This window comes from Thunnus maccoyii, chromosome 8 (genome assembly GCF_910596095.1).
Source record: "Thunnus maccoyii chromosome 8, fThuMac1.1, whole genome shotgun sequence".
NCBI lineage: Eukaryota > Metazoa > Chordata > Actinopteri > Scombriformes > Scombridae > Thunnus > Thunnus maccoyii.
The window spans coordinates 6,859,739-7,145,052 of NC_056540.1; the positions used below are offsets into that span (position 1 = coordinate 6,859,739).

Genomic DNA, 285,314 nt, shown 5'->3' on the forward strand with positions numbered 1-285,314 from the left:
AATGGAAGGATGACTAAAGAGTACTTGCTTTTCTTGTCTAAGCTAGGATAAACAGAGCAAGAACTGCGTCAGTAGGTACAGGGCGTATCTCCCCACAAATTGAGGTTTTCAGTTTTTGTACAGATTAAACAAAATACAGTGTGTACATTGTGATTGTCTCAAGCTTTAGAGGTGCAGGTAGGTAGATTTTTGAACTTTGAACAGAGCTGGGCTAGCTGTTTTCCCCTGCTCCCACAATACTAACCTCAGCTAATAATCAATCTCAACTAACACACAGACATGTGGCATCAATCTTTTCATCTGGTGCTAAAGAGTTATTTTGATGTAGGGACTACTCGCACTAGTAGGTCACAATAGCTCTGTGTTTTCAGAGAGTACGCAAAGCACAATTTCACCTTGCGTCATTCGCATGTACTTGACCGCTGGACCAAATTTCACCCCAGTCCACAGCCAAAATACCGACTGTACATTAGCTGTAAGCTAGCTAGCATCGTACGCACTGACCATGTCTGTTTCAGTTCAGCCTCTGCCTGAACACAGAGCTCACCAGATCCTCAGATTCTTTCTAGTATATATTTTTTTAGTAGTATTTTTCCAGTATAATTTTCGTTATTAAGCGTTCATTTGCACCCTACAGTTTCTTTTTTTTTTTTTTTTTACCTCCAACTACCTCAGTTAAGCTCAGTCTTTTTAATGTTAGTGCTCTCTCTAGCAAGACTTTTATTTTAAATGATTTTATCATTTCTAATCAGCTTGACTTTTTTAACAGAGACATGGTTTAAATCTGGGGATGACTGTCAGGTTGGTGAACTATGCCCCCAGTTTTATGATTGTTTCAGTCAGCCCAGATTAAATGGGCATGGTGGAGGTTTAGCTGTAGTGTTTCACAAATGGTTCAAATGCTACCCCATAAAGGTGACCGATGTCTGTAGTTTTTAAGGTACTTGCTTGTTATTTGTTGTTTAAAATTAAATGTGCGATCCCCACCCACTGTGCACTATTGTCCTATTGTCAGGAGTTTCCTAACATAGTCATTTCATTTGGTGTACAATAACATGTGCTTGGGCCTACACATAACCATGGGCATACTTTGGACCAGGTGTTTACCTATGGTATGAGTACTGGCCCCATAAATTTTGTTGACTTGTGCATATCTGATCACTCATGTGTTTAATTTAATGTATCTATTCAAGACGCAAACAACAGGCTTACGTACTTTTAATGAGGAAACAGTTTAAAAATTTTTATCCACTTTTCCTGCCATGAATAGTATACCCAATTTTTCAGACACAAACAAGCTGATGAATAGCTTCAACCTCCTTTGTACATCCACTTTAGATTCTGTTGCACCTTTTAGGACAAAAATTAAATGTAGTATAGGATTGGCACCCTGGATTTATAATGACATTCGCACTCATAAAAGAGAATGTAGACCTGTGGAACGGAGGTAGAGGAAGACGAGGCTCCAGGGACATTATCAACAAATGAATGAGTTGATTTCTTTTAATGAGCAGGTCAGGAATGTGAGGGCCAAGTATTTTTTGTTTTAATTCATACAAATAAGCACATCCCCAGAGCTCTTTTTAACACTGTGGACCGTCTTTAAAATCCTATTAGTTTTAATCAGTGAAAGTCATCTAATAAGGAATGTCTTAGATCTTTAATCTCTTTTAATGATAAAGTTAGTGAGATAAAATCGAAAATTATGGCTCCTGATTCTTTTATTGATGCTCGGAGCCCCAACCACGCTACTTTATCAGGTTTTATGCCTGTCTCTCTAAATGAACTTATGATCACTGTGTTACACCTCAAACACTCCACATGCCCCGTAGATATAATGACCCCTAAATTTCTCTGTGATGCATTGGATGTGATTGCCCCTTGGTTGGTCTCAATAATTAACAGTTCTTTACCCTCTGGCTGCATCCCAGATTATTTGAAGAAGGTTTGTGTGCAACCACTCATTAAAAAATACGGCCTTGATCCATCACAATGCAGCAATTGCAGACCAATTTCAAAATTATCTTTTATTGCAAAACTCCTTGAGAAGATGGTCTCCCTACAACTCCTTGAAGTATTGAGACAAAACAACATATTTGAAAAAATTCATTCAGGTTTTAGGCAGCATCACAGCACTGAGACTGTGCTTATTAGAGTGATAAATGACTTTTTAAGAGCGGCTATTACTGGTGAATGTTCCATTCTTGTTTTGCTCGAGTTAAGTGCAGCTTTTGATACAGTTGAACACAAAATTCTGATTGAGAGGTTGCAGCACTGGGTTCGTATATCTGGGACGGCTTTGAAGTGGTTTTCTTCTTATTTGACAAATTGGAAATGTTTTGTTCATATTGGTGACCATGTCTCCCCTCACTCTTTTGTAAATTGTGGAGTCCCTCAGGGGCCAATACTGGGTCTGATTTTATTTTCACTATATATGCTCCCACTTGGCCACATTTTACACAGACATAAATGACTGATGACACACAGCTATGTCTCCCAGTAAAGCCTCCTGAGATTTCAATCCTCTCCAATCTTACAAATTCTTTAGCAGATATTAAAAAATGGATCTCAGCTAATTTTATTAAATTAAACTCTGAAGAAACTGAAATCCTTATCATTGGTCCTGACCATCTGTATCCCAGTATCCAGTTCTCTCTCAGTCCCTTAGCTATTAATGTGAAACCAACAGTCAGGAAACCTGGTTGTGCTCTTTGACACTTACCTCACTTTTGAGAAACACATTAACAAGGTCACCCAGTCATGCTTCTAACATCTAAGGGATATTGCTGAGATACAATCCTGAGTTTTAATGACACTCAAACTATAATTCAAGCTTTCATTTCCTCATGGTTGTATTATTGCAATGGTGTTTTAATGGGAATAAATCAGAAATCAATTAATAGACTCCAAATTGTGCAAAATGCAGCAGCAAGAATCCTAATAAAAACCAACAAAAGAGAACACATTACTCCAGTTTTAATGATCTTACACTGGCTGCCCTTTTATTTTCAGATTGATATTAAGATTTTACTTATTACGTTTAAAGCCTTTCATGGCCTGGCCCCAGAATATATATATGAACTGGTGTCCCCATACAAACCAGTGTACAGCCTGAGATCCTCAGACAGGAACCTGTTGACTGCTCCGACCTCACACTTAAAGACTAAAGGGGACCGAGTGTTTGCTGTTCCTCGGCTGTGGAATGACTTGCTGGAGTTCCTCAGGCAGGTCAAATCTTCACTTTTGCAGATTTTTTATCAAAAGGCTTTCTTACAGATTTTATTTTATTTTATGTCTATTTTTACTATTAACTACTGTGTTATACTGTACTTTGTTCTTGATGTTGCACTTAAGTCTTATACTGCTCTATTCGAAGTTGTTATTCACCCATTGTTTTTACATTTTATCCTTAGTGCTTTATTTATGGTTTTCAATCATCCATTGTTTTTAAGTTTTATTCCTCCTGTATTCCTTATGCCTGCACATTTATTAATACATGACTGTGTATTTTATTGTTGTGTTTTATGTATTTGTAGTAAAGCACTTTGTAATGCTCATTTTGATAAGTGCTATACAAATAAACTTCATTATTATCATTATTATAATTTGGGGGAGCAGTTTATACTCTGGAGTAAGGTAACTGGATGGTACAAGGTAGCAGATAAACTACAATAGCAATAAACGGTTTGCTGTTGGTCAACGGGATGAACTAAGATGTCAAAGTTCACCCAAGGTAAGCTCAAAGATTCTTCGCTCCTCATCCACTGTAAATATCAGATCAAAAAGACCATTTTTGGTGTAACATTCTGTATGGTCTTAACAAGAATACTGTATAACTAGCTCAACTCACTTTGTGTTGTAGCATAGATGAAGACAGCTGGTTTAACTTATCATTAACTGCAACTTTACTAGACTAATATATATATTAGATTGTACTAAAAATTGAATATCTGAAATGCAATAGACAAAAAAATTAAAAAACAAACAAAAGAAAAACACCAAATACTTTGTTAGCATCAACACCAACATGTCCCTGTGAGCCTTACTCATATGCTGTCAAAGCTTCATGGGAGCTATATATAATTGAAAGTGTGTTCATTATTGTGTTTGCCCATGGAATGTCACTCTATTTCCCAAATAAGCAATACAGGACTTTATCTTTCACTTTCCTATTAAAACATTGTCTTACCACCCTAGCAACTGCCCAGGAGCAGCTTGACCTTAGCAGTTGGTAGCAGAAGGCATTAATCATTCATGTTTCCTGTCCTGGTTTTCCTAGCAAGTCTGGGAATTTGAACTGGCAACTTTCCAATTACAAGGTTTCTTCTCTAACCTTTAGAGGACTGCACCAGTTTTTGTGGGACTTTGTCCCATTGGTCAGCTTATCCACCAACACGATAGGGACCAAAGTCATCTCTATTTGTCCAGAAAATAGGGCCATCCAGTTCACAGATCGGCATTTAAACATTGTGTATGTGAAGTACTGTATGTTCCCGTTTTAAAAAATGGAACTGAGGCAGCGAGACCTGCTGGGTTTACCTCACTACTTTTTAAGATAGGATGAAACTTTTATAATCCCATTGGGAAAACGGTAAAAATAGGTAGTCAAAATAAGACTGTATTGACCCTCAAATTTGGAAAAAAATGTATGGGCCATATGGGGAAGATAAAGAGAAGTTAGAGAAAGTCCAGAGAACTCCTCAGTCACTGAGAACTACAATCAGTCTGCAGTGCTGATGAACTCTGAATATCTCAGTCATCTGTCAGAATTATTCATCAAACCAAAAATGCACTCTTTAGATCCTAGTTTGTTCGACAGTTAATTAAGTGTATATTAAATAATCACCAACTGCATTAAACACATTAATAAGGCTGATTCATGTTCATCGCTGAGTTACCGAGTAAAATTGGCACTATGTGCAGAATTATCACATGAAAGGATGAAGATTTGTCAAGACAGCCAGAAAAAAATGTCAATATGCAGTTCATGTTTGTTTCCATACACATTTTACTTTACAAGTCAATATTTAACTTGGTTTCATGTATGACATATGTGAAATAGCTTAAAATATTTGTTAATGAACCTACGGTGGCTGTTAAACTGAAAAACGTGACAGGCCCTCTCTAGAACCAGTGTTTGATTTATCCGTTCTGGGCTATTCCATTTCTGCCATGACCATTCCTCTAGATGCCACTAAAACTACACACTGCACCTTTAAGAAACATGATGTCATCCATAACAACAAGATCAACCCTGCCCCCACTCTTACCTTGGGAGTTCTCCCAGTTCCTGAGTTAAAGTTGTTCTCAGCAGTTTTGAGAAAATGTCCACAGAGGAAACTTCATACTAGGATGGAACTCTTCACTTAGTGTAAACTTAAGTCAATTTTATTAATATAGCCCAAAATTACAAATCACAAATTTACCAAAGTGGGCTTTACAATCTGTACAACACACAACACCCTCTATCCTTAGACCCTCAGTTCAGATTTGCAAACCCCTGGTAAAATATCCCATTATATCCCTTATCTTCTTAATCCCACCCTGTTTCCATGTGTGCCACATAACTACACGTGTCTCCATTTAATTTATTATTTTCATATTGTGTCTTTATTTTTTGTCTTTCTTTAGTCTTTTATTGTGAAGCACTTTTCTAGAAAGGTGCTATATAAATAAATTGTACTTACTACATAAATAGCATTGGACCACCATGGTGCCCATCCACATATTAAGGTATTTACCTATTCTTTAGAGGATCAGGGGGCTAGAGCCGATCCCAGCTGACTAACCCTAACCTAACCATTCACACTCACCTTTACACCTACTGGCAATTTAGAGTAGCCAATCAAGCTAACCAGAGCACCTTGAGAAAACCCAAAAAGGCCCATGGAGAATATACAAACTTCACACATAAAGGGTTCAAACCCAGAACCTTCTTGCTGTGAGCGACAGTGCAAACCACTGCACCACTGTGCCACCATTGGTGCCCTGCACCTTAACTCTTGAAAGAGGCACCCTATGATCTAGTTACAGAAAAAAAAACTGCGGAAGAAAGTGGGCATCATACCTAGAATATTAGCTAATTTTTGAGTGGACACAGTCGATGTTAGTGTATTCTGTGTCCCCCATTAAGTCAAATCACAGATGTATTTAGATAGCTGATTTGGCTGATGTAAATGAATGGGAAGTGCCAATAGACCACATGAAGAAGTTCCTCTATTGCTGCCGTCTCTCAGTAACTTTAATTAGAGCTGCAACTAATGTGCATTCTGTTGTATGAATGTGTGTATGTGCATGTGTCTGCAGTGATTATTATAATTGGACATTAAGTAAAAAAAATAAAAGAGCTGAGACGCAGATGTTTTTCGCAGTATAATGACCCCCCTGCCACCCATTTACAAAAATCACAGGAGGATTCATGCACACACACACACCCAAACACACACACACACACACACATACACACACACACACACACACACACTCATAGTCACATCATTTTGTAAATTAAATGTCCCATTATCTGTCTCCTTGTGTTTAATTCTGTCTGATTGCAGCATGTCAAATAAGCAAACACATGCATACAAAAACAGAAACAGAGATGGATGCTCTCACACTCACAGACACCGTGTTCGCTTGGAAGTCTCCACGCACAGTTTGACACATTTCACACAACTTAGTCTGTGCTTGAGTGCTCAGTGTGATGAGCTCATTGCGTAAAGTGCTTGATGATGTTAAGGAAATCAGCTGCAACTGTCCCTGTTGTGCAACTGAGAGATGACGGTTAATAAGATTGGCCATGCACAGCTACTCTTACGGTATTTTTGTGTGAGTCTCATATTTTGATCACAGTTTTAAGACAGATGTAGCACTTTTTCAAACTTAAACGAGTTGAGACACTGTGTTTTTTAGTTGCATTTATTCATGGGTTTGGTTTAATATCACAGGGCTAAACTGGACTGTGAGCGGGGCAGCAGACTCCAATTATTTCTATATAGTGTTGTTATGTTGACACACAGCTTTAAACAGACAAATTGTATATTTTACTGCTCATACAGTTATGTCTTTTTAGTTGTTACCACTGCTAGCTATTTGTGTTTCTTTTTTTTTTCTTTGTACTTTGCAGCATAACAAATGAAACAGTATCACACTGGTGATTAAACAAAGAAGCCCAGAAATCTGTTGTTAATTGCCACTGGAAACAAGCTTGTTGACTCTCTATGTATTTGCTGGGTTTCATTATCTTTACACTGCTTATAACAATGAAGAATATCAGATCTGAGCCCAAATTGATGGAGGAACGACTAGTTTACACTTCAATCTACCAGTATTTTACTTTGTATGCGCTTTTCATACTTCACAGTATACATATACTCTGCACTAATCTGCAAATGATTTCAGTATTACTTGCCTCAATGATTACAAGGTAACTCTTGTGGAAAGGTGAGGGAATGTTTTTGTTATGTGTTCCATTTGCTCCCGCATTCAATCATCTTGAATAATGCCTGGTTCTGCTTCGGCTGCTTTGCTTGGTGGAGATGCAGCTCAGTGCTTAGCTCTCCTTTAGACTGACAAATTATATTCATACAGGATTTTAGCCAGGACACATTTGGCTTTATGTCAGTATGAAGCTGTATAAAGACAGCTCTGCTCACCCACCTCCGTAGGAGAAGAAAGGACTCACTGTTGATGTTGCTCCCAGCTTGAAAACAGTGTTACAGGCCTTTCAGGAAGATTTCATGTTGTAGTTCTCTAAGTGTGAATGAAATAACCATTGAATAAAAGCCAAGATGGAAATACTTGCTCCTAAGTATCAGTTGCATTCTACTACAATAAACTGAATCAGGTATATCTCCGGCACAATGCTGACACTTTTGTTTAACAAGTTACACTGTCTAATACTCCAATCAAAACTGTAGAATATCAAACTTTCTCTACATGGACACAAAGCGTTACACGGTCTCAGTCTTGTAAACTGGAGATCATAGTTTGAATCCCTATCCATTCCTTAAAGGACCATCCCAGAGTAGACTGTTTAGGGTTTAGGGCCCTTTCAAACCTTTTCACAAAAGAAAAAAAGAATTAAGCAAACCAAAATTTGTGGAAGCCACAGGAAAACGTTCACTCTGCTCCTTGGTCACCTACGTGTCTGGGGTGGGTACCGATCAAGACAACTTACTTCATTGCTAGTCCAGTTTGGGCTTCAATTAATTCTCCAGTTAGCTGCTAGCAACTGCTGACTTACTAAATTGCATCCCAGTATGCAAAACACACCCTGTCAAAGCGCCATTTAGCAAATGTTCAGTCAGATCGAGGTTGGATCATGTTCTGATTTGTTTGTAACAAGACCAAGACTACTTCCTCTGAAGGGCTTCAGTATGGTTGTTTTGGTACATAACCAAGAACGGCTGCTGTGTTCAGATCTGCCCGAGCTAATCACACCAAGGGGGAAAACAAACCACAGTCTGATTCAAGAGTTCAGAGACTAAACAACAAAGATACCTATCTAATAAAGGCTGTACAGTTTGAGGTTTCTATATGTATTTTTCTTACCTTTCAGGCAGCCATTGCTCACCATTCATTGCATTGTTAAAATCAATTAGCAGACTCATGGAACTTTCTTTACTTTGTGTAAATTAATCATAGTCTGCGTCAATTTGTGTCAAAGTTACAGTGCAGATTGATTTGAAAAGTCAGTACTGCAGTGCCTCAAAATATAAATTTACAAAAATGAATGCAGACTCTGTGGACACTATGATATATGAATGGAAAACACTGGTTACCTGGAGCAGTGCATTCAAAGTTCTTTAACACAGCAACATGGTTTAAAAATGATTGATAGTGATATAAAGTATGGGTGTATTGTAGTACATAGGTAACATATGCACAACCACTGGTATAGAGAATACAGCAGATGTGCAGTACTTGTAGCTGAATTAATCAACTTTGTCCTGTAGTCTGTCATAAAACAGAGATAACACAACCTTTTTGTTTGGGCAAGATGATGATCTGTATCTTGAAATGCCTCTAAATGTCAGTTAGGCAAACTGTTGCATATTTGAGGACTTTTTTGAGTGGGGAAGCAGAGTTTAGCAGCACTAGAGCTTCAAAAATGAAGCTATTAGTTGATCAAAAGAAAATTAATCTGCGACTATTGATAAACAAATATGGTTTCTTACTTTTGAGGCAAAAATGTTAAATGATGTTTTATAGACCATAATGACAATAATCACTACAGGAAAGGACCTGACATTTCTGAATGTAAGTAAAACAAGAGGATATTTAAGCTTCTGAGACTGATGGAGGGATTCATTGTGCACATTTCTTATTTGAATAAAGACATTGAAGTTACGAGTGGCTGACTGAGGACTAGTTGGCACTTTGAGATGTGTGTTTGGTGAGCAGTTTTTGGCATGGTCCCGAGTCTGTTGAACACCTCAGAGAACAATCCTCACTCTTACATACAAAACAAGCAGTTTCACGCTACAGTGAAGCATTTCTCTCCTGACGGCGACAGAAACCTACAAAGTGGGAACTGAATGGTTTAATGAAAACAAAGAGGAATCATGACCATCTCAATCCCCGGCTATCAGCCCAATTGTGGAGTCATGGGAGATTCTAACAAGTGCTTTCCATTTACTTTTGTGGTATTTGTATGAAAATGTGTTAAAAGCTGTTCTGGTGGGTTGTGGAAGCCAAATTCCACATTAAGCAACTGGATTATGATCCTTACTTTATTTTGTATATTGTTTTAGACTGTCTCTATTATCCATCATCCCTTTTGCACACACACTCCTTTTAGTATTGCTCCACGTGTTCTGCAGTTTCTTTCCGTCCCTCTCTCCACCTTTCTTTAATTTTTTCTCTTCTGTGACCTTTGCCAATCCTTTATAATGAGGATAGTTTCCATGGTAACCAGTGACCCCAGGTACGATTGATCGTCAAGGTCTGCAGGCATCAGCTCCACTCTGTTTATTTGCACTGTTTGTCTTTCAAGTCAAGTCAAGTGTATTTATAGTTTGCCTTCAACACATTGGTGTGCCACAATCTGCTCGTCAGACAACAAGAGACACATAGCAAATCGAAGGATGGGTAATTAATACAAGATATAAAACAAATACAAGGGACATGGGTTCAAACCATGCATCGGAAAGTGTCCTCCCTGCTGCTGTGTCCTTGAGCAAAACGCTGAATCCCTGAACACCAGCACACAGTTCTGTAGATGACCTCTGACCTCCCTGAAAACCAAGAAGTACATTTCTGAAGGAAGTTCATCTTTATTATCCTGTAAGCAAAGAGTGGAGAGACATGTGGGAAGAAAGAAGTAAGATGTAGTGATACCTTACAGTCAGTACAAGTGTATAGAGAGCCAGTTAAGCTTATGACTGGCACATTGCTCATTGCTGGGTGATCAGGGTTCATCTTGTTTCAGGCTTGGAGACTTCACATTTATAAAAGACAGTCTGCATCACAAACTGATGTGGAGTTTGAAAGACATGGGTGTTCACAGGGCATGGAGTGTCTAAGAGATGCTAGAAAATCACACAAAGGAAAACATTAGATCCAAGCTTTTTTGGGAGCTTGACTCATTTTGGCTTACTGGAAGAAATGAACATATGTTTTGTTTTGTCTGTGCTTGTTGTAGTTTAATAAAATGATTTTTAAATTCATACCAGGGACTAAAAGCCAAGCTATCTGAGAGAGACAGAGATTGTTGCTGTTAGCGATTTGTCTGTCATTGATATTTTTACTTAGCTGAGTGCTGAGTAAGGTTGCTGCTGGACCACTATTTGAAAAATTGGGATGAAACAAATCTATCCGTGGTAAACTATTTCTCACATATTTAAGGTACTGAAGCATGAAAAGTGATTTTGAATAAATGTGCAACAAAACAAGCAAACTGCATAGAGCAATACATTTCTTTACACATATAGCTACTAAAAAACTGAACTTAAGGTCCCTGCACACCCACACAGCTGTTTTCAGTTTAAATTGGTTGGAGCTATGATAGCTCCACATCCATTGTGACAGCAACAAGATCATAGAAGAAGAAGAGAGGAGAATCAAGGTACAGTAGCTGTGATGTGCCGAGTGTTGACCGCCGTCACGGCTGGAAAACAGGACAGCGACGCCTCATGTCGATATTTGCAGTGAAACCAATGATGAATCTTTCTGTTCATGATTGGTTTTGTTTGCTGAAAAACAAGTTGGAGAGAAAGATTTGCTCTGTGTGTTGCCAAATGAATCTCTAGTAGACCTGGCTGCAGACTAAATTTGTTTCTCAGGGAAGAAATCTGTCTTTCCTGGCTGGTTGATGGACTTGTAGCTCTGTTACACACCATCTGCGCTCCAATTATCAAATGACTTGCTTAAGCATCCATGTGGAGTCTTGATACCCTGGAGCCAGGTTTTTTGCTTTTTGCTTTACTAATAGATATGTCAGTCAGTTTGGTTTGGCTCCATCACTGAGGTGGTCATTGATTTTTCTTACTTTCCAGCAAAGTCAAAGCACTTACACCACATTTTCTTTAAGGGTAACTGATGAGGTTAAGGAGTAACATTTCTATATAATGTTTCTGAAGAAGTAAGAAAAAATACAGTCAGTCACTGTGCGATATTTATAACATCTATTATTTCAAGACTGGAATTAATTTAGGGAGACTGAACATGTCATAACCAAACAACTTGAGAATTGTCTTTCCAGTAATTTCTCACCTATCTAATATTTTCAGTCCCCTCTGTGGATTCATTCTTCTCTCTCTCTGTCTTTCTGTCCCTTTGTCTTGCTATTTCTGTTTCCCCATCTCTCTCTGTCTTGTTCTCACTCTCTAGAGCTTGAAAATGGTTTTTTTCCACAGTGAGGAGAAAGACAGCGAGTATGATTACTGATTTTCTGCATGATGGCATCTTATTGGAAACCAAGCAGTTATAATTAGGATGCAGATAATGGCTTCAAATGTTAATCTATCCCAAACAATCTCTCTCTCTCACACACACACACACACACAAACACACAATCACATGCAGGAAAGACAAACAATGACCTGTGGTCAGGGGTAAATGTGGTGCAGTTAAAGCAGAAAATATTGAAATGCAATTATGGCTGTGAATACTGATGAGGTAAATACAGTAAATAGTATGTAAGTATAAATATTTTCAGCTCTATGGCACAGCCTATTCTAATCATCGTCTTTCACTTGATTAATATTCCCTGCCGTCCTTCCCCTTCGTCATACTCCACTTGCCTCTCCTTCTGTTTTTGCGTTCTGTTTTTTAACCTCCACTTGATCTTCCTGAACTGCAAATATACCCATTGTAGATCTATATTTAACTATATTTATGCATGTACACCATGTGAGCACAATATAAACTAAAATACAAGAGGAGGTAAAACTATATTTTACAAACCTGACCTGACAATTTGAGCAAGTTGCCTGCTTTGCCCATTTGGCAATCCAGCTTCATGAAACTAAAGTGTTTTGTTGTTTTTTTTTTATAAAGATTCTGAAGCAAATTTAGCAAGAGCTTTGAGGGTGATTTTCATTGTTTTAAGAAAAGTATTATAAGGTTCAAAGCTAAATTGAATGATTTGCATTTAAATCCCAAAACAGTAGTATGTTACTGTCAATTCAACAGTGATGTTTAGTTAGTAATATTCTGTTCTGCAGTTTCCTCTCACAATACACTTCTAGGCAGAGTAAATACTCTTGGCTGGTATTTTCTTGTATTTTAAGTCCACTACTGTTATGTTTTTGTACTTTTAATTTAAAATGACTTAACAAGTCCAGAATTGTAAAATCCTGCCTCAAAGGACTTCCTGGTTCATATTTCATCCTCTAACCTGTAACAACACACCAAAATCATCAATGACTTTTGCATTCTTTTCCACATCCATAACGCAAGCCCCGGTTTTTAATTATATGTCATTTGTCCTCATTCTCAAGATATCAGCTCATTTTGCTGATAAGGCTGCCCTACAGATACTAGGCCTGTAGAACGAAGAGGCTGTGTCTGGTCAGACACAATGCAGACTATCCAGGACACAGAGCACAATCTACGATTATGTGTTGGTGAATTGTGTAGAACAGAACACTGACATGTTGAATTGTTCATTCATGGTCCTTCTTTTCTTTAGCACCTGCTAAAGAAGATTAATTTTCCACGTAATGTGAATGTTGGAGCAATCTCCTCTAGCCATTTTTGTCCACGCTCTCTTGAAACATTTTCTGAAGGGAGAAAGAATGAACCGACCAGTATTACATCCACATCCCCTTGGTGAGAATTGCCTTTGGTTCTCAAAGCCCGCTCCAAAGATCTATCAAGAGTCTATTAATCAGATTTATCGTCAATTGCTCTCAGTCAAGACAGAGGTGCTTCTGGTGATGACATCAGAGAGGGGTTTTAGGGAGCTGTGCATCCAGCCACTCCAGCTGGTTGTGGTAAAATGGGATTTGGGCATCCAATCATTTACTCCTGCGCACAACGATGCAGGATGATTCAGCTGAATGCATCCAAATGCTCCGAGCAGTGAGGAGACGTTGCATGGTCAGTGCCTGTGTGTGTGTTTGTGTGTGTGTGTGTTGGCATGCTGTGCAGAGCAAAGAGCTAAACTAAGGCATACACAGCAGTCTTTGTATGCCTTAGTCTGTGCCTGACAAACCAAATCAAAAACAAAGGCTCACTCCCTGGTTTAGTGACAACAGACACACACCACACAGGCTTACACTACTGTATGTGAAGAGCATTAGCATCAGCAGCTTTATTCAGCTGAATGAGAAATGGAAGAAATGAGTGCAACAGTGTCATGGTCAGTGTCATGGCCAGTCCTCATTTGATCATTTTTCCATGTCCAGGGTTGTGCTCCCTGCTGGGACACAGAAGTCTTGTTTTGTCTTGACACTAATGAGAACAATCATGGATAAATCATGCTTGTGCTACACTCTGATGTCGAGAATGATAGAAATCCAGGCAGCAGAATAGAGATACTCTGACTTTTAGGTCTTATGGATCAAACTTCCATGACGTTACAGGCCTGTGTGAAACAGAATAACAATAAACTGCGCATCAGAAATTTAGTAATAAGCTTTTTCATTACTGTGAATTAAATGTTTCACCTCACTCTTAATTCTTAAATCCTGCCCAGTTCTTGTGGCCTAATACAGGGTGCGAACTACAGGGTAGCCAGAGCTCGGCTCCTCTTAATAAGACATGAGCTCCCCTGAAAACATGATTTGTGAAATTTTGATGGGTCTCTAAAATATTGACAATATGCTATTTTTGCCATGCATTCCTGTATCTTCAAATTCACTTTAATAAAGATACTGCCATGCATGCTATTCTTGCCATCACCATCGAAGCGTGGCGGTGCAATATCCTAAACTTAACTCACTTTATCTTAAGGATCAGAACAAAAACAATTCCCTCTCCCCAGTAAAAAAAGTGAGCTCCACTGAAAGCCATGGCATAGTTCACACTGGCCCAATAGACATACTGCTGCTCCACTGCCTGCTGAGAAAGAGAAAGAGCTTATTCCACTCACAGGATTTAGCATTTACCTTAATGGTAAATGTGTTATGTTAACAGGATTATTACACTGTTAGCTGAGTTTTGCTACATTAGCAGCTGTAACATACTAACTCTCTTCTCCTCTTCCTTACTGCTAAAGCTGCACACACACACACACACACACTCACACACTCTCTCACATACACAAACACATGTAGGATATGCTAAATAATGAATGGGGTTTGATATTGTCGCAGAGGGACAAAGGACATTTCCTCTGACCTGAGACTCTGCTGTGTCAGCACTGTTCTTGTGAGTGTGCATATATATGTATTATAGTTGGCACCATTCTGGAGTTTGGTAAAAAAAAAAAAAAAAAAATGCCTGTACATAGAAAATGTCCTCATATACATACCAGGAGAAAATAGCTTCCAACTACATGTTATTGTGAATAACATGTAGTTGGAATGTTGTTAGTTAATCCACATAGTCCCCTTTTCATAGTTGTGGCCTAGCTCGAAAGGCATGAGATTATTTAACCTGAAAAAGCATTTTGTCTTAACATCATTAGCCAGCTAACCACTCACAAGGCTACTTATTATTGTTGATTTTATAGGGCAGTGATGTGGCGTCCACAAAATTTAAATGAGTCAAGCTGTATGACAATATCAACAAAAAGTGAACATTATGCTTCAGAAAAATAATATGTATTTTATTGCATGGTAGCCATGAAACTGGTGTAGTTGCAGACAAATCCATGTCCCGATTCCATATTATATACTAACTGCATGTAGCGTGTCCTACACATTTGTGCTTTTGAGTAAATGCTTCAACTTTAGAGGGGTAACCATGAACTATAGTACATTCATGTTGCCCTCAGAATTAATTATAATTACTCTGGTGATGTTATGACTTTTCATCTTGTGCCATCTGGTCAGTTTGTATTTGACCAATTCTTTGGTTTATAACTAAATGCTTGTAAAACTAATGTCCCCGGTACATAGTGTTTATTGCTAATTAGCATTAACATTAACATGCTGACATGCTAAGCTAAGATGGTGAACATGATAAATATAATACCAGCTAAACATCAGCATGTTAGCATTGTCACTCCGAGCATGTTAGCATGCAAGCTTTAGCATTTGTGCTTTAGTACAGCCTCACTGAGCCGCACTAGCATTGCTGTAGAGTCTTAGTCTAGTTTAAGTAAAACTTTTTGTCATTTTGCTAGTGTGAACACACTAAGAACATGCTTAGCATGCAATATGGCATTGTGATGTAAAAGTTTATGGCGAGAGTTTGTTTTTTCTATACAACAAGCCAGAAACATCATTGTTGTGTAAGTAGAGGCCTTCAGTACCCCAGCCAGTACTTTTGGGATACAGTATAGTTGGAGATATCAAGTCTGAGTCTTCTTTAGAAGCATTGTTTACAGCCTTTGGAAATTGCCCGGCCTCAATCATCCATCACAGTGAGCATCCATTTGATTTTTATCAGTGCTTCTGCATTGTCATTATCTGCGTGTGTCAGACTTGAGTGTTTTCATATCACTGCTGCATTACATTACAATCTGCTAACTGCCAATCACCTGACAACCACAAGATTAAAGCTGATATATTGTGTGTCATAATACAAAGTTTAGTGTCATATCTACAGTATTTGTTAACATTGAACTTATTGTTTATCAAGAAATTGGCTGATATGAAGTTTTGTATATCACATCGTACATCTATAATACCTAATATTTTGTACAGTACTCAGTGAGATTATGGCATTTTTAGTTACTGACCAACTGTACCAGTTTACTGTTCTCTAGAGGCCAGAATGTAAAGAGGAATAGAAAAAGGCCAGATTGGTGCAAGAAGGAACAGATAAAGAGTAAGAAGAAGGAAACTATCAAAAAGTAAGGAAAAACTGGGATGGAGTAAAGTGGAAGACAGGGAGGATTTGTAAAAGGATCAACCATGTTTAAGGGTTCAGATGGGTTGTCTGTCCACAAATCTGTCCTATTGGAACAAGTGGGTGAGAATTGGCAGAGACAGATTAAAAGGAATGAGAAGAAAGCTCACACCTTTCCTGCTGAGAGCTTAGTGGGAGAAAGAATGAACGAGACACTTGGACATCTGCTTTCACAGAGGCAAGGGTGAAGGATATAGTAAAAGAGATGTCACCTCTGTCTGAGTTAGTGTCAGATTTTGTTTGCTTTTGAGAGTGAAAAAAAGAGGATCCATCCCGTACAAGCTGCTCTGTGGCCAATAAAGTTGCTGAAATGTTCGAGATTCAGAAATAATAGAATTGATCTGCTGTCTGAAAACTTCTGTAAGATTGGGAAAGTGTTGAAAGCCTTGATGGTCTAAAGATTTTGAACAGAATGATTTATCTGCTGCTCTTTTAACAGCAAGTTGAAAAATGATAGAAGGAAAATTGTTGAAAAATGTTCCAATCCTGTTTTTAGACCAGATAAATGATCTCAGAATGGTATGATTACTTAATTACTAGCTGTTAGAAAATCATATTTTTATACCACTTAGGTAATCTATAAAAAAAAACAGTGAATAGTGAATGAAAGCACAAAGCTGGATGCTGCTCTTCAGAGTGATAAATTGGGTGCTGCAGTGTCCCATGTTTTGTTTTGTCTCATACATATTATTCAGTGGTTTTGCCTTGTCCTGTCTTGTAGTAGTGAGCCACAGTGGAAATGAGTCTCTGATTGTTCTGTGGTTTTAATCCCCCAAAGTTATGTAGCCTACCACAGTTCGGTGCTGTGCTTCGGTGCTTCCCCACACATGGATGAACCGCTGATTGTACTTCAACTTTCAGATGGATCAAACCTAATCTAAGCACAGACGCGACGAAGGGGAAAGAGCAGGAGGGAAAGTTTTTACAGCACTCTAGAAAGTTTAGATTTTACAGACAACTCATCTATTCTAATCACAGATACTCTGCTGTTTGCTGAATGACTTTACTACTTTATTATTGCAGCTGGCATTGTGGCTGCTCTACATGATGTGGACCCAAACTAGGTTGTTCTGTGAGATGACATTGATGGTAACACTCACACAATTTCACACCTTGTAAAGAGGGAGTGTCACATTCTCTCTAATACTGTACATTAAAGTGTTACTGTCTCAGTCACATGGTTGTCAAGAGATCCAAAAAGTGATCAGTGACCTAGTGATCTGGCCCAGTTTTCCTATGAATTACATTCATATTGGATGAGTCTGCAACTTCTTTCCAACGTGCCAATGCAGGAAGTAGTCTGCATGTAATGAGGCCAGAGGTCGCCGTGCACAGATGTCATAGAAAGGCAGACGTTTTTGGCCAAGAACGTTAAAAAATGTTGTCACTGAATGTAATGTTTTGCAGAATTCTGTAATATCAGTGTTCTCGTCTGGCACTGGGGTTGGATCAAAAAATGTCACAAAAAATATAGAAAAAACACTTTGAGAAAGGAGCTTTACAGGAATATCTGCACTTCCATAATCTATTGGTTTTTCTATGTGGTGTTTGCGTTGTCCACTCTCATATATCAGATCGGAGTCCAGCTCGCATATGTACGGATACATTTGAGAAGTTGACATTTCAAGTAAAGAACGAGAACAAGTAGTGAAATCACCTCAATACTATTGTTTGTTTATTCCGGAGCACCTGGGAGAGGGCTGTGATGCAGATTCGGGAAGCAAACCAATCAGAACGGAGTGGGCTCATCATGAGGGGGGCCTTAAAGAGAAAGGAGCTAAAACAGCCTGTTTCAGACAGAGGCTGAACTGAGGGGCTGTTTAAAGGACAAGTATAAGATGGATAAGGAGTTTTTTGAACTGTATCATGCAAATCATGCAAAGATATCCCAGTGGAGCCCCAGATTATAAGTATAGAACTGGAAATGTGCATAATACGTCCCCCTTAATGAAAAATTAGAACAGTGTCAGTGTGCCTGGCCATCACAGATTTTTATGCTCAAATTTAAGGATCTCACATTAATACAAATGCCATTCATGTACATAGTTATGGAGTTTTTTTCCTGATCATTATTTAATGCACCCTTACTGGACCGTTGGTGCAGAGGAAAGCGGACCTCTAAGACTTGTATTTGAGTATCTCTGGTCTAGAGCCATACTTCTGGCTCTGTGAGGCTTTAAAACCGAACTGTTAGACAGGTAAACCAAAGTATTGGACAAATTGAAATTTAGTTTGATGATATGCTCGATGAAAAGTCAGGGAATCACTTAAATTAATAGGATACATCCTCTGGGTACCATGGATATGTGCTTCATGACAATTCATCTAATAGTTATCAATACATTTCACTAAAAATCTAAATGTCAACCTCATGATGGCGCTAAAGGAAAAGTCAAGGGCTCACCAAAGTCATCATGATTCATCCTCTGGGAACCAGAAACATCTGTATAAAATTTTCTGGAAAGTCTGGACCAGAGTGGTGGACTGACTGACCAACATACAGACCGGCATTGCCATTCATGGAGCCACACTGCTAGCATAGCTAAACATCTTGTTTCTTTTAAAGTCATAGCAGTAAATAGCATGAAACTTCAGAGATTGACTTTTACTTCAGGAGTTCCATTATTGAAATAAACATGTATAGTTCTGGGAATTAACTAGACTGCAAGTTATTTATCTGCCCTGAAAAGAAGGGCCCCAATTCTCTCTCTCCTCTTTATTTATCACACTTTCCTTTTATTTAGCCTTTTTCCTGTCTAGCAGTTACTTTCAGTCATGTAAATTTAGGGAAGTGTATTCGTTGTGTTGTAAAAGTAAGAGCAAAGTGGGACAGTTGAGTCCCAATATTAGCCATTGAAACTGCTGTGAATCCCTGGTGAGCTTGTGTGTCGGAGCAAGATACAAACCTGTGAAAACTAAAAATAATGTGCACAGCGTCTATATTGTACATGCAGACATTTGTGGCCAAAGGCTTCATCAGCCACAAGAGAGAGCATCAACCACCTTACACTTTTCACTGAATTTTAAAAAATATCACACAAGGCACCATAGAATCTTGTCCCATTTTTCTCTACTGTGTTGCGTTGTGGTGATGCAGCTAGCAATGTGCTGTTTTTAAAATTAAGTGAAAGTCAGTCCCAGTTGAACATTTTGACCCACGGCGCGTGGTGCTTTTAGCCACAAACCTCAAGAGCAAAGCTTGGGCTCTGCCTTATCAACACTATGTGCTACATCGCACACCAGTAGGCCCCCACTCAGCCAGTTTCTTCTTCTCTCTGCACACTCACACACAGGCACGCACACACACAGGCACACACACACACACACACACACACTGTAGTCAACCTTGGCTAGTTAGTGGACTAGTGGTATTGTCCCCAGACAGCCTTGTTCTCACAGCAGAGCCCCACACACACAAACAGATGTCGGAGGCCCTGTTTCCAGTGAAGTGTGTTTCAGTGAAGTTTCCAATGAAGAGTGTCTCCTATGGCCAGAGCAGAGGGAGGCAGTAATTACCTGGAACTCTTCAAACGCTGTTGCAGGGAACACACAACACACACGTGCACAATCAAATACACAAGCGGGCAAGCAGACACTTTACTCCTCCACTGTGTACTTCATCTAATGAAAGACAGCAGGGGAGAGCAGTGTTAATCAAGCCTTATAGTACTGTAGGTTTCTGTGCTTGTGGTATATTAAAGGTAGAGTCAGTCATTTTGGAGAAAGGCTGTTGATATTTGAACTAAACACCCAAACAAATACACCCCTCCCTTTGTGCTCCTTCTGAAGCTCCGTCCCCCAAATTCATGGACATGCATTGTCAAGGCAACAACTAAAAGAGAAATATGGTAGAATCCAGAGCGATGTGTCAGCTGTAGAGTCACTTCTGTTCTTCTCACACTTTGTCACAAGCGGGGGAAAAAATGGTCTCATGTGAGCACAACAGTTCATCCACACTCCTCACTTCTCACTCGACCTGCGTTCAGCGTCTCTTTCCACAGAAGCAGCCGTCTGTCAGCTGCGGCTCCTGGAGAGCTGAGAGGACAGTAGCCAGACAAACTGCCTTCACCAGGCTGACTGACAGCAGAAATTAAACCAAAATAGTTTACATGTCAGCTTCACGGGAAGAAATCAACAGTGTTTGTATTTATTGATTCATTGATACTGTTAATAAGTTGAAAACACATATACAGTGGGATATATGTGTGATTTAAACAGCTGCCTGCTCAGATTACACTTCACTAAATGTGACAGAAACAGACTTGGAGCATTGAAAACGCAGGGGGTCTGCATGAGACTGTCTCAGATTCAGTGTGATACATTTAATAAAATGGTAGAATGGTATAAAAGTGTATCTGTTCCATGAGAAAACACTTTTTATGTAAATTGACCACAGCCTCTCTCTCTCCAGTTCTCCAGCCCTCCCCCATCATTCAACAGGTGATGGAGACGGGAGACTGTCATGTCCTCACACAGACAGCTACTCTGATGACTTCCCCCTGTACTGTGTACAAGCACGAACGCCCCCTGTTGCTGATTGGCTGGAGTGGTGTTGTGTGGCTCAATCCAAACCACTGTGTTTACATGCCCATTTACAGATCCAGTGATTTGTATGGGCTGGATTGTTTCTCAGCACACACACAGAACGGACAGCTGGCGATTGCTGAATTTGACAAAAAGTGTGTTGGATAAGAATCACTGACTCTACCTTTATGGTAAACATGTCTCCCACTGATCAAACCAGAATGCACTGGTCCTTTAAATATATATATAGATAGATAGATATATACATACATAGTTTTTTACTTTCTCTTCCTCATTGTCAATCACAAAAAACCCTTCATCACACATTCATCGCCTCAAGATTTGACTACATTATTATAGAAAAGAATATTCCACAGGATCCTATAGTGTGGATCTTGAATGCAATGAAAATAAATAACTCTGTTAAGCACTTTTATTTGCCAGTACAGCTGAGAAAAAAAATGCATTTTAGTAAACTGGATCTGACCTCCCTCCCTCACAAAGACACTGGATCAAAGAATCCCACATCCCACTTTACTCCAGAGAAGATCCTCTACAATGTCAGGAAAAGACCCACATTGTTTGAAGATCTGGGAAGCTTTCATAGATGCTTTACCTCAACTCAAATGTGATGGCTGATACTCATTTGCAAATTTTATTTCATATCCTAACATACTTTCAAACCAATTTATTACATATATACCTTATGACTTATGACTTTATTGGGGGGTTGCTTGATTTGACTACATATCATTGTACACTGGGGTCCATCTTCTAAACAAACAGTGTAGGGCAAGTTACTTGAAAAATGTAATGACTTACACACTGCATATACTCATTTAAAAAGTAATTACATTGGTTTACTATTTACTCAACAGCAAAAGTAATTAAGCTACTTGTTACTTTACTTTCATTACTCAGCCGTCAGCTCTGTCAAATGTCCCCTTTAAATAACTTCAAAGCCTTCACAGCCACAAGAGAAGTTGTGGTTTAACAAGCAAACAGCCGACAGTTTAGAGGTATTTTCTGACCACCGTCCGTCTTCTCAGTGAAGCTGCGTTGTTCTCACAGCCTCCAACTCTGAACTAAACCAGCTGATTCCTGATGTAACTATGTTAGCAAGCCAGCTAAGAAAGCAAAACATGCAAATAAGATAACTTTGTTACCTGGGGTCACGTTTCTCCTTTTTTTTGGTGGCAGCTAAGTGTGTCCCTATAGCCCCTGCATCAAGTGAGCATGTACCAGAGTCTGTCCACTGAACGCAAAGAGACCAAACTGTTATCAATCCTTCATCAAATCACCAGTGAGGCAGCAAAACAAGTTGTTGAAGTAACAGAACATTACTGAGATTAGTAACTATAATGTAAATACTGAAATTATACAATAACCCAGATCCATCTTACACTACTGACCTCTGACTTTCCTGACAAGCAAAGTATATTTCCTGGAACCATTCCCACTCTCCATGCTTAATGTTGCTGGTTGGTTTTTCATTCACACACGAAAAGCAGCTCTGAGTTGAGAAGGGTCATTTTCTTTTAAAGACAATTTACTTTAATCCAGGACAAAACCGACTCTAGCAATACATGAAGCAAATAAGGTTTTCATCCTCTGACCATAACTTTAATGACTTGAATTTTAAGTTGTTTTTGTTTACTGTTGGTTTTCTGTTTGTGTGTATTCATAAGTGGATGTGTGCTTCTTAGTTGGCTTGAATGCGTGTGTTTCTATTTGAAGATGACGATGGAATTAACCAAATTCTCAGAGCAGATGCCCAGCATTAAAGCAGCAAAACCATTGGACTACAAATCATTCTTGTGCGTGTGCGTGTGCGTGTGTGTGTGTGTGTGTGTCCATGCCCTGTGTGTGTGTGTATGTGTGTAGTTTCTTCCTTCTAATTCTACAGCCCCCAGATGAAATTATTATTAGAATCAATGAGCCAAGTCGAAAGTCTTCAGTGACTCTACTGGGACGGTGCTTTAGCTAGCATAGGCACACACACATACTACCCACAAGCCAAACAGGGCTTTGAGACAGAAAGCTAAGGATTCATGATGCTCCTCACTTTGAGTTGATTTGCAATAGCAGTAAGAGCAGATAAATAAATCAGCTCTTTAAATCTAATGAAGATATTTTTGCTTCGAGCGCAAACTGTATTTTCAATTTCACCTTGTTTTGCACTCGGAAAGACAGACCTTTAATGTGGTGTTATATGGATGCCATTAGTTTCCCTGTCAGGGAGTGTGCTACGAATAATAATTCTGCTTTAAATATGTACAGTTACATTATACTGTAAGTTACATCCCATATATGGCAACAACTCTTTGAGAAAACTAGCCTGCCCACATCCTAAGGCATAGAAACACAGGCCTTGTTCATTGTTATATGATTAGACTGAAACTATCTGTTTAAAGTAGAAAAAAGTACTGGATTATGAACACTTGTTACCAAGCATTATGTCTGCCTTTAGTTAAACAAGAGATGTTTTTAGTGTTTGCATGTAGTTTGAGCCCCAATGTGTACTGACATAAATTATATGTCATTTTAGCATCTTTCGAAATCACATCCACTGAGACATCTACTGGCGCCTCTGAGAGGATTCATTTTTTCATTACAATATTTTATGATAATTTTAACAGTAAGTAGTTGTGGTAATATTTTAAGCAAGTCATCATCATCATCATCTTTCAAGTAGCTTACCTTGACATGCACACTAGTCATTGTTATTTTAATCACATTCAGGATATCATCTGGAACATGACCTTGTTATTCATATTTCTGTATGATTCTAATATTATCCAGGTTAGAGATCATCTGTGCAGGAGTGTCTTTAATGCCTCCACATCCCAGGTCATGTCTGTACTTAAAGGTGTACTATGCAAGATTTTCCTAAAAAAAAAAAAAAACAACATCCAGACTCATACAAAAGTAATCTCTCTCAATCATGAAGAAGTGTGTGGCAGTGTATGTGTCTGCCCTCTGCCTGTATTTTCTTATTGTTTTTGCTGTGTTCGAGACGCTTCTGGGTGTCAACCTTTGTGCAGTGGGTGTGTAACCTCCAGCCAATAACAGCTCACAGGGTGTGAGGTCTGGACTCCTAGCGTAGCGACCAGGTTACATCCACTGTCTCCGTCTCTCTGCTCTGCTCCGCTCTGCTCTCTGTCTCTGTGTCATGAATGTATAAAGAGCTGCGGGTCTGTGTGTCTGCTTGACGGAGGGTGAGGCTGAGCTACACACACACAGAGCAGAGAGGCCGCAGCAGACAGAATGAAGCTCTGCATTCACACAAAATCCGGCAATGTGGCACCTTTCAGTGGGTGTGTTTATTTGTGCTTGAGAATGTAACCGCCATGTAATGATCAGAAAATAACATTTTATTTATCTGATTCATGGCTTTGTTCTTGCCTGTGCTGCTCGCTCTCTTCATCCACTCTCTAGCTCACTCAACCACCACTGTTCTCTCTCTCTTTTTGAGCCGAGGAGGAGGGGCCAACTTTGAATGCTTGTGTTTACAAATGCCAACCGACTAATCCTGCGGGCCTGCATTAAAATTAATAAACCAGTTTAGTTATGTTTTATAGCTGATTTTTTGTATGGTTTCCTATAATCCATACATATCCATACAAAGAGGATGTTAGTGTGGATCTGTAGCAGGAGGGTCTGGACAGGATTAGACAAACACTCTGCAGCGACAGCATAAACAAAATACTGAAGTTTTCAACCAACAGCAGCTCTTTAGAGGTGTGGCGAGCCTGAAAAGCGTCACTGAAATAAACTCAAAACGATCACACTGCTCACATCGTTCATTATGGCTAGCTGTCGTGATTAATTACTGACCGCTGTGTTGGTCATCCTCCCCATTGACATATGAAATTAATTACAAAAAATCGTTCCTCCTTTTTGGCACCCCTCCATCTGGTGGGAGATGGTACTGGAGATCATGTTGGCCAAAGATACATCTTGCATAACCAGTCCACCTCTTGCAATCACAGTTATAGCAGTAAAATGTGAAGCTGGATTTATAGCTGACAGAAATCGCTATCAGCAGTCCTGCCATAGATAACTACGGTGTAGGTTTTGATTTACAGTTCAGTGTCATTAGATGTTTTATGTGATCAGGCCGTATCAGGTTTAATTATATTCCCCACAGTCAAGTGTGTTTACATTCTTTTATTTTATATTCTTTCATACAAGGTGGACTACACTAGTATTATTTCATCAAAGTGGACTACACACGTACTTATAAACCTTAACAAGTATGCTTTTATAACTTAGCACCCAAATGATCTCTGGATTGTATTGTATTTAACTAGCATTACCCAAAGTATTAAGAGGAAGCAGTCCTGTTTGTCACCTCAGAACAAATGCTCACTCTTCATTCCCTGAAGGCCATCACAAATCAACAGCACAAAACTTTGATCTTTTTGTGTAATTCGGCTCACTAGTCCTCTGCAAACCAAATACACTGTTTCTATAATTTCATCATTGGTAGTGTGTGCTTTTCATTAAACATCCCTTTTACCAAACTGCTAAACAACTCTGACAGGTTCAGCTATGAGTCATTACAATTACTGACCATCCAGGTTTAGGGTTGCTGCAGGCTGTCTCACTTGTGAGATAATGCCATATGCCTGCAATTATTTATCATTCTGTATGCTAAAGAGTCTTTTAAGAGATATATCACCATCTAGATAAAGAAAAAGAAAGAGATTCTTTCTTCTTCTCCTAACACACATACACACAGATGGCCTCCCTCTTTGTAATCCTGTGCCTTGTGTCAGATGAATGATGCTCTCCATCTCTTCTTTGTCAATATTTGACATGCTTGAAATCCCTGTTTGGTGTTTCAACAAAAGATATTTTTCTGTCAACAATGAGAAAAGAATTAGATGGTTTACAAATGTAGAGCCAAAATGCTTTTTGCAGGGCTGCCAACTTTTGACTTCAGCTTGGAGTGAGATTTGCTCCCAAGGGGGGTGGAGGGGGCGGGGGGGGGGATTATTTTTGCTCATAATAAAATGAGCATTATTTGTGGTAAATTGACCCACTCGACCTTTCTCTGGCTTTGTTTAGTTCTGTAATGCTGCAATAACTTTACTAACCTTGCTCTTCTTAGGCCAGCTCCACAACTTTATACCAACAGAGTAAGACCTGACGAATTCATAAAATTAGACGAATGACCATTGTGTACCTGTCAAGTTAACATGACTGAAATCTGTGAGGTCAGTGATTGAAATCTTTGAGCCACCCCCATCGCCCACACACACACACACACAAAGACAACACATGTAAGCATGGGCACCTGGTTATGTTTTAAAATGGGGGAGCAAACTTGGAAAGATACATAATTGGCAGGGGGGTCTTGGGGTCCTCCCTGTGAAAACAAAATGTAATTTACAGTAAAAACAAATTTCCTCCATTTCTACACCACCTAACCTCTTAGATTAAGTAACAAAGCAGCCACCTGCACTAATCTAGATTAGTCAGATTAAGGATACTATGAAAACCAAGAATGCATCAAGAGCAGTTTATAATTGGGTCGATCAGGACAGGAAATGATTATTAAAAGAATGGCTATTTCATATTGGAAATTATATTTATAAAAACATTATGTAGTCTAAAATAGTAGTAGGTTACCTAAAAACCTATTATTGGGAATTGTGAGAAAGTTTCAGAGTGACAGTGACACAGCGCACTGTGTCACATGGTCTGAATAACTTGCTGCTGCACGGTGCTGCTCTGTCTTCTTTGCCTGTGTGCTGTCACTGTCTTTTTTTTGTGCCACAATATTATTAATTATGAATTTATTTTTCACTGTGTGAGAAAATTGACTTGTAGCATGAGAGCGTGTGAAAAGTGTCAGTTGCGTGAGTCTGATTGTTGATGTTCAGCAGGTATGTTTACTATGTTCATCATCTTAGATTAGAGTGTTAGCATGTTAACATTTGCTAATTAGCACTAAATACAAAGTACAGCTGAAGCTGATGGGAATGTCATTAGTTCTCCAGGCATTTGGTCATAAAACAAAGTATTAGACAAATTGAAATTTTGACCTGATGATAAAAATATACCTACTCAAATGATCCGAACTGAAGCCACAAAAAATAAACAATCTAAAAGCCCAATATGATCGATCGACTTTATTTTAGGAGGCATATTTTTTCAAAAGCTCTGTGTTATGTATTTTATTTTTAAATGCAGCCCTCACTATACTTGAGATGAGAAAAGATCCACTATGACAGTCCTTAACATCTGTGTGTAATAGAATGTTAGTTTCCTTCATGTTGCTGTTGTATACACTCATTCACACCTTACATCAACAGTATTATTTTTTCAATGCATTGGAGCAGCGATACTGGAGGCCAAGCAATCAACTCGTTCCAAACAGGCCTGTTTTGAATGGGCATTGCACTTGTATTAAATGTCAACCTCACACCATGAGGTTTTGAGTGCTAGATGAAATGCTAGGGGATCACCAAAGTCAGTATGCTGACCATGACGACCATGAATGTCCCTATAAAATTTCATGGAAATCCATCCAATAGGTCCTGCAATATCTCAGTCTGGACCAAACAACAGACAACATTGCCAACCCCAAAGCCATGCCAGTGACTAGAAATTTTGTAGTGACTTAAAGCACAAGACTACCAAGAATTAATTCATGCTTCCATAAACCACACCATCCAATTGACTGCTATGCAATCAAAAACACAACATTAATACATGTTGTTCAAACCTGGTGAATCAGTCTATATTTTGCTGACTTAAAGCAGTTAAATTGGGAGAACTGTGGAGAAGATTGTCTCACAGTGTTTATCATTCTGCCTGTTGTGACCCTCTAAAAACAGCTTGTTCTACAGAAGGCCCAACATAATTAATGAGTCAGGAAGATTCACAATAATCAAACAAATTTATTAACAAAACCTACAACTACTGACAGAAGCTGTCAGTAAAGGGTCGTAGGATCTGGGCTCTCTCCCCTAACCTAAACCTAACCTAACCTCCACATGAAAACCAAACCTAACAGAAATAAAATCACGAAAAACAGGACTACCAGACCCACCAAACAAACCAAAGACAAACAAAGGCAAAAGCTAAAGTATAGCAAAACAAACACAAGACCAAACAGCTGCTGCCAAGGCTGGGAAGTGGAGAAGAGAGAGGGCGAGCCACGTTCCTGCCCCCTTTATAGGTCCTCCCTCAATCACACCAGATCAAGGCCACCTGGGAGAGAGCACAATACATGATAAGTATAATGTCACATGTTACACATATCCTATCCAGCAGGGGGGGGGGAGTATGTCAGACTGCCCAGCAAGTGCATTAAGTCTGTGTTTGTGTGCACATGAGGATAGATTAGCTCTGATGCCTGTGAGGCCGAAATCATGAGGAAATTTGTGGATATACATATTTTCCATTGGCTGCATTATTGGTTAAAATAGTGACTCTTTGTTGTTGTAGCCCTGTGAATTAGGTAAGATTACAGTATAGAGTACAGTATAATGTATTAAATGGAAATCTAGCATATTTAAATTTACAGTCAACATAATGAGATGGGTTTAACTGGTGCAGAATTCTGGCTGAGGTTGATTAATTAGTAGATTATTTGTTCCTTGTTGTGCTTATCACCTCATTGAGTTATTTGAAGCAAAGGTACCTTGGCCAAGTAGCTCACAATCAAATATGGTGTTATCCATATTATTGATGGGAGCTTATTAGTGTTAAGGGCACATAGGGGACATAATGCAGAGAAAGGGAGGGTAAGGAGAAAAGCAAAGTAAAGAGGAAGATGGAGGGTGAGAATCACTGACAGGAACAACAATTCCTTTATGTTCAAATCTGTGTGTGTGTGTGTGTGGGTGTGTGTTTGTATGTCTCTGTGTTGTGGAGTACCCATGTTGCCAGGGTGACAACATCAGCAATCATTTCCATTATTCACAGTTTTGGGGAGGAACACACATCCCACGACTCACTGAGCTGTTTACCCACCAATACAACCTGACAGAGTACTCCTAATCAGTGTCTGCTGGGAACTGGACTTTTGGACTGTTTTGGGAGCTTCCTGAGTGAATTTCTGTTGGAAAAAGTGACTGTAGAATAAACTTTGAGAGCAAGATCGTTAATGAGCAAGTGAGTGAGTCAATGGCTCTCCCATGAGTTGCCATGACTCACCGTTTCTTGTCTCACATCCCTGTAGACTTTCAAACCTGGTGTGAAGATTTCATTTTCATGAAGCGTAGAAGTTTCTCTTCATTTCCCACAAGAACTGGGGCCTGTTTTACAAAACACAAACAAACTATAATAATGAATAATGAATTATTATGAATATACATGAGTGATAGAGAAACATTAAGACAGTGAAAGTGAAGACTGCTGCTGCCTGGAGGTAAACGGTATTGTCAATGCATATGTAAATCATCTTATGACTGTTGTCACTAAGGTACAGTTGTTTTCATTGGCACATTATTGTTTTTTCTTAACTTGTCTGTTAAAAAAATCTTTTATTCATAAACTCTACCTGGTTTCATAATAAGGATGCAATGAGTTATCAGTCACACTGATATCAGTAGTCAGCTAATGTGATTTACCTGCTATTTGTTAGAGGAGCTTTTTATAGGTAATGTAATGGTAAGTAGCCTGGAAACAAGGTACAAAATATATAACAAAAGAAAAATAATGGAGGAAGAGCACCCATGTTAACAGGCTCTACTAGGAATCATGATGGCACCAAGTTGTCCTTCTAGTCAAACTCTTATAATAGTCTACATCATTTGAGAATGGCCTTTGCACCTTCGTTAAAGGAAAATTTAGACATTTTGGGAAATACATTTATTTGCTTTCTTGCCGGGAGTTATATGAGAAGATTGATACCACTATCATATTTGTGTGCTGAATATGAAGCTACTGCTAGCAACCTGTTTCCAGCTTAGCACTGGAAACTGGAGAAACAGCTAGCCAGGCTGTGTCAAAATCTAAAGTGTAAAAACAACAAAGTGCTGTTTTACAAGGGGTTATGTGCTGGAGCACATATCCCAAAATGTCAAACTTGTTGTTTAAGTATTATCATTATATAATCAATATCACATTAAAATATAATAATAAACTGCCAATCTGCGGCTATTTATGAAGCTCTATATGTTTTCAGTCATTACCTCTGAACCATGATGGGTAGACGCAAAATTCTTGGATTCCTTGGTTTCAGGACAATAAGTATGCAAGTAGAACTTAAAATATGAGAAACATACATTAAATAGATTATTTGCCACTTTTATTTTTTTGCCAAAGTTTCTCAACTCTTCAACAACTTTCTACCAATCTTTACCAATTTGGATTTATAGAAGATGTATTTGGCTGAGCCTGTGCACAGAGCTACTACTATCCCTGTACTAGACATTATCCAGACATCATGACTGCCATCAGCCTGATTGTCTGTCACTGTGTATTTTGATGCATATCCTAATACAGATGTATATGAAACATTTCTAAACATTTTCTGTTTTCAAAATAAGTATGTGGTATGTAGAAGTATGCATTCACTGAGTACTTTCTAGTTTATGTTATTCATCCATGGTACCCACACAGGTGTTTTCACTTATTTAGCCTCCTCTCAGGACTGTGTGTGTGTACAAACTGAGCTTGATTGACATTGCAGGTCATGTTTACCATTGTAGTTTAGTATGTAAGCATGCTAACATTTGCTAAATAGCACTTAAGTACAGCTGAAGCTGTAGGGAATGTCATAAGTTTTTCAGGTATTTGGTCATACACAAAAGACTCGCAATTCATCTAATTGTTGTTGTTGAGAGATTTCATTTAAAACCAAAAATGTCAACCTCATGGTGGCGCTAGAGGAAAAGTCAGAGGATCATCAAAGTCTGTAGGCTTCATCTGCTGGGGGCCATGAACGTTTTGTAAAAATGTATAGCAATCCACCCAGGAGTTGTTGAAATGTTTGATTGATCAACCAACATGCCATCCCAAGAGCAACACTGCTGGTGTGGATAAGAGTGCAGTTAAATACTGCTGACAAGTGACTTTCGTATACTTTACAGAAATACATCAGTCACTGTAGTGATAAGATATATTTAGAAGTATGTTGACTACCACTCGCTGGTTTGATTGATTGTTTGATTTGATTGAGTAAGGACTCCATCATTGTAAGTATATAGTGAAGCTGAACAGAGACCAGTGTTGTGGACACATGAAAATACCCTTCTGGTGTTATGAAGCTGGTTTATGATGCAGGACAGGACAATGAAAAATTCATTTGAGTGTAAAAGTCATAGCAAACATTTTATGACCCTACAAAACCAGTCTGTATTCACATCCACACACCCACACCTAAGTCATTACATCCTCCGCCAATAAGATGGTGTGTGAGTTAATGAGGCAACTGGGTTTACTGCCTAAGCATACTGAACACACACGCACACACACACACAAACAGCTGGGTGAGTAATGTGCCAGATGCCATTGGCTGAACACACAGTGGGCTGAATAGGAATAGAACCAACTTTAGCTCAGTGGCATTAGTGTAATTGATGGCACCCGTCCTGTCCAAAACTATATTTGAACACAGGGTTTTCTGACGGCCCAGCAGGCCTGGGTACACTGCAGCCCCTGGAATCCACTCTGCACAGGAAGTGACAAATCAATACTAAAGAACAAACCCACAGAGAAATTGTAAAAGATAAATATGTTGGGTGTAGTTTATTGAAATCATGTTACAGGATATCTGGGTATGGGTGCTCTTTAAGCTTAAACACTTACTGCACTGTTTACTGTGATTTCAAGTTGCTAATGTGTAAAGTAGCCCGGTACCACTTTAATATATGACTTAATGATATAATAGTATAGTATAGGATATAATACAGGATATCCTATTTTATCCCCCCACCACCACCACCAGCACCACCACCCCAAATGACTAACATGAACTCAATGTTAGTGTGAACGATGAAGTGAAAGAAAGTGACACTTCAGTCTGATTATAAGGCTAATATAAACATTCTTTATTCATCAACATTTATTTCTGAGCTTTCATAAAATCAATATACTGTTGTTATGACTAATTTGAAATTTATCTATAACCTCATATCAAGATCACAACAGTATCCTATAAATAACACTAAAGAAACTAACGTTTCTTGACCAGATGTTCCAGTTTGTCCAGGATTGTCCTGGTTTCAAGCTGGGTGTCCCAGCTGGTCATTTAGCCGGCAGACTGAGCTTGTGCACACTGACAAATACCTTGGTGGATTTTAGGGAACAAAACATAATGTTTTGTCTGTTGAGACGCTGTCCATAGTGTTGAAAGGAGAGTAAAAGTCTGTGTTGAAAGTCTGTAGCCATGGGAATGCTGAATATACAAATGACTGGATGGGTAAAAGGAAATTTTTCAATTCTTAAAACACAGTTTGGCAAAGTTTGGATTGAGTTTGTCACCAGAGAAAAGCGTATCCTCTGGCCATTTTAGGACACAGTCAGACGAAGCTTTCCATTATTAAACCATTGGCTCAGATTCATCAGTTTGAGCTGTACTCTGTTAGTCTCAGGTGTTTTTAGGTTTTACTCGGAAGAAATGTTAACAATGCTAATATTAGATTGTTAGCTAACATACAGCACATGTTAACGTACAGTTAGCATGTCTAGAAGTCAGGCACCTGGACGATTCTTGGAGACAATACTAGCATGTTAAGAAGATATCTAGTAAGAATGATTTGTTTTTTACGCTTTTCAGTGTATAACTTAAAGGTCCAGTGTGTAGGATTAAGTGGCATCTAGTAGTGAGGTTGCAGATTGCAATCAACTGAATACCCCGCCCCTCACCCTTCCTTTCCAAGCGTGTAGGAGAACATACGGCGGCTGTGAAATTTGCTAAAGAAATGAAAGGCCCTCTCTAGAGCCAGTGTTTAGTTTGAAACATGGTGGCAGCGGGGATCTGCTTCCCATGTAGATATAAAGGGCTTATTCTAAGGTAACGAAAAGACAACAGTTCTTATTTTCAGGTGATTATACACTAATTAAAACATACTTATGAATATTATATTCCACTTCTGCCAAGTACGCTCCGCTAGATGTCACTAAATTCTACACACTGGTCCTTTAAGTGCTGAACAAGTGGATGCACTGGATAATCATTTAAAAAAAATTCAATGGATAACCCAAGTCATTATCTAACAGAGTCACTCATCATCTGGGGCCCTTAAATATCAGTACCAAATTTCACAGCAATCCAATATTTGTCAAGACATTTCACAGTTTGATCGTGATTGCTGAGCATACCTAACTGGCCCCTTAATTTGAGATTAGTCATGCAATTTAATGAGCCATGGCAAATGTCAGTTAGAGGTCTATACACTGATTATTAGCTTTCATGGAAAAGTCACAAAGTTTAAATGCCAAAAATGATGTGAACAGGATTATTTCTTGATATGCACAGACACAGGATTAGAGTGCAGTTGTAGTAATCCAATAATGCATCAATGTCTGGGTAAGCAAGTTCTTACATTTTAACCCTTACATTGATGGTCAATAATCCCATATTAACCATTTATGTTTTGATTGAATTATTACTTTAAACAGCTTTCCCCCCAAGAAGTACTGTGTAGCATGAACTGAATTTCAGTCAAACTGTTAATGGGAATATGATCAACCCTGAAAAAATTACCACTGGGGTCGATCTGAACAACAAGAGAGAAAATAATCTCAAAGAAAATTCTCTGATGATTAATTAATTTATGCATGCACATATAACGTAAAACACTTCAAGTGTAAAGCATGTGTAAAGAGCTTGATTTATCCTGCTACACACTGCGCACACACACACACACACGCACACACAGGGGCTTTTGAAAGATTTTGGTGAAGAAGAGGAAAATAAGGAGAGATGAACTGAAAAGAGGGAAACTACAGGTGGAGTGGGAAATGACAGGAAAGGGTATAGGCAGAACTCATGACCAGATAGATAGGTAGAAATAGAAGAAAGAGTGAACTGAAAGGTTCATATAATGGGGCAAAACGAAGAGAAAAAGGGAGACAGAGATAGGATGGATGGTAAATCTGCTCTGGGTCATAATTGCATGATGCAGCAATGGGCCCTGTCCTCTTAACCTGCCATTACCACACACACACACAGACACACAGACATCTAAACAGTGTACAATAGACACACTTGCAGAGAGAGCACACACACATGATTGATTCATTTTCATACATATGCTTTTTTCTCTGCAGTCTCTAAACTCTGTTAAAGTTTGGTGTAGAAATATGCATATGATGCTAGAAAGCTGCCTCAGCATCTCACAAACTTTATTTCATTTAAACCTGATCCACTATAGCTGTATTGTCTCTATAGATACCAGCAACTTTGAATTAAAGTCAAGTAATGCAATGCAAAAATGCTGACTTGAATGTAAATATAAAGCAATATCAAGAGAAGGGGAACAACTAAAGTATGAGATGCTCAAAGGCTTTGATGTGTACCTGATTAGGAAGAGCTTAGAGAGCTTTTTCATCGTTCTCAGTGTGCAGTGAGAACTAACACTTGTTAGAAGACAACATTAATAGCAAGCACTACTTTAAGAAAACACTCAGTTGTTGTCAAATTATCCAGGTCCACTTGCTGAAGTTGAAGGACATGCCTTGCCCCTAGTTTGTAATGCAGGGTTTCTGTTAAAAATGTGTAATCTCAAGCACAATCATAATGACATCCTCAAGGTTATGCTGCTGTAATGGTAGGTCTTTCCTGCCTCTGTGGAAATAGTGTATTTTATGTTTCTGGCTTGTTTAAAATAAACATCAAAAGAACTGGATTGGTAACAGACATCCTCACTATGCTGGCTTCATCTAAAAACTTTAAGATCATTACAGTCAACACATGGTAAGGAGTGGAACAGACTGTGCTGAGTCCCTACTGTGTCCCATTTACATGCAACTAAGTAATCAGGTTACTCAGAGAAACCAGGTTACATGGGTAATCAGGGAATGCATTTACATGCACTGTAGTAATGTGGTTTCTGTAAATCTGTGTATACATGCAGCAGATAAGTACCCAGATTTCTCTCCTACCACAAACCTTATTTTGGAAGTGTTGCTTACTATTGTGGTGCTGCTTTCTGGCTTCTTTTTTTTCTTCGTCCTCACAGCGCTAAAGTGTCTGAACAAACACTCAAACATTCAGCAGTGGAAACTGACTTACTTAGACTTCTACGAGCTACTTTGTTTTAGTTTCAGTTTTAGTCAAACTTTGGATGCAATTATTTTAGATATGAAGACACATCGCTCCATGTAATGATCTCTCCTTTCATCCATCCGTTCCGCCGTGTTTTCTCTGTCTGCAGTCTGTTGTTATGCGGATGCATAGTTGTAAAAAGCCGATTAGAAACTTGGTTACGCATATATGTGGCAGAGTATTCAGCATTCTCCAGGAGAAATCTACCTGGGGAAACCTGGTTTCTTTAATCATCGAAACCAATTACGGAAACCAGCTTTCCAGTTTACATGACAGTTAAGAAATCAGCTTTGTGGAGAAAGCCGACTGTAACCTGGTTACTTAAATGCATGTAATGCACTGACTTATATCCTGTTTCATAGCTCTGAAACTCTGTTATTAACTCTTCTAATTCACGTTTTTCTGTTTCTGTTGTCCAGCAACTGAATGAGTATGAAATAGCTATTTGATTTGAGTGCATGAATTCTACAATACCTGTAACAACAGCAAACAGTATTTTCCTGTGCTGCTGCTCTTAAACAGCATCCAAATCAACATGATCTGATTGCAAATCTCAGTGTTACTGAAGGAATTTAATATTTTCCTCTCTGTCAGTTGTTCCTTCTCTCTTCCTCTCTCCCTCTTTCCTCTCATCCCTTGCTTTCTTTGTATCTTTTTTCACAGGCGGTGGTTGCCAAGGTAACTGACATTAATTCTTACATCCATCGATTCAGTGCTCTACTCATTACTATTTACCTCTGTGAGCCTTGGTGTGTTTGTGTGTCAAAAGCTTACCTAGAATGCACTGACTGTGTGTGAGTGTGTATATGTATTGTTGTAACCTTTGTCCGACTTCATATTTATATCTGGAGTTGAAATTTTCGTTAAACTTAATGTGTGTGTTGGTGGTTTCATTGTTTCTTTGCATACAAAAATGAAGGTGAGAGATGAAGAATACACTGGACCAACAGGCACACACACCTTATGCACTTACAGTCACATCATTTTACTCCATGATGTACATTTGTGGAGTGATATGATCCAGGACGCATATATACGCAGAGTAAAGTCCTCTCCTTCTCACTCCTCTCCTCCACACACACACACACACACACACACACACACACACACACACACACACACACACACACACACCTGACTTCATTATCTGTGCTCTGCGATCAGAATGTCAGCAGCAGCAACCATGGTAACAAGTAGAGAGAGGGAGACTGTTGAGATTCACAGCCACTTCACACCAACGCATCATTAATGTCATTTAACTCGCCCCTCGGTGACACTTTCTATCTCTCCATCTGTTTCCTTCTTTCGCTCCCCGTCTCTCCCGCTTTCCTCTCACCCCTCCTCCTTTCCTCTTTCTTCCCCTCCACCCCCACCTCCTCCCATGCTTCGCTCTCTCTCACCCATCTGTCTCACGCTATCTCCCTGTCTGAGTCAGGTTTTTATACTGCGCTTTGCTGATGACTCACAATACCTGGTTACTTCCCAAATTTCCTAGTCTTGCTGCCTCATTGCAACACAGCTGCAGTGTGCAGCTAGCTGTGCTGGAGTCACTGAGAGGGCTAATCTCTGACATTTATACATTTATTTTACTTTGTGCGTGAATAATCCAGTGTAACACCTTCTCTGCGACACATTGGGACAGGAATTTCTTATTAGAAGTGAATGGGACTCTTTTCAGCACAGTACTCAGAGGGACCTTTGATTCACATATTTTATGCACTCAAGCTGCATTCATGCAGAGCTTCTGCACTTCTATGACTTGGAATTTATTACTTTTTCATGCATCATTTCTGTGTTACAAAATTTCATTGATGGATGAGATGGGAAAGTGGAGGACAGCAACACACAGTCATGTAAAGTAAGAGGCCAACATAGTCTAACTGATATATTGTAATAATAAGCACAAGTACTTATAACAGGAGTGTGTCCATTCATTTTTTTTAAGAAAACTGATTTTTGAGCCAAATTGTGGGTTCAAATCTGCAGTTTCATGCCAAAACACCCATGCTTTAAACTAGCAAATACTAGGTTATTGTATTTGAGTCATCTTTTTGTAAACTGCACCAGTTTAAGGCCTTGCCAACATATTACAGCCCAGACATAGTTACAGCTAGAGGATATTACAAAGTTTCTCCAAACAGAAGACAAAAAAGCAGAGGAGAAGACAGGGACATACAGTAGTTGATAAATGGAGTTACAGTGCCATCTGCTGGCCAGCTTAACAGGAGCAGCAATGACTTAAGTTTGCAATATGTCATTATTTGTGGAGGAGCCAAATACCAAGTGCAACTCCAAAAATGTATTTAATGCAATAAGTCATACTTAAGAATCAGGTAATAAAAGTATGATTCTTTAGCCAAGCTAGATAACTGTGAGGTTCCATTTGTGCCCTTTAGCTTTTGCTTTCATTAGATTTCTCCTTGCTGTAGTTGTGGAGGAAGTACTTCAAGTAAACGTCCAGCTTTCAAAACAAACAAATCAAAGTGCAATCATCAAAATGTACTTAAAGCATCAAAAGTAAAAGTACTCACTATGCAGCAGAATGGCACATTTGACAGTTATATTATATTAGTGTATTAGGCATTTTAGCTGCTTCAGCCATGGCTGGTAGAGGTCATTTTTACTAATTTATATACTGTTGGGTGTTTTAATTTATAACATATTTTATAAACTGATCAAACATTTCATATTTAAAATCTTAAAAATATTCCTTTCTGAAATGTAACTAGTTGAGTAAAAGTACAAAGTAGCATAAAATGGAGATACTTAAGTACAGTATTTGAGTATGTAGCACTGTTCTGCTACCAGACTTTATGAACAGCGCCCTGGGTTCATTTACTATCAACTAAATAGTGATGATGATATCTGTCCAGTTTACTTCTATTACTGTGTCCTATTTACATTACACATGCAGCACTGTATGGCTTCACCTCTATCTGTATTTTCCCATTTAACCTGACTCATTGAACTAAGAATTACCCATAAACTTTATGCTTATGCCATAAAATAAAGCATTTATTCAAATAAAACTATATACCAAAAACTACTTCTCCTTTCAATTAGAACTTTTACTCCAAAGCCAAAAACAAATGAAGGATAAATACAAACAAAATAAAACAAAATAAATCTTCCACTCAGGATGTAGTGGGATACAAAAATATTAACATTCCTAAATTGCAACCACACACATACTATAAGTTACCTGGTTGTGAGTTCAACCTCATCTTACAATAAAATCTCTGCTAACCTAAAGCTCTCAAATTCTTAAAGTAAGTTTACCAAATATCCAAGTTAATCAAATACTTTTAGTTACTAAAATATCTTGTAACTAAACACTCTTTAAATTAATTAATATTCAAATACCAGTATCAGTAAAACAGCATCAATTACACTAATATTGCACTTACAATATCTGTGGGCATGACAGCTAGCCAAACTAACTGGGTTCAACAACATCCACTTTCCGCTAGCTTAGCGTTAGCACCGGCTGCTAGTTTAGCTCAAAACTCTGCAGAGATGAAATTCACGCAGTCCAAAAAAAAAAAAAAAACGTTTAACACAGCTCACAGTGGCAGAAACTCACAGCATTTTCGTTCCCAAACTCCCAAATTTCTTAGCAAGACTAGTAATCTTAAAATGGGTTTTGGTTTGAGCCAGTTTGCTCTCTCACACACACACCTGTTAGCTTGCTCCATTGTTTTGTTCCCACCACCTAGCCAAGACACATGAAGTTACTTTTAGGCTACATGCACAACAGCATGTTAGGGTGCGTAAATAACATTAGCAACTTTCATTCGTTAATACATGCATGTTTGAGGTTTTTGTCTTAGTTTGTGCCTTATTTTCTTCCATTTCACTCAATACTGTTAGCAACTTTTAGCTACATGTTTGAGTCATGTAGTCTCCTAACGTCAGTAGTGGCGCATTTTTAGAGGTATCTCTTACAAGAAATTACACACATATGAAATAGCTATAAACACTAAAAACACTACATTATGAAATAACCATAGACATATAGCTTAAAACAATGCCATAGGGAAAATAACAAAGACAACCCAGGGGATGTCTATTTGCTTTGTTGTTCCAGTTGTTGGACTTTGTTTGTGTGCTTCGTCTATGCTGTTGTTGTTTAAGTTTACAAAAATGATCAGTAAAAATGTCCAGCCATACTCTACACCATCTTCCAGATTATTAATAAAATTCGTGTTCATATGATTAATGTAATGTATAAAACATTGACCTGATAGAAGAGATGTAAAAGACCAAACAATAAAAATTCAACCTACATTTTGTTCATCCATATTATTACAAAACCCAAATTGTGTGTTTGTTCTGTTGCATCACTCATGACCATAGCAGTTCCCTTGCATATACCATAATTAATATAAATTAATTTTAATTTATCCAAGTTAAAAATCATCATGCCCTCCTATCTTCATCCAAACATATCAGTTTTGACTTGGGAACATTCAGACATTTTTGAACATACTTGACCTGCTGCTATAAGACTGCAAAGAAAGCACACAGCACTTTTTGCTCAGATTGAAATGTTTTCACCTTTAAGCTGCTGGCACACTGAATGTCCCAGAGTTTTTTTTAGAAAAGAGGTACACCCTGTAAAGCCAGCCAGGTCCCAGTTGGACATAAATCCGAAGGGTTTTGGATCACTTAGATTTAAAAGCTCTTCAAAACTTTTTTTCCTGCTAGAATTCCGAAACCGTAATAGGTTTTCTCCATAACAGAGGTCCTTGTAATTCAGAAAGGAACATGGTGTTCATATACAGCTAAATCTCTACATTTACCACATGACAGGCAAAAAGGGAAATCAGCTCATACTGTGTGGAGTTTGACTATTCTCCTGGAAACACAGTGAAAAAACTGTATTTGAAATATAGCTACACATATGACATGACCTCTTATGTTGTTCCAACACATTTATTATATACCGTTTACACAAGCCGTCATACTGCACCCTCGCCCATCGCCTACTGTGGCTGAGCCATGACATATCCCAGACTGTAAGGTACAGTACCAGTCAACAGTTTGGACACGCTGTCTTAGTCAAATAAATGAGGTGTCTCCGAACTTTTGACTGGTACTGTTGATTAAAGATTTTATAATTTTTTTATCTCCTTAACTTCCTGCTTGTTCTCCTTTTCTCATTCTCCCTCATACCCTTCTTCCCTCATCACTTCCCTGACTGTTTTGGTGTCAATTACAGGTGGACCATCATCTTAGCAGCCTGAATCAAACAAGACCTTTCACCCCCAGGTACAATCCAGTTCTCTGAAGTCTCTGCTGGGGGCAGGAAGGACACTGCAACATCTATGTTTTGTTACAACCCAGCCTATGGGGGAAACCTTGGTGCAGAATGAAAACTCCCTCTTCCCAGATCCCAAGAACCACCAGCAACAAGGATTGTGGCCCTCAAAAGTATTTCTTTAAAACAACTATTATGGGACATTTTGGTTTCAGGGTGAGTTAAAATTAATTCAACCCTAAATTAGTAACTGAAACAAAAAGACACAAAAATATAAATCTCTTACCTAAACTTAATAACACAGGAGAGAATAGATTAAACAAAAATGATTCTCACCACTACAGATCCCAGGGCTGCTATACATACTTACAAGATACTATTTACAATATTTTACAAAGGGGTAGTTAAAAACATGTTGCAAGTGGAGAAAGAAGGAAGTGGGAGAAGGCAGCCTTCTAACCTGAAGCTTTTAGGCTGCAACCAATTAGCTCCCTGGAACAACCTACACACACTCAATCACAATCACTCACACAGCCAATCAGAGAGGCTCACCTGCAGCCCACTACACACAGAGCCAGTTCACCAGAGAGGAGGAAAGAGAGATTTACAGGCATATGTGACCTCTGCTGGAGGTCAAACATGCAAAACCCAAATACAAATACATTATTCGGCAAAGCACAAATAGTGGGTTTCTGCCAAATATTTGTGTCATACGAATATTTTAAAAATTATTGTTTTCGGGAAGAAAAAAAACCAACATGTCAAATACCAGCATGCATGTCAGTTACATCTATCAGCAGGTCTCAACAAGGGGAATCACATCAACCTGCTGCATGATGCACATTTCCTAATTTGAACATCACTCCTGGAGTTGGGGGTTTTCCCCAGAGATAAAGTTGAGTTACTGACATACACAAAGTGCTCCCAAGGAACTCACCATAACCTGTTGTTCCCCTTCTCCTTTCCACAATATTAGATTGTAAAAAATAGGCAATGAATGAAAAGTGCAAAGCAAGAATCACCTCTGAAGTTCCTCCCTACACATTACACGGTGTGCTGTCTCTGTGTTATGGGTGTATAAATAGATAGAGGTCTGTCTGTGTCTATCTGTCTGAATAAAGTTTTAGTTCAGTTGTCAGTGCAGTCGTCTATGATCTGGGAGACTCCAGTTCAAGACCCGGTGTGGGGACCTCCTTCATAAGGTAGTTTATTCATGAACACTTATTGTAATACTTTAATTTTCTAAAATGAAAAGCGCAATAAAAACAAAAACAGGATTTTTAAGCCTCTTGCCACTTTTATTCGAATACAAATACAAATAATTTTGCTGCCTCAACAAATACAGATACAAATACAAATACTGAGCTCTCTGCACATCCCTAATAGGCACTTTAAAGTAAAAAGAACATCAGACAATCTGTGAGTGTGACGTCTGCACGTTTACCCTCCAATCCACCCAGGAGTAACACCTCACCCATGGTAATATCCCTTAAAACTTATTCCTATGAGGATGATAGAAAGAAATGTAGGAGACAGGGAAAAGGAAAGGGGGAAAGTGTCCCAGAATAATTTCTGTGTTTCTTGTATATTGTTGTAAATCCTGCCATTGAAAGCTTGCATTCCCCTGCAGGCCTGGGATAAAATCCCCCTCAGGGTCTTTGCTATTCTACCTTCATATCTGCTTTCCAGCATTCTCAACAATAAGTAAAATAAAGAATCTGAGTTCACCTCATTCCCTCAAGCTTGGAGACATCAATTTTTATTTGTAACATAAGACAGTGTCAGATTTAGAAATATATGAAAGCTGAGGCTGTTGTTGATATCATTCAGAGGAGAGTATTGGTGGCTCAGCCTGTTATGAACCAAGGCACATTTTCTATTACTAACATAATAATAATAATAGCTCATAGTCCGGGAGCCAAATAAGGCTGCACATTTTGACAATGCAGTGTGGTGGAATGAGTTTCTCAAATGGAATTGGCAGAAAAAGGCAATGACACTCCAAATATGGAGCAAGTATTCATTGTACTTACTGATGATGATGAATTTGATGTTTGGTAGTTATTTAAAGCTGCTAACAATGGATCAACTGACAACCTTTATATGAAAGATGTCGCTCTGAGTGATGAACCCACAGATAACTATAACCCAATTCTGCAGCTCCTCTTTAGTTCAACAGAGCATTTTAGCCTTTTTGGTTCATATCAACCAAAAACAGTATCACCATATCAACTTAAAAGGTGATAATATGTTAGTAATTGTGTTTACAGCTTGTTGTGCTTCCCTCAAGTGGCCAAAAAAAATTTAAAAAAATCAATTAACGCAGGTTTAAATTTATATTTTAGGCTAATGTGTCAGTTTTGATTCAATATAGTCTATCATTGTTGATGCATAGCTGTGGTAGTTTGCACTGTATTTTGATTTGATAGTTTATGGTAATTTTAAGACCTTAGGTGAATTTTAGAAGATTGTCTAAGTTTCTATTCACTTAGTTTCAATTGCACAGGAGTAGCACATTCACAGTAGATACAGACTCTAGTTTCTAGTTGACATTGTGGGTGTATGTGATGTGCTATTGTGTGTAGCTTTGTATTTTGTATAATGTGTCCTGTGTGTTTTTTGCTTTGTACTGTTTGTTATTGTGCTGTTATATGTTTTAATTGTAAGGGACTGAAGATGAAAATTAGCTTTAAAGCTAACTCTGGTGCAGTACATCAAATGCTAACATTTATGATTAAAAAAGTACATTGTCCCAATAAATACATTATAATTATTCAGTAGCAACAGTTTAACTAGTATCAGGCAGTTAACAAGCCAACTTTCTTTGTACATTAGCTACTCAGCTAATATGATGTGATTTTAAGTATTCTGTGATTTATACTCTATTACAAGTAAAAGTCCTGCACGGAAATGTCACTTTAAGTATTGTGAGCAAAAGCAAAATTACTTAAATGTACTCATAATTTAGGAAAATGACCCCTAGTGAGTGTTACACAATTATATATCACATTATTGATCTACCTTATATATTATTATGCTGTTAAATCTGTAACCATGCATCATATTTTAGATGAAAGATCTTAATCTGTAAAGTAACCAGTACCCGATGCTCTAAAAAAAAAATTTAAAGTTAAAAAAAAAGTTATTTCACTGTAGACAGATTTCCAAGCAACATCATCAATGAGATGCATGTGCAGACGAGGCTTAGAAAGTAAACCAGGATGGTCAAAGCTTATGAGAAGATCAGCAAGTCAAGTTGTTTTTGTACCTGCACAAATCACATAAATAATTGGATGTAAAACATTCATTAAAACCTGCCATTTACCTCAGAGTGCAGAATTAGCTGTTAGCTTCAGAGATCTGGTCAGAGCTCTGGATTTTATGAAATGCAACGGGTTGTTAAATTAATAATTTTTCAGAGACAACACATCCAATAGGTGTGCAGAGAGATCAGAAAAATACTGAGTAAATCCTGTATAGCCAGTATACACAACAATCCAGTATACTGCAGTCAAACAGCAGGAATTATATGCTAACGTTACTTTATTGTTTCTATGCTAATGTTACTTTTGGGAGGGGGGGTTCTAAAGAGTGCTGCTGGCTGACGGTTTGGGACACTCACAGTACATTTCTCTCTAACTTTGTGTAATCTGTGTTAGTGTGATCATTGCTTGGTCGGTACTGATGTTTGGCCCAAATTATCTGGTAATGTAGGGGGGTTTACAGATCCAATCTTAAACCTCCAGAGCTGCTCACAGATTCATCAGGGCCACCCTCATAATTTCAAACATGTTTTGATATTTAGGAGTCAAAATCTGGATGATTATTTCCTACTTTCCAAGCGGGACCTCAATAGCCAATAAGAGAGACAAGTTTACAAGGAGACGGAGGTGAATGAGAGGACTTTTGAAATGGCAACCGTGAACAAACAACAACAAGCTGTTGTACAGGTGTGTTGGACAGCTGTTATGGAGGTGTGTTGTAGTGTGTGCATGTTTGAGATTAGAGAGAACATCTGTGAAGTTTCTCCTTGTGTGTGTGATGCAACCCAATTTCAAAATCTGTTAGGATTTTAAAACTCATGTAGTCTGAGCCTACTTTAACAAGAGCTGACTGATGTCTGTCAAATGTAGTGTGTGGTTTCAGTGTCACACATGATTTTACCATTAAAAGTGAAATGGTTTCCAGCAAGTTGCTTTATTTCTAAATACTGAAATGATGTCTGTTTATAAGCTATGAGGACATTGTGGCTATGTATTTTACAACCCCTGCTGTGAAAATTATATTATATGTAACTAAATCTTTATGGGCAGTGGCTTTTAAGCCAAGCTAGTGGTTTGGCTCAAGGGACGACATCAGGGATCAAATCCTATTCACTCTGGTGATCTCTGACTTTTCCTCTAGCGCCACCATGAGGGAGGGGCTTTCTGAGGCTGTTTGTCCATCCAACAAGCTGTTGAGGCATACTGACCAGTTTAGTCTTGTTAGAAAGGGGACAACTCTTCTCCCTACTCCAAACTGTATTCTGCATTTTGTAATATATGATCTCTGTGAGTGGGTGCACTTTATCTCTGTACCTGGGAGAAAATTTGTTTGGAAGTTTCAATATATTCCAAATTAAAAATAATGTATTCTGCATATTTAGGCCACAGTATGTCCGATCAAGTTAATAGTTTTGTTACCATATTGCCATAGTTATTATAGGCAACCGTGTTATAGGAGGACCAAGTCAAGACTAAAACTAAACTAGGAAGTGTTTTGAATGTGTTCTTACATCTCTACTGTAGTAATGTTACTAAAGGCAATGTTTCTGCTGTGGAGTTATTATTATATTCCTAAGATATTCATCTAGGTGCTTGTCTCAATATTTGGACATCATAATAAGTATAATACTGATTTTAAATAAAGACAGGAAGCTGTTGTTTTACTTTTAAACACTAGATGGCATAAATGAGCCATCACTGCAGAACTGATTGCTGAGTGAATACATTTTACTCAACTTTTTCTTGCATGAATAAAAGACTATGTAGAAGAGAATGTATCAAAATTCAAATGCTGACAATGACTAAGTTTGCCTTAAATATATTATTGGTGAATATGATGGTCTAAGGTTTTCCTTTAAGTGACAGAAGGAGATTTGATTTGTCCGTCAGAGCATGCTAAGATGAGTTACCTCTCAGAGAGAATTTGTTTCCTAATATTATATATATATCCACTTAAGAGTAGCTAAGGGGCTTTTCAAAAGTAATTTTTTGGTTTGTTTCCTGTTATATTTGGAGTACTGTTAAAAGGGGAATAGAAAGTAAAGCAGGGACTTTTTGAGAAAACAGTTGGCTCAGAGGATTTTATCCATGGAGGCAGGAAAAGTGAATACAAAAGAGCAAATTCAAGAGCCAAATATATTAGATATACTATACTAAGTACAAAGTGTTTACTATGACTAATGTGTATGTGGTTAGGAGTTATCTAGGCAATTGGCCAGCCATTGTGGCCTAAGAGACAAACAGGAAGTAGAGAACTGAGAACAGCAACTGAAACTGAAACAGCAGTTAGCGCTCTGGTTAAACTGAACGAGTTGTGTGTGTGTGTGAAACAAGGAGCCATCTGCATTATTTCTCACTGCTCTGACGAAAAAGCTAAACCGCACACTCGACACACATATCCCGATATTCTTGTGCAGTCATTACGTGTGCTAACTTGCAAACTTCAGCACAGCACACCAAACCTTTCATTCTTATCTCAGAGCTGAGCTCTAACCTAATGTTGTCCCCATTTGTACAGTAAGAACAGGCAACATGTCCTCAAACTGGAGGACTTTGTTTTTACTGGAAATTTTTATCTTAACGGCAACAGAGATAGAAGTTGTGCCAGTCTCTCACAGGCCATAAAAACGGACTCTGATCTTTATGAGTGCACAAGATAAACCCTTAGCAATCTTCCTCTCTTCTACATGTCACAAAGCACAGTAAACACTTAAGAATAAATACAAAAAGTCTTTATTCAGATTTACACGCTGATTCACATGTAGTTTACCATAATGTACAGAGATAAAGTGGTGACATGTTGCAGTGAAAAACGCTTTGCTTGATTGCGTGTAGCTGAGTTGTTTTTTTGTTTTTTTTCATTGAAAGTGAATGTTGTTTTTATGAGCACACCTTGGTTTTAACTTAAGAGTGATTCAGTGATTCTGAATCACGTGAAGCAAAAGCAGGTTGGAAAGATCAACCAACTAAATGATAGAGCACTTTTTAATAGCAGTATTACAACCTGCAGACTTCAACTTTCACTGCCTACTTTTGTAATGACATCCCTTTTATACATATAACAAGGTAGAAATGGACTGGTTCAAAGTGTACTTCACTTATTCCATGCTGGACCTCTTTATGGTAACATGGTCAGGCTTTCTGAGCCAATCTAAATTAGTGAGGGTCTTACTATTTGGTAATTAGACAAGAGGTCTTGAATATTTAGAACTTGCTGATGTCAAGTTAATACTGAAAACACAAAATTACATTTGCATTTGTTTTAAAGGCCTAATATGGACCATGTTATTTATATACCAGGCAACATCTGCTGTAATTTGGCACATTTAAGGGTCACAAACAATGAAAGGTTTCTGATTTGGTCATAACAACTACATGGCTGTACATACCCCAACTGTAATTTCTCATTATAGCATCCAGAGGGGATATGACTGCAACAAGAAAAATAGTAGGCTCACAAGGATAAATGCATTGTTACAAAAGGTATGTAATATTAAAAGACATCGCTTTAAATATTGCAGCTTTTTGAGAAGCCTGTCCATGGAGAACTATCATGAAGTGTAGCCACAGAGAAACAGAAAAAAAATTCAGCAATCTTTCACTATGAGTTTCAAATAATGAAGGCACGTGAAAAAACATTTGGTAAAGCAACACCTATCCCGAGTCTGCTGTCAAGTAAGCCCAAACCCCTTTGATTCAATGAGAACCTTAAATAAATTCACCATGATAGTAATGTGCGTCCAGTGTAAATCACTTGCAGGGTTTGGTTCCAATCATGGCAGATTCCTATTTGTCCTTTTCTTTTCCTACAAGAACATTCGGAGCTGTTCCCACTGGAGCTCTGCTTACAGCAGGCTGGGAAGGAGGACTGTGCTTTAGCCTGCTAGCTGTTAACATACTTAACTTACTGATCATATACTCATCACAGTTCATGACTCTCAGGAGACCTTAGATTACTATTTTATTTTCTAGTATTTTTAAAAAGGTATATGATCTTTGGCTAAATATTGATAGAAACAAATGAGCTAATTCAGATATAGGCTACTGAAATGAGAAACAAAGAAATATCTTTGTTTGCTGCCACAGTTCAGTATTCTGTGCTTTCATTAGCGCTTTAAAAAACATCTGTAGAGATTTAAAGACTGTAAATAAGTGGTTAACACTGAGGTACACTGTGGAGCTGGGTGCTACTGTACTCTACAAAGAGGAATGGAGAAGTGGACATGATGATGAAATAGCAAAGATTCGGCCTGCTCCAGCTGTGCACAGATGTTTTGAACTGGGAGATAAGGGCATAAAAACAAGTGTGACTTAAAAACAACAGCACTCAGCTTCTGCTGATGTCAGTCATCTGGGATGCATCTCAGATCCCTGTTCCTTGTTATCTTAAGGACAACAAGACTTCCGTTTACTTTACATGCCATCAATTAAATGCACAGAATTAACTGTAGATTGCACTCACTCAAGTTAAGATGTTCAGATGAACATATGAAACCCTGAGAATCCTCCCTTCGTCTTCTTCCTTTGACACAATGAGTTTAAATAGAAATATTACATGAGGATGACCTTTGTTACTTTTTTACCCAAGTAACCAGGTCAAGAACGGTACTCCCTGTGTACAAATATAGCCAGTGCTAACCACTTTTCACTTTTCTGCTGTCTCAATACGAACAGGCCTCACAGCTACCTGCATGTGTCACTAGCAGGCTAAAGCACAGTTAGAGTCCAGCCACACACTATCAAAGGCACACATCATCAATAAGGCTTTTTCCCCCTCCATCTCTCCCTCTCTCACACAAACACACACATTCATTCACACACACACACACCAGTGCTGATCGTAAGGTGCAGAAGCGGCATACATACATATGAGCTATGTACATTATTAACACCAGGAGGCAGAGGAGAGGAGAGGACATGAATACATGTTCACAGTCTGTCAGTCTGTCTGTCAGTGAGCCTGTTGGTTTTTTTTGTCAGTTGTGTGTTGGCGGGTACATTGTCCTGAGGTCTCCAGACAGACAGATACATACACATACATACACACACGCACGCACGCATACATACACGCCTGCTTTCCACCACAGGGCAAATCAGGGCTCATAAGTGATTGTCACTCTTGATCTTGATAAAACAACATGCCTTTGATTCTTTTTGTGTCTTCCTGTCAGTAGAAGTAGGTTGGCTAAACAAGCTGCAGTTTCCTAGAAATTATTGTATTCATTGATTTGTTAACACTGGTTCCTTTTGCCATCCATGTGTTTCCCAGTGAAGAATTTGATGTTATGCTTAATGCTAACACTTGAGTTTACACTATTTTGAGATAATAAGTAATCTTACATTACATGTGGCTAATCTAGAAGATTTATGCAGGAGATATGACAAAATGTTTATGAAAGGCAAAAAAAACAAAACCTTCCTATGATGAACTATTAGGGACCATTTCACATAGGAAGTCAATGTTTTAGCTGATGGGAGACTGTTGAATCATAACAGTGGATGAATATGACGATGTAGTTTCAAACCAGGCTACACCATGGCAACACTGACTCAAAGATCATTTTAAAATGACTTCATTTACAGGTTGTGCAATTAAAAAAAAACAAAACACTAAAAACTCTACACAACTAAAAGCACATGTTTCTTTCATTAGATAAAAGTGGTGTATTTCTTTCATTTGGCATAGTGTATTCTTAAGTGTTAGCACAACACAGCAGGGAAAATCATCTAGCAGTGACACATGGATGATTAAAAGAGCCAGACATAATCCAAACCAGATGTGGACAACGGACGTGTAGGGATGGGTATCGAGAACTGGTACTAAATTGATACTGGTTTCTCACTGATCACTACTGAAATATTGATGAGCTCTTGGACGAACGGTGCTGCTATCGGTATTTATGTAACGTTAAAATTCATTCTAACATAGATGGCATTTTCAAATTCCTAACCGCCCCCTAATGATGATGATGAAACTGCCGGCGTCAGGTTACATTTTGGTGTAACTTAAGGTTGCGCTGCAGCCTCTCCTCTGCTCTCTGTGTCAGTGTTTGACCGAGGGCGGGGCTCAGCTCCACCACACACACACACACGCACACACACATGCACACACATGCACACGCACACACGCACGCACGCACACAGGGGGGACAGCAGAGCAGAGAGGTGGAGACAGTGAACCAGGTGAGGTGGAAGATAACCTTTGACGACAACTACGCTTGTTACTGTAAGTGCAATAAAACCTTTGCGAGTAAAAAGTATTTTATCAAACCACCTGTTGGACAAGCATGAGCATGTACAAACCAGCCCCTCCTCTCTACCAGCGGTACCTGCAGCAGTGATTCACCTCAGCAGCAGAGGGAGGAGGACACAGGACAGGAAGAAAGATTGATGTCTGTGTTCTTTATTCTTTCTAAACTTCACTCCGTATTTTAATGTCAGAACTATTATTTATCTTACTGATATTTTAGATTTCTTTCCAATGAGATATTAGTTAATATAGTGATTTTGCTGTTGTAAACATTATTGTTGCTACTCTATAACAATATTTATTTATATTTAAAATATAAATAATTTCTAATCTTGTTCTGCATTTATTTTTTTTAAAAATAATATACATTTTAAAAAGCTTTTCTTTAGTAATGAAAAAAAGAAAAGTATGTATGTGTAAAAATGTATCGATAAGGAACAGGACAGATAGGGAGTATCAATAAGAGTAGTAGTATTGATAAAATCCTAATGATACCCATCCCTATAGACGTGTGCACGATTGTATTTATTATATATGTATTTATTTATACCACGCGTCTGCACACATGAATGAGCTCACGCATTTCGTGACGTGTAAGGTCATAAATTTTTAGCTGCACTCCGACGGTCTGCAGTCCCTCACAGTCATGGGAAGATCACAAATTCACATCATGCAGACCCTCATGGCCTTGCAGATGCAGACAGTATAAACTGGGCCTAAGTGCTGACCAATTAATGGGCAGGTCAAGCCATGGCCCAAACACCTTTAGGCAATTTCTCTGATTACAAGGAAAAATGAGGGGATTTCATGGCCCAGACTGAAGCTACAGTAAAATCAAAGGTTTTGAAGCTCGCCCTCTTTAGGCTCCATGTGGCCGTCACGGAGAAAAGCAACATTCTCTGTCATTCCTATGCCCTGGAAGCGGTGATGATACTCCCTCATCTGGGAACAGAGGTCAGGAGGAAGTGACATCAGAGGTTTTCATAATGACGCTGGCCCGCATCTCATGGGTGTGACTTGTCGCCGGAGATGCGAGAGAGTTCTGGTTGTAGGCCGGCACCCAGCTGTCAGCGTGGTAGCTGATGAGGGGGGCCGGGTCTCGCGTGCTGGTGACCCTGAAGTTGGGCTTGTTCGCAGTCACGAAAGTGGCCATGCCGGGAAGAGAACATGAGGGAACCCTGAGAACTGGTGTGTTGTAGTCCCGCCTCCAGACTGCACCCTGTCAGTCAAAACAATGAAAAAGGAGAAGAAAAGAATAAGAGGAAGGTAACGACTGTGCAGCCAGAGTCACAAACATTGTGGTCATTTCTGACGTATGTTGTGGTAAAGACACCACCACAACGAAATAATCATAATGCTCTGTAACCCTGTCACAATATTTCGACATTGTATGCTTCACAGAATGCTGCAATGAAATGTATTATATGTGGAAAAAAAAGTGTCAATGAAACTGTTCAACACCAGCTAAAAACAGCAGTTATTCACAACTTCAGATAGAGATCTAAAGGAGAGTTTCTACATAACACTTGTGTACTCTTACACACACACACACACTGCATACCACCAGTGGTGTGTATGTGTGTGCATGTGCATGTGTGTTCACTGTGGGTACAATGTACTACAAAGGACAAACTCAAATCAAACTGTTAATGTTTGACAGTCACAGTTCCTGATAAGGCCCTCCCTTTTCTCAGTTTCTTGCAACATTACAGGAAGACACACACACACACATACACACACACACACCCTGTTTCAGCAGTGAGGTTGAGACAGGTAAAAACCTGTTTATCTGAAGATCATGCCAGTTAATAATTCATTCATCACTCTCTCCTGTGTGTGTGTGTGTGTGTGTATATATGTTTGTGTAATGGGATATTCACCTGTTTGGTGTCTTCTGTATCACTGTCTGTGTCGCTGCCTGTTGGAAATAAACATACAAGATTAAAGGTCAATGAAATTGTGTTCAGGAAATGATTACTGATGCCAACAAGCCAACTTCAGATCACCAGCAGCAGAGAGAAAGAGAAACACAAACAGTGGGAAAGATATGGAGAGCAGAAGAAGGAGGAAGAATTTGTTTAAACCTCTATTTTAAACAGAAAACCACTTTAGGCTCATATCCAGCAGTGTGTTTCCGACTGTTTAAACAGTTAAGTTAAAACATCTGCACACAGTAGCACAAAACAAGTGCCTGCATGGATGATGGTAGCGATTGAGAGAGATGAAAAACATACAAAGAAGAAAGAGGACAGATGGAATGACTACAACTCTGAACTGATAGAGCCAGCTCTGCCTGAATGACTGGTTGGGAAAGAGAAGTGAGACGAACAGTTTTCTGGGTGGTGATGTATAATGAAAAAAAAATATATATAAATATAAAAATATCACCATGTCTACTCTCCAATGAGCTTGTATGGAAGCAACACTGTGCTTTCATTTTGCCCTTGAATTCCAGCTACAAATTCAACAACACAAAACCTGAACAAGTCTAATTCAAACGCTGTTAGCAGTCGTGATCATCTTGGTTGTTTCACATCTGTTGTTGCTTATTTTCAACAATCAGCTGGTTTGCACATACTGTTCCTCACTTCAGATAAGATGTAGTGACTGCCATAAAGAAGATTCAGACACTATAAGTGAATTATGTAATCGAGGATGATGTAATGACAGGAGTCACCATCTGCTTTTGTAGGCTATTCCATATAAACACTAATTAATCCGAACCAAAAACAAAATATGATGTGAGTTTGACAGCCAGATTAAGCTGCACATCAGTCCCATTACGTATTGCTCTAGAAAGTTATTGTAAATATAGTAATCACTATGTCCTAAAATGCATTACTGTGGTCATAACTCTAGGTAACTGTGGCAGCTGCTTCCTTCTGAAGGCCTGGTACCCGGTAACCAAACCAGTTACGCTACAAAATGTGGTGAAGTTTGATATGTGTGTGGTGTGTCATCTCACCGCAGCATGAAGACACAGGAGAGATTTGGAGCGGGTACGAGTGGGAGGAGCTAACAGTCTGCTCTTCGTTCTCTGTGGTCACTTCGATTGTCTGACAGACGAATGGCAGCTGCTCGCTGGTGATCACGTGATCTTCTACTGAACTGTGAATGGCTTAACATAGAGAGAGAGGATGTGTTATGACAGGCTGATAACATTCTGACTGGATTTACTGATAAAACATGTGAAGTGCGTGCATCTAGCCACTGCTGCGAGATAAAAAGAAAGTGATTTTTTTATTGTTTTCTCCAACAGCTATTGCTAAACCTCAAATGTGTAGTTATCCATCATTTATTAACTAAAAAAAAAAAAGACATCCGACACCAACTTCCTCTCAATGTAGTGCCGTCACTGAAAAACTAAACACAAATCACAGAGTACAACTACAGTAAACATATAGAGCAAATATTTGTTCATGTTGTTTTCCTGCAATGTGTAATTTTTGTGGACAACCTTGTATTTATCTTTATACCACTGTGTTTGCACAGTAATGGTATTAGGCATGATGATGCTTATTGTTTTTTGAAAATGGTTAGACTCAATGCAGCAGAGGCGGAGATATCCTGAATTTTTCTGGTTCCCAGTATGAATTTAAGCTTCAAAATGCTGGCTCCTACAATTCCCATTATGCAACTCAATGGCGTATTTTCCCTGCCTGGGAAACACCCACGTCTTTCTAAGTCCACGCCACCAGTAACACAGAGTTTCTGTTACAAATCAAGTCGAGTCTGATGAAATCACCAGGGTTATTTTCTCAGACTTAATACACTCCTAAGAAGAAGATTCAGCTGCTTTCACAGACACTGCTCGTGCAAACTGATCTTCATGTGTAAAATTTGTAGAGTGGCCCTTTAAATGTAAACTGCACATTAAACCAGCACCCTCAGTGTAAAAGTATAGACAAGTATAGAAAATCTTCAAGTCAAAAACAACAACTTATCAACCACACTGCCAGAAATATTAGAATTTAACTAGAAACATGCCTGTGCTTAGATTTAGCTTTTTCACAATAACACTTCCAAACACAGGCCAAACCCAGAGACAGGTCACAGACAAAATAACCACATTATCGTAATACAGGAGATACCGGTGGTGTAGTACCTGAGGCGTTGTCGGTCACTGTGAGCTCTACTACTTCCTGCTTGATCACTTCCTGCTTGATCGTTTCTTGTTTTGTGTAGTCAATGGGTCCAACGTGAGCTTCAGAGTGAGTCCTGTCTGGAGACGAAGAGGCTACCTGATGGTGAGAGGAGTAGAGAGGGGAAATAGAAGAAAGACTGTTGATGACTGCTTAGGATGATAAAATAGACAACTACATTAAATCGACATTGTATACACAGCAGGAAGCTCCTAATTCAAACTCCTCAAACACAAGTTCAGTTCTCAACATAATAACCTACATAGATTTTCTTTGATAAGACAGCTGGGATGTAGTGGCCCAACCGGAGACATTGGATTTGCTCGGGTATTTATTAAAAAGATACTTGTAAGTGTGGTTTGAGGGTGCTTATACTGTATAAACAGCTTATTCCAAAAAAGGACACATCCTAATATCTGGAGCATTTCAGGCATGTAAACACATTAAGTTGACCACAAATACTGAAATAGGGTTTCATATTAAACATTCCAAAACAGCTAAAAACAAGTCATGTCTTGCTGTTTCTCTCTTCTCAGTATTTCAGATTGAACAGTTTAAACTGGTGTTGTTGGGATTATAGCATCTCTGACTTGACTTTGCACTTTGAGATTCACTGTGAATCAAAAGTGCAGCACAAATTAAATGTATTATTAAAAGAAAACACAAAATAAGTTTCCTCTTACTTTGTGCTGACTCTGGAAATAAAGCAGTCAATCCCATCATTTCATCATTAGTTAACTGGAACTAGAAGCTACTGCTTTTACTTGTGTGCATTGTTTGGAGAGACGGAACCAAATCAGGCAGGAAAGCTTGGCTAAAGCGCCTGTTTTCTAGTAAATTTCAGAGTCATGTGAGAACAGAAGCCACGGTTGATTGTTCAGGCAAGTTCATGTCAATTTGCCCGCTCACGAGTCACCCCTTTCACGGGAATCAAAGCGACAACATTTCTAGGTAAAGTAAAATATTCTTGTGAAGCCTGACACATCACTGAAACACGTTTGTCTTCTGTGGTATTGTTTCCCCCCATCATGCTGCTGTTCTTCAGCTGTGTTTTATGTATGTAATGAAAAAGGTTATGTCAGGTGTGACTACACTTGCATAAGATACTTTTGTGTTATTTGCCACAAACACCACTAGTTTATCTACCTCTTTATTTCCCTTTGGCTTCCCCTCCTTGTCTGTCTTCTTCTTTCCTACATGGACACACAGACAGAGAGAAACACTTTTAAGAAACTGATTTAAAAGCCACAATAGATAATCTCAGAAAACTGAGAGTTCATCGCCAAACCAAGCAGCAGCAGCAGCAGCAGCAGCACTCACCTTTCTTCATGTTTCTCTCCGCAGAGGAGAGCATCTTATAGACTCTGAAAGCATTGGTTCCCTTTTTGATACTTTTATCCTTCACCTCCTCAATGTCTGGCAGGCTGTTCATGGCACAACGGAAATTAGCCTTCCACGTCTTTGGGTCTGGACGGTCTATGCCTGGCTGGTATTTCCCTACACATTAATAAAAACAAATTGTCGCAGAGTCAGAAATGTTGTTATTTCTAAGTAAGGAATGCTCAACTCACAAAGCTTCACTTTCCATTAGTGCTGGGTAATATATCAATATTATATTGATATCCTGATATGAGACTAGACATCATCTGAGATTTTGGATTACTTAATATCATGATATAGCATAAGTGTTGTCTTTTCCTGGTTTAAAGGCTGCATTACAGTGAAGTGATGTCATTTTCTGGACTTAACGGACAGTTCTAACTGTTCTATTTGAGAACAGCAAACTTATTTTTAAAACAGCTGATTGCTTAGAGGAAGCTGATTTTATCTGCTTTCCAAACACCTAAAGTGCAGAACTGTAAATGAGGTCATATAGTTTGCCTCTGCCAATTCTAAGTTCATTTTTAGGAAACTTTTTCTGCACTTGTGGACAGCCTCCTGGCAGTAATTTAGTAGATTCTGGAAAAAATTCTCTTCCTTTTCTTCACTACTGATGTGGCAAGAAGTTGTGGGATTTTCTACTCCTCCAAAAACACTGTATGCTTCCTTACAAGGTACCTTAAGAAGAAAATTCCTGAGGCTTAGCAGAATGAAAAAGTCCTACAACTTGATCACTTTGATTTCTTACGTACAAGTGTTACATAAATCGAAAGTCTCTTTGATTTGAGACAGAGAACTAGTATTGTGGCTTGAAGGCATGAAAATGAAAACCGCTGAAAAGGAGAACCAGAGAGTGAGAGTTAGGTCAGTGTGTTACCTGTATGTATGGCCCATCTCATGAAGAGCGGAGCATCTTTCTCCAGGTCCCAGCCGTGACGAGCAGCGTGCATCCACGGGATCTGGAAGATTCTCTTTTCCTAGAGACATTTTAAGGTCACTTTTAGTCAGTAATGCACTGTCACTCTGCAACCATGAGCATGTGTTTGTTCGTCTTTCCACCCACTTTTTCCCCCACAAAACAAATGTTATTATTCAGCCTTTTATCAACTGTATTGCAGTGTGAGAGCATATGCAAGTGTACTCACTTTGTTTACCCATTTGAGTCCTGGTATCTGACAGGAGTCGATCTGTTCCTCCAGCCACGGCCGCATCCTCATTCTCTCTACTGGCATTGTGGCCTGTGAACACACACAAACATCTGTATATACACAACATCTGCATGCATGATAACTGCTGTAAGGCTTACATTATAATTAACATTTAAAAAATGTACATTTTGATAAAAAAAAAGGTTGTAATTCGTACAGGCAACAAGACAAATACCATAACATACTGGCACATGGTCTTCTCTGACAGGAAGCAACCACTTAAGATTGTTTTTCCATACAATCAACTTTTGGAAACTGTTGAATCGATCATGTCTGTGGATGTAACAATAAAAGTCCTGCAGTGTTTCACTGTTTGATGTGTGTTTCAAAGAACAAGTTCCATAAAACGCTGTTCACATATAAAACTGTCAAATCATGTTTGTAACTGTAGCCATACAGTCCACTCCCTTCCACAACCGCTAACTGCCTTTCTTTGTCTGATGAATTCTAACTTAAACACTTAAGAGGAAAGACGAGAGGAAGGACAACAGAAAGGCATGAAAGAAGATAAAGAATACAGCTTGTTTATTAAAACAAGTAGAGCCGACTTTACCACCCCCACCCCCCACCCCCCACCCCCCCCACTACCCACTACCCACTACATCTGATTTAAGAGCAGGGTTGTGATCCCTGTCGTCCGATGTGATCAAAGTCCGGTGGGCCAGATCAACCAGTGCGCCTGACACTCCCCGCACACAGCACAGTGTGCCAACACACTGCCTCCTAACGTGAGAGTGAGCTCCCTAACAGGTCAAACAGGCTGACATGGCACCACATCAAATACAAAATATTATCCCTTATTATAAGCCACAGGACTGAAACTTCCAGCTGCATCCGGCCTGCTGCTCAGTGACACGCTGCATACATAGAGGCTGACCGCAGCGCAGTATGTCTATAACTCTACTACTAACGCAAGTTCACAAAAGGTGGTAGAGGTTGAATAAGTTAAGCCTGCATGTTAAGATGTTATCTCAGCTTAAACTAATTTTAGACCAACACTCTTTGTTATACTACTATGTGGTTGTATGTTCTTTTTTTACTGATTACACAATGAGGGACATTAATTATCCTTGCAAAAGAAAAAAAGGAGGTAAAAAAATAAAAATAAATAAATAAAAGCACAAGCAACTTAATGTAAAAGTTGAAAGAAACTTGTACAGTGTAAACTTAATAGAAATATGTAATATTCAAAATATCTGCATGATAGCTAGAATGATAATTCACAACGTCTAAAAGGTACGTTTGTAGGTTTCAGGCCAACAAATATTTGAGTTTACCTGTAAAGTACTTAGAAACTACATTTTCCCTGCTTACCAACAACCACCCAAAGATATATATTTCATTTGTGAAATAACAGCTAAACTTCTTTTAGGTTGCAAAACGAGGTAAATAACCTGTAATGCAGTTTAAATAATACTCTCTACTAGGAGTCCTTTGATGTACAAACACATGTACTAAGGCCTGAATGCAACACGAAAATAACTCAAAAGCCAGTCTCATATCACTGCTAATATCACACATTATACGTTCAGCGAAAATACTGGTAAATACTTAACTAACAAAACTGTTCCCCCTTTATACTACAAGATATAAAATACCGAATCAAATTGTAGCCATATTGCCTCTGGTGCACAATGTTAGTAGCAGGTTTGTTGGCAGCGAGGGGTCAAGTCAAAAGTTAACCGCGGTGTTGTTTGTGTACTGCCACAAAAACGACAAAGCCAAAAGTGAAAATAAATGTCATTCCTAGTCAACAAACCCGGAGAAAAACTACAGTATTACTTTCACTTACACAGCGAGCTATGGACCCGTCATGTCGTCCTGTAGGAAGTCTGTGTGTGGTGTGAGAGCAAGTCAGCAGCGTTAATATGCGGAAACAATGTTACCTGTTAGTTTGGACGGCCTGTCGCTTCACAGTCCTGCTGCCAGATTAAACACACGCGAGGCTCAAGTGGGACAACTTAATTTATTTTGTGGTCTTGAATGGAAAAAAAATGGAAAAGTGTGGCCGTCGTTTATTTCTGTTTCTGTGTCGAGACCGAAAGCAAAACAAGGCTGGTTCGGGAAGTGGGGGCTCGCGCTGGAAATCCCCCTCCTGCTCTCGTGCTCTCTCGCTCTTGTCGAGCTCGAGCGGCGTCGCGGAAGTCTCTTTGGCCGCGTGCGCGCTCCCCCAGGAAAAAAATAACACACACGAAGAGGTCTCACTCTGCTCTTTATTCGTGGTACCATAAAAAATCTAAACAAGCATTTCATGTATCTCACCAAAATTAAAAAGTTCGACTCGTATTTGCTGCACCACGCTTGTGAAACAGCTTTCATAACCATCCGAGGGCAGCGCAGATACCCAGACTCTGTTAAAAAGGCCTAAAACCTTTTTATTCAGCAAGGTTTTTTCATATCAACTCTTGTTATTTTCTTTATGTTATACGTTTTTAACACTGTAGCACTTTGAGATTCACTGCGAATGAAAAATGCCGTACAAATGTACCAACTAATAAAACAAATTTTCACTGCATGTCAGTTACTTTTTTGGTAATTGACTGGTTCCAAATGTGTGTGTGAATTTGCATCATTACAGTACAGTATCAACTAATGTGTGTCCTGCATTACTTCGAAACTGTGGACATGTGGAGTAGCGCAGTGGTTCCCAACCTGGGGGTTGTAACACCCACAAGGAGTCACTGGGTTAATGTCACGGGTCACAAAATGATAGGACCACAGAAAAAAACATATTTCTGACACCTTTTTTAAAACTTTCCTCAGAATTTTGCATTATTTATTATAGATTACTGTATTTTATCTCATCAAGCCTCTAAAAGTTATTGGAATAAATAACAAAAAAATGGGTATAAAACACAGACAGCTTGGGGTTAGAGTTCAACAGGGTCCCAGTAAGTAACAACTTAATCCAGTCAGTGTTTAGATTGGGAAATTGCAGTATGAGAGACATGTTAAAAAACACTTTTTAAATATATTTTTTTAAAAGTATTCTTTCATAATCTTAAATTACCATTTTATCCTTTCATTTGAATATAATGATAACAAATGAGAGGCATAAATTGGGGCAAGTTGTTGTGTCCATAGAACTAAACTGAACCCCAAACCAGAGTGTGGATGAAGTGTCACGTACATTTTTTATTGCTATCCCTGGCTGTTACATAGTGTGTGCATGCCGTGGTTGTGTGGCTGGGGAACTTTATTGTAGCTGACATTCTGCCTCTACAAAGGATAAAACCAATGGCCAACTGTATCCATTAAAACATTTAGTCATCATAATATGAAGCATGAAGTACTGTCATGAGCCCAAATTAACATGTATGCTGTGAGTAATAAGTAAGACTAGTTAAAGTGTAAACCAGATGTTTAATTGCAGAAGGGCACATGGTGAAAATTAACGCCCACTTATGGATCGTTTTCTTCAAAAACATAGACGATCTTTGATTTCATTTTCACTTCCTCTACACATCCCCCCTCCCCCTCCCTCTCACCCTATCTACCCCTTTCTCCGCGGTTGATGCTGGAAATGAAACTTGCAGTTTGCACCAGCGTGTACGTGTGTGTGTGTGTATGATTAAACCCCACCTGCAGTTATTTGAAGAGGTCAGATTTTTGCTTTATTTGCCTACACTGAACTTATGCATAGTTAGAGTGCTGGGGTCAAAAAGTGAACACATCCTATTTATACTGAGTGTAGTCATATTAAAAACGCAGCGTTGCAGTTTATAATAAAATGTTTTTTATGCGTAAGAAATGCAGTTGTTTCTTATCTACAAATTATAATATTGCCAATATACTGAAAATGTATTTACTTTTCTAAAATCGTAAGTTGTAAGTGATATTAGACTGATTTTTTAAGCTTTTGAGAATTTATATCATAGCCAATGTTGTGGATAACTTTATATCACTTTACAATAAACACACATTAATGTATCAATAGCAGCTAACTGGCTTTAGAGGTGTCATGATTATTCCCCTCTCTGTTTACATCAGGAGAGAAACAGAAAATAGGATGCACTGTTATTTACTGTATGCAAACAATTGCCATTAAAGACATGTAAACGGTGACAACAGACAGTTTTGAAGTCATCCCGGGTCAGGTCATAGTCCTCTGGACCAGTAGAGATCTGAGTAAAGTTAGGGTTATCTCTGCTGAAACACACACACACACACAGCAGCTGAGTCTCGAAGGGTGTGATAATCTAATAGAGAAAGTTTATAATTTAACAGCTGACAGGACAAAAAAAAAAAGCAGACTTCTAGACTAGAGGAATAGGGAGGTAAAAAGTCACACTACAGATGCTATATGTCATCTGGTGTTTGTTTTAATTATGAGTGCTTAGAGTATATTTACATTCTAGTGCATCTAAAAAGAAATGCAACCTCTAACCCTGGCAGAGTTGTTGTCTTGCTCTGTAATTGAGCCCCACAGACCGGTTTAACCCTTCATTCTTTGAATAACTGACATACACAGAGACAAGAGTGACAGCTGGGAACAAACCTGTCACCCGATCTACTAAACGGATACACAGAAGATGAACAGAATCCATGGAGAAAACGGCTTTTGCCAAAATGACGTGTTCTGTGTGTCTCAAGGATTAAATTCAGCAATTTCAGTTCCTGGAACAATGCGCCTTTGAAGGACTGCTGACTCATTAGAGGCCCTCAGAGCTTAACTACATGTGTCTCTAGCTTCCTCTAGTGGTTGCATGTTTGCTCTTGCAAGTCTTTAAGCCTTTTGGTTTTATTCCTGAAAAGAAAATCCTTGTTACGTTTGTCTTTATGTAGAATGGAAACTGAAATTTGTGTGCTGAAATTTTTGCCCCAGAGCAAACGATAACCAGAGGACACAGTTACTGATCTTAAAACACATTTTGGTAACAAGAGTATTAATGAAGTAATATTTTTTAAAACCTACCAAACTTCTATGATCACCTCAAAATTAAAAGAAATATTCCATATCTTCTAAAACTGTTCATATATGCGGTACACTATTATTATTATTGTGTTGCTTAGCTCAGTTTAAGTGGATTTTTACATTAGCACATTACTTAGCTTACACATTACTAAAACTACGAAAAGACAATCATCACGTCTTCTGTTTGGCCAAAACCTGTAGTTATTTATGTTTTCATGGGACAGCCTGGGTAGAAACTCAGAACTGTAATAACGTATGAGGACACAGTCACAGTGATCTTTTTGTGCTTGTAGATTTATTGTGTGGTCAACTAATCGTTCATCTTATACAGTGTACATTCATGTAGCAAACATTTTTAAAGTTCACATTTTTAAGCCCTTTTTAGGGGGATTTACTATGAATTCATTCATTCATAATGATCACAGAAAGTGGTTAAGGTTTCCCTGAAAGATCCAACACTAAAAACATACTTATCATCATAAAATCCCTTTTGTCCTAATGCTGATGGTACATTTCATCACATTACAGCTGTGTTTTCCATTGCAGGTTACTCTCTTGTAGGTAAAAGAAAGAGAACAGTTAAAGTGGAGCCCTGAGTAGAAATCAGACTAGTGAGGAAAGTAAAAGTCTTTAGTCAACATGGAGACAATGCAGGGGATCTGCTTCATGCCATTAAATCCAGGTAGGTTGGAGGAGGACTCAAAGTTTAGCGCCACCTTGCGGTTGACTCGGGTCATGATCTGCATCAGCTCCAGCTCTCCGCTGTGACAAAGCAACATCTCACACAATGCCTGCATGAACCAGGAACCATTGAGCGTGTTCCTCCATGAGTAGTAGCCTGTTGGACGGTTATAATGATCAGTACTGTTTGAGACATCTTCATCAAATTGTGATTCTGCTCATTTTACTGTGAAGATACGACAAGCCATAAACAGCATGGTGCAGGTGTTCCATATTAGTTGTTACTTGGGGAACAACCGCTCTATTTAATAATTAACTATGAAGTAATAAAGCATCCAAAAGGCAGAAAAAAGTGGACAAAAAGTCTTTTCTACTGCCATTACTGGTTACCTGGAGCGGTGGAATAGGCATACAAAAAGTCCGCCTCCACAGGAATCCTCTCTATTTTTTGCTCCTCTACGCTGTCGGTCTCAACCATGGCTCCACCATCCAGCTCTGAACCACGGCACGCCTACAACAGACAATGTTTTATGGAAAAAAGCAGTAGATATTACTGTCAAGTGATTTTGGGACACATGACACATGTTGGGAGTAGATGGTGCTCTATCATATAGTTTTTAACCTTATTGTGTCCACCACCACATGTATAAATTGACTAACCTGTATGAAGAAGAGCTTTGGTTTCCCCACCAGACTCTTGCAGGCATCTCCTTTAAAGTGTTTTGTCAGGACTTCAAACTTTTCTAAGCCATCAGTGCCATATATCACTCCCTCATCTCCGTGACTTAGCAACACACATACAAATGATGCGCTTTTACTGTGGTCCTCTTTGGACACTGGAAACACACAATGAAACAAGACAGGGTTAGATTACCAGTCCAGATTACATGTTATCTTGAGGAAAGCACAGATATTTTAGGATTAAACCGTTTTAGTTCTCAGGGAGGAAAAAAAACCTACATGGATGTTGACTTAACAGTTCCTCAAGATATTCATTAAATTCATGAAATTCTTATGTTTTTCTGTCACTCACTTTGCCTTTGATATATATATATGTATGTATGTATATATGTATGTATGTATATATATGGGAGTATAATCCTTGAAAGAACAAAAATCAATTACCGCTTGACATCATGTTCGTCATGTCCTTCACAGTCAGATCATTGGCCATTTTGACCTTATAGCCCAGTTTAGTGAAGGTTTTCATAGCAGAAGCAGCATCAACGTCCGTCCCGTTACGAGTACTCATCCCTGCAGAGACACACAAGTCAAAATGCAGACCCTTTTAATATCAGCATCTACAATTCAGTCCAAAGAACAGAGTCGCAAGCTGTCGAGACTCATGCAACAGAACCTGGATCTTTTGGTCTCACACTTTCACAGTTGCTGTTTCTTGTCTAATTGTGTGCGTTTGTGTAGCTGACATGGTGCAACACAGCTGTGACTCAACTGACTGTGTCTGTTTGGGGGAAAAAAAAACACTGGCAGGATAAAAACTCAAGTTTCCCTCAGTGGACTTCAGTGAAGGAAAAAAACAGAGGAGGCAGATGTGTGTTTTTTGTGATTTTCTGGTATTTTTATACTGTTATACCACAAACAGCCTTTTGCTCCGTAGCCTCTGTTTAGTCACTGGTGAAGTTTCTGCCTGGATCAAAACCATTAAATTTATTAAATCATTATCGTTTTAATTGATACATATATATGCAGTTCTTGAGAAATAATAAGCAATCAGCCCATTTCCAACAGGTATGTTCTGACCTGGCACTGCACTATTATTACAAACACACACTCTCTCTGGATACATGAATGCAGAGTGCAAAGCATGTGTGACCTCAGAATAATTCATATTAAAACAGACAAAAATCGTTGTTATAAGAAACATTTTCACTTTTATGAATCTGGATCTGATGGTAAACATTTTAATATTATTATGCATTAGTATGCTGTGATGTGAACTGCAGGACAAAAGCCTGTTCACTTTCTGTGAGTAAAACTAAAGATCAGCGCTGTCTGTGTGGTTTCTCTGACTGTGTGATCATTCAAACTGATTGAACTCTTTTAGCTGCATGATGTCAGCCTACAGAAGAATGTCTGTCTTCCTGTTATGATGTCAGCGATTATGACAAATATCTATAAATGAGTTTCTCAGAAGTCAGAATCTCTTCACCGGCTGAACAGACAAACAGTTATTACATGTGTCAGACACTTGATACGATCTTATGTCCATCTCACGTGTTAGATCATTTTCAAGATCATCAGCCACCATGGCGAGAATAGACGGCAGAGCCAGCAGGATGTAACACTGCACTATTGCACAAGACTATGAATGTTTTAATGGCTTCATATTGTGTCTAAAGCTCAGACAAATATACAGCACATTATCAGCACAGATGCAGATGAATGATGAGATGACATTTCATACTAATTTACAATGTCGTCTGAATTTAAACTCATCTCTCACAGTCAGATGAAAACATAGATACCTGTGAATGTCTGCCTGGATAAATGCCTCAGATTAACATGAATACATAAACAATAAATAAAGGATTTACTGAAGGGTTCCAGTATAAAGTGTAAATGTGAGAGGAAATGTGATCTATTTCCTCTCAGTATTAACAGATGACTGTTTTCCTGTTTTTCTGTGTTTCTGTTTACTGTTCTGCACAGGACTGTAACAGAGGGATGGAGGACATGAGGAGGCACATGGAGGCTGGAAGCTGTCTGTCACTGAAGAAGAGAACAGGAGGTTAAAGAGTGACTTCCAAGAGGAAAAAGACACAGAGAAAAAGAGATCTGGTCTCTTCACTGCCAGCTCTCTTCTCAGGAGGAAAAGTATGAAGTGCTGGAGAAGGCAGCAGGGTCAATCAAAAAAGAGAGATGGGCAGATCATCTCTCTTCAACAGCGCCTCCACACTCAGAGAGGAGAAACGGAGTCAGCCAGCTGGAAGCTCAGTTTCAAAGACAGAGAAATCAGCAGGGCCGATGAAAAAAGACGAGCACGCACCACCGCTCACATTGACACGTTGGCCCTGCTGAATGAGACGGAGTCAGCTCTGAAAGGGAGCAAGCTGACCTGTCATACTCTAGAGGAACAACTCAGAGAGCAGCTGGCTGACATACAGGAGCATCACCAGAGAGAGCTGTCAGAAAGAGAAGAGTTTCCAGAAGGAGCTTTCTGAAACAGAAAGAAAGTCCAGGAAGGAGCTCTCTACGCTGGGTGAGGGTTGAGAGAGGAGGTCACAGCTAGTGGGAGAAAGAGCGGAGAGAGCTGGAGGAGACGCTACAGGTCAAAGATGAGATCTGGATCCACGAGGAGGCGCAGAGGAAAGAGGAGATCCAGCAGAAGAAAACCTCCAGCTTCAGGTTTGCTGCCTCAGCTCATCTTTTTAACTGATTTCAGATCACGTCAGAGCTTTGGAATTGAACACAAATGATCTTTTCTTTCTCTTTTCAGGAACTCCTGATGAAAAAGGAGAAGAAGGAGAGTGAAACAATCAGAAAATAAGTTTTCTTGATCTGATTCATCGGCATTCTCGCTACCAACGCTCCCCCGCTCGACCACAGCTGCTCTCTCTCTCTCTCTCTCTCACACTCTCTCTCTTTCTCTCTTTCTGTCATTTTTACAGTACAGTCTACAGTGTGTCAGTTAATAAATGCTGCAACTTGGGGGTTAGCTCTGAAGTTAGCGACAATGGGTTAGCCTAACCTAACGAGCACTCAACCTAGGGGAAACACCGAACAGGTCGTCAGTGACCGTGACAGTTATGAAGTTCAGTTTTTTAATTCCTCAGTGTTTTTAACTCTCACACCCTGTCACACATCAAGCAAACTAAGCAGCTGTTTGGGGCCTCCAAATTAGGGCCCCAAAAGTCCCCTGTAACTGATAAATGATGATATGTGACATTATTAGATTGTTACTGATTTATCTATGTGTAAGAAGCATTTTACTGTTGAAGAGGCTCCAGCTATTTTATATATTAGTTTAGTTGTGGCTCTGAAGCTGGAGTCAGGTCAAATCATACATGCACTGATATAGACTATGTATGTATGTACACAGACGCATACACCTATAAATACTATGCACATAAATACATCATTGCCATGAATTAGGGAACATACACATGTGCAAGAATGTCACTATTTATTATGAGCTTTAAGCTTTAATGTCCCTGACAAATAAACTAATAAATAAATAAATGAAAAAAAGGTCCCATCCAAAAGACCACAAGATAAATCAATCACAAGAGAGAAAAGAAGACAAAACCAAGTATCCTGTATCTAAATTTGAAACTTTTCTCTGATTTTAGCTTTTTGTGAAATATTGCATCATGTGAACAGCTATCAGACATCTGAAATGTGACAAGGAGCCACAACTACACACTGACCTTTATGAGAGGTCACACGCCAAAAAGGTTCAGAGCCACTGATTTCATGTAGATATTTATTATATCAGTATAAGCCCCATGAGATGCATCATCTCGTTTTCAAGGGTGTCCCAAACAAATGCTCACAAAACAAATGGAAAAATATGTTCAATTTGAACTTAAAGAGTAATAAATAATAGCTGGTAGTGTCTGTAATGTACAAAAGTACCATATATTCCTCTGAAATGCAGTGGAGTAGATTCAACTTAATTTGGTCATTTCATGTAATTCTCATCAGGCGGTATTGTGTTTTAATTTGTACTGTAGAGGTGGAGTTATATCCTGTGTGAGACCACTGCTGTTAATACATGTCAGCTACACAACAACAACAACACCCTTTTTCAAGTGTGAAAATGATCATGAAAAAGACCGAAGGAGGGTGGAGTTTTGTGTTTCCTCGTTACAAAAACCCGTCTACAGAAATCAAAGAAAAGCCTGGAATCAAGTGCACCGTTTACCAGAATACACAGAATATAGCTGAGGGATGTGCTGTCTAGACCTGCTCTATGTGAAAACTTCTGTTGTGATTTGGTGTTATATAAATAAAAACTGAATTGAATTGAAGAACAGAAGAGTAAAATGGTAAAAGAATGGACATAGATCAGTGAAAAAAGGTTGAGCTTGTCTCCAGCTATAAACACCTTGAAGCATTTATTGATGGTTAACACAGATGCTGTTTACAGTGTGCCAACGCTCAACATCGATTTTATAGCACAAACAGAATGCTTTTAATGCAAGTAGAAAGGTATTCATTCTAATTTAGAGATCTTTTGATTTTTTATTTTAATGTTTTCACTGACATGACCTATATTCCAGTAGAGTCCCAGAATAAAAATAGACCTGAAAATGTGAACGGTACATCCCCAAGACTTTCATTCATGAGTCTGTAGTTTCTCATCGATTTCAACTGAAAAACTAATGATTGAAGTGGGAGCTGACTGATTTTACCAGTGAATTTCAGGAGCATTCTTAGTCAAACTGCTGTCGTCACAGTGCTGCTGTGACTAAAATCTGCAAGATTGTGAAACATGTGCATATGTAAATGGGAAGACGGTGCACTTCATGAGACTTAGTTAATGCTTTATTTTGCAGGTTCTTTCATTTTACATTAATTTCCTGGAAATTCTTGGAGTAATTTGCAAGTATTTAACAGTGAATTTTTGGGACATTTTACAGAGAGGGTGGTGCAATTTGTTACAAATGATAAGAAGCAATTTAAAGTATTCAGTTGGTTTAGTTGGTAATTTTTCTTTAACTGACAGAAAATAGTTAGTTTTTAGTGTGTAGTTTTGTGTGTCAAACTACATATTAGCATATTAGGTTGTTTCTTAAAAACTCTATGAGCACATTGATGAGCACCCTTTCAAAGAAATGTCCTAAGAAAGAAGAACTTTTAGGAAATTATTGAAAAAGCACAAAACTACACACTGAAAACTAAGTTTTCCTGTCAGTTAAAAAACCGTCAAGAGTCTACTTTATTAAGAAATTTTGAAAAAGAACATCTATATATGAACCCAAATAGCCTATGATGTATGGGTACTTACAAATTAAACAAACTTAACACTTAATTAAACAAAAAAAATTAAACAAACGCAACCCTAACCCCTAACCCTAACCCTTTTCTTATCATTTATACCAAATGTCCTAAAAATTCCTGTTAAATACCTGCAAATTAATCAAAAAGTTTCCAGGAAATCTGTATAAAATATGGGGACCTATAGTTACTGAGACTTTTTTGAACCATGGTATGCATTGATATTTTGTAAAATGCACATGATGATGGTTCGGTTGTATTCAGGTGTCGGAGTGAGCCATGATAGTGTGGCAGTGAGCCAGCATGCACAACACTAGGAGCCTGAAACTGAAGCAGCTAAATGGAATTCAGCCTACAGTGTCTTCTCCAAATTTCTTCTGTGGAAAAGGCCTCATGTACCTGTCACAAGCATTACTAAGAACTTGATTTCAGTCAGTCTCTCATCTCTTATCTGCGTAGCACCTACGCACGCAGATACGCAGAAAGCGATGTGACATGACCTGAAATAGATAAGTGTCTGCATGAGTGCATAGCAGCGTGTGCGTGTGTTTACCTGTTCTACTGTGGAAATTCTTGTTGTTGATTATCAGACAGGTTCCCATGTTGGGGTAGTCCATCTTGTAGCGGTAAGGGTCGCCACCTGCTGCTTTACTGCTGCTGCTGCTGCTGCCGGGGACAGTCTCCATCTCCTCAGTCTTTTCACTGCCCCCCCTGAAACTTCATACACAGAGTCGTGAACACACGTTGAAATGAGCACTTTTACACTTAAACACATTTTTTAACATTGCACTGAACTCCCCATGCACAGCCAGTATTTGCAACCAGGTGCTGGTAAGTCACAGGAGCATCTTAGGTGAAGATCAAAATTAACCACCGCAAACTGAAATCACTTTACTGTGACTTTATTAGGAGTGAACAACACGTTTCGACTGTAGTTTCTTCAGGTTTCGCTCAGCTTTGGGCAGTTTTGAACATGTTTTGTCAGCTCGGTGGTAAGTAAAATTGAAAGGCTTATTTAACCTCAGAGCCACATGACTGCTGACATCACAGATGGATGCCTTCAAGACTTTTGGAATATCTCATTAATAAGTTGATCTAGCAAAGCAATTGGAGTTCAACTCATGATAAATATAATGAATGTTCTAACTCTTTGAGTGAGCATTTACTCCAAAATTTGCTTGTATAAATAAACAATAAAAGTAAATAATAAAAGTAATAAATACTGTATGTACGTAGAAATGGTTTGTACCATATACACATAGACACAATATTTGCTGGACACTGAAGTCAAACTATTACCAGATTTCCTTTGTGGACAACTGTAGGTTGGTCAAAAATCTTACTTGCCATAAAATAAATCTCACATCTTAGATCTACAGAAACTGCTATTTGACTTGGACTAATTTGATAGATTACATGTTAATTCTACATATAGAGACTTTGAAGTCTGTAGCTGCTACCAGTCTGAGAATATTTACCCTATATTCAATGGACAGAGCAAAACCGTTTCAGTTATTGTGACAGCGGATACAGATGATCAGAATGTCATCTATGTACAATGATTACCTCTTTGAAAAGATTTTGAGGGCGTCCACTTGGTCCGCCTGGCTCCCAGCATCACTGGCCTTATCCATGTTTCTATAGATGACAGATGAAGACATAAGAGGCAGTCTGACAATACAAACTATATGGAAACTGGAAACCACCATAAACATAACACCTTTGCTAGTATACATTTCCTGCTCTCTGTCAATGCATGTGCAGTGTGCATCAAATTACCTTTTAATGCATCAAATCTTTTCTCATACCAGCTGAACCAGTGTACCAAACTTATCTTTTACATAATTTTGATTTGTTATGTTGAGCTACTGCTGATTTTTTTTTGATGTAAACTACACTTGTGCAGTATATCATAAGCCGAAGGGAATAATAATGGCAATGCTTAAACTTTCAGCCTACACAATAGAGCATAAGAGAAAGCCTCTCTGTGTCTGTGTGGGTTTTCCTCCACCTGCTGTGGTTTCCTCCCACAGTCATACATCATGCAGGTTACACACTGTACATTAACCAGAAACTCGAGCTGGTGAGTGTGAAGTCTATATAAGAGCATTAGCACTGCAATTGACTATAAATCTGTCCATGTTGTACCCTGCTTCTTGCTTGATGTGTGTTGGGATAGGCTCCATCCCATCATGACCCTGAACAGGATGCTGGATGGGTTTAGCAGTCATATTGCCACGTTGATCTGATTTAAGTATTTGCACAAACTGGATTAGAGTTAACCTTTCATGTGGAAACCTATGGCTCGGTTGCCAGAGCAACATAAAGAAAAGAAAAAAACTTGCCAGACAAGGAAGTAAACAAAAGCTTGTTCCAATAAGAGAGAAAGGCTTCACAAGGTTTCCTCCAGGAAATGGTTTAGCCAAGTCTGTAAACAGCCTCATGCTCAATTTAGCTAGTAGATGATAGGTCAAACAACAAACTCAGAGAATACTTTTGTAAAATAGTGCTTCTTCTTCCTTTGAGGTTAATGTTTTATTTCATAAAAGTGTATATAATTTTATGGTAGTAGAGGTGGTCTTTATTTTAGGAAAGTCCTTAAAGCGGTCAGCTTACCCAAATTACAAAAACATGCTCTAACACGCCACCAGTAGTCTCTAGTTTTAGATCAGATCTTACTGTAAACAGGTTTTCTAAGCATGATTTATTCACTAGAAGGTAGTTCTCATTAAAGCTTTCGACAGAATTAGAATTGAGTTTTTTATACTGCACCCTACTCATGGATGAGGGCGTATTTTCAATCTCTTTGAAATGATTTATTTTCCTCTCAAAGATAACCAGGGGTTTCGGGGACACCAGAAGTGCTAACTCATGTCTTTTTTTGTAATTTAGGTGAACTGGCCCTTTAAATGTAAAGCTTGAGTTATATATTGATATACTGATGATGATTTGATACTGAGGAGCAAATAACAATGACACATCAGGTGTCACATGAGTCATGAATTAAGGGGTTTTTGTAATCACAGGCAACTGTAAGACTGGTTCAGGTAACTGAATACCGGATGCAAAAACCAGACTGGTTCACGTTATGGTTAGTCTGGTTTGTTGTGGTTAATATGGTTAAGACCATGCATGCATTAAGAGAGCTCATAATAGCCTGCATATATCTTATGATACATGATATTAGTATCAGATCACGATATATCATATTAAATAATGTTATCTAATATATAACACGACAAATCTCATAATAGGTCCATGGTTGAGGACTTAAGAACATCCAGTACTGTTAATTTAGGGCGCAGCTAATAGTGAAACTATACTGACAGGAAATTTACAGCTTCTTATCAGTAAAGGCAGTTCAGCAAAAAAAAAAAAAAAAAAACGAACTGCCAATGAACCGTTCGACATGAGTCATTGTTAAAATGTGTAATTACATATAATTCACCTGGTTCATCTTGGTCTGTTTTACTCCACATTGTATAACATTTGCTATAACGTGAAGTACTCTGAACATGTAATTGCATTTATAATTCGGGAAAGTGACAACATGTGAACTTTACCTGCTTCAGGAAGCAATATGGAAGCAAGTCCCTCCTGGCTAACAGCCGCCAAAATGAATCAACATCCACAAAACTTCTGAACATATCTTAAACTCATAAAAGACTTTCTGACCGCCTGCGTTCGTTTGACACAGCGAATGAAGTTAAAATGAAATGAAATGACAATAGCCTGATTTAGCGTTGACCTACATCTGCGGTAAGTTCAGTTACAACTGAAGTAAACTCATTCGGACACGCCCAGTCCTGTTGTTACATATTACAGAAACGACAGTCATGATACGTCAATGTATAAATCACAATAAAAGAGGAAAAAATACTTGAATCAAAATACACCAACCTTCCTTTGCGTGGGACGGCTGTACAAGTCTTAGCAGGTCTTCTTCCTTGTTAGGATGTGTCAAGTTGTTCAAAGTACAAGCAAGAAACTCTAAGCCAATCAGGGAAGCTGCTCCCTGTGTGGGCGGAAGGAATATAGGAGGAACCTCACCTTTACTTAAAGAGAGGGTTCCCAATCTGAGGGGGGGTCGCATGATGATATAACAAGATAGGATACAGAAAAAAAGCAACAACAAAAAAAAATATATAAACTGAATATCTTTGGGTTTTGGACTATTGGTCTGACAAAACCAGACATTTGAAGATGTAACCTTGGACTGTGGGGAAAATTAACGGATATTTTTCACTATTTTCTGACATTTTATGGACAAAACAATTAACTGATGAATCAAGACAATAATCAGTAACTTAACTGATAGACACTGCAACATGTGACAAGGTGGTAGACTTGGTAGACTTTGCTTTATTTTAAGGGGTCCAAGACCAAAAAGGTTTGGAACCACTGATCTAAAGGAGCATGTTTCCTTAAAAATCCTCAAATCCCTCAGCATGTCAGCAGAGGTTGAGGAATTTAGAAACTTAAATACATTTACAGGACACAGAAAGACACAAGAAGAACGTTCTTATTTGTATTTATTGTATTTGCAATATTCTATTTCTCTTGAAACGTTTCATCATGGTGTTCGTGTGCAGGATATAAAATCTGTCTGTAAGAGTCACCGGAGTTTTAAACCTTTGAGCATTGCTGTTATTTCACATTCTCCTCCAGTCTTTTTTCCAGTTGGTTATTGATCCCTCTCAGCTGATGTTCTGCTCCTTGAATATGCCTGGCCTCCAACAGCAGAGCTGGCAAGCTGGATGCCCCATACTGGGTGGGCAGGGAAAGGAGAGAAGAGAGGACCACACAGTAAAATAAGAACAGTATGAATATAATAATAACAACCAGACAGTATTCAGGTCAGTATTAGCGCTATTTTAAAAGTTAATTTTCACATCAGTATACTGTGTGTGTGTTTGTACCGTCTCTTTCTCTCGCGGGTGTGTGTGTCGGTAATCTAAGTATTGTCTGTTGAGCTCTCTGATGTCACAGAGGAAGGAATGGCTTCGTCTCAGATCAGATAGTCTCAGTTCAAGTTCTGCTTTCTCTTTTTGCAGCAGCCACGCCTGCCTCTCTGCCCTGTTGGACCAAACACACACAGTAAGAGTCATTGTGAGAGCTTGGATGTTGGCGACTTTTAGAGGTTTTAGTTTTACTTTTAGGGATTCTAAGTTAATAATGAAACACTTTTTGTGTAACTTATTTACTTATTAAATAAACTTATTTCTTTCAGTTTATACACTAAAATCTTACAGTAAGCTGAGTTTGCAGAAATGGAAATTGGTGTTTGATCCTCTGAGCTGCTTCTCACCTCATCAGCTCATGCTTGGCATCTAACAGTCTCTGTGTCTTTGTACGGATCAAAGAGCCCACCTGACGCACACACACACACACACACACACACACACACACACACACACACACACACACACACACACACACACACACAGGACAGAGAACAGAGTAAATACAGGCTGCCATAAAACCATGGTGCTTGTAAAAACTGATTGCCATAGTTACCTTAGCGTTTTCTCTCTTTAGGACCCTGAGCTCCTTGTGAGAAGAGATCTGGAAGAGCAAAAATAAACTTAAATGTGATTAAAAGTCTGACAGCATTTCTGGGTAGCAGAAGAACTATATTTTTTTGTAAAAGTTTTGGCATGAAAGAGATGAAATATCAGTCATCTGCAGCTTCAGGTATCTTCTATTGTCAAACTCTAATTGGCACCTGAGGTAAAAAAAAAATAAAATAAAAAAAAACCTTGCTGGCATTCATTAATGCACATTGGCTTCAAGGTTCTTCACAGTGTAACCATTCAGGATTAAATGAACAGGGCTTACCGTACCCTGATTTTGATTAAGTGCTTATTTTGGATTGGATTTGATTGGAAATTTGGTTGTAATTCTGTACTTTAATGACCTACGTGACAGTATATTCCACTTCTTTAAAAATGTTCTAGCTGACAAAATTATTCTTAAAGTCTAAATAAACTCTAAAACTTCATAGAGTGAAGTTGGTATTGTGCTTCAACTTCTCTGTATCACAGAATAAGCAGAATTTAAAGTCTGACCTTTTCCGTGAGTTGTTCCCTCACATTGTTGGAGAAAGAATCGATGGACTGTTTGACTGCTTTAGACTCCACCGACTCCCTACAAACAAGAATTTTATCATCTCCAAGTGAAATATTTGCGATAAAAATGATTAAAATTGTGAATGTTAGTCACTGCATGACAACATCATTTGAGAAACTACAATTTACAGACATCAAGAGACCCTTAAGAGATATTCATGAAAAGAATGAAGCAGAATGAAGAAGGATGTGACAATTTACCTGTACTGCTCACAGAAATCAAGGAAGGCATCCAGAACCTCCTCTAACTGTGTTCCTCCCTGACGTCTCTTCCTCTTTCGCTCAACTCTGTTGGTCTCTTCTGGTTCTGCAGATGCACTGCCTTCGAGGGGAAAAGGTAGATTTTCATTGTTCAAATGTCATGGATAATGGTAAAAATGTTTTTAAATCATGTTAACACACGATGTAAACAACTGTCAAACTAATAATCAATTTACACCTAAAGTTTGTGGCGCTCACTAGTTTATTTAAGGCCTTAGGTTTACTACATGTACTGAACTACAAGTGTTTTATACCATATAGTGAAAAAGTCACAACAACAGCTTCATATGTTCAAGTTATACCAAGAAGCTATAAATACACCCACATACTGTATAATAAAAAGTTTTGAGTGAATCTATAAAGGAATAGTTTGGCTTTTTGGGAAATATGACTCTATTCCTCTAACTCTACTACCACTCTAATGGCCAGGGCTGTCAAAATATAATGGACGTGGCAACCATGACATCACCCATTGGTTTTGAAGCCTCGAGTTTGCATTTTGACCGTCGCCATTTTTAATTTTTGGAGTCAGAAGTGGCTAAATGTGGACGAGAGGGTGGAGCTGACCCTAACGCTAGCTGCTAGCTTGGTTAGCACGGTGCATTTACAGTCTGCGGTTAACTGTGATAATGCTAATGCTAATTTTCGTTAGCGAAAAAAGACTTACAACCATTAAAACAAAATGTACTGCCTGGAAAAACTAAATATCCAACTTCTTAGAGGGTCTTTTAGTACAACCAAACGCTGAACGAGACTTTTTTTAGACCACCAATTAACTCTCATGAACTGAAAACACACTGAAACAGTGACAGCTACGGCTACTGTACTCCATGGTAGTGACTTGTCAACAGACGGCATCCACTTGTTACTTAAAGCAGCCACACCCTTACTATGCATAACTTAAAACCTTAATAAAATTTAAACAGGTGAGTTCTAAAAAAAATTCACCTCTCACACAGTTGTCATGAACAGGGAAATTAGTTACAGAGACCAAAACCGTTTTTTGTAGCAGGCTGTAAACATGTTTATTTCTGCTGTAAAGTTGGGCATTTTAACATGGGAGTCTATTGAGATTGACTCGCTTTTGGAGCCAGCCTCAAGTGGCCATTCGAGGAACTGCAGTTTTCAGCTTAATTTTTCTGCCCTGGAGGATGCCACTTGGGCCAGGAGCAGTGACTTCCTGAAGTTTTGGACTCACCATAAAGTTGCCTAGAAACCAGCAGAGACTCCAGAAAGTCTCTGCGCCAGGCCAAGATTAAACAAAACAGATTTAACACATTAATTATTAAGCTTTAGAGGTCTGGTAAGAGGATTTTGTTACCTTTGGACAGAGCCAGGCTAGCTGTTTCCCCTGTTTCCAGTCTTTGTGCTAAACTAAACGAACTGTCTCCTGCTTCATATTTACCATATAAATATGAGAGTGACATGGATCTTCTCAACTAACTCTCAGCAAGACAGCAAAAAAGTGTATATCCCAGTATGTACAACTATTCTTTTAAACACTTTTCACTTACCAGATGAAGACTTCCTGGATTTGGGCGTGCCAGATGAAGACTTCCTGGATTTGGACGTGCCAGATGAAGACTTTCTGGTCCTGCCCAAACTATACACTCTATGTTTCTTCGGACTCGGTTTCTGAATGAATGAGATATACAATGAGATTAACACAAACTAAACAACAAATCACAAAGTGTCAGCTTCTGGCTTTAGCCATCTGCTGAAGGAAGTCCGTACCCAGCTGGTGTCCTCCACCTCCTCCTCATCGGAGGACAAGACTCTCTTACGTCTCTGCTGGCGGGTGTCAGACTCAGATTCCTCCTAGGAGAGAATAAATGTAATAACGTAATGTAACACATGTGGCACAACATGGTTTTCATTACTCTCAATTTATCTGTCACAAGAAATTATTTTCAGAGATTTTTTTTCTAAAACTCCTTTCACTAATAAGACAACTGTGGTAAACTGTGAACACATTATCACTCACCTGTGACTGAGGGTCACTGGACTTTCCTGATTCACTCTTTCTCTTCTTGTCCTTCTTCATCTGCTGGTTCTTCACTGGCCTTGTTGGGGCACACAGAGACACAGAAATACGATGATTAATCATATTTATAATCCCATTATTGTATTTTGTATTTCTACTAACTGTTACAACTTTCTGTTTTTAGTTCCTTTTCTAATTGTCTTTGTCCAACATACAGTTCCTGACTCTCTTGGGTTTTCTTGCATTTTTTGCCTTTAGGTTTTTTGTGGCGATTTCTGTAAGGACTGCTCTGCATCTCAGTTCTTTTAATTGAAGACTTTTCTGTTTTCCTCTGCCGTTTATTAAATTACACCTGGATTGGATAGAATAGTAGCAGGGTTTGCACTCTTGAATCCAGGCTTTTCAAAAGATAGTGTCCAGTGCTTGTGGCCTAAATCAACATCATCATTTCACAAAAAGATCGCCCACACACTGACAATACAGTAGAAGAGGCTCTTAAACCGCAAAGTGAAGATTTCAGTTGAAGGACCATCGTCAGTACAACTGGTAGTCAGAACTTGCTTTGACCGAAATGTTCACATTTTCTCATTTTGGGACTTTTTGCTAATGCATTTGACTCATTTGCATCTCAATAGCATCTTCCTCTTTTTGTCGTCAATAGCTTTTATAGAATGGGTTCAATTAAATTTGGCTCATTATATCCCCCACTGTACTGTAACTGCCCTCTAACTGATTATTCTTCTGTTGATTCTGTTTTACTCCCATTTATCATCTATTTTTATTGGTTTGAACTCTAATTATCCATTTCTTTTAATATTGCTTTGTGGTTCTTTCATGTCTTATCTTAAAGGGGAACTCCACCAATTTTACACATTTCCACATTCTGTTTACAGGTGTTGGGGAGTACTACCACGGTACATATGTGGAAAAAACAGAGGAAGCTGTTTGAATTCTGATACATTGTCTCATGATATTATCTCTGGCTTTGTTGCATTGATTTGGATCCTTTTTTTACTGTCCATTGTGAGTCTGACGATGTTATAGAAGTGCAATGCTAAATCAGTGAGGTTCTATTTAAATGAAACTGATTTGAGCCTTTAAATCCCATTTAAACATTGTATGATATGTGATCAGATTTACAGGTGCTATTCCCTTAACTTGATTTCTCAAGATTGGTTAAAACTGATTTTTTTTTATTGTATCATATATTTATAGACCTATATATTAGTATTTTTAACACACATCATTTCTAGATGAAGTGTGCACATTTAGTTAATTTTGTATTATCAACATGTATGTTCTGTCACCTGAAGTTGTACTAATATATTGTATCTTGAGTTAACGTGGTGCTGGTCCAGGAAACGTCTGGCCTCCATCATGTTAAACATTGACTGATGCATTAAACATTAACCTCCTGCAACAGCAAGGAAGGTTTGAGAAGAGCCTTTTGTTTATGTATTTTGTAATTAATTTACTCTGATTTAGAGTTATTGTTGTAAGATTATTCTTAGTTAATATTGAGTTAGAAGCAAACTGTCTATGTACAGTAGTGTTTATTTGTAGTTGTGTTTGTGAAGTGGTTTGTTCAGCCAGTTTTATGTTTCCTTCATGTGTCATTAGTTTTGTCAGTTTTGTCTCTGTTGAGGTCAGTTTAGTTGCAGTTCAGTTTGCTGTATTTTGAGTTCAATTTTTCTCTGTTGACCTCTTTTAGGGCCTAATTTTGTCATTGATCAAGATTGCTTTAGTCCTTTTTCATTTTTGGGGGTAAATAAAAACCCACTTTTTGAACTATAAAAACCTGTGTCCTGTGACTGTTCAGTCTCTAACAGTCTGACAGTTTGAACAGGCTTGGCATTGTCAAAATGATCAAAATATTTCTACAGACTTTGGCTGCTCCTTTGTTCAACCTTTGTGTTAACGCACATCAGCAAGTGATGTTGATTTACTGTCCATGAAAACAGTTATTTAATGTGAACTGCTAATGAAAGGTCCTGCATGTAGTCACATCTGACTAAAGAAGGAAAATCTAATTTTGTTGCTTTTTTTGCACTCACACAGCAGACAAACAGCTGAGCTCACCTGGCTTTGACCTTCCCTCCAGTACTTCTCCTCTTCTTCTGTTGCTGCTTTTCCTTCTCGCTCTCTCCATCCGTCTCTGTCTCTTTCCTCTTCTTAGCGGCTCCACGTTGTTTGGCAGGGACGTCCTTTTTCCCCGCTCTTCCTTTGTTCACCCGTCCCTCCTCTAAGACTTCTAAATCTTCTTCTACAGCGGTACTGTGGAGAGGGTTGCCTAGGCAACACAAGAGGTCAGCACAAGATTGGTGGTTTGACATTATAGCAGACTCTGGAAACAATGTGACCTAAATAAGCTTTTTTACAAAAAATTAAAAAAGAGAGAGAAAACAGAGGAGTACAGAGATAAACATGTTAATGCCCCCAAAATGCTAATTTGAAATCCACATGAATAAGAGCTGTTAATGTAAAAGTAGACTGAAGTACAACTACAGCTACAACTGGGGGACTGTTTATGAAAAGGGTTACATTTCAAATAGGGTTCAGATGATGAAAAAAACCCTAAAATGAAGGTAAAATCTGCAGTTAGAGACTAAACTGTATCTCAAAATATACAAAGCAGATTGTCACGTGTTGAACAGAATCATGTGCTAGAAAGGATGAGGAAAAGGTGTCTCCTCCATTCACTGTTGGTAGACCGTAATTGAGTGCTGTGTTTGGCGTGGTGTCATTTTATGTACAGCATTTAATTTGAATTGTTTATTGCTTTTTCAGATCTTTTAAAAGACTCATTTATACTCTGTAAAAGACAAAGTGATACTAACATGGAAAAAAAAGACTCACCATAATTTAGCTGCAGTCCCTCCATGAAACTAGCTCTCTCTATAGCAGACAGGTTGGCAGAATCCAAATGATCCAAAGATGAAGCTTTCTGGAAATCACACACAACAGAGTGCAATACAAAATCCAAACCCGTTATTTATAGTCCATCAATGCTTAATAACACATCTACAGACATAGACATCAAAATGGAGCAAGTTAAATGGGAGACACATTAGATGAATGATGCACTAGAGCAGTGGGACACAGGGAAAGGTTACATATGAAAGGGTAGGAAAATGACAAAGGTGCTGAACAACAACATATTTATTCAGATTTTATCACCCCTACACATCACTCCTGTTCTACTCTCTTTACACTGGCTCCCAGTATGTTATTAGAATTGATTTAAGATCTTACTGAATACTTTTCAGGCTCTTCATGGCCTCTCCCTGCTCTATCTCTGACCTCTTAGTACCGTACATGCCAGTACGTACTTTGAGATCCTCAGGCAGAAGTCTTTTATCTGTTCCAGAGACCTGGCTGATAACCAGCTCTGGAACAATCTGCCCAAGGAAATCAGGTTGGCTGAGTCAGTGATTTCTTTTAAGTCTTAAAACATACTTTTAATCGGAGAGCCTTTCCTGATTTGACTTGAGTTTTAATTCTCTCTTCTTGAGTTTTTTCCTACACTGAATTGGTTTTTATACACTAAATTGTTTTTATCTGTTTTTTAAAACCTGACGATATCATGGTTTGTCTGTTTTATTTTGCTGCCTTTGTGAAACACTTTGTAACATTGATTTTGAAAAGTGCTTTATTAATAAAGATGATATTGTTAATATCATTATTATTGTCCACCAGCCAAATAGCCAGTGAATGTTCAAATGTTACCAGCCATTCGGTAGATTACTATTGTCTTTGTCTGGTGAGTGAGGCAAATCTAGCAGCCACCTGCATATTTTACCAGCAGGCTGGTGACTGGTGCTGATTTTATGCCCTGGCCATGAAGCTGTCTGCCAGCAAACCAGCACTGTGACCATTGATCAACTCACTTGACTGTCATCTGCTGCAGCTGGGGGCACCTTGTCTCTTCTGCCCTTTTTGGCGCTGTGGAAACAAAGAGGACAGAGGCGCTTCATCTTCATCATCAGTCTCATTCTCATATTATCACTACCATTGGGTGACACCTACAACTAAATTACAGCAGCCCCTAGTGGAGTCACACCAACAACCTGCCAGGCTTTATGTATGTGCCCCCCCCCCCCAATTCTGAAAAGCTGTTGTGTTATGTGCGAGTATGTTTATGTGACGAACCTCAAACCAAAGTCCATTCAGCCACTGAGCATATTAATGTGCCCTTCTTTCTTGCTAAGATGAATGCCTCACAACTGCTAAAACTAAGATAAAATGCTATTAACAACTTTGCTTCTCTGTTATTTAGTATCTTTACATCACCACCAAACAACACAAGCTAGTTTGACCACTATTCTCTATAGAAATGCATTATGAGGTGCGGCTGTAAACCTGCTGTAAACTCATTAATCAACTGTAAAGCTGTCAGAAAAAAACGTCGACGGGTTGTAAAACATCTCCAACTGTAACTTATAATACGTAATAACGTTACGTTTCTGGCTGCATTTGCCATTAGTCAGCTATGGTAGCGTTACACCATAGATTTAGATTCGGATGTTGGTTAAATAATTACAAATACTTCATATATCTTACCTCATTTTGGACAAATGTAGGTTAAACGACGGGTTTGTTTTGAAAACGCTCCGTAGTTCAAACTGAAACAGCTACCCGCGCAAAATGTGACGAGTTCCGGTGTTACATCGTATTTAGTGACCCATCAGATTTTGTGACCTGCAGTCAGATCTTTACTTAAGTATCAGTACCACAATGTAAAAATACGTCATTACAAGCAAAAACCATGCATTTAAAATTCTACTTAAGTAAAAGTATAGAAGTATTACCAGCTAAATGTACTTAAAGTACACTGTGGTATTGATACTTGTAGCTACTTAAATAAATTATCCTACTTCCTCCAACACTGCAGATCACAGAATCTGCTGGGTCACCAAATCTGGTGTAACACCGGAAAGTACCACTGTAGACACACAGGGGTGTTCTCCTTTTGGTTAGCAGACTAGACGCTGCAGTGGCGTATTGCTGCCCTCTACTGTTTGTTATTGGTTGCTCCTTTTTATAGTGTTTTATATTGTGTTGTATAATCCAGCACTGTATAGAAATAACGACAATTTTTCCATCTTACTCCAGTCAACCAGATAGGGGAGAAGAGTAAAAACAGTTTTTCCAGCTGCTCCCAGGTCTTTGTACAGCTTCCTCCCTTGATGTGAGTCATTCTTGCACTGGATGAGGATGTGCCGTACTGTCTCTGTGCCTCCCATGGATGTATAATAAGACGTATAATACATCCATGGTGCCCCACACTCACATTAGGGTGTTACCAAATCAGAGCCAGCACATTCCTAAACCCGCAATGCTCAAGCCTCAATCTGGTTATTACAGCCGAGTCTTTTCTTTTGCAAGCAACATAGTTTTTTGCTCTTTTCACAGTTTTCTGGATGGTAAAGTATCACCTCCCCTTTTTTTCTTTATCCCATGTATTTTGCCACATTTTATAGCTGCTTTGTTTATAACTGAATTATATTCTGACAGACCGTATTGGAGAGCAATTTCTACTCTATCATCATGAGCAGCATTCTTTGCCATTCTTTATCCATCTGCAGCTTCATCATTGTCTTCTACACCGATGTGAGCTGGTATCCTAATAAACCCACCTCACATCCTGCTGTGTGAATTCTGTACATTGTCTTGGAATTGGTGTCTCTTATTGTAATTAAAGCTGCTGCGGAATCACTGCATGTTACTGAATTATCTGGTTTATTATCGTCTAACCACCAAAGTTCCCATAATATTGCCATCATCTCTGCTGTCAACACTCACATTTGATCTGAAATGATATGCCCCTTTTTAACTCTTCGTTCAGGAATGGTTACTCCAAATGTCACTCTTCCACTCTCTGGATTCCTCAAGACATCTGTACATATGTAAATATCTGTAAATATGACCTTGATTTCTTTTGCATATGGGTCTTAACTTCCTGGACTATATCCCCTGATTTCTTTCTCTTGCTGTTGTTCAGTATGCATGGATCAACTTCAGCTTCTGGGATTAGTCATGATGATATAACCGCCCAACAGATAATTTTTTAACACTTTCATGAAACTTTCTCTATGTGTACTTTCCATATCATCCTTTCATCTGACTACATTTTGAGAAACTTAAAGTTTTTAACTTTTTCAAGAGTTTTACCATATCTTTGTTTATTCTGATTTGGCAGTTTATGTTTGTATCCAAATATCACATAAACACAGGGGTGTTATGAGGTGGTAACATTTAAAAATAACAAAAAAGCTACAGCTTAAAATGAGAGTTTATGATGTTAAAATTACAACTTACTTAAAAATTATTTACAAAGAAATCTACTTCAAGACGATTTGCAAAAATTTTGGTTCTACTGGGAGCAAAATGGTTTAATTACCACTCTGAATAGCAGGCAGTGTTGAAACCATGGTTGAAATTTTACTTTCAAAGACATAAAAGAAGACGAGAACTTGTTAGTGCAGAGAAATTAAGTAAAAATGACTAAAAAACCTGTTTTAGTACCTAAACAAAAGTAAGTGATGCTTTTCACTAATCTTGGTCCAGTGCACATAAACAATAAAATCCATATTAAATGAAATACTTTATGGATAGAATTAGTCTTGGCTTTATGATTCACAAAAACTGAACTAGATGGTACTCGGTCCAACAAGATTACAGTTTCCTGATGGAGCAAATGACATGACTAGGATCACACAGCTTTTAGATGGTTTTTAATTAAAACTTTTACAAAATAAATCTGAGAACACAGTAAAAACAATTACAGCGAGACCACAGACAAAAGTATTTCCATGAAATTAAAACCACAAAATTCAAGAGGACTTGATTCAGGTTGTGAACAATGTTATTATGACATTTACCTTTTCACCCTAATAAAACATATAAAACCGGTTCATTCAACAAATCTCTTTCCTTCCTGTTACCATCATAAATAAATTAAGACATTAACACAGTTTCCCTTTGTCTTGATTGTGCTTTAGTACGTGAATTCCCTGTGTACAGCTTATAGCTTTGTTTGCATTAACATTAATATGGCTCACTCTGCTGGTTCCCCGGATCCTAACTGGACCCGAGCTTATTCATGAGTGAAGGACCCGACAGAAACAATCCGTCTATCCTTTGTGGGTTTCAACTTTCAACTGAACAAACTCAACAAACACATTCAAATAAAAATCATGACATCTGACAAAAACAAAACAAAAACATCTCATCGAAGACACTGACGTTGTGTTGTGTGAAGGGTGTTCAACCCTCACTGAACCCGTTTTAGTGGTCCGAGTTTTCTCTCTTCATCTTTAAAAGATAAAAAGTGTGTGTGTGTGTGTGTAAGAGGTATTGTGTGTGGTTCATGATATTGAGGTCTTACTGATGCTACAGAGCTGCACTTTGATATTTCCCTTTAAAATGCCCTTAATGCAGATAATATCACAACATAGCTGATTAGAATCAACAAATGATCACATAATTTGTACTCTACATAGCTTAGGAAAAACGATTTGATCGATGGACACAATCATTTTATGCATAAAATCTACTCTGCACCCACAGAGACGGTTTATGCTGCGCCATAGATGTTATATATCATTCATTTTGTTCTAAAGGCTTTGAGTTCCATTAACAGCTACATTACCTGCTGCTCCTGTTGTTTCTAATGTTACTGGTCATGAGGTCTAAACAGGCTGATGATCCTTTTGGTCTGTGAGGAGGACTTTGCCTTGTACTCCCTCTCTCTCTTCCTTTGCTCTCTATCTAAAGACCTTTGGTAGAGCTCCCCCCTCTCTCTTCTTCTACATGTTGATCCCAGTGTACAGCTCATCTATCTGGGATCTGAAGTGTTGTCGCATTTCATTCCTCTTGGCCTTCAGCGTTGGAGTGAGCAGGCCGTTCTCGACTGAGAACATCTCAGTGTGGATGCAGATATCCTTCACCTAGAGGACATACACACACATGTTTTGTTAGAGAGGATAATCATGTCTTATTGCCGGTAAAACAGCGTCTCATTCTTGATCAATGAGTTACTAAGAACGTTGTAAAGTGCACACAGATATCTCCTGGTTTACAGGCAGATGACACATCTATCTGTATATGCTTTACTTCAACTGTTAGTCGTTAATGAACCTCAGCTGACTGACAGATTGACTGAGTCAATGTTCTACCTGCTCAAAGGACTTGAGGCCTCCTTCCTTGCCCAGCCGCAACATGTCCTCCAAGATGGCTGCCTTGACTTCCTGTACAGTCAGTAAATGAAAATACTTCAGGTGAAATTATCTTTCATAAAAATACAGACACAGCTCTACTGAGCACTGTTCTAGTGTGTAAAGGACAGTGAACGCTGTCTACATGCTGCATGGTTTTCATCCAGTTAATGTGATGTGGCTGTTACGCTTAACTCACAAACCACATTTCAGTCTTCGGGTCTGTCTCAATACCCACATTTGTGGTATTTGCAAGTACTCAAGTGGCTACTTGTGTGACATATTTTTGGTAACTGCCACAGTGCCCAAGTACCCATTAAGACCACAGGAGTGTGGAGGTTTACCAGAGCTGGGACACTTTTGATTAATAAGGACATCCTGTCACTATTCTGTACATGGTGCAATCCAGCCCAGATGAGTTGTTGAAGTAGGAGTTGGATCAGGACCAAACAGTGTTACAGTCAAAGTCAGATGACAGTAAAATAAAACCACACATTCAGGAGCTGAGAGGAGAAATACAAAGCAATTATATAGAATCAGGCTGTCTAGAAGCAGGTTTACTGCACATAAAAGATAAAGGAGATATTTCATATTTATCTTGACAGTGACAGTGATGTGATATTATTCTTAATCTCATGAAGAAGAACAGATAACTGTTAATATTACATGATAACCACATGTGGTTGCCATAACTTATTGTTCGGATATTAATAATAATATTCATGTTAAATCCAACGTGTCATAAACATCAACTTCTTGTCTGATTATTGTCAGCCTACAGGTGCACTACTGCCAACTGGACTGGTGTTATATAATATATTATGGGATACATTTGGCTGTGAATATTGTTTTGTTGTGGTCAAGCATCAAGTGTGGGTTAAGTGTAGTGTGTGTTGGATACACTTGCCAGTATGAACAGGACAGACTTAAAAAAAATTGTGAATCTTTCCTTTAAGTACCATAAGTGTGAGTATTGGGATGGACTCTTTCACTTGAACAGGAAAATGGTCTCAGACTTTTGGACCCCACTGGTATGTACGTAGAGAGGATGAAAAACAGGACCACCTTACAGTACAACGCAATCCAGCACAACACCACAAACTACAGCTTCAAAAATTATCAGTTAAATCATCAACTTAATAAAAATGATAAACAGTATGCATGCTGTCTGTATGTCTTGTGGAGTATTACCGCTCTGCCACATAGTTCTTTGTAGCTGCCATTCAGTCCCAGGGTCCTCTTGGCCCAGCCAGACAGGAACTCAGGATCAGGAACCACCACTGCTACCAGACACGCCTGAAGACAATTCATACAAATTAAATACAGGAGGGATTTTCAGAGCGCTTTAATTTACATGTTATGAAGAGTAGTTTCACCAAAGGGCATCACAGTTAATGGCAGTTTAACCGAAAATAATTTCACAGAACACATACCAGGGTTTCAGCCACTGTACTGCAAGCCCAGTGACCTGCCAGGCCTAAGCATCGGGGATTTTTAAAAAAAAATGTATTTGATGATATTTTCTAAACTAAAATGTGTAGCGTAGCTCCTTTAAGGAATAGCTCAGTGCGTAGTGAGTATGTGATTGAGAAAGAGAGAGTGTGTGTGTGTGACGGTGAGGCTGCAACGACCGGAGCGAAGAGTATGAAGTTATCAGTATAGCTGTGAACAGTGCAGTGTGTGTACAGTTTAGGCTATTTGTCAGTGAACACATGCTACAACTCCTCAAGACCCAAACCAAGTTCTTGTGTCTTGCTTGCCACCCGGCTGAAGTGAAGGGGTTTAGCTAGCAACAACTTCGGCTCAGGCTCACTTTAAGGACCAGCTATTCTCATTTTATTGACAATCTCAGCCGCTATTCCGAGTTTTTCTCAGCATCCTTCCCCAGCTGGGCCTAACAACTTTTCTGGCGGAAACCTTGCACACTCAGAATTTCTTCCACCTACCTGCAGACTGTCCCCGTGCACAAAGACCTGCGCCACTGCATCGCTCCTTGTGTAGATATTCTCTATCTTTTCAGGAGCGATGTACTCCCCCTGCGCCAGCTTAAAGATATGCTTCTTCCTGTCCACGATCCTCAGCGTGCCATTCTGTGCAAACACACACACACACACACACTCTGAATGAACATCTGTCCACATATTTACATATCAGGCTGTCAGAGATACAGAGGAAGCATTTGTTGACCCTACCGGAAGCCACTTCCCAATATCTCCTGTGTGCACCCATCCGTCTGTATCGATAGTCTCTGCGGTCTTCTCCGGGTCGTTCAGATAGCCCTTGAACACGTTAGGACCCTTCACACACACCTACAAACACACACAGACAGTTACAAGCGTGTATGTACATTATTCTATTAAATTTTTGAAAGACAGGAGAGTGTTTTTCCACGATGACGTATGTTTCACCTCTCCCTCTCCATTCACAGCCAGGTAGTTCATCTCAGCCACATCCACCAGTTTAACTAAGTTACAGGGAAGAGGAGCTCCAACGTGACCTGGGAACATGAGGTCAAGATAAGTTCTAGAAAAGCCAATTAATCAGTCAATTCATCACGTTAACAAGGCGACATTTTGGAGGGTAAGCAAAAAACCCAACACATTTAATTATTATAACTCAAGTAGCTTAAAAAGGCCAGAAATGTGTTTTACCTGCGGTCCAGTCTCCAGGCATGGTCAAAGTGCATCCTGCTGTACACTCTGTTTGTCCATAGCCTTCATAGAACTGAGACAGAGAAAAACACTCATTGATACTACACACAGATATGCAAAGTACTGATATGGAACAGAGAAGGAGTGTGAAAGAGACATTTCTACATATTACCTACTGCAGGACATTGCAGAATTATGGGCAAGATGATGGGATGGCAAATGAAAAAATGTAGGGTGGGATGGACAATGGTGTGTGTGTTACCTGACAGCCTATTGCAGCTCTGAGGAAGCTGAGGACAGTAGGAGAGACGGGAGCAGCTCCTGTTATCATGAGACGCACGCGGCCTCCGAGGCTGGCCTGTAGAGGGCAGCACACTATGTTTAATACTTGACAGCTGGATCAGTCGCATCCCTGATAAATTAATGTTAAAAAGTCTATCAAACAGATACTTTCAACCCTAAGATGCCACAAAATGTCTTTATCCTTACTGCTTCAACTTACTGAACACTTTCAGTGACAGGTGCTTCAGGATGATAACAATGTATCTTCTAAAAACAGCCACCAGAAACACACATATAACTTAAACCTGTGTCTGCAAACGCTATATGACTTAACTGTTTGTAAGGCCTACATGTGCCTTCAGCAACCGTTCAACCATTTTTAACTGTGCCGGTTCAGTTTACCTGGACCTTCCTGAAGATGAGTCGATCCCAGATGCTGTCTCTCCTCACGATGCCTTTCAACAGCTCTGCCTCCTTCCGCCTGTAGGCAAATCCCAGCAGCCAGCGCTTCACAGAGGTGTTGGCCTGCCCAAAGATCTACAGAAGCACATACACGAACGCTCAGCAGAATAATCAGGAGCAGCATCGTCATCGTTTGAGTTCATGCTGGATAAATGGAAGTAAGGTGACATCTTGAACATTCACCTACCTTGTCATACATTCTGTTTAGGAGTCGGGGTACGACAGGGAACACGGTAGGTTTCAGTGTGTTCAGGTCATCTGTCAGCAGACGAATGTCTCCCTGGAAATATCCGATCCTGGCTCCCTGCACTAACATCACTCCCTGTCAGCCATATCAGAAGGAAAAAAGAAGTCATAAGTCAAGTCAAGACAAGTTTTGCAGGAATACTGATCTGTCTTTAACAAAGGGTGACTAGGGGAAACTATGGGAACATACCTGTACTATTCTCTCAAACATATGAGCCAATGGAAGGTATGAAATGTGGACATCACTGGGACACAATGGACAGTTATCCTAAAAGCCGTACACACGCAGATGGGAACACAAACGCACGGACGAGGACACATGGACACAGATATACAAACACACACACACAGACAGGGATGGACAGCAGTCAGTGTTAATGTTTGTACCTCCACCACCCTCTCAAACATGTGGGCCAGAGGCAGAAAAGACAGCATGACGTCCTCTGAGGTGGTCTGAGCGTAAGACTGGAGAGAGGAGGGAAGTGTTTATCAAAGGGAGGGAAGGTTTGAAGTGTCGATACAGCGGACTGATGATAAGAGCTCACTCTCTTCTCTTCTGTACTTGCTTTCTGTCTCCTTCTTCCTTTCCTTCTCTTTGCTCCATCATCCATTTATTCTTTTCTTTTATTTTTTTAAACCAATAAAGATCAAGTCTCTCTAACCTCTCTTCCTCTTGTTGGTACTCTTCTGACTATCCTGTGCTTGTCCTGCATCTCACTATGTTTCTAACAACCATTCTGACTTCCTCCTGCCATCGAACTTACATGGAACAATATTGTCTATGACAGCACAGTGAAATAAAAAACCAACAGCTCGAACAACGTTGGTGAAGAAGGTGTGAGCGGTGGCTGAAAGTACTCAACAGCTCCGTACTGCTCTGTATAGTCGCTGGGCCACACCTATTTTTGAGCGATGCAGTCAAACCTGAAATATCTGGTTTAAATCCTTGCATTCAGAAATGTCATTATAAAACATTACTGCGACTTTAACGGCTCAAGTGTTACATCAGCGTCTCACCTCTGTTATTTTGATGAAGGCTGAGCAGTTGGACACAATATTCCCGTGTGTCAGCATAGCTCCCTTTGGATTTCCTGACAGTGCACAAACATTTACATGTGTATTTAGAGGGATAGTAGTAGATATACAGTATATTTCAGATAGTGATGAAAAATGATATTGTGTGTGCATGTGTGTGTGTGTGTGTCACCTGTTGTTCCACTGGTGAAACAGATGACTGCCATGTCCTCAGGTTGGGGAGGCTGGAGGGATGTGGGTATCGACGGTCAAACAGTGCCACATAACACACAGTATCATCGTCTCTTTAAGTATTGACTGGTAAGAGGTAAATAACAAGCCGATGTTTACTTACCAGTGGTTGGTGATGGTTGGCTTTCCCGATAGCCTGCGCAACAAGAAAAGTACATTCAAAAATGCATTATGGATGGAAGAAGATGGCAAAAACTAAAAACAAAGAAATAAAAACCTAAATAGGGATGAAGACAAGAAAACTAGCAAATGACAAAGGAAGACAAAAGCAAGAACACAAGAAATAAAACCTTAAAAAGATGAAAAACCAAAACAGAAAAGGAGCTAAGCATAAAAGAAGGTAAAATAGGAAAGCACAAGATAAAACCAACAAGAATGCAAAGAAACACAGGAAAAGTTTAAGTGAAACTAAACAAGCAAGAGAGAGAGACACGCAAAAAAATGCAAGGTTATTAACCAAAAACAGGAGGGAGGAAGCGAGAGGAAGAAAGCAAAAGTAACCTAAAAGCAGAAGAAATAAAAGTAACAAGCAAAGAAAGACGGAGGCCGGCGCAGAAACCTCCTGCTGACCTCCATCTCCTGCAGGCTGAGGATGTGGATTCCAGCTTGTTGCCCTCTGTCCACCAGCTCGGCACTGGGGGTCCCCATTAGAACGATGGTTTTCACGGTGTGTTTCCTGTCCTTAACACAGTCCAGTACTAGGTTAGCTTTATCTGCCACGTCGCACACTATTGTGGAGATGGAGGCTGCAGAAAAAAACATACAAACAAGCTCAGTATCTCCATAATGAAAACACTGACATACTGTAGAAGGGCATTGAAGTGTGCATATTTCTGTTGTTGTTGTTGTTGTGTTGTTTACCTTTGTCTATAATGTAGTGGATGGCTTCTGTTCCCAGTGTGTCGTATAGAGGGACTGATACCAGAGAGTAGGTGTAACATGCCAGCTCAGTGATGGTCCACTAAAACCACACACACACAAACAAACAAGCACTGGTTATAAATTCATACTGTATAGGCACTCACATTATTAGCAGGTAAAAGCACTTATGTCATTTTTGGGCCAAAACTCTATTGAGATTATAGACACTTTACTAATATGTTTGACTTAAGATTGAACTAAATGACTGAAAATCACTGTAAGGCTTTAAAGTATGTGTCTGCACCTCTGGTCTGTTCTGAGAGAAGATGCCGATGTAGGGATCTGTGGTCTTGGAGTGTCCTTTATGAAGAAATGCAGAACCCAGATTCTCCGTTCGCTCCATTACCTAACATACACACACAAACACACACACACACACACACACACCGTTAAAACTGCACTAACAATTAACATTCGTTCTACCTCATTATCAGTCAAAGATAAGGCCACTGAGGACATAAAGTGTTTTAGGTCTGAAGTAATCACATGTACTGTTACTATCACAGATGACATGCTATTGGCTACAACTTTTACTGCAATTAACTGACATAATCAGCCAACAACTCAGCACAATGTGTTCACTCATTCACTCACTGAGGTGGCGCTTAGATGTTTCATTATGAGTAGTTCAATGAAACTGATCAAATTGAGCTAATACTCTAATTAACTAATAATCTCATTCCCATTAAAGTATTATAATGATGTAAGAAATTAGATAAAAGCTACAAAATCCAAACATAAATGACAAAATGAGCCAATTTCAAGGTGTAGAGGAGATGTCACGTGATCAAGAACATGTGATTTCTTTGGTCCAGAGCCTGTTGGATCTCAATAGTACACTGAAACATTATTCTAAGCAGCCACAAAGGTTCATGATTAAGAAGCTCACATGGCTGACACATGGACAAGGCATGCAGGTTATATGCGCCCCACCTCTTGGTCAGCTTCACTAAGAAACCACCACTGTGTGTCAACAACTTCCTGCAAACTTTTAGCTCTACTGCTGTCCAGCTGGAGGCAATAATGTTTTTATAAGGTGAGCTGCTGATGGTGAGTGTTACCTCTCTGTAGGACATCCATTCATAGGGTTGTTTGGGTTTCCTGGAGCCCAGACAGGGACCATTATCTGGAGGATAATGTACACAGCGTGACAGGATATGGGTCAACAAATGAAAATAAACTAGTTTAAGTAAAAACAATAAGCTTCAGGTAAGGTAAATGTAATGTGAAGTGAACATTGTACTCAGCAGAGGGTGCTCTATGTTTACTGTCGTGGCAGGGTAGCAAGCGCCTAAGTTTAAAGCTGGAGTGTGGGGCTTTTGTCTCCCCTTTCTGGCAGTGAGAGTAATAATAAAAAAACATCATAGGCTCCGCCGTAGCCTTCTCCGTCGCTACTGTTGCGGCTGTAAAACAGTGGATAAACTGTTTTGAGCGTCACACAACCCCCCCTCCCCCGAAATGACTCGTTTGCTTTGCCCAAAGAGCATGTGCAGTATGCATTCATCTGGCCAGAGCGGGAATGTCACACCAGACACCAGATTAAAACCTACTGTGAAATACAGAGAGATTTATCTGGACTTAATCGGCATTGTGTGAACTCGTTTGGCAAGGGCTTGAATGACGTTCATTTATATGTAAAAGTTCCACACTGCAGGTTTAAACTCCATGTATGAGGAAAAGCTTGTATACTTCCTGGTCAATAGCAAGGCTGGCAGGCTCTTGATCAAATCTACGACTGAAAATATGTACACTCATAATCATATAATATTATTTGTGACTTACTGGAGACTCGAGCCCCTCTGAGGAAGAACTCATACATTGTTCTGGCATCCTCATAGAAATGTGTAATGTGACCGTCTCCATCCAGCAGAGCTGATCGACGCACCAGCTCTCCTCCCTGATAAAAGAGACAAATGTGGGTTATGAACCCTAACGTCCTGATCCTAAAGTTATTCCAACATCAGATTCAGTCTGTGTTGAATCTTCCTTTTAAATTGAATTCATATACAATACTGACATTTAATGAAAAACCTCTTTCTAATGAAAAACTCAAAATCCAGCCAGATACTTTCAGTTTCTCAACAGCTCAATTTTAGCTGAAGTTCACAGCTGTGGTATGCATGAGAAACACACACACACACACACACATAGCAGACAGCTGTTTGCCTTAAGTAAACAGCTAACAGCAGCTCTACTTGTTCTGTTAAGTGCCAGTTGATTGTGCACTCCACCCTTTGTCCTTAAATTGCATACTCAAGTCAGGTCAGGGTTGTGCCTGTGTGTGCATTTATTACTCAATCACATCACAGTTTGCTTTAGCACTATTGACATCATAAACTTTACATCTGTAATGTAAACTGAAACAAATTCATAAAATTTCAAAGTTGTTTTATGCTTGAGTAAACAAAACGTGCCATATAAGTTAAGTACATAATAGTAGTAGCAGCCTTTATGGAAAACACTTTCTTGCATCAGCTCTGGTTAGTCTTCATTAGTTTAACTGTACATTCTTTGGCTTTTAATCAGAAACAGCACATGTCTGGAATCTGCAGAGTATAACTTGATAGGTGAATGCTGCTTTTGTGTAACCCCTCAATCTTTCAGATACTTGACTCCAACTTAAACTCACCGGAACCTCGACTGACTGCATGTGGAGGTTGCAGACAGGAGGGAGGGCCCTGGGCCGTGTTGCCAGGTAGTAGGTCGTCGCGGCGGCCACTGCTCCCATGCTGACTAACGTGGTGGTGGACAAACCCCTGACGTACTGACTGACATTATCCAGATCTGGCAACCCCAGCTTCTGCAAGAACTCCTGGCTCAGCATGATGAGGCAGGTGTGTGTGATGAGTGTAGCGAGTAGCTTTGTGAGTGTGTGTGTGTTAAGATGAATGTAGGGCGGGAGTGGTTGCAGTACAGTGTGTTGGATAACAGTGGGCTCTCTCTGCTGGCCCTGAGGTGAGGTCAAGTGTTACAGGAAGGAGTGTGTGGAGGGATGCTGGCCAGGAGGGGATCTAGAGAGAGAGAGAGAGAGAAATCAACTGAGTGATTACATCCATTAATTTGTGTTTGTTTATATTCTGATTACAATTACAAACTTGTTATAAAGCACGTGTACTTTTTAGGACTCTTGGAAGCAGCTGTTATTTACTCATATACCTTTATATCTTGGTTATTACAGTATCTACAGATGACAGTGAAACATCTGGTTCACTATCTGGTTCAGTGAAAGTAGCTCTTGTAGCTACACTGGTGGGATTATTGCTTTATTCTGTAAAGGCAATGTTCTAATGATATTTCAGCAGTAACACACACAATAAAGCTCAGAGCAACAGCAAAGATAAGCATGACAGTATATCATGAGTCAAACTCAGATTCACAATATTTTAATTGTACATTTTGCACCCTATATCCTTCATCCTGTATTTTTAGAGCCTGGGTGTCTAGAACCGCCTGCTGTATTATTAGACTGATTTATTGAATTGCATCCTGGATGAGGATGATTATTGCTATCTGGCAGTGCAGATAGTTTTGGATTTATCTTCAGTTTTTTCAGACGTCTGTCTCTGAGATTTCAGCTGCCAACTCAATACAATCAACATATTCCTTCCTTATTCTGTTCCTCCATCACTTGACATAAAATGCGTTTTCAGACTTTTTTTAAAAATCTTGAATCCGTTGCTGAATCCAAACTGGGCTGAATAATAAATACAGAGACCTCAGCTGCTTTCTACTGCTCCTACTGTAGAATAATAACAGCCTGCATTGTTCAGCTGTGGCTCATGGCAGTATAATTAGATCATATATCATATATTTAGCAGATTTTCTTTTGAAAAGTTCAGCAGGTGTCAGGTGTCAGTTTCCCATGGTGTGTTTGTGTGTGTTTCACAGGTGGGGAAGACGATTCTTAGCGTTGTAACAAACACACACACGCACACACACACAAAGCCAGATGAGGTTACAGAGCAGGCGAGCTGAGGTGAGATAATGTGTGTTTAAGAATAAACAGATTAATCTTTGAGCGCAACACAGTGTCAAGTCAACCTGCAGGTCAACCTTGAGGATGAACACCATGACTTTTGGCCCAGACTCCGAGTTAACAAGCTAAACTGACAGACATCACCGCTTACACCAACACACACACGCTGTGGAGACACAGACAGAGCTCTTACCACATCAGGTAGAGTGTTATTTACTCTTCCTCCCCTCTCTAGTCATGTCAGCCATTTGTCCACCACACACACACACACACACACACACACACACACACACACACACACACACACACACACACACACACACAGACAGTTTCAGGCCTGGGAAAGCCGCTTTTTACTATTTCCTACTGGCTGTACTGACAGTCTGTTTTAACATATCGGTTAGAAAACAAGTCCTGCAGCCACAAAGGAATACTAGTCTGTTACTATTCCACACTTCATAGAAATGAACATTCACTAATGATGGATGGATGATATGGAAGGTACGGACAGTTAAAGGAACCACCAGAAATGGAAAAGGACCAGTCTTAGTCACATTCATTCATTTTGTACACTAATCAAGCCACAGTGGCCTCAAGTGACTATTATGGGATGATGGCAAATGCTTACATGTAGTGTAGAGAGTCATATCATTAGTTATCTGACTCAGTAAACTATATCTAGTTTGCAAGTCTTGTGTCAAACCCACAAAAAAACACTACGATACAGCTCAGGTGTTACAGCACAGGAGCGTTCTCAAAGCCATTTTTGTTTTGGGAAGTTAAGAAGAATCATCAGTCTGAAGGGTATTCTTTAGACTGTATGTAATTGCCATAAAGCCACTCATCCTCAGTCACTAAGTACATCAAAGTTACCATGAATATGCTTCAAAAGCTACTGATAAATTACAGCACCAACTCTGTCTCCACTTTCTATAAGCACAATGCAGATGTATCTCTATATGTCTTCATACAGTACTACTGAATTTATCCTCCACTCACCTGTAACAGAAAGCTTTCCTTGTTCAGCTGATGGAAACGCTGCTGTTACTGCTGCTACAGAAACCGACACACGCTCTACTCTCAGGAGGAGGATGCTCTGATATACTACTTGCAAAACACCCACACTGACTCTGTTACAAAGTGATGTGTAACCTCAACTAATCCACCAATCAAAGGTCAGACCGGCTCCAGGCGGGGCTTCCGATTGGCTGGCTGCGAGCAAGACGATCGGTCTGATTGACTCAAAGACTTGATGTAAACAATCAATGAACTTATCGTTGACAAGATTACTTAGATAATAAAGTTTACTTCTCTTTTATCCAGAGAGCTTTCATTGTGCATCAACACATCCTGTTTATCTTATTAAACAAATGTATTATGTGTCTTAGATTGCGTTACAAATGAATGGAAGCACCACTTCCCCTGACCAAGTGCCTTGCAGAAAATAGGTTCCAGCAGTTGCACCGGCCCCCCTGACCTTTCCCCCAGTGACCTATGACTCATGTGTGGTCAGCTGAGATCATTAGACTGGATGAGATAAAAGCTGATCACTGCAGGAAAAACTGCAGAAGATAGATAGGCGGCCGTCCTGTTGACACTGTGTCGTAACAGACTGTTGTTTTCTTCATGTTGGGTCTGTGTTTAAGAGTCTATTAATGTGTGTCTATGAGCCACGCAGAAACTGACTCTTAGCTTGTTAGCAGTGCTGCAACTGCACCGTCAGTTACATGGAATAACATAATTAGGACTGAAACTAACATATTTTGGCTGATGGTTATTCTAATTGTTTCTATCTATGACTCAATCAGCTGAGACAAAGGGGAAAAAAATCTTTTATTTCCTGTTGCACTTATCTTGTACAAGACTGGATTGCCAAGCAGGCAAAATATGTAACTGCCTCAGGGCCCCGAACCCTCAGGAGCACTGAAGATCCCAGCCTGAAGCACAATAAAAAGTCAAACCTGGCCCTGTCTTGCAGAGAGGCTGTGTCTAGTTTTGAAGGGAACATGTTATAAGTGTCAGACGTACAAGTTAAACATTGTCAAGGTCACAAAAGCTGAGGTGAACGCCTGGGGAAATTTTTAAAAAAAATTTAATTTTGCTCTTTACTTCTGCAACAAGATGACATCAGCTCATTTTGGATGTCCACAAACGTGCCTCCACTCCAGCCTACAGTGGATAATATAAAATGTACTTTTGGACCTCATACAACAGTACAACTCCCACATTCATCTGTCTTTGCATTTCACCATGTGCTGCTTTGCTGTGTGCTGTTATGCTGAGAAACTATTAGAACATTTTAATGATTTGTAAAGCAGTTACTGTTCAACCACTATACAATCTTCACTGGCAGGTTCACTCATCATCAATGATGATAGATGATCTATAGTCTATTTATGGTCTATTTATGAATGTGAGGACAAACACAAATAGTGTTTACTTGATTAGTCTGAAATCTCCAATATTTCTTTAATAATCATGCAGTATTTTTTCAGGCTGACTCTTTTGTTGTAAATGTCACAAGCACCAAATTCTAGCCTTAAATGTAGCCTTAAACTAGAGTTGCAACGATTAATCGATTAATTGCCAACCATTAAATCAATCACCAACTATTTTCATAATCAATTAATATTTTTAAGAAGAAAATTTCCAAAGTCTCTGATTCCAGCTTCTCAAACGTGAATATTTTCTGGTTTCTTTAGTCGTCTGTGACAGTAAACTGAATATCTTTGAGTAGTGGACTGTTGGTCGGGACAACTCATGACACCTTGGGCTGTGGGAAACATTTTTCACCATTTTCTGGAGTAAACAACAAATGAATCGATTCATCGAGAAAGTAATCATCAGATTAAACGATGATTAAAATAATCATTAGCTGCAGGCAACCCTACCCTAAATAAATATGTGCTATGTTGAGAAACCTAAAAGCAGGATGCATTCAGCAGAGATGATTTTGCAGCTGCCAAGATCTGCATCCTCTGTTATTTCACCCAAGAGGACTAAGACATGCTGTATGAAATTCTCATTTTTATACTAGTACAACTTAGTGACACAAGTACCATATACAATGAATAGAGAGAGAGAGACACAGAGAGACAGAGAGAGAGAGAGAGAGAGTCCACTTTAACTTCCAACCAACACATGCCAAGACAGCGCGGGTAGGAGGGTCAGCAGGTTCATACACTGATCTGCTCCAATATGTCTGTCAACAAAGCTTAGCAAACAGTTTTATAGGAACATCGCATACACAGCTCATATGAGGATGTTTTTATGACTGAACGCGTGTTATTCTGCATGCCTGTGGTAGTAATGAAGCTCAGTAGTAATGGGGGGAGGGGGGCTTACTATAGGAACCAATGAAAGTAGGGTGGGTTCATGACTGTCAGCCAATCAGAGACGAGTCACCTTTCACCTCAAAACCTGCAGTGAGCCACTTATATCCCCCCAACAGTTATCAATACACAGTGAAATATCACCGTGCATTGATAACTGTCTGCCTCGAGACTTTACATAACGACACAGTTATTTTAGGTTATTTATCTAAGTTACTGTTGCATTCATGCATACGACCATACACACACACACACACACACACACACACACACACACACACACACACACACACACACACACACACACACACACAATGCATTAGAGCGAAACAAGGTCGTTAATGTTAATGTGCAACATGTCAGTTAAGTTATAGTTCAATCTACCTCGCTGCTTCGTTTCACTTATGATTTAATGGCACAACCACCAACAGTCACTTTCAGCGTTTAGTCAGCAGTGACTGGACAACAGTTCATTTATTAAACTGTTCAAGCACCAAACCGCGAATAAAGTAGCATTAATGGCCAAAAAAAAAAAAAAATCAAGGTCAAGTTTATCGAAAAGGGAAAGACGTTGTACATAAATTTATACATCTGCCTGGAGACATATTACCGTGTAATTATCCACAGTGAGCTGTGGTGATAGAAACAGCTCTGCTCGGTGGGACCAGCACACACAACCCATTCTTTAATGTTTATAAAAGTGCGCGTGACAAAGCAATAAAGAAAATGCTGTTTTTCTGTCACGGGTCTGGTATGCATATATTACCATAAAACTGCCAGATCTGTGAATGAGTCCGCCTGAGCTTTCTCTCAACACTGCTCTGCTTTCATTTCTCATGCTGAGTTTGTACAAAGTAACGAGCACGCGCTACAATCAGTATCATTTAGTTCAATAATTGTAAAGTAGCTGACAATAATCATCTTGTGTGAAGTTCTCCCCACCTGTTAGCGGCAGCTCTCCCCGGCTTCTTGCTCCTGAACACGCGCGGAGCGCACAATAGTAGTACGCGAGTGTTAAAAACTACAACTTCCTGCCACACGTTTCAAAATAAAATCCGTACTATTTACATATGTTCTTCGTAGATAGATAGATAGATAGATAGATAGATAGATAGATAGATAGGGTCTACAGATGCGATGAAAGTTCCACTTCTGACACATCCTAGAGGACCCCACGTAGCTGCACAAAAATTTCCAGATCATTTCACTGTTGAATTTCACAATCGCTCGCTTGAAAAATGAAACATTTTAAGTGTTATTTTGTAATTTTCAGGAGAATGTACTAATTTTTGCAACATGGCCTTTTACAATTTTGACAAGAAAATCATCTTTTCCTGTTTAGTATTGACATTTATCATTGGTACCTGATAAACGAAAGGAACATTACAGATAGATAGATAGATAGATCTGATATTATGAAGGGCTTTGCTGCTTACAGGACCTTAATGTGCATTGTGGAGTCACATTAATGGAAATATAATCAATCTTCATCAGAGACAAAAAAATCACATAATTACTATCAACAAAGACATAATGTAGAAATGATTAAGGGATAATGATTCATGAGCAAAACCCCACAAAATCCATCAACTTGTAGGAATGTTTTCAGTTTAATTTCCATCATATGTACATTCAATTTATAACAAGATCCAGTGCAACAACTTAAGACTGATAAGACGTGGTAGAAAAGTAAACTGCATCACAATAATAATGTCTCTTTAAGCCTCCGTGATGTTCTTAAACACATAATGTGATTAATACAGACAGGTGCATTTATCTCTTTCTGTTGGTCACATAGACAAACAAACTTTTCCATTTAAAACAAGACTATTTCCTCAGAGAACAGTAAGAAATTCACATTTGAACCGAGTATATGACTGGTATTAATCTTTATATTGGCTGTGCTTTTCCATTAGCTTGATGTCAGTTGTGTTGGCTATTAAGTAATTTAATAAAAACATAAGAATTGACTGTATTCATGGAAATGGATGAAATTTAAAGCTTCAGAACATGAAAAAAAAGAGGAAAAGAACATGAACATTTCCAAAGTAACCACACACAAGTGTGTTCAGGGGAAATGTTATTAACTACATAACAAACAATGAAAATTATACAAATGATTAAAAAAAAACAACAAAAAAAACGCACAATTTGTAAATAACATTTTTCATTGGTGTAGCTTTCACGGACCAGCCCAGACTAACATAAACAAGTTACATATGTTTTTCTTTTTTTTAAAATCTGACATATCTTTTAAAACATAAAAATAAAACTGCAAAGGCATCTTGGACTTTTTTTTAAAACTTTAAATACAAATCCTTTTGTTCCAGTGTTAAAATAAATAAATAATATAATTCAAAATGCATTGAAACATTCAACACATACTGATCAAAGGCTCTGTCGTTCAGTTTGTAAGTGGACAAAATGTCTTTACAACCAGTGATACCAAAGAGACTATTGTATTACCAATTGAAGCAGTCCTAAATTTAGAGGTGGGTGAGCTATCTATGTTTTAATTGACACAAGCTGCTGTTTGGAGTCCAGACTTGATGTTTGAAATACCTGCAACACAACGACTGTCTGGAGTAAAACATGTCTGCAATGCTAATATGGATTAGAATCATTCAAAATTATAATTCTACATTTTCCACATGAAAACTTGGTTTTCCATGTTAGTAAAGGAACTTTAACGGCATTTGATTGGTTGGTTTCAAAGTCTATAGCTCAGATGGATATAACTGCTGTTACAACGGGAAAACTGAAATACTGAAAGACTACGATGGTTACTTTCTGTTTTTGTGTCCTGCAAGAAGCACTTTGTGTCAAGTATTGAATATATTAGATTTTTTTCTCAATCTTTGCATCAAGTTTCTCTCTCAGCTGTCTTTCATCTCACATGTCGCAAGTCCTTTGCTGTCAAAAAGCACGTTTCGCATACCGCCAGTCTTGCCATTGCTTCAGTACTTGCGTACTTGCTTCAGTATTTTGTCCTCAGACAGCAATGTACAACAAAAAAAATGAAACGCTTTATGGTAAAATATGTGGAGGTCAGCTGGGGCAGAAGGAGCAGTGAATCCCCCCCGTCAGGTCAGTGATGGCTCCCTCTTTGACAAGGCTTTGTAGGAGCTTGGTCTCTTTGTCCACGTTGTGCATCTTCTGCTGCAGCATGGCGCTCATGGGCAGGTGGTCATAGTAGTGCAGTGGCGCCCCCTGCTGGGATAGGTTGTACCCAAAGCCTGCCAGGCTGACCTCGTCACACAGCAGACTGGCTAAATTCAGTGCAGAGACACCCAGGGTGGGCACATTCTGCAGAAAAAGACAAGCAACAAGACTAAGCATTAATAGTTTTCTTATCATTATGATAGATATTCATTTTCTTTCTTTACCTCAGTGGGCTCACATCAGTGTAATTAATCACTTTATCCTCCTTGTTGTCATGTGCCCTTGACAGATCTACTAACTTAGCATAGACTGTTGAGTGATAGTAGGTGACTATCAATTTTTAAAAATGAGAAAATAGCTCATACCAGGTCTATTACTTGACGTAGATGTTAAATAAATTTAAATGGTATTTTGCTGGAGGTTTAGATTACCAGGAGAAGCTGGTAAAATTTACAGTTATGATACAACAAAAAGCACAAATGTGCCGTTGCTCAGTAAAAATATACAAGTGGTTCTCACTCAGCATGGTTTATGTTAAAGGTCCAGAATCAAATATGAGGGACACGAGAACGATCTTGGTGTCAATGTTATCATTTGTTAACAGCTCTCCTGAGCTCAATCTTCACACCTTCAATACAGATAATATGAAGTAGGGATGTGACAGTAACTGATACAATCTAACTATCTAATCTAACTGTAAAGCAAGGAATCTCGGTCTGTCTGTATGAATGTCCTTCGCTTATCTCAAGAACCGTTCATCTGATCAACTTCAAACTTGTCGGATATGTTGCTGGGGACCTAAGGAAGTGCAGTGTTGAATTTGGTACAATTTGGGACATACGACATGTTTAATATTATTTAACTTTGAATAAACAAGTGAACAGCGAGCCGCTCAGCTCTGTGTCAGAGTGCTGCGTGGACTGTTTGATATAAACACTGTCACATCAGAGCGGGACGGGGCTTCTGGGCTCTGACTTGCTGAGCAAGACAAAGGCACGCGCCCCGTTAAGTTAAACTGCCCGAGAGGAAAGAACGAGTGCACTAGGGTTGGGTGATGTCTACAGAATTGGCCTATGACGATGTCCACAGTGAAGCATCGCCATGGACGATGTTATCAGAGAGGGGTCGATGCTAAATTACGCCTATTGGCTCTTTACTTGCAAAATTTTTATTGCACTTACAGTAACGTTACAAGTGTCGTCGTCAACTGGAGTACTTCATGTGGCTCACTGTCTCTCCTCTGCTCCGCTCAGAGGACACACACTCACACACACACACAGACACAGAGTGCTCAACCCCACCCACAGTGAAACAGGAGAGGAGAGAAACTTAGCGTGACCATAAATGACAGCAAAACACAGTAGACACTATTTATTTATGTTATTTACCTAATTTATGTGCACTCGTTTCATTTCAGCTCAGTGTTTGCGTCTACTGCATTTTGCTGTCATTTGTGGTCGCACTAAGTTTCTCTCCTGTCCTCTGTTTCACCGTGGGCGGGGCTGAGCACTCCGTGTGTGTGCGAGTGTGTGTCCTCTGAGCGGAGCAGCGGAGAGACAGTAAACCAGGTCCACTTGACGACAAATAACTACACTCCTTGCATTACTGTAAGTGCAATAAAAGCTTTGAGAGTAAAAAGCCATTAAGAGTAATGTAATCCACACAAAAGATGGACAGACCCATCAGTTGCCCATCAGCCCAACCCTAGAGTGCACAAGGAGAAAAAAGACAGAGGCGAAGGCAGTAAAACTAGCCAATAGGAGTGCAGACAGATTGCAGATCGATCAATGGAAGGCTGTAAACTGCTTCTTTGGTTCAACCTCAGTTTATTCTCACTGTTGACGTTTCTGTCTGGATTAAAACCATTTAATTTATTAATTCTTTCTCGTTTAAATTACTACATTAGTCAGTTGATATATATATATATGCAAGTAATAAGCAATTAGCCCATTCCGAATAGGCACGTTTGGAACAGGCACCGCACTAGTATCATTACAACGTGAATGGTTGTGGTGGTTACTTTAGTCAGTGCTGCAGTAACCAAAACCAAACACAAGGTGGAGCCACTTCTACACAGCAAAGTGTGGACATCTGCACTTGTTGGGAAACACATTTGTCACTTTTCTCACAGAGGAAGCAAGTGTTATGTCTGCAAAAAAGACAACTGGCTCCCTGTCAAAGAGGATTTGGTCTAAAGTATGTTTAAATGTTCAAAAACGACTACCAGCCACAGAGATAATGATTTCTCTCTGTACAATATACAGTTAAAGTTGTAGTATGTCTTATTTTAATTACAATTTTCTTATATTTCAGTGATTATGTAATGAGCACCGTATGATCAGATTAGTTTGGCTGAGCACATGCCTACAGAAAAGTATGAACTAAGATTGTTTACGAGTACCTGAGTTGATGAGAATATACTGTATGTGGTACAGTCCAATAGGAAATCCAATTAACTACATATATCTTTATTTTTCTTATCAAAGTTCATATAGTTTATTTGATTTGCACATGAGCAAATGTGTTTGCTTGTCTGACTAATGGTTCTACTGGGCAAAGTACAGTAAGTGCACACACAACTACTGCACATGTATGTAGTTAATGCAATGAATATAAATGATTTTTTTTTTTAAACTACTTTTAAATTTGGACTGTTTAATATATCTAACTATAAACAGTCACATGTAGTAAGTAACCAACTGTTAAATAAATAAATAAATAAGACAAAGTAAAATAAGATAAGAATACAAGTAAAATAGAAATAAAAGTGTCCTACAGTAAATACAGGCAAATTTTTTATTACATTTTATAACCTTATCAAATATAATAAACTACGTTTTACAAATCTGTCTTTGTGTTTTTTTTTATTGCTTATGTGGGTGTTATCCTGGTTATGAGAACATACAGACAAACAGATGGACTCCCTGCTTTGGGAGGTGTCTATTACCTGGTCCCAGCCCCAGAGGCGCTGTGTGGGTGGGAGGTATTTTAGCAGGTCCAGTGCGGTCTCTCTGATGACATGCGGGTTGAGAAGTCTGAACATGTTGCGCTCCAGAGGGATTTGATCTGGAACCTTCTGCCAGAAGAAGAGCCAGTCCCACAGAGGCTGCCACACAAAGCACACATCTGTCATAGATCAGTACAGTACAGACGAGTTTTATCTATACAAATGATTCTTTATCGGAGCTGCAGGCCGCTTTTGAGTCTTGGTTAAACAAAGACTATTATGTGATGGCATCCAGATTAGAAACAGTAGGAGGAGCAGGCCAGTGTGATGTAGAAATGTTTGCTGGTTCGTTTCGCTACTCAACACGGAGATCTGTTCCGAGTAGGGTCGAGTAAAACTGACTTCCTGTGAGAAGAATGAAGTCCTCTCCTCTCTCTTTCTCTCTCTCCCTTTCCACAAATTGTCTAGTGTATTTTATCCATCCTATCATGTCACTCTGTCTCCTTCTTATTCACCATGAAGCTGGTTTAATGACTCCTATTTCATTAATAATATGTAACAATTAATTATGTTAATATAATAATAACTGTCATACTTTGAAAACCCCTGCTCAAGCGCTTAGGGAAAACTGAATGGTTGAGCGGTCTGGTCTAATGCTTGTTAACCACATCCACCCGCAGTTTCAGGCAGGTTTCGAGAGTTAATGTGTGAACTCTGTATGTGTTCGGAAATAAGCAAAGTGCAGCTGCAAGAAGTGAGAATATGCCCATACTTGTCAGTTTATTTCTGTGTTTTTAGTAGTTTCTCTCAATTGTTTTATAATGTTTCACACTTTTTTTACAAATTCAGATTAGTTCCTCAAACGCCATTATTTTTCTTGAGATTGTGTTCCTCTTATTGCAGATGATTTGACTGCTTTCTACTGTAAATGTATGAGCATATCAGCTGTTTCTGTGGATTAAAGAAAACAAAAAAAAAATCACCCACTCATTGACAAAATCAAAGGTTTGGCCTGATCAAGTCAAATCTGATTTGCACCTATTTCACAAACATTACAGTAAGTTTCTGCCTTTATCTTTTAATACAAAAAAAAAACTATGTTAACTTATGCAGGAATTCAACCAATAAACTGTAAATTTTCTGATGGTCAAAATCATAGCCAGAATTTCCAGAACAAAGCTGCCCATTGTTGAATTTATGCTGACATTTGATATCTTTAAATGTGATCATTTTCATATCAAAAGACAGCACTGTATGTGTGGAAAGACAGAAAACTCTCTAAAAAAAAAAAAGCCAAAAGTCTAATACTGTAAATATAACAATTTAGACATATGTACTGGATGTGAGCACTACTCACCACAGTGAGCTTGTTGATCATAGCGGACGTCCAGCTGATGTCTCCGCCTTTATACACCACAGCTACGAACAGAGTTTGTGCGTCTGTGTCGACCCAGCGGAGCGGCGTGCCCTCCGGGTAACTCATCCTGATGCTGGTTCGATTCCCGACATCGACGCTGAACTCTCCCAGAGGACCGCTGTTTAACCTGGGTGAGGGAGACACACACACAGAGTCACTGATTAACAGATTTTCAGTGCAATTCGTTGACTTATACGGCTCTCTTGGTTATGCACAGTGGGAACTGTCAGTAATAAGACTTTGGTATAAGTTGAGGATCATTATAGCGTTAAATCAGATTGATACAGTCATATCACCACATGTATAATGTATGTATAGATGAGAATAAATGCTTTGTTACACTTAGTGGCAATTTCCATCATAAACATTATAATTGAGTTCATGTTTATCGTTCGGCAGCTGACAGGAAATAAACTTGGACTCAAGCTGTTTCCTAGCGACACAATTTTAATGTAATAGAGTGCAGTGATAAAGAGTGAGCTTTCCAAAAAGACACATGGTTTTAATCCAACATCTTCCACTGTCTTTTTTTTTTTTTTTTTTTATTACCTGATGATGATGTCAAAGCGGTCAATCAGTGGGCCCAGGTCAAGGCCTCTGAGAATGCCTCCGTTTCCCATGACCACACAGCGTCGACATTTCTCTGATTTTTCCTGCTGGGACGCAGAGTCTGGCAGCTTTAAAGGAAAATTCACAGATGATAAGGTTTGTGTCTTGAAAAATACAGTACAGTAAAAAACATAAAAATGCACTTTGTCATATTCATATTCATTCATATGCATATGTCATGTTGTTGAATAATAAAAGGACGCTTGGGGGCTGAAATGTTGTTATTCTTGGGAAAAATACTCCCCACGGCCAGACATCCAGTGTTTGTGTACTGTTTTGGCTTATATTTGTTTGGCTTTTTTATACCACAATGAAGATGATCTAATCAAAAAAATGGGAAAAGCATTTTGTTTCTTATGTATCGAGTTCTAAATCATATTTGTGGATTCTTCTTTGGATTCTTCATTTTTTCATCTTTTTTTCCAGCTCAGATATCATCACATCACTAATCATTTTATTAATAGATTGAAAAATACTAGCAGGGATGTTTACGGGCAACTTTCACAGAGGTTGAAATGTTTCCATTCGTTGCACTTCTGGCCAGATTATATCAGTGCAGCTACTTTGCCCTCACTCTAAACTCAGTTATCAGTTCCCGCTCAGCCAGCAATGTTATCAGTTAAGCAAAACCTTTCATGCAGATTATATTATTTATCAAAAAGCCTCTTTGACCTTCACCGCTCACCCTTAGAGCTTCACTTTATTGTCTAGATATTATTCCGACAAGAGGTGCAGCAGTGATTTACTGCGTTTACTGTTTGGAATAAGTTGGTCAAAGTCAGCTCCTACTAGAGCTGGAAACCAAAGTCACTTCTAGGTGTCTACAAGTGCATTATGACCATTAATAACTACAGATACAGATATCAAAAAAGTATTACTAAACTATATTGAACTGAGAAAAACTGAAGATATCATTCATTGAAATATAAATACTAGTCAAAACTGAATGTAGATATCTTGAATTTAATGTTAACATTCAGCCTGTAAAGTAAATTCCTACTTATTAGTAAGATTGTCATCAGAATTATCATACGTTCTTGTGTTGATTAGACATAAATGTAATATATCTGTAATCTGAGTCTCTTATTATAATCTATTATATCTGAAAAACAGATTTTAATCTCAATGAGATGTTTACCTGGTTAAATAAAAAAAAAAGAGTATAGAAATTTGGAGTAGTAAAACAGTATGTGGAAATATACTGAATTATCATTGGTGCTAGTCAGATTGTAAATATTTTCATCATCATTCTGATTGCCCACAAAATAATTATTCCTCATCAAACTGCATGTGCACATGTTTCAAATATAATTACTGTTAGTCAAGTAAAACTTTTAAATGTTTAAAAAAAAAAAAGAAGAAGCAGCTGGCTACTGTCGTTGTGTCCCGCTGTTCTACTTCCCTTACCACATTGTATTTAGAGTTACTCTATTAAAACCACAAGCCACATCCTGCTGTTTTGTGTGCAGTTATGTGCCAGAACAAAGCTGACACAAATCTGAGAGTGATATGTGGTAGAAGCAGCTGTCAATAAAGGTCAAACCCTTCATATCAAAACACACCTAAAAACAAAGCTTTCCCAGATAGCATATGGAAGTGGGCCACATCAGGCAATGATTCGGCACTGCTGGCCTTCTTCTGACCCAGAAAAAAAAAAGGACGTGAGCCTGAAATGGCCCGCATGTAAAATAGCAAATATGGCCCAAATATCCAAAATCAAATGATGTGGTGGTGCTCTCAGGTGTTCTGGATGTGGGTCAGTTCTGGTTTATCTGGTTTGTTCTTGGTTGACATACGGCTTGCTTGTGGCCCAGATCTGGGAAACATCATTCCACGTGGTATGTGGGCCGGATGAAACCGCCCCCAAGTGTCGGGTTTGGCCCGGATCTGAGCCTCAGCAATTTTGCTTTCTGGGTTGAGCGTTTACAAGATTAGGTGTTCTGGTATCTCCTCTTGTCACATGGCCAGGAACACACCAAGTGCCATTCAATTAATTTTATTACCCTGTAATAATTATCAAATACTGTATGGATGAAATAGAAACGATAGAGCGACAGAGATATAGAAGTTGTATTCACCTGCTTGAGCAGGTCCTCCACTTTGCCCCGGAGGCCTCTGAACCCAAATGGGGGCGGATACAGAAAGAGGTCATCAGGAAGCGGCGTGTCCTTCCAGAGGAAAGGCTGAGTCGCAGGACTGGAAGCAGAGAGTCGAGCTAAAAAACTCTGCCTGCTTCTGCCGCGATGACACTGACCCTCCAGAACACTGTGTACATAATCCTGCACTAGCTGCAAGTAAAGAAGAGGTCATGTGAACAAGATATGCTGGAAACTCTAATGACATCCACAAGGTCATTACAATCTGACTCCAGAACCTGTTTTACTGCAGTCCAGACATGTAGGCGTAGCCATAAATGGTATGTGTACATGCTGGTATTTAGGATTATATGTTATGAATCAGAGGCACAAAGGCTCAGTCTGTGGCCACGCATAACTACTGGCAACCACTTTAAAAATAAAAAAAAAAACATTGTGAAAACAGTAAAAGTGAACAGTGTTAAAGCAGTTACAACTATTTGTGTAACATGCATAAGTCAGACACACTCTCTTTATGATTGTTGTCCCTTTCAACATGGAGGGAAACTATGTGGCCTTTCCAGAACATCTTTGAAAAACTACATGCACAACTGGCTTCAACAACTAAACATCTTTTTTTCAATACCTCACTTCACTCAGTATGAAGGAACATGTTTTTAAAAAAAAAGGCTTTTCCCCTATTCGACCACATAAACCAAATTACTTCTGCTATCATTATTATTATTATTATTATTATTATTATACATACATTTTTATTTAAATTTGGCAACGTCTGATCCAAGAATGAGTACAGTTATCTGACAAGTTAAAAACTTACCCTAAAGAGTCTGATAGTGGAGCATAATTAATTCCCTTGAATAAATTAAATCTTCTTACTTAATTGTAATTCATATAGTCACATGATCTAATCATGTGTACCATGAAAATCCATGCATTAAGTCTATTGTGTTATATGGGATGGTGCCACTACAGGGAATCAATCTGAAATGCTTTTTTTTAACACTCCATTAGACACTGTAACATGTGTGGATCTGCTGTTAAAACTCTCAGCGCTCTTACCCACAATTCTGAATACTGACCTTTTTATGTGCAGGGTTGACGTGCAAGTCCACAGGTTTGCTTTTCTCTGTCCCGAACTGCGCTAAAGTGACCATCGCCAAATACAGAAAACCTAAAAGAGCACCCAGCACTAACACACGCCTGGACACACACACACACACACACACACACACAGGGCAAGATGTAGAAAGTGGGGGGAAGGAGGCATGCCCACATAGAAGAGAGAATTGTTAATTTAATTGTTAAGTTACAAAAACTAGTATAAGTTTCTGCTCACATTATGCAAGAGACAAGTTGATAAACCAACCAGAAGTAGAGGGTTAATGTCACCCTACTCTGTGTCTTACTGACTTTCAAGGAGGAAGGAAGTCTCTTATCCCTATTTTAGTGTTTTCAGTTCATTAAAGTTAATTTTAACATTTAAGGTCACCTAAAAAAGTCTTGTTCAGCATTTGGTTTTACAACTCCCTAAAGATACCAACACTTGAATCAGTTATGAAAGGTAGGGTAGTTGAACACATGCTAAACCCCATCTTTAGACTTTGTTATTATCTAATCAGACCACTGCCAGTATCTGAGCTTTTACAATGTCATATTTCAAAACTGTCTTCTTTTTGTCTCTCTCCTGTATTTCATCACCTCAACCATCAGATTTCAACTCATGTGCCAAAGAGGGCTCATTAACATGTTGCTCCACCTTCCAGTAATTGTTTTGCACTTATCAAGATTGAAGTTTTGAACAATTTTGGTGTCTTTTATTGGTAACAAATGCATGTCTTTATTAAGTACCAAACAGGCACGCTGATGGTTTAGCAGAAGCACAATTCAAATGTCCTCATGGGTGTTCACAGGTGCGGAATAAGCACTGAACTCTGTGCCGTGTATCCCTGTAAGAGCCGCTGTAGACTTAACAGGACAAAATCTATCTACATCGAAGGTAGACAGGAATAAGCAAAGCTTTAAGTACAGTAAATAGCTGCACTTTTATGAGAGTGGACTATGGTTAGTGTGCATAGAGTTCTGGTGCAACTCACAGCCTGAACTAATGACAGATGCGCTCTCACCACAAGATAAAACACTTAATAGCCTTACACAATTATGCAGCACTATGCCACCGCCTGCTTACCCCGGAAAAACGTTGGGTAATATGTCTGGTGCACGATGCAAACCACAGACCAATGCAACAAACATGATTCATTTGCAGCGAGACCCTTGATGTGAAGTGATGGCACAAGAGGCAAGAAGGATTTAAGCACACATGACCGAGTCACATTCGGGAAAACACGGGAAAATTTTAAGAACGTGCAAGCCGAACATCTTGCAACATACTTATTGAGTAATTCTTAGTAACTGCTGAAAGCAAATATTAAAATATAGTTTCCTAATGCAAGAACGCTCACTGTGACTGTTGAACTGTAAGGTGAGGCAAGTCTATTTGTATAAAGAAATTGAAAGTGATAAAAGCAGTCGGTCAGACTAACAGAGGGGATGCGAGTATGCGTCCTATGAAAGGTTGTTCTACAACTTCTGCGCTAGAGCCTAATAAACAGAGCGTGCATTCATAAAGTAAGACACTATATGCAGGAAGAACCTGGGTCTGATGAGCAGCTGAAGCTCAGGAAGGCAAATAGCTAAACCACAGGTTTTGGTTGCACAGAGATACGACTTTGAATGTGGAAATGAAAATCATTCTTGCTCTGCTTGTAGTAAAAACTCTGGTTAGCGTTTGGGTGCCAATCAACCACGCTAGTTAAACCAGGAGATACTTAAGAGGATCAAGCTGGTTGTTCAACTATTTGACATCCCTGTTATTTATTCATGTGTGTTCCTCTTCCTACTACAATTACACCCTGAAAATTTCTAACAACTGTCCACATGATCACCGAAACAGTTAGATGCTTTCACACAGTGGCTAAGAAATGGATTCATTAATAATTCATTAGGATTGAATTATTAATTACTACTCATTCAATTAAGAAGACAGCAGAACGGAGCTTGTGTGTCTTTTCAAACAGATTGACATGTTGATGCTTTTTAGTTTGAGTTAATGGTCAGGTTGCTTGTTCTCATTCGTCCTGCTAATGGGCGACCACAGTCGGAGATATCGAGATAAGCCTTTCAGACTCAGGCGTCAGCTGATGGAAAAAGAGATGTGAAACAGAGAGTCGCCTAAATGTCACATCGGCTTTCATACTAGAGATAGTCTGAGCTCCCTTCAATTGGTTTTTAAATGTTAAAATCACTTTAGCTGTGGCTTTAAATACTGCTGTTCTCCTTTAAATTCCTTAGAAGAATGGAAAGCAGGTCAGGTCTGGTGGCTTTCAGAGAACAGTAGGAGTCTTTGTGGTGTTTTATGTAGACATTACCTGAGTGCTCCCCAGCACCTCATGTTGTCCTCACTCACACTGGATAATGGGAACTCTTCTGGTTTCTCTGCTGAAGACTGAATCCCTCTAACTCTTAGGGGTCTTGCGCTGGACACACACGGGTAGTTAATCATTAGACACATTAGAGGACAATATGCAGTGTTACTCAAGACTTAGAGGAAAAACAGCTCTCTGAACTCTACTGGAGGGATGAACACCATTCTACCAGAAGATATTGCCTTATTTGGTGTTTTGATGATGGTGGTGGAGAGAGATCTGGTGACTGTGAAGGTCATAGCATATCATTCATATCATTTTCATCAAAGCATTCAGTGACCCCTCGTGTTCTGTGAATTGGGGCATTGTCATCCTGGAAGAGACCACTCCCATCAGGATAGAAATGTTTCATCATAGCATAAAGGTGATGACTCAGAATAACTTTGTATTGATTTGCAGTGACTCTTCCCTCTAAGAGGACAAGTGGACCCAAACCATGCCAGCAAAATGCCTCCCAAAGCATAACAGATTCACCAGATCCCCTCACTGTAGGGATCAAGCATTCAGACCTAGACCGGTTTTTCTTTTAATTTGTCATCTGTCTGTATATTTTTTTACTCATTTTACTCTTTTTAATTCATTCAGATTTTAAATGCAAAATATATATTTAGTTTATATAATCTGATGCATTGTTAATATGTGTTCCTAGTCAGAATTATTATTATTTTCCACCAAGCCTGTGCTATGGTTTATAAGCAAGGCAACATTTTTTTCATAATATTGACTGTAGTTAAATATAAAACACTGTCATGCCGTGCCAGGCTTTTAGGACAGTCGTTGCTGTTTAACTGGTGTTTCCAATCAACTGGTGAGACTGGTGTACGTGATTAGGAGGAAAATACTCAGAGGCAAGGACCACACTTTTCTCCAAGGCACATTCTCTACTATACCAAATGTTCCCACATGGGATTATGTAAGGGATTGTAACAATATCTTTTTGGAATAAAGACCTAATTGTTCTATTATTAATCTGATGCTCTGCTGAAAAGCACAAACCACCCACAACAGCATCAGATAAAGTGACAGTCTTAAGAAAGAAATGCATCAAAAACGATATTTCTTATCTGTTTGGGAATCTGATGCTGTAACGTAGAAGAAATACGTCCTTCTTCTCCTCTGGCGTCTATGGCGAACCGATTTTAACATTTAACAGCTAGACTGTATATCTGAAATGTTCGTTTTGACTATGAAGAATTGAATTGCAGATATCTGCGATACATATTTTTAGATATCTTACATTTATTTTTGACTAGTGCGTCACAATCACAGTCGCAGATATCTTGAAATACTATTTCTACTAAGCAAGAGGGTTATTATGGATATCTTTAATTACCATTCTGACCAGTGAGTATACAATTTCGAGCAGGAGAAATGTTATTATTGATATCTAAAATGTAATTGCAGATAGGAGTTCGGTTCGGATGATATAAGCAGCCCCGAGATCGACATCACCACAGACGCGAATATCACCTTTTTTCATATCCAGCAGGTAATTCAGACAACAGTTTAACTGTAACACCAGACCGACTTAAAGCAGAGTAAACCTGTGTGGTAACACGGCAACGACGCAACAACAATGAACGATAAAATGCAGTTGGTGCTTAGTTTGTTTAACGGACCACGACCATTAGCCGTTAGCTTATATTTGTTTAGCCGACCATTACAATTACCATGTAAACACTGTTTTATACTCGATGCTATCCATTCAGCTATTCATTATCATCCGTCATTTATTGACTTAGTTACTTACCCTTCCATGGATACCAATACTTCGCCATAATGAATGCTTGGACAGAATAAATGATAAGCTTCTTCTTTTTTTTAAATCCCTCAGCTATTCATCCTAGCTTGGTTCTTTCCAGCCCCCCTCACCATCGTTTCCGCTCTGTCGTAGTAGAGGGGCAATGCAAGATGGGATGAGGAGGAGGAGATGAATTCTCGCGGTTAGACTCAAGTTAAAGTAAAGTTAAAATCTGACAAAAATGGCTCCTCCGGTTGCTCCGATCTAGCCAAGTACATGCAGCTGCAGCCGCTGCACGAACGTGTGGCATCCACATTAAACATCTACTTGGACAGGTTTAGGCAGAAGTAAGTGGGTAGGGTGCGCCGTTAGAGTGACATCAGGAGGAGGGTGTCATGTAGGGTTGGCTACACCCTTCTCGTACGTACGGCCCTCAAAAGTCTCCTGACACCGGCGAGTTTAAATAAAGAGGCAAAGAAACACAAAGTACCCAGTGTGGAAAAAAAGAAAAACAACTACATACAATTTTTTATTTTCATTATTAAATACAAAGACAAAAATATTATGAAGGTTGTTTGTCCACCAGATCAAGGACATGGCTGGTGATTTTCTATATTTTTCCTTATTATCAACAAATCTCATGTGCCAAACCAACAATGAACTCATCCTACTTAAGTATTAAGTATTGTGCTTGATAAATCATATTCCTCTGTGCCATAGACCTCTGTTGTTGACATCACAAAGGAATATGATATATGATGCTTTGGATACAAGCACAACGGATGAATGGATGAATTCACTGTTGGTTTGGCTCTGCACATGAGAAATGTTGACAATAAGAAAACTAGAAAATTGCCATTCATCTGGTCTGGCTTACATTCTCTTTCAAATCAATTAATTCAGGAGCTATTTTCTTCAAAAACACAAATTTTAAAGAACGTGGCATTTGAATATAGTCACATCCACAGTAAATAGGGACTGAGATATCACGAGTTATTTTTATTTGTTCATTAAATAACTAGTGTGTAAATGTCTTTTGAATCGGCAGAACTGAAGTTTCGTAAGTCATCACACCCGACCAGGCTGTTGTATCTCATTTACTGCAACGGTTGTTTGAGTTCAAACAGTCCTGTTCCACCTTTGACTACCTTCCCAACGACCAGACAGGCTGACGGCGAAACCAGCTCATCGTGTGAGCCTGAAACAGAAAGAAAAACAGGCATGAACAGACGCACAAAGACGGCAGTTGACCTTAATTAGGTTAGGAAAGGACTTGTGACAAGAATCCAAAAAAACGGTCTAAACGGTCAATAAGCTTCACCAAATAAATAAAAGTGAAAGAAAGTGTAGTTACTATTGCCTTGAATTCTGAAAATTTCATTTTGTTTATTTCAACTTCGTCTTAATCTCAAAACGTGGAAAGCTTATTTTAGTAGTTGTGAAAACCTTTAATACTGTGCACAATGCAGTTGACTGTACGCTCTCAGTCAGTACCTTGAACTTCCTGTGTGGGGCCTGCAATGGAAATGCGGCTTCACATTGCAAATGCATTTATTCTTATAAGCATGAATTAATCATCAAACCTGAATTAAAAAAAATCCACTGAGGCACTAAGCGACTCTAGAAAACATCTGCTAATGCTCTAAAAGCTTTGCTCACCAACCTTGATCAATAACTACAGTTTCTATATACTGCTCAGTGCGATTTCTTATCTGCTGAGTAGTCATATGTCTCCTCTCACCGTCAGTCATGGCACAAAAAAAACCGACACAATCAATGGGTGTGTGTGTACAGACAGCTATGCTTGTTTGTTTTACTAGCATCATCTGTTCCTCACCCAGCATGGTAGCCTGTTTGAGGAATTTGTAGCTGGTCTCAAAGGTCATCTGCTGCAGTGGAGAGGAGTTGGACCGGATGGCGTGTCGGTTTAGTGGCTTATATACACCTTCGAAACACATATAGTCCGCTACCAGCGACAGATGTCTGGGATCCACCTCAATACCTAGAGACAGACAGAGTAATATCAGATATGAGTGATTCTGAGGATCTTGTGATTTGTGTTTTGACTGTAAGTGTGTGTACGTACCATAGACCGCAAAGACGTCTTTGATCTCCTTCTCTATGACTTTTAAAGCCACTTCGATCCCGTAGGTGTTAGCCATGGCGTGGACCTCGTTGGAGTACAGCCTGTTGATGTCCAAGATCTGGAGAAAAATAATAAAAGACCCGATGTTGAGATGATGATGTATAATAAAATATCTTAGCACTCTGCGGAACAAAGATCTCATTAAAGATAAGGTCCTTGATTGTGAGGTTGAGGCATTTTTTTCAGTATTTAAATGGTTCAATCCAAATTTATAATATCCTTTGCTTTAGAAGACTAGACTCCACTGGAATGATCTGCATCAGTCACATCATGATTTTAAATAGTCAAAACTGAATTTGATATCTGAATGACAAACTGGAACGGTCCCCCAGGGCCGGCTCTACTTTTTGAGAAGGCTGAGATCTTTTCACGAGTGTCATAAGATGCTCCACATGTTCTATCAGTTTATTGAGCGCAATCTTCTTTGCTATGTTGTGCTGGGCAAAGGACGCCAACGGTCTGAACATAAAAAAAAAAAAGTCAATGGGAATGTCATTGACTTGAAGCTGACCACACTGGAGGAAGTGGTAGAGGAAAGACTGCTGGTGATAATGGCCCACCCCCTCTATGACATGACAGCCAGACTAAGGAGCAGCCTTGGTGCCGGCAACAGGCTGATTCAACCCCGGTGCCGCTCCCTGAGGCACCGGGGTTGGGTCATTCCTGCCAAGTGTCATCAGACTTTACAATTCCTCTGATTTTGCCAGACCCGGTGACATCATACCGTCTGTGCATTAACTTTAACCTGACTCTTAACTTGATGAGTTACTGTGTTTTCATGTATTTTTGTCGTCTGTCACGGTTGCTATGACAATGCAATATCCCTTCGTGGATTAATAAAGTTTTCTATCATCAATCTATCTGACGTAATTTTAGATATCATTAAAAGGAAACTTCTAAAACTATATCTGCAGGCATCTTGAATCACCTCTGAACGGTGATTGCAGTGCAGTGCTTGAGAGAAAGAAAATGAAAATCAGCTTTGACTACGGCAAAGTGCCTGAAAAGAGGCAAAATTATTAAAGTGTTTAGTTAAATTTTTTATATAACGGACAATCTGTCCTCAATCTGTCAATGTAGTCTCGTGCACAAAATAAGTATGAAACCAAAAAGTCTAAGAAGTCCACGTACATCACTGTGTTTGAACATTTCATGCATGTTGATTCCCTCGGTGTTGAGGACCGTCTCTTTTTCTCCGGTCTTTGTTGTGTTTTCGCTCAGCAGGCAGCGAGTCAGGCCCTTGGTTTCCATGATGACGGCGTTCTGAGCCAGCGTCGACAGGACTGACGTCAGGTCAAAATGCACCTTGCTCACCGGTAAGACCAGCTCCACCTATCAACGGGGAGAACAAAAGATTCAACAAAAGATCTCATTAGGGAAGTGTAGCGGGACTTCAAACATGTCCTCTGTTTGTAAGGTTTAAAAACATCTTCTGACAAAACTGGTTCTGTATGAGATCATATGTGCACTGTAACAGATAATATAACATCTGGAACAAGTTGTTTGTGCCTTTATGACCTAAATCATCAACATTTATGCTTTCCTCACAGCGAGGGTCTCTATCGTGTTGGCCATCACTGATAACTAAACTGCTCATAAAACGAGGTGTGTCGGGATCTTCTCGGGTTTTTCCTTTTCCTGAGGCTGACTGGTGTCATTTGAGTGACCAATGAAAATAAAAATACACAGAGGAAGTCTTACACGATCTCTGCTGGTCTTATCATGTGGTGAGATCAAGTGCTATATTCTCTATTCTTGTCATTTGACTGTTCACAATTAAAGTGGAATGTCACAAGGGTTGATTACATAACATTCACGCCTTGCATTGCTATCAAGCCTTACATTAGAAACATAGAGTGTACATTACATATATATATATATACATACATACGGCAGTGACTCTGTAAAACCATGCTAGTTAGTAAAAAACAGTAAAAAAAAAAGTAATATCACACCGGCCTTCCCTTTAACACTTCTCTATAATCTCAGTATGGAAGTTCAAGCAAAGTCATTTTCATCCGCTTGTATGATAAGTACAAGCTTACCTCACACCAGAGTTCGTGCTGGTAATCGTAACAGTATCTCTCTATCGCCGGGTTGGACTCTAGAACGGAGTTGACTCTCATCTGATTCAGGGATTCTTCTCCTCCTCCCGTTCTCCTCGCTCGCTTCTTTCTCCTCTCCGCTCTCACTCCCGCCGACTCCGACTGGGACTCCTCCAGACTGCCGTTTTCCACGTTCTCCTGCGCCTCCTCTTCCTCTTCTCCCAGATCTTCTTTATCTTCACCGTCATCACCTCCTCCTTCCTCCTCCTCGCTCTCATAGTCCACCTGCAGAGGAAAGCGGAGAAAGGTGCGGGTCGTGTGTCAGCGTTCGAGCGGTAACGCTTGCTTCTGCTTTTGTCTTTTTATTTTGTCTCATTTTGTCCCCATTTTATTTGCATTGTGCATACATACAAGGACACACATGCACGCACATGCACGCAATACAGCCCTACCAATCATCTCACACTACACCGCTGAGCTACAGGTGGCTGTAATGTGTAACATATACTTCTTGAGGAAGGAAATGGATTCAACACATTTGTTAGACTTCAAGGATATACATAAGTTTTGTTTGTTTACAAGAAAATTCCACAGGGTACCTTTAAGATGAGTTGTTTCATTGTGGTCTGTTTTGTTTTGTTTTGTTAGTTTCAATAACTCTTTCATACCCAAATTTCCATAGACAACGTTAATGTTTCATATAAAACCGTTAAATGATTGCAAAACTGTTATCACTTTAAATGATCGCTGTTGTTTTATATAAATGAGAGGCAAAAAACAGCCACAACATGTCTATGAAACGTCACGGTTGTTTTGCTTTGAACGGCATGCAAACCAGATGAAAATGTTTATACGGTATAAAAGCTATGTCAACTAACTGAAGACAGGCCAGATAAATGTCTGACGCATCACTTTCTAGGAACATCCAGCTTTACCCAAATCATCACAGCATGTAACAGAGCGTGTTTCTATTAGTCTTCGTACCTCCTCTTCCTGTTTGTCTTTTCGCTTGGCGTCTGATGCGTCGGCGTCTCCTTCGTTCCCCTGGTCATCCACGATCTCTCTCTCCTCCTCTCCCTCTCCGTCGTCTGCCTGATGATTGTCGACATGACAAAGATCACTTCAGAGTCTTTTTTATTTTCAAGGCGGCAAAACATTCAAAACTGAGTGATGACACTGATTCTATAATTCCTAAAAGGGAAGGGCCAATTAAAAACAGACCCCCGCTGTGTCAGCCGTTCCCTCGCCGTCGTGGTCCTTATCTCTGGGGGTGGCCTTCCTCGTCTCCACGGCGATGGAGGCCAGCTTGGCGCTGCGCTTCTTAATGGCTTCCAGGAGAAGACGGAAAAACCTGGGAGACAAACGAGAGGGAGAGAGGATGAGAGATTGATGTCAGGTTATCCTGCTAGTGGGGTTCAAAACACACACACACACACACACACACACACACACACACACACACACACACACACACACACACACACACACCTAGTTTCCATGTAGTGGAGGATCTGTTGGGGCGATAGCAGCTTATCGTCACAGTAACGGTCAGGAGGCAGGAAGTGGAAGGCGACTTTGAACGTCCGCAACTTTTGGTGAGAGCCGCTCTCGATCCGCAAAGTCTCTACCACATCAACTTTCTGCAGAACCTGCTCTCACACACACACACACACACACACATTTAGATGTTTTCTACAGATATATGCAAAAACATGCTGAGCAGCGATTGAGGAAATTTAAAGATGACACAAAAAAGAGAAAACAGGAAGTAGTACTAGCATGAGAAGGCCGCAAAAAAAAGCTATACAAAAAAAGGACAGTTGAGGAAACACAAATTAAGCAAAAGATGACAAAAGATGAAATGTTGGACAACAAAAAAGAAGTCAAGAAAATACAGGAAGTGCTCTTACCTCAGCCAGACAGACCCTGGTGAGTTTTTTGCGGAGCGTCTTGGCTCTCTTCAAGGCCTTCTTGTTGTTCAGCACTGGAACGCTCATCATGGGAGTCTTGATGTTGGAGCTGGCCACCATCAGGATCTCCCTCAGTCTGTGAGACAAGTCAAACATGAAAGATGCTCTGCCTTCACTGTCAAGCTCATAAACCTGGCACTACAAAAAGCCACGTTTTCTCTCAGCAAAAGGGAAAAGTAAAGGCTGTTTGAAGTAAGTTTAAAGTAAAGAAAGAGATCAAATAAAAGCTTATTTGAGTTACGACATGCATTTACGAGCCTGTAGAATTATGGTTTTATGCAGCATTGTTTTTAGATGGTGCTGCGAGACAGTGTTAAATGTTGATAGCGGCAAAGAGATGGTGTGGATTAGCATTAGCATTCACTCCTCTCATGGGGCAGAATTGACATGGCTGTGCCTGTAAATGCTTCGTGTCTGTGGTTAGTCTGATAATAGGTTGGGTGGGAAACCACTGGTGCGTGAGTATTTCTTCTTCTCTTTTACAGTGTAATATTCTGTACTACTGTATCTACTGCATCAAAATAAACCCAGTGTGTTAGCTTCATGGGTCGTTTCTAAAAGAAGAAGCAAAATCATAAGCAAAACAAGAGGAAGTGTGTCAGAGCCAGTTTATAACCAAGAGTTCTTCATTCTTACCTTTTGGTGGAAGTACACAAATCATAGCACTGGCTTTGATATAATTACCTTCCTTAATGACGCTGACATGACCGTGTATACACAATATGTCTATTTAGGGATACGTTTGTGTTATAAAAAAACAGCCAACACTACATATTGCTTTGTAGCGTTTTTTTCCACTGTGGTGGATCAAAGAGGAATGAAGCCTGTTGTAAGTAAGTCAGTCTTTACATTGAACACACACATGCTGTGAAATGCTGTAACCATGTTGACACTACACTGTATATGTGCTTTATGGTATATGTGGTTTTGCTAGCTAAAAAGGTTGACGCTAACCGCTAACAAGTTACACGCTCTGTGTTTGTATGTTACTTTCTTTTCTCTCTTTGTAAATGAAATATAGAAATATTTCCACAGCTTTTTGTGTGTGTCCTCTATAACATGTTCACTAGCATAACAGATAAGTAACGAGTTTCAACGCAGAAGAGACGTTACCGAGGTATTCCCAGAGTGACGTTCATCTCTCCTCTGCCGGCGAAGTGGAAGGTGTTGAGGGTCATCTGGGTGGAGGGCTCACCGATGGACTGCGCTGCCAGCAGACCCACCGCTTCCCCGGGATCACATAGAGAACGCTGCCACTTATAGTGCAACAGCTGGCGAAGGCTGAAGACACAGAGAGAAGAAGTTGTGTTGTACCTCGCAAAAAGACAGAACGAGTTACAGTCAAACAAAATATGGTCAAAAAGCCAAAGAAAAGAAAAGAAAGAACTACAATGAATCAAATCTGGTTTTGGATTTATTTATTTTCTAGCAAATAGTGTTTTTGTGTTAAAGACTTTTTTTTTTTTAATTACTACTAAATTACATGTTTAATTTGCTTCTGAGGACACATCATTTTTGGTTTTTTCACATTTCAGTGATATTCCTTCAGCTTAGGGAGCAAGTTTTTATATTGTACGTAATACTCTGCTTTCATTGTCGGCTCATTTAAAGTGTTGCTAAACCATTTTTTTATTAGGGGATTTTTTCATTCATTACTGCAATACAACTGCGACTTCCTTCTTTTGACTGTGAGGGCTGTTTGATTTCACATTAAGCTGGAACCTTTCCAAAAAACCCTTTATTTCAAGTGGAGTGGAGGCACAACCAGTGAGTCAACACTGATCTCAGAGGAATTTTTTTTAAAAATATGTCAATATTTGCTTTCTTTTTCTTTATTAAGCTGTATTACATTTTATAATAGAGATACATTTGAAAACTCTACCTGTGGGTGTCCAGGCTGTCTGTACCCGTCCTGTTCTCCAGGTATTTCTCTGTGATGCTGTGAAAGTTTTCAGATACTGATCCGAAGCAGACGTCGGGCCTAAACACGCCCAGGGAGGGCTCGGGGCAGCGGGAGGACTTTCTGCTGTATTTTGACCTGCTGGCTTCATCCAGAGAATGCCACTGCTGTACCAGCTGTGGAGGGAGCACAGTGAACATTATGGTTAAATTACTGATCTCTTTCAAATATATATACACTGATGCTGGAGGAGAAGACTGTGACACCGAAACTTCCTGAGACGGTGAATGTTTACGCAACAGTTGTAGCAGCTGTAGAGTGATAGTAGTTCAGCTGAATCACTAGATGTTTGTGTGTAGTACATATTTATCCCCAGCGGCCATGTTGGAGCACCGTGGGGCCCATGAACTACACCTTCACTGTTGCAACCGTTTTGGCCAGTGGCATCCACTGAGGAGGAAGCACTGAATTTGACAAGGCTGCAATTTCTCTGGATATTGATTTACTCTATGGATGTGGATTAGTCCTCATATGTCCCTTGCTTTATTTATTTATCAACACAAAATGTGCTGCAGTTGTCATGGTGCTTTAAAGATGAGTCTCCAGGGCACAAAAAAAACATCACAATCAATTCCATACGTCATTTTCCCCCCAAATTTCACATTCATTCACTGTTGTGCATAAATACCTGCAGTATAGCAGCATCTCTGCCATAGGCATCTGGCTCTGCTGTTAGTTCAGTCTGTTTTAGTTTAGCCAACTTCTTCTGGGAAAACAACAGGAATGCTCCTAACACAGATTAACACACACACACACACACATTACATGACAGATATTCACACAGGCAGTGTACACAAATGTTTTATACAATGTCTCCTCTATGGATCTAGAGTGGGTCCAAGTGAGATTTCACACCTATTTTAATGACTTTTAGAAATGCCTGAATTACAGGCAATTACAGGCAATTACAGGCATTACCAAACACACTGCATAACTCTAAATGCATTATAATGACCAGCAGTTGTTAAAATGACTTCCATAATCTCCCCACTTAAATAATTACAGCAGAGCATTTCAAATGCTTTTCTATTTAAAATTGTATTTGGCTACTTCCTACAAGAAGAGAAACCACATTCACTTCTGCTTACTGCTGAGCTTTCACAAGAAGTTTAATAATATCTCATCTTGGGTGAAATCAATGAAAAAGTTAACTGTTGAGTGCAGATGATGATTAATCTGATGATAAGGTTTGAACACTGCAGATTTGTCTGGTTTTCTGTTGTTGTGTACCTCTGCGTGGAGATGCCACCTCTCTCTTTGTTCTCCAGCGCTGGATGGCCGCAAAATGTTTACTGGCAGTCTGAGGGTCCAAACGTGCCAAAACATCATCCAGGCCCTGAGACCTCTTGATGACCTGACAGGAGATGGAAACTCATGGTTGGTTGTTTTTCACTCTGCAAGGTTACCAGGTTATTATTCACAGAAAGTGAAGACATTATTTATCATTTCAAAACTAGAACCGTTGTTAGTTAACTTTTTTAGTGAAGTAAACATCTTGCACTTGTATTCTTGACACTTTGATCATTCGAATCAACTACATTTAAAAACTTGCATGTACTTAAAACACAATATAAGACATTTGTGTTTTAAAGGTTGAAAAGCCGACGCTGCTGGAGTGTGTTAGCCAATGTGGGGCAGGATGTGTGGTGATCCCGGTTTCACTCATGTGGCAACATGGTTTCACGTAGAATTTGCTGCTGGCTGAAAGACCTGATTGTGTGTGAATATGAGGTGAGCACTTTCACCAAAAGTCATGAAAAGCAAACAGTGTTGGTCAGAAAGGAATTTTGGGTGGATAACACCATGAAACTAACGCACCAACTTAGAGAAATAGATGCTAACTTGAAAAAATATTCTAATCTACATAATACAAATATATGTGTCATTATGCTATAGGTGGTGTGCTTTTCTGAGTAAAAAGATAAAATGTACTTTCAGAGAAAGTAAGAGGAAGTAATAAAACATTATCAAAATGTACAGTATGAAGTTAGTTTCAATAGATTGGGACAGAGTGTGACTGTGTGTTCAACACAGAGCTCAAGCCGGGAGGGGAATAGCCTAGCTAGAATAGCCTAGCTTAGCTTAAAGACCGCTATCAGCCCCTCCAAAGTTCAAAAATCCATCTACCAACACCTCTAAACCTTACTACTTCACATGTTGCATCTTGTTTTTGAACCTTGGAGAGAAGTAAGCTAGCCGTTTCTCCCTGCTTTCAGCCGCCTGGCTAAAGCTCCGTATTTGAGACACAAACATGACAGTAGTATCAACCAAACACTTAAGTGTATTAGCATATTTTCCAAAAACTATTTGCTAAAAGAACATGTATTTGAGGGGTTAAAATACTGTGATGATTCAACCTCAAATCTAAATAAAGACAGCACTAGACCTGCTGTAGCTAACAGAAGTTAACAATAGAGACAATGAATGTTTTCGCAACAGTTGTAGCAGCTGTAGAGTGATAGCACTTTTCAGTAGTTTAGCTAAATCACTAAATGTTTGTGTGTAGTACATATTTATCCCCAGTGGCCATGATGGAGCACCGTGGGGCCCATGAACTACACCTTCACTGTAGCAGCCATTTTGGCCAGTGGCATCCACTGAGGAGGAAGCACTGAATTTGACAAGGCTGCAACCTTTCTGAATACTGATTTCTGAATATCACATTCATTGGCTGACAGTCTAATGTCAGTATTTATGGACTATGACATATTTACAACAGCGTGTGTGTTTTACCTCATAGTTGTCTTCTATGAAGGGGAACTGTCTTGGCTGCAGGAACTGAGTCTTGGGGATATCCAGCCCGTCTTCACCGTACAGGAACTGAACCACAGATCCATCGCTATCCCTCACCGTAAGATCGTATTGTACTACCAAACCCTCCAGATGCTTAATAACACATCTGCAGAGGACAGGTGAGAAGAAAGAAAACATCAGGGAAGACGAGAAAGAGGTAAAACAACTTTTAAACAATAATTCACGTCAAACTAGGGAGAGAACGATGCATCTTAGTTTGAGTTTCTTTGTATTGGGGTGGTTTTTCGGGGAGAATTTTACGCTATAATGTTCTAAATAAACCATTGTTCATTTGCAAAAGCCCTGTAGCACCAGCATCTCCCTCCCATACTATCAGACATTTAGTGCAAAATATGTTTTTTGTTAGACCCATCCTTAAATCGTTGGTGTTTGAGCCAAATCTAATTGTAATTCCTAGAGCCGAGTGGGATCACGGCTGGATTATGCTATCACTTCAATCATCATCCAATATTTCAGTCAGTTTAAACTACCTGCTGAAACAAGCTAGCTGTTAGTGTGCCATGGAAATGTCATGGTGACTCAAATTTGCATTTGTGTTCCTTGTATTTCCATTTCCCACAGATGATAAACCTGATAGGATCAAGTTCAATTGGAACATTTTCATATGTACAACGTGTATGACAGTAAACTACTGTACAGACACGTGAAGTAAAGTCATGGCTGTTTCTACGATATGTTTCTGTTACCTCTGCAGATATCCTGATCTAGATGTTTTCACAGCTGTGTCCACCAGTCCTTCTCTGCCAGCCATACAATGGAAGAAAAACTCCTGAACACAAGATGACACACAAAGAAATGTATCATAAACTAGCAACAATATTCATAAACGTCTGTAAAGTCACTGCAGCATGTATGCTTTCGTGCATGCCGTTTGGCCAATGCTCAGCAGAGCTACAGCACCCACTTTTAAAACCAGTCTTCTACACACAACACACACGCATATGTTGTCATGTACCTGTGGTTTGATGCCTGTGAGGAACCTTCCAGAAACGAAGCCCCCGGCACCGGGCGCCGGGTCATATGGCTGGAAACACGGCAATGATTTCCCAGAAGGCATCAGTGGAGGCCTACGACCCTCCAACTCGATCTGGCCTAGTAGACATGAGATCTGAAACACACATAAATGATCATATATGTAGGGTCTACAGCCTGATGTTCATCAGATTTTATGAAGCATATATGGACACTGGATGCCACATCAGTTCAGAGAAACAGTGGATGTAAGGAAAATGTTACAGCGAGGGTGCGGGGAAAGATACCTGCATGGTGTTAACTGTAGAACCTTTGGCTCCTGATTGGACCATCAGTTGGAGGTTGTTGTCTGGGAAAGAGGTGTGGAGGCCGACTGGCATACACACCTACAAACACACATGACAGTATATCATCAACAAGAATTGTGGAGACCAGCAACACACACTTGGCCTTACAGTTCAATTCTGCACCCGACTGTTTACTCAGGAGAAAAATCCCTACCATCACTACCACTACATTCAGACACATGGATTTGTGTCTTAATTCTGATCATTTGGTGGAGCATTTCTAGCACAGAAAAAGGTTTTTTTTGCAAGTGCTTCCCTGCTTCCAAAGTAACCAATAATTTGTTTAAGTTGTGGTACAACGTAACGCTGTCAAGTTGAGCGAGTGTGCAAGCAAAGGTGAGAGAACATAGAGCAGACATTATGAGCAAGTGCCCGAGGGTTTGTGAGCACACAGAAGGAATTTGAGAGAGGACGAATGAGTAACACATGGTTATTGTTGTGTTCTTGTGTGGATGATAGCAAACACAGAAATTAATGTTGGGTACAAAAGAGACTTTTGTTTGCTCAAATTAAATGGTTCTTTGCGTGATAATAATTTCTCTTCTAAATGTGACTTCTGTGCTCACAATGTGCCATCCAAACCTGAGAACTGAATTGCTATACAGGCCTGCTGTTCTGTGGCTGTTCATAACTTAAGAAAACATGTCAGTACGTAAGTCAACAGGGTGTTTAAGTATGTCGAAGTAACTGACAGCGAGTGTTTCTCTTCTGTTTCACCGTACATATCATGGTTGACGATAACAGCAATGAGAGAGAGAATATTAGCACTACCACTATTTGTAGTTGTGACAGGTTACCTTGTTAATTTCATTGTTCACTTGGTTGGCCACTTCTTTGAACTTGTGGTCAGCCATGCTGAAGTCTCTCTGGTCTGGGTTGAGGTGAGCATCCTGCCAGCGGCTCTGAGCCTCCGCCTGATCCACGTTGGAGGGCAAGTTAAATGCTGCTTGGAGAGCCTGAGAAACAAGACAAGACAAGACAATTTCATTTTTACTGGAAAAAAAAAACACAAAAAAAGTATTTAATTTACAGTTGTATTTAAAGCCACTATGCATAGAAAAAAAGATTAGACTCTGGCGCCCCTCAGTGGTAGTATGAATAAAGACATCAATGCATCCTGTCACTTGTTCCTTACAAATCTGACCAAGAGGTACTGACATAAAGAGCTGATACATAGACTGCACCAGCTGACAGGTGAACACACAGTTTACTGAACTTTAAATTTCAAAGACTCAATGATGAAATGACTGGACAGTTTAAACACTCAACATCAGTTGTGGTAGAGTAATAACGCTCTTCATTAGCTCAGCTACACCCTTAATGTTTGTGTGTAGTACATATTTATCCCCAGTGGCTACGTTGGAGCACCGTGGGGCCCATGAACTACATCTTCACTGTAGCAGCCATTTTGGCCAGTGGCATCCACTGAGGAGGAAGCACTGAATTTGACAAGGCTGCAACCTTTCTGAATACTGATTACTAACTATGTCTAGTCCTCATATAACATTTTCTACAGGCACTGACTTTGATATCTTCATTCTTCTTATAACAATGCCTGTATTGCATTGTTGTAAACCTTACTGTCTGTCATGTTTGTAGTCAGTGTGAATGATCATAATGATGATGCTGACCTCCTGAAGGGGATAGACAGTTTATTTCAGCAGAATGAGCTAAAACTCACTTTGGTACCGATCTTCAGTGATTCTTGAATAATCTTTTTCCTCTGCCGGTTGGCACCCTGTTTCACTAGGATGTCCTCCACACCTACATGCCAACACAAAAAAGATTTAAGTGTGATACTCATCTTCTATTTTCAGTGAAATATACACAAATACTGACAAACATAATAATAGTGTTCCTAATCTTTCCATGGCAGGAGAGAAACAAATCGCATTGTGTGCTTGAATTTATTTTATCTGGGTTCTTACCCAGAGTGAAGCCTCTGTATAACTGCAGGTAGGCAGTGAAGAGTCGGGCCAGACAGCTGAGCAGTTTGCCGCTGGTCTCCCCTCCGTACAGCTCATAACAGCAGTGGACCAGACCGTAGACTGAGGAGCCATAGTGAGCTTTGTCCAGAACCCCCACTAACAGCTCTCCCTGACGAATCACCACCTGGGAGGCAAACAGCAAGGGAAGAAATAGGGGTTAAATAAAGTAAAATGTGAAATAAAACTTAGGCAACTTATTGCACCAAAAGTGTTGTTAATGCTTGTTTTTAACGTCATGTGAGTCATCTTGAGAGTCTCCTGGAGACAAGTTTCAATATGCCGAACCAAGAAAAAAAAAAAAGCAAAACAAAAATGCAGGGAAATAACATTGTGAAATTGTGATCTTGCCACCTTGTGTGTATGTGTGTACCTGTGAGTCACACATGCTGTCAGGTCTGTATCCTGGAGCGGCTCGTGGTGGTTCTTGGATCCATGCTTTGCTGGGGATTTTTGATTTGCCAACCAGGTTGAGAGGTACTGCTTTCTGTGGGATTACATTCAGCAGGAGGGTGGACACCACCTACAAGAGACAACACATTCATGAGACATTAAATACACAGCACAATCAACTTTTTACCTCAAAGTCTGGGCTAAACTGAATGATAATGACTTTCTTTCATCTTTCACGGTCATAAAGCGCCCCCAAAAGCTGAAGTTCAAGTACTGAAACAGACTAAAATGTCTGAGAACAGCAGGTGTAACACGTTACCTGCTTTCCTGTCCACAGTGGCTGTGGTTTAAATATGGCAGGTGGCAGCAGTTTAACTCTGCCTGGTTTGTCAGTCAGTCCTCTGTACACCAGCTCGGTGTACTGGTCTCTGGTGAAGAAACAGCCTCGTATCGTCATCCTCGTACCCGAAACCATGTGGTCCTGGATCAGACCTGCTAAAGGTTTACCATCCTAGTGAGAGAGAGAGAGAAAAAAAAAAAGAGCTTTATGTGTGTGTGTGTAAGCTGCTAAATTAAATTATTCAGCAAAGTTATCCAGACAAGTTCATGTTTGCGGCTAGAAATGCTGACGTTTATCCGGTTTGTTGATGGTACGTATATACCAACCTTGGGGACGAGGTACTGCTGGTCGGTGCTGACTAACATGTAGGCCTCTGCTCTGCCCAGCTCACTCTGAGGGAAATGAGCGTTCATCTCATCTCCGTCAAAGTCGGCATTGTACGCCTTGCAGTTGGCATAGTGGAGCCTTAATACCTGTTACAACACATGAAGATGAGGTACAGTTTGTTAGGCATTAGACTGAGTGTCCAAGCAAAACTCAGCAATGGAAAAACCTCCTGCTGCTGATAATGATTCCATCTGTTGTTCAAGCTCTGCCTTCAAAATTCATCACAACAGATTAGATCTTACCTTCTCTCCAGGTAAGATGCGAGCAGAGTGGGCTTGTATTGAGGGTCTGTGCAGAGTTGGTTGTCTGTTCAATAACAAAACGTCTCCGTTCTTAATATGTCGATTTACCTGGAGAAAGGAAGGGAGACGACAAGAGTGGAGGGTTATGTCGGTGGCAGTGAGAGATGTGACTGAGGTTTATGTCTGTGAACGACTACATTAACAATCATGGAGAAACTCAAACTACTGTGCCAACGTTGATTAAAAGGTTCAGCCTGTTCACAAGAACCTTTGAAAAACTGCCTCAAAAAGTCTTGTCTTTGAACATTTACAGTATGTGGTTGCAAATGTTGTCAGATTTTTTATGAGTGCAATTTTGCAATCACAGAGATGCTAAAGTTAGCACGAAAATGATTTCGGAGGTCGGAGATCTGCAATGTTGTGCTGTTTTCACTTCCATAATGTGTTTCATAAGCTGTTGTATGACGTAACCGGTTTCACTTGTAGTCTGAATAGGGTCCAAAAAGAATCAATTATGTTTTTCATATATAACTTGGTGTTACAGGCAATTACACATTTTAATTTTGGCTTAATATACTAAACTTTTACCATGTGACACAGCCAACAATCTGCCAGTGACTTAAGTGACTTACTATCTTCATGGGCATCTTCTGTACACCAGGACACGGCGTCAGCAGTTGCTTGGCAACTGCTTCTCTCTGTGCAAGATTGGTAGGTGATAGGATGGTTCTCCTGCCATCCTCATTTATCACCATGGAAGCACCGGGGTGGATGTTAGGCCCGTTAAGGACGGCCTGACGAAGCTCCTTTACGTTCCATGGAGTGACAGGCTGTGGGTAGGTCAGTTTGGTGGCAAACACCTGTACAAGCATAGAAACCGGATCAAGATGCAGATGGTTTGTTAAATTTTGGATCAAACTTTGAGCTCTTTGAACATACTAAAAGAGTTGTTGAGTCATGTTTCTTTCAGTTAAGAATGACCCATCCCCCTTCCACAAGAGAGAAGACTATTCTCTCTTTAGGTGGAAAAAGAATCGGACACAGAGTCACATGTACCATAGGTATTCCTATCTCGTTGGTCCCTATGTACATGTCTGGACAGATGACAGATCGTGCAGCGTAGTCCACTCGTTTGCCCATCATGTGTTTCCGGAACAATCCGTCCTTCTTCTCCAGGATCTGGCAAGGAAGAGTAGATGATAAAAGAAAATTCACTGCTGTGAATGTGATAATTTCTTAAAACTAGGTCACCCATGTAGTAGAAATGTGCAATTATTTTTGAAATTATTTTGCTCTACGACAAGAGAAAACTTGCTGAAGCACTGGTTAGACTATGTCACACTATGTTGTTATACAAATACCTGTCTGATTCCAGGGTATTTCTCTGTCATCATTTTGTCCATGTCGCTGTCAAAAACGATGTTAACGTGAGTTTGGAGGCGGATCCAGATGTTGTAGAGTTTATCTGTTAATGTCACTCCTGGAATCCCAGACAGAAAGGACTGGTCTGTCTGTTCAGGAGCCTGAGATCCATGAAAAAGGACAGGTTGAAATGAGACGTTCGAACTGGATCTGTGTAGCTCTTATACATCAACAGCATAACTTTGGAGACAGATGACTAGAAGACTGAAGAGGTCTCTTTTTTTTTTTAAATCTCAAACATATCTTACCTCTGCCTCTTCCTCCTGAGTGGTTTTCTCGCCCGCTATGAGAGCCAGAAGTTTCCTTATGATTCCACAGTCCTTCATAACAGCCTGCATGTTGACTGTCTGTCCATTAGTAAACATCTGGTCACCCAGTCGATTGATTGGACGATACCTGACGTGGACAGGATGAGGGGTGTATTCAGTGAGGCTACGTAATCACACCAGTAGGTTGTGCAATATGTGCTGTCTGTGTGTGTGTGTGTGTTGTACCTGCAAGGTGGGACCACCAGCAGCTCCAGGAAGAAGAGGTCAGGATAGAAAACTTTTTCTCCCTCCATCAACCCTGATCCCTCCTCCAGCCCGGAGAACAGACACTTGAGGAAGAAACCTGGAAAGAAAACAAGAGAGATGGTTTTATTTATCTCACATTTCAAAACGGATGCATGTTTTGCTTTGTTTTCTCTACTTTCCAATTTTTCCAACGGCACTAAAACAATTTTCACTTCTTAAATAAGGACAAAGTGACGAACATCATTTATTTAGCTCTAATCAAAACTGTCTGAAGGACTTCAAATGGTTAAAACTGCAAGAATATGAAAACAATGCAAGAGACATAAAAATAAGCTATAACAGACAGAGCAAAGCAACAACTGACATGCCATCCATTATAGTAAATGATTCAGTATAAACTCTTAATTATTGCATCTTAAGACATTTAAAACTGACAACTATTTAATAGATTTTCAGAATGTTACTGTTCTTTTTAGATTAGATGTTTCTCAAGTCATACAGACCTCCGATAAGACCAGACTTTTATTATATATGATATAATCTAGCACAAAGACCTGTGTTATATGTATGTATACATGTGGTAGCAGGACAAAAGGTGAACAGTGAGTTTACCTTCTTTCTCCCACAGTTTGTTGGTGTGTTCTCTGGCTGTACTGGCAGTCAGGTAGACTCTCTTTCCAGCTACCAGGTCCTCTACAAAGAGACAAAAACAAGAACTGAGTAAGATCTATTTACTGTGTGTGTGTATGTGTACATCGACAGCTCCTCTCCAACAAATCACTCCATCCCTCAGAGGTTAAGCACGCGCTATTAAACATCTGTATTATCTAAATGAGAGATTTAAAAAGAATATTACTCACCGTTAGTACTGTCAGTCTGTGCTCCTGACGGCATCGTGACAATCAGTTTACTGTTGTGTTCACGACGTACTGTAAAGCGCCCGCTCCTACACACACACACACACAAAGAAAAACAGCATTACATGAGTATTAACAAACCGCTTATTTTTATCATTACCTACATGACAAATCAGTATGACAGCATACCATACACAGCATAACAACATTTCCTCTTGTGTACTTAGTTGTTGTATAATGGAAACGACATGTTCAAAACATTTTCCCGTTCAGGACATATGAGAACAGTCCTGGATGGGGCTATTTACACAAGGCTGAAGTAGACATTTCACTTGTGTTTACTGTCTTTCCACATTTAAGCCAAAACTAGACTGACATTAAATGAAAATAAAATGAACAGCATCACTGTGTCTGCCATGTTACCTGCAGTAAGGACACTTCCTAGTTTTCATGTGGATTCTCCAGAAGTCGTTTATTAGACTGCTCTTCTTTTCAACCAGGTGTTTAATCTGGAAACACACACAGTTGAATGACGTTTATCACAATATGGTTTACATATTTAAAATAATGTTAAATATGTGTACATGTATGTGTGTGTATGTGTGTGTGTGAGTGTGTGTGAGTGTGTGTGAGTGTGTGTGAGTGTGTGTGTACTGACCGGTTTGCTGTTCTCTGAAGCTTCGACGTTCACTCCAACTATTGAATCTGTGAACTCTTTCAGCACCTGCTCAATCTCATCTCCGGTGGCTTTGGCATTCTCCTCCAGGAGCTAACACACACACACATAGTACACACAAATGAACTAATACTACATACACAGAACATAGATATTTACACAAGCTGGATCCATGAGCATAATCTATTTCCTCCTTCAATCAGGCTTTAAAATGAAAGGAAATATCTGATAAGAGATAAGTGCACTGCCCTTAGGGGGAAAAAGTATAATAACATCACAATCCACACATCATTTCAATGGATAAATGGATTGCTGATGTATATTTGGCTGAAGGGTGCTTTTGTCAGTACTATTCCTGCCGAAATGAGTTTCCACAGCAAGTTTAAACCCCACCTGGTTGAGAACTTGCTCTGCTTGGTAGACCTCCTGCATGGCTCCATGGTCCACTAACTTAAGCTGGTTCAACAGGAGGTGGATGGCAGCTCTGGGACACGTTAACATGTGACACGCCAGACATGACCCACGAATCAACAGGTAGAGTTTCTGATGGAGGAGAGCAGAAGAGAGACAAAGAAGAGGAGAGTAAAGAGTGAAAGGTTAAGTTCCTCAGGTTGATCCCGAGAGATTTAGGTTGAGGGATTTAGGGCTGTGTGTGTGTGTGTGTGTGATGCTTACATCAAAAAACAGTGGGTTGTACACAGGCAGAGGTAACTCTACGTGTCCCAGGTGTCCTGGACAGTTGTTGAAGTCCTGACAGCAGGTTGAACACACCTGATTGAACAAAAACAGAGAGTAACAGGAAAATATGAATAAATGCCAATGCTTTCTGAAATATGATGCTCACCATCGTCAGCTTTACATACATTTGTCTATTCTAAAGACTGACCTAGCATGTTACTGCTGTGTCAGTACTGTTATGTACAACACAGAGTGTATATAATACAGTTTCGGTGGAGATGTACCTCTTTGTTGTCTGCTGGCCCCAGGGCCAGATCGTACAGGCTGTTAGGGGCCACATTCCCAACACCATCGAGGAACCTGAAGTTAGTGATCGTCTTCACACTCAACTTTCTGGACAGGAGATCAGAAAAATACATTATTACTCTACAATTACACCGGATTCTTAGCAGTTCTTTGTTCAATGTACCATTGAACAAATTGGTAGCATTTTCACATCTTTGTTTCCAGCATTCAGTCTGTAAAGTGTAATCATAATGGGCCCCAGAGTTTCTGACAATGAGAGTTCACATTAATTCCCATACAAGTCAGCCTGATCTAAATCATGTTCTTACCGGATAAAGAAAAATAAATCTGGTGCAAACGGTTAGAATGATTTCTACCACTTTCTGGAGGACAGTTGTCATATTGAGGCATTTGGCGTAACTGGATAGTGAAGTATGATGCGGAAAAAAAACGCTGGAAAAACACTGGATTATTTTACTTGACTGACATTCACAGTTGCTGCAAGAGAATCAGGTTTGGTGTAAAGTATATAAGTGTATATATATATAGTGTGTAGTTTGAGAGAAGACATGTTTAGCTGCCATGAGGAGCAGGCATGTTGTTTTGAACTCTGAAAGTGTAGCATGAAGCTAACAAAACTTCCTCTCACCTTATCTCTTCGGCAGAATACAAGCCGAACGACATGCCCTCCAAACGCCGCCATGGCACGTCTTTTCCAAACAACATTTTTGGAGAATTATCCGGACTTTATGGTGTTTATTTGTACAAATTCATGACGTCCGATTAGAGCACATGCTACACACAGCTCCTCTAGTTCCCCACGTGGGTCCGTCAGACCAAACCTCGTATTATTTAGAGGGGAGACACGAATACAGATAACTAGGCTTTTTTACAAAATAATTGAATATTTCCATTATTTTCTTTATACACAATGAAACATGTTAGACTTATAAGAGTGTAAAAGCGTAGTATTTCTTCATAAGATAAATTATTATTATTACTTTATGCCCCCCGTGTTTTAGTCCAAATGGTTTCTTCCTCCCAGAAGCCTTCAGTTTGTAGCAACATGGCGGCTGCAGGGAGGCACGGAGGGCATTACATCCAGAAAAACAGTCGGTTTCTGCTTAATAACATCCAGCAGTTGTGGGGTCACAGGTAAGAAGAGCTTTAAATGTGTTTGTTTGACCAGAATATTATTCAGTCTGCTGTATTATTGTTTCGTTTGTTTTCTGTACGAGTCCTCTGACAGGAGGTCATGTCTGAATGAAGCTCACTGACATAACTGCAGAAAATGTTTACAGCATGTTTCAAGTTCAATTAGGCGTGTAAAATGCACCTCAGAGATTTCATACCGTATGTAATTTCTGTACTTTTAAAGTTGTGTTAGTAAGTTCTCCAATATATAAAACATAATGAAACACAAGGCCACTTATTACAGTAAATTAATGAACCATAAGTAACAGAACAAACAGAGGAAAACAAAACCAAATAAATCTGGGCAAACAAAATTAGCTACTAGCACAGTGAGAAAAAACAGTAAACTGTGGAGACAAATGAAGAATAAAAAAAATGACATCAAGGGGGTACCATGTATCAATAAAATGGGGTGGCACATTTCCTTTAAAAAAAACAACAAGAAAACAAATTGTAGGAGTATTTACTTCCTGTTAGGTTCCTTCCTTTATATACATCAGAAATTTGGACCAAGCTTTATTAAACTTTCCCTAGTAATTAGGTTATTAGTCCTTGTGATTAGAGATTTAAAACAGACAATGTCTGTCATTAATTTTAACTATTCAGCAAAATCTGGTTTTGTCTGACTTCCAGTGGTGGAGAACAACCTTTGAAGTGCCACTAAAGCCTGTCAGTTTAAGTCCACAATTTTAGTTGGACATACCTGGTGTTAGAGATCAGTCTCCTGTAAGCACAGATGGGGATATTCTGGCAGTGGCCTATGCAAACACTCCTGTTTCAATTTTACACTTGCAATAATTGTCATCCATGAGTCTGATTTTTTTTTTAAGTGTAACTGGTGTATATGAATGATTGTGTAGTGTGTAAATTTTCCCACTGTGCCTCCAACTGACCACCTGACATCTGCCACCATATTTTTCCCATTCATCTGCTTATATGGTTCAGATCTGGAGTTCAGATCATACAGTTTGTCTTTACCAGTGAGTTGAACATGGGCATTTTTGAAATGTTGTCTACTGTGTGTGCAACAATGGGCTCTATGAATTAATACAGCCTAACAGACGGCTGTCAATCAAGAGGTCGTCTTTTGTAAAATGTACTTCTGTTTAGTTCATCATTGATTCTTTTTTTCCAGGAGTTTTGGTTGGACTCCAGCTCTGCGACAACAAGCTGAAGAAGCTATTAAAGGTGAGGAAGGACGGTTGTTACCATGATTAAAACACTTGTCAGTAGAGACAGTACCGGTGTGAGAAACTCTAAACTTCTTGCAATATAAAGAAAGTCCATATTTACTCATCCTTGTGTCAAGAGTCATAATATATGCAATTAATGTAGGATACCAAATCTTAAAAACACATCAAAGAGCCAAGCTGTTGCACTGGCTGAGCTATTCCGAATAATGTGTATTAAACTATGGCTAAAAATAATCCCCAACAAAAGCACTACTAATTATATTTGTGTGATTTGTGTGTGCTCAGCTGTTTTAATTGAGCTGTCTTAGCATGTTCTAAATGAAACTATATACTCTGTGACCCTTTGTTAAAGATTTACATCTTCAGTAGGAATGAATGGGCTGAGAGCCACAGACAGTTTAGGGAAGTATTGAGAGGTCGACTACTTTAGAGCTGCAACGATTAGTAGATTAGTCAGTTGACAGAAAATTAATTGGCAACTATTTCGATAATCAAATAACGACTTCTGTTCTTTTTCAAGCAAAAAAAGCCAAATATTCTCTCATTTCAGCTTCTCAGATGACAGGATTTGCAGCTTTTCTTTGTCATACATGACAGTAAATTAAAAATCTTTTGGTTTTGGACTGATGGTCAGACAAAACAAGTAAACCTGGGCTCTGAGAAACTGGGAATGCCATTTTTTTTCCACAATTTTTCAATATTTTGTAGACAAAACAAAAAATCGATTAGTCATGAAAATAATCGGCAGATTAATCAATGATGAAAATAATCAGTTGCAGCTATTGCAGTGTCGGTTTTAGTCCTTTCATGGGATCTCTTGACAATTTGAAAAATAGCAGCCGTGTCCTTTAAATCATTGGATTCTTCTGAGGACATCCATTACATCAGATGTTATTTATGAGTGTAATATATCAGTGACATTTAAATCACACTTTTTTCTCAATGGTGTTGCAGAATCTACAGAGACTATTGTCATCCCCAGGAAGAAAACATGGTATGCATCCATATTACTATTACTGTACATCAGGTTTTGAAGTGTCATAGAGTGCAGACAGCCAGGTGGTCTGGTAATCAGATAAACCTCTTTGAACCAGATCTCCCAAATCAAGTCTGCAAGTATTTTCTTTGCATAAATATCTTGAAACAAGACCCTTAATGAGTGTCATCACTTACTGAACAGGAGCAAGGAGGCGGTGCTGGAGGCTCTGGCTTCCACTGTCAGCAGGGTGAGAGCTCCCTCACATCTTTCTGATCACTCTGTCAGTGTTAATATGAAGCAGCTCATTGGTTTATCTGTTTTCTTTTACCCTCCAGGATCCTACAGCTTATCCCTACCAGTTCCAGGATGATCCTTACCTCTCTCCCAGGACCTCTGCTGAGTTTGTACGTCAAAAACAGATTTACACTGATATTACATTACTCAGCTGTCTTTATAACTCTCACATCAGTCTCTGTCAACTGGCACTCATATTGGCCTATATCAGGCCCACTGAGTTGTTATATATTATATTGGGAGGTTTTTTCATGATGCATTTACTTTTCTTTAATTTAAGATTTTTATTTCAATTCAGTTAAACAGTTACATTTTTAAAGACAGTTTGAAAGTTTTTTATTTCATTCAAGTTTTTTGATATGGCCGTTTTATTTGAAGTTACTGTATACAGACATATAAGATATATTCTGTGTGCATTTGACATATTCTATATAAAATACATTGTAATTATTTTTTCAAAACTTTGCCTACATTTTTCATGTTCAAAGTTGGAGCCACTTTTCTTTTTACCCAGTGATCAAAAAGAGGAAAGTTGAAACAGGCGTTTTTAATAGTAGCCATTTGGATGTAGCACAGGTGTAATTAATAACATTAATTATGGCTGCATTACATGTGTATCTGCCTGTTTCTGGGCCTTGTTATTGTGTTTGTTGTCTCATTGATGTGACTTACTGGGGCACTTAAATGGAACAGATCTGCCTTCAGTGTGATTTGTTCTTCTATGAAGTTAAAATGTCTGCTGTAAGAAAGCTCTACACTTTGACATTCATTTCTAGTTTATTTTATTGACTTCTACTATTATTGTTGTGATGCCTGCTTTCCTTTATGATGATAATCATGTTGAGAACATATCAAAAAGTGGCCAAAAACAACATGAACAACAATTGAAACATGAAGTACAAATAAGAATGTATAATTACAACAGCACAGATCACTGTTGTACTCATAATGACTGTAAAGAGATTCCTTTCTAGTGTAGTTACTGTAATATAGATATCTTTTACATGATCTCTCTCTCTCTCTCTCTCTGCAGAAGCTGTACTCTCTCTCTCAGGAGTCTGGCAGATCTGCAGCCAAATACTTTGTCAACAACAACCCCAGGTTCTTCACTAAAGACTTTGCAGAACCACATATACCAGTAAGAAACACATGCACACATGTACCGTATGAATGTAGATGGGAACTTTAGTGAGGAGAAACAGGCTGGAAAATCTCAATCTTGATTGGTTGTTGTGTGTGTGTGTGTGTGTGTGTGTGTGTGTGTGTGTGTGTGTGTGTGTGTGTGTGTGTGTGTGTGTGTGTGTGTGTGTGTGTGTGTGTGTGTGTGTGTGTGTGTGTGTGTGTGTGTGTGTGTGTGTGTGTAGTGTCTGATGCCAGACACTGTATCGCTGCTTCTTGAGGAGGTGAGCGAGGAGGCGCTGAAGGAACGAATCAGCTTGAGGAAAGTTACAGCTGCAGTTGACATGTACGATCAACTGCTGCAAGCTGGTGAGCACGCACACACACACACACACATACATATTATCTCTCTTATTGCTGTCACTGTAATTCTGCTACATCACCTTTGTCTCTACAATTCAATTCCTCCAGGCACAGCAGTCTCCATGGAAACATCCCATGACCTGCTGGACCTGATCTGTCTCTATTGTGACAGAGACCCTGTCCAGGAAGGGGAACCACAGACGGAGGACACGGTGGGTCATCTCAGATTCATCTCAGATCATGGCCACAAGTACAAGAGACTTGAGAGATCATGTTTAAGGTTACGGATTTGTATGTTTGCTTTTGTGTGTTCAGGAGGAGTCGGGAGAGGAGGTGAAGAGGAGGAGAGGGAGGGTTCGTCGGGCAACAGACTTTCTTAAGTCCACCTGGAAAGAAAACAACAACGCAGAGAGAATCTTCAGCCTGCTGCCGGAGAGAGATACACGATGTTACTCCGCTCTGATCAGAGGCATGGTGAAGGTATGACCAGCTTCATTTCTGCCTGCTGTTAGTGTGCTTGTCAGGAAGGTGCAGTGTGCAGTAAAATGATTTTGATCAATTCTTGATTGATTTTCCAGCATGGAGCCTATGCGAAGGCCTTCAGCACGTACACAGACATGCTTAACAACAGACTGACAGGTGAGTCGTAAGAGAGACAGAAGGTAGATGAATTAAGTCATTTGGTGCCTTTAAACAACAATGTAAAGGCAAATTTGCAGTAGAAATTTAGTTTCAAGTCATGAGATAACGTACAGTTTTTTTGTTCAGTGCTTTAAATACAGTTAAAACAACATACAGCGTGCAGGTCATTTGAAACTAAAAACCTAAAATTATTGGTTCAAACCACTTTCAGTCCATATTGAAGTCTGTGTATTACAAGCTGATATCTACTAACCTGACCTTCTGTCTCCAGCCGACGTCCACATCTTCAACGCTCTGATCTCAGCAGCTCCAGAAGTCCGAGATACATACAACGAGAAATGGGACCTCATCACTGTAAGACCCTTTGACACCACAATGCTTCTTGTCACAGAGCTACAGATAGCACATTTATATTAGGAGCAGATCTTTGGGTCCAGAAGTGATAACTCAGACCAGTCAGCTGTCGTGAAATCATTTGACACATTGTGTTTGTATCCGTCTGTAGGAGTTGTTAACCCAGATGAGTCAACAGAAAGTTCAGCCCAACCTGCTGACCTTTAACAGTGTTCTGAAAGCCCTGAGACGCTGTGGCTCTTTGGCCAAAACACAAACTCTACACACTCTGAGTGAGATGAAGGCTCTGGGGATAGGTAACTATATACACACACACACACACACTGTGGTACACGGTACGGTACAAAGCTGTCCACCCAGACTGTTTCTAGTAGGAATCACACCAGCGTTCATGTGTTTCATCACCATTATGGGGTTTTGTTTACAAGTTGTATTGTCCTATGTCCAGCAGGTGTTTCTTTTCTCCATGTGTATCTCTGCGATAACAGTTGTTAATGTGTGTGTGTGTGTTTTCAGCTCCCAGCCTGGCCTCCTATAACCACATCCTGGCGGTCTTTTACAAAGCAGGTATACACAGCAGCGGAGGTTGATGTTACACTTCACAGACTCTGGTGCTGTTGTTTTTGTGCCGAGTCATATTAAACAGTTTTTGTCTCCCCTTCAGCCTCGTCTGGTCAGAGCAACGCTGACGTTTTACAGGAAGTGATGGCGGAGCTGGCAGGAACCAGCTTCACCTGCCAGGACCCCGATGACGGTATGTGGGAGAGGATGTGTGTAAAAACTTGACAGTACAGACTTGGGAAGTATGTCTCCCTTATTTAGATAAAATATATGAAAACACATGAATTATACATTGAGATTTGGTTTTAAATATTTACCTTGTATTTTCTCTCCATCTCTTTTTCATCAGTTCTGTTCTTCTGTAGCGCCATGAGAATAGTAAGTCATTTTGTTATTGCTTGTGTTACATAAATATTCATCACATATATGTTTCTGCAGAGTGAGTTCTCTATTTAGAAGTAGAAAGGAGTCTTAATAGTTTATTTATTGAATCCACGTGTTTGTGTTAAAATATGAATCACATCTTGTACTTAACATCCACTTCAATCAGTCAGTTTCCTGTTATTCTGTTCATTAGTTATATTCAGTCAGATATGAGCTGGTTTTGACAGCTTTATTCAATTAGTTCAAATTCCCACTAGCCAATAAATAGTTTAATAAGTCCATCTGTTCACCCACCTGACCTGTGTTTCTCTCTGCCAACGTTTGTCATCACAGTGTCTGGACAGTAAGGATTTAGAGCTGGGTTATAAAGTGCAGAGTCTAGTGGAAGTAGGGGACAACTGGAGGATGCTGGGAGATTCCTACCAACAGAGTATATACTAGTGAGTAAAAACAACACCTGTGTCTCTACTTCCAGGACAGAGGGTGCCAGGTTCTAGTACAAAGCTTTCATTACAAATAAATTGTATGAATTTCTGTGTTTTTGTCTTATGTAACTGGACATTTCTCCTCTGCAGTGGTCGCTTCTTCAACCTTTTGTGTATGATGGAGCACATTGACATGGTGTTAAAGTGGTACAGGAAGCTCATTCCCTCGGTCAGTACACACATCCAGTCTTTTCTGCAGCATTTTCTTCTTCTACAATGCATAAATCATCTAGTTTCTATGAACATTTCACAGGTTACCACTCTTGGCCTTTTAAAGCTGCGTTTCAGTTTTTCTCCAATGTGTTGATGCATTATTAGAAACAATGTTCTGTGAGACAAACACACTCAAAACAGTGTTGGAAAAAAAAAATTGCAAAACTCTTCATTCACTGCATCACTGCATTTGCACTCTCAGAACACATTTGGCAGATGTGCATCAAATCAATAGAGAAAACTGAAATGGATTTTTTTTTGGCCACTTGGAGGCAGCAGAACAAGCCAAAAACACAACATTGGAAATTAGACAGGTGTTAATGGGAACATGTTGGCAAAACAGGACAGTTATCAGTTAATTTTCTATTAATCTCTCCAGGAGAAAGTAAAATAATTGAGTGTGTATCATTGCTTTTTGGAAATTGACAGTTCTTTTCATTGTGTGCTGTGTTTCTAGTTGTACTACCCAAACTCTCAGGGAGTGAGAGACCTGCTGCGGGCTCTGGACACAGACAGTCGTCTGGACCTGCTGCCCAGTGTGTGGAAAGGTGTGTTAAAAGATAACTGGCATCTAATTTGATTGAGCGTGACCTCCAGTTAAAGACATGTTGATTCGAAAGAGATCTTTAGTTAGGGATTAAAAAACTGGTGTAAACCGTATGAAACATGCAAAAACTGGATTTCAAATCAGTAGTGTCTAACTCTTAATTCTCTATTTTCTAAATCTGTTGCACTCTACCTCTATTCCAGATATTCGGTCCTTGGGTCATGATAATAAGCCAGATCTGATCGAGGAGCTGCTCACCCTGATGGCCAGAGACAAACACAGTCCTGAGGTCAGCGAGGCTAACACGCAGCATGCACATGAGCACCTAAACTCATTTTCAGTTCTCCACCATTTAACAAAGCATATGAGATGAATATTTCAACCCGACAGTGTTTATGAATGTGCATCTGCAGGTTCAGGAGTCTTTCGCAGTGTGCGCTCTGGATGTAAAGAGTGCGTATGAAGTCAACAGAATGAGGCCCGGTCTGGAGTGGAGCGCCTCCTCCCTCTCACACATCACCTCCCTGCTGCTGCGAGCCAACAAGATCCAACAGGCCTGGTGAGAGAAACAGCTGTTTATCTGTCTGTCTGTCTGTCTGTCAATTTACAGGAGAGATTTTACTCTCTGCCAAATGCTGTTAAAGTGAGAAGTATCTGACTTCCTCTCTCTCTCTTCTCTTTTTCTTTTATCCACACAGGGAGATGCTGCAGCTCTTCAAAACAAATAACAGAGTTCCTTTGTAAGTTTATACCTGAACTGCAGTTACACAGAAAGATCATAGTCAATTCAGTTCTCTAACGTAGGAGCATGTTCAACATTTTACATATAAAAATCCATCTGGAGTAGGAAAGAAGGAATTGTTTTTGTTGGCTCCTACGTCTTCAACTTGTAATGACAGAAGATGTCGACATAAACACTAAACATGTCAGTAACACGAGGTAATAAACATCGAATCAGTCATATTCATACAAATATTTAGGCCTTCAATCCATTAATGCAGTTGACTATATATGTGGATGTTCCAGCAGGTTAAACATCACTTTTAGCACTTCAGATATAACACAAATGTAGCATCATGTTGGCTGAGCCGTCTCTCTGTTCTCCGCTGTGTGATTCTCCAGTGACGAGCTGTTGGAGGACTTCCTGTCAGCGTGTCGCAGCGATGGCTCTCCCCAGAGAGCCGTGGAGCTGGTTCAGCTGTCCGCCTCCTTCTGTCTGCGGGCAACGCCGAGACTGGCAACGCGAGCGCTGGCTGAGTTCGATCTGACCGAGGAGCAAAGGTGAGGAGGAGAGAATTATAGTATGACAGATTAATAAATGTGTCGTCTTCAGATAATCGATAAGAAACGTGTCATTGGAAGTGTTCTTTAAGACAAGAATCTGATCATAATTGTAGGTATTTATTTAATCATTCATACTTTGATGATTTTAATATTTATTTGCATTTTTAGCAACTTTGGGCAAATCTATAGCACATGTGATGGATGAACAAACAAACAAAAGAGAAATGAACACAGATCAATTCTTTTCATGTAGACACTATAGACACAGTATCTTTTCCTCTCTGTGCCATCCAGAACCATCTTATCTGAGCTGGAGTCTGCAGGAGAGCCCGCTGAATGAACCAGACACCGGGAACCACAGCAAGATCTCTCTTAGCTAAAAATAAAATCCATTAATACAAAAACGTGACAAATCTGTGGAGAGAGTGTACCTGTTTCTATATCTGTGTAATAAAGTATATGTGACAAACACAATATAAACCTCTTGTTTGTCTATTGTGTGTCTGTGCCAGCCAGAGGCCGCTGTTGTTCAGGAAATTAAGTATCTCACTCTACAGGATTAGATAAGAATGTGTCATATTTTACTCTTTTTAGGCATTTGATCATTTGTTTTCAGATTGTTTATCACTATAAAGAAGAACCATGAACAAACCAAGAAGAAGAATATCTTTAGCCCACAAAAACATTTCTGAAATTCACTACCAGAGCCACAGATTGGTGAATAGAACTTGCTGCAGAATCCATGACCATAAAATGTGTGTGGCCTAGAGGAAAAGACGCAGACGCAAATTTCTTTCTGTGATAACTGACCGACTTCCTCAAATGACTGATAAACCACTTCCTTGAAAATTCTGCATGTGTCACATTTAAGAGGTCTGGGATGCCCATGCGGACTGTCAGTGTCCCAGTTTTTCCTGGTAAACCTCCTGCAGGTTTATAGGGAACATACAGATTGAAAGATAGTAGTGTGTCAGATGCAGGTATGCAGTGTGTGTGTGTGTGTGTGTGTTTTTGCAGACGATTTTTATGGAGTGCATGTCTAGACAAGAGAGGTGCCTGAGGTGTGTCCTTTTTTATGTCATTTCAAGCTGAATTTGAACACAACTCCAGCTTCGTTTCAAGCTAAAACACTGCATGCATGAGCACGAAATAAAGATAAATATTTAATTATGTACTTAAAGTAGCGTGATTCAGTTTCATTAACAACCGTGGGCATTCTCTTTAGTGACAGTAGACAATCACACTCTATCAATAAATAAAGAGGATGTGTCATTGTGTAACAGGGTATCTGTGTGTGAACACGGGAGATGGTGAGAACAAGATTAGGAGGTGTGTGTATGTGTGTGTGTGCAAGCCTGCACAGGTGTGTGTCTCAATCATAATGTTTTTTTCTTCCTCGACCAATCATCTGCTGAGCTGGCAGCACGACCAAATAAGGACAAGTGGGTTAAAATGAGAGGGGTGGAGGGGCGCTTTAAGATGGGTGTGGTCTAGGGACAGAGTGTATTGTTCTCCAGAGGACCTGTGTAAAACCACACACACACACGCACACTCTCACACATGTACACACTGATAGTCACGGCAGAGTTGCATTTCATATTTACACATCATCAATCTGCCACTCCAATCTTTTGCCTTTTGACCTGCGTAAGACCACATTAAAACACACACGCACACTCTTTCCTGCTCTCTTATATTTTTATAAACTTATCTTACATGCGCTCACACACACACACATCTAGTTTAAAAATTTTCATCAAAAGCCAACTAAAGGGAGTTTTCCTTGCCGTCAGCTAAGAGGAAATACCCTAAACCTGTTTTTTAAAGTCTGATTGGTTCCTCCTATGAGACGCCGTAGGTGTAGTTAAGAATCAGAATGGACAGCCTGAAAGACCTGGAAGAATGGGAGAAGTGTTAAGTTACCAACAACAGTGGGAGTTTCATTCGCCTGGATGAAAGGCCAGCACGTCACTAAATAGTTTGTGTTCAGCAAGTTTGCAAAAATCAACTCTAGAAGTGGCCGGTCACCAGCATTCCTTTCCCCTCCCACTCTTTTATGCAGCATGACTGCGCTGTACTGTAGTGAAAATCAGAGGTCAAACTTGCTCACAAACACCGGATGTGCTGGCACATCCTCCCATGCTTTTAATACCTCGCCGGTGTGTTGATGTAAGAGTAGAATAAACTCCGGTTTGCTGGGGTTTTAGGGTGAAAAAGTGAATGAGTTCTTCTCTTAAAAGGTGCTAGGATGAGGGGGAGGGAGTGATGAGGGGAGAGGATATGGAAGGTGGAGGAAGGAGCAAAAAAAGATGGCAATGAAAGAGGAGGAAAAGGGCATTAATCCAACTCACGAAAGTTGTGATTTTCCTAACTTTACAACAGAGGAAAGTCAAGGACAGCCACTCACCTTTCTCTGGTGATTGTAAATAGTTAGTGAGCTGCTGTAAAAGCTTTTTACTCACATCCTTTTTTCTCCACATCCAAACATCTAGCAGAGTCTGTAGCGTACCTGCAAAGGCTGAACTTTTCAGATGAAAAGGGGGCAGAAAAAAAAAGAAGATGACAAATCATGTCAAACTGCAGGTGGCGTCACAATCTACCCACGCCAAGATTTCACGTTGATTGACAGGTACTAACAGGCCACAGTCAATGCTGCAGATCCAAATGTTGGTGCTGAAATCCCACACTGTGGAAACAGCATAAGATGAACATTCCTTAACCCTTTCACAATCCTTTTATACCAACCGACATCCACATCCATTAATCACATCAGATTCTGGTCAAGGGGATGACTTCACTAACCACCAGCCCATCTTGCTGTCATTTCATGAGTTTGGCTACATCAGCTGAGAAACATTTCTAAATATAAGCTCAATCGGCAAGCATGGGGTGAGATTTTATTCAATAATTCACTCGTGTTAGCTTCCTAACTCATAGCTTGGGGCTGAGGTGGAGACAGATGTCTCATTTTCCAGAACTGAGATGAGCAAAGCTGGAGTCACCAGCACTGGCTCAGCACAAAAACTAAACCAAAAACAAATCAAGTCAAATTCATGGTTTACACCTACCAGAAAAGATCATATGAACACCTTTCTGGATGATTAAATATGGGAAATTGAAAATCAACATGTTGGTTCAGTCGACTCCTGCCAACAACTTCAAAGAGAGCACACTTCTCAAAGAGTCTTGTGGATATTTTAAGACTTTTTGAAGATAGGAAGCACATGTAAATACAGGGAGCGCACCGGTAGCCCCAGTACCCATCTCTCTCTCCCTTTGTTTCCTGTCTGCTTCTTAGCTGCTCACTGTCCAATAAAGGCAAATAAACATGTGAATACAGTGTTATTGCACAGATATACAGAAATAGTGACTGATACAAAGCAGCGCACATAATGATATTCATTTCCAGTCCACAAATGTACGACAACCTTTTCAAGTGTAATTTCCAGAAAACTGTGTACTTCAGCCAATATAGTGAATTTCACACAAATCTGTGAACCACAAGTACAAGTTTAAAACACTTCTTTGATAAGATAGCATTCAATTTGCTGCTGTACTAAAATAGCCAAAAACCACACGTTAGCTATCTTGCTAGCCTGGAGGACCTTGTTACTAGCCAAAATAACTGCCTTCTTCTAACTTTTAATTTTGATAAAGCATGTCGGCTATAAAAACAAGTGAGTTGGCCAAGTTGCAACATATTGCAGACCTATAGAAAAATGATTTGACATCACTTGAAAGCACATTAAAGGTATATTATGCAGGATTTGTTAACTGACTTGCAGCTAGTCACTGACTAGCGGCTAAGCATTCAAAGTTGGCCCCGCTACACACCCACTGCCCAAAGCTTACCGCCCAGAAGCATCCTGAACACAGCAAAATAATTAGAAAAGAATAATGTTAAAAATAATAAAAATACAAACAGAGGGCAGATAAATACACAGCCACACACTTCTAGAGGGTGATGATTGAGAAGGATTATTTTTGTATGAGTCTATACATTGTTTTGTTTTGTTTTTTTAGGAGAATCCTGCACATTGTATCATTATGGAGGAAAAATATTTACTGACATCAACTTACAGGATTTCTGGGTATAAAAAATTGCAAAGTTGCTAGTAGCTTTAATGTCGTGCACTGAGCTATAAAATGTTAGCTTCATGTCAGCCTTAAAGGATAGGTTCACAATTGGACACCACACCATAAACAAGCATATATGTACATTTACATTTCTAAAGATTATTTACATGAATGGCAGCTATACTTTGCACACAATGTCGGCTGTGTGTTTCTATGTGTGTGTGTGTGTGTGTGTGTGTGTGTGTTTGTCTTATGAGTCATAGAAGCATGTGTTTAAAGCATTTATTGCATCCTGCCAAAACAGCACAATGGTCAGTCTTTCAATTTTTCTGTCTTACTCTCTCTGTCTGACTGTCTCGTTCCTTAATAAGCGCCTGTCTGCGGCTCTGTCTCTGCCTCAATTTCATGCTATCAATGTCTGTTTCACACACGTTACTGAGGGGCAGAGAAACAGCCAACAATAGTGAATTGGCCAGCAGCTTATTTGGCTTGTTGACATACTATCAGCCTTATCACATGAGCCAGTTGTCAGCTTGCAGCTCCGGTTAGGCACCAACAAAATCCAAGGTCCTTCTGTCACTGTATTCACTCAGGAAGACAAATTATCAACTGTGTTGCTTAGTTTCAATTTAACATGTGGCCACATTTTATTAATCATTTAATTATCAGTTGTTTGTTAAAACTGTACTTAAGGCAAAATAATCTAAGTCGTTATTCTATAACAGTAATGTTACAAGATTAGTATATTAGCAACAACAAACAAGACAGACACAGCCGAGAAACTGATTCGCTGACCTCTACATTTATTAGAGAAAGAAAACTTGGAGCGATGACTCTTATTTTTTGTGTTCTAATGATTTTTTATTTGGTTTTCCATTTGCTGAGAATTTCCTTAGAAAGCTTGATCTGTTCAGAAAGTGATGGTGTTGTGGGCCTGTGAATCCCAATGAGACACTGTAATATTAAGCTAATATAGGTGACTTGACATAGGTAATTAAAGACCCTGCACACCCACAGCCCACCCACACAGGTGTTTTCACTTGTTGCCTGATTAGACCTTGTGTTAGGACATGTACAGACTGTGTTTGTTTGACATTCTCTCTGACTCTCGTTAATTTTGTCGTCTCTGCTCGTGCCCAGTCAGACCAGAAAGTGACTCACGGGAATGCTATAATATGTGGATGATACAGCGTACTCCTACTAACTCATGAGTATGGAGAGAGTTCAGTTGGAAGAATCTAACTAGGTTCTCCTTAAAAGCAGACATCTAACCGTCGAGCTAACTAGCTGAGTCACAAACCAGATAAAAGTGCGTGATGTGACACAGCTAATACAGCTTTCTCCATTTTAGACTGTCCAGCTCTGTTTCCCTTAAAGGTCAGCACTGTCGGAGAGCTTGCTGTATGCCTTTTTCACTTGCACAGTAGGAAAAGCACAGGTGTTGCTAATAACATTAATAATGGCTCTGTTCTATTCAAGTATCCCAGTAAGACATGACAGTGTGACAATGAGCCAGCATTTGCATTACCAGGACCCTGAAACTGAAACAGCTAAATGGAATACAGCAACACCTGTGTTTTTCTTACTGTGACATATAAAAGTTTATTCTATAAAAAAAGCCTATCAAAGTCAAAGTTCACCACAGTTGTGAAAGCTTTGCACCACAGCAAATTGAACATCTTCTTGACCGTGGGGCAGACAAAACATTTGAAGACGTCACCCTGCGCTTTCAGAACTTGTGATGGTCATTTTTAACTCTTGTTTGTTTTTTAATCAATTAACAAAAATATTATTCAATCAATACATTATCTACTAATTAAAATAATAGTTTCAGCAATAAACATATCACTGTTACCTAAGTAATGATATAGAAATCTTTAAAAGGCTGTCAAAATAACTTGACATCCCTTGAGAATTGTTTTTATGCTGTCCTCTAGTCTTGCAGTGATGTACAAGTGCACTTCAGGACTCCGTGATGTCACTGTTGGGAGTGTTTACAGGTGCAACAAAGCACACCTATGACCACACCCATCTGTGATGCTGGGAGTGGCACTGCTGCTTTTCAGTGGAGTGTTACAGTAAGTAACTCCTTAATGAGCACTTCCCTTTTTTTATTCAGTGTCTGTTTCTTGATTTAAAACAGTTGTAAAAATGATTTCTGCTCCACCGCTTGTCTGTCAGATCTCGCTCTCTGCCATTCAATGACATCATTGTCTAGTCCTTCTTTTAACACTTAAATGCAAATCCACAACTTGGCCTACGTGGGATTTTCATTTGTTTAAAGGAAAACTTTATATGCTCAAGGGAAGTTAAGAGAGCTTAGTCACATTTACAATCAGGCTCAACCAAATCCACAGCATTTTACTGTTTGAATAATGTCTCTAATGGAGCACAGAGTTTATCCTGAATGTTAAACCTGTATGGATATTTAAATAGGCATTAAAATTAAGGGAACTGGCTCATGTCAAGCATGAAATGCCAGTCTCTGTGCCAACTTTAACTGGTATTTTATGCCTCGCCCCTTTTTTGGGTGAACTGTTTTTATTCATCAGGGTGATGTAAATTATGACAGAGTCTATAAAAGACATGAATTAATTCATGCTTAAAGTCATTTTTAAAAATAGTATTAGTGGTTGTTACTGTGTGAAGACAATACTTTGTCTTTATCCACCTTTAATTTACTATTGTAGGTGACTAACGTGACAATATTCATAATCAAGCAGTGAGAAAAGTTAGTTCGGGACACTAACTACAGAGCACTGAAGCATAAACCCACCACTGTGCTTCCCAGAAATGGAAAACAGAAAAGTCAAGGCCTTCTGGAAAGTTCTTCCTGGGTTTCTGCCACAGACAAGGAATTTACTCTGACAAGATTCAGCACATCAGTCTGAAGTGAGACAGAGAGAGCTATGAGAGGAGAGGGAAGAGACAGAAGGGGAGGGAAAGGAAGGAAAGGTATGAGAAGAATAGGAATGAGAGGAGGAGGAGGAGGAGGAGGAGGGGGAGGAGGTGGGAGGGAGGAAGGAGGAATTCATGCGTGTATAGACTGGTAGCGGCAGCAGAGGTCTGACAGTTCACACACAAAGTTACGCTCACTGTTAAAGCATGTTTGAAGAATGAATAATCAGTAATCTGCTGCAGATTACAATTTGAACACAATCTCACTAAGCCTGCCTGATGGTGACAGGTTTTATGTTAGGGTGATGTGATGTGTTCAGTGTCTTATGGTAAAGACATGCTTTTGTGTATAATGTATTGCTGATATTATTTAGTGTATAAAAAGGTCATATTTAGTCACTTAAGAGGCACGTATGCCTACACAGAATACGACTTAAGTTGAACTTCCTCAAATTTAGCCCCACAGGCTACAGTTAGTGCTCTTCATACTCATGTAAACATAGTTTCTGACTGGAAAAAGTAAAAAATTACAATAATAATAATTAGGATAATAAATACTCTGTACAGTAGGTTTTCCTGTTGTTGCTTTTTACCTAAGTGTTATCTTTATACTTCATTGTATCAAAATGCATCAAAAGAATCACCATATTTTTATTTTCCTGAAACATTTTTATGCATTAATAGCAAATATTTTATCTGTAAACTCTTTAATTACAGTGATTAATACTACTGGAAATATATTTATAGCTAAAACAATGCAACACACTTATTAACAGCCAATAGAGAAGAACAAAGGCTTAAAACTGGTCAACACTAGTATTACAAATAACCACAAAGGGAGCAATTTTAGAAACTGTTTGCATTTTTTCTCTTTGCATTTAATTTGAGTATACTACGGGAGCTTTGTTTCCCATACCGACACAGAATGCTTTCAAATGCCTTTAGAGGTTTTCCTAATGCTGCTGATGGGAGGAAAGCGGAGGAGGTTTGATTAGGGGAGGGGTGGCGCGGAGGGGCGGGGCGGTTCCTCATACCGGGCGGTGTCAGCTGCAGAAAACGGGACAGAGGAGCAGTGAGAGGCCGACACAGGGCTTCATTTCCCCGGGTGATTTTACTGAATTGCACACGCGGACTTCAGGTAAGAGGAAGGAGCTTTTAGGGCGTTTCCTCATCACTCATATTCAGTCTTGTGTTAGATTTACTAAGGAGCGGAAAATAGGATTTAATGAGCACATCTAGTGCTCTTTCATTCAGTAAAATATACATTTCATAGCGGATATGTTGAAAGATGTGAGTGAAAATATGTAACAATAACAGTAGCTAAAAATGCACCGTGTTTATAGATCCTATGTGGCTTGTGACACATTCAGAGGGTATTGTGAACCCCGCAAATTATACCATTTTCTTACCACAAAAATATTTAACGTTATATGTACAGAAGCAGTTTTAATTTAATTCAATTGTATGTACGTATTTCTATATGTGAATGATATTATTGGACGTTTTTAAATTTGCAATATAGTTTAAAAAATTGCAGTATAGTGCTTTATTTTGTGGGTTTCTCCCATGTAGCTTAATAAAGCACTAAAAGTGAAAAATCATATTTATTGTGCAGGTCTATACAAGATCATGCTTTACCTGCTTACCGCCTCTAATATGAAATATTACATATTTGTAGCACGTTAAGGTTGTTCAAATGAATAGATAGATAAATAGATAGATAGATAGATAGATAGATAGATGGATAGATGTACTTTGTTAATCCCAAATTGGGAAATTCTTGTGTTACAGCAGCAGGTTATCCAGGCATTGCACAAGACAGTAAATACATAATAAATATACATATCAACACGACAAGAGAGAATTATATATCTGTAGAAAAATAAACACACACAAAAAATAATCTATAGAGAAATAAACACAAAAAGTGTGATTGGCAGACAGTGCAGCAGCAGCAGCAGAAGCAACCTTGTGTCAGGATGAATGATGACCTGAAATGCGTCGTCATTCTGAACCCAGACGTGTATGTGTGTGTGTGTGTGTGTGTGTGTGTGTGTGTGTGTGTGTGTGTGTGTGTGTGTGCGTGTGGGTCCATCAGGACTACCCACACTCCTTCAGTCATGTGCATCACAAGTGTGACTGCATGAATGGATCCTCAGAATCCTCAGAAAGGACAAACACAATCCTGACAATGCAGAGTCATTGAGTCAATGTTAGAACAAATTGAAGTGATTGGATTTGAGTTATTGACATTGCATCAGTGTCAGATGTCAGAGTTGATTAATTGTAGTGCTGTGTTGATTTCTTGCCAAGTTACTTTGAGCAAAAGATAAATCAGTGTGTAAATGTTGTTTTTAATCGGTATTTTCCACACTTGTTTTATTCATTTATGTAATGTCAACAACACATTTCTGTGACTTTATGATTCATATTAACATAACTGACCTTTAATCTATCTCTAATTTATAAAGAACATAAAAACATAGTAAGGACAAACCTTAAAAGCCTTCTCTTCCTGAAGCACTGACATCTGGTGGCAGTAAAGATGAGATATTTCTTCTGTAATCCATTAACACTGCATGAACAGCGTTGCTTCACACTAAAGAGGGTTATGTATATGACAGTATATACAGTACTGTGCAAAAGTTTTAAGCACTAAAAGTAAAGTGAGAATACTTACAAAAATATTGCTATAAATTGTTTTAATTTATCAATTCACTTCTTACAGAGTTGAGTAAACAGCAGAAACCTAAATGAAATCAATATTTTGTGTGAGCAGCTTTGCCTTTAAAACAGCAGCAGTTCTCTTCGGTTCACTTTAACACAGTTCAGTTTTTCATGGTAACTTGCAGGCAGGTTGTTGTAACCATCCTGGAGAAAGAATGTTCTTGTGTGGATTTATTATTTAGGCCATCTCAGGTGCTTCTTCATGTAATGCCAGATTGACTCCATGATGTTGAGATCAGGGCTCTGTGGGGGCCAAACCATATCATCTTCTGCAGGACTCATCATTCTTCTTGTTGCTGAAAATAGTTCTTTATGACTCTAGCTGTATGCTTGGGGTCATTGTCATGTCATAAATAAATTTTGGATTGATCAGACACCTCCCTGATGGTATTACATAATGGATACGAATCTAAACATCTAGGGTGCCTAAAACTTTTGAAACAGTACTGTATATATCATGATATTTTCAAAAGCACAGTCGTGCCTGTTAAGATTTAAAAATCCAGCTTGACAGTAATATGTTTAGACAGACAAGTGTACACAAAAATAGCCTATAGAACAGCTCATCTGACACTATCTGCATTGTGTATACAGACCTGTTTTGCATTGAGAGGGATGCTTGTCCATCCATTATTCAAATAATCCAGGGAAAAGATAACAGGCAACGTGTTATTTCGTGTCATCTTCTTTGCAGAGTCTCAGATGAAGCAAGTAATTTTGGAGACATTACTGGCCCTGTGATTGCCTTATGCCTGCTTTAGGCTGCCTGTATGCATGTGTTTGACTGTGCAAACACTGCATTTGCATGATGTAGCTAGAGCAGAACATATTTGTTTTTTTGCCACGCTGTAACATGATCATGGCGAAAGATTTGTCAAGGTATCCAGAGAGGATTACTGATTGAAATAGAGTCAATTTAAAGCTTATCTCTTCAAAAATTGAGTGATGAGAGACTGAAAAGAGGGAAGAACAACATTATTTAGCTCTTTAAATCAGATCTGGATTCCTCAACAAAATTGGATCTTTTAAGGCATGTCTAAATAAGGACAAATAAGATTCTGTTTGATTTTCAGATCTCTTTTTCTATGTAGAGTTTGGACTTAGTTGCTACCTCAGACTAATATTTCCTGATTTGTCTGGATGGCTCTGGCTTCTTAGGCTTCTATTTATTGTCTGTGGATGTAATACATCAAGTTGCCATGTATTCTAGTCCCATCTAGCAGGGCTCTGCTCTCTGCAGCAGAAAGCTCTCTCAGGCTAAAGGATATTACTGGGACTGTATAGTATTTTCTATATCGTTATCTGACTTAATGCATGATACATCATGATGGCAAGCTGCTCTAGATTTTTCTGCCTTGGTGCTGCTTCCTACTACTGAAAGCCTCCTGGCCTAAGATATAATCATATTTATCTGTTATGGAAGGGATCTGTATGATACAACTGATGCATTCAGATGCCACATTTAATTCACCTATTTGGTGGTGGAAAAGGAACAGTTCACCCTAATCACAAAAAACTGTTCTCATACATTTTGTCTGTAATAACTTTTACTAAATACCACTGCCATAAATACCACATTTGGTTTAATTTGTAGATGTTTTGAGATTTCTGCCTAACCCCCACCCATCACCACCACCACCATTACAAAGGAGGTAAACTGAAGTACAGATGTGTCCACATTTAGGTGTGTGGTTTACCTGAGTACCAAGGAAAGACACATTGCTTCTGATGTTTTTTTTAGATGCTTTTAGTGGCTAAATGCCATTCACTTCCATTGTATTTGCACAGTAGAAGGGATCTAAACAGAAGAGGTCTCAAAACGTAACCAACGAAACTGTCTTCATAGCTAGATGCTACTGTGGGTCTATCCATAATTGCTATGAATAAAAGCTTTGAGATTGACATTTGCAAGTATAATTCAAAATACCGATCATAGAGCTATTAAATATAAATTACTGTCATATAAATAGCTATGTACGTAAGCAATAATACAAACCCTCTATACCCTCCATTACAGCACAAACAGTGCACACAAATCTATTAGATGTTTTAAGAGTCTCTGGGCTAATGTGACTGTATCGCTGAACGGCTCTTTGTGTAATAGATGAAGCTACAATCTTCTTGCTGGCTGAGTTAACAGAGATGTGCTGTTTGAGAGCTGCAGTATGGCTCCAGGCTGACCCCACCATTTAACAGTAAATAGAGAAATAATGAACACGCTGAGCTATTGTATCTCCAAGACCAAGCTATTAGAGCCCAGAGCCATCCTGTTTAACAAATCTGTGTCTGTCTGTGGCACACTAAGATGATTAATACCAAAGGAAAGAATCAATACACTCAGCTCCAATGTTTAGCTTAGTGCTCAAAAATAGATCACTGAAAAAGCTATCTTAGATGAAATAATTTAACAAAGCGAGAAAGAAATAAAACAGGTTTCCTCTTACAAATGAAACATTAAATTCATAACCAATAAAACACTCTTGCTCAACTAAAAACACTCAGGGGTTTTGCTGCTACTTAGCTTACTGTTACTAAGGCTTAGCTTACTCAGTCTGGTATGACCAGAAGCTTACAGTTGCTAATGTTGGCTAATGTTAGCAAACTTTAAATGTGTATTAGACCCATTTAATCCATTCCCTGACTTTACGACTCTTTTCTACATGTGTTACTATTGTACTAACACTACATTTTAGCACGTGTGGCTACAATGGTGGCTGTTCTGCAAAAGTTAAGGTCAATGACAGTTCAGGCAAATTGTTGTTCTTCAGCATGCAAAATGCAAACAATATTATAAAAATATGAAAAGCACCATTATAGTTAAGGAGAGAACAAAGAGGATTCATGACAAATGTTGACTTGTCTTTGTAAGAAACAGTAACTTTGTTATATAGTAGTTTATATGCCTCAATTAGATTTAGGGTTCTGCAGATAATTTGATGATAATATGAGTATTTAAAAATGAAAAATGGTATCTGTTGCAGCTTTAAACACTGACAACCTCATTTTTGTATTTTCCACTGCTAAAGAGACCTTGATTCTCATTATTTCAAAGGTATTACAGTATCTTAATGGGGCATTTGTCTGTTTTCTGTTGTACTATTTGTTAGGTGTCAGTATGTCACAAAATATCAGCGCTGAGGAGATGGAGGAGATCAGGGAGGGCTTCCAGAAAGTGGGTGAGTAAAAATGTGTGTGTGTGCGGATATTGCAGGGAGTTGATTGAATGTGAGTGACAAATTAGTCAATTACATTTGAAGTGGGATACAGCAGCTGACCAACACATGTTCTTATACTTATATGTATATGCTTTCGTATGTGTGCATGACATCTGCCAGACAGATGTTCTTCCTGGTGTTCATGAAGAGAAATGAAACCTTTGATACACCCACATTTCACTTATCACTTAAAGGAATAGATTGATATTGTGGGAGATACTCTTATTTGTTTTCTTGCCGAGAGTTAGTCTTTATGCTAAGCTAAGCTAATCATTTCCAGGCTGTAGCTTCATATTTATCGTACAGAAATAAGAGTTAAAATCTTACTGGACAACATTATCTGTTTTTTTTTTCTTGTTACAACAAAATGAGCTTCTTCCTGTCAAATGCTGTGAGTTAGAAGTTCACTTCTAGAGTTAGTGGTTCTTGTCAGATTTCCTCAAAGGTGCTTAAGACCTTCATCTAACCGGTTTCATCTTAAGGGGCAGGTTTGCATTAATTTTCAAGTTTGTCTTAAAGCAATATTACCATGCCCATATGCAAGTTAATAGGGATGTTGGTCGCTGCAAATGTTTCCTGTGTAAGTGATGGATGACAAAATCAACAATGTGAGTTCTGTGGAAAAACACAGTCCAATGTTCAGCCATCACTTACACTGGAAACGCATTGAGAGAAAAAGATAAAAAAAAAAGGTAAAAAGTGAAGCAACAGAGGCTGAGCTTTTTAGTCCCCTGTGTTGGTCAAGCTCCAAAAATGCTGCATCCTACACTTCCCATAATGCAACTCAATAATCAAACCCTCCTGGTTACAGTAATACCCATGTCTTTCAAACTCCATGCCTCCAATTTGTAATGTGGGTGATGTTGTTTTCTTTAGAAAGCTCCCTTAGAGCCACAGAGGGCATTACACAATTGTTTTCACAGGCTGAATAGCACTTCTGGTAACAAGTAAACTGATCTTTCTTTGTGAAATTGGTGGAGAGACCCTTTAATTACAATTATTCCTCTACTCTAAACAATTATGAACATAATAAATGCTAATTGCAGAGAGGCAAGTGTTCTACCAGACACATGGTTTTTAGAACAGCAAATGTAAAAGCTGTGAAGATAATGACTCAGACTCCTGACAGGTTGCATCAGTCAGAAAAAGAAGAGAGCAGCAAAATGCAAAAATTTCTGATCGTTACTCAAACTTTGCTATTTTCCCTCCAATCTGCCTCCAACCCACCTTTTTAGATGTGGATAGTAATGGGTACATCTGCGCTTCTGAACTCGGTGATCTCTTCCGTGAGGTGGGCTGTCCTTTACCTGGATACCAGATCAGAGAACTCCTGCAGAGGCTGGACCGAGACAAAGACAGCCGCATCAACCTTGATGAGTTCACCGCTGTAGGTAACACTAACTGACTAACTAACTAACTAAACTGATTCACAACTTAACTAATGATCTACTAACTCTCACGTGTACTTGAAGGCTGACAGACATACTGAATAACAGAATAATAACTGAATGACCTGACCTGACCTGAGATTATGTACAAATAAGATTATTACTAATATACTGTCTGTGATACGTAGACTGGTAACTGGTAAATCAATGATATAACTGATATATCAACAAATATAACAATCATTTAATTGACTCTAAGCCTTAGTGTGTGTTTGTGTGTACACATTCAGATTTTCAAGGAAATGAAGGACGATCGCTTGGCCCAGGGTTTCAGGAAAGCTCTCAACAAGAAAGAAGGCATCGTAGCCATCGGTGGCACCAGTGAGATCTCAAGTGAAGGAACTCAACATTCAATCTCCGGTTAGTAAAGTAATACCTACAGAATGATATGTGATGGCCCACTGTCCACTGAAATCAATGCTACAAAGTCATCCATGTCATTTATTGAACTTTGATTAGAAAGTTATCTCAGATTTTGATGAGATGTGACACTTGATTGAACTGTATTTCAGAGCAGGAGCGCTTTGCCTTCGCCAACTATATCAACTCTTCTTTGGAGAAGGATCCAGACTGCAAACATGTGCTGCCCATCAACCCCAACACTGAGGCTCTGTTTAAAGCATTGTCAGACGGCATCGTGCTTTGGTAAACCTTCATATATAACTTCTACATTTTCCTCCTGGACCCTTTTTTCCCACCTTGTCCATCATAGATTTTATAGAACTACTCACATTTCATCAAAGCACTCACATTGTGTTTTTCAGCATATTGGTTACTCACTTTGTAACTCTCTGTACTTATTTATCTGTAACTTAACCTTTATCTTGGTCTTATCCTTAATTTAACCCACAGTTCCATTGGTCCTTATACTGATATCCTGTTTTTCTCATATGTGCTTTTGCAGTAAACTCATCAATCTCTCTGTTCCTGACACCATCGATGAGAGAACCATCAATAAAAAGAAACTCACTGCTTTCACCACACAGGTGGGGTGTTTGGCCAGCTAGTTGATAAGTTGTTTAGTTGATGGTTAGCGTGATTTATAGTTATAATCCTCAAGATTTCAGCCCTGGTTGATTTGGCAGGAAGTGAGTTTTACAGGAAACAGTGAGGCTGATATCAATAAGATGAAATTCTCAACAGTAACACTGGATTACATGCTGCGTCATGTCTGTTAATCTCTTGTGTGTGTGTGTGATGGCAATTTGAATACTGTGCGGAATGAAAACTACTATATAGAGAATTATGTAAATACACTGAATTGCTATTGTTGAAAAAAAAATGTCGACCATAAACAGGGTTTGATTTTATGAAAGGATTATAACTTTAACTTCATTGCATAAATCATAAATATCAGATGCATTTAAGATATAAGTAGGGACTTATATCTAAATATGCATTAAAACAAATCAATTAAAAACATATTGTTTGTTCTTATTTGATCGTCATGCATTTGCCACAGTGGTTAGTTGTTTTGTCGTTAAACTTGGAACTTATTTAGTTTATGAGTTTCCTCCTGACTTTGCATTTTTTCCCCAACAGGAGAATCTGAACTTGGCTCTGAATTCAGCCTCAGCCATCGGCTGCCAAGTTGTCAATATCGGAGCTCAGGATCTGAAGGAGGGAAAACCTCACCTGGTGCTTGGACTCCTCTGGCAGATTATCAAGATAGGACTGTTCGCTGATATCGAGCTGAGCCGCAATGAAGGTATGTACAAACACACGTAGTCAGACTGTAGTAGGACTGAAAGTGATGTGCTCACAAAGAGACTCTACATGACAATATGACTGGCATCTATGTATGCACACACTCTCTCTCATACATAAATGCTTTCATATAATTTATGTCTGCAGCTATAGCAGCGCTGCTAGAAGAAGGGGAGAGTCTGGAAGAGCTGATGAAACTCAGTCCTGAGGAGCTGCTGCTGCGCTGGGCCAATTTCCACTTAAAGAAAGTTGGCATGACCATATCAAACTTTTCTGGAGATATCAAGGTGAGAAAATATTACTGTTCTACAGGTGTAAGCTACAGTCTGCTTTGTAAACCTGGCATTCAATGTGCGCAATTTGTGCAGTTACATATTTCATTATTGTTATCATGAGATAAAGTGGGATTGTTAGACTCACATGAACAAACGTCATCGTGCAGAAGAACAAATGGACCATATCTCATTGTGTGTATGTTCATCTGTACGTGTGTTTCTGTCTCTGTGCAGGACTCCAAGGCATATTACCACCTGCTGGAGCAGATTGCTCCAGACGGCAGCAAAGAGGACGTTCCCCGGGTTGAGATTGATATGACTGGCCTTTATGTAAGTTGATGAAGCAATAGTAAGAGCTAGAATATACACCCTTTTGACTTAAGGCTTCAGAATGTGATTAATTTGTTTACTGCTTTCTTTCTTGGTTGATGGTTTACCTTCTATATTCTATTAATTTAGTGTCATTTTAGAAATTACAACTTAATTTGTGTCTCAATAGATCAGTGCTCTACAGAACCACACTAAGAAACAGAGTTTTAAACACAGATAACCACATAAACACACATTGGCATGTTTTTAAAAATAAACCGTCCAGTCTAAACTCAGTTGATGCTTTCCATTTGGCTATCAGAGGCTGGATGGAAGCTGACTTCCTGTTTCCTGTAGGACTAAATAAGGATCCTCATATCATTCTGACTCTGAATCATTAGACAACAAAAGTCTTTTTTTTCTCAGCACTTTTTGTAAGCAGGGTTTTAATCGCTTTCCTCAGTCTCCTGGCAATTTTTCATATAATGGACAAAAGTTGTGTATTGCAAAATAGAAATAATTGACGTACTGTGGCTTTACAATTTATTTCTCTTAGTTTTTTTCAAAGAAATGTAATATTTTCATTACAATAACATCTTTACAACAACTCAGCCAATCTCGTCATGCTTTGATGATCAGTTGGAATTCTGATTATAATTTATTTCAGATAAATATACAAAAGCACAAAATGTAAATGTGTGTGTGTGTGTGTGTGTGTGTGTGTGTCATCAGGAGAAGGATCTTACAAAGAGAGCAGACTGTATGCTGAAACAGGCTGACCGCCTCGACTGCCGACAGTTTGTAACTGCCAGTGATGTCGTGTGTGGAAACGCAAAGCTCAACATGGCCTTCGTTGCAACACTCTTCAACAAACACCCGGCTCTCACCAAACCAGAGAACCAAGACTGGAATCTGGAGAGTAAGTATGGATGAATAATCCCGCTCACACACACCCTCATCCATGTCCATACAAGTAAAACACATCCTGTGTCTGAGAGGCTTACCTTTGTCTCTTCTTGTCTCTCGCTCTGTCAAGGCGAGACCAGAGAGGAGAGAACTTTCAGGAACTGGATGAACTCTCTTGGAGTCAGTCCACATGTTCACCATATCTACGGGTCAGTGTCTCTGCTTCTACAACGACTTCATGCTAATGCTACATTAGCTGTAGTTACCATTTTCACTGTTTAGTGCCACACTGATGCACAACTAACTGTTTAAATAAATGCATGTGTGTGTGTTGATGCAGTGATCTGCAGGATGCCATGGTGATTCTCCAGCTGTATGAACGAATTAAGGTGCCAGTGGACTGGGACAACAGAGTCAACCACCCTCCATTCAAGGCAGTAGGCGGAGGGCATTTGAAAAAGGTAAATGTACAAAGCACTTTAAAAACTGCTACAGTAGATATCTGTTGGAGAACCTGAAATTGGTGAGACAGAATTGAAAAGCAGAAAAGATTATGTTCTATAAAAATATATTAATTGTGTGCGTGTGTGTGTGTATGACAGATAGAAAACTGTAACTACGCTGTGGACCTGGGAAAGAATAAAGCAGGTTTCTCCCTGGTGGGAATCGGAGGACAGGACCTCTACGATGGAAATGCAACTCTAACCCTGGCACTGGTCTGGCAGCTAATGAGGAGGTGATTTATGTTTGATATTCAGTAATGAAACTAAGTATGTTGGAGTCGTTATACAATAGGGAGAGGGTGCTGTTTTTACAGCAGAGTTAAAGCTTTCACTGTGTCAGGCAAAGTCACATAGTGGAAGGATTGAAAGGCAGATCTAACATTTGATTCTTACATCTGCTCTCAACACCTAAATGCAGGTACACTTTAAATGTTCTTGAAGACCTCGGACATGGAGAAGCTGCAGGAGATGATTTGATCATTTCATGGGTCAACAAGACTTTGGCTGAAGCTGGCAAGAGTTCATCTATCAAAAGCTTCAAGGTAAACAAGTTTTACTTTAGTTTGTTTTTTACTTTCAAACCATTGTAAGAGAAAATCTTTTCTTGGAAAAGACAAAGAAAAATGAACATCTCTTTTGTATTATCGCTTTTTCACAGGTCAAGGCCATTTGTGGACCTGGTTCATACGTTCCTTATGTCTTATGTATTTATTTGTTATGTGCGTGTGTCCCTCTGTTCAGGACAAGTCGATTGGTACCAGTCTTCCAGTTCTGGACCTGATTGATGCCATCCAGCCACAGAGTGTGAACTTTGAGCTGGTTAAAAATGGAAGTCTGTCGGATGAAGACAAACTGAGCAATGCCAAGTAATAACCTACCTGCTACAATAATAATTTAAATAAAACAAAACAGAAATGAATGCATGGGCTATGTAAACAACAAACTAAAAGTATCAAAGATCTAATATGTTTATCTAATTCTGACCCTGCCCTGTACCAGGTATGCCGTTTCCATGGCGAGGAAGATCGGCGCGAAGGTCTACGCCCTGCCTGAGGATTTGGTAGAGGTCAACCCTAAAATGGTGATGACCATCTTCGCCTGCCTGATGGGGAGAGGCATGAAGAGAGCTTAAAGCAGGCACTCATGCAAATATCCACCCACATATATACATACTGACTGACTGTCTTTGCCTGTTTGACTGGATGAGACATGAGGAGAGTGAACACAGTTGTGTTGTCTTATTTTATTAAGAGGTTATTCTGTGGTAGCCAAACAAGTACATGGTGAACATTTAAGGGTTTAGGTTTTTGTTCTGGATCTCAGTTTTGCTTTTGAGCAATATGGTGGCTGAGTGGTTAACAGTGTCACATTAAGTAAGACACACTTTCCATACTGCTCATAGAATGTGAACGTGTCTGTTTATGTGTTTGCACTGTGGTAACCTGGCCACCAGTCCAAGGTCTGCCCAGTGCATGCTGGGATAGACTCCAGCCCGCCTGCGATCCTGATGAGAGACAAGTCTGCTGATAAAACAGATGAATAAAAGGGTTTTGTTTCTTTTAATGTAAAGGCTATGATACATGGGAAACATTCAAAGACAATATTGTAATATTTCTCAGTCATGTTGAAAGCAAAAATTCAAGGTGGTGATTCTTCTTTTTCTCAGCATTTCAGTTTTTTACATACACTTTTCAGTCATTTTTAATGAGGTTTTACTGCAGTCTTACCTTTGCTGTCCTGCCTTTTTGCCTGATGACATACTTGACAGTTTCTCAGCTGCATTGCCTCAAAGTTTCCCAGATCCTTATGATCTGCTGACAAGGCTCTGCTGTATCTTACAATGTGCCAGCCAGTTCACAGTATGAACATTTAATGTACTTAAGCCATAATATTCTTTACTAAATACCTTCTTTGGCCTTTTTTTTATATATGACCAAAGCTGTGCTAGATTATTGGTAGCTTATGTCTTCACACTAGACACTATAAAGCTGAATCCATTAATATTTTTTTTACCTTAAAATTCAAATAATTTGCATTTTAAATATGATACAATTAAGATATGTTCAGTGACATTTGAGGGGATAATTAATAGATAAAAAATTAATTGTAATATATTGAGGTATTTTAAATATCATTCATTTGTATTTCAGGATTTCAGATTTCAGGTATAGCTTCCATACTATTTAGTAAATGGTAAAAACCATTAAAACTCCGTGGGTGAAATTTGCACCTTAATTGCAAAAATATGGTTCTTTTAAGTTTAAAATTAAGTGTCTGTATTCTGTATTTTTTAACCTTTAATCTGGGATATTAAATCCCTGAATACTGAATAGGAATCCCTTCAAGTGTCATTAATTTGTACCTGAAAATATTTCTGTCATTTGAAATGTAAGCCTAAATCCCAACATTAAAAACTGAAACTGAAACAAAGGGTTAGAAAAAAAGGGTTTATTTTGTTGGTCTATGCAGAATTGTGTTTTCTAAATTTGGACACTGTGGAAATGCAACATGTCAAAGCTGCTACTGTTTCCATATGGACTCAAAACAACAGACTATTATGTTTGCCTTTCTTGTGAAGACTGCTTGTCAGTGTGCTGCTTTCTTCTCTATAACCATAATGCTGCCTGGAGACAATTCACAGACTATTCATACAGGACTATTCATTCATGAGTTGATGACGTACAACTGAACCATGTAAACAGTGTCAAAGAAAATGAATTCTGACTGCCTATTTCTGATTATGCAATCATGTTTAAAATACAATTTTCAGTTGTTAAAAACACCCAAAGATAGATTTCTACTTCACGTGTGAATTGAAAATATAATTGAATTTTGTTTTAACTCTCAGCTGAACACGTGGTGCTCAAAGTTGATCCAGGTTTGTTGCTGCTGTTAACACTGTGTTTTCTTTTATCCCAATGTTCCCAGTAAAGCAGGGACATGACATTGCAAATTGACATCAAACCTTTACTCTCAGATATTGTACAAGTATTGCTGTATTGAGGATCTTAACATGTATGCAATTTTGGTCGACTCAGTGAATCTCTTGCAACCTTTTAAGACGTGACCAACTGCAAATGCTACCAATGTGCTGAATGGAAGCACTTTCCAATCATTTTTAATGGTCCTTTAGAAAGCCACTGTGGGAAAAATATTGCTTTACATGCTAGCAATACTTACACAACTTCAGTGTGCACATTCAGATAAATAATGATAAATAAAATATTTTTTTCCATATATTGTTTGATTTCTGTTTTCTGTTTTGTTTCTGTGCTACTGAAATAATTATAGACTCTGTCAGTATCTAACTATAATCATCATTGAAATGCAAATTCATGCATTTCAATGATGTATAAAATAGTCACAAAATACATTTAAAGAGTCTTTTAAACTTTACCTTTTATTTATTCCATGTGTAGGACAATACTACAGTACAGTACTCAGCAAATCATTTAATAATGCTTTATAAATCTATTATAAGCCATTAATATTAACGATTTTGTGGTTGCCAGATTTTGGTAAATCCTCCTCCACTGTAACACTTGCTTTGTCTTTATAGCTAGCTCTTTAGTTCATCAGGAAGACTTCTCAAATGGACACTTACCCTCTGGAAGCAATTCTTGCATATGGACCTAGTTCATTGCTAAATGGCGATGTTGTTGCAGGAGCTCAATAGTGTGGGTTGCCAGATATGGTCAGTGAGCATAGGTTTTGGTTTTGATACAGGTAACCTGGTAACACCACAGTGATGACAAGACTCTGGAAATATGCGTGCAGTCAATGCACCCAGTTGTAGTTAAATCACGTAACTGTCTAAAACAAGAAGTAGTCATTTCTACAATTCTGTTATCTGTGTGTCAATTGGTGAGATTAAGAGTTACTGCTCTGCTTAATTTTCACTTTGGCCAGAGCTTGGCAGCTATTTCCCCCTACTTCCTGTCATCTAAGCTAATCACATCCTGACTCCAGCTCTGTAATTAAAGCACAGACATGAGATTGACCTCCTCATCTCACACTCGGAAAAAAATAAATTGTTGAACTATTCCTTTAACAGGCCACATTTACACTATGCATCATTATATTAAAACTGGCATTCTGAGTACAATTTACAACAGTATCTCACAAATTTTGGACCTGTATAATTACAATCCTTAATTTTTAACCAGTTTTATCATTTATTCTATACTAAATACTAATGTAGTGCACCAGTCTACCCATCATACGTAACAGTACATTCAACGTTGTAGTACTTCAATGATGGTTATGTGATAAAGAAGCAACAAACAACACACAGCAAGCACAAAAATACAATAAACAAGATAATACCTGTGATAGGTCAAGTGTGTTAATGATGCAGTGCTGCTGCCAGCCTGCTATTGGTGTCACATTGTGGTTCATATGACATCATGCTAGTAGTGCGGATAGATAGTTGTAATCAGTGCTGAGAGGCAGCTGTTGAGCTTACTGAATGTTTCAGCCAATCATGTGTGATTGAGGAGCCTTGTTTTTGTCCCTGCACATACTTTCATGTTTCATGTGTATGTATGTGTGTCCATGCCAATTTCAGGTGAACTGAGTTTCATTTCAATATATTCAGATTGCACCAAGAGCAAAAAAATGAAAAACAGCACACTCAGTCTCAGCTTATTCCTTGGTTCAATACAATGCTTTAACGACCAAATCTTTTTGCGTTTGTGGGTTAAAACGATTAAATGAAACACGATTTTGTGAATAGCTCTGAATTAAAAGTGCGTCTCTGTTCATGTGTGCAGGTGTGTGCATAATATCACGTCGCTCTCAGTAATCAGGAGAATATACACACACAATGACACACTTGTAGTTCAGAGGCCACTTCAAACAGGGTTCTTGAATTCAGATGAGCTTACTGGTAAAAAGGAACACGCACACATGCACACACGCAATTTGCAATTGAAACGACGTTTTTGTAGAGTGTCATGTGATCATTCCTTTTATGTTACATTTGTTCACTCCATCCATCCATCCTTTCACATGAGTGTTCGTCTGTCCCTCATGATTAATGTTGTGTGAGTGTGTTGTGTGAGATAGATAAATAGATAGATAGAAATATAGATAGATAGATAGATAGATAGAAAGACAGACAGATAGAAAGACAGACAAACAGATAGATGTGTGAACTGTGCTGACGGATTGAAGAGCTGGACGTTGGGATATCAGGACATTTATCAGGTTTGTTGACTTTGAACATCTGTCTTTCCCTCTTACGATCTGTTGTCGTACCAACTATACAGCTTGTTGCTATGCCACCTGGTTTCCCTGGTGATGCCTGATACTGGATGACCCTGTACTGGATGACCTACCTTTTCTGACTGTGGATCCATCATTGCATGTGTGTGTGTGTGCTGTTTGGTGACTTGTGTGTATCAGTCTGCATGAGCCTCTCTATGTTTGCATGTATCTTGGTTACTGTGAGTGTGAGTGATAGTTTGTATAGTTTGTGTGTGTGTGTGTGTGTGTGTGTGTGTGTGTGTGTGTGTGTGTGTGTGTGTGTGTGTGTGTATTTGACTGTGTATCTCTGTAGTTAGGGTATCTTGGCATGTGTCTATCTGTCTGACTGTGTGGTGTATGTGTGTGGTGATAATGTGTTTGGTTCTTTCTGTAATGAACAAACTTAAAATTAATTGAGGCTTGCCACGGTGTGTATCTCTGTGTGTGTGTCTGTGTGTGTGTGTGTGTGTGTGTGTGTGTGTGTGTGTGTGTGTGTAGTATGACAGGTCTGGTGCAGGATGCACACAGGCTATCTGTGAAAACATGGACAGAGGAGGAGAGTGACCGAGCTGACAGCACAATTAGCAGGTACACACACACACATACACACACATATGCTCTCCTGATTGTATGTGCAGTGCTGGTATTTGTACATATGTAGAGTTGGTTGATGTGTTCAGAACTATATAAGATACTTGTATTTTCAGAAAACTGGTATTTTATAGTGTATAATTAATCTAAATGTTATTTTTTACCTGTTATCCAGCAGTGAGTTGCATCTTCAAAATTTCAGGCAGTCTGCTGTTTGCCTAGAATAATAAAAAAATGTTTGCCCAGAAACATTTAAAGCTGCACTAATCTCTAAATTTTTTTAATGTTAACAATATGAAATATGGCAGATATCCACTTGATATGACTAACTCAGAAGCCTCATATAAGCTTCAGATAAACTTTTAAATGCACAAAATGACATTGTGGACACACTGTAGATTTTGTCCCCCATCACTTACATCTCCACCAACTCCTGAGGGAAATTTCTGCTTCTTTAGCTACTAAATTCTTCACTTTCTTCATCTGCTAGTCGCTAACTTTGTCTGTCTGCCGTTTAATGCTGAGCAGGTAGCGTGCAGTGGATTTATCAAAACTTTTGAAAAATTGTGAACCTGTCCTGTAATGCCTTCCTCTGCAAATTTGTTTATAGTTGTTGTAGATAGTTATGATTGAATTATTATTATTTTTATGTATTTGTGGTGTGTGCGTGCATGTGTAGAGGACAGTCGATGTGTGATGACACTTCCTCAGAGCTACAGAGAATGGCGGCCATTGACAGGAGAGATATTAACTCCCAGAATTCCTTTCGTGGGCGAGGTGCTCTGTCCAGGTACGACAGCTAGGCAATAGACTGATATTCAAAAGTATTTATGGAAATCTTTTTTTTCCCACAGTATGTTAACTGTAGATGCCCTTTTTAATGACGTTTTTGTGTCCTACATACAATATAATGGTCAACAGAGCCTGAGGTTGTACTGGGCAGATCCCAGATGTAAATGTGCTTTTTCTTTGTTTACTTGTCCTCAGGATTGTTGGTATGGTGATGACTCTGAGAGAATGGGCTCAGAAGAGTTTGGCTGAAGAGACGGAGAGGCCAGATTCGTTTTTGGAACGTTTCAGAGGCCCCGCCCACATGGACATACAGGCCCCACCCAGCAGGTTCAGCCACAGCCACACTGGCTCTGATACAGATAACGAACTCAGACGCACCAGACGCACGTAAGAAAAAAAACAAAAAAACAACTGACACTTGTATATAATATTATATTATTTTATATGTGTATATATATATATATATATATATATATATATATATAAATCTTTGTGTTTCTCCTTCTCTCTGTCAGGAGGAGGAAATGTAATATCCTTGTCTTATCACCATCTGATGATGCGTACTACCATTGGCTGATGGTGATTGGTCCTGCAGTTTTTTATAACTGGACCCTGCTGGTCGTCAGGTTGGGAACTATTACTGTAAATAAGAATACTACAACAGTACTAGTGGCAGTTCTAGTATTACTTCTTGCACTACTATGAATCCTATACTTCTAGCATGACTACTACAACATTTACTGTTAATACTTCAAGACTATAAAGACATGGGCACAGCGATTGTGATGTGACCCATAGCTTTCTGAAGGGGTGTTCAGAAACTTAACACTGGGTTTACCATATGCCATGTTTGCCAGTTTGTGGAACCAGAAATTAGGCCATCTGATTTCTCTGACACACATGGTGTCATCAGCAACTTTTTTCCTTAAAGTCTTGTGACAAGGTTATTGACTTTGTATTTTGGGAGAATATTGGACTTTTTTGTCCCGGGACTTTGGCGTTACCTTCAGCATTTGGCAATAGTGGTGGACTATTATTACAACAACTGCTACTTCTATCGATACTGCCATTTTGAAAAATGCACTGGCTAAAAGGCACTATCTCTATGATCAAAAGAATATTTGTCACCAGTACTTCATCATTTGCTTGGTTTAGTGTATTGCTGTGATTTACCTCATTTGCCAGTGTATCTGGTTCTGTAGGGCCTGTTTTGATGAGCTCCAGATGAAGAACGTGTTGGTGTGGCTGGTGCTGGACTATGTCTGTGATGGAGTCTACATCCTGGATATAGCTGTTCGTCTTCATACAGGTACTGAAAAAATAAGAAAAGAAGAAAAAAAGAGAAAAGAAACTCAAATTTCCATTCCTACACAAAAATATTTGATAAGAAAGTCTGTAACATCTAAACATAATTACACTGTTCTCTTTTTTTTACTGAAGGCAATGTAGTGCATATGTGTAATTGTGTCAGCATGTATAATTGCTTGTGCACATTACCTGGATCGGAGCTTTATCTAATACTGTTGTTATTTGAAAGACACCTTCACTCATTCAATAATTTGTTCATTTATGTTTATATAAAGGTTTCTTGGATCAGGGCTTGATGGTGAAAGATGTTCGGCGTTTGAGAGAAACCTATGTTCGAACCCTACAGTGTAAACTTGACATCTGCTCCATCCTCCCAACTGATCTGCTGTACCTGACCATTGGAACCAGCTACACTCCTCTTCTTCGATTCAACCGACTGCTACGCCTGCCACGTCTGTTTGAGTTCTTTGAACGTACTGAAACACGAACGGGCTACCCCAATGCTTTCCGCATCTGTAAACTGGTTCTGTACATCCTGGTGATCATCCACTGGAACGCCTGTGGATACTACAGCTTCTCCAAAGTCCTGGGACTGGGATCAGATTCTTGGGTTTATCCCAACGCGTCGGACCCAGAGTTCGGCTCCCTGACTAGAAGTTACATATACTGCCTGTACTGGTCCACTCTGACACTAACTACCATTGGAGAGACACCACCTCCTGTTAGAGATGAAGAGTATCTGTTCCTGATATTTGACTTTTTGGTAAGTTTATAGCAAAGGTGTGACCTTAGATTTTGAAATATATCTTACAATGATTCTTTTAGCCTAATTTCTTAAGACTTATCCTTACCTGATCCATGAAAGCTTTATACCTCTCCAGTCTATCAATACTACTTCTGCTAATACTACATATTTCTGTTCTAGGTTGGAGTTCTGATTTTTGCCTCCATTGTGGGCAATGTTGGAGCCATGATTTCCAATATGAATGCCACAAGAGCCACCTTTCAGAGCCGTGTCGATTCACTGAAACACTACATGCACTTCAGACATGTGAGCAAGGTGCTAGAACAGCGTGTCATTCGCTGGTTTGACTACCTCTGGACCAATCAGAAGACAATAGATGAACAGGAAGTGCTAAGGAGCCTGCCCAATAAACTGAGAGCAGAGATTGCGATTAATGTTCACCTGGACACACTGAAGAAGGTAAAGACACTGACTCAGCATGACCCAACTCCTTTCTCATCCACACCTGTAACATCCATATATGCAGGGTATATTTTTGTAGAGATTGTTATGAAAAGTCAAATACTTTTAAAATGATTTTACTGTAGAGATTGACATCAGTCTGAAGGTCACAGTACCCTTCTGTTCAACAAAATTGTCCTCCATGCAGACCCAAAAAAGGATGGGATTATGCGGGTAATAAATAAATATTATTCTAATACAACAACTGACTGGTGAATATTTGTAGAATTGTAAAGTAATGTCACTGTACCGTAAGTTGCCAGAACTGTTGCCCACACTTCTTCTACCATCATCACATGCAATCCACAACCATTAACACAGTTTTGTGTTTGTGCATGTGTGTGTGCATAGGTTCGTATTTTCCAGGACTGTGAGGCAGGCCTCCTGGTAGAGTTAGTGCTAAAACTTCGACCGCAGGTCTTCAGTCCTGGAGACTACATCTGTAGAAAGGTCAGTTTTACTACTACTGGTGATGTAAGTGATTTTACAATATCCTTACTAACATGGATGTATTAAACTATGGAAGGGTGTTCAATCAAGGCAATCCATTTATTCCAATGAGAGCCAGTAACCCAGCACATATGGTAAAAACTCCTGCTTCCTCCTTCCATACTGCATATGCATAGTGGATCTTTATGGTTTTACCTGGCCAGTGGTGGAGGAAGTATTCAGATCCTTTAATTAAGTAAAAGTAGCAATACCACACTTTAAGAAATACCCTTCAAAATCCACTTACAGTATCAAAAATAAAAGTACTCAATTCAGAAAATTGCCCATGAGAGTGTTATACCATAATACATTATATGAATAGATTAGTAGCTACTAGATGATGCATCAGTGTCTAAGCAGCATTTTACTGTTGTAGTTGGTTGAGGTGGAGCTCATAACCTGTTTCAACTCATCAGTGAAGTATTTAGCAATATCTACTTGGTTCCATATATTCCACAGAGTTATTCATATTTTCTTATTATGGTTTGCTATCCTGAGGTAACAAACTACTTACAGTAATTTGTCGAAATAAGTCCAGAACCCTGATATTGTACAACAGACACTTTCATGATTTGTTAATACTGCCAAGGCTTCTCTATAACTGATTATAGCAGTACATTTACTGCTGTTACTAGCCTACATTACCTCCTTGCTAAAGATAAAAGCAACTTTTCAGTTTCAGAACTGAAAAAGCCTTTTCGATGAGAGGCGAAACATCTTCAAGAATCTAAAACAAGTCCAGTTGCTCTTGACTAACCTTTCTGGATATACCATGATCTAGATTTTTAGACCAACAAATTTTTCAGTTCTTGTGTCTTATTGCTGATGAAAGTATTAATGTAAATATTGTCATGACTTCCTTTCAATAACGGTACATAGCAGTTATCAGAAACTTTTCCTCCTTATATATTCTCTGTCTTTTTTTCCCAAGGGAGACGTAGGTAAGGAGATGTATATAATTAAAGATGGCCGTCTGGCGGTGGTCGGGGAGGATGGAGTCACCCAGTTAGCTGTTCTGACGGCAGGAAGTTGCTTTGGAGAAATCAGCATCCTGAACATTAGTGGCAGCAAGATGGGGAACCGGCGTACAGCTAATATTCGCAGTCTGGGATACTCAGACCTCTTCTGCCTCTCCAAACAAGACCTGATGGAGGCGCTTCAAGAGTTCCCCCACGCCAGGGCCCAGCTGGAGCAGAGGGGGCGGGACATCCTGCAGAAGGAGGGGCTTCTGGAGGAAGTCAATGTGTCTGCAGGGGAGGAGCTCCAGGAGAAGGTGGAGAGGTTGGAAACCAGTCTGGATCGGCTACAGGTAGACCATCACCGCTGCTACTACTGCTGCTGTTGCTATATATATTGAAACCACTACCTTTACTGTCTTTTATGACCTTTCTATCATTTTTTTCTTGCATCATAGCTTATCAGATGTGTAAAATGTACCCTGATGAAGACTTAGAGTCGATAGGCGTTGGTCTGTTTGATTGCCTATGCTCAAAGAATACATTTATTATATTACTTCACCTGAAGACGGAGTGCTTTAGTTTTTCTGCATGGTTGTCTGCTCCACTTAAGGACAAACCCTCAGCAAGACTTCCAGGATTTTGTTTTTTTTGTGTGTTCAGATCCATGCAGCGCTTCCTCCTCCTGTTGTGATATGTGGAAAATGTAATGTCAGAATACAACACTACCATCCAATGCTTACAATAATGATAATGACTAATAATAACATTGTTTTCAGACTTGTTTGGCCCGTCTGCAAAGTGAGTTCAACTCTTCCCAGCAGCGACTGAAACAGCGAATCACAGCCCTCGAACACAATGTCACCACAGTGGTCACAGGCAGCGGTTTTCTTTCAGACGCTGATGGCAATGAGAGTACCTCTGGTGGTGATGGCGTGCGCAGTGAAATCAACATCCAGCTCTGACTAAACAACTTCTACTATGGAAATAGTACACATATTTCTTGTCATATTGTACTTACTGATTTCTTTTCACTTTAAATGGCCAATATTTGACACAAATCCTTGAAATATGTATTTTATTGAATGTCTGTTCATGTCTTCACTTTTTAAAACTCAGCTTCTTACAATTTTAGACATTTTGTAAAGGAGAAGAGCTTGTTAGTGTATATTGAATTTTTATAACTTATATTGAATTTTTGGATTATTTGGAAATAATTGAAAATACAACATAGAATAACACAATAAACTTCCTTACTTACTTCTACTTTGGCTGGAGAAACGTTTACCCAAGAATTCACTAATGGCTGGTACAAATCTGAACTAATACACATCTATGGGAACATTATTAGATTAAAACCTGACTTGTGTTTGAAAATGTGTCCTTAATTAAGTCCTTATCCACTAGAGGGCATGGCACCTCTATTGCCTGCCTGTTACTGGAACTGAAAAAGCCATTCAGATGAACAATTAAATATCTGACTTCAGTAGAATCAAACTGTGTGATAATGTACAGTATTTTATTTTAAGCACATTTTTGCAACATGTTCATTGCATATTGTATATATAGATGTAATTTGTGTCAGGTTGCCACATATCTCATGTTATTCTTAAAACAAATAATTCTACTCAGCTACTCTTTGAGTTCAGAGAACTGTTGCTAATGTACCTTAATTAATGTAGATAAAACAACATAAGCAATTACAGTTTCTATCACTTAACTTTTTATTATAGTCTCTCTTTCATTGAGCCTATTTCTGTTTTCTATTACTCTTTTTTTCAACTTTGAAATACAGGCTACTTTACAAAAAAGTTGTTTTGTTTTGTTTTTTACTTCTTTAGCTATCATCTGCTCTATTATTAATAAACACTATGTTAATCCTAAAACCGATCATTTATTGTGAGTTTGATAAATGACATAATTCAGCTCCTGCCATTACTATTACTATAACCATGACAGGCCCTGTGAGTGTGTGTGTGTGTGTGTGAGTGTGTGTGTGTAATATGCATGCACAGTATGTTAATAGCCATGTCATACCCCCATAATGTGGTCACTGCATGCTCTGCAGCCATGTCAGCAAGTGATTTGGGACCAAAGTCCAACATCACATGACTGGAAGATTTCAGGAAGTGACTATTGAGAAACTCGTGGAAACTGTTAGAAATCACGGTGTTAAAAAGGTAGAAACACACTGCTTGGTCCTCTTTAGCTTCCTCTGTTGTCATCCTGCTTGTACTCTCACTTCTTTATCATCCTTTTTTTAATCTTGTCTATTTTCTGTCCCAATCCCCCCCTCCCTTGTACTCTCTGCATGTTTCTTTTCTTTCATCCAGTTTTGATTTCCTTTCTCAGATGTGTGTTTCACTGCTCTTTCTTTCTTCCTTTTTGTCCTTTATCAGCCTGATCATTGGTCATATAATAGAAAAAAATGATTGATTAATAGAAAAACTGATTACATTGGAAAACATTTCTTTTCTTTCCTCATTCCTCATTCAGGGTCTTTGAATGCAGCCTTGTATGTGGTCTTATCTGAGTGTGAGTCATGTTGTGTACACAGTATATAGACCGTTACTGTGTACATGTGGACATTTTTGTGGGTGTATATTTTCGCACACACGTATGATTGTGTGTACATGTATAAGTGTGTGTTTCAGAGATGGAGATCAGCTGTGTGTTGCTGGGTGTAATGCTGGTTGCTAGTGTGACACCAGTGTCGGCTGCAGCACAGGTAAGCCCTGGTTTATATGCACCTTTCATTTTAGGAAGAGAAGGTACTGGGCTTAATGAAACCTTGAAAGAGTTATTGCTTCATTACAAATAGATCCAGGCTCTCCGATTTCAAATTAACCCAAAGAAGATAACACTTTATATTGCTGATCCCACACATGATCATGATAAAGTGATTTCAACGGTTGTGTGTATTCAGACAGGTCACTGCAAGCACAAGCACTGTCACAAACTGCTTCCCTGAGCTGCAACACCTGTTTGTAGTTTGAATCAGTCTCCTTATGTACATAATATTCATATGCCACCTGGTGCTCGCAGATATATATGCATACAAATAAATGAGTTGGCATACTAGCTATTATGTGCAGGTGTGTATACAGATATGAATTTGTATGTTTATGTTTATTCTAGCCCGGCTTCATAGAGACCCTTCTATTGGCCACCCATCAGCGTCCCTGGCTCTGGAGTGTCTATGTCTTCACCGTTGGACTTCCTATCATTCTTTTCATTAGCTTCATGTGGCCTGACAAGGTACAGTATGGGCTTTTTTTATGTGCGTGTGTGTTGTTGTCAATTGTGTTATTTTGTGTCATTAGACCAATAATTGTGTGTGTTTGCATGCAGAGGTTTGGTCCCCCTGATCAACAATATTACTATAAGAAGTCTGATGATGCTCAACCAGATGATCCTGAGTCCTCACAGCAGACAGAATCAATGGATATTAAAGGTAATATATTATTCATTAGATTATTACAAGACACAGTAGTAGAGGTACAACATATAATATAATATAAGCAGTACCAACAGAAGTATAAATAATAAACACTTGTAATGCTAGTGGTTCTCCCTTTATAGTGGCAGACTAGTGTAGTAATGGTAAGATTAGTAGTAACTGTATCAGCAGTGATGGTAGCACTAACAGTAATAGTAATAACAAATGTTTATTTAACTCTTTTCTTTTCTTCTCTGTTTAGGAAAGGCTGACAGAGCGGTGTCGAGAAGGAGAGAGGCTCATGGGAACCAGAGGAAGTCTGACTTAGATCTGAAGGTGAGAATCAACAGACAATGTGGAAATGATAATGACTGATAATGACTGATAATGACTGATAATGTGATTCTGAAGGTGCAAAAGCAACTTTGGAAGTACTAATGTATCACAGAGCATGTGTGTATGTGTGTGTGTGTGTGTGTGTGTGTGTGTGTGTGTGTGTAGGATCACTGATCAGTGCAACAATTTCAGGAGAGGAAGCATCACACCACAAGAGGATGCTGCACAATTGCCAGTCTTATTGGTGACTGGATAGTGTGTAATACAAACAAACAAAAATCAAACAAAAATATTGTCATACTCAGATTTAAATAATTTATAATTCCTAAATTAATATTTCCTAATGTTACTATCAGATATATTACTGCGGTGTACCAGCAAAGTAGGATATATAGTGGCTGGTCTCTGCTTCTGAGAGTACTACATTTGGAGATGGAATAAAGGATTTAGACTCCACAGCTATTCTCAGGGTAGAACATCACAGACTAAATAATACACACTGTTGTCTCACAGCCTCAGTCAGCTGGTTTGAGTATAAAACCGGTCCCACCACCTGTTAGCTGCTGAAGCCAGGTGGAAATATGAACTGCAGTTATCCATTGCCGATAAAAGCCTCAAACATTGAGACAAGATGCTTTTGTTTGTTTTTTTCATAACCAGATTCAGGATCTGATAGTGACCTCTACATGTACAACATATACTTAAAATGTGAACTATTCAAGTGTGATTTGCTAGATTCTTGTCTGTATTATTGTAGATGATTTGGATGTTAACCTGGAATGAATGAACTGATACATCTTGTATATAATGTGTGTTAATGTTGATTTACCATTAAAACCACAGATTGTTTTATAGTCTTGTTAAAGGAATAGTTTGAGACTTTGGAAAATATTTGCATTCTTGCCTAGAGTTAGATGAAAAGACTCATACCACTTTTACCTCTGCACAGTAAAAACTGTTTGTGGCTGCAGCTGCTAATTAACATTTTTGTTTAATGTATACAAAAACCAAAGTGTAAAAATGACAAGTTGAGGTTTCACAGAGACTTATGAGCTGGACTATTTCTTGACCATGAGCAGTGTCATCTTCAAGTTTTGTCAGGCTAGCTGTTTCCCCCTCTTTCCAGTCTTTATGCTAAGCTAAGCTAACCTGCTGCCAGCTGTGGCTGCGTATTAACTGTACAGACATGAGCGTGGAATCAATCTCATTTATCTCTCGGCTAAAAATGGAATAAACATATTTCCCAAACTATCTACTGTGAACTGTGTAAAGGCTTTTTAACACTCAAGTGCCAAACACATAAAACTTGAATAAATATCACCATCTGAAACTGTGTCCACATGGTATGGCTAATAAAAGCCTGTCTCCTTTTCCTAGACTGCATGGTTGTATCTTCTTCATTTTGAATAATCTTAAATCTGTGACATCCATTATTCACTGAGATTTTTGTGATTCTTTGAGATAAAATGTCTCTCCTGCTCTGCCTCTTCCAGCGCTGATCAGCGCTGACCTTCAGTGGCATTTAACAGCTCGCAGCATTTATTTGAAATGGCACAATACTGCTCATCAGCAAAATGACTACTTGAGTCTTTTAATGACACTCACAGAGAATACTGGCTGGATAAGTGGGTAGAAAGGAAAATGGAAAAGCAAAGAACTGGCAAGTGGAGAACAGAAGAGAGTAATGAGAAATGGAGAAGACAAGACAAAAGCAAGGAAACAGAAAAAAGAAGAAAGATCTGAGGATGTTGAGCAACACATGATGCTGACCCTGGGCTTTCTCTCCTCTGATCAAATCCATATGTCTATAGAGGAACATGGTTCTAGCATTTTCATATTACCCTCTATTAATATAGAAAAATGATGCCTTAAAAACATGTTTTCGATTCTATTCTTTTCTATTACGTAGAACAATAGAAAGGTGTTCTCTGCAAAGTCCAGCTGGTTTTGGCGAGTGTGCGTCTGTTCTTGACACTTGCTGCATATTTTGTATATTTTATGACTGTAGAGAATCAGGCATTTCATCAGATTCTCTTTCTCCTTAGCACGGCAATGTTTGGCTCCAGGTGTGGGGAAGATTTTGAAAATTGAACATACTGTCAGGTGAAAGGCAGATTTAACTAAACTCAAGTTCTACAGAGAAGAAGTCCTCCTCTTGTTTGACTTCTGGTCTTTCAGTGTTGTGATATCTAAACAAGAAGAGGATGCAAGGCCCACTGCTGCTGCTCACTGGACTGTTGGTCATCACAGCTTGCTCTCGGTCTCTCTGTGTAAGTACAGGGGTGCAGTTATCTGATGCCTGGATTTATTTTTTTGCTCACTCATTGTGGTACAATTGTTTAGTGTGTGTTTTTGTCATCTGAAAATGTGTTTAAGTCTTACTTTTGAAACTTTCCAAAGTTGCAGGCCTGATTCCAGAAAAAATGATAACAGCAATGATGTTGCTGTTCACATTCCTTAACGTCTGTTTATATATTCATAGTGTTTTAGCAACAATAGGGATAGTAACCAGACCCTGAAAATAAGAGGAGTGATTTCTTTGTGTTTGGCTGGATGTTTCTGTATTTCTTTACCCATGAGCACCATTGCAAGTACTGAAAATTGTAGTAAAAGTAAGGATATTTTGGCTGGTTGTCATCTCTTGAAAGGAACAGTTGACATTTTGGGAATTATAAATATTTGCTTTCTTGCTAAGAGTTAGACAAGAAGATCAACACCAGATGCATAGAAAGGGTCTGACTAAAACTCCCTGTAAAACCACAACTTGCCATGTTTACACTTTGGTTTGTGTATGGATTGAATCAGCAAGATATAATGTGTTAATAAGTGAGCTGATAGGCTCCGGTAGGTGGATTTTGGACAAAGCTGTTTGTAGTTATTTGTGTTAGCTAAGCTAAATATCTGCTGACTATAGCTTTGTATTAACTCTTGGCAATAAAGCGAATAAGCGTATTTCCCAAAATGTCAAAATATTCCTTTCTTGGGTTAGATCTTGGGTTAAGCGTTAAGTTTAGTCTTTGGGTTTGCTCAGTTATGAAGATGAAACTTACATTTATTGTTCTTAACATGCGAGGTGATTTACCGTTACTTTTAATGATTTATTAATGGTGATTTGCTTGAAACAACTATTAGAAAGTAGAGGAAATTGTTTTCTATGCTTCTTGTGTCATTGTATTCCTTATACTGTGCATGTTTTATCTCATAGTTAGGGTATGAATATGAGTAAAGATCCTCACAAATATAATACAAATGTGTGTGCGTGTGTGTAGGCGTCAAACAGTTGCCAAGAGGAGGTGGCTCGTCTGCAGGAACGGGAGAAGCTTCTGAAGAGCCAGCTTCAGAAACAAGAACTCCTCCTACACAGATTGCAGCTGCCGAACAAACCTGGCAACAAGGACCAAACCAGAGCAGACCAGAGCCAGGACACCCAGTACACAGGTCAGTGAAGCCCTCAGGAATGGAAACCAACATTTGAAGCACAAAATATCTTGTTTCAGGTCTCATATTGCAGTAACAGGAACCAGATGATGTACCAAACTCAGAGTGTTTATTTGTGTGTGCGTGTCAGACTGCTCCCAGCTGTTCAGTTCTGGCTCCAAATCCAGTGGTTTCTATAGCATCAAACTCCATGGCAGCCCTGCTCCAGTCAGAGTCTACTGTGATATGAGTGAAGGAGGTGGTTGGACTGTCATACAAAGACGGATCAGTGGAACAGAGAGATTTAACAGGTGTGTCTGTGACATCAACTGCTACTACTACTACTATTACTACTATTAAAATAATGAAATCAAGTCAATCTATCTATCCATCTATCTATCTATTAGATCGTGGGCAGAATATAAGGATGGCTTTGGAGACATGGATGCAGAATTGGGAGAATTTTGGCTCGGGAATGACAACCTGTATTACATCACAGCACAAGGTCAATACCACCTCTACAAACCATTTACTACATTTTGTAATTTAAAGCTGCACAAATCAACATTCTTATATTGACAGGGGATCAAATGACTATGTGTAATATAAAAGATGGCACTCAAAATAACAAACCCATGGATATTATCACCAGAGTCTGCAATTCCCTCAACTCTACGGAGCGTTTTAGAGTCTTTTAGCTAAATATTTTGGTTTTCTGACCTGAAACTTTACTGTGTTGATTCAGTCTTACAGCTCTCATTAACCTCATTTCCAGGAGCATTTCCAGCAGCTGTTTTCAGCAAAAAAAAACTCTGATAAAGCCACTGTACAAAGCACTAAGCAGCAGACAAACAAAGTTAATAACTAGCTAGTGAGCATAGTGGAGCATTTAGCAAGAGTTGGTGGAGACCAAAAATAGAGCTAGGAGAAGAGTGAATATTGGACTTACTTTCATCAGGTGGCTGGAAACACAACTGAAATGAATGTTAATGTTGGTCTGTGTCTGCTGGATGTGTAAATAGGAATTTTTTGCTAACAATATGGCAAAGTTGTTTACAGCGTATTTAGCTGCCCCCATGTGGCTGAAATTACTGCTTTAAAGAAAACTGATGCTATACCTCTGGTAGTTTTGAAAGGATAGGGGTTGATTTCTTTGCATTTTAGAAAGCATCTATCATTTGTTTATTTGTCTGTTCCAGGGAATTATTCTCTACGGATTAACCTTGAAGACTTTGATGGAAATCAGCGCTATGCCGAGTACAAGAACTTCAAAGTGGCAGATGAAAAGGTGTTTTTGATAGACAGATGATGACTAAAAAATATATATATATAGTTTATAAAATAGTTATTTGGTTAAATGTAGAAATATTGACAATAATGGAAAATGCAGGCTTGATTTTTGAGCTTATGCAAGTTCATCAGCTTTCCTTCTATCTCTCTCTGCAGGATCACTACCAACTTACCTTTGGAGATTATGTAGGTACAGCTGGAGATGCTTTGTCTGGAAGTTATCAGGTTGGTGTGTCAACGTGGGCCAGTCACCAGGGCATCAAATTCAGCACCTATGACCAGGACAACGATAACTACAGGGGAAACTGTGCACAGGAAGACAAGGGAGGCTGGTGGTTCAACAAGTATGAGTTTTGTGATCTTTACAGAGAGTCACATAGATGCAAACACATACACCAAGATGCTCACAGTCATTCATCACAGTAAGAAATAACTAAATGCTCTTTCCTCTCCATTCTATTGCTCCCCAGGTGTCACGCGGCCCATCTTAATGGCCTGTACTACCCCAATGGGCACTACAATGGGCTCACAGATGATGGTATAGTTTGGTACACTTGGAGAGGATGGTGGTACTCCCTGAAGACCAGCATCATGAAGCTGCGTCCCATCAACTTCAAAATTGATGCCATTGACGACCCCAATGCTGTTCGTCGCAGTCCACCTTCCTAGATCAGACATGAGCACATATAAAACATTCTTGGCTTGAAAACTGCAAATTGCAAACAGCACTGTATTAATTAGTGTAAAACCATATTTCAAATTTTAAAACTTTAAAACACAAATCTCTTTTTATAATCCTCTTTAATCCCATCTGGACTTATTTGCACACTGAACTCTAATCAACTCCACTAAGGCCTGGTAACAAATATACTTCCCATGTCATCAGTTTGTATCTGGAAGGAGAAAAGTGGAAGATGAACTAAAGATGCAATCACCCAAATGTTTGAAGTTGTCATAAATGAAGCTGGACACTTTAACAATACTGAGAAAAATTAAAGCAAACAAGAGTTTGGTAGCTTATATAGTAATATACTCAAAAGAGACAGCACGCTTAGTACGGGTGAAACTCATTGCCCATTTTAGAGACATGAATGTTTCAAGGGGAAGTAGCATCTACACACAGCTGTGTGTTTTAGTGGAGGAAAGGGAAATTTTATGTCAGCATGTGTGCCAGACACAGGCAGAAACATTGGAATGAAGGACTGAAAGGAGTCATTGTTATGTAAGTAAAAATGACAGCAAGAAGAACTGGAACTGAAAAATAAAGGTATATGACAAATCATCTCCTCCTCTTTCCAGAGAACAGTACTTTTGGTGCATTTCCTCTTTCACTTACAACTGATAGTTACTGTAACAAGCTTGTGAACATACATACAGCTCTATTTTTCTGCCATCTGCATTATAACCATCACTGAAGAAATAAAACAAGGAAACATTTGCTTTTTTCCATTGAATTATTTCATATTGATGTCTGAATTTGTAACATTAATCTCATCACCACTCATTTTAGGGTCCATTTTTTAATTAATGAGGTTAACTGTCAACATTTATAGCAACAACCTCCAATATCTGTGATTCATTTCAAAAACAAGGGCTTACTGTTCATTGGCAGTGGACATTTTTCTGTCATAGCGAGACATTCTGTCAATTTGAAGTGGTCTATAAAATTTAATTACTCTGCTATTTTCACTTTAATTATTTGCCTTGCATAAGCACTCTTAAGAACTCCAGATGCCAAACCACTGTCAGAAATTGAAACGGAGAACTGTCCACCTATAAATATAACTTACTCAAGGATAACTATATCTCAACCTTAATCATAACCTTTTGCTTCTCTCACTATTCACTATCTCATATAGAGACTTTAGGATTTAAAGGGTACTAAGTCTAATTTCCCACATATTTTGAAGTGTTGATTTATGCTACAAAGAAAATGCCTCATGCCACATTCAGCTCCAATTGCATTTAACATAAATATATTCCACTAAGTGTCAATGTTCACATGAGCATGACAATAATCATGAAAGATATGGGGAGTTTTGGACTTTGACTAACTCCCACTTGTTGTGTGGAAAGCAAACATTTGCAATGTTAATACTGCTAATCCGTGCATGTCAGCAGTTTAAGATAAAAAAAAAAAAGACAACAACAAACTTATCTGTAAAAACAGAAAAGATCAGTCTTATTGTTCTATAAAAAAGGTAGTAAGGTCTGCTGCTGTTGATTCATGCTTGATTATAAACTAATAGATCAAAATATGTTTATTAATCACTGGGATTCAAGAAGAAATATAGTAGTGTGTCCTGACTTTTGACTGGTACTGTAGGTGTTTTCATACAGTTTATTATGTGAATGTTAAGCTTTAACGGATGAATAATTGCCAAAATTGGACATTAATTGTCATCCCCTTTGAGTCAATAGAAATAGATATTTCCAGAGTAATATATGTAGATCAATTTTTGACTGTCATTAACATGCGAACATAATGCTGTTGTAATGGCAGCTCAATCACATTAGGACGCCTTTGGAACAAAAAAACCGTAAAACAATTTCACAGTTTTGTATGCTGATAGAAACCGATGTCTGAAAGAAAAATCAATCGTCAGAGAGACGTAGCATGATCCTGTACCCCTTTGTGTGCTGGATTTAAACCCGTCGCTGCCCGGCTGTCCCCTTTGTTTACCCAGTGCGTCCACAGATAACGTTCAGGAAAACACCCACACCGTCCGCTCGGACTGTCTCGATATATAAAACAGGCGCACCACCCGAGGTTAACACCGGCGCTGATTGGCTGACAGCCGCTTCACGTTCAGAGAGATTGTCAGTCAGTCAGTTGCTTGTTTTTATCTGTCGGGGATTCTGGGACCTGTCATATTTTTCGCCGCGTTTATACTGTTTTAATTTGCTGTTGCAAAACCTTCGAGTACTTATCTTACGAGGAGGAAAGCGAGAATGTAGTGTTGTTGACGTTACACCTTTTTAACGATAGGTAAGTAAGCGAGTATTAGCTGATATTGAACTGGTTACTTAACTAGCAGGAAAGCTAGTTAGCTAGCTGTCGTTAGAACATTGTAGTTATCTTAGCAGCCAAACAAAAACCACAAAGCAGCTGTTCGGGATTATTTGCTTGCACCGTATGTAGTTTTTGATTTAAAGTAAACAACAGTAACTTATGCTGTCTTCCTAGTTTAGCTTCCTGCTAAACCTGGTTAGCAACAGTCACTAAGCTACCCTTCCACCTATTTGTCTCCAAGGTGACGGTGGTTGTTGCCCCATACATCCATCTATCCATCCATCCCGGGTCTCTCTCTGTCTGCTTTCCGGGCGACTGTCAGCCCCCCTGTCGCCCACTTCTAGACGAGCCGGGTGCCCTGCTCTGCTGTGTTTACTACCATACTGTGGATGACTAAGCTGACGGGACTGCGTGCCTGTGACCGCCGGGCGGGCCGATGCTAAGAGCCTGGAAGACATAACGGAGCGGGTCCCGGTGAGGAGATGTCAGAGCGGGGATGCCTCTTTTTGGAGACAGTGTTGTAGTCGAGGGTATACACGAGTGTACACAGTATACCTACCTCTCTGGCTTGGCATACAAACCAGCGGAGCAACTTTTCAGCCTAACTAGTAGTGACACATATATGGATGGTGGGGTCGCAGTATGCCCACTCCCTCAACACACACACCCCCTACACCACAGGCTGGAGGGAGTAGCAGTACCGGAGGAGCAGAGGGGCCCATGTTTGCCACCTCTGCCTCCTCCACCTCTTCATTCCGGTTCGTCCCGGCTTTCTGCCTGGGCGTGGTGGCAGCAGTAGTGTTTCAGCTGGCCTGGGGAGGCCTGACTCTCACCTCTTTCTTCTTGAAGCTGTTCATCTATGTGTCATTCGCCCTACTGTGTTTCCTGGCTGGGAGCTTTGTTCTGCTAGTCAGGAAGAGTCCTCTGAAAGTCAGCTGCTTTGACAGAAACAGAAGGCATTCAGCTTCATGGCTGGAGTTCTTCAACAAGCTCATGGTAAGATACTGGAATAGTTCATTGCTCACATGTTGTATACTGCACTTTTTTTTATAAACACACTCACTATATCAGCCTGCTATGATATCTTAACAGCAGTACACTTTGAAAAATAATCAGAAAGCATTCTCTAGTACGGCTGGAATTCACTGATCAGAAAAACTGCTAAATTCTACTGTTACTTAATGGTACCTCTTTCATTTCTAACCTTTATTCCACCAGACTGGAGTGCATGTGACATTACTGTTGACCCAAATCTCAAATAATGTTGAACAGGAGGGCATCTGAGTATGATTATTTTGGCAACCTCAACTATCCTCCTATGCTCCTCCTGGCTGCTTTTTTGCTCAATTATTTTCCTCCTCCCCTCTCCATCTTCCATCCCTCGCTCATCCTCTCTCCATGCCCTTAGATCCTTGCTGTGTTGTTCCATAATAGATGAGGTAAAGTCATGCTGCCCGATTTAGACACACTTTAAAGCACACACACACACACACATATGTAGGATGATTTATTCGTCAAAGAAAGTGATTGTGTCCTTGCAACTGACTGGTGTCTTGCCTTTAGCAATGTTTGTCTGATGCTGTGTACTGATGATTTATTGATGTTGACAGCGGAGGAATATTTGTCACAAGAATTCATCTGGTTGATGTTGTATGAACGATGACAAATTTGGGCTGTCCTTTTTTTTTTTTTTTTAGACAGACAACTATCATTGTTTTCTGGTGAATCGTCCTCCTTCATTTCCTGTTGTTGCCCAACATTTCCTGCTTTTTAGGCTGTTGTCCCCAGCTGCCAGACAAGTTATCTGATGCTTTTGTTGTTTTTCAGGCTCGTTTTTTGGTGCCAGTTCAGGAGTCAAGTCAGAGCAGGAGGGTGGTGGTGTCACACAATGTGGACAAAGCCCTGAAGGAAGGTAATGGATCACCTTTCAACTCTGAGATCTTTTATGGAGTTTTAATGACAATCTTATGCTCGCAATAATGCAAATATTTTTTTTTTGACTTTGCGATTTAATGTGCGTTTGAGTTTTCAGATCATTGTGGAAAATGTAGCTGCGGACATTCAAACGGACATTGAAACATGGAAACATTAAAATCTCTTCCACTAGGGATGTAACAGCGCCTTTATCCCGCAGTTCTTACAGTTTCTGCTAACATTTCATGTTCTTTACAGAGCAAGCGCGAAGAACAAAGCGAATCAGCAAGTCAGGATTCTTAAAGTGGATCACATGACAGTCAGGTGCCTGAGATCACTTGAATGTCAAATGTGACCATATTTGAAAAGCTCTGCTTTTCTTGTCCACACCACAACGCAAAAGCGACATTTTCATATTGATATTTATTCGATATAATCCATAAGACAAAAAGATGCATTTTCACATTAATCAGTGGAAGTGTGCACAATGATTTAGGTTTTAATTGGTTGCTCTAGCACACGTCGCAACTAAAAGGACTAAAAGGTCCTCTCCCTATATGCTATCTAGTCCTCTCTAATTACTTTTTCTATTTTATTTGAGTGTCTTAATTCTAAATCAGTAAAATTATTGCATAATATAATGCCTGTAAAGATTCCCTCAATTAGACATATTTTGTCAGGGGTGGATGATTTTTCCTTAAAATTCTATGATGATATTGCAGGTTATTTTTACAATAACTACTTCATGACGATATGATAACTAAACAAACCAGGCAAACTATATTGGTGCACTTCCTTTGCCAAGTCAACAGATGTGTTAATTACAATTTTGTGACACAATGTCTGACAGTGGTGACACAAAACTGATGATTAGGTGAGCAAAATCACAATTTACTGCTCACTATAAAGTTCCCAAGAAAATGAAGGTTTCTGACACTATTGGCAAAACTTTTAACTTCTGCTTTTGAGAAAACTGCTGACTGATGGAGCTCTGTTTCAGTCGGTCATCATAACTGGACACTGAACCCTCTTACTCATAGTGGATTATAACAGTAAAACGTCCTGGTCACGAAACACACACACACACACACACACACACACACACACACACACACACACACACGCACACAGGCACAGTCAGTCGAATGGTATGTCTGGCTGCCAAGTAACAGATGGCTCCAGGATTTCCACTGGGGTTATGTATTTGCATAAGCTCTCATGTGTGTTTTGAAAAGGTTTTTTGGTGGTAGTTTAGTACGAGTTCATAATGACATTATTAGCTTCACAGTCACGACCTGCTGTGACTGTGTTTTTTTTTAATTAAGCATAGTACACAAGTTTAGGGCATTCAATTTCCAGTTGACCTGTCATTATAAGCTTATTGTGCTCGTTGATGACACTATTTTCCTAGTTTGCCAATTATTTTCAAATTAAGATTCTTAAGGCCCAAATGCACTGAAAGCAATAATTGATGTGCCTCATTTGACGCACGTCATTTGATGCTCCTATGGTGCACTGCAGGCATCAGATTTTAAATGCCAACACCACAGAACCAAAACAGATTTGTCCTTTTGTTCTTTGTATTTACTGCTGCATTAGTTGGATGTAAAGAATAAATGAAAAGGAGAAATGCAGAGGAGGAAAATGAAACTAAGTAAATCATCTGTTGAGTGTTTGATGGTCATTTAGTTGTGTTGTAGAACGTAACTGCTGTGAAATAATCAGAATATAATGTTTTATTTCTCTCATTCACTGCTTTGTTCTACGTCTGGCTCTCCTCACTCTACCACCACCATGCTGTCTCTCTCTCTTTCTCTCGCTGGCTGGCTGTCAGCTCGTTTGCGTGCGCTCTTTCTCTTTTTCAGCTGCAGAAAAAACTCATTTGACGCTCCAAAATTGAAACAAGGTCAGAGTAGGGACATGAAGGCAGTTTGACACGCCTCATAATGCTTTTGGTACGCGTTCGGTCATTTAAAACAATAGATGTACTTCAAAACGTGTACGCCAGATGCTTTCAGTGCGTTAGGGCCTTTAGAATCAGTTTCCAAAATAAAATAACGTATTGATCATCACAAATGATCTACTAATGTAAAAAATGCCCTTAGTCTACTATCAGAGCACTGTCCTTTGGGGGCCTGGAGGATACACACTGGACAGGTTCCAAACACATACAGAGTGTCAGAAGAAACTAGAGCACCTGGATCAAACCCATGCAGACAAAAGGAGAACATGCACAACCTGATTTTACAAAATTACAAAACAATCAACATGGACATACACGAGGGTTCTCCCACCATCCTAAACCACACCCACTACATCTGTTACACGTGTCATCTGTACGAAGAATGAACGAGAAATAAAATAAATGATCAGACCAAATAACATTTTGTCAAAATACTGACTCATAAAATGAAGATATACAATCAAAAACAAGAACAAGCAGATTTAAGGTAAACAAGCAAAGAAGTCTTGAAGACATTTAAAGAAGTAATTGATCTGAGTGAGTTAGGCAAATTATTCCAGTCTAATGGTGCTTTAAACTTTAAAGCACGTCTCCCAGTTTCATTAAAGATTCAAGGCACAATAAAAAAAGGTTGTTGAGTCTGTCTGAGTGAATCTGATGATCTGAATGGAACTAAAAGCTTTTTAAGTATAAAGGATAATTAGAGTAAATGCATTTGAAAACAAAGAGCGACCAATGAAATGATTGCGTGGTAAATGTTAAAAAGGGTTAAAAGGGTGGAAAAAAAGCCCAGCCAAAGCTAACTGTCGATGTGTTTTAGGTGAGAAAAGGACATTGGTCTGCTACATGGTACATTGGTGACACACATAGTGACAATGTATATAACCACAGTAAACCACCTCAGATCAGATGTGATGGTCAGATCATTAAAAACCCCCCCCAGACTACTGAAACCCTCGTGTCACGTGTGACACCACTGCCCCCTCTTTGATTATCCCTCTATAGATGTTAAGATCCTTTACAGTTGAAAGGCCAAAAGATATTTCCTTAAGTTAGCACATCAAAAAAGAGAAGATTGATTTGATTCACAACTTAATGGAATTTCACTTAAGTTATGATTCAAAGCAAAGGCAGTACCACACTCGTTCCTTCAAAGCTAATCTGAATTAGAATCTGTAGCCTATGCAGTTATTGAAAGTTCACAGTTGAATTTCCTCTTTAATACAGAAGTCGTTCTGTGCATAATACTATAACAGTTGCACACGATATTCTGGTTGCAATGTCTTCTTGCATCTTGTGCAGTATAAATGTTAAAGGTGCTATCAGTAAGATATGGCTCTCGTAATATCTAGTTGCAGTCATGATGGGAAACATTTGTGAATATGCGTATTTGTCCACAATCACTAGGGATTGAGATTTTGCCCACAAATTTCAGTCTTATGTCTATAACAATACTCTGGAGACCAAACTTCAAGCTGGATATTTGTTTACTTTACTAAAAATTACTTCATTTTACAGTAAACACAAAGTAAAAACTGACAAAAATGCCTCACTGTTTGAGCAAGCAGTAAAAGCTGAAGAAGTTTTGATTTCTTTTCCTTAAGAATGGAAACTTAATTGTTAACAGTGTTGCATCACCCCATTTATAGACAGCAAACGTAGCATATCAGCAGAGCAGCGGCAGCAGCGAGCGCTCCGTCTGTGTGTCTACACTGGAGGCATTCAGGTGCAGCGTCGAGCGTGGGTCACCCGCGTGTTGGAAGCGCTCAGAGCCCAATACACATGACTGTAGTGACGTGTGTAAAACGGAGGAAAATAGATTCGAAGCATGAATGAACGCTTCAGGTTGCGGTTACGCCCGTGAGACGCGGCTGAGATGTGAGCCTGCACGGAGCCGGTGCAGACAGCTGCGTAGATTACAATGAGAGCCTATCTTTTGCGTGTGACGTGCGCGTGAAAAAACGTGTCTGACACGCTCGCTGTCTAGACACGGGGTCACAGCGACAATGTCCTAGGTTGACTCTCTGTGCGGAGTTTGCATGCGCTCTGCATAAATGAATGTAATCTGTGCGGGTTTCCTACAGGTGCTCTGATTTCCTCCCACAGTACATTCAAATGCAGGTCAGGTGAATTGGTGACTCTACTGGTGTACATGTGTGTTAGGCTTGTGATGAAGTGGTGTCCTGTCCAGTGCCCAATGCATGCTGGGATAAGCTCCAGCCTCCAAACAAAGGATGGCAACTGTTTCTTAAAAGGATTTAAATTGTAATGTAAAGAATTTGTCTTCCTTTCTTACCCACTCATCACTCTATTTGCCCCAGCTGTCTGACTCTGTAGTATCTGACAAAAAAAGGATATTCCAATATAAGAAGGCAACTTAAAAGCTCTCTCTCTGTCTCTCCCCAGTGTTCGACTACGCCTACAGAGACTACATCCTGTCCTGGTACATCCCGTTGAGTCGAGATGAGGGCCAGTTGTACTCCATGCTGTCAGAGGACTGGTGGCAGATGATTGGGCAGTTGAGATCTCGACTTGCTGACATAGACCTTGTCAATGTTGTGTGTTATGACAGCATCCGGATCCTACACACACACTTCACTGACCTCAAGGCTGCATCTGCAAGGTACACAAACACACACAAGCATATAACTGTAAAGAGTTAAAGCTGCATTATCACCCAAAAGATCATAAAAGGGAAAGCCAGTGTTGTAATGTTGGTGCCAATAAAGCTTGACTATCACTTCTGAGCATACCTTCCTTTGCTCTGACTCACTGTTGTTTAAAAGAAAAGATGTTTCAGCCTTGATTTGTTTCTAAGAAAAATTTGCCTTCCCGCAGGTGTCCATACGCAGCACTGAAATTTTATGTACGCAGCTGGGGTGAAATTATGTGAAATTCAGTACAGCGTAAATAATATTAAAATCCTCCACACTCACTTCCTGCATCTCTAGGCAGCATCTGCCAGGTACACTTACGCACACACATGAATAGAAAGAGCAGACAGTGTGATAATTCACACATTATCTGGTTTCATTATCTTGGCAAGTCAGGCGAGACTTATGATTTGATCAGACTACAGAAATGTCTGGCCCCCCTCGTCCTCAATAGTTTAGGAACAATCAGTGTAGCAGCAGTGTGTCTTGTTCAGACAAGGTTTGGAAGCTGAAAGGGTGAGATCCGACACAGCTGACGTACGAACACTACGGCAGTGTTTCTTATCTATGCCTTATATAATATCATCTGGCATCTCGCTCTGCCAGAATAACGTTTCAAATTCGTTCTGTCTCTCTCAGTTTATTTCTCAATTTTAATCCCCGTCTCTCTCGTGTGTTAACAGACCAGACGAGTGCTCTCGGCCGTTTCCTCTCCATCCCTGTTTGGTCAGTCCGGACTCGGAGCTGGCCTTCCTCCGCTGTGTAGCCAGAATACTGCTGCTATGTCTGCTGCCACAAAAGGATGCCAAGTCACATACACTACGCTGCTGCCTCACAGAAGTCATCACTACTAAAGGTACTCTGTGTGTATGTGTGTGTACTTTATATGACACTATACTCGACCTACTCTTTACTATTAAAGTAATCAGATCTTAAAAGAATAAAGTACCTAGAAGTAACCATGAATCTTAGGAATTGTTGTCACTGCCATAAGTGGCAGACCTGCCAACACTCTTGTTGTTCCTGGGTTTCGTCTGTATTTTCACCCCCTCGCCTGCTGTGCTCCCGTTGTGTTGTTTCTCCTGGGAAACTCCTGTAATTATGTAATTATGAATAATCATCAATCACACACAGATCAATAAGTTTTGTATGTTTGACTGACATTACCCAAATTGCCAGATCGCCTGTGAAAGACAATCTACATACACGACATACAATTTCAACCCATCTGTCACAACAACCCGATTCAAGGGGCGTGTGCACATCTACTCTCTGCGCAGGCGGTGATTCACTGCCTGCAGGTACCGCCGGTAGAGAGGAGGGGCTGGTTTGTCTCAGCCAGCAGCTACGTTTACAAGAATTTGCCAAATTTTAAGATACATGGCAAACTCAGACAAACAGACAGCTTTCGTGTTATTAACCAACATGCTGTGGTTGTGTAAAACATACGGGCGGTGGATGGGACACTACGGGCAAAGCAGTTGAAAATATGTCTTTTCTTCATGTTTATGCTTGTTGAACAGGTGGTTTGAAGAACTTATCGGCTTCTTACTGGCGACGGTTTTGTTGCACTTACAGTAATGAGCGTAGCTAAACGATGGCTCTGTTTCATTTCCACATTCCAGTATGCTAGTGAGCTGGCATGCCTGATACTTGGTGGCATGTGCGTGTTAATTTCCCAGGAGCTTTTGACACCAGTAGTGCTCTGGAGGCCCAGATAGCTGTAGTTGTAATAAATAACAAAGAATGAAACGCCTCAATACAGAAAATGCACACTATTTTTATTGAACATAGATATAAATAGGTCATATTAAAGCAATATCTCATGACTGCCTGTGGTGTATTGTGATTATTGTGTCACTACACTACACCACTACTACGCTACAATAACACTAAGCAGAAGCCACTCACCAGTAGCTCCAGTCAGCTGGTCAAAGTGGAGAAAGCGCACATGGTTTGCGTTCATTGTGATTATTATGTATATGCATCTGTTGATAGCGTGTAGGGGAAATGTTGCACCTGTACTTGTTCTGCTGTAAACAATAATAGATGAAATATTAGAACATCTAGGTTATATTCTTGTATTTGATTATATGGGACTAAAATGTTTTATCCTGTCATGTTAAGACCTAAGAAGCTACTGTATTATTTATTACTACAGTGACAGTTCATCTTATTCTTCTGCTCAGTCCCTTTGTGTGTGGGTCCACAACTGCCTGTGTCAAAGATATTGTGTGTTGTGCACTAGCATTTGTTCAATTTCTAATGTTCTGCTAAAAATAACAACCCATGAAGATGTTAATCTGACTCCAACCTTCATTTCAGCTCAGATCTATTTCACTGTTCTGTATCTATTCCAGTTAAGCTTGAGAGGTAATGGTGTGGATGGACCTGCACAGTGACAGCTATTATCTGTCTTTACATATCGATTTACATCTGATGTGTGTTTATGTGTATTTTGTCCACATTTTCTGCATGTCTGTGTATTTTCAGTTTGGAATTTAACAGCATTAGATAGAAGTGGTGGATGTCTACATCTGTATATACCTTTATCTTTGTGTCTGCATGTGTGTGTGTGTGTGTGTGTGTGCTCCAGTTTTGAAGCCTTTGGTAGAAGTGCTCAGCGATCCAGACTCCATAAACAGGATGCTGTTGTCTCAGCTGGAGCAGAGGGAGCAACAAGCTGAGCAGCAGAAGAAAGCCTACACCTACGCTGCCTCCTATGAAGACTTCATCAAACTGATATCAACTTCTGCTGATGTCAATTTCCTCAAACAACTCAGGCATGACACACACTTTACACACACACACACACACACACACTGCACTGCACTGCTTTATTAGACTCAGACTGCCCTGCACCCACACACACATACTTAAATGAACCATACTGTATATATAAACAAACATGTTAACCAGACAGTGTTCACCACTTGTCTATTTGCAGCTGTGGGGTTACCATGGGAACAGACTGTGTCTCTGCGGCAATATACTAGATCTAAATGTATGATAATGCTATATTGTCTTGTTAGTCTGAGAAATATTAGCTCCGTTCAGACTTGTTAGTGTTACTTTCAGTTTTATTCATCCCAAGATGGCCCTTTTTATTTTATTGATTGATTGTAACAACTGATTGATTTTTTTTGTCTTTGTAGGTATCAGATAGTGGTAGAGATTATTCATGCCACCACCATCAGCAGCCTGCCTCAGCTCAAGAAGCAGAAAGGTAAAGAAACACTACAGCTCACTATATAAAAATGCTTTTGTAAAACTTTGGAAAATTGATTTTAAACATAGTGGTGTTGTTTCTTTTTTACAAATGATGTTTTTTAATTATGGTATCAGCTTTATACATTTTTATTTGTTTTTGTTATTGAAGTTCCTTGTTATTGTATGATATATTGAACCCATTTAAACAAGTTACAGAGGAAGTGCATAACTTTTGTCCATAAAATATTGCCTCATGCTGATTATTCCCAGTTAGTATCAGAAGCAGTGTGTAATAACCAGTAAAAGTACTTGTTTTTACATTTATAACCCAAATCAGTAGGTTTTTGGAACATATAAATTACAAGAAAGTTCACACATACAGTAAAAAAAATCAACTACATGTAGTGAACTTAACAAAAGGTTAGTGATGTCTGGCAAGTTTATCTTGGTGGTGCAGTGGGTCCACACCAGGTAATTGTGTCATTGTGTGACCAAAACCTGCTCACCCTTTGTTTCACCGGCTGCTTTCACTCTCTCTTAGAGCGAAAAGGTAAAGAGTCAGCAGCCATGAAGGCAGACCTGCTGAGGGCCAGAGATATGAAACGATATATCAATCAGCTGACTGTTGCTAAGAAACAATGTGAGAAACGGATCCGTCTGCTTGGTGGACCAAACTATGAGAACAATGAGGAAGGAGGGGCCGATGACAGCGATGAGCCTCAAAGTCAGAAGGTAACACTCACATGTGGACTGTGATACAGCTGGTGTGAGCTTTGGTTGGAAAGATGTGTGTCGAGATGCTAAATGATGACAACAGAACATTATGTCTGATATTCAAAGTTTTAGCAGTAGACTCTGGAAACTATGAAGCACTTTTCTGTCATCTTTCTAGAGTAAATGATGTATTTCTTATAAGGCATTAACATGACTCTGGTTGAGGGTTTGTGCTTTGGATTAAGTATGCTCCACATTCTCATGATTTATGTTTTTTCCTCCTTGCATCCAGATTCTCCAGTTTGATGACATCATGTGTAATCCAGGTTACAGGGAGCATTTCAGAGTTTACATGGAGAGGGTTGATAAGAGGGCTCTGATAAGCTTCTGGGAACTGGTGGAAACCCTGAAAACTGCCAACAAGGTGACCTGCACACATTCCAGACACAGCTGCTAATGTATGGTGTTACGGGAATAGTAGTATAAGTGACGTAAATGTGACCACAATTTTTTAAAAATATTGATACTGGTTTTCCTTTACAATTTTGTACTGCTGCACACACAAAAAAGTACACGCAAGTAAGTGCTTATTTCTTTGTTAATGTGTGTTTGACAGAATGAGGTGCCCCAAATCGTTGGGGAAATCTACCAGAAGTTCTTTGTAGAGAGCAGAGAGATTCCGGTGGAAAAGTTTCTCCTCAAGGAGATCCAACAGAGTCTGGTGGGGAACAGAGGAACACAAGTCTTTGTTAGATTACAGGAACAGGTAACTGCTGCTTTTACTTCTAACTGTAAGTGACTGTAACCAGAGGGGAGAATGTCTTGCTCAGAAATGTCAAAAGAACTAATGGGAACAGAGGTGCTAAATAGAGACAAGGGACTTTCCTTATTAAAGGTCATCAGAGGTGCAAGTAATAACCGTATGCTTATGATCCACTTTTTCAAGATGTTCTACAATGACAGTAAGACTATGGCTGTCGTACATTTTCCAGGTGGCTGAGACGATGAGAGAGCGTTACTACCCCTCCTTCCTTGTTTCGGATCTCTACGATAGGCTGATCAGACGAGACGAGCAGCACAGCCAATCACAGTGTAGCACCGAGGAAAAGGAGGAAGGGGTCAGACACACACTTCTGAATGTTCCTGTGTTTGAACACTCCAATATGTCATTTTTATTCACCTCTTTTTGTATGTTTGTAAAAGTCTGCAATCGCATGTCTTTCTAAATAATTATTTGATATTTCTCTGTGTAGTGTCAGGGTCTAGACGCAGGAGAGGAGGTGTGTGATGAGGGCAGTAAAGGAATCAATGAGCAGGCCAGCTACGCTGCGACTAAACTCCGCCAACTCTATGACAAACTGGAGTACAAGCGACAGGCCCTGGGCTCCATCCAGAACGCACCCAAACCAGACAAAAAGGTAACAAATACAAGCAAATGTGACAAAAAAGAACAGAGCAGAACACAAGATCAAAATGAGTTAATGTATACATCCAGATTCTTCAGCATGGTGCCTTGTCCGCAGTGTCAGGACGTACTCAGTGGTTGAAGTGAAATGTGAAAAAAATCCCCTAAAAAAAAAAAAGCCAATTACAACACATCTGATTTGTAGCTGCTCTTCTACATTTGTTTATCTTTTCTTATGACTAACATGAAGAAAATCCAACACACTCCACACAAGTTTTTGATAAGTTCTAAAAGCAAAATTTTAACTGAAACCCACCCTACATTGTTATTCATCTTAATGTAATTTCTTCATTTAACTGTGGTTTACTTACATGCCCGTTTAACTCTGTGTCTTGTGTGTGTTTGTAGATAGTGAGCAAACTAAAGGAAGAGATAGGAGCCATGGAGAGAGAACACAGTGAACTCCAGCAACATATCACCAGGACTGACTGGTGGTGTGAAAACCTGGGGCACTGGAGGGCTACTATTACTACTGCTGAGGTAATGTTTTATAACTGTAATTTCATTAATCATTTAAAAACAGCAGACAGCTCTTTCTACGAATGCTGAAGCATAGCTCACCATAACTAACTGGCTGATTTCCAGTGGAGAACCAGGGGCACTGGAGTGATCTGATGACCCTTTTTTCCACTTGGCATCAACATGCTTTTAGGTGGATCAGACTGTAATCAGATAGAGCAGAAAAAAAAGATGAGATTTGATTTAAGATGCAGTCATCTAACCTATTTACAGATGTGTGCAGGGATGCATTTGACCTCATTAACAGCAAAACATAGTGTGCCTCAAGTCCACACATAACTGAAACAAGCAAGCAAATCAGACACGAGTCATGCAGCTCAGTTAAAAAAAATACTAACATATATAGTACTTCTCCTCAGATAATTAATGAATGTGCAGGACACTGGTTGTTTACTGTTTCTGCTGAGGTAATTAACTTTCCCACCATCATGTGTCTGTCTTGCTATAGTAACTAATTAGTCAATGATTTCATGGCGCCTAGAAAAGTGCATTAGTGCTGAATAAAGTACAGCGACACATGCAAACTCACAGCTTAATAGAGTATCATGTAACCGGAAAGTCTTATGACGTCTCTCAAGTCAGTGTAAGTTGTGAAAAAAGGAACAGATGAATGTAAATTCAATACTACATAACTTTAACCTTGTTACACCTGATGTAGCAGGCATGGCTGTCAGTAAATCTGCTGTATGAGGCTATTGTTTGTTTGTTAAACTGTGCGTGTGTGTGTGTGTGTGTGTGTGTGTGTGTGTGTGTGTGTGTGTGTGTGTGTATTTCAGGCTACAGAAGAAGGTGGTGAGACTGTAGCTTGTTACAGTGTGTGTGTTAGCCTGGTAGAAGGAGAGGAGACAGTCAACAGTCGCTGGAGCGTCCAGAGGAAACTCACTGAATTCCAGATGTTACACCGCAAACTCACTGAGGTAACGTGTGTGTGTACGGATATGTTTTCTTATACTGCATTAGCGCTAGTTTAGAAATGGCTTAACTGTTGCTGTGCTGTTCTACTGTTTCACCCCGCCTCCGCATCAGAGCGATTTGTTTGTCACTGCAGCATCGGGGAAGAAACTCCTTATACAGCACTGCAGTAGAAAGAGGAAATGTCACAGTCCCTATTGATTTGATGATGGATGTATTGCAGGTTACACAGAGCCTGAGTCTGTTTGAAGCATTTCCAGTCCTCTTTTGTGATTAAATGAATTCACTGTATCACCATAAAGTGGGTTTAGATTAAATCGGATGGCAGTGAGATCTGGAGAGATGCCTGGAAATCTTTAAGTCATTTAAATATATATTCTGTATTTGTTGATGTGCTATACTATATTATTTAGAATGAAGGAAATCATATGGAAATGTATTCTTGTTACTGTGAAATCACATTTCAATCTCTGTCTGCCTTAGTGTTTTCCATCGTTGAAGAAACTCCAGTTACCATCACTCAGTAAACTTCCCTTCAAATCCATTGACCAGAAGTTCTTAGACAAGAGCAAAACACAGCTCAATACCTTCCTACAGGTAAACATACTGTAAAACTACACCTGACAGGACATCTGATTACTGTTACTACTAACTTGACAAGAGTGTAACTCAATGTTCTGCTGTAATAGTTAGACTTACTAGTGCTTCTCTGTGTATTTATAAGTAAACCCTTGGTCATTTTAGTCCGATGAAGAGCAGCAGTGCTTGACACATCACTTTGGTGCAATAAATTATAAGTGTACATTGGAGCCCTGCAGTTTTTTTCGACATTTGCTCATTTTTAACCCAGCACCTGCCCTCTTCGGTTTTGATGTGTGTGCATACTCTGATCTTTAATTTTAACATAAAGCCACAGAAATTGAATTTAAGTAGATCAGTGATTCCCAACAAGGGGTACTTCTTCTGCAGTTGTTGGGAAATACAGGGGATGAAAATAGAAATTACGATTTTAAAAAATGTACCCACATTTTGAGTTAGATTTTCAATAGATAGGTAAAAGTAGCTAAACAAATAAACAGATTGTTGGCTTATGGATTAATGGTTGAAATAGTTATCTAAAACTAATGGATAATGGTTAACATGGATAGCTAAAAGTAATAGATATGTGGTATAAATATTGAGTTAAAGGTAATGGATGAATGTTTACACAGATGATAATAATAAAGGATAAACAGTATGGTTCAAATGTCCAGCTGCTGCCACTCCAAGTGGTAGAAATACAAATGCAAGCTTGATCAGACAGACTTAAACTCTCATTTGTATGAAAATGTTATTGTAACAATCTTCACTTTTGTATAATCAACAGTGGTAAACTACATTAAATTTAAAAATTTTTCAAATAAACACATATAGAGCATGATGGGTGGTGAAGATGAACAGATAGTTGTGTCGATCAGACAGGGCTGTGTACATCAGACAAAAAAAGGGTGGGAGCCACTGCAATAGAAAACACCCAGATCAATGCTCACTCTGCTTCTTCCTGCCTCATAATCTCAGCTAAACAATGTTGATGATGACTTCAGCTCTGTGTGTATGTGTGTGTGTTTTTGTAGCGTCTGCTGACAGATGAGCGTTTGTGCCAGTCAGAGGTTCTCTACGCATTCCTCAGCCCGTCACCAGAACACCTCAAGGTAACTCATTTTTCATACCTGCATTTCAAATACTAATACATTATTGTCATAATGTCATACAAACATGTATAATTTAGGATAAAACTTCTTCCTTCCTTCTCAGAGCTACTACATATGAGTTCTTGTATATACGTTACATTGAACAACCGCAATGACGACCTTTGTTTTGAGAGTTGAGACTTTGAAATTCCTCCCAGTAGACTGAGTGATTAAGAACACCTACATGTAAAGTAGCAGCTACAGGAAACAGTGAGACATGTATGCAGTCAGTCTCCTGTTCATTATTTATTGAGCAGCTTTAAACTCAAAACATGATGTCGCATTAAAATATTGAGTATTTGTTCTCTTGCAAACTCTCCTGACAAATAGCTTTTCTACTGCATTGACCAACAGATGCACCCTTTTACTGTCACTTAAGCCGGAAATTACAAACCAGTGAATTTCATGACGCGGCTGTAATGAATGACACCAGATACGACCAATAAAATATTAGATTATAGCTGCGACTGACATTAGCTAATTATTTTATCCGTTCCATTGTATATTTTCATAGTTCTGTGCAACTTCAATGATAGAACAAAGTACACTGACAGAGTTTGGTTCCCACAAGGGCTTGTATAATTGAACGATATTTAAAGATGCACAGGAAAAAGACATTAGTCACACCAGCAGATATACATTGATAATAGTATCAGTAGAGTGTTGGTATACTGATGTGGTGTAGACCTTCCTGAAAGTTATATTTGTCCAGATATGGTTGTCTGGTGTATTAGAGTGCTGGTATGATTCAGTATATTGTACAGTGATGATATCTTGTTCAATGTTTGAAGGTGATGTCCATTCAGAAGAAATCATCTTTCTCTTTGGCCTCCTTCCTGGAAAGGCTACCTGGAGACTTCTTCTCCCATACTGAGGTACGAACGCAAGCATGCCTGATAAAGCAACAGTAAATATAGCACCCTAGCTGTCGTGCACCCTAATTTGAATGATGTGTGCCTTGCGTAATCGGTGCTTTTAGGAGGAGGCTGATGATGACAGTGACTTGTCAGATTACGGTGATGAGGCAGACGGGAGGAGAGATGCCCTGGCTGAACCCTGCTTCATGCTCATAGGAGAGATCTTTGAACTCAGAGGAAGTGAGCAGAGCACTGTTCTCCTTTTAATCACAGTTACATTTTCCATTTTTATATCGGTATACAAATAAAAACGTCATACATGAAAGAGTTAGAGATCTATATTAAGAAACTAGAAATCTATCTCTGTGGAAAACTCGGCTCAGTCATCATGAATTCTAACTGCATCTGAGTGACTTTATCTAATCAGTTTCTTGTCTGTCTGTCTACCTGCTCAGTGTTTAAGTGGGTGAGGAAGACTCTTATTGCACTAGTTCAGGTGACATTTGGACGCACTATCAACAAGTAAGTACTAGGAAGTCTGCATTTTGATTAACTATGCCCTATTTGTTTAAATAATAATAACACACATAATTTATTCTAATTCATTTGAATGCAACTCAAGTAGCGTAATAATATGTTGTAGAATTGACTTCAATTCATTAATGGTGCCTGTGCTACAGTATCTGAGCTAATAAATAAAGCTAATAAGTGACTTCAGGTTTATTGTTAAGAGGCAACTAACAACTAGTAACTATGTGATCACTTGTACTTACTGTATGTTTCTCCGAGATCACCTATGAGGCTAACATCTTCTGTGCTTAATTCTAGACAAATCCGGGACACGGTGAACTGGATCTTCTGTGAACAGATGTTGGTGTGTTACATAAGTGTGTTCAGGGACAACTTCTGGCCCAACGGGAAGTTGGCACCACATGTCAAGGTCCGAACTGACACTGAACGCAGTGAAACTAAAGAACGGGCTCAACAGAAACTACTTGACAATATCCCAGGTAGCAACTGAACCAAATGTAAACATGACCTGTACCCATGTTGCAAGATGAACATCCAAAATGTGAAATGTGGATCTTCTGACCTCTTTACTTTGTTTCAATATGGTCTTTTATGTCAGATGCACTAGCAAATCTAGTTGGCCAGCAGAATGCTCGCTATGGGATCATCAAGATCTTCAACGCCCTGCAGGAGGCTAGTGCCAACAAACATCTTCTCTATGTAAGAACAACACAACATATCAAACATGATTTTTGTCATAAAACCAGATCTCATAGAATCAATTATATATGTTACTACAGTTACAAACATATTTGTTTTGTCTCACTGTCTTTGTTAGGTGCTGATGGAAATGTTACTCAAGGAACTGTGTCCCGAACTCAGCGCGGAGGTGGACAACATCTGAAGATGCACATAAATTTAACACACACACACTCTATGGGTGGGACTAAGTATCTGCTGGTTCATCTTTTAGGCCTTTCTTTACCTGACCAATCATAAACTGCCAAGCTAGACAGGGAGATGGCCTTCTGGTTGAACCTCAGACAGAAAGCAGCTGTGTTGGTCAGAGCTGAGACGCATGCTGATTCTGTTGGTAGAACTTTGCTGTGAAATGATGAAAAGCTGGGTTGACACCAGACTGGAAGGAGCTGAAGTTTGACTTTGTTGTGGTGCAGATCTAAACTTGCCCATCTGAACGGGGAGAAACCATGTGGAGTATTCCCATTCAGACAGCTGTCTAACTGGAGACATCGCATTTGTACTACATTCCCACGTGAACAAATTGTATTTTTGACATTATGTGACCCACTATCGCTTTCTTTTTTCATTAGCACTGAAACATCAGATCTGTACCACAACCGTTTGAAATTAGATCTTTGGTGTAAATCATGATGGTCTATAGATTACAAGGCAGAGTAACAATTTGTGAAAGTAAAACAACTTCATTGTTTGGTCATCATTTACTAGCTGATGATCTATAGACCTTGATTAAATGCAACAAAGAAGTTCAGATTTTCTGTTGCTTGTTACTCCAAAGGCAACCGATGTGTGCGATTGCCCACGGACCTCTGAACATTCCTCCTACACACAACCTGAGCAACAACACTTGTTCTGTTCTGTGATTCTTGTTACGGCTTATAATTGTGCAATATAATGTCATGTAAAAGTCATTGTGATGATTTTATTTATGATAATTATTGATAGATTTTATTTTTACCAAAAATTGTTTAGAAAGCCTTTATATAAGCAATAAATTGCAAAAAAAGAAGTTGATGTGGCATTTTTTTATTTCTTTCAATGGTCTTTGAAAATACAAGATCTAGAATTAAATATTATGTTGACACAGGTTGCACTCACTGATGCAGAAAACACTGAACTGTATTAAATCTAGTCATAAATTACTTTAAATAAGTTTAAATGATTTGATTACATCTCACTTTAATATGAAGATGATGTCTGAGAGGGAGGCAGTTCAGTTAAATTTATTCAGTGATTTGAAGTTGATTAAGTTTTTTTATATTAAGTTAAAAGGAATTAATAAACTTGAGCTTCATAAGTGTTTTGCACAGATACACAGAAACTCTCCTAAATTAATTTAGTTTATTGCTCATGAAATTGAGTAAAGCCAGCAGCCCTGAAGACAATACTGCCATTAGCTATTAACTGATTTTCTGAGATAGTCTTCTACATTCAGATAACATGGGGGAGTAGAAGACGTTCTTGCTAATAGCATCAACCAAAACCTACTGATTATGGATAAAAAAGGAGCAATCATTACCTAATTTTATAAGTGGTTGAGACATGTCATTTTTTCACCAGAATACTGTGATTGCAAAAGGTTGTGAGCTTGAACAGGTTTTTTTTTTTTTTTTTTTTGGGACATGAATGCAACATGTGTTCCCCAAAAGGTTGAGTCTGAAGGGGGGAGAGAGAGTGAGCTATGCTTCTTTACGTATAGGTGACAACCAGAGCTACAGCTGAGCCGGGGAGGTGTCAAGCTAGAGAGAGTGAAGTCAAAGTCACAATATAGGAAGTGTAGCATTACGCATTCAAAATAAGGTATAGGAGAAAGCCTGTACTACAGAGAACAACAAATCTCCTCTGGTCCTGTTAAAACTGTTTCAAGATGTTCTGGAGGAAGAAAAGAATCAACAGATATTCCACCAGGCTACTATACAGCTGCGCCTGCTATATGTCAAATTTTTAAATTGGTGATAATTTACAAAAGCTCTCATTATGCGGCTAAATCTTGTGACCTATTCTTCCACTAGGTGAGAGATTGAGCTGTTCCACTGTTGTCAAACATTTAATGAAACACAGTCCTGTATGAATTTTTAAGGAAGAAAAAGCCAAAGAGTCAGTTGTGGTTAATGTTTATTACTTGCAAATATCTTTAGGAATATGCACAACCACACGTTATCAGCTGAAGGGATGAGGGGCTTCATCAGAGCTGGTATTTTTGAGGAGGCCTTGTGTCAAAATCTAGAGATTTGGAGGTTAAATAGGGTGCCACAGCTATGTTTTGCACACTGACACCCTGGTAGGAAAATGCCACCATGTATAACAACCAAAGAGCTTTTACCAGCTACGGTGTTAACTTCTCATCTTGGTTCTCACACATGCATCATTTTAGATGATGTGAAAAATGTGGCTTAATGCAGTCAATAGTGTATCATTATACACACACTACCAGCTGTGAACCAAGGATGATCATAGTGTAAGTCATCATATGACAGCAGAATGATACACTATTGACTGCGTTAAGCCACATTTTTCACATCATCTAAAATGATGCATTACAATATCTGTGAGAATGAAGATGAGAAATTAACACTAAAACATGAGAGTACATCTTACAGAGCAGGTACTAATCACATTTTTACTGAATTGTGAAATACTGATAACTGAGACAAAACGATGACCCCTAAACTGACACAAATTAGACCCCCCCATTTGATAAGATTTTTTTGCTTTTAGATGTTTTATTACAGAAAGTTTATGAAACCTATGATCAAAATAGTTACATTCTGTCATTGTCATTGACTTAAAGTGAAAATAAATTATTTCCATTTTTGCTGGCGACACCCTGGCGCCCCCTCAAGGACCCCACTTTGAGAACTACTGCTTTAGGGGACATGGGGTTTTATTTTGACACTTACAACCGGAAGAAGTGTTTTATCATGATTGACTTGTTGGGCTCGCAGAAGACGACCAAGGCACCGCCAACATTTTTAAGCTAGCAAACATTGCCTTATCAGGTATCGTCAGGTTCAAATACCGTTCAATGGTAGGTTCTGTTGAATACTAATGACAGTAGAACTGATAGTTACCTCACATAGCTAACGCTAGCTGGGCGAGGAGCTAGTAAAGTTAGCTTTCCTAGTTTTGGTGTCGTTCTTTTTGGCTTTACCTCTCTTTTAGTTCAAGCTAACAAGCTAGCTAACGTAAGCTAAATGCTAATTTTAACCAACTAAACAAGCAGTATTCCATGCAATGTGTTAAATGTATTAATAGTTATCGTACTACTTATAATTACATTGTTATTAGTTAAGCGGGTTAACGGTATCTGTAGGGACAGTGACGCCATCGTATTCATTGTGGTTGCCTGACAACGGAGAATTAAAGTGACAGTAACGTGAATCAAAACGGACTTTCGTTGTTTATTTTTATTATAAACATTCATTGTAATATATCAGGTCCTCAGATAATGCACCATTGAAGTGGTGAAGAAAGTTTGCTTCTCATTTATTTGATATTCACATGGTATTATTACTGCAGGAGCAGCTCTCCAAAAATAAACAAAGAATATATTAAATTAAGCAGAGACTCTGTGAAGAAACGTGCAAAACAGATTATGTGTTATTATCACTCCACCTTGCAGCTGATTTAACCGGCACTCATTAGACCGGAGAAGAGGAACTAATTAGTGAAATCACTTGCTGTAATAATTGGTTGTGATTAAAAACTGTTTATACATCTATCCCTCTATGGCACGCAGTTGAAAATCCTTTATAAAGCCTTTTACTAGGCCTATTAAATATTAGTCCTTATCTTCTTTAAATTAAAAGCATACATTGTGCAGTCTCTGATCATTTACACTGTTTAATATTGTGCTTCCTGTACAGTAGTGGTGACTGTACAGTAAGCATGGTATTCTGTGTTTGCAGTTGGGTCGTATAACTTTGCCCAGTGGAGATGGATGATGAGCTGGAGAACTTCATCAGGGAGCGGAAGGCAAGAGTGGCCGAGGATAAAGCCCGTTTAGAGCAAGACCCTCCTTACATGGAAATAAAGGTTTGTTAGAATGATGGTTGTTAGGTTTGTAGCTCTAAACTGTTTCAGAACCAGGTCAGAGTGCTGGATAAGTAGCCTAACTACTTATTATATACACATTCATTTTGTTACATTCTGATGACTTTTTATTTAAACTTCCCTAACGTGCATCTGATAATTGTCACCATGATGGGGTCAAAATAAGGCATCACTTCATTTTCTGGGGACACAAGCTAAAACAGATGATATCCTGTAAATATTGAAAATTGTAACCAATAAAAGTGTTTTAGGATTTACTTGTAATTGTAAAGTTACACAGAGTACTGAGGTGACAGTTTTGCAATAATCAAATTGTGTGTCTTTTAATGCATGACAATCCTCTATTTTTGACTGACAGGCAAAACCCCACAGATTATATGGATCCACTATTAAGGAGAACATCCCTCCCAAGTCAATAGCACAGGGGAAAGGTACAGTACATGATCACATATCTCTCCTTTAATTCTTATGTTTTTAAAAATGATTCTTTTCACATGAAAATAAGCAAATGAATTAGTCTATCAAAAATAGTAGCCCATGATGTGTCTTGTTATCACGTGAGCAATGTTTGTCAGGGTAGATGTTGTGTCTTTAAAGTGGTGGTTGTCTTGTTTTGGCATGAAACTCTCCACCGTGTGTCTCTATTAAATATGGATGGGTGTGTTTTGTCAGAGGAGAGCAGCAGTGTGGGTCTGCCTCTTGGCGTGGAGTACGAGAAGAAGAAACAGAGGCTGCAGCATGAGCTCCGTATGGACTACAGGCGCTACATGGCTCAGGTGACTGTCACAAATGTACCTGTTTACTCATGTGTTTGGCTGTAGTAGACAAGCTCGGAGGTCATTTCAGGCTTTCTTCTATGTCTGTCTATACCGTATTCTAGTTTTAAATTGGGCTAAATTGTACTATAAGTTACGTATCACTTTGCTGGAGATCCACAACAAACATGTTGATTGTTATGGGAGCTGTGAGTGTGGTGTTTGCAGTACAGTACTGAAATATAGACAAAACTGTGTCCCAATACCAAGGCTGTATCCACTCAAATCAGCATTTCTAGATTAAATATGTTGTTGTTAACAGGGCTGGTCCCATTTCAGAGACCCCTCCAAATGTGGTCATGAAATGAAGCAGCTGTTTTATTAGTATTCTAGGACACAATCCCTGTGTTATTTGCAGACCTCAGTATCCAGTATCAACCCAAACAGTTCAGTTCAGGTATCTTCTGCAGCTTGTACAGTCTGGAAATATCAGATGACCAAGTTGTGTTTACCAGACGTTTGACTTCAAGTGGCTGTCAGTCACTGGTAGATAAATGACTTGAATCAGGCCAATGGAACCCAGCATAAACTCCACTCTTTGTGCTGAATATACTGTTAATCTCATGATATGTTATAGCAAAAAAAATCAAAGTTAGAGTTACTGTAAATTTATATATCGTGAAACCCAGCTATTAGCTCCTTTGAGCTTTAGATTTCCAGCTTTAGCCCAGTCATTATGTTAAGAGTGCTTTTTTTATCTGTGTTGTAGGAAGTGTACAATTCATGACAAGAGTATTTTATGTTACAGAAAAAACACTTTGACCCTGAACAGCCTGGACCATTAATTCACCTTGATAACAGGAGGCCTGTTAAGGTAAACGTCCCCCTTTATTGATGTCGGTTCATTTGAAAATTATTTCTTTGACCTCACAGGAGTAGCCAGGCGGTACACTGAAAGATTGTAGCTCAATAGATTTTACAAAATAGAAGTTACTGTTTGATTTGTAAAAAATGCATCCATACACAGAGTCAGCCATAACACCTGAACGTCACGTAACTAAGTGCATGAAAACTAGTCAGCAAGTGAGCAGCGAGAAGTTGAAACTGTTAGCTAAAAATAATAGTGAGCAATTCAAACAGCTATATGTAATGAATAAATGGTTGAAACAGATGTGTCAAAGTAATGGATGAACAGTTGAAATAGTTAGCTAAAAGTGATAGATATGGTAGAAACTTCCAAAAGTTATCGATAAACAGTTAAAATAGCTAAAAGTAATGGATAAATATTTTATTAACAGTTGAAACAGTTAAAGTTAATGGATAAACAGTTAAAATAGTCAGCTAAAAGTAAAGGGTTGAAATAACTAAAATGAACAGATAAATGATTGAAAGATCCAGCTTTTGCCACTCCAAGTGTTAGTTATACGAATATCAAGGATAGTGTTGGTGAAGGGCTACTTGACTTGAGTTGATCTTAATGCACCCAACTTTGCATTCATGCTGTCAGTGTGCACCTGATGACATGTCTTCACACCTTATGTTTAAAAAAAAAAAAGAAACATTGCCTTTTATAATCATTCCTCCAGCCACACCTGCTAGAAGGCCGGGCAGGTGATCTCAGACAGCGACCCCCCTCACGGAGAGATGCAGCCACTCTGACAGAGGACAGTAGGGGATTGCACAGGGACCTGTGCCTCGCCGAGGGTAAGACTCTCTTCCCTGAGGAGGATGAGGAGCAGTCGTCAGTACTTTCCAGACTTTCTAGACATCGTGACAGGCTGGGGAGGCCAGTGGACCAGGAGTCAGAGGAGGAGGAATACACCAAGGAGGAGCTGGAGCTGATGGAGGGCAGGAGGCGCAGACATATGGGGGTGGAGGCCAGTTATGAGAAGAGACGATCTATTAAGACTGATGGCAGGTAGCTGGGAGATATTGTTCCTTTGTATTGCTTATCTTCATGTACTGTATGTCTATGTCACAAAATAGCTGAACTTTTGTTTGTTTTGCTTGGAAGAAAGGGAACAATAAGGCCAATCTGTTTTTTATTTCCCAGGGAGAAGAGAGATATTCCATTAGGTTTTGCCAGAGAAGGCAGGAGATCAAGGACACTGACCAGAAACGATGATGCTGAGTTTGCCACTGGCCTTATAATCGGTACGATAATTTTTCTTTATTTTGTAACTTTAGATTTTGTTTTAAAATTCAAAGTCCAGCATTTGATTAACATCTGCTTTTAAATGAATGCACACAATCCATTTGAACATTTGGTGACTTGCACACCAAACTGTATTAAGATATGATGATAGATACTGTATCTATCATTAATGAAGTTTTGAACTTCTTTTCAGGAGCAGCTGATACAGATGAGGCCTTGCAGAGGAGGAAAGAGTGTTACAGACAGGAGCTACAGGAGCAGATAGCTGAACAGCACAGGAACAAGAAAAGGTGGGTCTTCAGTGATTCTGGTCTTTTCAGTGTTCAGTTCATCATGCTGAAACAGAGGTTGTGTGACCCAGCTTCTAACAGTGTTTGGTGGCACCTGGAAGTTGCTGCTTTTAGGGATCCTTATTCATCATATGTGTTTCCAATATTTACCAATATTGCCATTCGGTTTCTCCACAGTGTAATTTTTACCACTACTGCTTCTGTCTATTCTGTACATACTGCATTTATTGCATCTCTGTCCATCCTGGAAGATCATCATTATTATTATATATTCAATATTAAACCTAAATATATTAACATTTTAGGCAATTAGATGACACATATCTAGAAGAACCTGCAGAGGCTGAAACAGTAGATATTAGATAAAGCTTATATTTTTGGCGCTCTAAGGAGGTGATGTAACATGCTGATTGTGTGTAACTGAACACGTTTGTGTCCTTGATGCAGGGAGAAAGATTTGGAGCTGAAAGTTGCTGCAACTGGAATAAATGATCCTGAAAAACAGGTAGGGCTGTCACATATGCCCAAACATGACATTTGATTATTCCTTCTAAAAAAACACACATAGGTTCAGCCATTCAAATATATGTTTTTATCCATAAGAGGGCAAACCAATACAACAAGAGACATAACTACTTGTATAGGTATATTTATTTCAACATATACATGTTGTTTAAAAGATCTACATACACATTACACATTGTGAAATATTGGCCATTTTTCAGATAATATGACTGATCATGCTGAAAACTTTTGTTTTATTTAAGGATAGTGGTCAGATGAAGCCATTTATTTTCACATAATTGTGTGTTCCCTTTTTAAATCATAATGATAACTGAAATCACCCAAATGGCTCTGATCAAAAGTTTACATACCCTTGAATGTTTGACCTGATAATATACACACAAGTTGACACACACAGGTTTAAATGGCCATGAAAGGTAAGTTTCCACACCTGTGACTTGTTTGATTGTAATTAGCGTCTGTTTATAAATAGTCAATGAGTTTCTCAGCTCTTGAGAGACCCTGCACATTTCATCCAGGGCTGCTCTGACTTTACTGGATACTGAGCCATGAGGAAAGCAAAAGAACTGTCAAAGGACCTGCGAGAAAAGAGAGTTGAACTTTATAAATCAGGAAAGGGATATAAAAAGATATCCAAAGATTTGAAAATGCTAATCAGTAGTGTTCAAGCTCTGATAAAGAAGTGGATCATGAAGGGTTCTGTTGATACCAAGCCACAGTCAGGTAGACCAACAAAGATTTCAGCCACACTTGCCAGGAAAATTGTTCAAGTTGCAAAGAAAAGCCCACAAGCAACTTCAGCTGCAAGATGCGTGTGGCTGTTTCAAGATGCACAACAAGGAGGTACTTGAACAAAAATGGGCTGCGCGGTCAAGTTACCAGAAAAAAGCTGCTACTGTGCCAATGGCACAAAACAGCCCACTTACAATATGCCAAACAGCAACTAGACAAGCCTCACAATGTCTGGAACAAAGTTATTTGGAGTGATGAGACCAAAATTGAGTTTATGGTCACAACTATAGACACTATGAATGGTACACATCTTACAGATTCTGCCAGGGTATGTAAACTTATGAGCACAACTGTATGTTATTCAATAACCAAATGTTTATATAAGTTAGGTTATATTCATACCAAAATCAAAGTATTTTGGCTTTTCCAAACAGTGCTTTCTAGATTTCTCAGAGTGCAAATCTCTCTCTCTGCAGCCAAGTAACCCATTTCAATCAATGAAAGTGAGGCTGTGTAACTTCTATATAATCGTGTGTATGTATATATATATATATATATATATATATATATATATGTGTGTGTGTGTGTATCAATATGAGGCATGATAACTTCTTCCTTTTAATATAGTAGTGAATGAAAAAACAGCCTCTGTCCACATCATCAAAACTTGAAGATAACTTACAGACATGAAAACACGTCTTGTCTTGCAGCTTATCTTGTTGAACAAGCCACCAAACTAACATTTACTGGGGAAAAGGGCATGACTAACGTCAGTTAGCAGCTAGATAGCTAAACAGCAAGTAAACATACCTGCCGGATTTGGCTGTGTGTTGACTTGTAGCTACAGCAGTTTGTTTACTTTGCTCCCAATGAGACATTAAATTAAATTTTGCAGTTAATCAGCAGTTCACATGTGCTGAACTGTTCTGTTACACCACTATAAAAAACTGATCGCTTAAAGGAGGCACAGTGCCAACATAATATTATTAGAACTGTAGAATGGTTATGCAGAAAATATAAAGAAGAAATTAGCATTAAGGGGAGATATTAAAGTCATTTTTAATATTCAGTGTTGTTATGATGCTAACGTCACTTCAGCAGATCCTTGAGCATCAGTAAAGGACACTTGTTTATCTTTCAATTATGTCTATCCACAAATCAGCCGGACCGAATCAGACAGTTTGGTCTGAGCAGGAGAAAAGATCCTCAGGTTTTGGAGCCTTCAGCAACAGGAGAGAGCGAGTCATCATCCAGAGGTCTCTCTAACAATGAGAAGATTGGTGTTCGAGACAGAGAGATGCCTCCTCCTGATCAGCCCCACGTGGCCTTCCAGTCCCCTGTGTTGGAATACAACTCTGCCCTGGGCCTGGGGGGAGGCGCTCTGTCTCCCAGCAGCCAGCCTGCTGCCCCCTCCTTCCCCAGAGCCATGGACACTCCCAGGTACACCTTCAGCTTGCAGTTTCTTAGTTCTGTGGTCACAGGCAGGTCTGATTGATGATTAGTGGTTGGCAAGTCATTTAACATGTTGTAATTTTTATTTATTGTGAAAAATAATCACTAATAAATCTTTGCTTGAAATGAGAACTTGTGTTATACAACATAATAAATCATTTGTTGTCTTACTCTGTGTGTTCAGAATCCCCTTGCTCCCTCCCCATCCCCCTTCAACACTTGGTGAAACCTACAGGAGCCCGTATGGAGAGCCCCATCACTACTACGGCACCAGAAACCTTCTTGACCCAAACATGGCCTACTGTAAGCACTGGTCTCCTTGGTTTACAGCGTTCTTGTCACTATATATGTCCACTTGATGAACTTGTTGGTTGTACATTCAGCATCATCTTACATGATTTAAATGTGTTTCATTTTCCTGTCCAGATGGTCATTTGTCCGTTCCCGGTGCTGGCCTTCCTGTGTCCTACTGGAATGTACCACCAGGGGGAGCTGTGCCCTGCCAGTTTGGTAACCACAGCCCTCAAAGCCAGCACAGTGGAAGCAGCTTCCCTGAGCCTCCAATACAGTAAATATCTCCTCTTCACCTTTAGTACTTTCATTCAGAAAATGATAAGCAGCTAACATTGAGGCGGCAGTAAATGTATATCCTTTACCAGCACACAGGCATCTTACTAATTGTCATTTGTTTTTTCAATGAAACAATGAAACACATTGTTTTAGGCATAAATAGCAAAAATAAAAGAAGACAATGTGTAACTCAGAATAGACTTTTAATGTCCCATTAAATTGACTAGTAGAAATAATGGTAAGGCTTGTGTCTAGTCAAATGGAAGGTGATTTTAGTGAGAGAATGATATAATATAAGACACATAACAAGACAGGTAAAAGCACAAATTCAAAAAAAAGTCAAAAAGATGATGGTCAGATCTAAACAGTGTGATTCTGCAAATCTCCTGGCAGGCCCAGTAATGAGGCTGCTGCTGCAGACTCGCGTGCTGGGCTGTTCCCTCCAGAGAGATCCAGATCAACCAGGGAGAGGATTTACAGAGAGGCTCTGAAACAACAGGTAGGTCAAACACATTTTGAGTCTACATTTAATCTCCCACTACCATCATTTTCCTTTAGAGTGACAGTTATCCTTTAATGCACAAAGATCTCTAGTTCTAATGTGTAGATAGTTTTATGATACCACATCCAAGAAGTTTATTGATTAAATTACCAATGAGTTTTTTAGTAGAGTAAATCCAAAGGGTAATGATTATCAGGCTAAGACTTAAGATCAAAGCAGAGGAAACTGTTGATGTATGTGGACTAACTGCAGAACATCAGAAGGAACATCATGGAACTAACAGATAAGAACCGTTCTGTTATCTCTCAGCATTTCAAAAAGAGTACTGTTGAGTCTATCAGGGCTGAAACTAACGATTTCTCATTATTGATTAATCTGCTGATTATTTTCTCAATTAATCTTTGTGTCTAAAAAATGTGAAAAATACCCATTATAATTTCCCAGAGTCACAGGTCACATTTTTAAATGTTATGTTTGGTCCGACAATTAAATCATCAAATTTGAGAAACTGAAACCAGAAACTGAATTGAAATCTTCAGCGTATTTGCTTAAAAAATTCTAATATGATTATTTGATTGTCAAAATAGTGGCCAATTAATTTTCTGTTAACTGACTAAATACTGAACTGAACATTATCTACTTTTGAAGTTAATTTGAATATGCACACACAACACATACATGTAACACTGGCATTTACAGGTTTGGCTTTTGGGCATTGATAGTTAAAGAAACAACCTTAATTACAAATGATTTATTGTAGAGCAAAACACACTAAAAAGTTTGTGTATGACCTGATCACCTTGCACAGGTAACTAAGTTGGAGACAGCAGTGGCAGGGAACATGATGTAAAGTGGTTGTATAAATCCTTAATGTGGAGATTCATTCACTGCATCCTAGTCTGTGATATGTTGGCAGGAAGCTTCCAGGAGAGGGAACAGCGACTTTTTGAGCAAGGTAAAATAGATCTAGTTAAGACTGAAAAAATCTAGTGCAAGCCCAGTTAAATCCCTTGATCCCCGATAGTTTGCCATTAGATTTGCTAGTAGAAGTATTTGTGAGATCTGTCCCTATTCAGATATGACTTTATATCGCGTTGCCACCTCAATCCCATCCCAATCCCACATCTTTTCCCTTCAGCTAAAGCTACAAAAATTCTCCTCACCTTTCTTCTTAGCTTGCTTTTTTGTTATTTCTCTATCACACATGATCATTGCAGGCTCTCATTTTTTTTCCAGGTGGCTCCTCGTTGTTGTATTTTGGTTGCTTGTCATGTTTGTGATGTAGGAACTGCACCTCAGAGTGTATTATCATCATACTGTACCACTACATATAGTCTTATAGAGTTTTAGGTACCAATTCCTGTTCCTTATTCACAAATTGCAGTACTTGAAACTGAGTTACACCCCTGTGGTCTGATAACTGATAGCTCATGAGTTCATCAATAACCAATTCTTTACTTTCTTTACTTACTGAAAGTTATTAAACCTCTATGTTTAAAAGATTAGTGAGCGAAATTAGCTACTGATAAATAAAATTTCAATTTCAGTCTTTTGAGAATTACTGTCATTTGACAATTTAGATAAATAATAAAATACTGTACTGTAGATTCAGGAGCAACAGGAACGGAGGCGTCTGGAAAGGGAAGAGCGGGAGCGCTACGAGGCTCAGCTGGAGGCCGACATGAAGAACCACCAGCCCTGGGGTCGAGGTGGAGGAGGAGCCCCGCTCAGAGACAGCACCGGAAATCTCATTGGTGCGCCTCCCTCAGTTTCCTGTAGTCTTTTACATAATAAGCACTTGTTATGTTTCATTGCATTCACATTTTCTCTACGAGATAATTACACAGTAAAGACTTACTTCCGGTTCTGTTCTTGTGTCCAGCTGACCTCAACCAGATGCACAAGCTGAATGAGGAGGCCTACAGCAACCCGGAGCAGTGGCAGAGGAGAGCCACGGCGGCCATGACAGCCCGCCGGGCAGAGCACTCTGACCCCAACGAGAGGGTCTCTGGTACTGTAGCATTGTGCAGTATCCATGACACTAGTGACAGGCTCCCTGGTACTTAAACCATACCAACCTTTCTTCTTAATGTATTTTATAGGCTTTTTTTAGAACCAAGCTGTGGGAAAAAACAAACACAGACTGACATAAGTTGAGATTTTTCTCAAGCATCAGCATTAGTGAAAATCACTAAGGAAAATGTGTGCAAGTCTTATGGATGGAGCTCTGATGAATGCAATATTTTATAATGATTTACTCAGAAAGGAGAGATCTTTCCCAGTGTCCCAACTCACAGTGGAGTTTCTTCATGTTTTCTTTTTTTTTTTTGTAGGTTTCACACATGTCCAAACCCCCCAGTTTGCCAGAAGCAATGTATTTGCCAACCAGCCCAGTCTGCAGCAGCTCCAGGAACAGGACAAGTACAAAGCTTACCTCAAACAGCAGGTACTGCTGCAAACAGTGTCAGCCCTGATACTGGCTGACTATGGCTGGAATGTCTTACTTAGCATCTGGCCATCCTTTGGAGACTCTGTTCCCTAGAAATCTAGTTAACTGCTTGTAGAATAGTGAAAGTGGCTGGTAAATTTGAATTTGCCAGCCTGCCTTGCCAGAAATTTGCCTCAGCCTTCTGAGATCCAGTTAAATGTTGTTTTGGTCTTGTTAATGGGTTTATGTTGTCTCATTAACCTGTATTTGTTTGCAGATTGAGGAGAAACTGCGTAAAAAAGCAGAAGAGAGGGAACGGACCAGATTGGAGGAGGAGAGAGAGGAGAAGAGGCTGGAGGAGCAGAGGGCTCGCATTCAGAAGGAGTATGAGGAAGAACAAGAGAGAAAGAAACGGAAAGAAATGGAGGTGAGGAGCTAAAACTGGGTGGAAGGTAGTGGAAGGTGGTGTTCTTTTCTAATTTGGCCCGCTTGTTTAAATACTTATTAATACTGTGATGTTACAAGGTATTGCTGCTTTTGTACTACTGGTTATTGTATTGATAATAATCTGACCTGGGATCTGCCATCATCTCCCTTCGACAAACTATTCAGTTCAGCTACTGTATATTTGAAATGACAAATAAACAAATGTATGATGACATTTGTTAAAATACTAAATAATAATAAATAATCTCACTTTCCTTCTTTCTGTCTTTCTCTATCATTGCCTTGCTCTGTTTTCTTTTTTGTCTCTCAGCAAAAGGCCAAGAACGAGGAGCTGATTCAGCTGGCTGAACAGCGTAAGAAGGAGGCAGAGAGGAAGAAGAAGGAAGAAGAAGAGAAGGAGAGTGCGGCACTGAGGAGGCAGTATGAGAGGGAGAGGCAGGCTCGGGTGGAGGAGGTTAGTTCACTAATGTCTCCACCACCACTTGGCAACAAACACCATAGCAAACGTTAAATGGAAAGTTGTAAAGTTTTGTATGTAATTATTATTATAGATTTTTACAATCATAATTATTATACAGCAGTTATCATACAGTAACGTTAAGGAATAGTACTATAGTAGAATAGTTACAAGAGACCTGCCAGTGACAATAAAATTAAAGATTGGAACATCATCATCTCTTCCCCTCCCTTCACTGATAAGCAGCAGACATTGCGCATGATCCAAAAGATCATTTTTTAGAACACCAAGCATGATGACACATCCTATTAAAAGTTGCCTCAGGTCTTAGAGTTCAGTTTCAAGTTGCAAAAACTCTACAAAGACTGCAGCTGATGGCCAGCTGACCACCAACTGGCATGCACTGTATGTATGAGAAACAAAAGACAGTCAGTTGTCTGGATTAATGATTGGAAAAACATTGTGGGTAAACAAAATAAACTAGCTCACCATTTCATGCTAATATGAAACTGTTGACGCAATGTCATTAGAATCCTGGCATGTTGCAGCTGTTACATCAGCCTGTGGTCTGTTGCTAGTGGAAGAAGAAAGGACATTGTTAAAAAAGAAAGAAAAAAAAATCCCTAAATGAGTGAATTCACTGATTTGCTGGAGGGAGCTAAAGATGCTCTATAGACTGAACAACTGCTGATAAGGACTAACTTGCACCAACAGTCCTGGATATGCTGCAAAAAAAAAAAAAAAGCTGCAGACTGTCTGGTAGCATGTACTTTGTTGCCATCTGTAGCCACTATTCATATTCTCTCCTTGACAGTCTTCATTTACACCAAAACACAGGCAGAGGGCGACAGTAATCAAGTAATCAGGTTACATTCTATTAAATCATTGTTTTGAAACTGTTATGTAATGAATGGATGGCTGTGTCTTCAGGTACACAGGGAGCCCTCCCCTCCGATCCCCACCCTGCAGAAGAAACACGGGCAGCACCAGTACACCCCGAGACCTCCCACTGTGGAGAGCCGGCATTCTACTGCACACCTGTCTGTGAGTCTCACACACACACGAACATCACACTCTGTAACTCCACAGGCATCCTTATGTGCCTGCAATGTCTGAAAAAGAAGAAGCGATTTGTAGGTCCAATGTTGTTGCTTGTTCTTGAGAACGCATTTGACACAATGTCTCTGTCTCTGTGTAAAAGAGGATATTTGCTCAGCATAAAGGTTAATAATGTTTTCTCCTTCCCTCTGGTTGTCTCTGTTTTCATACCTTCTCATTTTTTTCTTTCTCTTTCAGGAGCGCTCTTTGTCTGGACTCCAGTCCCCCCCTGTCCCCGCTTGTAGGAATCAGCTCCGAGCTGCAGGTACATGTGCATACACAAACAGAAGACATTTCAGACATGGAAGGATATGTACTTTAAACCCTACAGGTTTAAACTAACTGGCTAGTTTTGGCAGAATCTCGGTTGCTTAGAGTTTGCCTCAGCTTGTGTAGTAGTAGTAGTTGACATTTACTACTAGGGATCGGTATCAGTAGTAAAAACACAGTATGAGCATGTGTCTAGATACTGTGTTAATGTTTTCAGGAGACCAGCGGGACGTGTTCAGTGAGCTGTCAGCGCTGCGTCGGCAGCTTCGCAGTGAACAAAAACGACTGGAGGGTCATCTGCAGCAAGGCGACTGGGAGGAATTAGACTCTCCCCTGAGTGAAAGGTCAGACGCATGCAGATACGTTACTCTTACTGTACCTTTGTAATCACATAAAGTGCAACATTTTGTGGACATATTTAAAAACAGTGAATTAAAAAAAACACATTCAGGGTTTGAACCCCAAAAATACAAGAATAATAGTAGTAGTTAGCAGAGCGATATGGAGAGAGATTTGGGATAGGAAGAGATGTGTGTTTGGATATCAGAGGGCAAAAACTTTATTTTCATTTCCAAGAGAATGTGTTTGAACTCTGATTTATTCATCTCTCCCTCATCCTTCTGATCTAGGAGGTGAAGGAGGTGTGTGTGGAGCCCAACAGTCCTCTGCAGCTCTGTTTCTCTCAGCTCTATATTGTGCTAAAAACTCAATAAGCCCCGTCCACTGTTTAGCAGTCCAATCACAACTAAAGGATTTGATTTGAATCACTCTTGTAACTGTACACATATTCTCACATATTCTGTTTCATTGAGAAATACATCACCGTACAGAAGTTAAAGACACTCTGACTTCACTGTCACTAGGTTCCTTACATTGAGCGCTGATACATACAGTAGATTTGACTAAAATTGAATATAGTTGTTGATCCGCTTCCTCCACATAACAAGTTTAGAAATTTTATCACAGTGATGCCCAGCCAGAGGCACTTGAACCCCAGGGGGTAGCAGTTGCTTGGGGGTATGTTGAAAGGTTATGAAGTGGCTAAACTCATTTGGGGAAATAGAAACTACAATTTGAATAAAATCATTATATCCTGAGAATGTGGGTAAACTAGTTGGCAAGTGAGCTGATTTATTCATCTCTCCCTCATCTCTCTCCTGATCTAACAGGTGAGAGAGGTGTGTGTGTGGAGTGGAAATAGCTAAAACTGATGGCTAGATGGTTAAAATAGATAGCTGAAAGTAATGGATAAATGGAATTCAACCGCCAAAAAAAGCTTGTAACCACCTCTCCTGTCTAAGCCCCAAGTTGTCCTTTCTTCTCAGATGTTATGGTTAACATTGAAGGATTCTGCTGTACTACAGCAGTGACTGATAATTTGTGTGTAAACATTAATGTGTGCGTTCATCTTCATTTTTCCAGACATCAGGAGCGTCCCCAGGTGGATGTGTTTGATATGGCCAGGCTGCGGCTCCAGGCTCCGGTCCGAAGGCCGAACTCCAGAAACACAGAGCCCAGAAACCTGCTGCGAATCCACGACTCCCTTCAGCTCAAATACACAGGTAATACACCGGTCTTATAATCTTAATTGTACTGGAATTCTACTGGAAGCCAACATTGTCAGTTGTAACTGTTTCGCATGTGTATTTGTGTGTCAGACGATGAATCCAGGCTCGGCTCCACTGAGGTTCCTAAGCTGGAGGAAGTGGGTGTGGTCAGCAGGAGAAGGCGGGACTACAGGGATCCATATCAACAACTCAGCAGCCAGAGGTCTACAGTACAGGATGGTTAGAGCTCACTGCATTTTTAATTCCTGTTGATCCCTTTGTGGTAGATTCAGTTAGAGATTTTACTGTGGAAGAACAGTGTCTTATTGTTCACTTATATTTGGCCAGGTGGACAGTTGGACTTACTAAATCCGATAATGCAGATGTTGAGGATGAATGTCTATTTTGTGGCCCAATTTACCTTTGGTATTATTCGGAATGTGTTTTTACACTGAATGAGGGCTGGATTTTGTCCCCCGTCCGTACTGTAGAAACATGGCGGTGCAATATGGTGAGCTCCGTAGAATTTTACACTAATTAAAACATACTTATGAATATTATATTCCATTTCTGCCAATAGATCCCCCTAAATCTTACTCACTGGTCCTTTAAGACAGACTTGAAACAATGTGATCCTATCCTTTAAAGGATGACTGTCTATGGTTTTTTTTTTTTGGGTTGTTCAAATGGAAACGCCCATTCAGCTGTTAGAAGCTGTTAGTAGTCATTAGGAGCTGTTAGCGCTGATGATCCGGAGCCGTTTACTGGCAGGAGGAGGAGGAGGATTTTTTAAACTTTGAGCATCATCAACAGTGGGTGCTCAGTCTGTCTCTGTGGCTACTGGCTAGGAGAGCTAGGGGGTTTATATTAGTTTATATGTAGCAAGGAAACCTACGTCATGTCATGTGGGAAAAAGTTTTTAGAAGAGCTTGGGAAAATGGTATTTTGGCACTAAAACATACATACTTTGACCAAAATTTGTATTTTTGGAAGTTACACAATGATATAAAAACCACAAAAAATATTGGACCTGCCCTTTAATGCCAGGTGTAAATGGGATCTATGGCTTTTGCTGTTTCTGGATTAGTCAAAAAATAATGTCCTTCTTGTGTTGCAGATTATTTTGACCTGTCCCCACCACATCAAAATGATTACCTGGTGAGTCGAAAAGGAATAATGGTTTGGTTATAATCAAGCACCAGTGCTTCAGCTACAAATTTTCACTACCTGGTTTATATGTACTGTATCAACTAACCTAACTATTGGAGTGAAATTGTGAAAAGGCTTGTGTTTATGTTGCAGAGGAATGTGATGGGAGGATCTGCAAGAGGTTCTCTGCTGGAGTCAGAGAGTGCTTTTATTGGTAAGACCACCATGATAGAGCTGGGGGGGGGGGGATCACCCAGGATCTGAGTTACACCACACAACCATCAAAAATATATTTTTTTCAATTTAACACAATGAGATAATCTGACAGGTCATCCTATACTAGTATTGGTCTGTTCTTATCAGTCAGTTGGAAAGCACAAATCATGCTTGCATTTCATCTAATGTGTGCAGTTTTTCCACAACTGAAGAGGTACATAAATATAGATCTTTACATCTTGAAATAAGAATAACCCAAAAACAGAATGTTACATCTATAAGCAGGGAAGATGTGGGGACAACAAACAACATAGCACAGTGTATTCTCTCTTAAGTTAATGTAGTTAGGATGCCTAAGGCTAATTCTGCTTTTGTGTGTGTGTGTGTGTGTGTGTGTGTGTGTTTGTGTGTTTGTGTGTGTGTTAAGACCCTTTAGGCGATGCCTTTCCAGTGCAGCGCACCCCAGAGCTTGAGAAGATCCCCCAGCTGTCAGCCAGGGAGAGGAGGAGGCTGGCCAAACAGTCACAGCGCCCCCAGGTACTCTGCTTTGCACACCACACACACCTCAGGTTTACACACTGGACTGTAGCTCGAACAGCAGCTATGTAGCACATAGAGGTGTATTTGTGAGCTAAAATGCTACAATAAGTAGGTAATTGTTGTTGTGAAACCTTATATTCTAAGAAAGTGTCGTCAACTATTTGTCTCGTTTTGTGTCCTCTGATTGGTTCAGGAACGAGCTGCCTCCAGCCAGCATATTGGCCAATTTGGAGACTACTCTGCCCACACAGGTAACAGGCTGCAGCAGGACACGGAGCCCAGCGGGGAGGGGAGGAGCCGGAACAGGACGGGTCGTCTGATGGCCCTCAGTCGTCGTGGCAACACAGCCGGTAAGACTTGAAAGATTCAGTTTTGCTGGTTGTTGAATAAAACATTACGTTTAAAGCTTTAATGTGCTTGTTGAAAGAATTACGTTACCATTTTTCTGAAGTAGATATTTGTTTTCATATGAAACACAGTGAGTTGTGTAGCCATCCACGCGGAGTGATACTGAAATTCAAACAACCGGTTTAAAGACAAGGTGGGAATTTAAGTTTGGTATGCAACTCTTTTATTGTTTCACTCTCCTCCTGTTCTCTAGGACCAGTGGATCTGTCTGATGACGACTCCTCACCTCCTCACTTTTCTCCCTACAATCGTAACCATCAAAGCTCTGTAGAAACTGTGGCCACTGATCCCTGGATGCGGGCCAGGAACATCGGACACACTCGGACACAGTGTTTAGACCGACCACTGAGGAGGGAGCGATTGACAACATAGGACCCTGTATCCCGAACCTGGGAGGTGCCTTCCAGTTTTGACAGTCTATTTTAACCCAGAATACACCCTTCTGTCTTTGAATTATGAGATTACAGTTGATTTGAACTCATAGCTTACAGATGGATATGTCAGTATGAATGTCGGATACCAAGTGGTATTTGCTTTTTTTCATTGTTTACATCATCAATGAACCTCAATGTCTGATCTCAGAGTGAGTTCTTGTTTATGGGTATATACTATTTTATTAATGACTAAATTATGTTTTGAATAAATTATTTTTTCATTATATGATCCATGTATTTTGATTGTTTGCACCCTTTACATTACTTACATGATATTTAAGATCCTGCTCAGAACTCCATGTCCAAAAAGTCTGCCATGCTTTCTATGCCAATTTTTACTTAACTGTTACGATTTGTGTGTGATGTGAATTATATAAGTTATATTATATTTTGACACAGGAAATAAATTTATTCACTTTCTTAGTTAGATGAGAAGATTGATACCACTCTGGGGGAAGTTAGTATAGATCTTCTCATTTAACTCCAGAAGAAAAAGAAGAAGTGTATTTTCCAAAATGTCAAATGATTCCTTTAAGAGTTGGATTAAGTTACAGATTGTGTAAACATTCAACTACAGGAACATGACGATAACATCAAGAAAAACATTTGACCATCTACATTTGGATCCTGTACATTTACTATTATTTACCGTTGGCTTGGACACTTAAAGAATAACTCAGTAGATTGTTTCAAATGTTTTTAAATATAAGTATAAAAAGCAACCTAGAAAATACACTGACTGTGGAAAAAAAGCTGCTAGTCAGGTGAATGTTAAACTGCCATTACAGATCAGACCTCTGCACTCAATAGTAATTGTACTTCATCACATTAATATCCAAATCACTCAAGTAGTTTGAAGTCTGAAAAGCCTGTAAAGTAAGTGACAAGATCTTCCAATGGACTGACATGTTACCATCCGGTTTCCAAGAACTGACACGTTTGCTTGACAGACTGAGAGTGATCTACTTTACTCTGCCTTCATCCACTGAAGACACGGACATGTGTGTGTGACTGGTGTGTGTGTCCCTTTTCTACATGACACATTATTACAGGCCCAGGTATGGTCTGAACATATATAAGAACCAGGCTCTTAACTGTAAATGAAGGCAGAGGTGTGGAGGTGAGTTAGCTGGAGTGACAGCATGGCAGTCTGTCATGTTGGCAGCTACAGGAATAAGGGATTTGACATTGGAGACTGACTCAGATGAGGCCACAGCCACTAAATGAAACCTGTAACAAAAGCAACTATGGATTTATTGATAGCTGGAAGCTTGTAAGGGATTTTACTGGACCTGGTTTACACTGATTGCTATGAAATTCAGGGAGGTTTATTCAAAACTAGGCATGTCTGGGAACATAAATTCCTTCACATCAGAAAATATCAGTGTCAGTATAACAAAGGCATTACAGGAATATGTTTATAATTGCTTTCTCTGCTTTAGAAAATCAGATTCAAAGGAAAAATACATGCTAAAACTGATTTTACACTGTGCAGTGGTGTAACTTTTAATTTGCGTATAAACAATTATCTTACATTAACATTTGTTTTTGTTGAGTCCATGGGCCGTTAATGAATGACTGATTTCATGGTCTCCTTGTTCTCAGCCACGCTGATGACGTGGCTCTAGGGATGGTCAGCTGGCCACTCAATGGGTTGGTCCACCAGTTTGGTCCAGACTGAATTATTGTAACAACTCATGGATAGATTGCCATGAAATTTGGTACATTCATGGTCCACAGAAGATACATCATGTGATGATCCCCTGGCTTTTCCTCTAGCAGCCACTTCATTTTTAGAGAAATGTGTCAACAGCTAAAGACGGGTTTGTCGTTTACATACAACCAAGGATGCGCTTAACAGGAGGGCAGAAAAAGCGTTACCAGGATGCCATGATAGCTATGTGGACATTGTCAGCATTTAGAAATAAAGCAACTTGCTGAAACCAGTAAAATGACTGTTTACAGATTTTGTGTGTGACATTCATCCTTGCATTTCCAAAACTTTACTTTTTATTTACCATATGTCACCTTTGGTAGATATATGTCAACTTTGGCTAGTTTCCTTCTTTGGATAAGAAACATTTTACATTCATTACCTCTGACATTCGTGAAGTTTAAGGCAAGACATGTTGATCTTCTCAAAAGCCAGAATGACTGACAGGGCCTGGTTTGTTTTCTCACAGATGAATTACTGGGAAAACACATACTTTTTAACTTACTATTCATTTTAATTATAAACATAAGTACACATATATATACACATGCATGAAATGGGCAAATGGATCATACCAAAGATATGATGTGGCAGGAAAAAGATAAATCTAATTTTAGGATAAAATAAAATAATTAATTATGCCTATGTGCATAGCAACCAGTAGATCCTCCTACAACACAACTCTCTTTAAGTTACATAACACTACATACAAAACATATCACATATCTCCAGTTATAAATGGAGAGATAAAATAATAATGAAATAAAATAAAAAGTTATTTTAACTATTAACTATGCTAATTAGCTTAGTGTTAGCATCTTAGCTAAATGTTTCTATTGGGGAAATATATTGTGTTGAGGAAAGAAGAAATTCATTTTACTGCTATTCTGTGAAGAATCACCTATTTCATCATTTACATTTTAGATTAGGCTACAGTATTGAGTAGTAATGCATTAACGAGTAACACGGTAACGCTAATGACTAATTACTTCTTCAGTAATGAGTAATGTAACTGATTAAAATTTGAAATTCTTTCAGTATTTAACCTACATTACATTTACTTATCCCAGTGACACTCCGCTCCATCTATATTTCAGGGCTCGGATTGCTACCTGGAGTTATTAAAATCAGGTTTTCAGTGAGCACAGAGAAACTTTCCACTTTCCACCTGTGAAAACAGCCTTCTAGTGTCAAACTCTGCACATATATCATTCTGCAAAGTGAAGCCCAAACATCCAACACAGTCAAACCAAATGTATGACTTTAGATTCTAACCTGATTTAAAGGTTTGTAGACTTTAGTGGCATCTAGTAGAATGGACTTGGAAGAAATGTAATACAATATTCATCAGTATGTTTTAATTAGTGTATAATCACCTGAAAATAAGAATCGTTGTGTTTTCGTTACCTTAGAATGAGCCATTTATATACACATAGGGAGTGGGTCCTTTTCCACAGAGGCTGCCATGTTGCACTGTTGTGTTTCTACAGTAGCCCAGAACAGACAAACCAAACACTGGCTCTAGGAAGGGCCTCTCACGTTTTTTGCGAGTTTGTGGCCACTTACACACTTGGAAGGGGAGGGTGAGGGGAAGGGTATTCATTTGATTGCAATCTGCAACCTCACAGCTAGATGACAGTAAATCTTACACACTGGTCCTTTAACATGATTCGATCTAGTCCAAAATATTCTAATCTGACATGATCTAATACAATAGATAAGTATCTAGACAGAAAAGAATGAGACGCATATAAAATAATTCACAATATAATACAACCAACACTATAGAATGGAATTAAATAAGATCTAATCTATTTTGATCTAATCTAATGTAATATGATCTGGTGTCTATATAAGTAAATTGGCGGGTTTAAATGAATTAACATATCTAAAATCTAATATAATATTGAATCTAATCTAATATTCACCAAAAGCGAACTGGTTTCAGATCTCAGAGGCTGTGCAATCTTCTTATCGGCAGGCTGCACGCTGTTAGCACTGGCAACAACATATCATTCACCTTAGTTTTAATCAGTGGCTGCCTTAGAGCCATTATTCAGTATCACTATCATAAAATTTGCTAATGATTCAACAGTGGTTGGTCTAATAGCAAATGGACTGTAGGAGTGAGGTGGAGGATCCCTCCCTCCCTCATGACAACCTGTCACTGAATGTCAGAAAGACAAAAGAGGACATCTTTGACATACACAACCAATCACACTCCTATTTCCATCAATGGGACACCAGTTGACATCGTCAATAGACCGACTCAATGAGATGTCTCAGAAGATTTGGTCAAGACACCAAAGTCCTGACCTGCTTTTGCCACTGGACTCCAATGAGATGTCCTGACAGGATGCATCACAGTATGGTTCATAAGTGGATTTAAAAATCATATGGATGGACCTCCCCTCATTCAGAATGATCTGTTATATGCCCTGATAGCCTAACTGTTAAGACCTATTCCACATAACCGCTTAATGTCCATGCTTCCATTCTGAAATGGGCCCGATGTTGCCTGTCTTACCTTTCTCTTTTTCTACTTTCTGGACTGTAAAACAAAGCCAAACCGCCAAAAATCAATATCCATGTTACTCGCTTGCTCAGGAAGACTCTCCTGCCATGCGGGAAACACTATCAGCGTCACACCACATCACAAGAGACAGTTTCTTCCCTCAGGCAGTCAGACTGATTGACAGGTCACACACATGTTCTACACATATATAATATAATATAGTGTCCAGAAAAGTAAGAAGCATGCACATGTAGTTAACATTGTCTGGTACAATCTAATCTGATCGAAGAAAATCAAATCTAATTGAATCAAATCTATCATGATCTAATTTTAATTGAAATAAAATCATTTACTGAGACAGTCCAATGGAACAATGTGTTTTTCTTGCTATAAAATGTCAGCTGGGAAAAGATCTATTGGCTATGTCGTGTATTTAATAGGATCTTTGAATCATACACAGTACTTTGACTAGTTACAGAGCATCATTAAGGAACTGCTTGTGTCACCTGATATAGATCTTAAGTTTTGCCATGATCTGTTTCTGTTCTGTTGTATTCAGGAAAATAAATTGATTTGCAAAAGCAAGCAAACAATGTCTGAAATGTTTTGGATGAGCTGGCGATGAGCATGAAGGGGGCTTATCTTTATATTTTATAGTTTATTCATATTTCTATATATATATACCGTGGATTCGTAAAACTTGTCAGCAGCAATACTTGTGAGCTTGGCCATGTTCTAGTCAGTTCTAGCCACAAATCTGGATGAAGTCACTGAAAATAAAGGCTTTCCCATAGAACCACTGCAGAGAACTGTCATTATTCACTATACTTGCAGTCTTATATTCAAACAAAACATGACACTGGTCTCCCAGCTCCTGCCACTACAAATGTTAGAAATAACTCTGATGTCTGTCCCAGCTTTTATATCTTCCAGTAACTTTTAGGGATTCTGCTGTTGCTCACCCTGAAGTTTCAAATTGCTTGTCTGTAATTTATGTTTTCATGTGATACACAGTTTTTTGATTTAAACTCCTGTTTTTTCCATATAAAGAAAAGACACTGACATACTTTGGAGCTGCATTAATGTTAGTGTTTGTTTTCCTGATTCTTCTGTGTTGTTTCCAAGAGAAGGAAGCTGACCAAACCTGCAACTGGAACAACAGCAATGACCTGCACCTGTACTTTGCTTTCGGTCCAGTTTATTTTGCTCCTTCACGCATATGTCTGAAAGGGTTTTACATACCATATAAAATGTACATTAAAGAAGCATCTCTACATGAGCAATTTGAATTGTTACACGTTCACGAGAAATGATAGATAATTGTAATGTTGCAATTTACGGCAGGCGTACTAACACCTAAGAGACAGGGGCGCCCAAAACACCTGATACCTAAGATTAACGGCTAAACCTCAGCATGTTGGCTTTGTCATGTGAGCATATTAGCATGTTGATATCAGTATTAAACAGCAAATGTTCTCATATCGCAGTGAAAACAAGCAGTCGTTACATTATTCACTGTCTGTGGAGCCGCTTCAGGGTTTGTCTCTAAATTACAACGTGAGTAATGTCTTTTCTCTGCTGTTCAGCAACACAAACACATTACAACTAACCGTTTACAATTATTGCAAGAAAATATTGAAACTTAGGGTGGATTTTTCATTTATCCAGAAAGCTCCTGTGAGCCCATTTTCCACATCATCCGCCAAACCCCAACAATTGAAAACAAGAAAATGAAAAGCTGCTGAGTCTGTTGCTGTTTGTTTATCATTTGTCTTCTGGGTTTGATTTTCTGACAAAATACAACATGGAAGAAATGATGTTTACCAGTGAAGTTCTGTATGCTGGATTTCATCACCAGGGGGTTAGAATAAAGCAACACTAGAGAAATGGCACAGATCTGAGATGGGAGGTATCCTACATGATCTGCTCATCAAATCCAACCAAAATCAGAGTTTAGACAGTAAAAAACACATACAGTATTACTACTATATAGTGGATTGTGGTGAGATGCAGTGATGGCAAAGACTGGAGCGTTTGTTGTGGCTGACAACATTCCTCACGTATAAGCATTTTTCATACAGCTGGGAAGCACGTCAGCATATTAAAATTGCATTGAAAAATGTGAAAATACGGAGTGCTGGAGGCCATGGTTGTAGTATCCCAAAAGAGAGAGTACTTTCTTGCATGCTTGAGTACTCACGCATGCACACAACACACACACACACGTTTTCCACCTCTGTATATGTATTGTCATTTCTCATTCTCCTTCCATCGTCTTTGTCCCTCTCAGTGCTATTGCTCTGTTCTATGTTTCGTTCATGCTCTCTTGCTTGTACACACACACACACACACACACACACACACACACTTGTTCACACACTCTCTCTTTCCTGCCTGGATGAGCACTGTCACTCGCTCACTCTCGCCCCTCTCTCTCTCTCTCTCTCTCTCTCTCTCTCTCTCTCTGTCTATATGAGTGATGACCTTCTCCAGCATTGGATAGGAAGGAGGATAGAAGCCATCTAAACTCTGCTACGCCCCCATTACTCACCCAGACACCCCAGTGTCAATATACCTACACACACACACACACACACACACACACACACACACACACACACACACACACACACAGAGACTGCATCCCACTCAGCATTACACTGACTCAGGAAGGCCACAGCAGCATGGCTAGCAACTTCATCCAAAAATTGATTGTCCCAGGCAAAAACCCCTCAGCTGGTTGATACAATTTATTGCTCCGAACTAATTTTATGGTCTTTAACTTTCCAGCTGTCTGACCAGGAAGACTTTTGCTGCACCTTCCCTGTCAGTGTCTAGCCTGGACCCAGTCCAGTAAGGGCCCACTTTTCATACTTGTGGCTTTTATGGCTTGAAAAGGCATTAAAAGTCAGATTTTGGCATTGTTAAATCTCCACCAATTTTACACATGAGGACTTGCAGAGAGTACTACTCAGCCTATGAAAACAGTTGTATAAGGGCTCTGGAGGAGCTTAAAGTCTGTGAAAATAACCTCTTGTGATATCATTAGGGTTCACTCAACTCGGGCTTGGAGACTACAACAGAAAACTTGCATTACAAAATGGGGTAATGGAATTTGAAAGCATATGACAGACACTTCTTATTTTATTGTCCTGGCCATATCTTCCCCATTATTCACGGAGTTTCCTCAAATGTGTGAAACAGCACCCCTCCTGGGTTGAAACTACCACTTAATGTCAGTTAGTGTTTTTGTATGTTAAGAAAATACATAGGAAACACCTGTAAGTCATGTATCTTTCATATGTGCCTTGTTTCTTTTTGATGTGAACATAAATCACTTGTCTAAGAGTTTATTTATTGAATGTTACATGGTTTGTTTTATTTCACCACAAAAGAACACTACTACAGATTAGAAGGTGGTAACTTTATTGGTAATTTATTGGCATTGTTGACCATACGCATGGTGAAATGTCGTTGACCTACGATGAGGCCCTGTGGTAGGTATCAGGCTGTGCTGTCATAAATCCACTGAGCCCTCCGACAAAACGTTATACTTTATTTTTTTTAGATGACTTAGCCTCTGAACCTCTCCACTGCTGAAAAGAGCACCTGTAGATTCAGAGTTAATAACCTGGGTGTGTACCAGGCAGGGACGCCTAAGAAAAAGTCACAATGGAGTTGCATTATGGGAATTGTAGGAGCCATTGTTTTTAGAGCTTGATCTTAAGTCAAGATATCTCGGCCTCTGCTACATTGATTTGAACCATTCTTAAAAAAAAATCTGTCTCTTACAAGTTCCCCAACTTTACAGAAGTACAATTGCTAAAGTTTCCCTTTTAAAACAGGTTCCCATTTATGAATCATTAAAAAAAGTATATATTGACTAATCACACATACTCAGTGGCTGAAACAATCAGCAATATTTCTCTTCAGGTTTGTTATTACAAGTGAACCCTTTCACATTATACATAGTCAATTGAGCCATTATTAATATGAAAATATTAATAAGTGCAGCTTCAACATAGGCATTAAATCCATTTTTAGGCCCACAAGATGAACATTTTGAGTCAACAACAAAAGTATTTTGGGACCCAAAGCATTAGCTGAGCTTTTACTGACATCGTAACTCCTAACAGCCCACTTAGCTGGTATTATCTCAGTTTTTAATAGCCCACTACTGAATGCTGAACGTATCTAATGTGGTCCCTTTTAGCCTATTATGCCTTATTTTATCTTTCAGTTTCTAATAGACCACTATGGCATACTAGCTGGATTTTATACTTGAGCTCTTATCAACATTACAGTAATTTTGTTCAAATTTCCTCTCCATTTACTTTCTAAAGGCAACATTTTCCTCCATCACCTCAAAAAACACCACAGAATACATTTACACACTGTGCTGTATCTGCATGGGCGGATTTAGTGATTTGGGGGCCCTTAGCAAACTCATGTCATGGGGTCTTCTTCATGCTTTACTTTCACCCCTTCTCTAATTGAGAATGTTGGTATTGGTGGTGGTAGACAAAGTGCTCAAAACTTTAAACTATTAATACCACACTAACAGTAACAAGCTGTCAGATAAATGTAGTAGAATGACAACTACAGTGTTTCCTCCTGAAATAGAAGGAACTGAATCCCTCCCAGTAGAAGTGGACTAGAAGTACACACTTTCATAAAATGGAAATATTAAAGTAAGGTATATGTACCTCATAACTGCAAGCATAATACTTGAGTAAATGTACTTGGTTACATTTCAACATATGGTATTAAGACAGTTGATGGTTTCCATAACTGCAGTAATTTAGCAGGTTTTTTCCTCTGTGTCTCTGACATGAACTGTTCACTGAAGCAGCCAGTGAAAAAAACTACATTTATTTACTCAAGTGAGGTAGGCTACTTGTACTTTAGCCAACTTGAATATTATGCTCCTTATGCTATTTTATATTGATATTCCACTACATTTACAGATAAAGATTTTTGATACAAAATATATGAAGTGATAAAATATGATGTATCATTATAGATTAAACTACCCAGCAGTGGCTACATAAATAAAAAGGTGTTAAAATTTACATTGAAATGTTGCTTATAAGGCAATACATCTATAATAACAATGCATGTAACATATAACATAATGTTGTACATACATAATGGAGTATTTCTATATTGCAGTATTGTGTTGCAGTGTTGCTGTACTTCCTCTCTCCCTCTGTCTTGAAAGCAGTTTTCTTTTCTTCTAGGCTACTAGTTGAAACTCTCTCCTCATTGAATGCAGGTGCACATTAACAATGATTTTTTTTAAAGTGCTTAGGGGCCCTTTTGTACGTAATTTTGAGGTTTAATGAGTTAGAATAGAAAAAATATTTTATATGTTTCATATTTAAATATCACAATAAGTCCATAGCTGTTTGGGGCCCCTATTAGTTGGGGGCCCCAGGCAGTGGCCTACCTTGCCTAATGGTAAAGTCCGCCCCTGTGTATCTGAGTGTGTTTATGTATGTGTTTTAGTGTCAGTGGAGAGAAAACACACCTATGTAAATGACTTCAGTGCTGGTCTTGGACAGTGTGTGGAGGATCCCATTCATTCTGGTCAGCGTTATGAATCCTTGATAAGGCTAATGAACGCCATAGCTCACTTATGCTAATCATTCTCTTGAATTAGCCTGCTGCTGAAGTGGCCTATTAGTGGAGGTCGCAGCATAATGGATGATATTAAAGCTGCACTGCCCACTATGGTTTGTTTGTGAGTGTATATGTGTGTGTGCATATGAATGAGTTTGTTTCTGAGTATTTTGTAATGTGTTAAGTGTCCTTGTGCATCTATATATGTGTGTGTTTGAGGGAATGGGGGTCCAAAGTTCATAGAAACTGAACACAGAAAAACTTTATATCCTATTATTTATGTTCAATGTCATTGAGAAGTTGCTTTTTTTAAATTTAAGATACTTGTGTGTAAGGAGGCCACTGGAAATATGTAATTCTATTGTCTCACCACTGGATGGCAGTAAGGTATTACACAGGATTACTTGAGGTACCCTAATTCAAAAGTCTCTCTCCAAAAGAATAAACCACAAGACTGTGAGATAACATATTCACACATGAGCCCTGACTGGGCTTCTTTCAGTAGTCACAGTAAGTACGATTAAAAAGAGGAGAAAAATGTATTTAAATGCATTCAGATTGAGACTGTGAACTCTGCTCACAGTGTATCACAAGTTCCCAAACTCATATCTTCTTTGTGTCTTTACCTCTCCTCTCCTCTCCTTTCGCATTCACCTCCCCGCTTTGTCTCCCCTCCTGTTTTTTGCCCACTCCCTCCGCTAAAGTTCAAGCCAGGAAGCCTCAAACTAAATATTGGATCAATTGTTTGATCGTTCCATACAACATCACTGCTACGCCCAATTTAGCTGACACACACAAACAAACACTTCTACACACTTGTGCAGCGTATCCCTTATGTTACCTCTGGGATGTAGCTGACAAATGACAGCGCTACTCGTCTGCCAACCCCGAGTCTCTTGCTCGGCAGGGCGTGTGTGCGTGTGAGTGTGTGTCTGTGTGTGTGTCTATGTGTGTGTTAAAGAGAGAAAAAAATCGTTGAGGGACAAGGGGAGATGGAGGGGCGTGTTGGCAAGATTCTTGCTTTCTGTTTGGTTGAAGTGTACATCCTGCAGAGTTATGGATTTTTGACAAAAAAGATAGTTTTCTTCGACCAATATGCTCAGCAGACTATGAAAAACAGGTTATTTTCTTTCTATGTGAGTGCAAACCAAATATTTGTTCTGGTAAAATCTGTTACTTGACCGTTTATGGATTTTTCACAGTAGGGTACAGGAACAGATGAAAACAACAGCACATGAAAGGAGAAGGGTGAAAATATAAGTCTTATCAGCTAAAATGGCTGCTATCTTGATAATGGAAGACATGCAAACATATAGTAGCACTTTTACACTAGTGCAGGTTATGTAAGATTTGCAACGGATTTTCCTGTCATAGACAAATTTGAGATATGTGACAAAAACCCTCAGGTTGGTATGAAATCCACGCTTTCAGGACACATCTTCACCACGTTGTGAGTTGTCCCAGATGCCATGATTTCAAACATCCATCCACCCATTTCCCATCACTTACCAATGGTGGCAACAGGCTAAGCAAAATAGTTCTTCTCAGCTCTTTTTGGAAGATCCTGAAGCATTCCCTGATCAGATGGGATATGTAATCCTTCCTTTGTTTTCTGGGTCTACCCAGGGGTCTCCTCCCAGTTAGACGTAACCAAAAGGGTCCGAAGGGTAGTGCCCAGAAGGCATCTTAATTAATTGCCCCTACTGTTTCTTTTGATGCAAAGGACCAGTAGTTCTACTGACATCCTGACCCTGTTGCTAAAGACAGGGCACAGCTACACAGCTACCCTGTGAAGGAAACTCATTTCAGACATGGGTGTCCGAGATCTCATTCTTTTGATAAATAGGTAAGGTTTGGAACATAGATCAACTGAGCCACAGGCTCAGGTCTGTCTTAACATGAAAGTCCGGATCAAAGTCCACATTACTGCCTGTCGACCTTGTGTTTCAGCTTACCCTCACCTGTGAACAGGATCCTGAAATAGGTGGCGTTCCACATCCCAAGAGCCAGTTTTCACAGCCTGGGGTCAGCACAGCAAGGTCTGTGTCTTCGCTCGACGCTCAATTGGCAATGCACCCGCCGTGCCTTGCAGGTGGTCGGCCCACAAGATGTCAGCTCCAGATTTGAAACGTGTTTGATTTTTATCAAAGCCAAGACAATCTTGAGCACCTTGGAGAGGAGGTCTGAAACTGGAGATAAGCAGCATCCAGTGAGACCAAAACAAGAAAGCAGAGGTGGCAAAGACAGGAGGCAGTGCACACATACAGTGGCTTCTTATGAGTGTTTTTCTTTTTTTGTTTACACATTATGATTATTTGCACCAGTCACAGATTTCTCCGATTGGAATAATGTTGTCATGGGTATAGCTCGTTTCAGATCAGTTTGTGGAATTTAAAGATTTTGAAAGTCTTGTGGCCTGTTTGAGTTTACAGACTACAGAAATATGAACTCTATCTCACAATTTTTACATTCACAGGCACTTCTAAAACTTGAAAAGGAGACGCTGTGTGATCCCTTCAAAAGGCTGAGAATGCTACACAAGGAATATTACGCTTGTTTTACCTATGTGGAACCCGTGGACATTTCTAGTGTTTTTATGGATGTCAGCATTAAAATTTGACAACCTCTTTCATCATATTGCTCCTTTGATTATCCGCAACAAAAAAAAAAAAAAAAAAAACTAAATCCGTCCTTCTTAGCTGGCTATCAAGTCAACATGGAACATTAATGAATGCTGGGAAACTGCATACACACAGTTAACAACAGGATTTACCTTTAAGTGTATTTAGTGGCTCTACGTGACATGCATGTCAATTATCATGTGTTTTTTGAGTCCTCTGTACGACTGAACTGAGATTCACCTTACTTGCGAAAATAAAATTCTGGTCTCAGAGAGTGCGGAATCCAAACTCGAGTGTAATCCCGAAAGCGTCTCCTAAACTGCAGTGAGGTAGCTCTGAGGTCACTAATGATGGCTGAGCCTCTTCACCAAACAGCAGTGAGAGAAGAGCGGATGAGAGGGAAGGTGAGGCGGTGGAGGGGAAAGTGAAAAGAGGGTAAAGGATGACAAATTGAGACGGCGAAGTGAAAGAGTAAATCAATGCAAACCTAAGCCTGTCTGAATCCACGTAGAAAAGGACATTTGCAAGTAACGCAGACATGTAAATGATCAAAAATGTACATGTGATACAGCAGCTCCTGTCTAAACGAAGGCTTTGGCGATGAAGAGATGCAGTGAGAGAAGAGAGCAGTCCAGGCCAAAGTAGCAGCAGATCAGGTAGAAACAGATGCTTTAATTAGCAGACTGAGAAATGCCCGTAGCTCTACGCATGTGCATGCGTGTGTGTTTGATGGCTTTAATTAGTTGAAGTGTAAGATGAAACAGAAGAAAATCAACAAAGTGGCATCTCTATAAAGGTTAACAACCACCCACCTTCTTCTCTCCGCCTCTCCTCCCTTTCCTTTCTTCCTGAGTGTGAGAAAGAGGAAATGAGCGAGGGAGAATGAGGGAGCAAAGACGCACAAGAAGACAGAGTAACTCTCTTTAATCAAACCAGTAGCTCAAAGTGCCATCAGCTTTATTAGCTCCAAACACAACACACACACACACACACACAAACATTGTCTGTTGTTCGAGGGCATACAAATTGAATTCTCCAGCTGCCCTCTAGAAACAAGAGAGTGATTTAGTTTCAAGCCTGTGTCTCACTGTACAGATTACAGGTAGAAGTGCAGAGATTACTGTGCAACTAAAATTGAGTGTCTAGTTTCTGATGTCTTGCCTGCGGCCTAAATCACCAAAGAGATTTTCTTTTCTCTTTCTATTTCACTGCTAGGGGTTCCTTCAAGATTAGTAAGGTGAAAAAAAAAGAGATTGATGGGACATTTATGAGACAGGATGATATGCGACACGTTTTAGTCTGCTGAGCCTGCAGCCCCGAGACAAGGTGACAAGAATTTGGATTTTTCTGTGTATGTGTGAGCTGCGAGTCATTACACTATTTGTTACATCTCGCTCCATTATCCCTCCTGATTGGTGGGTGCATCCTCTCTTACCTTCAGCTATCTGGGTGACTCTGTTTTCTTTCCTGCACATATTGAGGAAACCAATCAGCGACGATATTCAATATTCTTTTTAGTATACTTTTTATGCCATTTCCCTCCAAAATAGCTCAGGGTGAGGAGATGATTCATGTTGGATTCAATTTTGGACAATTTGCCATGATGACAGGTGCTGTGAGTGTTTGCATCATAGCAGGTATAATTTTGTGAGGAACACAAGTTGTTACATTACCACATACTGTATGATTCATAAAACAAGTATGTATTATTTTTAGCTACAGTACTAACATGGCTCAAGTAAGGGCAATGTCGGTCGGTTCACTAATGTGGTTTGGAGTGAAATATCTCAAACTGGATTGGCATAAATCTGAGTACAGATATTTGTGGTTCCCAGATGATCCATGCTAATAACTTTGGTGATTCCCTGACTTTTCCTTGTGTGCTACGAGCATTTGACATGTTTGGTTCAGACAGAAATGTCTCAACAACTATTGGATGGATTGCCATTTAATGTGGCACAAATACTTATGTTTTCCACGTGATGAATAGTGATACCTTTGGCAATTCCCTGATTTTTCATCTATTGTCATCATGAAGTACTTTGTTTTAATGCAAAAAACCTGCAAAACTAATGATACTTTGTCAGCCTCAGCTTAGATGCTAAACTAATGAAAGTGAACATAAAACATTTCCTGTTTGTTGACATTGTTAACATGTTAATATTAGCATTAATCACAAAGCACCATTGTGCCTATAGATACACTTGGTTTGACCTGTCCATTTTTTGAGCACTACAGCGTCACAGAGCTGCTAACGTGGCTGAAGACTCGTAGTGTTTGAAATATGGAACCAACTGAATGTCAGTACAATGAGGACACTTCATTACCAGCTTAGATGTCCGGATAACATGTTCAAGTGGAAATCGTAAATGAAGGAACAGCATCTTGCTCTCACTGCTCTCTTTTTATCCTCTTCTGTCCTATATTATAAATGTTAACATGGTCACTTGATTTTTAATCAGATTTTCAGTCATAATTAGAAAATATCCATTTACATAGTCACTAACTCTGTAACTCAGTTTGTCATTCACTCATAAAAATCCCTTCCAGACATGAATTAAGACATAAAAATACTCTGCTTTAAACAATAATGTGTGTCTGATATGGTTTTTCCACAAAAAAGTGTAAGTACCAGTTTAAAATCCTTTAAATGATATACACACAAGATGTCTCCTACTTCACTGTAAAGTCTATTCTCAGTGTTTGTGCACTGGAGGCTTCAAGTTGCCACATCACACTTGTGTAAGTTGCATACTGGACCACGACTGGCTTCCAAACTAGTTGTGGTGTCACAAGGAACAAGAAAAAAAGAAAAAATTTGAGTGGAGAGGGACTTTAAACTTTTTATTTTCCTTCTTTAATACAAATAATGTTATTCTGTTCATCACATGAAGATAAACTCAAGGATTATTTCATGCCACTTGCAAATTGTAATTTGTGTTATAAGGTCAATCTAAAAACTGAGTATGTATCTAAAGAGCAGTTAAATGTACTTCTGTGTATAAAGGTGGTTTTGAAGGTTAGAAGGTGATTCAGGAGAATGTGGAGGACAGAGGAAGAAATAATCCTCAAAACTAATCCCAGTCCACAGCCTCAAAGACACTTTCATCAGAGCTGGAGAGCTGCGTGTATATGTATGTGTGTGTGTGTGTGTGTGTGTGTGTGTGTGTGTGTGTGTGTGTGTGTGTGTGTGTGTGTGTGTGTGTGTGTGCGTGCGTGTGTGTGTGTGCGTGGAGGGTTGTTGTCTGCATCAGCATCTATTCCTATTTGTATTCTTCTATTCTCTCTTACTGTGTTGTGGTTATTGACATTCCAGTCCTGTGGACTGAAAATCCATTGTGAAACAATTTTTTCACAAAACGTTAGATGCTATAGAAAACAAACACGGGCGGTTCACTCTCTCTCTGTAATATATTTCACTGCAATTGTCCAGCTGCATGTTTGTAACAGTTTATATGTCATCATTATTTGATCTAAGACAGTGTAAGGAGGTTTGTGGCAGATAGAGATGTGTGTGTGTGTGTGTGTGCCTGTATGTTATTTGACTTGTGAGAGTAAATGTGAGGATTTTTACTGCTTTTTTATAGTCCATTACAAGCCCATCACTGCAGCCTCATGGCCTCATTCTGTTCTTTTTATTCTGTATCTCTTTATGGCGTTAAGTAGCTAAATAATGATAGCAGAAGGGGCATCAGTACAGGCAGTTTTTGGCAGGGGAGACAGCCAACACTCGAAATGTGTTTCCACATGACTGTCAAGCTGTCCGACCTCAAACTTCTGAAATGTCTGAATAAGGTTTGTTTCCAACCATGTAATTGATTCAGATAAATAAGCCTGAAACATGGTATGTCTAACAGAAAATGGAAAAGTCTTTTTGAGAATTGATTAGCTGTTTTCATTCCTTGATGACAGCAAGTACTGGCCATATTTCATGCTGTCTAAAGATGAATTTTTTTTAACTTGCATAATGCTTTACACTTATAGAGACTTAAACATGAAGAACTGGCACAGGTAACATTTCTTTGGAGGTTTTATTTAATAGGTGTTTCACACAAAAAAATTCTGCCCAAAGAATCTGCAAAGTCTTTACAACATTAAAACAGAGATCCAACTTAGAGCTGCAAGTAATTAATTAGACGTTAAACAGAAAAGTAATCACCAACTATTCTGATAATCGATAAATCGTTTTGAGTATTTTTTTTTAAAGCAAACTATGTCAAATTCTCTGGTTCCAGCTTCTTAAATGTGAATATTTTCTGGTTTCTTTAGTCTTCTTTGATTGTAAACTGAATGTTTTAGGATTGTGGACTGTTTGTTGGGACAACAGCAGACATTTGAGGATGTCCCTTTGGGCTTTTTTCTTGGACAACATTTTCTGACATTTTATAGACCAAACGACTAAATCAATTAATTGAAGCTTAGCTTTAATCCAGCTAAAATCCGTATTTTAGAATATCAAAACATCTAAGAGAGTCCAGGGAAGACGTCTAACCTTCTTAAACTCACAAGTTTTCTCACTAATCTAGACTCCACTTGATCACATGTGTTCTACTGTAAGTAATCATAATTTTATATTTCTGTTACTTCTGTTTAGTTTTTAGTCTGGTCCAAAAAAATGACGCTTCAACAATAAATTGGGTAATATGTTACTTCTGGTGGAGTTTCAGGTCTTGTGAGGAGGCAGTAGTGCCACATGGATAAGTGTGTTTAACTATGATGTAGAGAAACTTCAAGTTAGGAAAATACTGAACATACAGATCAATGGCCAAGAAATGGATTTTGAGAAGTTTCTTTCTTCATTTTGATATGTTTTGACTTTTTTTTCTGTGTCACCGTTGCTACTGTGATACAATGTTACCTGGCTTTCAGGCTGAAAACAGCACTAAAAAGCATTGCATATAAAAAAAATAGGGCTGCAGTAGTGGGGGTTTGTTGTTTCAGGTACCTGTGAGATGATAAAGGCCAGTTTGACAAATGGATCCAGCTGTACATAATACTATGAGACAGGATTTTACAAGTCTGGGTAGTTATTACAATGACAACCATTTTATCCTCCATGTCAACGATTACAAATATGCTGTTCACATTGCAAAGTCATCTGCCAGGAACGTACACTTGCATGTATTTGATGAGCCTGCACAGTCACAGCTTGATGATGCAAGAGTTGAATCAGATTCAGTTTTTTGTAGGACGATCCTGTGTTTTAATGCCTGAGCCCTCTGCGTGTCTCATTCAAATGCGGTGTTTAAGTCAGCCTGAACATGACGTGTTGGGCAGCTGACTACAGCCTCTGGCCAACCTTTCAACCTTACTGTGAATATTTGATATTCAAAACATATTTTTGTTGGAATATTCCTTTTAAAGAAATCTTGTCAAAAGCAGCAATAGCATCAAGCCTATCTAATCCTAATACTTGGATCAAAGCCCTGCTACAGTCCCTTATCACAAATATCCACTCACTGAACTGGCCTCTTCTACAGTCACCATCACCAAAGCACAAAATGATATCATTAAACCATGTGCACTTAACCACTTAAAACATGATACACAGCTGGAAAATGGCCTCCTGTGCAGCCCACAACCTTTTGCCTATTAATTAAAAGATCTACCTCGGGGCCAATCAGCAGCCTCCAGCTTTTTTACGGCCAAATGTAGATAGGAAAGAGAAGAGAGCCAGACAGCTAACAGGACAGAGCTGATGTGTTCAAGGTTAGCAGAATTATTTCTTGTGTAAAAATGATTCCATCATTCAAGAAACTTGTTCTATGCAATTAAAAAACTTTGCAACAAGTCACTTAACAAGAACATGCAATGGATCTACAAAGGCTGTTTCCTGTTGGCTTTAAATGGAGCAGCTCCAGGTTTCGTCTGTTTGTGTCATTATGAAGCATCTGTTCAACAAACAAGAAACAAAGAGAAGAGCAGCTATACTCTGCCTCGCCTGGGTGCAATCCATCAACACGCATCACGAACTGTGCGTATGTGTGTGTGTTTCCTGGTGATGGGGGTGGGGGCGTGTGCCTCAGAAGTGATTAGGGAGCGTTTTCAGCTCTCAGACATGTCATGAAGGAGAGAAGTCAAACGACGCTCCTTAACACCCACGCACACTCAGCGCAGCCCAGCACAGTTTGACCCTAGTCTGTTGTCATCAGGATAGCTTGCTAATTAAGAAGAACTTCTCTCACACTGACACACACGCACACACACACGCACACACGCACATACACTGACAGCTTGTCGCTTGTCTTTCTACCCGGGAGTCTCGTCAGGGGTCGTTGTATCTGTTTGTGTGTGTGTGTGTGTGTGTGTGTGTGTGTGTGTGTGTGTGTGTGTGTGTGCCAGAACGCTGTTATGTGACAATTTCTGTTCTTCTGTCAAAGAGCTGTCTCCTGCTGTGAAGGGCCAGAGAGGTGATTTGTCTCCCTCAACTCTGCTCTGTGTGTGTTTATGTGTGTATTTGTGCACATCTAGTTTAGTGCAAACACTATTCACAATTATTACAACAGAGCAAATGTTCAAAAATGCAATAACCTTCATTAGTCGAATGTTAAACATAAAATTTGTACATCTATAGATTTTCTGAGAGCTCTTACTAGCATTTATCACCATCATTGTTATAATTGAACTTAATGAAGTGGACAAAATACTAGACAGACCTCTCAGAATAAAGCAATACAATTCAACAGCACCACAAACTAAAAGGAACACAGAGGATTTAACAGCTCTCAAAAACAGTTTCAACAAAAAATTTACATGATAACCTTCATGAAGGTGAGATTTATTGCAGGGCTATTTTATTAGACACATTATTAGCTTGGTGTAAGTAATGAACTGGTGACTGTGTAACAAAGGATCAAATGACTTCAAATGATCACCTGATTCTGTGGCTCCAAACCCTATACAACTCTATGGAACTTTTTAGCTCATTGTTTTTTGGATCAGTGGCCCACAACTTTTCTCTCATAAACGTTGTTTCCAGCAGCAAAAACAGCAGAAAGTTCTAATAAAACAACTGTATGCTAGCAGCCCAGCACCAAACGACAGTCAGACACGACTAGCTGGTGAACATAGTGGAGCTTTTAGCATCTAAAGAGACAGATATTTTTCTCAGGAGTTAGTAACCAAAACATATCAAAACAGAACTAAAAGAGGAGTCAGGTGGCCAGACACAATGACTCCATGCTAATGTAGCTAACATGTATGCCTAAAACATAATGTTTCATCCGCTGAGGCGCTGTCCATGGTGTTGAAAGGTGTGCTCAGTAGTGCTGAGATAATTTTCCCCCATACTGATGAAAATCCTTATGGTGCGTGTACAAGTGTATACAAATGCACATGCATGAACGTACAATACACTTAAGGGTCCTGGTTTGGGGGTTTGAAAATACGGTCACCTTATACATTGTGAGAACCCTGGACTTTACTGCTCTAATCAAAGACTTTGCCACAAACAAGACCAGGAGGAAGATGTTTTAAAGATGGGAAAAAACTTCAATATTAATGATTGGTTGGAACAATTTTCTAATGCTTACACCACTTGCGAGTGGACAGAAAGATGTATGCAGGCTTCACTTTCCAGTGTTGTATGAGTTTTATTTTTGGACAATGGTGCTCCATTTTGTTGTAGCCATTTTGACTTCATGGCACTTGAATTTATTAGGCAAATGGCTTGCATTCATCTGATTATAATATTACTTTAAAATGATTATATGACTTGTATTTGGTGGCACAACAGTCATAAAATTAGACTGCAGTTGTTACCTGTGTTGTGCAGACAAGCACAGTCCCACACTAGACTCAAACTCACAACCTCAGACATGAGAGGTGGACACGCTAGTCAGTTTACTTACTGCACAGCACGGTACCTGCTGGCTACCGTTACACAGTCATGAGTGATTGCTGATGCATTACTGTATGCAAATTAAGCGTGGTTGATGTTTGTGCAGGTTGGACGGGGCAATAGTGGAGTGGCGAGGGCCCACCCATAAAAATCAAATACCCAGCCTGTTACTTTCCTCTGGTGCTGTGAAAAGGTCATATTAATGCTGCTTTAAAATACATTTAATATACATATAATATTTAATTGCTCATCTGTTTAAGGAAATTGTACGTTTGCATATTCAATCTAATCTATTCCTTATAATTTTAATTAATCGTTATATTAGGCCATGTAATTGGCTGAGGAAGACCGTTAGATGCAGTCTGGAAAAAGCTAGAAAGTGGACTTTGAGTTATTAATCCTACATTTCAAGCAATATTTTATTTTCTAAATTAATATTTTGCCCCTTAAGAAAGAAAATAAGTTGAAAAAAGTGATTAAAGAAATGAAAAGAGGATGGGGTGATAAGGAGATGATGAATGACATAATCATTAACAAATCACACTATCTGTCGCCCCTCCTCCTCTCTTTCTCGTTTTGTCTCTCAGCAAATTAATGTCTTCGTCGTTGATATAATAAACTGTTGTACAGCTGTTCTGAGGGTCCTCATGGGAAAAGACACAGAGAGGAAGAGGGAGGAAAATAATCTTTGAAAGGAAGTCAACTGACAAAGAGAGGCTTTTTGTGTGTGTGTGTGTGTGTGTATGTGTGTGTGTGTGTGTGTGTGTAAGAGGGTAAATGAGACTGAATTAGAACTACAGAGAGAGAACAAGCCTCATCCATATTAATAAATTGCAGGTCTCTTGCCCCACTCCTGGGACCAATACCTCCCCTCCCTCTAATAGATCACTCTCCATCTTTGATCACATGGCTGTTTGTTTTCATAATTAACTCAAATTTCAACTCTGTCTGTGATATTTCAGCTTTATGACATTTGCTTGGCATTTCAACTTCATTATGGCTCCGCCAGTCTCCACTGCTGGTCGACAGTCATGATGGGCCACCCTGTATGTCCCCAATGAATTTCATTCATGTTGGCTTGTCCTTTTTTTTTTTTTTAAGTCATCAAGGAGACGAAAATGTCCTTGACAACTCAACAACACAATAGGTTAATGTTAAGGCCATAAGTTTTCATCATTTCTCCTTCGATTCTGAGCAATAAAGCTTTTTTGTCAGGTTGTGATAGAGGAAGGCAGCAGAAGGGCATTGTGTTGTGGGCGGACTTGGCGCGTTCGACTACTGTTTTGGGTTGTCTGCCGTCAGTGGGCTTCATTCCATGTCAAATTGCTGCTGGTCAGCTGCAATGCAAATCCAAATGCCACTATCTCTGTTAAGAAAAGGTGTTTTATGGCCTGTAATTGTAAAATGTGAAGCTGCTCATTTAATTTTATATTTCCAAGAATATGTGGCTGAGGGTATTTAAAGGTGCAGTATGTAAGATTTAGTGGCATCTGCGGTAACAAATTGCCACAAAAGTGTGTAAGAGAACCTACGGTGGCTGCAAAAGTCATGAAAAAAGCAAAAGGCCCTCTCTAGAGCCAGTGTTTCATTTGTCCATTCTGGACTACCGTAGAAACATAGCGGCCTCCATGGAAGAGGACTCGCTCCCTATGTAGATATAAAGGGCTCATTCTAAGGTAATGAAAACATGATTCTTATTTTCAGGTGATTATACACTAATTAAAACATACTCATGAATAATATATTCCATTGCTGCTAAGTCTGTTCTGCTAGATGCCACTAAATTCTACACACTGCACATTTAATATGAAATTCTTAAAACAGAGTCTTCCTTGATTAATATTGAGCCACATCATCCATAAAGCACTCTAATGTTGTGTGTTTGTGTGTGTGTGTGTGTGTGTGTGTGTGTGTGTGTGTGTGTCTGTGTGCATCAAATCTTGTACCATGGCCACATAAACAGGATGAAGAAGGGGTTATCAAACTGGACTTTACATTTCACGTCCCTCTGCACTTGTCACTTTACTATATTTAATCAAACTGGACTTTAGATTGTACATTGCATTCAACTTCCACAGTTACATAATTTAATCATTTATGTACATGTCACATTTAATCGTTGCTCTTGTCATCTTCATATATTTCATACACTTCATTTCTTTGTTCACAGCACAGTCCATATTTCCTTTGTACAGTAAATATTAGTTTTATATCCCATTTCAAAACTATTACTATTCTGAGAATAGATTTTAAAATTTCAATTAAATTTTAATATTACTTTGTTTATTTCATTATTATTATTATTACCTTACTTTTGCCTATTTTTATTGTTCTGTGTTGCAGTTTTTGGGAGCAAACACCAAGACACATTCTTTGTATGCTTGCATTGGCTAATAAAACAGATTCTGATTAAATGGACTACTGTACATCATACTGACATATAATCCCCAAAACAAGAATCATAAAGATACAAAGTAGCCTATGCATGGGTTGGAATTTGATGACCTGGGAATGAGAATGGGTCTTTTCAGTCCTAACCCTAACCCTTACCCTAACCCTAACCCTAACCCTAACCCTAACCCTAACCCTAACCCTAACCCAAGCACCTCACGCCTTCCTCCAAGCCTTTACTAATGTACTAGATTGTCAGCAGTATTGTAATCTCTGAAGGTGACTCATTTTGGTCACTATTTCCTCTAAAAAGAAAAAACAAACAAAAAGCTTCATTTTAAATATTGGGCCCTCAAAGTGCTCTTTGAAACTAGGCCTGGGGTGGCTTGTGTCAATGAAATGAGAAAATTAAAACTGTATATCTACTGAATATATCAAATATCTAGTACAGTCAAACTAGTAATTACACTGCTTCTAGATGATCTATGTTAAGAAAGAGTAAAGACATTGGTTTATTGCGGATATTTTAGCTAAAACAGGGCCATGTCATTCAATCTTGTGTATGTGTGACTCAATGAACCAGCTGCACACAAAAATCTTAATCAGTTTGGAATAAATTCAGTAATTAAAAGTAAATAGCTGATACACAGTAACAATCATAAAAGTTTTTGTAGCGTAACGCAAAACAGACCGTCTTTGTCTCTGTAGTAATGGTTATTGAGGCTCATGGGTAATGCAGCTGCTTCGTGACTATTTCACGAACTGCCGTGAGACTGGGTTGCATATACACACAATCAAAATAGCAAACAAGTGTGGTGTGGTGGAAATTACCTATAAACACTCAGGAATAACACACACAAAGCATTTGATGATGTAGCTAAGAAATATAATGTACATTACATTTTGGAGAGAGATCTACCTAGTTATAGAGGACAGGAAAGATTAACCACTCTGTCTTTGAACTCAATCCAGTCACTTATAGTTTAAAATAAAATACATATCTTAGTGATTAGCTGTCTGAGATAGTCTGATGCTTTCTTCACAAGCCTCTAGCCTGTCAGAATTATGGCACATATTGCAAACACACCATTATATAAGACTCTTCATTTACGACCTATCAGAGAACAGCATACACCACTAAATCAGGTTTTTCGCTTACTTCTGACCTTGTCCTAGGTCAACGTCCTTTCCTCTGCTTACACTCGGTGGAGCATGAAACTAAAATGCAACACATATGTACAGTACATGCAGTCTGACAGGAGTCATGACATGTAGTCTCAACAGTATAGAAATAAGAACAGGACATGAATGATAAATCCATAATGCTTAATGCTACTTTACTTTAAAAGTGTAAACAAAACAGAAAGCACATACGAATGTCTTAAATGCAATAAAACAATATTAAATCGAGAGCACAAGTTAGTAATTTGTGCACACAAATTGTAAATCGAGGGCACAAATGACTAATTGGAGAGCATGAATTATTAAATTATGTTCACGATTTTTCACCTCCTGGGCACCGTAGAAAATAGCTCTTCCTTCATTAAAATTTCAAAACATTCCCAACTGTTTTTTGCAGGCTTACTTGAGTTATCCTCGAATGACATGGAAATCAATTTGGTCTAGCATGCTCCAATTCTCTCATTTCTGCCCAGAGGATCGAAGAATGTGGAGGGATCCCTGAGGAGACTTGAGCGAGGTTACATGAGATCATTCTTCACTGAGTATTTTATCAGAAAAATTTCCCTTATTGGAAATCAGTTGGTGATTGGATACCGCAGCTCAGACTGTTCAGACATGACATCACTACAATACAATTTTTATACCTGCACAATAAGCATCTCAAGTGTCATATTACTCTCAGCGTTTAAATTTAATTGATTTCTTATCTAGTTAAAAATAGTGGATCTGTGTTTACTGTAAGTTTGATTGACCAAGAAACCATAAACCAACTTCCGTCATTAAAAGATTCTTCTTTTAATCTGTGATTTCCACTTTTAAATGACATCATGGACAATATTATACTGAGGGAGTTTTGGAAAGTCTTTGGTTATTCAACAAGAGACTCATTTTAAATATCTATTGGTGTCATTTCCATTCAGTCATGTGACACCGAAAATACCAGACTGTCAGTATAGAAACTATGATGAAAGATATATATACAGTATATATATATATACAGTATTTACACACTTTTCTGAAAACACTAAATAATTTATACACACCATTAAACATTCTCATCATGAGGTGGATTATTAAATCATGAATTCACAAACAGAATATCAATAAAAGCAGATGCAAATAATTTATAGATATAAAAGACGCGTTGCTGCAATGTTTCATGTGCATTCAGCGTCTGAGCAGTGAAGTCCATTTGAAAACTGGTTGGATGATCTGTATACACTATAAATACAGAATAAATTCAGAATAAGCTCCAGTGTTTCTATAAATGCCATATTTATAGATGTCACTTACATTGTAATAATGGAACAGTTCTTTTTATCTATGGATTTTAGATTGAACTGTGTTTGTCATTTGCTCTTGGATGGTGACAGGTTATGCTGACTATCTTGACACTGACACTGATTGTTGATTGTTCTCCACCTGCTGCTGATGATATACTGGATACTGAGGATGACAGTTTCACCGCTTGTATGATTTTTGAAAATTCCATGACCAAACCATCAGCATGATAAAATGAGATTTTTGCATGAGGAATGAGAATGGAAAATGTAGACTCTTATAAGTTGATTGATTTGTCCCAGCACCCATGTATTACCTTCAGCCAGCCAATAATAAGACAGTAATAGCTAGTTATTAGGTGTTTCTTTTAATATTCTATCACTTTAATAATCCCATAGAGATCTGGTGTGTTGTTCTCATACTGTGTTAGTGTTATTAAAGCTTTTTTTTTATGAGTGAAAATAAGCACAGTCACTCACTCGACCGTCTGAGTCATTTGCCCTACAAACATCCACCTTGCTTTCAGTTAAAATGAGTGGCAGCTTGTGAGCCTGCTGCTCAGGAAAACAGTCCCTTAAGGCTGACATTAGCTCTCTGTGACAAAATGCAGCCTTCTCATTCATTTGAATGGAGCCCCTCTGGCAACATGGCGGGGGTGCCAATGCAGGGGCGTCTAGCAAAAAAGAACATTCCCCTACTGTTTATCTTGCGATCACCTTGACAAAAGATAAAACAGTTGCTGCTGGGATAACTTCCCAGAGTTGTAAAATCTTGTTTGAGTATTACAAACCACTGTGCATTTTGGTGCCTGATAAGCCTTCAAACGCATTAACATGTTGTGGTGGAAATTTACTGACTGTGATGGAAATTTACTAAGATGTTGAAGTTGTGTACTGAGAAGCTCAATCTCTGTTCGACCAGGCTTGTTCATGATGCTCATAACTATGTGTTTTCACTTCATCATGCCCAGCCGAAAGATAGGATGTGTCCTTGTATTGGTCTGGATTCTCAGGGTTGTCTTGAGCTGCGAGACTGTCTTGAGACAGCGAGGTTAGAGGGTTAGGTCTGTATAAAGTTGAAGATTTACTATGAATGCTAAGCGCTCTGTAGGTTCAATTCGAGTGTACACTCTGCTACATGAGCCCAGAATAATCGCTTTCTTGTAAGACAACGGAGACTTGACCAGAGAGTTTCATTTCTTCTACAACACACGCTACTCCAACTTAACCGCCTGGATCTTATTTCACTGTCTCACTGGTACCTTAAACAACACGCCTCCACCAAAGCATTTCTAATGCAGGACTGTTTTCAGTCTGAATCTCTGCTAAGATTTAAGAGGTGTCTCCTCATTCTTCAGTGTTGCTCTTTTGTAGAAAACTTTGATTTGGTGGCTGATTTGTTTTGTGATAGACAACAGCTTATATTGGACTACGTGTTGCTACTGAATAAAATAAATACAAATACAAATGTTTTATCCTTGTAATTACATAATTGTGAGCATTATTTTCCATTTATATTTGACAAATAAAAATCTGAATTGTCATTTTAAACTAGGAAGGGAAATGAGGTACTGTGTTTGTAGCTTTGATCTCAATCAGACTGGTCTTTTTGCTGTGAGACAGTATCTACACATCATAGCTGTCAATCACTCATATGCCATTAGCTCATAACTATCAGCAGCAGATTCTGTACCTTCAGGCAATCAAAAACACAATGAGAATGTTTCTCAGTGAAGCTTGTTGCTTCTGTTTTGTCGAGGTGATTTCTCTCTGTGAGCTCAAACAGCTCCAGGTGGTCCCTCCATCTTCCCTATGTCTTTGCTGAGACAAGAAGGATGGGAGAGGCTCTTGTTGCTACGTCTATGTGTTGCCATGACACCAGTGCCCTGTTGACCTTTTACTGTAATGACCTTTACACAGTCATACCATTTCCTACAGGGAGATTAGTGGAAGTTAACCAACATCTTCCCAGCTCTGTAGTGAACATCATTTTCCTACACAGTGGGACAAGGCTTACATAGACAACAAAGCAATACACTGTATCTAAAATCAATTTGTGGAAGCCATTGCAACTACAATGGCAGATTCATTAGTACAGTTAAACATCTACTGTCAGACTGTGCCGGCGTTTTGAGGAGTGTGTTTAGGCTACTGCATGATAAACTCATCCGTCTTAGAAAGCATGAGATCTATCTGATGGTGCCACTCCACTTCATGTTCTCTATATCAGGACACCTCAGTGAGTGTATTATCACACTTAGGCCTGTACACTTGCAAAAACAGAAGCTGTGCTCAAATCATCATCATCATCATCATCATCATTTTTAAAAAAAAAAATAATTTTGCTTGTAGACAGATCACTTTTCAAGAGTCAGAGTTAGCATAACAGTTTGCAAGTAGCAAGTGCTGTTGCTATGGATACTTTCAGCTGCTAAATCCTTAATGTTACTCAGTGTAGAAACATGGATTCTCCCAGATAATGTAATGATACTGCAACTACAATCGGTTTTAATTATTTCAACTTGGTTTTAAAGAAATCTGTCAGTTTGTCATGACAGATGGCTCTAAGGTACAACACCCATTTCCCTTAATGATTCCTGATCAATTTTCTTTGTGGAAAAAAAGTAGACCTACGCAGGTTTTCAGCATCAACGCAACCGTTTTATTATTTCTGAGTCTGAATGCAGTGTAGAAACAAATTAGAAAAAAGGCATGCATGCTGCAGCAGGCTGGAGCAATTGATTCTACTCAGAGAAGGGATAGTTTGGAGACGACCCTCAAGTTCCCTCAGTGTTACTGTACTGTATTGCAGCATGGTGAGACAGTGGCCTTTCAGCTAGCCTGTTAGGCCCAGATGGTAACAGCTGATGGTTCACTGTTCCGAGCCTTGTCTATGGAGAAAGTAAATGAACCAGGGGTGGATGGAATAACTCCTCCCACTTTAAAAGTCACCTTAGTGGTAACTTAGTCCCCCCTTAGTCACTATGTGTGTCTACACTGTTGGATGGTATTTGATATTTTCAAATAACATTCAACAGTATAGACACACCTAGATATTATGATGGATAATATAAAAGACAAATAGTTTTTAGTCCCTTTTTAAAATAAAGCCTTTCCTTACATGTCAGATATTTGAACCTTAGTACCAAAATATAAATTAATTAACATAAATGAATAAAAGTTAAAAAAATAAAATAAAATAAACAAAAACAGAAAGTATCTCTGCTTTCCAGAAGAGTTCCCATGCTGTGAAATTCAAATTATATTTTCATTATTTGTATATCTGTATCATATTCAAAGGTATAATCACACAAACCACGACAATCAAATACCAGAATGAGTTCAGATAATACAGGCAACCCCAGAAGACCGCATATATTTATACCTTCGTCTGTCATGGTAACTTGTGCTTACCTTACAATGGTTTAGCTGTTGACCAGTGTCCTGCACTATTTTAACAGGCAACAGTTAACATGGAGTGATGTGACAATGCACTGCTGGATTTGAACGTCACCAAGACCAAGGAGATGGTCAGTGATTTCAGGACGCCCCCTAGGACAGACCAAGTGGTCATACACGGTGAGGAGGTGGATGTTGTGGAACAGTATAAATATCTTGGTATCATCTTTGATAATACCTTGAAGTTTGAGCAAAACACAGAAGCCATAATCAAGAAAGCACACCAACGTCAATACTTCCCCAGGAAACTGAATTCATCCAGTGTCCAAAAACACATTCTACAAACCTTCAACAGTTCCTTCATCCAGAGTATTCTGTGTTTCTCCTTCATTTGCTGATTTCCATCCCTCACAGTCAAAAATAGAAACCGTCTCCAAAATATAGTGAACACCTGTTCCAAAATCACTGGAGTGCCGCTCCAAAGCTTACCTCATTCTATAAGCAGTAGGTCAGGGCAAAGGCCAATGACATCATGGGGGATAATACCCATGTCCTTCACCCCCAGTTCCAGGTGTTTGCTATCGGGTGTTGCCAATGCCTCCCCAGGGGCTCTACCGAGCGGCACAGAGCATCGTTCATTCTGGAAGCCATCCGCCTGATGAACAAGGAACTGAAGGACAACTCTATGCTCTGTGCTCTATCTGAAGTTTGGCACATTAAATACTTAAATGCCTATCTACCATGTGGACTATTTCCTTATTTATTTATTTTTATGTTTATTTTATTATGACTTTTATTATTTTCTTTTAATGCAATCATTGGGCTCCATCAGCCCAACATAGTCCCAAACAGCTCTTTAGCTTTTTGTCTGTGCATATGTCTGTTTCCTGTCTGTTTTTACTTATGCCCAAAATCGAATTGCCTTCATGGATAAATAAAGTTGTATTGAATCGAATTGAATTGAACAGTCAGCCAGTCAGAGACAAGCATTTTTGGTGGCTATGGTACAAAGCTTGATAACGTCATGAGCTTTGGTCCCACTTTGATTGACTTGGTTGTTTCGACAATTGGGGGACACAGCCATTCAGGCCTGACCTTTTTAAATCGACCAGAAGTCTGAAAGTATGTCATCAAAAAGTAGTCTGATGGATATGTTCAAAATGAATCATCTGTCCATCAGTACAAGCTATTAACTGGGTTTGGTGAACTGTGACCACATAAACTTAAGAAAATCAGACAAAAACATGTTCTGGTAATGACTGACCTGTACATGTATTTCTAAAAACGTGCAATTTTGGGTATTCAGAAATGTGTCTGAACTCTGAACCCTGAGAAATCATGACACACTGATACTGAGTCACACACACACACACACACACACACACACACTGATGCAGCTTGGTTTGTGGAGGCTATAAACAGAGACATTATTTCAAATTCAGTCAAATCTTTCGGTGTTGCATCTGGTATGCGTGTTGATGAACAGGGCTTACAATATCCCTTTTGTTGCTGTTGTAATTGCAATAGCAGGAACAACACACACACACACACACACACACACACACACACGCACATATACACACACACACCAACACAGATGATGTCATTCACCCACACTTACACACCGTACACCCTGGAATTAACACCTGCAAGTGCACATGCTCACACACAAATGTGCACCCTTGCTCACCCTTAAGTGCATACACACACACACACACACACACACACACACACACACACACACACACACACACGCACACGCACAAATCAACAACAGCTACATAGACAAAGCCATTCTTCTTGGCTCCAAACTGACATCAACCTGAATCATCGGCGCTCCGGGTGTGTTTCGTTCATGACGGCATGCAGAGCACATGAGAGGAAAGACGAGGATAGCAATCATCCCGATTAGTTGAACAGTAGATTCACAAAGTGCTCGACACCTACAGGGCGACATGAGGAGCAGGGAGGAAGATGGGGGTGAGAGTCCTGTCTTGTCTTGAGTTTCTCTCTGATGCAAGTTCTAAATACTCTCAGCCAGGCATGAAAGGCAAGAAGAAGAAATGTGTGTGTGGAGGGCTTGTTTTACAGTGATGTTTCACCACCTGGTGCAGGGAGAGAGGAATAAAAAAAGAAAATAGGAGTAAGAGGTAATTCTCAGGTGAAAAATGACAGGGAAATGAGGCAGAAAAAGGACAATGCAGAGAAAAAATAACATGAAGCTTGAAAATAAGATGTTCAACTCTACACTCCACACAGGAACAACACACACACAGACACACAGATCTGTAGCTAAAGTTGTCATCCTGCTGGTCATCACATCCCTAATTCAGAGGGACAAAACAGGTCAGGACATTTGTACACTCGCCCACAGATGTAGCTTGACTTGTCAGGCTGTGATGTACGTCTGCTGATCATAACACAACTTATCCAGAGGAAAAAAGCAGGTGAAAACACACACACACATGCACACACACATACATGTATGCAGAAAGAATATGAGATGAGTGGGAAATGAGACACTGACATGACCAGCTTTTCCAATACAAACATTTGTGTTCTGAATATATTATGAATGTCACCCTTCTACTAACAATCAATCAATCACCTCTACTAGCTTCTGTTATGTTCTGTCACGTCATTAATTTATCATTATTGTGTCCTTATGTAATGCTGGAGATTATTTTCAGGTCGATGATCTGTGACAAATTAGGATGATAGTTGATGTTTAACCCAGAGTTTTCCTGAAGCAACATTTGTATTCCCTGGCAGGAATGTAAGCAGTACAACCTGAATCAATATTTGTCCCTTTTCCCATGAATTGTGATTAATTTTGCGCACACATCTTACCTCAAACTGGGTAATTCATTTATAAATGTAGTAACCTGTTCAAACACCTAGTTAGTTAAAAATTTCCAGTACAATGTTTCTAAATAACCCATTTAAAAAGAAATTGTGTGAAAAGATTACTAGAAGGATTATGGGGGATGGGGTTACATGGGTCATATTCTATTTCACATCTACAAATATAATTCTGGCCGGCAAATCAGGACCAGCTTTTTTTTTGTTATTTTGTTAAAAAACAAAAAGTGAAAAGGAAATAAAACATCTGTCCCAAGTGTAATGCCTTATTATTACAAGTGTATTATTAGTGTTGAAATCTTGAGAAACTTTTAAGTGTATACACTCAATTTTGTAGACCTATTTATTGTAACTCAGAATTTTTAAATCTGTTTTTTTTGGCACATGGATTTTTGTATGTCAGCTATGTGCAGAATTCTGACATGGTGGATTAAATCTGTGCTCTCAAAGCCTCACCCACCATCATGCACCATGCACAATTTTAGCTAATCAGAGGTGGAAGAAATAATTTCTGGATCAGTTTAATCATTAGAACAAATGCAGGTAGTCTAAAGAATGTCATCTGAATTTCCACATTAAGACAGCACGACACTGCACACGCTTATCTCTGATTACATAACTTTTTGATCTTTTAATCACCCAGAGTATGAAGAAGGTCCTCTATTCAAATTTACGTTTTATTATTTACTGTTGATGAGACATTACAAGACTTAAATAGTGAGTAAACTTCAATAGTGAGTATGCACAATCACATGAAGCATTCACACTAATTCAGAATCAAAGGAAATATATTTACTATCTGCAGTTTGCAAGTTCTTTCATTCTCACTGATGGTGACCTGCTTGATCCATAGTAAGGCCGTTGTTGAACATTATTTTGTGTCATGTTTGATCCAGATTTTGTACTCCTCTTCACCATGTAACCTAATGACCACACCCTCATGTTGAGAAGCAGAACAAAGTGTTTTTATTTTTTAGTTTTATGGCTCATTTCTGTAGAAAGTCATTTTTGTCACTACAATAAAAATCATTTTCTCTGATCATTTTATTCACTTTTTGACAGGTTTTGCTTTGCAACTTTTAAAAGATCATACATTTCTTACCAGAAATGCAAATCACCCCACCAGATCCTTCCACACTGTTGTGATGATGAGCTACATGCAGCTGTATCTTCTTCAGGGAGATTTTGGCTGTTGGATGCCCCCCTCCTGTCACCAACCTGTCTCTCCAATTTATTGCCAACTTATGTTTGGCTGTCTTTCTTACATCATTAAATCTCTCTCTGCATTGGACTACAGTTCTTGAGAGGCCAGACCAACTATTCACCAAATTAGTTATGTCTTTTCAAGCCAATTTAACATCCTCTGGCCTTGGTGGCTTGTTTGCAGTGCCATATATTCACTCCTGGCGATTCTGCACTTCCTGCACAAAGACATCAGACAAAAATTGGGCATAAGCACTCCATCGAGTGCCCTTACATCACTACATTGAATGCCCTTGCACAGCACACTTTTTTCAAAGATTACTGACAAACACTGCTACCCACTACAGCTGTAATTTGTTTTAAACCTAAATGTACTCTATGAACTATAAATAATCTATTGATTCGGACATCTTGACTTTAAATGCAGTTAGTTTTGGGTTTCTAACATCCAAAAAAACTGTATTTTGCTATTTATCTTAAAAATGACATGATTCACAATCAATCAATTTGCACTGGCTAATGAGTTTTGGAAGAGACATACTTGCTGCACAGATGTCTACTGGCAGAGTTGGTACGAATATATCTCTTGAATAACCTGTGTGAACTTATTGTCTAGTTAGTAACTGAGCAAGCTGGCAGCTAGCTAGCTTGGAGAGATATTGTGATGTTTCTGCCCAGCACCACGTATGTTGTGAGGACAAGCAGATGAACATCACTGTGCCACTTTCTGATGTGACCTAGGTTGATGGCTGGGTGTACAAAGAGTAAGACTTTGCAACGGAAGACGACAGGTTTTGTTTTGTCTCATCAAATTCGCAGTGACTTTTTCAACATTTAATTACTGATACTGTGATCTTCCTTAACTTGAACTAAGTGTTTTAGTTTTATAAGTAATACACAAAGTCATATTTTCATAGAAACAAGTGTCCATTTTGCTATTTTCTCCGTCAATTAAAACAGTAATTCAACCCTTACCCAGTTGATGATAGTTGCTCTACAGGCTGCAGGGTCAAGCCAGTGGTGCCCAGGTTTTTAAAGTTTCTCAGCAGCAAATTGCACTGTGTGTGAAATCAGAGCCTCAAACTTCTAGAAAAGCCAATAAAAAGCTACAACACACTACTGGCCATGCGGTTTGATTGATGAGGTTGCTGCTCAGAAACACCACAGCAATGAGAGCCTAAAACCCAAAGTGGAGATAAACAGAGTAAATTCATGGATTTCCCTTTTTATAGCGAAAAAGTTAAGTCTGTCAAACGTGTTCAGTTGCCATGTTGGTTGTCCCACTTTCAACACAACCTTTAGTCACAGAGCAATGATTTTCTCTCCAATTAAAGTCAGTGAAAAATTTGATAGCCTTCACTTTCTGTCTTCCTTATTTCCACTCCTCCTTCCTGTTCCTTTCTCCCTCAATCTTTATCTCTCCTTGCTCGCTGTCCTTCCTCCTCTGCAAACTAATTATCTCTATCTATCAGAAACTCACAGATTGGTGTCTACCATGCTGAGAGAGAAAGAGTAAAAAAGAATTTTAAATGAGGAAAAAACAAAACAAGAAAGCTGCCTATAAGAGAGAGGGTGATATCTCCTAAGAAAATGAGAGCAATAAAGAGGGAGTAAAGTGGAGAAGTCAGAAAAGTGACAGTTAATGTAAATGAGACAGATCGTGAATCAGCATGCAGCTGGCTTCTGCAAATCTCAACTCCTCCTCTATCTGTCTCCAATGTGATAATTATGTCTGTCTGTGTACTTCTGTATCCACTAATTTTCTTTCCTTCCTTCACTCCCTCACTTTCACCAATCCTCTTAACAGTGATTATCCATCATTTAACCTGTCTCACACTTTCTCACTTATGTTTTTTTCCATTTGTCTCTCTGAAGCTTCTTTGTCTCTCTTTCTTCTTCTCTTCATTCGTCTTTTTTTCCTCCTCTCCATTTTCCACCATGTGCCTCCTCCTCTGTGTCATATTTTCTCCCTGCTGAATGAGCCAGCGGGGAGAAAGCAGAGAACAAGACACTCTGTACTCTTCGTCCTACCCTGGAAGTCATAATGAAACTTTAATCTGCGGTGTTTGCTTAAAGGTACAGTCAGCGATTCTAATCCAATACAATTTTTGTCAAATTCAGTGAATATCTGTGTGTGTGTGTGTGTGTGTGTGTGTGTGTGTGCACAGGACGGGGGGAAGTCATCAGAGCAGCTGTCTGTGTGAGGACATGACAGTATCCCATCTCCAGCACCCGTTGAATGATGGGGGAGAGCTGATGAACTGGTGAGAGAGAGGCTGTGACCAATTCACGAAGAAAGCGTTTTCTCGCAAAACAGATTTTATTAAATGTATCAATCCAAACTGAATCCAAGACTGTCTCACGGAGACTGTCCCGCATTTTTTTATGCTCCGAGTTTCTGTTGCGTTTAGTGAAGTGTAATCTGAACAGGCAACTGTTTAAATCACACAAATATCACACCTATGTATATGTGTTTTGAACTTATTAACTGTATCTATTGATCAATAAATACAAACACTGTCGATTTCTTCCTGTGGAGCCGACATGCAAACTAAACTAAACTGAATGCAGGTCGAGTGAGAAGTGGGGAGGAAGCAGAAAGGCGGAGAGTGTGGATGGACTGTTGTGCTCACGAGCCAAATTTTTTTTCTGCTCTTGATAAAGTGCGAGAGGAACAGAAGTGACTCTACAGCTGATGCATCACTCTGGATTCCACCAAATTCCTCTTTTGGTCGTTGCCTTGGCAATGCCCGTCCATGAATTTAGGGGGCGGAGCTTCTGAAGGAGCATGGAGGGAGGGGGGTATTTGTTTGGGTGATTTGTTCAAATATCAACAATCTTTCTCCAGAATGACTGACTCTACCTTTAACTGCAGATTTAGGTGTAAGAAGGATGATCAAAATGTATTCTCTATCCCTGGGGATGCACACCAGGTCTGAGTGCACAAAGTGTGACAGAAACTGAGATGTAGATATCCCACACAAGTTTGTGAAATTAGAGGCAACCGCTTCCTGTTGGACTTACGTAAAAAACATTGGATGGTCATTCAGAGATTATGAGCAACAACAAACACAAACACACAAAAACAAACACAGACAGCAAAAATAGTCCAGCTATCAAATCTGCAAAGAAAAAAAAAGTTAACTCTGAGCACGTCTTGAGTAGTGAATGCTGCGACTACCAGAATGCATCCCCCTGCCACAGCTCAGCGAGGAACTTCATTCCACGTAAAACAAAAAGAGGGATTTTCTTCTAAACAGACTGTAAATTTGGAAGACACCGACTCGATTTAGCTAACTTAGACTACTGAAACTTGAAACCTGAGCTTAAGAATGCACTTTTGCACAGAACAAGTGCCGTGGATTTTGTCCCCCATTTCTTACAGTGTGGTCATGTTCCAAGAAAATATCTTCAGGGCGAGTGTGGAGACAGAGTAGCAATTGTTACAGCGACCAAGACCCATTACCACATACATACTGGCATGTCAGTATTGTATTCAAACAGCCTTGAAAAAATCTGAACCTATCCTTTAACTATAATTACAAAGCATTTTATGGACTCTGATGAATACCTTTACATCAAAAGGTGAAAAAGAACCTTGTATCTTTTCAAAAGGCAGTGTAATTATTTTCAAATACACTCACATAACCATCATATATTGATGGTTATGTGAGTGTAAAGATGCTTAAGGGCCAACAGCAGCAGACTGTGATTGCAGTGGGCAGCTCCAGTTGTGAACATGTGTAATCATGTGAGTGTAAAGCAAGGTGTTGGTGAAGAAGAGGAGCTGTGTGCTCAGTGAGCCTTTTCTGAAGCAGGGAAACTTTTTAAGTCAAACTTTCAATACTGTTTTGTCTGAGATCTCCCCCCTGCAGGCTGGTGGGTGTGTGAATGATACTATTACCTCCTTCTTTTCCATTTAGATTTAATCTTCTGTCTAGACTTGTTGCATATGGTTTTTGATTTGTGAAAATTGCATTTCTGTCAATATTCTATTATTTTATCTGGACATAATGATAATACTAGTCAGAGAAAACTAGTTGCTATGGTAGGAAAGATAAAAAGGCAAGATTTTCTACTTTTGGTTTGAACAGGTTGTACAAGTCATGATGTTTATTCTAGATATGAGGGTACATTTTACTAATGTACTGATAAGTTGATTTTGAATTAAAAGTTCAAACATCAAATGAGGTCATAGACTGACTATTGTGTAGTTCCAGACAGATACAACTCCACTTAGGTTTTAAGCTTTGGAACATAGATGTGACATTAACAACTAATTAACAGTTGTTAATACCTGAATAACAGCAGTGGTGGGTGAATAAATTCAGCGGCATTTCCCTTTAAAAGAGGGTTTCTTATTTAGATGTAATTCTGAAAGCATGACATTTGAAAGTGTGAAAAAACCTTAACTTTAATCTTTCAGAGTCTTTACTGGAAATGCTGTAACACAATTCAATTGTAACACTTAAAGGTGCAGTATGTAGGATTTAGTGGCATCTAGCAGTGAGGTTTCAGCCAACTGAATACTTCTCCCCTTCCCCTCCCCTTACAAGCATGTAGGAGAACCTATGGTGGCTGTGAAACTCTTGAAAAACACGAAGGGCCCTCTCTAGTCTACACTAGGCTACTGTAGATGGCGGTGCAACATGACGGGCTGGAAGAGGACTCAATCAATCAATCAATCAACCAATCGATCTTCCCGTGGAGCTGACATGTAAACTATTTTGTTTCAGTAAATTTCTGCTGTCAGTCAGCCTGGCGAAGGCAGTTTGTCTGGCCGCTGTCCTCTAAGCTCTCCAGGAGCTGCAGCTGACAGACGGCTGCTTCTGTGGACAGAGATGCTGAATGCAGGTCGAGTGAGAAGTGGGGAGGCTGCAGAGAAGAGGAGAGTGTTGATGGACTGTTGTGCTCACCTGAGAGAACATTTTTTTTCTGTTCGTGATAAAGTGTGAGAGGAACAGAAGTGACTCGACAGTAGGGGTGTGCCCGAATACAAATATGTTATTCAGCAAAGCAGAAATAGTGGGGTTTTTACTAATATTTGTTTCGTACAAATATTTTAAAAATTATTTTTTTTGGGGAAGAAAAAAAAACCAATGTCAAATACCAGCGTGCAGGTCGGTTACATCGCTATCTCAGTCTCTCTCCTCTGCTCCACTGCAATGTCTATCAGCAGATCTCAATGAGGGGAGTCACATCAACCTGCTACATGGTGCACATTTCCTTATTTGGACATCACTCCCGGAGTTGGGGGTGTTCTGTGTCTGTGTTATGGGCGTATAAATAGGTAGAGGTTTGTCTGAAATGAGACAATGAGTGTAGTTTTAGCTCAGTAGTCAGCACAGTCGTCTATGATCTAGGAGACTCCAGTTAGAGACTCAATATGGGGACCTCCTTCGTAAGGTAGTTTATTCATAAACACTTATTGTAACACTTTAATTTTCTAAAATTAAAAGCATAATATGAACAAAAACAGAATTTTTTAACCCTCTGTCCACTTTTATTCAAATATAAATACAGGGCCATCTGCACATCGCTAGTCCATAGCAACATCAAAAATGTGCAGTGCTGCTATCCAACATTATTTAGCGCCATGTGTGGAGAGCAGGAATTTCCCAGGTGTCTCTGCTTTAACTAGCACTATTTCTAAATCACCTTTGGACACCACTGATATCGGGTTCATGATCACTTTCCTTACCGCTGTCGCCAAGTGCTTGCTCATGGGGGAATTGTTGGGTCTCTGTGTATTAAAGAGTACGGTCTTGACCTGCTCTATGTGAAAAGTGCCTTGAGATGACTTCTGTTGTGATATGGCGCTATATAAATAAAAATTGATTGAGGATGTTGCCGTTCATTTTTGGTACAAGTCTAATACATACAGAAGCCCTGAAAGGGACAGTTGCCTGGCCATGTACTTGACAAGTTTACTTGAACAACAAGGTACGATTAGCAGAGGATGGTTTCGATCCATCGACCTCTGGGTTATGGGCCCAGCACGCTTCCGCTGCGCCACTCTGCTTTACATAACGCATCTAGGGCTTTCACCCACATTTCCCTGATTTCAAACCAATCTCAGAGGACCTGGAGACTTTCCTTAAATCAAGTGGACCTCCCAAAAGGAGGACCAGATTGGCAACTGCTCTTCCTATGCAAATCAACTTGGAAGCAATGCAACAAAGTGGAAATGTTTCAATCTGAAAATACTGATGGAAAAGCACTGCGTAGGTGCACATTCCGGTTTAAGAGTTCATCAGCTTCCCTTTAATGGTATGCACAGTCAAGACCTTTCTCTGAATTTTAAGTGACTTCTCCCATCTTCTCCCTGTTATGCGGTGTTTATGGGTAGAAATTCCAACTTCCAAAAGCTGAAGGCTACAGTTGTGGATTTTTAACCCCCACTAATAGAGACTTCACATAGCCTGAGACAACACTTTCAGTCAGCAAAGATTATTTTCAATGGTTAACTGGACAGTGAAGTACAAACACTTGACTGGCAGCGGTGGGATTCGAACCCACGCCTCCTGAGAGACTGGAGCCTTAATCCAGCGCCTTAGACCACTCGGCCACACTACCTGACAAGGGGGATTGTTTGGCAGCTACCGTCAAAGATCTGTCAGGTACTTTGCAATGGAAACCATGTAGTCACGGCCTGCAACGGCACATATTGCATCACCTGCTTGCAGCGTAACTATGGTGTCCACTACAGCAGCAAAGGGGCGGGACATCTCTGTTGAGCAATTTGCGGCATATGGTGTGTGTTTGTTTGAACACTTGCTCATATGGGCATGCATGGATAAGAGGGAGACTGTATGGAGCCTTCCTTATTGAAAACACTGACAATTAGGAGAGGATGGTTCCCCATGGACCCCTGGGTTATGGGCCCAGCACGCTTCCCCTGCGCCGCTCTGTTCCCCGTTGCTGCTATTAGAGCTTGCGCCACATTCTGTGATTCCAAACCAATTTCTTATCTGTAAATGCCTTGGGAGTTTATGCAAAATCAATTGGACTTGCAAAACACAGTAGCTTGTCATAATAACTCACCTGCTTTCATCAAGTGTCTGATGAAGAAGCACAGAATGGGAGCACAGTGAAATTCCAGAAGTCATTGCCTTCCCATTCCGGGAATGCATAGTTAAGCCATAACGTGAGACAATTGTTGGAATTTTTACTGAGCTCCATTCTGAAGATCTTTCGCACCTTCCTGCCTTGGTGCCCAGTTTATAGAAAGAAACTCCAAGTACCAGGAGCTGAATGTGGCAGTGGTGGGATTTGAACCCACACCTCCATAGAGACTGGAGCCTAAACCCAGTGTTTTAAACCACTTGGCCACACTACCTGAAAAATCAATCAAATTCTTAACTGTCAGTGTCCATAGTGACATCAACAATATACAGTGCTGCTATCCAACATTACTAAGCACCAAGTGTGAAGAGCAGGAATTCCCCAGGTGTCTCTTCTTTGACCAGCACTATTTCTAAATCATGAAAACTCAAATGTTCAACTTTGGACACCATTGATATCAGGTTCATGATCACCAGAGGATGTTGCCGGGCAATTTTGGTACAAGTCTAATACATACAGAGGCCCTGAAAGGGACAGTTTAATTATCTTTGACTGGCCATGTATTTGACAGGTTTACTTGAACAAAGGACAAAATGTCTTGACTGGCAGCGGTGGGACTGCATAAGATGAAGACTGCATGGAGCCTTACTGGATGTCAAAAGGTACGATTAGCAGAGGATGGTTTCGATCCATCGACCTCTGGGTTATGGGCCCAGCACGCTTCCGCTGCGCCACTCTGCTCTACATAAATACAACAAGGGCTTTCACCCACATTTCCCTGATTTCAAACCAATCTCAGAGGACCTGGAGACTTTCGTTAAATCAAGTGGACCTCCCAAAAGGAGGACCAGATTGGCAACTGCTCTTCCTATGCAAATCTACTTGGAAGCAATGCACCAAAGTGAAAATGTTTCAATCTCAAATATAACCTTGTCATAACGTGAATTCTTTCATTCTGAAAATGATGAAAAAGCACTGAGTAGGTGCACATTTCGCTTTAAGAATTCATCAGCTTCCCTGTGATGGTATGCACAGTCAAGCACTTACTAAGAGCTTTCTTGGAATTTTAAGTGACTTCTCCCATCTTCTCTCTGTTATGCGGCATTTATGGGTAGAAATTCCAACTTCCAAGAGCTGAAGGCTACAGTGGTGGATTTTTAACCCACACTAATAGAGACTTCACATAGACTGAGACAACACTTTCAGTCAGCAAAGATTATTTTCAATGGTTAACTGGACAGTGAAGTACAAACACTTGACTGGCAGCGGTGGGATTTGAACCCACGCCTCCTGAGAGACTGGAGCCTTAATCCAGCGCCTTAGACCGCTCGGCCACGCTACCTGACAAGGGGGATTGTTTGGCAGCTACCGTCAAAGATCTGTCAGGTACTTCGCAATGAAAACCATGTAGCCACGGCCTGCAACAGCACATATTGTATCAGCTGCTTGCAACAGAACTATGGTGTCCACTAAAACAGCAAAGCGGTTGGACATCTCTGTTGAGCAATTTGTCAATGTCCATAGTAGGTGTGTGCAAATACCCAAGTACCATAGTGTTTTTTTTTTATGAATATTTGTTTCATACAAGTATTTTAAAAATTATTTGTTTTTGGGAAGATAAAAAAACCACGTCAAATACCAGTGTGCAGGTCGGTTACATCGCTATCTCAGTCTCTCTCCTCTGCTCCACTGTTACGTCTATCAGCAGGTCTCAATGAGGGAAGTCACATCAAGCTGCTACATTTCCTTATTTGGACATCATTCCCAGAGTTGGGGGTTTTCCCCAGAGATAAAGCTGAGCTATTAACACAAGCGAAGTGCTCTCAAGGGACTCTCCATAACCTGTTGTTCCCCTTCTCCTTTCCACAGTTAGGTTGTAAAAAATAGGCAATACATGAAAAGTGCAAAGCAATAATTTCCTATGAAGTTCTTCCCTACACATTACATGGTGTGCTGTGTCTGTGTTATGGGCGTATCAATAGGTGGAGGTTTGTCTGCAATGAGACAATGAGTGAAGTTTTAGCTCAGTAGTCTGCACAGTCGTCTATGATCTGGGAGACTCCAGTTAGAGACTCGATGTGGGGACCTCCTTTGTAAGGTAGTTTATTCATAAACACTTATTGTAACACTTTAATTTTCTAAAATTAAAAGCATAATATGAACAAAAACAGGATTTTTAAGTTTCTTTCCACTTTTATTCAAATACAAATACAAATCATTTTGCTGCCTCAACAAATATATATACAAATACTGGGCCTGCACATCCCTACTCGACAGCTGTCGCATCACTCTGGATTCCTCTATATTTCTCTTTTGGTCGTTGACTTGACAATGCACGTCCATGACTTGGGGGGCGGAGCTTCTGAAGGAGCTTGAAGGGAGGGGTGTATTTGTTTGGATTTTTAGTTGAAATATCAACAATATTTCTCCAGAATGACTTACTCTACCTTTAAGAACATGAGTATGTGTTGTAATCTGTGATTTGTGTGAAACGGCGTCACAGAATTATTTTTGCATTTCAAACAAACATTGTTTCACAGTGCCTCTAAAAACTATCCAACAAAACTGTGCTCAGATCCCTGTAAAATCACACAGGGAACTGTCACAGTGTCTGTAAATCAGTCCCCTATTCAATAATAATGAGCCAGCTCTAGGATTTGTCTCTAAAAAACCACCTGAGAGTTTTAGCTGTCGGGTTTCTAGCTTTAACAAGAGCTGCGAACAAACTAGAAGATGTTAAAAATTCTCTCCAACTGTGCACAGGCTCACCATCACACATTAACAACTGAATTTTGCGAATTAGAGGAGTCTCAGACTTCGGGCCAGACTTGTGTCATTCACCAGCTGTCCTTGATTGCAAAAATCAAATGTTTATCATATTTTTTCATGACTAAAACACATTTGAATCCTAAATCCCCTGCACAGAGCAATGTGATTTTTGTTCCAAGCCCAAATTTAAACTATTTTATCCAGAACTAAAATAAATACCGTAGTGTCTGTCAGCTGCTGAGAATGAGGAGCTTTAATCTTTCTCTTTCCTTTTTTTTATTTTCCCAGGCAATCCAGGAATTCAGATTTGTGATATTTGGGAGTCACCTTTCAATTATCCACAATAACTATTGACAGGCCTTGAAATCAAAACATGGGAAACGTATATCGTGAAAACAACTCAGTTTTATCAAGTCCCAAGTTTCCTCTCAAGTGTGAGGAAATAGAAGATTGTCTGCAGGAAATATGACAGCCATAAAAATATACCCATATAGCCACAAAAGTGTTCAATATCTGAGTGTTATTTAGTCATGCTGTCATGCACAGTGCTTGTGTATGTGCATATGCATGTTGAGCCCCTGTGCAAACCTTGATGCAAACATCACTTACCCGTTTTTGCATCTTTGCTTATACACAACTTGTATGCACCAGTTTGTGTGTGTGTGTATGTGTTAGTGTATTGCTAGTGGTCTCCTTATGTGCATTTGTGTGCGGGTGAGGTGATGGAAGAGATAGTGGACAGGCAATGGTGTGAATAAGCTCTCTGTGTCACTTCAACTAAACAGTCAAAAAACTCTGTGTAAAGTAATAAAGTTAACTATGACAGGAGAGGAGAAGAAGTGACAAGAGGAGGAAAGAATGGGGGTAAAGTGAGGGGGCATAGGAGAAGATTTGAGAGGAAGAGAAAGGAAGGAGGAAGAAGAGACGGGGTTGGAAATGAAGGAGAGGATGGGGGAAGATAAAACTGGGGAGGAGACTATAGATTTTAGGAAAGAAAGAGGAAAAAGGAGGGGAGTTGAAGAGAGGATTTGGGAAGAGAGAGGGAGGAAGGGGGCTGATCAGAGAGGAGGACTGTGAAGAGGGGGGAGCACAGAAGAGGAAATAAGTGAAGGAAAGAAAGCTGAGAAAAGGTGAGTTGAGGAGACAAAATAAAAAGGACAAGGCAGGAAGTGTGACATGCAGTGTTTTGCTTGTGTCAGTGTGCGTGTGTGTGTGTGAGTGTGTGTGTGTGTGTGTGTGTGTGATGAGGGGAAAGGTTGACAGGCCTATGATGTCATCAGGTGACATTTAGTTGACAGGGGCTATGCAACAGATGGGGCAGCGGGACAAGAATCAAAGTGTATGTTTGTGTGTGTGTGTGTCTTTACCTTGTACCAATGTGTGTTCATGTCTGTCTACATCAGCGTGTGTGTGTGTGTGTGTTGAGCACAGGGACACCTTTGGTTTCAGAAGTGATGTGACGCTAATTGGTCCAAAAGGTTACTGGGTTCAAGTAACACGTTCATCATGTGGGCGTCAGAGCAGCCCACAATCATGGTTAAAGTTTTCAGGCTATGCCGGCTTCTCAGTGATGTGAACTCTTCTTCTTCTTCTGCTTCTTTTTAGGAGTCGACCCTTTGGGGTTTCTTCTTTGGACAGAATGAGGAGTTCAACAAAATAATTCATGTATTCTGTGTCAGGGGTAGATTTATATTATATTTTTTTATATTATTTCTGTATACTATTTCCATTGTTCACTACTTGTAACACTACTTTTTTATTCCACTACATTTATCTGACATCTCCACCTGTCAATTGGCTGCATCATTAAAATGCTGCTTACATATTAATTCATCAAGTATAATAATCCAATAGTTTAGTTTTTAACAGAGTGAAAGGGGCCATCCTGCATTGCAAGTACTTTTGATACTTTCAGTACATTTTGCTAAAAATATTCATGTAATTTGTTTAAGTAATTTTAGATTGTAATATTGTCAGTGTAGCCTGCACACTGACTACATATCACTAATTTATTTAAATAGCCAATGTTTAAATCCAAATTTGATTCTTCTTCGCTAGGTCAAACTGTTTTACCACATGTCTGACAGGCTTTAACCAAAGTGCTTTTGGTTAAAGTTTTGCAAATTCTGTTTTTGGTTTGAATTCATTGTATTCTTTTTTCCACAGTGGCAGCACAATGCAGTTAGCAGCGTGAGGCCTTCAGATAACGACTGCAGGGAAGCACTCAGCATGATTTCATGGTTGCACTTTTCTCTGCCTTGTTACCGCCCTTATTCTGTGATGTAATACAATGTGCTTGAGAGTAACACTTGTTACATAAGAATAGTACACAGAAGTTGAAGAATAATTTGGTTGATTAATTTTTTGGTCATAATTTTGATAATAACATTTTACTCCAAGTTAATTGCTAAAAATTGGGTACATCCAATGGTTCAAGGAACATGAGCAGCCAGACAATCATAAAGGTTTTAAACAGTGATGAAAGAAGTGCTAAGATCCTTTAATTAAGTAAAAGTACATTTACATTTACATTTTATCCAAAGTGATTTACAAGCGAGGTACATTGAAGTACACAAGTATTAACAACAAAATGTACTTAAAATATCAAAAGTAAAGGCACTCATTATGGCCCCTTTCAGAGTGTAATGTCATTATATGTTTTATATTAATGGATTTCTTTTGCTGGCACATTAACATGTAAATTCTATCTTAATGTCTTAAAGGAGTAGTTCAACATTTTGGGAAATACACGTGCTAAGCTAAACTAAGCTAAGCTAAGCTAAGCTAAGCTAAGCTAAGATAGGCTAAAATAAGCTAAGCAGCTACTGGCTGTAACTTCATAATTACCAAACAGGCATGAAAGTGGTATCAAACCTTTCATTGAACCAGAAAGCAACTAAGTGTATTTCCCAAAATATTGAAATATTAATGCTACTTTAACTAAATTATATGATATTGAGTTGTTTAATCTATAACAAATCAGCCTATTTTATGATATTATTATAGACTTTGTGTATAAAATATAAAAGCAGGGTTACTAAACAAACTGTCTGTTGTAAACATCCGTCACAGTTTACAGACCAGCTTTATGGTTTAACTTTGACCAGCTGCACTTACCATTATTGTGCTTGCACTAAGTTTCCTGTGATGTAAGTGGTGTCAGGCAGTGACGCATTACTTTGTAACTTGTAACGTCATTACTTTTTTTCTGTAATTAATAGTGTAAGGGATAGCATTATGAAATTCAGTTATTACATTACAGTTAATAATCCCAGTAACACGCTGGTACTTTGACAAATTGGCGATCAACTCATTTTTTTTGATGGAGGTTGATATCGGTTTGGTCTCTGTGCTAGCTTGATGTGGGAGCTAGAGGTGTGAGGACACGTAATGTAACTAATTTTTTGGTTTGGTTTTTTGCTGTTGAGTGATTAGTAAAGTAATGTGATTACTTTTAAAGGAGTCATACATAATGTGTATATGATTCAATTTTTCAAGTAACATTCCCAGCACTGGAAATAAAGGACTATTACAGAGATTTCTGGTGTTCTCACTTTTGCTTTTACCTTCACATAGTGGTTTGAAAATTTGGCTCAACTGTTGGCTTCTTCACAAGCTGTCTGAGCATCTAAGTGCACACTAGATCTCTGCAGTTACTTCAGTAAATACAGTGCCATCATACCTGATCGAAGTGATGGCTAAAACTATCCGAGCTGTAATAAACCAGAATTATTACCTTAAAGGGATAATACTGTGGGTCTCCACAACTTCACAAATTCAGGAAAAAGTGGGCTTAAAACCATTCCTTTAAAACACTGAAGTAGAGTAAATCCAACACTAAAGCTGAAATCATACTTTCCGCTTCTGCAAGTACACAAGGGTCCACTAGGTCCACATGACATAAATTTCATCATCAGAGAATGTGGACATCCACGTATCTCCAATTTTTTATGAATGGATGGACAGTCTGTGTGGCCACTACACTGTCTTCCTGTAGATACCGATCTACTGCACGTATGTAGAACACATCCTCCAAGCAGACTCCAGGAAGTAGTATAAACAGAACTACTACGCAACCGTGATGTCCGCTGCTGTCAGTGTACGCATCTGCTCCGGAGAATATCTGTGGCATTTGGCACCATATCACAACAAAATAAATCTACAAGACATTCATTGCATGCAGTGTGATGTGAGGTAAAGATTTCATGAGCTATTTTCATATTTCATGCTCTGTTTTATTTTCAGTTTACACTTGAGGCCTAGATTTATTAATAGACTATTGTCTATGTATATGTACAAATGACTTGAGTGTGTGTCCTTACTAAAGCGTAATTTATTCATCAGTCACTTTCTTGAAATAACTGCATGTAAAATGGTTTCAGTCTATACACACATACAGCGGAAAAGAATGTGTGACAATACATAAGGTCTCTCTGTCTCTCTCCCAGATGCTACCTTACATATTCACGTCTTTGGGGTATTAAAAAAAAACATTCATGTTTCCTTGTTTCTCTCTTGTTTTGTCTCAGTGTATCTGCTCGCTGTGAGGAGGAGACAGCTCAATGGTTTGGAAACAGGCTAAAATGATCCCCCAGGGTGATTAGAGGATAAAATACTGGAAAATACTGTAATGTATGCTACTGGGGGACACATTTTGAAATGCACTGAGCTGCAGTTTTATTAGAGTAACTGTAATGAAAGTCTATCTCAAAATGAATGTCACAGTGGAACACATTATAATAAAACCATATAGTACAGCCCTCCACTCATACATTTCTGTCTGCTTTGCTATGAAAGGGCTACCAAGCAGCAACTGCAGATACATGAAATGTTTTTTTTTTTCCTTTTGAAAGACATCTAATCGACATTTCCATTTACTATTTTAGTGCTAAATAAAATGATTGGATGAGATTTCCTGTTTACAAGCTCTGCAGTGTGTAATCACACAGAAAAGCTATGACATCAAACAAATCTAGCACTCCCCCTGCAATCAAACCTTTGACAAAGATGAACCTGTGCTGAGTGCTCAGTGTCATTATTGCTTTAATGCTGTGCTTTATACTGAGCCACTGGTTATTTTCTATGCCAGGCCACACAATGCATTATTGTGCTAATACCACTTACAGTACCAAAGGCAAATTAGGAAGAGGAGGCTGAAACATAAATATTGTTTCTATGGTTACCTGCAGTCCACATAATATACCATACTTAGCACACTGATTTACAACGGTAGTCAAGGCCGTTTCTTACTATACACGGACGACACATGTGTGTCGAGCCCCGAAACTGCTAGGGGTCCCCATTACGCCAACATATATTTTTTTCTCCTCAAATATAAATTTATACTTTTGGTAACCAAGCGTCCTCATGTGTTGATCTACAACACATTATTTAAGCTCATAATGGCTAAAATAAAATGTATGTGTATATCAAAAAGCAATCTTTATTCCAAGAGCAAACCAATTTCAAGATTCTCACGCATTCCACTTTTATCTTGATCTTGCTAGTGTCACTTTATACTTAATTTTATATTTATTCTTGTTCATAAATGTAGAATTTAAAACATTCAAAACATTGTATGTGTATGTGTTTTTAAGTCATTCTATTGGTTCATTATTTATAATTTGCAAACAAGATTTTGAATAGGTCACCAAAAAACAGCCCTGATGGTGGTTAAACTGTTGAGTGGAACTTTATTTGTCTTATCACAATGTGCAATTTTAATGGACTCCCTGCCAGCCAATCAGAAAAAAGGTGGCCATGCTATATTTGCTATATTTGTGAAAGAACACATCTACAACAGAGTGTTGACAACAGCACACGTAAAAACTTTCATCAGCTGGATCCAGTTTATATGAAAATACTACAGTGTTACATCAGTTAGTAATGTGCAGTAGTGCTGAATCTATACTTATATGTGATGTATGTTGGAGATGATTCATTTAAAGCTGCCCTAATCAATATTTTCATATAAACAATGGATCAAATGACTGCATGTAATGTGAAATGGTGTTGCTTGTTGGATGTGAACACTTTAGCAACATTTAGCAGCTAAGGGCCCAGGTATGTCCCTGGGGGTTTGTGGAGAAAAAAACAGAGCTAAAAGAAGACTGAATATTTGACTTACATACCTCAGGTGGACAGAAACATGACTGCTAATGTTGCTCTGTGTCTTCAGGATGTGTACGAGAAGAAACTTTATAAGATGATAATTTTTCAGTGGTGTATTAACAGCTTGTTTCCTTTGCCTTCAAGTGGCAAAAAATAATAATAACAAAATAAAATGCAGGTTTTATTTTATTTCATTTTCAGTAACTTTGTAATTTAAAAATGTTCTGCCCTGTTTGGAGAACATTTCTCCTTTTTTTAAAAAAATACCAATGACAGTAAAGAGTGAGGACCCATTGATGTTTCATTGTAACCTCTCTGTGCACGGTCTATGTGGCAAAAAAACCCCAAAATGCCTCTTTCCCGTTTTCTGAAAAGACATCTTTGTGGACACATAAACGTTTGGTTTAAGCAGCCTATCAGTCTGAGTTCAACAAATACAAAATGTCTTCTTTGTATTGTCAGAGTCATTCACAGGGACAGAGATGTGAGGTGACACACACACACACACACAAACTGAATATAGAGATGATAGGATGGAAATGTATCATGGCATGTAGATCAGCTGTGATTCCCTGACTACTTTGGCAGCTGTCACTTTCTTTCTTTCTTTCCTTTCTTCTTTCATTCATTCTTCCTTTCTTGCCATAGTCGTCCTGTTCTCGCTACTTCTATTTACAGTTCTCATTCCTCTCTTTTATGCTCTCCCTCTTTCATTAGACGCTTGTCACTATCCTGTCCTGAACCGTCCCTTCAGCCTACAAAAATGTGTCCCCTCGCCTTACTGTCACTGTGTGTGCATGTGTGTGATTAGACAGAGTGTGTGTCCAGCTTCATTGGAGCGTGTATGCGTGAGGGTGTGTTTGTGTGTGTCCCGTCGTGTCAGCCATCCTGTCAGTTGAAAATCATGCGTAAAGTCAGTTAAGTAACTTCCTAATCCAGGTTCTGCAGGCTAGTCACTTCAGCAGTGTCTTTCACTCTCTCACTCTGTAGACATGTCCGTCTTGCATGGTTAAATCTGTGACTGGCTTACAGTTTGTCTCTTTTGCTCTCTTCCTTTCAATGACCTTCTGCCTTTGTTGTTATGTTTTAATAGCTGTTTCCATCCAGTGGTCACCAGTGAAATTGAAGGAAAATATTAGTACATTGCAAAAATGTGTATCAGGTGAATTTCATCCAGCTGAGTGTAGCTCCTTATAACATATTAGCTTATCTAGACAAAACCTCATGCTCTGACGACTGAAACGAGGCAGTGCACTTGGTAATATTTGTAACACACCAAAATGTAAGTGGCCATTACAATCATATATGGATAAGCATTATATGTGACACTTCAAAGCAAAGCAAATCTTATTTGTAGAGAATATTTCAGGCACAATGATAATTTACTTATACAAAAAAAAAAAAAAGATAAAATCTGCGATATAAGGAGAAAATATACAATAAATGTTTATTTCAATCTGCACTGAACAATATCTTGGATAATATCATTGACTCAAATGTAAAGGGGCCTCTGCATCTTTACAGAATTCGCTTTCTAGCTTCTTTTAGAGAATAGTTTTGGTTTAACAGCCCGAAAGGTATTTTGAAATTGTCATGATGCTAGCGCCGAGTGTAGACGTTTAGCAACATGCAGCTAATTTCGGCAAAATAGATAGATAGCTCCTGCAGCACCTAACAACAGACAGAGAATGTTAGCAACCAGCCAGTGAAGAAAGAACATTTAGCAGCCAAAAAAGAAAAACTTCTCTCAGAGGTTGGATGAGACCAAACCATAGCTAACCATAGCCATAGGAGAGTAATATAATAGAATACATATAATATAATAATATTGCTGTGTGTCTAGATGTGTAATGAGGCCATTATTATCATGCTAACATGTTAGCTGTGACGAGTTGTGTAATGCATTTCCATCATTAGTTATCATATTTTTGACATCTAAAGAAAACAGATCCATTTCAAAGGGATACATATGTTTTTACAGCACTGGAAATTCACCAACTTGTCTTTCTCTCTCTCTCTGTTGCTGGTTCAGAGTCAGTCTCTCTGTGCCGTTCTGGCTGTAGCTCACAATACCCAGTCAGTCATGTCACAAACTATCCAGCTCTCATGTCTTTCTCTCTCCCTGTCAACCAGTCACTTCAACATTGTTTTCAGTATGGCAACCTCACACTTATCCCTGTCTGCCCCTGTCGATCTTGTTGTCCTGTCTTATTTATCTTTGGTTGAAGTTTGAAGCTTCCCTTTATTCAGTGTCCCATGTCTGACTTGTTCCGTCCGCCTGCTGTTCACTTTCACTGTCTATTTCTTTTGTCTGTCTCTCTGACTTCTCTAAACAAGTCAGTATACAGAAAGCTATGTTACCTCTTTTATTTTTACAATAATCTGCCATAGGGAATTCTAATTGTATTTTTGCTTATTTTGTTTTTATTGATAAACCAACTTTCCCACCTTTTTTGGATTTCCAGTGCCTCCACTCAGAATATGTTGTATAGATAATGCAATGATCCTATAGGTTGAGGTTATGGACACCAGTTTTTATTATTTCAACATTTCTGAGAAATCATGTTTTGTTTGTCATTTTAGCATGGCAGACGGCTCAAAATACCCAGCTGTTGCTGTTTTTATGGTGAAGATGCCAGTTTTGGGTCAGTTTATCCAAGAATTAGGAGCAAAATGAGTTGAGTCGCAGATTGTGTTTTCAGTTTTCTCAACATCATAATCTTATTCATCTGCTTGCTGCTAGCCATGCTTGTAACAGAATTTTAAGCCAGGTGATTGGATGTTTCTTGCCAAAATGTACCTTGGAAATTGTACTGCAGTAAACTTTTACCTCAAAGGTTTTATGTACATACACTTGACATTTTAGCAAAGATAGTCTCTAATGCAGTTGTTAATCTTTTGGACATAACATTTTCTATGGGGGAACATTAATGTGATTTTCCCCACTGGAACCAGTGGTACTGAAATAGTTTGTCCACTTCGCAACTCTGTTTTTATGTGCAAATTGAAAATGCACATGGACTGATGAATAAAAGAACTTACTGTCTCCTAATGAAATTAAATTCTGCAATGTGCTAGAACATGACAAAAACAATATAAAAATAATTGTAATTGTTCTAAGCAAGTGGTTATGTTGGAACTCAGTGTTAATTGGGAAGACCAGGCCCACGAGTGTAAGAAGGCCAAATATCTTGAACTGGTAGAGGAATGTAGAAGGCATGGGTGGAGGGCCCGCTGCGAGCCCATTGAGATGGGCTGCAGGGGCTTTGCAGGGCAGTCTCTACATTGGACACTCCTGGGCATCAGAGTGTTGCAGGAAAGAGGAGCCACCAAGAACATCATCGAAGCTGCAGAAAAAGCGTTGACGTGGCCGTGGATCAAAAGGGGCGATCCATGGTGTAGTGCACTACTTGGACACAAGCTGGGGACTGATTACCCCCGGCCGGGTCATCTGGGTGAGGGTGTCTGATGATTTAAGACCTGAAACACTCTATGACCCTGGGTTTATCACTCATGATGTGTCCACGTCGCACCATCTGGTATTTCAAGAACCCAACTCCATTATATGCCTTTCTGGGCCACAGTACAGAAATGAGTGCCCACGCCTGAAGAGGACCCCTAAAGGACTAAGCTCACCGATGTTCAATTAATGTCCAGACACTCGTAAATCTTTCATCATATTGGCATAATAAGTAGATAATGAAGAAACTGTGCCTTTGCTGTTGGGTATCCTAATTATTTTTTATCTAAAGCCTGTTCCGTACTTCATGCAAGAATGTTATTCCCTTAATGTTTCAATGTGCCGTTAATTTTGTTACATAGGAAACACGGTTGTTTGGTTAGACATATTTTAATTTTGTACTTCTGGCTGAAACATGTGATCTTGCAGAAGGTATTGTAGGTGGAGTTGGAATTATTTATTTAATTACTTCATAATTTCTTGGTTAATTTATATATTTTACATACTTTATTGTGTGTACATCTATTTTCAGACCCCTGACTAAAATGAAGCCTCGACCCTGGCAGTGTTTATGTCTTGCCCTGCCCACTGAACTATGAAAAACCATATATGTTCATGCTGTTAATGCAATGTATTTGTTATAGATTGATTGATTGTCTTGACATTTGAGTAAAGTCTCCAGGCATACCACTCCAGGCAGGTGAGAGCTGCTGAGTTAGAGTCTGTGGAAGCAGTATACGGCAATTATTAATTTCCTTTAACCTGGATGTGTCTGAGTTAACTTGATTAGAGGTGGACTATGGCTTCTCTCTCTCGCTCTGTCTTCATTGCAGGTGCAGAGTTGTGTGTGTGTATGTGTGTGTCAGTGATGGATGTATTGCAGATGGTCTCAGCTCCATCTAATTATGCTGTGGACACTGGAGGAAGTTCCACACAGAGGTCACTTAGGACACACACACACACACACACACACACACACACACACACACACACTGAAAGAGGGAATCAGAGAGTGAGGATGCTCGAGGTGCTTCTGTTAAATTTACTTTTTCTTTAACAGTCTGCAGTAGTTGGAAATGTCAGTGCGATCTACACACATGTACTATATCAAGGATACTGCACACATAAACACACACACACACACACACACACACACACACACACACTCTTTTTATTCCTATCCACTCATCTTTTTTCAGTCTCGCTGGAGATTTGAAAATGTTTCCACCTTATCAAGGTAACACACCAACAATTTCAGATTGAATGCTTCTACATTACAGTGAAAATGTTTGATGTTATAACTTAACTCTTCACTGACCAACATTTACACAAAGCCATTCTCAAAGACATTAAACTCTGTAGTGTACATTTCTAGGCTTTACATTGGAGGTAAGTAGGCTGTATCATCATGACATCACCCATCCTTGAAGTCAAAATGTTGTGAAAAGGGTTTTTTATGGGAATGCTCTGCTCAGCTACAGTGAACCATCTGTTGAACAGCCTCAAGCTCTACTAAATGGACTAAATGTTGTTGTATAGAGTGGAATTCCCAGAAGTCTGAGTTAAATGATTCTCAACCATAACAGGGGAGCAATGAGCCTGTATCGACAGTTTACCGCCTTTACTGGCTTGACTTATTCCATCATTTGTTGTGTTACAGCTTGAAATCACAGTGGAACTACGATTGGTTTTTGTCAGCATCTCTACTGATTTCTCCAGCATACAGTAAGATAACTCATGATTTTACTCAATGTGTGCAATTTATAAAAATCAAATATAGAAAGAGCCTCCAAAAGAAACAGCAACATTCAGAAAACAATAATAGTCTAATACTATGACTTTGTATGAAACACTGTCCATCTAAACAACTTTCTTAATTGAGCATTGATTCTTGTACACAATTTACACTTTGGTCCAGACTAGGGATGTCAGTTTCAGTTAATTTTGATTGCGATAGACTCATTAACGGGTAACTAACTGGTTAATTTTTAAGAAAAGTTGTGATGTAGCCTTCGTTTGTGAGAGCTGTCCAGCAATGGTAAATGTGTGTTTTTAAAACTTATTTTGGGGCTGCGCTCACTGTGCTCAGCAGTGGTTCCTAAACTTTTAACCGATTGACAGTTAATCGTTGACATCTGTAGTCCAGACTAAAATATTTCCACAACTACTGGATGGATTGCCATCAGATTTTGAACAGACACTCACACTCTCCTCAAGATGAACTGTAACAACAGTGGTGATCCCCTGACTTTTCAAAGATGGTGAACATAGTTAACGCTACACCAGTTAAACATCAGCATGTAAGCGTTAGTCACTGTGAGCATGTTAGCATGCTAACATTACCATTTAGCTCAAAGCACCACTGTGTCTAAGTACAGCCTCACAGAGTGTCTAACATGCTAAGTCAATAATTTATAAAACGAGTCATTAAGGTCTCAGTTCTTGGTAGCTCAGGGAGGCCTGTCTGCTGAGATCTTAACAATAAAACTTACAAAACCATCTTTCCACAGAACTATCAAAAGCAATAATTTAAATTTATGTTGCACTTTGTGTACACCCAGCAGCCAAAAGATTAAGGAGATAATCAAATCTCAGTTGCATATTTTTGGAAATGACACAGTGGGAGCTCAGCTATTGTAAATCTTCCTCTTTTTACTGATTCCAGGTCCTGCAGCCTGTGACACACATTAGTTCAATCAGACATCTTTGCATTTTGAAGGAACTCCTGAACATTTTCCTGAAATTTCCTGATCTGAAACATTATGCATGTTAAACTGAAATACGGCTGATGATACAAGTAGGTGATATACTGTAGCTGGTACATGAATGTCACATGCAGTTCATTATTTTCATGTAGCCCCACCTTCTCAGGCACTTACTGCTGGCTTTACCCATACCATCACTGCTGATGGAAGTTAAGTAGTTTCAGTAAAACTCTGCAACCACATTTCCCATAAAATGTGAAAACAACAGAGCAATACAAGACGTTCCCTATCATGCAGTTCTTTTTGGGGTCAAGCTTGTGTAAAGGTAATGCCAACGTCAGTCAGTGTAACAGTGAAAATATCCAGTAGGAATGCGTCATTTCTCCAGGTTTCATCATAATTTAATCAGTGGAGACATATCCTTCATGCATGACACCTACATCCACCTTCTTAAAAAGGAAATATTGATTTTTATTAAAAGCAGCTGGAAACTAGTGAAACAATCTCACCTCTTAGAAGATTTGTTCACATAGAAACAAAGAATGATGACTACAAAATGAGGTGTTACAGTGGATAGTTGCACTTGTCTGCTTAATTTATCTTTAATAAGAAAGGTGTTGCCCCTGTGGCTTAACATCTCCTGTAATTCCCCCCTGAGTAAAAATACTTTAATCTATATCCAAATACATTTACAGCTTAAACTCTCTAGGAACATTTGGGATTAGATGGTCATAAGAAATACAAATTCAACTCTACAACTTTTAAATTCAAGTTAAGTGATTCTCAAGCGTAGCCTGGAGAGCAATTGCCCTAATTTTTCCAGCAAGAAAAGCCAAGCTATTAATGGCTTAGCACAGATAAGCCTAAACGATGTTAATAAAAGATTGGATAATGATTTTTAAAGAAGGGAGAGGGGACAGCACATAGGACAAAAATAATCACCTTGAATGAGAGAGAAAAGCAGCGGCAGAGCAGAGAGAGGGGGGATGGGGATACAGCAAAGGCAAGAGAGGAGAGAAAATGAGAGGAGAAGATGAAAATGACATAAGAGGAGGAAAGGGAAGGGAGGGCAAGAGGTTAGAAGAGCAATGAGAGCGGGAAAAGATAATGCTAATATTATGAAAAGCGAGTGACACCGAGCAGCAATAATTGATCACTGAGAGTGGATGGAAAGATGAGGACAAGGGAAACAGGAAGGAGAGAGAAGACAGGGAAGGAGAACTGGCAAGGTGAGGGATGTTTGAGAAAAAATGAGGCAGAAGAGAGAAAATATATTTTTTGTCAAGAGTAATCTACAGTATAAGCTTAAAGTTCAACATCACCAAAATTACAAGTAACCAAAAATAAAGAGTGCAGTAGTTGGACCTCAGTGCCCAGACAGTACTCCTGTGACCACATGATCATGGTAATTAGACTTGAGTGCAGCAGAGGGAGTGTGATTCAGAGGGGAGAAGGTGATGTAGGCATACCACTTTTTTGAAACAGTACATAAAAAGAAATTGCAGCGTGATTGTGCTGCCCTGGCTCAAGTGGAAAATTAATGTGATTCCACCAACGGAGAGCCAGGACACAGAAGAGTCCAGACAAGGACTGGATCATGGTCTACAGCAGTGGTTCCTAAACTTTTTTGTCTGATATACACCCACAGACCCATCAGATGAGCTCAAGTACTCCTTCAGTGGCAATGGATGATATTTAACATTATTAATCATAGAAAAGTGCATATAGTACAGTAATGTGTAGTTGTCAATGTTTAGACTCGGTCTCTTTTTTTCTTTTTCTCAGTAAATTGTACTTCTACCACTTGGAGTAGCATAAGGTGGACGTTCCAACTAGAGCTGGTCTGAACTGAATCTGAATACTGAATCACTATTGTCACTGACTGTATCAGTAGCTGAACTGGAGAAGTCAGGATGCTGAGGGTGGGTTCATTAATATGTCATGATTTGGTTATAGCTCTTGATTATAAAAGAAGATCCAATAACTAGGAGTTGCTGTAAAATATGGAGGTTTTAGAAGAATATTAATTTAATGACTTTTATATTCAAATATCATTTAACTCCCTGAAGAGAAAGACAGATAGACGCCTGACCTGTGGGTGAGCAAGAGAGTGATGTGCACGTCCATTTTAAATATGCACATATAAAAACCATATGCCATATTTCCATCACGTTTTCCACATGTTTTTCCATCATTTGAGGTTTGACTACCGCTCTTTTAATTATATCATCCTGTTGCACCCTCTTCTTCTGCAATGGTTTAATGGCCCCAGATTGGAGAATTATTACCACCAACTGTTTATCTTGCTGAGCCCAACTCCTATTATTCACATTCAACAGTAGTGGATGGAAACAAGCATTCAGAACATTTTCTTTTGCAGATTTTCTTGGAAATTCAGTTTTTATGCCCTGTCAATGGCAGCAAATGGTGTTCTAGCTGACTCAGGTTGGTGGGAGATGTGTCCTGTGCAGTCAGACTATGGCAGCTCGTAGTTCATTGGATAAGGTGGATTTATACTTGACCGCTGTCCCCCTGATATCTACTAGGGATGTGCAGAGATCCCAGTATTTGTATTTGTATCTGTATTTGTTGAGGCAGCAAAATTATTTATATCTGTATTTGTAATCGAATAAAAGTGGAAAGAGGCTTAAAAATCCTGCTTTTGTTTTATGACACTTTTTAGAAAATTAAAGTGTTACAACAAGTGTTCATGAATAAACTACCTTATGAAGGAGGTCCCCCCATCAGCTCTCCTATGTTGTCTTCACCTTCAACAATCTCAAACGGCATTGGAAAAAAGAAAACACACAAAGCCCAAGCTGACCACTCACACTTCATGTGGTTACCATGTTGTATCTCCATAGCTGCTGTAGCCCCGATGTGTATGTGTTACACATTTGAGGAGGTGTACATCAGAGTAGCTACAGAGGCTATGTGTGTCTGACTCAATCCTGTAATGAAACAGGAAAGAAAGTCAGGGTTACAAATGTTTTGCTCTATAGATTTAAAGAATCCAATCCTAGAAACAGGCATTATGATGCTTTCGGGTGAGTATAGCATGCCTAAAAGGGGGTCATAAACAGAATCGACTATTTCAGTTTACAACTGCAATTCACTCATCAATCAATAAGCTATTTCATTATGGAATAAAAAAGTATTTGTTTGTTCATAGCATGGGGCTTTATGTATTATTCTTGATGTGTATGCATATGTGTGTTGTTTTCCATTCAGAGTCCCACTGTGGCAGAAACAAACAAGTTATTACTCCTGCTGCTTTCTTTCTCTGGACCACATCTTAACACAAATAGCAGGAAAATGGAAAATTAGAGTTTATGTGGCAATCATTTATTTTTACAGACACATGTACAGAATCTGGCTTGATATTCAAGTGTTCTCAGAGACCCTTAGTTCTCAGACTGTTGTGGATGGCCTTGGTATTGTATATGTGAAAGCACAGAGGCAGCATGGTGGCCTATAGTGATTAGAGTGTCAGTCCTGTTACTGTAAGGTTAACTGTTACTGTAAGTTCAGCCCTCCATGACCCTGCAGTCTGTAGAAATATCCTTGGCTTTCTAACATACACTAACAGTGGCAGTTCCTAATGGCTAGAAGAGCAAACTTTTTTCCTGACTGAGAACATCTTTGCAGTAAAAGTAGACTATGCAGAGTGGATATCATTTAAAAGAAGATTCCAGGTGTGAAAGTGTGAAGCCAAGCAATCAATATGACGCAGGGCATTACTGAAAACACAGTTAGGAAACTTTGTAATGAATAATAATTTAAACAAGTAAATAGCAATTATTAATAAGAAAGTCCATAAAATCCTGAGTACTTAGACAGACTAAGAACAGAACCAGTCCCAGAAAAACAGTGATTACTGGCTAATAATTTGATATAAGGATACAAATTTTAATGTGAATGTACTCTGAACATGACTATAATATTTTTATGAGAATTTTTACCTGTTAAATGTTAGTGCAGTATCTTTTTGTCACTCCAGTAGGGTGATGCCCTATACTTCTGTGCTACCAACCCTGTCTCCTAGGAATTACTTTTATACATCATATATTATTTTCCCACTTACATTGTTGTATCAGATGTAATCCTTGCTTGGATTATGTTCAGAGGCAACATTTTTTTTTTCTTTTCCTTGAGTGAAGAAGTGTCACATTTATATACTGCACAGGGCTTGTTGGGAGGAGGTTGGGGTGGATGATGGGCATGCAAAGTACAGGACTCTGGCTGAGGTTTGCATCCTGACTCCTGTGTGTGGTTAGGTTTGGGCAACAAAAGCACTCTGATTAAAGTTAGTAAAAGACTGTGGCTTTGGTTAAATGTTAATAAATGCCTTGTTTCTTGTGCTTCAGGTCACTGTGGGCTTTTTTGTATTAAACCAAGACCATGATCTTTCCCTAACCTTAACTAAGTGCTAAACACTACCATAGAAAAGTTTAATAATGCTGTAATAACTACCAGTGGACATTGTACTGCAAGATTAGATATTTTTGCAGAAAAAAAATGAAAAACGTTGTCTGTCATCATTTTACTCACATGTTCATTATCAACATATTTTGACTTACCAGATATGTTAATTAACAACATTTCTTCATTATGTTCCTTGTTAACATAATTCAGTGGATATTATGCTTCATACAAAATGTTTTTGCTGTTACTAATATAGTTATAAATGTAATTTCTAGGAGACTGGGTTGGTGGATCCCAGCCTGGGGTCAGGAACCCCAAAAGGTATTGCAAGATAACTTTGAAGGGTCACAAGATGATAAACAGGATACAAAAGTACAATATACCTTATTCCTGCTGCACAAAATTATGTGTATTTGATACTTTCCTTTAATCTTTGCCATTTTCCTATGGATTGCTGACTAATTTTACCTTTTCAGGTGTCTAAATATTCAAATGAAACAGAAAAAAACTATGAAAGGTTAAGAGCTGATTCAGAATTTATGCAGGAAATAGTCATTAAGTGGTCAGTATGTAGATTCACACATAGGACCCAGAAACAGGCCTATTAACTAGTTTTGTTCTCCACAGACATTATCTTCATGATTTACTGTATAGTCTCTAATTCAGAGTTATTAAGTATTAATTAAAAAGCAGTTACTGCAGTTCCTGGTTTGGTCTCTAATAACTTCTTGAGGGGTTTTGGGGACCTTATTGCGAAGTGTCACCAAATAAATAATAAATGTCACTGAATCCCTGCCAACTCCAGGGGTACAGTTCAGCTGCTGATGCTGCACTTTCACCTTCCTGTTGAGTTTGGTGGGCAAGAATCCAATTTCCTGTTCAGAATCTGTAGAGTATCACAAAATTTTCTTCATAAAAATGTAGTAAATCATGCAGTGCCGAACTACTATATCAACTTAAAGAATGACTCATCATTTAAAAACAAGCTTTGTGGACCACTCTTAACTCACATAACTCTTAATAGGTCAGTGTATCAAGAATTAAATGTGTAAGCTCAAAATACATGTAAAATTGATGACTAACTGTCACATGCTGTCAGTGCCCATATGAAAACATTAGACAGTCAAACTGAGATTCAAGGATGGATGAAGGATCTTCAGTAAGAATAAATAAAGCAGCTGGGCAACTGTTTCTGATTTAACAATACACACAGGGCCTTGAATAAATGTTTTTCATAATTTGTAAAGGCAGCCACAATAATTAAAGCAGTACAGCAGTTATACATGTTTGTTTAATCTTATCCGAACTGGCATTTGCATCAGAATTTAATGTTTTTTCATTAACAATAAAGGAAACTTTAATCAAATCACTTCCATCCCTGTTTGTATGAAACAGAAGTGAAGCTTGACTCTGTTTAAAATGCCTCAGGGTGAGCAGGTTTATTGACATATCTTCATAAATGTTTTATAGACATTTGGTTAAGGTCCAGAGAGCAATACTTCCTGTCTTTGTTGGGCATCATGTAGTTCGTGATAGATTCTGACAGCTTTGCTCTCTGTTGTGTTGTTTTATTTAAAAGCTCTTTTGTTATCAATACTTCACAAAATGATTGACTTTTTGCCTGTGTGATTGCATTTAGCGCAGATCCAAGTGCAGTTTAACACTGGAAAGTTTTCAGATTCAGTTTTCACTAAGGACAGATTATGCTTTAAATGAGTTAAACTGCAACATGTTGTCTTACAGCCTCATCATTATATGAGTAGTCAGAACTATCAGTGTTGTATGTCCTCACACAGTATGTTGCATTGTCAGCTAAATAAGAAACCAGATCAAACAGACAGAAACCTGTTAAACACTGGATCCATTTACTGATACATCACTCTGACGATTATTGTTTCAAAAGGGTAACAAATGCATGAGATAGGAAGAAGTCAGTAAAATCTGTATTTAATGGTTATGTTTTGGCATCAAACATGAGGACTATTGTTACTAGTTCTCATTTTTCTCATCTGGCTCTGTTTTCCAGAGATGTTAATCCTCTTGTGAACAAACACTATGGACCGGTGCACAACACCACAAGACAAAGCTATTTTTTTTACATTTTCTCACACAAAGCCCAACACTGTTAAGACTTACTGAGGGGTTGTGAGGGGAAGGAAAACTGCAAATCACATGTGACACACTAAAGTCTCCCAAAATTTAGGCTCAACTATGCATCTCCAACTAGTTATATTTCAAGAATCCTTCCACTAGTTACATGCAGGGGGTGTGACATAGTTTTTAGTTCACTCAGGGATCACAAGTCGTTCTACATTCTTGACTTGCAATAGAGGTACCGTTCTCCTTTAGAAATGTATAGCTTTTAGCCTCTGCTCCAATCAAATACTAAAAGAGGCAAGTTATATTGTATCACAGTGCTTTTCTGTTCATCTGCCAATCATTAAGAGAGTACTGGAACTCTGCTGAAGCCTGTTCTGATCTCTTAGCACATGCTATTTTATGTCCTCTGAAATAAAGTGATTTGCTTATTAAGAGATTAAATTTAATCAAATAAAAACAAAAATATGCAGTACATTTGTTTTGTTGACTTACAGAAATTCCTCACAGTGACCCACAGTATAAATTCACGTCATGTAAAAACTACTGAGCACACAAGATCATAACTGCACTAACATCAGTGCAGAATAAGAAGTATGCCTGACTGTGTGTGAATATCACTGGTGCACACTGATACACAAACTGGATCCTTACAAATGACATTTGTGTTGTGTTATAAGAGAGCCACAGCTCTAAGGAAGGTTTTAGGAGGCAGACTCAGACACAAAAAAGGTGATTTTTTCAGACCCTGTAACCAAAAAACAAGTGTCTCCAAGAAATGAAATGAAAAACAAATCTAACTTGGTTTAATCTGGTTCAACTCAGGGAAACTCAACAAACTTTAGGCATGATCACATACACACAGCTACACAAACTTTCTGTTCTAGTTCTGTTTAACTAAATATAATAAATCCCCCCCATATATGGTCCAACCCATGACATCACATGTGATGTCACTGAAGGCTTAAAAGCAGGAAGTGGTTGAATGACTCCCCCTTGGTTGAGATTTGCAGGATGAAAGTTGGTGGTGATGGTGGAAATGGCTGTGGAGCAAGAGACAGCCCTGACAAGAACAGACAGGATTTTCAAGGACCCACATGCGGTCAGAAAGTTTGAAGGGAAAAAACTTGGAGCTGTGCAATCAGTCAGGATAACTAGAAGTGGGATGGTCATCATTGATTGTAACTCAAAGTACCAGAGATAGAACCCTTAAAATTCATGTATTTGAAGATAGTAGCTGTGTGACTTGTTTCCCACTTGGATTAGAAGCAAAGATGAAGGGAGTGTTAATTACTGGTGTGCCACTGTCAGTGGAGGCTGAGTCATTTTGGGATGTTGCAGGTGTGTGTGAGGCAAAAAGAGAAAGGGGCGACAGAGGACAGTAATTCTGTAAGTTTGATTTTTGAAGGGGGATTGCCAGGAAGAGTGTACCTTGATTATGTGTGTTACAGGGTGAAGCCATATGAGAGAGCTCCTCTCAGATGTTTTTGTTGTCAGGAATATGGATATGTTGCTGCAGTATGTAGAGGAGTCTGAAGATGTGGGAGGTGTGGGAAAGACAACTGCAATGTGGAGGTGTATTAAGTTGAGAAAGAGCAAGCATGGTGCTTGCATTGCAAGGGAAATCATGATACGGGGTCAGCACAGTATCCAAAAAGAATTAAGGAAAGGAAAGTGAATTAGATGAGAATAGAAAAAGAGAATGCAGAGAAATGACGAGATGGTGGCTGTGCAAAAAGATGTGGAGCAGGAAAGGAATGGAACTGATTAGAATATCTGTATGGACAAGAAAAGATTTTTGACATCATTGCCATGGTCATAAATTGCGCTGCTGAAATACAGGGGAAGTCGGAAAGAATCAAGATAGTGGTGGACGCTAAATCAATAAACAATAATTGAACTTAACACTTGTCTGTCATTCTTAAACCAGAAATGTACATGTAAATGTAACAAGACAATGCTAAACACAAACAACCCAGAAAAGTATGTGAAAGCAATTCTGTAAATAGATGTTATACTGGCCAAACAAACTAATGACCAACATGGAAATAAATACAGCACAGTCTAATGGTGTGGTCTCACCCACTTTGTCACATACATTAATATTTTCTCTTTGATTTGGATATTGTTTCTTGTTTTTTAGGCCTTTTTCACAGCAGACATTTTGACTTATTGTAGGGAAAGCACAGGTGTTGCTATTAACATTAACGATGGCTCTGTTCTATTCTATCTTCTTTAACCTTACTATTTACACCTGTGATGTTGAAAACTCTATTTATTGCTCACTACAGGGTAACTATTGAGTGTCTGTATATAGTGAGTGGTGAATGACGGAGTGTTTTTGGATGCATACTGCTTTCATGTCATACTGTTGAGACCGCGATTACAAGCAGCTGAGTCAGAAAACCCATTCATGTCAGCTTCCTTATAATTCTGAGTCAGAGTTATTGGGAATTTCTGCCACCATTGCTGGCTTTTACATCTTAATAAAAACAATTGTTTCAGCTAATTTAAAAGGAACCGTGCCCCGTTTGTTTGCATCTGGTTTCAACTGTTAACCAACTACCACAAGTACAGCAAAGAAGCTAATTAAGCCTATTTAGGCTATTATGTGATGAAGGCTAGAAACAGGGGAGACCATTTTGGAAACATGCAAGTCAGAATAACAGGGGATTTTTCTGTTCTTCCCATTTTTAGCAACATTACATGAATGCAGCTGCAGCCTTGCTATTCTGCATGCTGCTCACTGTCACGGCCAACAGGGACACTTGAATTAAACAGAGGCATCATTAATGTTATTAGTAACACCTGCGCTTTTCCTACTATGACAAGTCCAAATGTGTGTTGTGAAAAAGGTCTATCAGGGTCTGTGCCCAGTCTGTGCCCTCATTCATTTATTAATCCTATATTGAGCAGTAAATTGAGATCTCAGACTCATTATCACTGCATCATCACTGTTAGGTGTAGAGTTGCACAGCATTACTTCTCACATCTCAAATGTGATGAACAACATTTTGGGATTGTTAGCGGAGAGTAGTGCAGCATGTCATGGGCACTATTTATGTTGTTCCATTGTGCAGTTTTTGCACGGCACTGCTTGGTGCATAAATTCATGGCATGTTCATATCATATGAGATGGATGGTGGAGATGGGGAAAGATTGTCATGTTTACAACTGAAAAAAGCTGTATGATTAGAGACTTGGTCGGGGGAGGGTTAAAAATACTGTATGTTGACAATATAAAATCATATTCAATAAATGTGGATTTAATCTCGTTGAAAGACAGACTTTGATTGACATGGGGTGTTTCTATTTTTTATATTATGAAGCACCAAGTTGAATATATTGGAGTTTTCAGAAAAGTTTCTCAGTCTTAATCATGACATGGATGTTGATGTGAACATTATAAGCCAGACTCTTGTAATTATGATAAATCCAATATGACATGAACACAGTATTACACACTAAGAATGTGGACATTAAACTATATATAGTGGACTATGTAGTATAAGGAGTTATTTCA

General features: G+C 39.2%; 12 protein-coding genes and 5 non-coding genes across 30 annotated transcripts; 6 read left to right on the forward strand and 11 right to left on the reverse strand.

Annotated features, from left to right (window-relative positions):
• Positions 1–50,345: 50,345 nt before the first annotated feature.
• On the reverse strand, positions 50,346–58,857 carry irf2 (interferon regulatory factor 2). 2 transcript variants are annotated; one of them, XM_042419290.1, is made up of 9 exons: positions 58,611–58,857; positions 56,662–56,754; positions 56,394–56,493; positions 55,457–55,633; positions 55,283–55,329; positions 54,100–54,235; positions 52,960–53,112; positions 51,875–51,912; positions 50,346–51,213 (listed from the first exon to the last, which is right to left on the reverse strand). In XM_042419290.1, the coding sequence occupies exons 2-9, from the start codon at positions 56,746–56,748 to the stop codon at positions 50,950–50,952; spliced, it is 1,002 nt and encodes a 333-aa protein (XP_042275224.1). In that variant the 5' UTR covers positions 56,749–56,754; positions 58,611–58,857; the 3' UTR covers positions 50,346–50,949. The 2 variants fall into 2 exon arrangements, with proteins under 2 accessions (XP_042275224.1, XP_042275225.1); XM_042419291.1 differs by lacking the exon at positions 58,611–58,857 and adding an exon at positions 58,517–58,574.
• A 3,058-nt stretch (positions 58,858–61,915) lies between these two features.
• Positions 61,916–72,288, reverse strand: LOC121902024 (caspase-3-like). Of its 3 annotated transcripts, none has more exons than XM_042419190.1 (7): positions 72,182–72,288; positions 69,848–69,919; positions 68,835–68,992; positions 63,446–63,574; positions 62,981–63,156; positions 62,711–62,831; positions 61,916–62,477 (listed from the first exon to the last, which is right to left on the reverse strand). In XM_042419190.1, exons 2-7 carry the CDS (start codon positions 69,913–69,915, stop codon positions 62,248–62,250), a joined length of 882 nt encoding a protein of 293 aa, XP_042275124.1. In that variant the 5' UTR covers positions 69,916–69,919; positions 72,182–72,288; the 3' UTR covers positions 61,916–62,247. The 3 variants fall into 3 exon arrangements, with proteins under 3 accessions (XP_042275124.1, XP_042275122.1, XP_042275123.1); XM_042419188.1 differs by having other exon boundaries at positions 68,835–68,998; XM_042419189.1 differs by lacking the exon at positions 72,182–72,288 and adding an exon at positions 71,845–72,098 and having other exon boundaries at positions 68,835–68,998.
• A 508-nt stretch (positions 72,289–72,796) lies between these two features.
• Positions 72,797–81,321, reverse strand: cenpu (centromere protein U). 2 transcript variants are annotated; one of them, XM_042419187.1, is made up of 13 exons: positions 81,215–81,321; positions 80,542–80,596; positions 79,511–79,598; positions 78,734–78,944; positions 76,655–76,733; positions 76,405–76,488; positions 76,215–76,305; positions 74,611–74,731; positions 74,350–74,428; positions 73,799–73,846; positions 73,590–73,651; positions 73,201–73,357; positions 72,797–73,048 (listed from the first exon to the last, which is right to left on the reverse strand). In XM_042419187.1, exons 1-13 carry the CDS (start codon positions 81,217–81,219, stop codon positions 72,929–72,931), a joined length of 1,200 nt encoding a protein of 399 aa, XP_042275121.1. In that variant the 5' UTR covers positions 81,220–81,321; the 3' UTR covers positions 72,797–72,928. The 2 variants fall into 2 exon arrangements, with proteins under 2 accessions (XP_042275121.1, XP_042275119.1); XM_042419185.1 differs by having other exon boundaries at positions 76,185–76,305.
• A 2,050-nt stretch (positions 81,322–83,371) lies between these two features.
• LOC121902402 (long-chain-fatty-acid--CoA ligase 1-like) lies at positions 83,372–99,018 on the reverse strand. 3 transcript variants are annotated; one of them, XM_042419684.1, is made up of 21 exons: positions 98,949–99,018; positions 93,328–93,709; positions 92,481–92,595; positions 91,760–91,824; positions 90,943–91,044; positions 90,639–90,738; positions 90,348–90,523; positions 89,881–89,913; positions 89,719–89,770; positions 89,529–89,602; positions 88,702–88,779; positions 88,453–88,587; positions 88,206–88,340; positions 87,784–87,879; positions 87,522–87,594; positions 87,279–87,367; positions 87,063–87,179; positions 86,817–86,960; positions 86,062–86,166; positions 84,832–84,903; positions 83,372–84,603 (listed from the first exon to the last, which is right to left on the reverse strand). In XM_042419684.1, exons 2-21 carry the CDS (start codon positions 93,520–93,522, stop codon positions 84,463–84,465), a joined length of 2,097 nt encoding a protein of 698 aa, XP_042275618.1. In that variant the 5' UTR covers positions 93,523–93,709; positions 98,949–99,018; the 3' UTR covers positions 83,372–84,462. The 3 variants fall into 3 exon arrangements, with proteins under 3 accessions (XP_042275618.1, XP_042275620.1, XP_042275619.1); XM_042419686.1 differs by lacking the exon at positions 98,949–99,018 and adding an exon at positions 98,617–98,635; XM_042419685.1 differs by lacking the exon at positions 98,949–99,018 and adding an exon at positions 95,674–95,692.
• Positions 99,019–99,597: 579 nt separating this feature from the next.
• Positions 99,598–113,881, reverse strand: st3gal5 (ST3 beta-galactoside alpha-2,3-sialyltransferase 5). Of its 2 annotated transcripts, none has more exons than XM_042418109.1 (8): positions 113,470–113,881; positions 111,663–111,770; positions 109,317–109,437; positions 108,220–108,429; positions 106,082–106,209; positions 105,473–105,659; positions 104,116–104,274; positions 99,598–101,312 (listed from the first exon to the last, which is right to left on the reverse strand). In XM_042418109.1, exons 1-8 carry the CDS (start codon positions 113,475–113,477, stop codon positions 101,055–101,057), a joined length of 1,179 nt encoding a protein of 392 aa, XP_042274043.1. In that variant the 5' UTR covers positions 113,478–113,881; the 3' UTR covers positions 99,598–101,054. The 2 variants fall into 2 exon arrangements, with proteins under 2 accessions (XP_042274043.1, XP_042274044.1); XM_042418110.1 differs by having other exon boundaries at positions 113,592–113,672.
• A 95-nt stretch (positions 113,882–113,976) lies between these two features.
• polr1a (RNA polymerase I subunit A) lies at positions 113,977–134,375 on the reverse strand. Its single transcript, XM_042418107.1, has 37 exons — positions 134,144–134,375; positions 133,494–133,602; positions 133,207–133,302; positions 132,925–133,074; positions 132,514–132,624; positions 132,279–132,364; positions 131,859–131,944; positions 131,611–131,691; positions 130,978–131,095; positions 130,732–130,879; positions 130,423–130,584; positions 130,118–130,240; positions 129,694–129,921; positions 129,062–129,169; positions 128,759–128,905; positions 128,412–128,603; positions 128,073–128,222; positions 127,643–127,826; positions 127,396–127,478; positions 126,512–126,670; positions 125,655–125,753; positions 125,351–125,503; positions 125,082–125,164; positions 124,315–124,480; positions 122,812–122,935; positions 122,210–122,310; positions 121,504–121,697; positions 120,735–120,902; positions 119,562–119,697; positions 119,140–119,300; positions 118,873–119,002; positions 118,636–118,743; positions 117,652–117,936; positions 116,738–116,938; positions 115,547–115,664; positions 115,298–115,462; positions 113,977–114,658 (listed from the first exon to the last, which is right to left on the reverse strand). Exons 1-37 carry the CDS (start codon positions 134,218–134,220, stop codon positions 114,558–114,560), a joined length of 5,091 nt encoding a protein of 1,696 aa, XP_042274041.1. The 5' UTR covers positions 134,221–134,375; the 3' UTR covers positions 113,977–114,557.
• Positions 121,869–122,005, reverse strand: LOC121903030. Its single transcript, XR_006097989.1, has one exon. It is a non-coding gene; the product is annotated as a small nucleolar RNA SNORA5 (small nucleolar RNA).
• LOC121903028 lies at positions 124,076–124,212 on the reverse strand. Its single transcript, XR_006097987.1, has one exon. It is a non-coding gene; the product is annotated as a small nucleolar RNA SNORA5 (small nucleolar RNA).
• On the reverse strand, positions 127,037–127,173 carry LOC121903029. Its single transcript, XR_006097988.1, has one exon. It is a non-coding gene; the product is annotated as a small nucleolar RNA SNORA5 (small nucleolar RNA).
• Positions 134,376–134,515: 140 nt separating the features above from the next.
• On the forward strand, positions 134,516–143,590 carry ptcd3 (pentatricopeptide repeat domain 3). Its single transcript, XM_042418108.1, has 23 exons — positions 134,516–134,649; positions 135,824–135,876; positions 136,836–136,875; positions 137,062–137,107; positions 137,196–137,264; positions 138,188–138,292; positions 138,519–138,642; positions 138,745–138,848; positions 138,952–139,116; positions 139,215–139,275; positions 139,550–139,632; positions 139,784–139,928; positions 140,149–140,199; positions 140,297–140,386; positions 140,543–140,571; positions 140,911–141,017; positions 141,153–141,231; positions 141,733–141,823; positions 142,026–142,111; positions 142,236–142,381; positions 142,521–142,562; positions 142,945–143,103; positions 143,401–143,590. Exons 1-23 carry the CDS (start codon positions 134,522–134,524, stop codon positions 143,444–143,446), a joined length of 2,049 nt encoding a protein of 682 aa, XP_042274042.1. The 5' UTR covers positions 134,516–134,521; the 3' UTR covers positions 143,447–143,590.
• A 7,539-nt stretch (positions 143,591–151,129) lies between these two features.
• LOC121902214 (plastin-2-like) lies at positions 151,130–163,545 on the forward strand. Of its 2 annotated transcripts, XM_042419473.1 has the most exons (16): positions 151,130–151,219; positions 155,916–155,984; positions 157,259–157,410; positions 157,702–157,831; positions 157,984–158,116; positions 158,376–158,457; positions 159,014–159,179; positions 159,326–159,465; positions 159,688–159,783; positions 160,495–160,681; positions 160,799–160,877; positions 161,009–161,129; positions 161,271–161,404; positions 161,590–161,713; positions 161,913–162,037; positions 162,171–163,545. In XM_042419473.1, exons 2-16 carry the CDS (start codon positions 155,924–155,926, stop codon positions 162,301–162,303), a joined length of 1,863 nt encoding a protein of 620 aa, XP_042275407.1. In that variant the 5' UTR covers positions 151,130–151,219; positions 155,916–155,923; the 3' UTR covers positions 162,304–163,545. The 2 variants fall into 2 exon arrangements, with proteins under 2 accessions (XP_042275407.1, XP_042275406.1); XM_042419472.1 differs by lacking the exons at positions 151,130–151,219; positions 155,916–155,984 and having other exon boundaries at positions 157,325–157,414.
• Positions 163,546–166,917: 3,372 nt separating this feature from the next.
• cnga2a (cyclic nucleotide gated channel subunit alpha 2a) lies at positions 166,918–172,850 on the forward strand. The gene is made up of 10 exons (XM_042419176.1): positions 166,918–167,006; positions 167,689–167,799; positions 167,997–168,188; positions 168,317–168,427; positions 169,004–169,110; positions 169,385–169,872; positions 170,035–170,313; positions 170,707–170,805; positions 171,776–172,153; positions 172,580–172,850. Exons 1-10 carry the CDS (start codon positions 166,918–166,920, stop codon positions 172,763–172,765), a joined length of 2,040 nt encoding a protein of 679 aa, XP_042275110.1. The 3' UTR covers positions 172,766–172,850.
• Positions 172,851–174,456: 1,606 nt separating this feature from the next.
• Positions 174,457–181,758, forward strand: LOC121902279 (fibrinogen-like protein 1). The gene is made up of 10 exons (XM_042419541.1): positions 174,457–174,528; positions 174,939–175,058; positions 175,152–175,254; positions 175,502–175,575; positions 178,845–179,013; positions 179,144–179,303; positions 179,400–179,497; positions 180,192–180,280; positions 180,439–180,626; positions 180,753–181,758. The coding sequence occupies exons 1-10, from the start codon at positions 174,457–174,459 to the stop codon at positions 180,949–180,951; spliced, it is 1,272 nt and encodes a 423-aa protein (XP_042275475.1). The 3' UTR covers positions 180,952–181,758.
• A 1,324-nt stretch (positions 181,759–183,082) lies between these two features.
• snx25 (sorting nexin 25) lies at positions 183,083–201,511 on the forward strand. Its single transcript, XM_042419529.1, has 22 exons — positions 183,083–183,271; positions 183,537–184,291; positions 185,123–185,207; positions 189,579–189,795; positions 190,510–190,682; positions 192,423–192,609; positions 192,982–193,052; positions 193,578–193,768; positions 194,043–194,174; positions 194,367–194,516; positions 194,743–194,868; positions 195,004–195,168; positions 195,564–195,695; positions 196,511–196,651; positions 197,130–197,243; positions 198,260–198,337; positions 199,168–199,251; positions 199,356–199,473; positions 199,689–199,755; positions 200,062–200,243; positions 200,363–200,463; positions 200,582–201,511. The coding sequence occupies exons 2-22, from the start codon at positions 183,938–183,940 to the stop codon at positions 200,645–200,647; spliced, it is 2,934 nt and encodes a 977-aa protein (XP_042275463.1). The 5' UTR covers positions 183,083–183,271; positions 183,537–183,937; the 3' UTR covers positions 200,648–201,511.
• A 1,888-nt stretch (positions 201,512–203,399) lies between these two features.
• LOC121902425 (centrosome and spindle pole-associated protein 1-like) lies at positions 203,400–220,759 on the forward strand. Of its 6 annotated transcripts, none has more exons than XM_042419735.1 (29): positions 203,400–203,530; positions 204,411–204,537; positions 204,914–204,986; positions 205,228–205,331; positions 206,119–206,184; positions 206,897–207,228; positions 207,364–207,464; positions 207,665–207,755; positions 208,203–208,260; positions 210,175–210,452; positions 210,649–210,767; positions 210,891–211,032; positions 211,428–211,533; positions 212,453–212,491; positions 213,143–213,290; positions 213,419–213,595; positions 213,870–213,982; positions 214,242–214,391; positions 214,722–214,865; positions 215,799–215,912; positions 216,165–216,231; positions 216,454–216,580; positions 217,659–217,798; positions 217,895–218,023; positions 218,901–218,941; positions 219,086–219,146; positions 219,576–219,685; positions 219,882–220,038; positions 220,290–220,759. In XM_042419735.1, the coding sequence occupies exons 2-29, from the start codon at positions 204,439–204,441 to the stop codon at positions 220,466–220,468; spliced, it is 3,465 nt and encodes a 1,154-aa protein (XP_042275669.1). In that variant the 5' UTR covers positions 203,400–203,530; positions 204,411–204,438; the 3' UTR covers positions 220,469–220,759. The 6 variants fall into 6 exon arrangements, with proteins under 6 accessions (XP_042275669.1, XP_042275667.1, XP_042275668.1 ...); XM_042419733.1 differs by having other exon boundaries at positions 203,401–203,530; positions 204,369–204,537; positions 207,659–207,755; XM_042419734.1 differs by having other exon boundaries at positions 203,401–203,530; positions 204,372–204,537; positions 207,659–207,755.
• A 38,894-nt stretch (positions 220,760–259,653) lies between these two features.
• Positions 259,654–259,735, reverse strand: trnal-aag. The gene has a single exon. It is a non-coding gene; the product is annotated as a tRNA-Leu (tRNA).
• A 1,749-nt stretch (positions 259,736–261,484) lies between these two features.
• trnal-aag lies at positions 261,485–261,566 on the reverse strand. The gene has a single exon. It is a non-coding gene; the product is annotated as a tRNA-Leu (tRNA).
• Positions 261,567–285,314: the final 23,748 nt, after the last annotated feature.

Excerpts from the sequence above, each read along its gene's own strand:
- LOC121902024 (XM_042419188.1), bottom strand. The coding sequence starts at position 69,915 with ATGGATAAGGCCAGTGATGCTGGGAGCCAGGCGGACCAAGTGGACGCC. Across the intron at positions 63,157-63,445 it reads GACGAACATGATGTCAAGCG|TGTCCAAAGAGGACCACAGT; the intron begins GTAATTGATTTT and ends GTGTGTTTCCAG. Across the intron at positions 62,832-62,980 it reads CAAAGCTCTTCTTCATACAG|GCGTGCCGTGGTTCAGAGCT; the intron begins GTTAGTCAATTT and ends TGTCTGTTGTAG.
- LOC121902279 (XM_042419541.1), top strand. The coding sequence starts at position 174,457 with ATGGAGATCAGCTGTGTGTTGCTGGGTGTAATGCTGGTTGCTAGTGTG. Across the intron at positions 174,529-174,938 it reads CAGTGTCGGCTGCAGCACAG|CCCGGCTTCATAGAGACCCT; the intron begins GTAAGCCCTGGT and ends TGTTTATTCTAG. Across the intron at positions 180,627-180,752 it reads GGAGGCTGGTGGTTCAACAA|GTGTCACGCGGCCCATCTTA; the intron begins GTATGAGTTTTG and ends ATTGCTCCCCAG.
- cnga2a (XM_042419176.1), top strand. The coding sequence starts at position 166,918 with ATGACAGGTCTGGTGCAGGATGCACACAGGCTATCTGTGAAAACATGG. Across the intron at positions 169,111-169,384 it reads AGCTGTTCGTCTTCATACAG|GTTTCTTGGATCAGGGCTTG; the intron begins GTACTGAAAAAA and ends GTTTATATAAAG. Across the intron at positions 169,873-170,034 it reads TCCTGATATTTGACTTTTTG|GTTGGAGTTCTGATTTTTGC; the intron begins GTAAGTTTATAG and ends TTTCTGTTCTAG.
- LOC121902214 (XM_042419473.1), top strand. The coding sequence starts at position 155,924 with ATGTCACAAAATATCAGCGCTGAGGAGATGGAGGAGATCAGGGAGGGC. Across the intron at positions 159,784-160,494 it reads TTGATATGACTGGCCTTTAT|GAGAAGGATCTTACAAAGAG; the intron begins GTAAGTTGATGA and ends GTGTGTCATCAG. Across the intron at positions 160,682-160,798 it reads CCAAGACTGGAATCTGGAGA|GCGAGACCAGAGAGGAGAGA; the intron begins GTAAGTATGGAT and ends CGCTCTGTCAAG.
- cenpu (XM_042419185.1), bottom strand. Across the intron at positions 76,489-76,654 it reads CCAGTGACCCTCAGTCACAG|GAGGAATCTGAGTCTGACAC; the intron begins GTGAGTGATAAT and ends ATTCTCTCCTAG. Across the intron at positions 73,652-73,798 it reads TAAAGAGAGAAAACGCTAAG|GTGGGCTCTTTGATCCGTAC; the intron begins GTAACTATGGCA and ends TGTGTGCGTCAG.
- LOC121902402 (XM_042419684.1), bottom strand. The coding sequence starts at position 93,522 with ATGCTGAGCCAGGAGTTCTTGCAGAAGCTGGGGTTGCCAGATCTGGAT. Across the intron at positions 89,914-90,347 it reads TCAGCCTGCAGGAGATGGAG|GCTATCGGGAAAGCCAACCA; the intron begins GTCAGCAGGAGG and ends CTTGTTGCGCAG. Across the intron at positions 87,595-87,783 it reads GAGCTGCAATAGGCTGTCAG|TTCTATGAAGGCTATGGACA; the intron begins GTAACACACACA and ends TCTCTGTCTCAG.
- snx25 (XM_042419529.1), top strand. The coding sequence starts at position 183,938 with ATGCCCACTCCCTCAACACACACACCCCCTACACCACAGGCTGGAGGG. Across the intron at positions 184,292-185,122 it reads AGTTCTTCAACAAGCTCATG|GCTCGTTTTTTGGTGCCAGT; the intron begins GTAAGATACTGG and ends GTTGTTTTTCAG. Across the intron at positions 195,169-195,563 it reads CACCCAAACCAGACAAAAAG|ATAGTGAGCAAACTAAAGGA; the intron begins GTAACAAATACA and ends GTGTGTTTGTAG.
- polr1a (XM_042418107.1), bottom strand. The coding sequence starts at position 134,220 with ATGTTGTTTGGAAAAGACGTGCCATGGCGGCGTTTGGAGGGCATGTCG. Across the intron at positions 125,504-125,654 it reads CTACAGTTAACACCATGCAG|ATCTCATGTCTACTAGGCCA; the intron begins GTATCTTTCCCC and ends TGTGTGTTTCAG. Across the intron at positions 115,463-115,546 it reads AGACGTCTTTGCGGTCTATG|GTATTGAGGTGGATCCCAGA; the intron begins GTACGTACACAC and ends GTCTGTCTCTAG.
- st3gal5 (XM_042418109.1), bottom strand. Across the intron at positions 109,438-111,662 it reads AGGTGCTGGGGAGCACTCAG|GCGTGTGTTAGTGCTGGGTG; the intron begins GTAATGTCTACA and ends GTGTGTGTCCAG. Across the intron at positions 101,313-104,115 it reads GCCTCTGGGGCTGGGACCAG|AATGTGCCCACCCTGGGTGT; the intron begins GTAATAGACACC and ends CTTTTTCTGCAG.
- irf2 (XM_042419290.1), bottom strand. The coding sequence starts at position 56,748 with ATGCCAGTAGAGAGAATGAGGATGCGGCCGTGGCTGGAGGAACAGATC. Across the intron at positions 54,236-55,282 it reads AGCCAAAGGGAAATAAAGAG|GTAGCCTCTTCGTCTCCAGA; the intron begins GTAGATAAACTA and ends TCTCACCATCAG. Across the intron at positions 51,214-51,874 it reads ATACAGAAGACACCAAACAG|GGTGCAGTCTGGAGGCGGGA; the intron begins GTGAATATCCCA and ends TTTGACTGACAG.
- LOC121902425 (XM_042419733.1), top strand. The coding sequence starts at position 204,439 with ATGGATGATGAGCTGGAGAACTTCATCAGGGAGCGGAAGGCAAGAGTG. Across the intron at positions 208,261-210,174 it reads TAAATGATCCTGAAAAACAG|CCGGACCGAATCAGACAGTT; the intron begins GTAGGGCTGTCA and ends TCCACAAATCAG. Across the intron at positions 214,866-215,798 it reads GGCAGGCTCGGGTGGAGGAG|GTACACAGGGAGCCCTCCCC; the intron begins GTTAGTTCACTA and ends CTGTGTCTTCAG.
- ptcd3 (XM_042418108.1), top strand. The coding sequence starts at position 134,522 with ATGGTTTCTTCCTCCCAGAAGCCTTCAGTTTGTAGCAACATGGCGGCT. Across the intron at positions 139,117-139,214 it reads TGATCAGAGGCATGGTGAAG|CATGGAGCCTATGCGAAGGC; the intron begins GTATGACCAGCT and ends TTGATTTTCCAG. Across the intron at positions 139,633-139,783 it reads AGAAATGGGACCTCATCACT|GAGTTGTTAACCCAGATGAG; the intron begins GTAAGACCCTTT and ends ATCCGTCTGTAG.